The sequence below is a fragment of the Molothrus aeneus genome, chromosome 1 (assembly GCF_037042795.1).
Source record: "Molothrus aeneus isolate 106 chromosome 1, BPBGC_Maene_1.0, whole genome shotgun sequence".
NCBI classification, from domain to species: domain Eukaryota; kingdom Metazoa; phylum Chordata; class Aves; order Passeriformes; family Icteridae; genus Molothrus; species Molothrus aeneus.
Genome location: NC_089646.1, coordinates 16,863,591 through 17,140,682, shown reverse-complemented (window position 1 = coordinate 17,140,682; position 277,092 = coordinate 16,863,591). Strand labels below are relative to the sequence as shown.

The 277,092-nt window shown below is 40.2% G+C and overlaps 5 protein-coding genes across 9 annotated transcripts; 2 read left to right on the top strand and 3 right to left on the bottom strand.

Moving 5' to 3' along the window:
- Window positions 1-29,370: 29,370 nt before the first annotated feature.
- Window positions 29,371-40,933, bottom strand: LOC136563370 (uncharacterized). Its single transcript, XM_066560751.1, has 3 exons — window positions 40,863-40,933; window positions 39,537-39,603; window positions 29,371-34,769 (listed from the first exon to the last, which is right to left on the bottom strand). The coding sequence occupies exons 1-3, from the start codon at window positions 40,899-40,901 to the stop codon at window positions 33,250-33,252; spliced, it is 1,626 nt and encodes a 541-aa protein (XP_066416848.1). The 5' UTR covers window positions 40,902-40,933; the 3' UTR covers window positions 29,371-33,249.
- Window positions 40,934-65,995: 25,062 nt separating this feature from the next.
- APBB1IP (amyloid beta precursor protein binding family B member 1 interacting protein) lies at window positions 65,996-131,114 on the top strand. Its single transcript, XM_066552008.1, has 14 exons — window positions 65,996-66,073; window positions 80,524-80,595; window positions 82,603-82,690; window positions 84,466-84,764; window positions 90,380-90,457; window positions 93,338-93,497; window positions 97,076-97,197; window positions 104,019-104,093; window positions 105,228-105,371; window positions 108,802-108,912; window positions 121,705-121,803; window positions 122,752-122,869; window positions 126,704-126,801; window positions 129,393-131,114. Exons 2-14 carry the CDS (start codon window positions 80,524-80,526, stop codon window positions 129,927-129,929), a joined length of 2,001 nt encoding a protein of 666 aa, XP_066408105.1. The 5' UTR covers window positions 65,996-66,073; the 3' UTR covers window positions 129,930-131,114.
- Window positions 131,115-131,918: 804 nt separating this feature from the next.
- On the bottom strand, window positions 131,919-155,909 carry LOC136557872 (protein adenylyltransferase SelO-like). Its single transcript, XM_066552076.1, has 19 exons — window positions 155,735-155,909; window positions 154,288-154,406; window positions 153,942-154,070; window positions 153,154-153,218; window positions 152,995-153,051; window positions 152,797-152,895; window positions 148,720-148,787; window positions 147,955-148,042; window positions 147,035-147,104; window positions 146,322-146,394; window positions 145,673-145,756; window positions 143,354-143,483; window positions 142,774-142,818; window positions 142,601-142,682; window positions 142,419-142,511; window positions 138,620-138,699; window positions 137,731-137,774; window positions 133,835-133,914; window positions 131,919-133,516 (listed from the first exon to the last, which is right to left on the bottom strand). The coding sequence occupies exons 1-19, from the start codon at window positions 155,907-155,909 to the stop codon at window positions 133,394-133,396; spliced, it is 1,704 nt and encodes a 567-aa protein (XP_066408173.1). The 3' UTR covers window positions 131,919-133,393.
- Window positions 155,908-178,140, top strand: PDSS1 (decaprenyl diphosphate synthase subunit 1). Of its 2 annotated transcripts, XM_066552059.1 has the most exons (11): window positions 155,908-156,198; window positions 157,744-157,808; window positions 158,654-158,777; window positions 159,170-159,300; window positions 165,969-166,110; window positions 167,146-167,257; window positions 167,346-167,455; window positions 173,069-173,149; window positions 173,329-173,442; window positions 176,813-176,893; window positions 177,617-178,140. In XM_066552059.1, exons 1-11 carry the CDS (start codon window positions 155,908-155,910, stop codon window positions 177,755-177,757), a joined length of 1,392 nt encoding a protein of 463 aa, XP_066408156.1. In that variant the 3' UTR covers window positions 177,758-178,140. The 2 variants fall into 2 exon arrangements, with proteins under 2 accessions (XP_066408156.1, XP_066408165.1); XM_066552068.1 differs by lacking the exons at window positions 155,908-156,198; window positions 157,744-157,808; window positions 158,654-158,777; window positions 159,170-159,300 and adding an exon at window positions 164,368-164,462.
- Window positions 178,141-179,012: 872 nt separating this feature from the next.
- Window positions 179,013-256,518, bottom strand: ABI1 (abl interactor 1). Of its 4 annotated transcripts, XM_066552020.1 has the most exons (12): window positions 256,293-256,518; window positions 233,414-233,581; window positions 207,453-207,629; window positions 197,737-197,751; window positions 196,915-197,015; window positions 193,612-193,752; window positions 191,500-191,600; window positions 190,492-190,566; window positions 188,729-188,905; window positions 185,809-185,895; window positions 181,514-181,699; window positions 179,013-179,899 (listed from the first exon to the last, which is right to left on the bottom strand). In XM_066552020.1, the coding sequence occupies exons 1-12, from the start codon at window positions 256,407-256,409 to the stop codon at window positions 179,724-179,726; spliced, it is 1,521 nt and encodes a 506-aa protein (XP_066408117.1). In that variant the 5' UTR covers window positions 256,410-256,518; the 3' UTR covers window positions 179,013-179,723. The 4 variants fall into 4 exon arrangements, with proteins under 4 accessions (XP_066408117.1, XP_066408135.1, XP_066408127.1 ...); XM_066552038.1 differs by lacking the exon at window positions 185,809-185,895; XM_066552030.1 differs by lacking the exon at window positions 190,492-190,566.
- Between the last annotated feature and the right edge of the window lie 20,574 nt (window positions 256,519-277,092).

Sequence of the window (277,092 nt, the reverse complement as noted above, 5' to 3'; positions counted from 1 at the left end):
TGTACTGCCATAGGTCAGTGACCAACCATCAGGAAGGGCAAGTTCAATGCACTGGTCTGCAGTATGTGAAATTTCTAAAGGAGTCCTCACCTTCCATAGAAAGGAATTTTTTCTAAAACACTAGATTTCACATTACAAGTAACAGGATCTAGTGTGTTACTGGCATCTGACCTGCACTGGACATTAAAACCATGTCAGATTTTAATTATATAGCAAAAGAAAGATACAAACATTAAACTAACAAGCAGGACAGAGAGTATAAGAGTAGGTGTACTTAATTTGTCCCATTACCCTGGAAAATGTTATTATTTTATATAATCCTGTATCACTAAATTTCCATTTTCTCCCACCTCTACCTCCTCTGTCCTGGTAATGAAAGTGGTTCTGGAAGAAGAGATGGTTGGGACTTGCTGTAAACATGTTTTTGTTGCTCTGAGAAGCTAAAAGGAAATGACTTGTATTAAAAGAGTCAGCTGCAGGCTCCAGCTCTTTAAAGGCAGTCTATAAAGAGGGATGGGGCTGTGTGGTTGGGGATTCCACACACCAGGATTGCCCAGCAGAGCTCCCCAGATGCTCCTTTCTGGGAGGCAATGCCCACCACAGAAAGTGACTCCAGAGCAGTCCCTGCCAAACAGCTCCAGCTCATTTCCCCATTCAGATGAGCCCCTGGTGTTTGTATTGCACTGGCAGCCAGTGGAAGCCCAAGCCTGGCAGCAGTAAAAGCTGTAACACTGTCAGCTCCAGATTGGAAAGCATGGAAAGGACTTGAGGCACAGAACCTTTCCCAGGACTTTGTCTCACATGATGATTTTTCTCTTTCACCAGTATTTCCTTCTGACCAGTAGAGATTCTGGAAATAAAATGTGAAGTTTTTAGGTGATTCTCTGTTTGGATTCCTCTTTCAATGAAGCTGACTTTGGGACATAGGTAGTTTCTTTTCACCAATTCCCAGATGCATGACTGCCACCAGCACATTTCACCAGCATGACAAACCCTCCTGGCTGCAAAAAGCTCAGAGAAACAAGGACAACATCTCTGCACAGTGCCGGCAGGGAGGACTCCTGGGGCAGGTGGGACTGTGCACCTTCCGTCTGCAGCAGGCACTTTCATCACTGCTGGGATCAGAACATACAGAAATGACTTATGAATCCCCATCCCTTGTCCTTATGAATCCCTTTCCCTTATAACCCTTATGGTTATTGACATTTACGCCAACACTTTGGGCTGCTACTCCAAATAAGTCTACCTATATTAAATTTGGAAGACTGAGAATTAAACTGTATTAATAGTGATACTAATGAGCAGGACATTAATAAAATGCAGAGTACCATAAGTCAGATCCTGTTATTCAGTCAGATTCGTGACAGTTCTGAATAGAAGCTTTAATAGAAATTTTTAGACCTGGAGTTTATCATTGTGTTATTTTCTGTAATAACTTTGAATTAAAAAAAAATTGTTTCCTGATTTAAGACTACAGACCCAATAAGCTGCCTCAGGACTTCATATCCAACAGCAAATGACAAACAGCAGCATTTGATATAGTGCAAGTGCCTCCATATCTCACTCTGTCCTTTTACCTTCAATACAAAGGAGTTGCAATGCTGACTCCTACAGAAGTGTTTTCCTTGCTTAACCAAACAGATTACATCTCACATTTACTAAAATTTCAATAGATGTCAGTAACTGAAAGAAATAATCATATTGAAGTGAAATACAAAATACATACAATTTATGGTAGTGGTCAAAATTTTCTGTTCAGCCACACACGTAAGGACTTGTTTGTGCATATCACAGTTCAGTTTGTGTTGATTCATTTCTCCCTTTGCCATTTCTCTTATTTCATGTTTTTATGAGCTGGTGTTGCAGAAAAATCTACAAGCAAATCATGTATTGTTGAAATGACACTGGCACCCAAGAGGTATGCACAGATGATCTCACCACTTTGCCATTGGTTCTGAAACAGCCTGCCCTTTTTTTGTCCCTGTGACAGACTTTGTGTTCTACAGATGACAATTTGCAATCACTTTCTTCTGCTAGTTTAGCTACAATCATTATGAAAGAAGAGATAAAAATGATCAAACTCAAAAAGCCTTACAGTGATTGGAGCTGATTGCAGATGCCTCAGTTGTAACACAGCTGAAATTACTGATGTATTACAGTCCTTGAAAGCAATTTAAGGGCAGTAACTCTTAAATGAATTGCAGCTATTGATCAGTAGCCTTCATATTTCCAAAGCCTCCTTTTTGCTCACATTGTAGGCAGCCTCACTTGCATCCAGGCTTGTTTTAAGAGTGAACAAATCAAACCACATCTATGGAAAACTGGACACATTTGGCAGGACAGGTCACCACAGGGTCTAATCCAAGCAGCACCAATGCTGCAGCAAGTTGGACTTCTGCATCACAGAGGACATTGCAATTTAAAAATACCCCTGCTCTCTCTTGGGTACACAAAGAACACCCTTGAGTAATGCACAAAGACAAGCATTCTGCAGGCTGTAACAGAGCTCTCTTGGTACTCTTGTTTTGATTGGAAAAGACATTTAAGATCATTTATTCCAACAATTTATTAACCACTAGACCAAGAGAGAGCATTGTGCTGTCCATCATCCTTGGCTGTATTACTACGTAGTCACTGAACATGGACTAACTTGATGCTCATGAAGAACTGCTGCAAGAAGAGGAACAGCAGAAAAAATAGTCTGAAGACCAAGAAAGGTTCACAGAGAAGGTCTCCTCTCTCATTCAGTGTTTTGGTGGTTGGGACTTTCAAAAAATAGCACCATGAGGTCTCAGGTCCAAACCTAATTTTGTCAAATGAGATCTGAACCCACACCTGCACTCCAATAAAGTGCATATAGGGGTAAGAAAAGCTCTTAATCCCTTCTGTGGACATGTAATCTGAGTGAAGCTGTGATGGGGTTGGCACAAAACTGGTTAATAAATGTACCCAGAGAGTTTTCTGTAGGTGGCTCAGAGAACAGCTCTGCATAAGTCTGTCCCAGACCTGACTTTTGTCCAGCTGCTCACTAATGACTCAGACTGTGAAATACAGACTGTCAAGTGACTTGATGGTGTGGTGCCAGGAGGGGCAGAAATCTGGGAAGAACAGAGGAAAGGTAACAGCTGAATTCAAACCAATCTTGACAACCTGGAAAAATAAGATGAAAAAATAGGTTGGGTTTCAGTAAACACAAGTGAAGGGTGTCACTTCAAGCAGGACTGTGGTGAGTTGACCCTGGCTGGACACTGGTCTCTAAAGCCACTCTAGCACTCCCGTCCTCAGCTGGGCAGGGAACAGAGAATTTAACAAAAGGCTCATGGGTTGAGATAAGGATGGGGAGAGATCACCCACCAGTCACTGTCACTGGAAAACAGACACACCTTGGAAAAATTACCTTCATTATTACCAATCAAATCAGAGTAGGATAATGAGAAAATAAAAACTTAATCTTAAAACACCTTTCCCTCCTCCCTCCCTTCTTCCTGGGCTTCGCTTCAGATTTGCTCTACCTCCTCCCTGCAGTAGCACAGTGGGGTGGGGAACTTCGGTCAGTTCATCATGTCATCTCTGCCATTCCTTCCTTCTCAGGAGAGAGAGAATTCCTCACACTCTTCCCCTGCTCCACTGTAGGGTTGCACACACAGGAAACAGTCTTCCACCAGCTTCTCCAACTTGAGTCCTTCCCACATGCTACAGTTCTCCATGAAGTGCTCCAGTGTGGGTCCCTACCATGGAACAGGCTGCTCCAGGGTGAGTGTCCCACAGGATCATAAATCCTGCCAGCAAACCTGCTCCATGGTGGGCTCCTCTCCACAAGTCAACAGGTTCTGGCAGGAGTTTGACCCAGCACTGGCTTCCCACAGGGTCACAGCCTCTTTCAGGGGCATCCCCCTGCTCCAAGGTGGGTTCCTCCACAGGCTGTGGAGGGATCCCTGCTCCCCCTCTGTGGGCTGCAGGGACACAGCTCCTCACCATGGCCTCACCACGGGGCAGGGGAATCTCTCCTCTGGCTCCTGCATCACCTCCTGCCCCTCCTTCTGCACTGGCCTTGTGTCTGCAGCGTTGTTGCTCTCACATACTCTCACTCCTCTCTCCACTGTTTATCCCCTTCTTAAATATCTTATCCCAGAGGCTCTACCACCTCCACTGATGGTCTCAGACTTGAGCAGTGGTGGGTTCTCCTTGGAGCCAGCTGGAATTGGCTCTGTGAGACGTGGGGAAGCTTCTGGCAGCTTCTCACAGAAGCCACCCCTGTAGCCCCCCTGCTTCCAAGACCTTGCCAGTAATCACAGTCATAGATTGAAGGTGCTTTATGTAACAGCCTTTCAAAAAAGGGTCTCAATTATTGCTGAACAATGTTTTATCAGAGAGAAAAAGTACATAGTCAGCCTGGAATATATGAGTGGGAAAATGGCTTGCACCACAGACTGAGTCATCCTTCAGACCTAGTCAACAGTGAGGACTGGCACAGCCTCAACAAGGACATAATACTCACTTTTAGGCATCACACTTCCAGGAAGATACTAAGAAGAGAACAATAATTATTAGCTACCTAAAAACATATAATCTTCAAAGAAATAATGAAAGTCGAACTGTCTGCCTAAAAACCATGTCAAATTTATGATGAAAGTCCTCTAATATGTAGAAGACTGCTGTAGGGAGGAAGGGATTTTTATTTCTTTGCGGTCACGAAGGCTCAGAAAAGAAACATTGTGTTCAAACTGCATCAGGAATGATGCAAATCAATACTAGAAACAGCTTTTCAGTGTTAAAGCTAATAAAGCCTGAAAGCAGATTACCTTGGGAAACCACAGGGCGTTGGAGGTCTTCAGAACAGGGTGGACAAATGTTAAGCAAGAAACAGATGAGCCCACTTGAAGCAGAGGCAAGGATCAGGGACTCTCTTTGAGACTCTCCTGCTGTATTTTTCTGTGCCTCAAGGCAGCAGCCCTGGGCTGATCTGTGACTACCTGCAGTGCCTTTCAGTGACAGTTTCCAAGACAGTCTGTGCTGTGGATCAGCATGAAGTCAATTTTTCAGAAATCCACTGTAGCAAGAAAGCTGTAGAGATCTCAGGTAATGGGTGTTATAACAGATGTAAGGAGCTGTATTTATTGCCCTCCTTTGGCAAAGGCTGACCTGCCTGCTGACCTGCCAGATCCCCAGACTGCTGTTACCCTGCCTTAACTATAGAGTTGGTTGTCCCCTAGATCATCAACTGTTGCAAAACGCAGCAGAAATTTCCTAAAAAATTCTCAAATCTCAGTACCATGAGACAGGTCAGAACCAGAAATCTAGATTTTGACTGAAATATGAATGTAACAAAATAAGTCAAAGAGGGAGAGAAGGGGGTGAGTTTGAATTCACTCCCAGCAGTTCTGGTGGAGGAGTAGCCTGGGTGCTCATCTTGATTCTTTAAAACCAGGAGCAGGGAAACAAACTCAGTCTTCTGAATTTGTTTCAAATTTGTCAGTTTGTCTTGCCTATGTATTCTGACCACACTAACAATTTCTTTACATAGCTACTGTAAGATTTTAAGCAGATAAAACAGATCATTGGGTTGACAGTCTCCCTGCATTGGCTTCAGGGCACTGGGAGGGAGAAGGAAGGGATGGGTGTAGGACCAAGGTAGCAGGACAGGGTGTACAATTCCCTTGGGTCTGGAGAAGGGGGACAGGCATTGATACTGCACATCAAAGCACAGCCCTGGTCTAGTCTTGGATGAAATACAGAAGCCAGATCCTGCTGGTGATGACTCCAATTCATATTTCCAGGTGGATGATCTTGGATGCTCTCTCACCCTGACTCACCTTGAAAATTAACCCAGGGCAGTTGTGAGCAGGTGATAAAATGCCCCTGTAGTGCCAGCTACTGACAGATATGTGTTGAAGGAAAGTGGCTGTGAATCTCACCCTTCTCCACCCACACAAGCTGAGTTTCATCCAGCCCTGCCCAAATCTATGGCAAAATTCCTACTGACTGCAAATGGACTTGGACAGAGTCTATGAGCTACACGATTTACAGGGTGTCTTGGCTGCCTGAGCTAATGTACATTTGTTTCACCTAACAAATGTCATTTGCATTTGTGACACCTAACAAATCAGCTGAGCCCAGAGACGAGGCAAGGCCTGACAGGCAAATGCCAAGGAGAAACCTGGATTGTCACAGCTGGTGCAAAGCACCTCCTCAGCCACAGCCATTTCTCAGGGAACTCTCCCAGGGCAGGACTCACATGTTCACTTTTCACCTCCCAGCCAAGGGGTTGCCCAAACAGGGAGTTGCTTTTGGGGTCAGCTGGAGTGGGAGGAACCAGCTACTGCCCATCCTTGCTGTATCCTGCCAGGTCCTCATGCCCTGTGGCAGGTGGTGCCCAGTGTTGGGTATTTTTCTGCTTTCTAGATAGGCAAAGTGCTGCCAAACCATTACAAATCACTACAGGACTAATGAAAGGGTTCCTGACCTGAACACATTTTTGGAGGCAAATTTTGGTTTGTAGATATGACTATCATACATTTAAAGAGGCACCAGGAACTGGGTAACTGCTATGCTCTGACAGTCCAAATAAGAAAACATATCTACATCATTAAAACATTAAGAGGAAAAGAAATAAGAAATAAAAAAAAATGAAGAGACTTAGATGAGGAATAATGGATTTTCAGTTCAATGATATGAGAAAGATTTTTAAAAAAATCTATTCAAGTTGACTTGAATGAATTTGTGTTGAGGAAACAAAAGCTGCATCTGTGTCCCTCCACAACTTAATTTCTGATCAACCAAATCATGTTAGAACTAATGTGCTTTTCCTGGGGACTAAATAGTCTATTGAACTTGCCATTTGTACACAGGTAAGGTTCTCAACAAAAACTTGAGAATTAATGGCCCATATTCATCTGAGAAATGACATATCACAAACATGTTGAGATTGTAACCACACTTCTGTCTAGCATAGCTAGAAGATCAATCAAAGCTGGTTTGATCCAAGCTGTATTTGAGCCCACTTGGCCCTTTTCTCCCTCCATACCTCACTTCATTTCTAGCAGAGTTCCTCCTTTGCCCCAGACACTTGCCAAGCCCCGGGAAAGAGTCCATCACAGCCAGCCAGGAAGCAGCTGGAGATTGAGGTGCTCACACACTGCCTCCTGATGGGACCTTGTTTGTGCACTGAATACAGCAACGTGAGTCAGCTCTGTCTTTTTGTACCCTTTTGCCTGTGACAAGTAGGTGAGGGTAAGGCAGCTTAAACCTGACCACTCATCAGCCACTGCACAGTGACTAAAGCTGAGTCTGGAGTCCTCTGCAAAGGATGTGGCTTTTCCTCAGTGTAAATTCCCTCATTTCAGTCTCATCAAGTCATAAATTTGTTTCCCACCCTGTGTGACAGTTTCCTTGGAGGTGTGTTTGCAGAGGTGGAGGCAGCCTGGCAGCTGCCCTGCATCACAGAGAGGATTTGGTGAAGCAGTGCAGTACACTGTGACCACCCAGCCTTCCTTCCACTCAGACCCTGGAGACCAGACACAGCTCTCTGTGGCTGAAAAGAAGTGAGAGAAAGATGACCAAATGCTGTTGGTTCATTTCAAAACACCAGTGAGTAGAAGAGATCAGAGGTGGGAGCTGAAATGCACAGTGCAGACACAACCATGGCAGGAGGCAGGAGAGAGGGCAGCAGGCGCTCCCACACTGCCACTTGTTCATGCGTTTTTAACTTGCTGTCATTTGCTTCTTCTAAATTGAGAACAGGGTAGGGTGGGGAAGATGTCTGATTTTCTGCAGGTGTCTTCCACTGACTCTGTTTAAGAATTTGTCTGAAGGAGTAGGAAGAAAAGCTCATATTGCACAAAAAATGCTGCAATATCACATTATGCTGAGAGCAGTCATTTACCATGGAAGAAAAAAGTCCTCCCCTCCCAACTGCAGACTGTAAAGTATTTTTGAACTGTGCAATGAGACAAATGGTAGCAATTGACATGTGTTTGCAGCACTTGGGTGCAGAGGGAAATAAAAGGTATCATGTGCTGGCCCTTCTGAACTTGATGGGTTTTTCTCCATGGAAAGGACAATGTTTTCAGACTAGGTAGTTGTTTTCTACATCACACAATTGTGATCTGGTTTTTCTCACAAGACCTTCAGTGAGTGGCAGGTTTGACTGCTTAATAGAAGCCTGAATTTGACAGGAGAAGGGATAGAAAGCTGATATAAGAACCAGACATCAATAATGGAAGAGCTGAAGGGTTTACCTGACACACTGGTACCCATGCGGGAGGGCCACTAAATGTGACATGATTAAGAAGATGGATTTCTTTGTTAGTCTTTCCTGTAATTTCTCTGCATTTCTGTTGCATTCAGAGGACCTTAGAGTTTTGCCATGGTGAATCATTTAGTAACATGAAATTATTTGTTTCATTCTCACCTTCAATGTCATTATTTTTAAAAGAGACAAGCTGATGCAGGACTGTCTAATTAAATTGTTACATTTGTAAGCAGACTAACAATATCTTGGTAGCAGCTGAGATATATTTCACCCTTCATTGCTAGCTATCTGGAGAAAGCTGCTGGTACAGTAAAACACTATTTTATATATCATTACAGTGATTCCTAATTTTTTTCCTAATCACATTTTCATGTAAGTATTTTAATAACCAATATATATAAACTCATTAAATAAAGCTGTTCCTCTCATTTTGTTTTCTTACATTTTTAAGGCATGAATATGTGTCTATTCTCAGTACCTGATTTTCTTGTATTTCTTTTTCCTCTCATGTTTATACTTACATCATACTTCATTCACATTTTACTACTATATGTCAATAAAGATAATGTTTTTCTCAATGAGGCACACAACAGAGATAAATAGCAATGTGGAATTAAATATGCTAAGCTGTTAATAAAACCTTAGTTGAACTTTGAAGTTAACTTTCTGCCCAGAAACATTTTATTTTGTGTAGAAGATATTTTACATAATGAAGCTTTAAAAAGAAAAGCTCAAAGCATGGGTACGTGGACTGGTTTGGGGATGAGTGAGTCAGAGAGATTAAGGCAGGGCATGAAGTCAAGCTTTCACATTTCAGGCATTAATTGCCTGCTAAGGAGGAGTGGCTGAAGCATAGGAGGGATGTTAATTTTGGTGGAGACCAACAAAGAGAAGAGAAATTTCTCTTAATTTTTATTGGAGCAGGATTGAGAAATAAAATAAAGCCTGTGAGAAGGTTTTTTTAAAAGTCAAGGCAAGCTGATGTGAGGATGCTGTGCTGGAATGAGGAGAGTGCACTCCCACCACCTCCAGCCAAGCCTTCTGCTGCAAATACCACAGGCAGCATGGGTGAGCATCTCAGCACACCACAGAGCTGGGCAGTGCTTTCCTCCAGATCAAGACAGTGTATGTCAGAAGATGATGTTAAAATTAAAAGTTGCAAGTACAAGAGGTGCTTTCAAGGTAACTCCAGACAAGTTCCTACAGCCTGCCTAAGTTGATTGGTGGTTGAAATTCTGACTGTGTTGAAGTCAGAGACAGAAGTGCTGCTGGCTCCAGAAGTCCCAGGAGCCAATGGCCAATCTCTGCTGCTTGGTGGCCCTAGAGCTGGTTGGGAGTTTTCACACCATGGTCCCAAGCCCCAGTGACAGAGCGGCTGCGTTCGGCAGTGGGTGATGTGGAACCCACCTCTGACCCTGTATTTATCAAGTAATTGCCACAGGCTGGCAATTTGGATTTTTACAAATCAGCTTTAAAGCCATCTTGGGTATGCACAAAGGATAGAAAGGAGCTGAGGCTGTAAAATCAACTGCTTCCAACCTGCTGCTCCCAGCAGAGTGATGGGTGGAAACCTGCAGGCAAGCACAGAGGTGGACAGATTGGAGATCCATGTACTCCAGGGCAGAGGCTGAGAGGAATGCCAGCCACTCTCCAGAAAGCTGGATGCTGATTTATTCTCCAAGGAAGGCAAAGAGAAACAAGAATTTGAACTGTGTATGTTTGCCCAGCCCCTGGACAGCACAATGGTTCCATTGCCCCTTATTCTGGGTGAACTGTACTGTGACAAAATAATTCTTCACCAAAAATTAAACAAGGAAGCTTGTGTTTCTGAATATAAGAGTGCATGAAATGCCTTCAAATTACTTATAAAATGATGACTTTCTAATGTTTTAAAAAGCATTTGGAAAATTTAGTCAATACAGATGAACTGCACTGCTATATTAAAAAAAAATAGAAACTGGAACATTCATTGGAGACTGTGAGGTCCTGCCTGTGTTTTTTGAAGCCCCATAAAGGCCTCTGTGGCCAGGATTACATTTTCTGTTAATTCTGCAGGGTGGTTTATTTCCTACAAAATTCCATAAGGGTAACAGAAGTCTTTTGAAAATGTTTCATGAATAGGTAACAGCACTGCTCAGAGCCTAATGATATATATACAAAACATATATATGGAAATCAAGTGTTTGTTGAAAGTAAATGGAAGTAAAGTAACTCTGCCAGGGTCAATGAAGCACTGTCTTTCATTCATTACCCTAAGCTGATGTTTTCTATTAGAAGAGCTTTAGATGGAATGTGCCTGAGATGTTTTAAGCAGAAGGACAGGGATCAAGAGAAGATTAGGGTGATGAAAACCTTGGAGTACGCATTAGCCCATGTGTCTTCATGTATAGAAAAAAGTGGATTATTCATGTATGCCTTATTATTTAACAGGCATTAATGATTGTTAGCATTTAAAGAAGCTCCAGTAAATCAGCTGCATTTCATGGCTACTGGCTGATCTGCTACTTTTCTCTATATCAAAATAACTTGGAAAGAGCTTAGAAGTATGCTGCAGATTTCTTTCTCTTTATGAGCTACTAAGATTACAAGGACATCTCCACATTTCCTAAGTGTGACTTAAAAGAGAGCAAGCGTTGTTTTTTTTTCCTAGCTGCTACTTTCTTAAAAAAAGAAATAAACACAGCTGTCTTTAGTCATAATATTTAGTAAGCAACAGGCCATGCTTCACAGAGATGAAATGGGGAAAAAAAAACCAAATAAAAACAAGAACTGTAGTTTTAACTACCTTCCAGTTCCAGTATTCTGAAAAAAAACCCCATGTGTTTCAGTTTTTAAATGATGGTTTTAAACTCATTATAGTTTTCTGTAAACTCAGTGAAGACAAAGGTTTTTCTGAAGTGGTTATGACTCAGTTTTCAGATTACTATGAAATTTACAGGGATTTGGCTGCATATGAAGTTACAAATGGAAAGTACTTTGTTAGTCTGATTCTAGTATGGGCAATTACTTTCTTAGACATATGCTTGTTATTTTTTAATAGATTTCAGTTTGTTTTATTTTCTTTGTAAATTAAACTATCATGAAATGGTGCAAGAGAAGTATTTATTTTCAGATCCACCCATATTTTACAGCATACCCTACTGTATTTTTCCCCTACTTCTTATTTGGATAAAGTGCCAGAAACAAAATCTTGCAAAACTCAACACTTAGTAATCATGTGGCCATTAGAGTATTTGCTATATAGTGCCTAGTGTGTTCTGAGCACTCACTAATCCTCATTTTCTATCTGGTGCTTCACAGTCTTTTAATATTCTTCTTCAAATAGGAAGCAGGTAACTTCTGCTTTCCTTTCAGTACAAGTGGCCAAATGTTTAAATGACAACATGTAGCACCATATCCCAAGTTAGCAAAACACTATTGATGCTTCTCCCAGCTTTCCTCTGCCAAGCCCTAAAACCACAACACACTGATCATTAAAGTAAATGGGACATTTTAATATGCAGCAAGAAGTTCTCCAGGATTAACTTAGCTCAGCCTTTGCTTCTGGAGTTACTGTGGGTACTGCTGCAGTATCTGTGGATCCTCTAAAAGGTGCCGTGGCCCAAGCTCAGGTGTGTGTTCCCTCTCTCAGCCTTGCAGAGTCACCAGCACTGTTGCTCATTTCAGGATACCAACCAGAAAAGCTATTTCTTCTCAAAAGAACAGGCTTTCCTGTTGGAACAAATGTCCATTGAGATCTGGGCACAGGCATGGATCAGTGAGCAGGAAAAGCAATATCTGGGAGCAGCCAAGGGCTGGAGTGAGGCCAAGCTGGACCATTCCAGGTGGTCCCTGCAATGCCACCCTGCTGGGGCTGAAGTGCCACAGGGTTTGAGCAGCCCTGCTGTCCCTGCTGTGCTGCAGGCCTGTAAGGTCTGCTTCCATCATGTGCAGAATGAAACCATGAGCACCATGAGCAGTCTGCCCCTGGCTCCTGAGTTATAACTCTATTGCATTACAAATGTTTACCTAAGGGGCCTATCTTCTGTTTCTACTTCTGAAGATACCGCCCTTTCATTAAACATCCCTCTCAAGCCTCTTGCAGTTTTACCCCTACTGTGATTTTCACTCATGTATTTTCCTGCAAATGAATGTGACAAATGGCTGTGATCTGGACATCAGCTTTTTTCCACTGAAAAAAAAAATCCTAACCATTTCTAAATTTCAATTTCTCACTATTCTGTTTTAAGCAATGGTCAAGCCTCTCCCCTCTACCCAAACCGTTCAATCATGTGACTTTTATTTCTTGTGGTTTTCTTTTCCTAGGATAGATCCTTAAACATGCAGAGAAAAGTACTGGAGCTTGGATCCTGCAGTACCACATCCTCAGATTTTCAGGGTCTTTCCATAAAGATGTGGTTAACTGCCAAAGGAATTGCTTTGCAGACCTCAGCACCTTCTGGCTGTTTTCTCCCACTGGTTGCTGAAGTTGACCACTAAAGCCAGGTTTACTTCCTGGTGGGCTATTTCAGCATTAGAGCAAAAGACACCTAGAAAAATGCAGTTGCCAGCTTTACCAAATCATTCTGTCAGACTTATATAAAGCCACCCTACCAATAAATTTAATGAGAATGAACTAAATAGCTTTCTACTGATGTAAAAGGCTTATATATCCAGACACAACAAGGGACTTTGTCATACCACACTGCTGGCAAGCGTCTGCTTTTGTCTGTCATTTTCCTTCTGATTTTCTTATTATACTGCTGTAATGAAAAGCACAAATCATCTGGACAGCAATGGCAAGGAGCAGTATCTCACTGCTCTGATGTCACCAAATGACTGTATTTCAGGGCTCCATCATTATACAACTTATGTGAAAAATGCTGACTAGCATTGAAGAGTAGCATGCAAATGAACAGGAGCTGGCTACACAGGTCCCCTCTGAGTCAGCCACAGGGATATTTCAGCCCTGGCTACATGGGTCCCCTCTGAGTCAGCCACAGGGATGAATATTTCAGCCCTGGCTACACAGGTCCCCTCTGAGTCAGCCACAGGGATGGATATTTCAGCCCTGGCTTCATGGGTCCCCTCTGAGTCAGCCACAGGGATGGATATTTCAGCCCTGGCTTCATGGGTCCCCTCTGAGTCAGCCACAGGGATGGATATTTCAGCCCTGGCTACACAGGTCCCCTCTGAGTCAGCCATAGGGATATTTCAGCCCTGTCTTTGCCTGTGCCCTTCACCCCTGGCTGCCTACACAGCTCCCTGTGCAGCAGCTCCTGATGGAGCCTTCTGCCATTCTCTGTGAGGGTCAGGGCCAGGGCTTGGGAATTCCCCAAGGGAAAAGTCAAACATTACAGCACAGCAGGGAAAGTTCTGTTTTCCCTGCAGCTTCACAACACTTGGACAAGTGTTTCTTTGCTGTTGATTTATTTGTCATCCAATTACTTCATGCATCAATCTCTCCCACCTGACAGCAGGAAAATATGCTTTCTGAATTGCACACATTTATTGGGACTTGTATGCAAAATTCCCACAGGAGAAATCACGCTGTGATATTGTAGCTTTTTTTCAGGTTTAATTCCCTTTCCTTTAAATTAAGAAGACAGTGGACTGGAGCACTATCTCATCATTGTTTCCACTTTCTGTAGATACTCAAATCAGCTCCCATCAAACTACATCCACTCACATGCTAAGCAGCTGGGAGCAAGTCTCACTTGGGTCTTTGTGTAAAAAGTCACAGAATGGAGACTGAATCAGGAGAAACTGAGTGACCTTGCTTTAAAAGGCAGATCAACTTTATTGTCTTTAGATGAAACATTCTAGAGAGGGGTAGTGATTGAGCTATGTAATGTGGTATCTGGAAAACTGACCCCAATTTCTGGTTACTGACCCTCATCTTTCCTGCTACTGCTGTAGAAAGCTCAAGGAGCTGTGCAAAGGCAAGTGTGAACATAGTCAGACTCTGCCAAAGGTAATGATACGTTTCTACCAACAAAAAAAATTACCTGGGGAAAAACTGATGGGCTTTGGTTTGGAAAATTTTGCAAGTAATTGTTTCTTTTTAAAAAAATTCAATCCAAAATTATACAAAAAAAAAAGCCAATGCAATTATTCACTGCAAACTCTTCTTAAATATACTAATATGAAAATGATATTTTGGGCTGAGCTTTCTCCTCTTCCATGTTGTTATTGGTGCATGTAGAAGGACATTGCTGCTTGTGCTCCTGTTCTGCTTCAGCAGCAAGATGGAGTCAGAGGGGCACCAAGAAATTCTCACCAGTGAAAAAATGTAGGGCAAGAAAAGCTGTGAGAAAGGGCAACATAAAACATTCTACTTTCTCACCAGAAGCTGTAATAAACTTATTCCAGGGGCTCTGTGCATCCACAAGGTATGTGCAAGCCTGCCAGCAACAGCTGCTTAAACTCTGCTTTTCTTCAAGGGGGTATCTTGGATAATCACTGCAAAACCGTAATATTCTTATCTCTTATAAAGCAAAAAATTATCATGTCCAGACATTCATGACAAGAACTCTCAGAGGTGGGTTTTTTTGTGAAAAAGTGTCAGGGATATTTGTATATTTAGCTGTCATAGCAACAATTAGCATTTGAAATCTGTGTATACTTCTGTGGCCAGTTCAGCATTGCAAACTAGAGGCTTAATTTGGACTGAGGCATGGGACAAAGCCAACTAGATCAAATCATTAATACAGCTTCAAAATCTGCAACCCCACCTTGAGACATGAGAGACTTTGAGGCACAAGGTCCTCAGTGTGGCCAGGGGCTGTCCTGAGCCTGGCTCATGGAACTGCATGTTGGTGTGGCTGTGCAGGGCAGGTTTCACTCAGTGCAGCCCTTTCTGGACAACAAACTGGATTTCTTACTCTCTCTTCCACAGACCCCTCCCACAGATTTCCTTCACATGCAAAAGCCAGACATAGTCTTGGAGATGCTGTTCTGTCTTTTATCCAGGCCTCCCCCATCAGAGATGGGGCAACAGCATTTCATTCTCTCCTCTGCTGCAATTAATGCAATCTCATACCTCAAGGAAAAGTACATTGCACTATAATTTTTAGATGCTTATTGTTCAACCCTTTTTCTTTTTCTTTGTTTTTCTTACCACTGAAAAATATATAAGTGTTTTGAGTACAACAATGTTAATGAGGCTCACTCCACAAAGGTATATTTATCCTGGGGGGAAATATGCTTTCTTCTAGTTCAGAGTGATTTGTATGTGTGCCCATTTCCAAAAGATAATTAGCAACTGCTTGTATCTTTTCATTCACATGTTATTTTGATATATACACACACATGTTGCATCTCTACATACACCTGCACAGAGAGCTTGCACTGTATTGAATAGATACAGGTATTGACAGCCTTCTTTCATTTGCTTACCCATGTCACCCTTTGGAGTGCAACAAAGAGAAACAGTAGCAGTATTGGTAATTCAATTTCATTGAACAATGATATTTGAGTCATTTTTCTAAAAAAAGGTTTGAGAAAATACAATTTAATCAGATTCTCCTTTGAGCAGAGCAAATGACATTTAATTTTTTTCTTGTTGGTTCTTAATTAAGTACAAGGAGTATTGAGTTTCTTAGTTCCTGGATGTTGTACAGCAATTCTAGTGGTTATTTTTGGGCTCATTATATTCACTGAAAAACTCTTTGCCTTTAGAAGACAGAAGGTCAAGTACCCAATGTCAGATTCTGTCACACGTGTAGTCAGTGCCATTGGTTTTGCTGGAAGCAGAATTAAACTTTTATGTGTTGCACTATCTTGCTTGTGAATGACTAATTACCAATTTGTTTTAGCACCTCTTTCAAAACTTACTGAAGAAAACTAAAATCTTTTTATAAAAAACAAATCTCTCATCACATTATTTTAAAAGTCTATGGAACTACCACCATCCACTACTTTACAAGATACCCTGAGGAAGCTTTGGGAAGCAGAAAATACAAGTGTGAGGTGAGTGGCAGGCAAACACACAGCTGTGCCTCTGAGGCACGTGTGTCTCCTGAAGGTCTGACTGAAAAGGACCAGTCAGAAGAAAAGGCAGATGGAAACACAGGACTATCCACAAAGCAAGTCTTCAGACTCAGAGATTTCAACAGCTCTTTCAGGTATCTTCTGTGCCCTGATGCAGCTGCCTTTTAGGTGAATGAAGATGGTTGCCTCTATCTGAATGCAAGAATTGCACTACAAAGGATAAGTACAAATACACAAATACAAGAAAAACATGGCTTGTGTGCTTAAAAAACAAACAAAAAAAAAGGTTAAAATAATTTGCTGTGTATTCCTGTAATACCATGGAATCTGGACATTTTCTAGCAGTGCATCAACTCATGCAGGTAATATTTTGGGTGTGTATTTTGATTTCTTCCCTGCTACCACTCTTGTTAGGGCTCTGTGTGTTTGTATCTGTGAATATGTGTGTCCTGTATGTTTTGGGATGCTACATGACTGGGCATTTAACCTCCTTACTGCTCTATGCCAAATTTAGACAAATTGATTGAAGAAACACCCAAACTGAAACTCTTCATGACTGTCTATCTTCAGACTTGTCCCCAAGAAAGTTCAATCTTTGTCTTTAAAGAAACAAAATGAGTTTTTGCTCCCCTCCCAATTGAATTTTTAGGGTACTTCTCCAGAGACAGTTTCAAACAGTGCAAATATGATTAATATTTTGGAGGTTTGGCTTTGGTGAAGCATAAAGCATCATTTATGTGTTAAACAGACTCTGCAATTCAACTGAAGAAAGTTTCTGTTCCACTTCATTTGTTTCAAACAAAATTTCAGTGTTGTCTCCTTCTGATGCCTGATGGTCACAGCCCAAATAGCAAGTGTCTGGTTTGAATCTCCTAAAGGCAGAGATACACCGTCCTTTAGTGAAAGCAGATGGGACAGGCTGGGATTCCAGGCAATTACCCACACACAGGGATCCAGGAATAGAGCAGATGATGGTGTTAAACTCTGTCAGCCCCCTGGAATGGATTCTCTTTAAGAATATTCTCTTTAAGAATAGACTCCAAGGAATAATATTTTTCAAAGTCACAGATTATAACACTTGACAGTAACTGAAAAAGAAGATGAACTTATGGAAAACATAAGCTGAAGGCAATACCTCTTGGCAGATGGTTATATTTCCATTCTCAGTGTGCCTGAGATGACCCAGCATTGTAACCAGGCACACCTACAGTGACCTGAACAGCCCATATCCCACCTTCATCACACCCACTAAAGTCTCTTGGACACATGAAGTGATTTTTAGCCCCGCCAGCAGCAAATGACTTGTGTTACTGCTGCATTATTGCACCTTTTAAAGGTGACTTCTGGTCCAAGGTAATGCCCACACACAGAGACTGAACATTGGGTGTTTTGGCATGTCCCCAGTGAGATTGTACTGAGGGATTCTTGTTCTGAAGGCAGATAGAGATTTTTAACTTCCATGCTCCAGATCTGCTTGAAGGGGCAGGAACTCAAGTGAGAATGTTCCAAAGCTGCTTCCAGTGGACATTTCTAGCAGCTTGGCAAAATCTGCAAAATCAGAGGTCTGGACACTATGACTACATTCCTAAGCATTTGGGGACTGCCAATAGGAAGGTTGCTATTACAGATTATTATGCTGAAATCATAGGTCAAAGTATAAGACAATGTATTAAAGATCACTGCTGGATTTGCAAGAAGAAGTTTTCTGAAAGAAGAATCATTGGGGTCCATATAAGGTTCTACATCTGGTTTTAAGCCACTCCTTCCCAAAACAATTGCCAAAGTCTATCAGCAGAAGGGTGAGGATGAACTGGGATGAAATTAAACACCTTTTTAGATGTAAAGTAATTTTAAATTTGCTTGTTCTTTTTAATTTTAAATAAGTTGAAAGAAGCATTTTAATTTATTAAAATACAACTTAATTAATTAAAATACCTTTTAATAAAAATTAAACATTCCATTCGGGAATAGTCAGAAAAGAGCATCATGAGAATAATCACATAGGGGCTTTTCCCATCAACAGTTCTAAAAGTCGAAATGAAATTCTGAAACAACTGCAGGTTGCTAACAAATCAATAATGTGGTGTGATCAGATGTGCTGCATATAACTAAACCAGGGGCTGGATGCTGCTTCTTTTCCTGTTTGCAGCTGTGCCCAGCAGCTGTTCACCATGCAGCTGGAAGGCAAGGGTAGACAGCACTCTTCATTCTTTATGTGCTTCCATGGATTTCCATGTTTCTGCTGTGGACCTGGACTCAGCTATGACATTTATTGAGCAGTTATGCAGTGCTAGTGCTGATGACAAAGCTGCCTTCAAATCCACCTGCCCTGGAGTTTCTGGTGGCTATTTTAAACATTTCAGTGACCTGGTTTACAGCATGGCCTCAAAACCAGCCATAACTTCACACCTTGGAGGTGGTAAACTTTGGCAGAGCATTACAATTCTTGTTCAAGGCTGTTATGAAGGAAGAAATGAGTTTCTTAAACAAGCTTTGCCACTGAAGGCAGCACACAGGCTTGACTTGAGTCCCTGCAGACTGCAGTCCATTGGCACCATACAATCAAGAAGCCTGGGTTTTTTCTGATTGGAGGCAATACAGAAGTTCAATCAATGTGAAATATGGTGCACAGCTATAATATGAACTATAATATGAAAGGCTGTGCTTCCTTGATTCTCACAGTTTTACCATGACCTAAATATAATGGTCTAATTGCTTTTTATTGAATGTGGGACTCTGTTTCTTGTTAGAGGCAAGTCTACATTTGCTTTGTTAATCCCTTGCAGCAGTGCCTACTGAATCCTGAAGTTTATTTTCACTGAGATTTCTGTCACACTTGAGCCTTTTTCCCAGTACAGGGAATTACTCTGTTCCCCCATATGGCTCCCATATTTCTGGGGTATATTTTTGTCAGTATGTATATATATACACACATATGTATATATGTTCTCCTACCCTGCCCCTCAGTAAAGTAGACATGTGTACCATAAAACCTCTTCGTCACATAGGCAAAGCTTTCTTGCTATCTACTCAAATGCAAAGAACATTCTACTGTTTTCTGTACCTTTCCTATAGTACAGCTCTGCTGTGTCCCTGATCAGCTATTTAAATGGGAAATTTAAATATGCTGGGAAATGCTCTAATCCTTTAATAATTTTCAGAGAAATAGAACATCCTAACAAAAATCAGTACATCTGATTGCATGAAATACTAAGAAGTGGGTAGAAGTTCTATTTTTTCCAGGAATTTGAATTTTTACAGGAGAGCTGCAGAGAGTAACTACTCTGCCAGAATTAAACATCTCTGTTAGTGCCTTCTCACAAAAACACATAAGGAGATTTCTGATTTTATCCAACAGCCTACTTAGAGTGTTTTAGAAGACTTGGTTTCAGAGGAGTCTTACAGCTAAGGAGAATTTCAATCAAATCTGGCCAAAAGACCTAAATCCCCATTATTTTTTACTTCCTCTTTATATGTAGATACTATATGTGTGTGTATCTATGTTTATGTAAAAACAAAGGCAATTAATTGACTCACAAAATACACTGAGGTAAGAGCTCATTAGAATCAAGGTAAATGATATTCTGTAAGGTATTGGCAGCATGGAAATTCAGAACTGATTTATGTCAACATTAAAGTATGTACACTTAATTAGCATTGATTTTAAAATGGAAAATGGTCTCCCAGGATACTGTAGAGCAATTCCTTATGCCTTAATTTGCAGCAGATATTGCTCTAGAAAACAGAGTTTAGTAGAGACCGACCCATTTTAGGCAAGGGAGATGTATAAATATTAACCTGTAAGCAGGAACTGCTAGGATAATCTTCCTAGGTCTCACAGAGAAAAGTCTCCTTTATCTGTCTTCAGAGCTTGCCAGAAAAAAGGAAGATTCTCATTTCTTTTGTATATATTCACATTCCAGCTTTTAGAAAATGGATGGATGGAGGTCTCACTCACACTAAAGATATAATTGTGGTAATATCATGCTCAGATAAGCACTGAATGACTGGGCAGATTTACAGAACAGGCTTTGTGGCCCACATTCTGTGCTTCCTTTTCCATTTCTTAAGCAGAAATTGATTCCTCTGTTCAGTCTTGCAACACCTTAACCCTTTTGTTAGGCATTTTTTCATGGTACATTACCCAGCACAAATGTACAGAGCTGCAAACCTGTTCATGAGCAGAGGTGAAGGCAAGTGAAGTAGTGCCCAGAGCAATGGATCTCAGAGAAATTGAGTGGAAGAGATGCAGGTGCTGAGAATAAGCAGAGCATGACGATTTGAACTTAGGTGTGTTTTCAACTCTTCTTTTTTCCTGTATTTCCCTTTTATCTTTACATGGTAATTGGGCTAGACTGACAGCGAGAAGAGCCCTAAAACCTGAAGTTTTTATTTTGAATTGGTGACAACAGTTCGAACATGACACATTTGCCTTTCTCCATACATAGGATTGGATCTTTGGCAGCCACCACTCAACACAGAGCAGCTGAAAGGAGGACACAGCCAGTGGCTGCACTGGGAGGATGAGGCTGCACAGTCTCCAGGCTGTGGTGAGCACCTCCTCACAGGAGCAGTCCTTGGGCTTCCATGGGATGTAAACTCTCACTGGCCTGGAAGCAGTGACTGCACAGAGCTCAGAGCAGCAGATCTCTGTGATATTTGTTTTACGTAAAGGCATTGATACAACCATGACACACCAGGATAAAACTGCTAGATAATATCACATAACTCTACATTGCAAAAAGAAAAGATGTTATGGATAACATAAGTGAAATATACACAGCTCTTTCCAAGAATGTGAGCACAAGGTTACCATGTACATCTGCTGACAGTAACAGATGGCAGCACTAATTGTTGTTCAGGAAGTTCATGTTGTTTTAATTTCCTCAAGGGCAGTGCATGGACATGTACATGATGTGTTTCCATATTACCCTATTTATGCACTGCTTAGAGAAGTGCTGCTGCTTCCCACCAAAGGTGGGGTGACCTCAAGGCTTCTGCTGTAAGCAGAAGAGAGGGCTAAGCTGAGAAAAAGGGGGGCTGGAGGGAGGGAGGTGCAGGGACACAGAGAAGGGAGACACAGGAATAGGCCTGCACCATTCAGAGCCCACAGTGTCAATGTAACAAACAGAATTTTTTTAATAGCAGAATATAGATGGAGCAAAATGTGAGCATGATTCAGTAATGATGCTTGATATTTCCACATCCAGTGGAGAGCAGCTACAATGGTACAGATGCAGAGGTTGCCAAGGAAACAGACGTGTTTTGCTTCAGATGTGCAGTGAAGCACATACTCCAGACATCCATATAGCCTCATTTACCACTGCCTCTGAATACCTCACAGGCATTAAGAATGAATTTTACCCTCATAACACCCCTGTAGCGGTGCACTGGTCCTTTATCCTATTTTTAAAGTAGCAAAATCAAATAGCTTGAGCCACCAGCCCAGCCACCCCAGCAGTCTCTGGTGAGATTCCTGAAATCTAAACAAGAACAGAGCATTTGTAGCCATGATCCAGCCAATGGCATGATTTTATATGGTTCAACAATAAACTGCCAGGGAAGAATGTAAAAGTAACAAAACCCCAGCTCATGATACAGGCCAGGGAATGATTCCATGTTCATTTCAAAGGACATGCAACACTTCCTTCTCAGGATGTAGCAGGGAAACATGGATGTAGTTCAAGGCTCTGTACCTCAGAATCAAGTAATGGTATATGAAAAATCTCTTCTCATCTGCATATCAGCAGTTTTATTACAAAATTGGAAAGGTAAGAGGAAATGATAAGGAAATGAGCAGACATTACCCATAAAAGTCTGACATTTTATCAAGCTCTGTTCACTTCTGCCTTCAAACCAGCACAGCTCCCTGTAAGCTTGGAAGAGAAGAAAGGGGAAAGTCTTCTCAATTTAGGGAAGATGAAGGAATGGCCCAATTATATGGAAATAGGCCATCTGATATCTACCTAGCGCTCAGGCTGTATTTTCCTTTCTGTATTTCAATTTTCTTTTCTAGTCTATCACACATCTAGCAAATTTTGTTCTCTTTAGAACAAAGAAACAATTAGAACCCATTACTCTTATAGTAGAAATTGCTGTGCTGAGACACACATTTTTTAGATTTCTAAAGCAGAAGAAAGAGCACAGGACTCTCAGGGCATGCTGTGGATGACAGGAAATGCACTGGAAACACAGGCTGTGGTGATGGGCTTTCAGTCCTTTTTAAGAAATCTGGAGATGGCTAGAAAGAGCACCAATAAGAGCCAAATAATCCTCCACAGTGCAGAGAGTAGTCCCTAGTGATTTCAGGCTGTGTGATGGGTTCAGTGTCTCTGTTCTGAGCTCTGAGTGTCAGAACCTGCTCTGAAACCTCCAAAAGCTTGGCAATAGCCTTTCTCCAAACCAGGGGGTTCTCTAAACTGGGGATCAAAGCACAAGGTGAGGAGTGGCAAGGGGAAATGGCGCCTCCTGTGCTGCCAGTCTTTGGCTGGGTTGTCAAAGGTGCTGCTTCCTTTTTGACTGTCTGGTCGGACAAAATAGGCAACTGGCCGTTAATTCACTTTGATGTTTGAAGATCACACATTTGTCTTTATTGATACAGACCTTGCTTCAATAGTTCTCAAAAAGGAAAAAATAAGAGTGTACTAAAAAAATATTTGAAAATCTCTCCTGCCTGCTGTTTTTTAAGAAACTTCTTCATCTGCTCATGAGAAATATTTTACTCAATTTTTAATCAAATTTAAAATATGAACAAGCTGCAAAAAGAAATCAAAACAAATGAGTGTCAAGAGGAGAGAATCCCATCCAATCTACCTTTAGAAACACTCTTAAATATTTCTACCCTTAAAACTTAAGTTCAAAAACTTTTCCAAGGTCTTTGATGGAGGAATTCCCAGTTTTCTTCCCTCACACACTCTTTCTTTCTAATAAAGTACCAACACATACTGTTGCATCAAATAAAGTTTAAGTTTAGCTGGAATCCACAGAAAATGAGGAAAGCTTACATTCTTACAGCTTCTGCTCTGAGTATTTTCTTTTGTCAGATTAATTTCGTCTTTGAAGACTCCACTGTTGACCTCAGAGCACCTAAGTCACATCAGTTTAGATCTCACATCAAGAAATAGACTAAAGCCCCCAAAATACCTACCTGAAACATTACATTTTTTTGCAATTATTTGTTCATTCAGAAATATGAGAGGAGAAACATAACAAATCTGTACTGCTCAAAACTTCGTACAAGGCAAGCTACAGACAGTTTGTGTCCTTTTGAAAGGGACTTTATGGGGGTTTAACACACAATTGCCATTCATCTAAATCTGTACAGAAATTTTTAACAAATGATTACAGTTAATACCAGCTGATACCTGTTGTGATACACTTAAGGGAATAGAAAAGACAAAAATTTTTACAAGAAAGGACTAATTCTGTCATTAACTGATTGCAAGTCCGGAGCCCATGTCACTTGCCAGAAAACAATCTGGGGCAAAGATTTGTCACAAACACACCTGTTTAATGCCTGGCACCAAAATCAAGAGACAGCCTTTTCTTTGTGCCTAGAGAGTTCTCTCATCCCTCACTCCCTGATCTCCTTCTAAGAAAAATGAGTTAGCTATGAAGGCAAAAGATGCCAATGGCAGATAAAGAGGTTGCTGTAATGACCTCAGCCACACCTACAGTAATTTCTCTCATTTACCTGCAGCATTACCTGCTTACAGCTGATGAGCCCATCTGTCTCCAAGCCAGCAACACCTCCAATCCAGTGAGCAGTCATTTGTCAAAACCTTCCCCAGGGCTGGAAACCTGCCTTTTTCCTGCTCTTATCAACTACCTATTATTGCCACTTTTATGACTGCTCAGCCATGGCAGTGATAAATAAGACCTTGCCCTGCTCAGAGTATTTCATTGGAACAAAATAAAAGTCCTCTCTAGTGGACAAACCTCTACTAGCAGCCTTAAAGGGCACAGAAACACCTCAAGGGTAACATGAGCACAATCAGCATTTAGTGGCCCAGAAACCAGACTAATTCTTTCTTGTCTCTGTTCCTCAGTGGGCTCCAGCAGCCCCCATCCACAGCCTTTCCTGCTTGTAGGGAACCCCACTGCCTGGGCACATACTGCAGCCAGGGCCTGGCTTGTTTCTAATGATGTAGTTTGGAGAGATATTCCTGCACACAGGCTGGGGCTGCTGTAGCAGAGGAAATGTCAGTGTTGGGTGAGTGAGTTTCTGCTTTTGAATGGGTACACCAGGTGTTCTGGGGTGGGGATGGGCCTGGAGCACCCTCCTGGTGTAGCAACAGCCACTGCCACTGCTCATCTCCAAAGACACTGTTGTCAACAGGGCTACAATGCTCCTTTGGTGATGGGTAAGGGTATCCTGATCTTAAAGTCTGGGCTGGGAGCTTGAATACAGACTGAGTATCTGCCCCCTGATCCAGACCTCAGTGATCTTGTCAGTAACCATAGCACTGCTGGAGTAAGGATTTTCAATTTACCAAAAATAGTAATTCAAATCCCTGCTTCACAGTGGTTATTTATTAGAAGAGAGCAGATCCATGTGGATCTTTCAGATAGCTGGAAGGAATGATTGCAGAGGAGATTTCACGTTTCACTCCATAAATCCAGACACATGTGACCAGGAGCCCTCAACACTTCACCATCAGTGTCAAGTCCAGTGAATTTGTATCTGCTGGTTTCCTGGGAGGCTCTGTGATATGGATACAGATGAGGTGAACTATAGCACAGACAGAAGTCTTTAAGTCAGAAATAGTTTTTATTTATCAGCCAGGAACTACCCATAAGAATACCCCAATCCCTAATACAGACCTTAGCCTGGATACTTGCATTGGGTTTAGCATGTTTTGAAAGCACAAAAACCAAGGGCAACTGTAACAATTCCAGCTTAAGTCTCTATTATCAAGTGATGTGTCCTGTGCTCCTACTGATTTGTGAAAACTCAGCCCATTTCATGAAGACCTCCATGCCTCATCATCTGCAATTTCCAGGCATTTTGTTCAGATATTCAAACCAGGATGGGCTTCTGGGACAAATTTCCCTTAAGTTGCTGTTAGACACTGAATACAGGCAACCTTAAAGGAAAGTATTATCTACCCATAGGAGTACAGCAACGAGCAACAAAATGCTACAACAGAAAAATAACCTCAACACACCCCAGCCATTCCTAAACCTTGGCATGTCCTGGGGAATGCTCAGGTCCCACAAACTCGTTTCTGGAGGGCTGGGCTGCAGCAGGACCCTCAGTGATGTCAACTCCTGACTTTCAGGAGGGGTCCCTCTCCCACAGCCAGCCCGACCTCTTTAATCAGTATTAATATTAATTAATATTAATTAATATTAATTAATTAATTAATATTAATATTAATATGTGCACTCCAACCTGTTTCTTATCAAAGAATATTGTGCCCAACCTGGACAAAAGCAAATCTTCAAAGACTTTGATACCTGCATTGTAATTTAACTATGCCTGCAGAGCTGGCCAAATTCTGAGACTGTCAATTCTTAAATATATTTTGTCAGTAGCACACCAATAAAACTGTATTTACTATCTAATATGCAAGGTAGGACTTGTGTTCTGGCCTCTGGAAACCAAAGAAGAAGACTGGATGAAAGCAGATCTTTTCCATACAGTTGGTTTTGGGAGGAATTGCAAAGGTAAGACAAAAAGAGGTATTCCCTCTCCTCCCAGGATATAAGTGAATTCCCAAGTGCATATGGAAACACAGAACCTGAAAGAAGTTTTCAAGCACATCAATACTTCAAGAGTAAGGGGTGATGCCAAAAGTGTGAAATGCTGCAAGAGCACTGTCATGGAAACAGGTCATCTCTAGGTATGAAAATGCCACCTCCCTGTCTCCTAGGGCTGTACAGGTCCAAACAGGACAAATCACCTCTGGTTATGCAGTCTCTGAGCTTTCAGAGGTGTTTATGTGGGGTTTTTGTGGTGCCTCACAGGTGAGCATGAGAGGGAAGCCTGCCGACACAAACCAAGAACTGAAACCCCTGTCACACACCAAAACCTGAGAGAGCAGAAGTACAGGTGCACATCAGGGGTGGAGAGGTGAGAACAGTGGATTTTCAGCCTTATGGCTAACCATGAAAGGAGGATGAAAGGCAGAATGGATAAATAAGAGGGAAAAAAACATTTATAGCAAGTCAAACCCAAGTATTTGCAGCTTCCCACCCAATACAGCTGTCACTGCACACCTCTAGCAAGGACAAAAGGTGGGGAAAGGCTTGACCACCCTGGGACAAGGGCTTCAGGAGGCTGAAGCAGGTGAGGATAAAAACTGCTGCCTCAGACAGCATCACAGAGCTTGTACCTGTTGGGAGACTTGCAGTATTGGACACTATTTTTCAAGGACTGCTCAGTGCTGTTTGAAACATATTACACTTGTCTGGCACTTGGGGGAAAAAATATCCTCAAAGATCTTAGCACAAATCAAGCCTGTATTAAAGTTACTGATGTGGCACTAGTTTGAAGCAAAGGTTTAAAGAAATCTAGGTACTTGTTCGAGAAGAAATGAAATATAGAGCATTCTCAGGCATAAAGGCATCTTAAGCAATTTGTCTTCTCTACTTGGTATAAAGCACACATTTTCATTCTCCTCTCCTAATAAAACCAACAAATGTATTCCTCCTTCAACAAACAGTGTATTTTACAGTATATACTAAGACTTTTTATTTTTTTACCTCCTGAGTAGAGTATGAGTTCTTTGTTTGAGTTTGATGTAAAGCTCCTCTGGCTCTTTACTCAAGACACCTGCATTTAATCTGTGAGTATTCTCAGATGTTTTTTTATACTCTGCAAGAGAAGGCTGCAGTCATGCAACTCAGATGTGATCACCAGTCTAAATCACTCACCAGGCCAAACTTGCTTTGAAAGCCCATATGTATCATATGGACTTCTGAACTGAATACAACTTGTGATTTAAAACAATGAAGCAAGTCAGGAAAAACCAACTGTGACCAGGACACTCTGTCAACATTCCAAATGCACAGAGCTCCTGAAGACACTTAAGTACATGTCTAGATTATTGACTATAATAGAAAAATACCCAAAGGAGAATTAAAGGTACCAGTCAAGTGATGATAACGGGGAGCTCAGAGAAGGCTCATTTATCTAATGAGAAGCAGTTCCCAATATAAACATAGTTAAAAGGTAATGATGAAAACTGAGGTTTGCATGCCAAAACCCACAAATATATCCAGAGAATTCCCAATATAAACTGGTATTTAATTAATCAAATTACCCAACCTAATGTTCCAGCTGAGTAAAGAACTTTAACATATTCAGGATACTCTACTACCACTTTAGTTTACAAAAGTTGACGGGTGGGAAATGCTTCAAAGAGACAGAAAAGAAGCCAAATGTGATGGAATTTTCAGTTGAACAAATGTTTAAATACAACTGATTGAAAGCCCAAGAAGTTCTGACAAAAATTAGTTTAAGTTCCTATATATGGAATTACCTAAACACTGGAGATTGCTTTTTCCTTCTTCCACTTTTCTCCCCTTCTATCTCCATCCCCCCAATATTTTCTTTTTAATTTCCCTTTAATTCCTCTATGTTTCCAGTTAAAAAAATGACAAAGGCAAAAGTTGAAGACATTGATTTTATAAGAAGATGCAGGAACTTTTAAAAATGCTTTTCCACAGTTCTTCTTTTAGAGAAAATACTATTTAACTGAGACCAAGATGATTATATAAATATATACATACACATGTATTGGTATATATTTATGTATGCATGTATATAACCATGACAGACTTTTACTTCAAGGTTCTGCTAAAGCCAGGCATTAACACCCTTCTAGCAAGGGAATCACATGCAGCCTTTTAAGGCTACTTTCAAGAGATGCCATCTAACTGGATTGCACTAGAATGTCTGGAGAGCAGCTCATTTCCCCTTGAAGAGCCTGTAAAAAAAGATGCAATCCTGAAGGTCAAGAGCTGCCTGCAGAGCTCCAAGGCAGGGTGAGGAAAGCTCTGCAAACTGCAGCTGGATAAGAAACTCTGGTTTAGCAATAACAATTTTATTATTTAATGCAAATGAGTTTCTTGGATCCCTCTTTTACAGTAATTTGGCTTCCATACAACCAGAACTAGACAGTGAAAGACAGGTCCAGACAGGGAGATGCTGAGGTCCAGCAGATGGGCAACTCAGCTATTTTGGGGCTCACTCACTATTATTTCTGCCAGGCAGCACAGCAAAAGCAGCACAGGCACTGCCACTAACACAGTTGATATCTTCAGAGGAGGCAAACCCTCCAAGCAGAGGAAGGGGCTCCAGGCTCAGTGGCACAGGGTGCTTCTAGACCTGCACATGTGGATGTGGTACAAGGGAACATCAGGCCCCTGAAGAGAAATGTAAGGTGACCCTGAGACAGTCATGGTGGGGAGCAGACAAACATCAAGATGGTTTGGGCTGTTAGGGAAAGGGCTTAAACAGTGTCAGCTGCTGAAGGCCAGAAGAGAAGAGGCAGTTTTGATCCAGCCTGGAGGAGGATGGTCCTACTTTCAACAGAAGTATTTCACAAATACTTCTTTTCTCCTTCCTCTGAATGTTATCTTTGGGTAATTTAGAGTATGTTAATGATGTCTGCAATCCCTTTTTGACAGCACCTCTCTTTCTGTTCACATCCAATAAACAACAGCATCCCCAGAAAGAAGAAACAGATGTACAATCTAAAACACTTGTAAAGTTTCTACTGAGAACACATGAGTTTTAACTTGGCCAGGCCCTGACAGAAGCACAGCTGTGCTACTGCAACAGTCTGATATGGACCCACCCTCCAACACCATAAAAGCTTTCACATGTAACAGAGAGCCTATGAAGCACCAAGGCAGGACAAATTTGGTTTTTTCCTCTGTTACTGGGCCACTAACCATGATCAGGACAAACTGCACTGCTCTTAAGACAACTTTCATCTTTCTTGCTGTTTCAACCATGGGAACAGAAGGCAAACAGATTTCTAGAAATGTCCACTGTTACTGTTCCTGTTTAGTGCCACTTCAGCAGGCACAGGTGACTAACTCAGACAACATCTGTGAAATGCTGACCCCAGGAGAGTCAGTGGTACAAAACACAAGAGCCACCATTAGTCTTCCTCAGAATAGAACAAGAATACCAATGAAGTTTTATTGTTTTATTTATCTCAGTGAAGTTCTCTTAAAACATATTACAATATAATATTAACAAAGGAAAGTGTCTAAACAGTATTTTTAAAACAAGGTAATATTTCAAAGTAGAATTTTTTTTTAAAAAGCACCACTAGAAAATAGTACAGTTCTCACAGTGTACTGCAATCTGCAGAGACCACAGAACAGAGGAATATCCACAATATTAAAATAGACTTCACATATTCTGCCCAGTTTTGACTTGACAGAAAGCATAAAAAATTTGCATAGGTAATAAATATATTCAGGTAAAACCTTTGAACTTGCAAAATGTTTCCCAATACAAACCAATGCAGGTTTTGTAAGCCAAGTCTTTTTTTCTTTTGTATAAGCAGCACTATACAACCTAAATTATTTTCCTCCTGTAATGGTCAAGTTTTCTATAACAACAAGTTGTCCATTATCTTCATAACACAGTGAAATAACCACCTGCTTCCCTGTATGTATTAACTTTAACTCTGTAAAGGTAGTATCTACCAGCCTCATACTTACTCTGTTATTTTGTGAATTCTTCCTTTGGAAACATTCTCTGGCAGAAAAGATTGAAGAGCCTGTCTCCAGCTATTTTAACCATATTCATGAATGTGGTATCAAAAGATGCAAAATTAAAGTTTTTATATGAATTCTGTACTTCACAGTATTATATTGTACTATTAATAGAAAAAAAAGGAAAAAAAGTTCTAAATTTGTAAATATAATTAATAAGATACCTGTCAACAAAACATGCAATTTACTACAGCAAATGGGATAAGTGCCATAAGATTAGCATTCATTGTGCATCAATTCCTCTTGAACTCTATCTTATTTAGGACATAGTGCACCACTTAATGTTGCATGGTATGAGGCAATATATATCATTTTCATGGATGCAAAGGCTATATACTATGCCAATAATTAGGCTATCATAAATCTATACTGATTCCAACACACTCAAATTCCTGTTGTTATAACTGAAGTCTGAGTGCCCTCAATGACAGATCCAGGTTTTTCTTTTTTTGGAAGGGAGAGATTCAAAAGAAGCTCAATGATCAGCCTTCTGTTGCTTGAAATAAAGCTAATCTTTCTGTAAACTGCAATTAATAATACATATTAGATAAGACCTTTTCTCCACTCTCTGAGTGCCTTATCTCAGATGACATGAGTAAAACATTATTAGATGCATTATCACGACCAGATGGAGGCAAACTACTGTGTTTCTGCCACTGTGCATCTAAAAACTTACTCTGAATTTAAGAGAAATTATGGGCACACCCAACAGAACCCTCCAAAAAGTTTTATATTGAAGAATTTATTCTCTGGAACTTCAATCAGTTGTAATAATGTTCACTTGTACCTTCCTTGTACCTTCTGTATCCTTTAATAACAGTGCATTTAAATGCAAGTACAACCAGCATGCAGAATACAGGATTGTAGCATCATTCTCTTCCCTGTTTAACTCCACTAATCTCACAATCCCACTCAAATAAAGCATACTCATACAAATCATGCCATTAGATTTGCTATATGCCACATATAGACAAATATTTATTATATTCAAGTAACATCTGCACTTTGCTAAAGATGTACCAGATTATTTCTAACACCAGATTCTGACCTCTGCTACACAGGTTTAAATCTAGAATGAGTCTTAAGCTGTCATTCTGGTGAGAGACAACCTTCAACAGAACTGCAGAGCACAAACCAGCAAAGGATAACAAGGGGCTCTGTTTGTGAGGAAGTGGCTTCCTTAACTTTTTCTAAAACAAAAACATAAGCCTATAATTTTTACCTTTCTCTAGCATTGTCTCTCCCTCAACTCTTACCATAAAAATACCCAGGTGTGCTCTCTGCAGATCTTCTCCTACATCACATGCACCCTTGTACAGAAAGCAGAATGTCAGAAGAACTTTTACTCCTGTGTCATTTCATCTTTGTTCACTCTCAGTAGACTCCAAGAGTGAAGTTCCCAGAAAAACGGCTCTGCTCCTAGGTAACACAGCTCTTCTGCACACAACAGATAAAGATGCTTTTCATTCCAGAAATCCTTCTCTACCACTACAAAGTGTCCCCTGTAATGATAACAGTATTGTGCAAATGTTGAACACCTTCAGTAGCAGTTTTAATTCATCCTTCCTTGTGACCTTGCAACCACGAATGAGACGCTGGCTACACACAGGCACTGAGATCTCTGTCACTGACAGGCTTTGGGGACACCAGGATTACTGGTTTGTGCACTTACACTGGCTGCAACACAATGCCCAGGGAGGTGTCCTCTGACAGGCTGCTTGGATTTTGCAGCTGAAAGCAAGAAAAACTACTCTTCTCTATTTGGAGCAAGAGAGCAGTTTGTCAAAAACGAGAATCCTTGAGCATATTCTTGAAGAAAAAAACAATGATGGGAAGATAACTTCAGATGTTAAGGACACACTTATAATGTCACAAGTTAAACCAATGACCAGGTAGAAGTCTTGCACTTGGGTTCATTCTATTACAGAAAATTATAGGAGGCCATTATACAGCAAAAACAGTGTAACAAACCCCAAAACAGATTAAAACACAGCAATGTACATATATTTTAGCTATACATACTCAGGCAGACACATTAAAGCCATATAGTGCATAATATTTCTTTTCAGTAGGGTTAATTTAAAGCAGCCTGCAAGTGCATTGCTTATTTCTCTCTTCTGTAGTTACATCTGTGACACAAACATGTATCCTTTTGTAGGAATGCTGAAAGAAAGCTGGAAAGAGACAAGGCTTGTGACAAGGCTTGTCCTTTACTCCTAAAAAAAAGAAATAGAGAGAGTGAAAAAGCATTTGTAGAGGAGACAGAAGAAAATGGGATAAAACAGTCTATACAGTTTAGAAAAAGAAAGAATTAGTTTGATGGATGAGTTGGAAGAAGATAAAAATTAGTGTCAATGAATACACTATTTCATTGAATTAACTGACTGATTTGACAAAAAAAAAGCCTTTTAAATGTAAGTACCTGTTTGGCAAAGTAAATAGACTTGTGAATAATGGGTTTTTTTGATCAGAAAAATATTTTGCTGTTTAAAAGTAATGGAATAAAAATTTGCTTAATTTTCAGAAGTCTAATTTTCAAGACATTCTTTTAATACTTGTTTCTTTTTGCCTATGGACTCTTCCTTGTTAGAAGAGACTTCCTTCCTTCTCATTCGGCAACTTTTCACTAGCAAAACTAAAAACAGAGAAAAGCTTTCCTAAATTACTTAAATGCAGATTACTTCCAAATGAAATTAGAGCAGTCATTAGTTCCACTGTTTTTGTTGTAAAAATAATATCCTGTTTTTGACCCAGTCTCTTTCCACAATATTAAGAATGTATACTCCAGTGTTGCCACATTATCACCTATTTGAGGCGTGTTCTCTCAATTTATGGAAAGCACAACTTTTTGTAAGATGTAGACAAATTAGCCCCAAAGTACATTTAGTCTCTTTATTAGCGTGTTGCATGAAAAAAATTAAAGCAGGTTTCAATTATTTGGCTGTGCTCCTTTCAGTTACAGTACTAAATGCTATTTACCCTCAGCTGCAATTTTTTGTGGTCCAGAAATAATAATTTTTTTTATTAAAATAAGGGAATTTGATCTGAATTCCACATTCCCCTGTCTGAAGATGGTAACAGAATTAAAATCTTGACTTGAAAGCTCTTGTTTCCTTTAAATAGTGATAATTCAGTTAGGATTATATTTAAATATTCCTAAAATTGAGAGCATTTTGTGGGATGACCTGCTCAAGTCAACAAAGTACAGTGTCAAATATGTATAGAATCAGAGCAGAATCCAAGTACAGTTGAAACCCCAATTCCATGCTAACTTCACTGGGCAGAAATTAAGATGAAATCCATAAAATAGATATGCTGGTTCCATGTTCATGAGTGATCTGGTTGATCCTTCCACGCACACAGTCAAGAGAAACTGATATCAATGTTCCATTATGTACTTCAAAAGATGCACGGAGGGACACACTGGTCCATATGCTTCCCTCTGGCATCTGACCTCCAATCTGCTGAGCAACTGCTGTGGGTTGCATGTGATCCATGGTCAGCTGATTGAGAGTCACTTTGAGCACATTGCACGAATGGATCAGCTTTAAGTTAAATGCAATGCTGGCAACTCCCTTTTCAGTAAAAATAAAATACTTCTGAGCAAGCTGTCCAGAAGAAACCAGCTGTATCTGTTTCTCATTGGATGAGACCTGGGTGAAATCCAGTAGTTTGTTTCTCACTGCTCCAGTAGGGAGACCTGTAACAGAAACTGTGGCTGATATGGCACTAGAAACCGCTGAAGGGATCCAGATGAGGCTGAACATACTGATTCCAGAACTATCTCCAAAATAGCGAACATTACACTGCGCAGGAGAAAGTATCTCAAAGCTAACCAGATCTCCAGCATCAACCTTTGTGGCCCCAGAAGCAGATATCGATGTGTCCCTGTAATTTACCCCAGATTTAAATACATTCATTAATTCTCTGTTGGTACCATTCCTATTGATATAAGAAATTAAGGAGAAGCCCTCCCGGACACACGTATGACCCATGGAATACAATGCTTGATGAAACACAAATTTAACAACACCAGTTTCAGTGAACTTTATAGCTCTACCATCATGAGATAAACTTAGCATATAAGGGTCAGAAACAGAAATTATTTTAAAGGTAGGTCGATAGTTGGTTTGGTAATGCATGGCTGTTGACATCTGTGCACTGAGTGCCACAGCACCCGTGTCGTGGGACAACCAAAACAAACTGAGTGGGGTATTAAGGTCATAAATATTTAAGTCTTTGCTTTGATTGCAGAATTGATTAGGGCTCCTCAAATACACAGAAAGAGTTTGGCTGGGCTCCACTTCAGCAGCACTGCTTAAACTAGTGCTCTGGAAATACTTTCCTTCTGGCTGCTCGATCCGAACACCACTCAGTTCATGGTCTTCCTCGCTGCCATTAAGCTTTAAGGAAAGCTGCAAAAAGTTCCTGCAGTTGTGCTTTACTGCAAAATTTAGGTCAGTCCACAACAGACCATGTTGCCTGAATACCAGGCTGCTCTCTTCAGTGGAGAGGATATCACAGGGGAGCTTTCCTTTTATCTTCAAGTTCAAGCCAGAGTAGACCTGAGAGATGCCAGACTTTGCAGAGGGTAGAATGATGTTTGCAGCCCAAGACTCTGAGAGCTTGTTTTCACTGGCTGCTGAGCAAACCGTGTCACTGACAGTGGAACAAGGCACAGCCACCATTCCATCTTCACACTTCAAACATGCTTGGCACTCCTGCATTTCCTTATTAAAGAAATACTCCTCTCCACACATTCCCAAAGCTGCATCTTTCTCAGCAATTCCAAGGCATCGGAAACCACCTGTTCATGGGAAATGGACTATTTTTATTGTCATGCCTTTAAAATACTAAAAATAAGAACTCTACAGCTTCACATATCAAGTATCTTTGACATATATGTAATCATAAGTGAGAAAACAGAAGACAGTTATGATGTTAGATCACTTTATGCTATTAAAGGAACCTTGATAGATTACAGAGGAAATATTAGGCATAACTCACCTTGTCCAAGGCAAGCACAATGGTTTGGAGTGAAAAAGAAGCTACACAGGGGTAATTCTAACCAAAACCTGTAATGTATCAGATACAATGATATTGCTCCAAAGACAGTCTCTTCCTTCTCTGATGTAAAGGCACAGTGACTGGTACACTGAGCAGCTCCTTTCAACTAATGGAGAGTTCCCCTCCACAGGCAGAAATGTGCACTGCCTGCCTAGCCATGCTGCAGGGTAGCCCTGCTGTTGCTGTGATTGCTAAAGCAGTGCTTTGCAACCCAAGGGACAAGGACCTCTGGTATTCACTCCATATACAGTTTTTAAAAAACATGCAAGGGACAAATAGGAAAACCAAAACTGTTAACAGCAGGCTTAAAATCATTATGCAGTAGCCCATGCATTTAAAAAGTGGAAAAGCACTGCCCTAAGACACAGGACACCAGTGGTTGTGATCAAGCTAAAGTAAAGCGCTGCTGCAAACAGTGAGGAGAATATACATGTGCTGTTTGAAATGACTTTGTTTGACATAAAGCAATTTCATGCTGTTAAATGGTACAGCATGACCTCAGTGGATCAAAGAATGCACACCAAAAAACCAAGTTTTAAAAACAGCCTGTAATTTCCTGTGGCAATTTTCCAAGAGCACCACCAGCTGCCAGTGCTTCCACCTGGAGCAACCAGAACCCAGAACCTTTGTACATGGAGATCTCAGGATCTGAATCAACACACAAGATCTGAGGCATCCTAAAGAATAACCACCTGCAGCTTGTGCCTCAAAACTTAATCACTAATGAAGTCATTTATGCTTTTTTACCACCATGATCAAAACTCAATAATCATCTTTCTAATAGATCTTCTTAAATATCGTTTGGTATCTAGATCCTATGTCATACACTTGCATTATTCTTTAGGTGGAAACTTCCTGTACCTTGGCTGGGATTTGCTCTAAGACTGGGACTACCAGTATTTGCATGGATCCCAACAATGGATTCTCCCTTGCTAGCCCAGGGTGGGGCTGGCTATGCTAACTGCTGATGTAGACAGAAAAGCTCACCACACTTGCCGCAAACTGCAAGTACACATGAACCTGGCCCACAGGGGAGGTCAGGATGTTGGCTAGAATTCACTTCTGATACTGCATTATTCAGCAGAGAACACCAACACTGTGTTAATTTATACAGACTTCATATATTCACCTTCATATCACTTTGTCTATTTACACTTCATTCACTTAAGTGATGATTCTCCACTAACACCAATATGTAGGACTGTACAATTTATGATATGAGAATATTCCTTCTAAGATCAGGTACCATTTTATAAAGAGTTCACTGCAGAACAGTAAGATTTTTTCCATTTGAAAAAAAGTCAAGAGAAACTTAACACTTTGCTCCTCTCTGAAAGTGTCTTGTTTTCTTATGAGAAACAAAAGCCAAATAAATAAGATTACATTTCTTTCAACATTATAGAGGGAGTATAGAAAAAAGTCCCAGACAATCTTTCCCTTTGAAATCAGTTTTAACCATGATGTATTTATTCACACGGTATTTCTTAACCACTTCTGCTTCTCATATCAGTAGCTCCACCATCACTGAGAAATACTGGATGAACTAAATACACACATACAGCTGGTTCACATGGCACAGAAAATCTTCAGTAGTGCCTAGGAACACTTTTTATGCTATTCATTTCTTACAAATATTTTAGTGTGTATTTGAGTGTTGACCAATATCATGTTTCACAAATACTTTTGATGGCTATATGCACTAATTTACTGCCTAGTCTTTTATTGGTTAGAACTGCAGCAGGTGTTCCCCCAGGTTTACTTCAAATAGGTGACTTCAAAGCAGCACCCAGACTGCTCCTTGCTGTGGCCACAGTTGCAAGAGCAGCACCCTACCCTTTGCCCAGAAGAGGTGCAGCAGCAAATGATAGCCAAACATCAGAAACCAGCAGAGCAGCATGCTGGGACTGCTTCCTACTGCTCTTTATCACTTTACAACCTCTGCCACCTCTTCCTGGCTCCTTGCACTGTGCTCTGCTGCACCTGGTTTCACAGTGAGCAGTCCAGCGGCACTCAACCTGGCTTTGTGAAATTGAGTCTTTCTGCAGCACATTCCCCAGCCCTTGGCACTCACAGAGGCCAGGTAATTGAAGGCAATTACAGTAAGCTATGCACATATTTATCTGCTGCTACTACTCACAACTGCCCCATGCAAAGGTTAAATTGGCAGATTAGGTATGAGAATCCTTCTCTTTTTAAACACTCTATGTCAGATTTGGATCATCACATGTGGTTCATTACAAATCAGGACTGTCGTCAAGGTTTTCATTCATCTTCCCCCTGCATCCCACAGTAAGTTCTACAGTAAGTCCTCTTAATTTTGCATGGCATTCCAGGGAGAGTGCCTTTGGCTGATTCTATTTGTTGGATAAACTGTCTGACTACTCTCCTATGGTTGTCTAAGAAGGAAATGATGCACCAAACCCAATTTTCACTGATTACATATCCCTAATTGTTAATAACTAGCCTTTAATCAAATAAATAAACAATTCTCATCCCACACAGAAGTGAAAAAAAGCAGTAGGGGAAGAAGGTATGATGTAGAGGAAAGTGAAAGAGTGAAGAAAGAGAGGCTCCTAGTTACACGATTCTTTTCTGTTATCTGCTCTGTCTCCCCTCATACTGCACATTGAACAAGAGCTGCTACAGATGCAACAACCTTTGCGTGCAGCTTGAGAAACCACATTCAACATCTGGAACTCATATGTCACATCACATCCCTGTGTCACATCCCATCCCCTTCTTTACCCAAAACAGACATTCCGTCTCAGCCTTTCTTTTGCCACATTAGTCACACTTGTGTAAGATCATGAGCTACCATGAACAGACAGGCTGAAAGTCACCTCTAACAAAAAATAACAGGAACACTCTCTCTTCCATGACAGATGGGAACAACATTGACAGGACACCAATTCCTGTGCAGGTGATGGGTAATAACTTGCTTTCACATATCTACACACCACCATTAAAACTGGGAGAAGAGGAAGAGAGGGAAGATTCCTTTCCTTCCAAATACATTGCTACTGCCTTTCTGTGGTCTGACACACCATCACTACCCATCTGTTTCCTGGCAGTATTCTGCCCTCACTTAGTTCCTCCTGCAGTTGTACAGACCCTTTTTTGGTCTGTTCCCCTCCACGGAACCCACTGAATAAATTCATTACAGCCTTCCCCCTCCCAAGCCACAGACTAGAGCAACACCAAATTGCTACCACATTAGTGGCTCTCTTTCCTAGGGCTGAGGCCTTGTGGGCTTCCATCCAACAAAACACAAACAGGAGCAAACACAATGTCTCAGTAAAGACAAGGCAAAGCCTTACACCTTTCTGATGCTCTGACTCAAATTTTGTGCTCTAAACTGTCTTGCCTCCAACTGTACACCTCTAACACTCTCCAAAAATGTCTTCCCTCTTCTTTTGTACCTCATGTGCAGCATTTACCACACCAGGCAACACTAAGTGCTCTCTTCCTCAAGTCATTTCCAGGTTACTGCAGTGTTTGTAGTAACACCATCCAAACCAACACAGCTCCTGTCCAGAAGAAGTAAGGACAAAGGAAGAAAACCCACACCCTCTTTTAATCCTTTCCTAGGCTCCCACATTTTTCTCCACCAGTGACTGGGTAAAAAAGGCAAAAATCACTCACAATCAGCTGAAAATAGCCCTTGCCCCTCAAAGAGGCCACCCCTTCTTACAAGTCTAGAAGCCTAGAGGAGGAAAAACATAGCATCCAATGAAGCCCTTCCTGGGTTATTTGACTGTGAGACCTCAGGTACAGGTCACAACTGGTGAAAATGCTCTATTTGACCACCGAGTTCCTTTCAAGGTTTTCTGGATGACCAAAAATTCAACCAATATAAAGAAACTTAGTACCTGGATAAAATTTGCCCAGTATGTCTATTAATTTTGCTCTTTTGTGTCTGACTGCCATGAGAATGTAATGAAATAATGAAGTCCGCAGTGCAAAATACCAGACAGTTCTTAAATGTCTGAAAAACTCCCCCAAAGTGTCCCCAAATAATAGAAATTGTTGATCTTTCCTCAGTATTTGACAATATTGTTACTAAGGAGAATAAGATTAATGGAGGGAGGTCTTATAAGAGTCTTCATTAGATCAAATCAGGTATCTACCCTAGTGCACCAGAAGGAAAATGACAACTATTTTTCTCCAAATAGGAATAATATCTTTGATTTGGGCCCTATTTGCACCAGCATAAACAAGAAGGAAGTCAGGTCATAAGAGAAAATGAAAAACAAAGCATATAAACCCCAAGGAAAATAACGTAAAAGGGACCATCCAATGCTTCCAAAGGATATTAACGTCCTAAATACCCCATTGTCCACAAGAGCTGCTATCAAATTACAGATTAGTATTTTTAATCCCTTTGATTCCAGCAAGCTGTGCATGTCATTACTCATCGACATACAAACCTGAGTCCTTATCTATTTCTTTGGCCTGTTCCTGAAGATCTAATTATCCTCATTCTTTATTATCAGAGAATATAACTTACCTGGAGTATTGAGGCATTTTATCCTCTCACCACAAATGCTTGGAGATTCAGTGCACTCATCTCTGTCCTGTAAATCACAAGAATCATACTGAAACAGTTTAACAAGACAACTTAAATTTGAAACAGGCATTTCAGGCTCTGTGGCATCCATCTGTCCATAAAAGGTGTATGCAGGGATGGAGAACAGGTTGATCCCGTAAGCATGCTAGAGCAGGATTATTTTGATTTAGATTTGTTACCTGTTTTAACCAGGTATCCAGAACCACTGTGTGATGCCACAGAAAGCAAACAGTGTGCAGATGAGCTGAAGAGAGGGGTTGGACGTGTAACTCTTGTCATGATGCACATCCCCAAGAGTGGGAAATCAATCAATTGATCTTAAGGACATTGCAACAATTGAGACAGTGTTAGGAAAGGCTTTTAAGGACATTTCATCTGGGAGGAAGCTGCTAACCAAAGCACACATGAAAAGTAAATTAGAAAGTAATATTCCCTGCCAGCAAGCCCTCCTTTCAGCCTACAGCAGGCAGAGGGGAAAGAAAAACAGCATACATTTGCCTTTAATGTTAGCATTAAAGAAAATTGAGACTATCAGAGAGGGAACTGGACAGACACATTCAGGTTCTCAGTATCCGGTCCAGCTGGTCAGGCTCACACTAAGCTAAGAACTGGGGGCAACACTTAGCAAACAAGATACTGCTTTAAATATCAAGTCGCCCATTTATCTTAGGACTTCTAAATGACAGAAAGCAAGAAAAGAACCATCTTATTTTGCTTGCATGCTAGTTTTGTGTTGTATAATAAAATGTATTTTATAATAAAATGTATTTAACAATACAAGTATCCATGTTCTATATTTGTATGTTATGTTTAAGAAGGAACCAGTTCTTATATTTATTTTAACTGACAATTTCTATTTCCAAACTTTAAAAGAAGTGTCTGACTTATGCTTAATAAAGTTTTCCTGTGCTTTTCAGAGATGTCTACAAGCTCCTGTAGACTCTAATGGAATTAAATAAACAAATTTAGCATGGACAAGTCTAAATGTTTTAGGATGTCTTTTCCTACCACAATGAAAAGAATCAAAGTCCTGCCAGCTGTCAGGTTTGGGAAAGTGTCACACCCAACAGGCACAAACCAGTGCCTCATTTAGAACACTAAATGCTAAAGAGAAACACACAAAAAAACATAGACCCATTCAGTAAAACACATGATTCAAACTGAATTTTTCTAGCTCTCCAAGTAGTTATTTCCAGAATGTTATCACAATATGTCCAACACAATTCTTCATAAGCAGTAACTGAAAGACACAGAAAGATGTTTCACCTGGCAAATCCGATCAGAGTTTGCAGAACACTCAGCCATTTGGAAAAAACCAGCAGGACACAACGTGCACTTTTCACACTGTGAAGGTGTCTTTTGGAAATTGCAAAATTCACCACTTTCACAAAGGCCACAGTCCAGCAAAGCCTCCCCAACGTTAATCACTTTTGCATCCACTTCTACTTTGTGCACAGAGTATGACTTCTGGAGATGATTTCTGACCTGGTTCTGAAGTCCATGAAGATGACTTTCAAAATAATTTTGAATATCTTCTTGCAAACTCTGAAATGACATTTGTTTCACTGTATCAAAAAGCATGCCATACTGGGCTTTGATCAGATCCATTTGCTCATACATTTTTCTTTGCTGTTCAAGAATCTCCCGTTGCTGGCTAACCAACACGTGCTGCTGTTCAGCAAGCTTTTGCTGCAAATCAGCAATGATCTGCTGTTGGCTTTTTAGCATTTCTGTGAATTTCTCATGCCCTTTTGCAAGGTGCAGTTGTAGTATTAGGGCATCTTCAGATGGAACTTCATTTTCTCCTGAAATACAAATGATCTATTATTGTTCAAGCTTGTTGTATTATCTCTTCAAAGGCATTCAAATTTTAGCAAATTAATGGAAAGTCTCACTAAATTCAAGTCATCATTATAAGGTCAGTTTCCTTTACTATCTTTGTAGCCCCTTCATGGAACTACAAGGTTTTCCATTTCATAAGCAGCTCATTAAATCATCATTTGCCCCTGCTTCAGGGTATAAATTAATCACCAGATCAATAACAGATTAATCATTCTTATGTACATGGTCAAACACAGTAAAGAGTAAATTGCCAATTTTCACTGTAGAATTGATAAAATGAAGTGATAAAACTTGCTGTGAATTTTAAGCTATTAAGGGTAGTAAAAGTAAGGGTCAATTGCAAAGAGCTGCAAAAGGAGTCTGTGATACTGAGCAGCAGCAATAAAATGAAAAAAAAGAAATTCAGAGGAGATAAAGGTGAATTGGGGTTCTCACTGAAAAAAAAATCCAAGTTTTTTTTAGATCAAATGTCATACTTGTAGATTATTATTACTCCTTGAAAATGGTCTTGAAGTAATATATCTAGATATAGATGTTGGGCTACAGAGCCATGTAATCATCAGCTGAGTGCCCAACAGAGTTCAGAAAGGCAAATAAAATGCTGGGACTAATTAGAAGAAGAATATAAAACAGAACATAATATATCATTATGACATTACATTAATCAATAGAGCATCTGAGTACAGAATGCAGTCCTGGTTCCCCACCTCAAGTGGGGAGTATAAAAGAACTCACAAGTTCACAAAAAGGCCAGCAAGGAAAATCTAACATATGATACTGCTGCAATATGAGAAAGTAGATAAGACTTTTTAGGATCAGGAAAAAAAAAAAAAAGAAACCAAACAACTGTGCTGTATTACAGGTATCCTAGAGCAAGTAAATGTGGAAAGACTCTTCTTTCTTCCAATACAAGAATTAAAGGACATTAAATGAAGGCAGCAGTTCCATAAACACTAAAACTTCAAAAATAAAATCAATTTGGGGTTTAAAGATAGACATGGATCAGATTCAGGAAATCTAAGCAACAAACTGTTGGAGCTGGGAAAATTATCTATGAAAATATTGTGTTGTACTTTCTACAGTATCTGCTGCTGGACACTGCCAGAGAGAATTCTCAATCCATATAATCACTCATCTGTTCTTAAGCAGCACTGATTTTTATTCTTACACGGAAAGAACATGAAGGATGACACAATGAACAAAGACCATATCCAGTTCTTGTTTACAGTTCCCAAATATTTTGCTGTTTGGTTAGTTTTACTCACAGCATAAGGCACACATTAATTTCTATTTTTCAGCATTAACTTAAATATTAGAGTAGTTTGCAGTATACTGGATTTGAGAAAACAAAGACCAGCATAAGAAAACAAAATGCAGTTTCTGTGCATTCCTTCTTTTGGGAGGCCAGTCTTTCATCTGAAGTAAGGTGCACTCACGGTGCTGCTGAGAAATAGCAGGGACAATGGGCTCATCTGATGTGAAATGGGACTACATGCACTCCAGCATCTTCACCTGGCCAAAGTAAGAGGTGGTTCAGCTGCAGCTGGCAGGAGTCTTCCAGACAGCAGGTCTGTGTAACCCCACAGATGGGCTGTGCTGGCTGTGACAAATTCACAGCTGCCTCATGCAAACATGGACACCAGGCTGGGAATCAGCTCGAGTCCCTGGTACAGGCCTGTACACTGGAGGGCTGGCATCAGGCATGGCCTCAGCAAGCATCTGAGTAGACTGCACCTCATATGAGTGGGGCTTTTTAACAGGCTGAACAGACTACTTGGTTCACCAAAACACAGTTTTTTTCCAGCTGGTTAACTAGAGCAGGGATATTTTAATTACTAAAGAATCACTGCAAATCTACTCAGGCACTGTCACAAAGCTGGCAGACATAGACTGGGGTGGGCCACCCGGTCTCCACCTGTGCATAGCAAATTAATGCAGGGAGAAAAATGGCCTTTGGGTCACCTAGGCAGTATATTCCAACCCCCCTGCTGTCTGAGGAGAGGTCAATGGCAAAGGAACATCTCATTCAGCTGGTATTAGTGATGTGCTGAAATGGTACCTTGACAGAAATGTTCCTCTAAAAACACAGAAAGACAGGAATAGTCACTGACCTGTCTCTTGAACCATTGAATAATGGACTTGTGTTGGAAGAGTTCATCTTCCAATGAAGATGGACTTAGAGCTCATCCAGTTCCAATGCCCTGCCGCAAGCAGGGACACCCTGCACTAGACCAGTTTGCTCAGAGAACCATCCAACCTGGCCCTGAACACTTCCAGGAGTGGGGCATCCATGAACTCTCTGGATAACCTGTTCAGTGCCTCACCACCCTCACAGTAAAGAATTGTTTCCTAATATCTTATCTACACCGACTCTCTTATAAGTTGGAAGCCATTCCCCCCTTGTCATGGATATTCCACCTGTTTGAGTTGCAGCTCTCCTCAGACAATTGTCAATGCATTTCTCCCAATTAGAGATCTGATTATCACATTATTTGTTCTGTTTCAGTAGACAAGCCATGCTGCAATTGCTATACAAACCATGCTCATTTGCAAGATTTGACTCCAGCTGCCAATGTGGATTCCTCTGCAATGCTGTAGGAAACCCACTGACCTATGTTCAAAAGAAGGTCTTAGGGAAACACAGGGAATGCTAGAGGTCAAAAGCAGAGCAGAATGCTGCATGCTTGCCTATATACACTGACTTGAAGGAAACCAAAGACAGGCAGAATGCCTTATTTTTTGTTCATGATGCCAAATATATGGAATTTCTCCTAGATGTTGATAAATTCAGTACACTGTTCTTCCACTCCTAGGAGAGAAAGCTGCCTTATGAAGGTCTGGGTTGGGTCCTGTCTTTGGAATGGGCAAAACATTTATGTATGTCCTCTGTCCAGTCAGGACAAAAGCATGTCTACAGCAAGACTCCTTCACACCAACTGCAGCAGTGGGCACAAGGCAATAGCAGTACAAGAGGAGAATTTCTGAGGGTGCAGTGGTCCTCATCTAAAATCTCACATAAAACCTTGTGTGCTATCATGAGGAGAACTTTGTGGATAATTGGCTAGCTGAGAAAGGCCACTTTGATGTGATACCGTTGGATAAGGATAGGGGAAACAAACTGGGGATTAAGTAATCAATGTCCAATCACTGACAAGGGTCATGGTTGCAACATGAAGATGGGGGAGAAAAATCTTTTGCCAGAAAAATGAAGATAGCCTAGGTAGAATAGCCAAAAGAATGTAAACATAGAAACAAAATAATTATTAGAGCATAGAAGTAGGTGTGGTTGATTTAGGTGTGTTTTAACCAATAATGAGCTCAGCTTTTGCAATATGTATAAGCTTCATTAACACCAATATAAATATGTGTGAGCTATCAATAAACTTTGAGATTTGCTGTTCACGCATATTGTGTGCTGCAATTCTTCCGTCGTTCACGACACTATCAGAGGTTTGCTTGCTGTGTGTTCTGTGTCGACAGTGGCCTCCATGAGATTACATGGCTAAGTGGGCAGTATTGTACACTGCTTTCTCTCCAATGTATAGGACACTTCTCTCTGCCACAGGAAGAAGAATGCACAAATCCATGATCACCACTGCCCATAAGCCATTCTTGATGCATTCAAGGATTTTGTTATGGGCAGCTTCTAACCACACTTCTCTTCCTCCAAAACTTCACCCAGCATCAAGCCTGCAAAGAGCATAAAACTGAAAAAGCGAACTCTGAGTCTCCAAACATCCTCATCCTTTGACCCTTTAGCTTTAATTCCTCTGACTCACATCAGAGGGGACAAAGAACCCAAGCCTAAGGCCCTGGAGATGAGAGGTGCATGTAACTCACCATGTTAGCTGTAACTGCCGATCGTACTGGAGACTGGGCAGCACAGACTGACCAGAGACAGCCAAAGAATAAGATAATGTTTGGAGAAAGAGGTTATGCTGAGCCGGATGCTCTTTGAAAGACTTGAATGGAGATAAAACATATCTGTTTTCAGCACCATCCAAAAGTATTACTCTCTTCTGTACAAGCAGAATGCTCCTGCTATTTGCTGAGGCTTGTATAACACAGAGAAGGACTTTGGTATGGACAAAGAAAATGCAGATATTCTGGGTTCTTCGGAAAAACAGAGGCATGGTATTTATGATGACAGTATGAAGAAGAGTATGCACAGAAGCAGAGAAAAGGGAGGTTAACCATACTGACTTGTTTTCTGTCCACCTTAGGTCACTGAGCATACAGAGGTTCTCCAAGACATCTGGGAACAGTTTCAGGCAAGATGAGGGTAGACAGTGTCACTGCATTATGCACAGTGGAGCTTAAATGTCAGTCCTGGGACTGGAATCACCAAGTGCAGAAGACTTCTTTGGAGGAGATGTCACTTCACTAGGTAGACCTTGGTAACCTAGTGAAGTGACATCTCCTCCAAAGGAGGCTTAGCATGTGCTCTGGTGTCTGAAGCAACCATGGCACTCATTTGCCACACAAATCTGACAAAGCTTAAATTACCTTCTTCATGCTTTTCATTAGCTTTTAACATCAATGGGAAATAAACCACCCTAATATATTTGCTATCTTTCAGACGAGACATGAAACCAGAATCTAAACTGTTTTGTGATTATTAAAGACCTGTTGGTGCTCTTCATGTCAGTAAATGCACAAATCCCTGACCATTAGAGACATCTTCTGCTGACCCATGAGTATAACCACAGATGTACCTGGCTTCCTACAGGGATATCGAATTCACCAGATCTGTGCTTGTCAATGGACAGGTTCAGAACACTTGTCAAGTGTTCTGAACAATGCACTGCAACAGACACTTTACCACTATTTCCCCCTGGCTATTACAGCGAGACAGTTTGGCACCAATAGCAGGCTTCTTACCAATGGCACCAGCCTGGGTATGGAATGCACCCCATGGAAGCTTTTCATGATAGTGCTATAAATTAAGAATACCAGAAGTACCAGACTGCTAAGAGGGACTTAAACTTAAAAACTGCACTAAAAAAGATTCTGCCACGTTTTACTCAGCTCTACGTCTCCTAGGTGCAAGTGTTTAAGGAGGGGAGATGAAGGGGAGCAGAGAGAGGAGCCACGGCAGTAATTCCCTCACATGATGCGAAGACCAACGCCGGATTTTCTTCCTAACTCTCTCAAAACAAGGAGCTGCGGTGCAGTCGCTCAGGTGCCCCTGCATCCGCTCTCAGAGGCGCTGAAGGCCCTCGGCCCAGCAGACACCTGCCCGGCCCGAGGAGACCCAGCACCCAGCACCCAGCACCCAGCACCCAGCACCCAGCGGCTGCGGCTCTCCGTGACCGCACTGAGGCCCCGCGGGCTGCAGGAACCCTACGTGCCCCGGCACGGCGGAGGTGGTGCGGGGTGTGGGGTGTGCCCTCCCGCCCGCGGGTCCCTCATGTCGCCCCGCACCTGGCTTGACGTCGCAGGTGAGCTGCACCCCCGGGGCGCCGCCGCCTCGCTCGGGAGCGGCGTGGGCAAAGTCGTCCCCCGCGAACTGGGCGGCTCTGTCGGCGGCGCGCAGCAGGGCGGGCTCGGGGCAGCCCTCGGCGGGGGCGGCGCAGGCCGGGCCGCGGGGCCGCGGGCGCAAGCGGGGCGGCAGCAGGCGGCACTCCAGGCCCTGGCAGTCGCGCTGGGTGGCGTTGGCGGCGCAGTCCCCGCCGGGGCAGGCGGGGAGCGGGCCGGCGGCCGCTGCCTTGCCCTGCGACGGCCGCAGCGGCGCGGCGCCGTGCAGGAAGGAGCGCGCCGGGCGCCCGGCCCGGCCGCCGCAGCGGGGTCCGCGGCAGGGCGGCGGGGGCGCGGAGCCGCCCTCGCACGGGGGTCCTTGGCAGGGCTCGGCCGAGCCGCCGCCCGCGCCCAGCAGCGAGAGGCAGACGCCGAGCCAGCAGCGCGCCCACCACAGCCGTCTCCCCGGCATCTTTGGCCGCGCCTGCAAGAGAAGAGAGGCCGCGGCGGGTCAGGGCAGATGCCCCTCGCTCTCCGCCCCAGCCCGGGGTGCGCAGAGCCGCGGAACCCCGCCCCCCACACCGCTCTCTCCCTCCGTTGTGCAGGCACCGTCACAGCATCCCAAATCCAGAAAAAACTTTTCACCCCCGTCCCGTCCCTCCCCGGAGTCTCCCGGCGTAACCTGCGGGAAGGTGCGGGGCGGCGCCCGAAGCAAGTGCGGCCTCGGGGCCGTGCTCCTCGGAGCGGCTGCCCGCAGCGGGGACCAACCTCCTCCGAAAGCTGGAGGGGAATGGAAATGTGCAACATTCCTGGGGCTTCGTTAGCATCAGATTTCCCAAGCGCCTCCCTTTAACTCCTTCGCTGCTCCAGCCCCTGCCGCTGCCCGGGGCGGCGGTGGGACGGAGGCGGGTGCTGCCCCCCGGCTCCCGCAGGCGTTCTCGGCTGTGTTATCCCGTGGCGCCCAGACTGGGATATGTACATGTCCTAAAAGGCTGGCTTTTGTTTTTGAGCGGTTTTACTGAGCCTCAGGAAAAAAAAAAAGGGGGGGGGGGGACCCCAAAAGCCAAACAACCAAAACCTCATACCCAACAGGAGTGAAGTACACGCGCGACGCAGTTTTCAATAAAGAAAATTTGACGCGGCTGAAAAAGTTATGAGTAGTTTGGATTTCTTGGTTCCCACTTCGATGGTCAGGAACCTCCATCGAAGATAACCACGACCGCAGCTGCCGTTTTCTCGGAGGATACCGAGGGCCGCAGCAGAACCGGAGCGAAGGATCGATTTTGAGCAGAGCAGCCTTGGGCTATGCCCATGTGTGTTTGCTTTCCGATAAAGCAGCTTCTCCGGGCTGTTTCTGGCTGCGCTCACACCGAGGTGTGAGGATCAGCATACCTTTCATGTGCTCCGAGGCGTGAATAACTCCCCGCAGCAGGAGCCACCTCGCTTATCCAATCTCTTCCACATGCTGCCGCGGAAAAGCGACACCAAGTATGTGTCCAGCTCAGCACTAACTGCGACGCCGCTTTGGGAAGTCGGCCGGCACAGATACGATAGCTATGAACAGAAGAATTACAGAAAATTCTATTTATTAATTCATTAGCTTCAGCTTCCTTCCATCCACGGGCTCACACACATATAAAACCTCTTCAGAGTATCTTTGCAATGCTCTCACACAGTCCCTTTGCTATCACTTATACAGGAAAGAGGAGAAACAGTATTGTTTTGTTGGTTGGTTGATTTGTTTCAGGGTTTTTTTCCCTACAAAAACTGTTTGAAACTTCTTGAGAATCTCCTTTGTTGATGTTTTTGTTTGTTTTTAATTCAGGGTGATTCATTTACTGTTTCCCTTGCTACTGGGAAAGCATACCAAATACATCACTTGCAAACTGGCTCGCCATTTTTTGACCAAGCATTACTCATGTTGAAAACACTGGCTTGTCAAAACTGAAATGCCTTGTGCAGCAGCAGCAGTAAAGGCTCCAACAGACAGGGGTTGTAGCCCCTGCTGAATTCTGCAGGGCTGGTGACCTGCCAGGTTCTAGAACACCTGCCTGGGACAGAGATGCCTGTCAGCTCAGATTCATGAAATGCCCAACAGCTCCTTGACTCTTTGCCTTGACCTTCAACAGAAATAGATTTCCAGGGTCAACTGCTCCTGAGAGAGCCTGTGTTTTCATATGGCTTGCAGTAGGTCTATAAAAGTGGAGATAAACCTCCACAGTTTGTCCCTCTGGGGAATCCACAGCCCAGCTGGACCCCAGCTCCAGTATGAAGCTTTGCATGAGCTAATTTTTTTTTTCTTCTAAATGAATACTTGTGTGTTTTCTCTAGTTCCTTGATAGATTTTGCAGCCAGTACATTGCTACCACAGCTGTATTTTTGGGGGGATCTGTGCCAGTACATATAAAGCTACATAAGATACAAATTCATCTTTGGATCATCTTCAGAAATGCCATAAAAAAGGCTATAGAGTTGGGGATGATTCCCAGAGTGGCTACAACTTCAGGCTAATAATTCATGAAATAATATGAGACACAATGTTCTCAGACACTACACAGATCAAGAGCAACTCTTCTGAATTTGAGCTCTTTATATACCAATGCGAAAAATAAGAATAGAATTTACCTTCAGACCCGAGCCTTAATAACAAATTTTTTTCTGGAAAAAAAAAAGCTTTTCGATAGTGCCAACAAGAGTATTGATTCACACATTTGACTTTGGGACTGTCTATAACACAGAATGCAGTAGTGAGAAATGCTGCCATTGGTTTGACAAGTAGCATAAACACGTGGATGCCATCCCTTCTGATTGAAAAGCTGTGCATCAATTAAATGGAGGGGGTGACACATGTAAAAATGTATGTTCTGCTGATGTCTAGCATAGGGCTATATATAGCTATATGACTATTTGTAGGTACAGTCTGCAGGTGCATAGGTTTGTAAATACACATAAAGCTGTACCTGTTGTAGTCTTGCTTTCCTTCCCTGCATGGGCACTGTGTAAGGAGGGAGAGTCCCTACTTCATGAGTTTGAAAGATGGTTTGGAGCAATGCTTTTGTTTTTCATGGCATTTTTCAGATTGGCTGCGTTTGCTGGCACAAAAGAAGTGACTCAGATCAAAGAAATAAGTGAAGGGCTCCTGCATCTACACTAGTTGCGGTTTGGGGAGTGTTCTTCAGACCTGGCAATAATTAAAATTCATACAGAACTGGTTTGTACAGCTACAGCCCCGGTCAGGCACTGGCACCTGTTTGGTGTCTGTCCAGGAAAGAGCATATCCTGTTAGATTCCCCCAAAAAGCAAGCTCTGCAAGTGCCGAAATTGAATGTGACAGGCAAGAAAGACTGGGCTAATTGCTGCAAAACAGCCCTGCTGCTCTGAACCAGCACACAAACCCAGAAAGAACTCAAACCAGATTTTCTTAGCTCCACCTTCAAGCAGAGGCAGCAGCTCTCTCGCTCCCCGTGCAGCAGCCGGTGGGCTTTGCCCCTTTCGAGATCCATCCTACCGAGGCCAGGAGACCCTCGCGGGAGCATCCGCATCTCCCCAGCCGGCGCAGCCCCGGGGCGGAGCGGCCCGAGGCGCTGCCGGGCCGGGGCGGCAGAGGGCAGCAGGGCCCCGCGCCCGGCTGGCCCTGTCCCCTCCTGCCCCCTCCTGTCCCCTCCTGTCCCCGGCCCTGTCCCCGAGCCTGTCGCCGTCCCCACCCCGTCCCGGCCGCCCGGTGCCGGGCGAGGAGCTCGCCTCGCTCGCTCTCCCCCGCCGCTCCCGCTCGGGCTCGCTGCCTTTGGGCATCGGGCGCGGAGGGGACAGAGACCCCGGGGGACGCACCGCGCCCTTAAAGGCCAGCGGCTTTGGCGAAAGCTCAGCGGGACGTTTTCTCTGCTTGTTTCTTTGTTGAGGCAGCTGAATGAAGTAAAATGTTCTTTCTCGTGCGCTCTGTGCATGAGCCTTTTTTTGAAAAGTCCAGACAACCTGCATTAAGCATTTTTGAATAATGTTTGGAGTTGGATGATATTTTGCAATATGGATGACAAAAAACATCCAAAGCAGTCATACATAACACATTTTATCAATGTGATTTACTTCTCTTTAATTTCTAGTTTAACCATGCAACACTTTTGGAAAAAATCCCTGCCAGGTACCTAAATCTAGACCCCACATTGCTTTCCCACCTTTCACAATCTTTTACAATAGCAATGTTGAACAATTATTTGATCCTGCAGGCCTTACGGACATACTTAACTTAGCAATTTGAATTACTACTTCATCCAGCAGCACTGCTTACAGTACATAGCTTTCCAGATACGCATTTTTCTCTAATCAAAACCCAACCAGAACAAAATAAATATTTTTTGTCTAGTTGTTTTCAATTATTTATTTTTTACAATACTATTTTTAGGCTAAAATTCCAAGTATTGCTGTCATTTTTAGTAAATGTTGTTTACCAAAGAAGACTGATAGTTAAATCAATACTTATTCCAGATGAAAAACATGGGAGTAGTTTTGAGTTTTGCCATTAAAGCTAATGGGATTTTTGCATGAACATTAGCTAAGAAAGAAAAAGAAACTAAGGAGAAAGAAATCCTGCCAGAATGTATCTAACTTGCTATCAGGCAGCATTTGAAACACTCTAATTTTGTTCAATGCCTTGTATCCTTCACTGTTTTTCAGAAAATTAGCAAATTAAAATCCCGAGGTGTTTTCAGTATTTTCAGAACTGCTAAGTTTTTTGTTTAGAAATTCTTTTAAATGTCCACTAGTCTTCAGCACCTTATTTCTAGGTTGGATTTCAAAAAATTAATTCCATACATTGTAAACAGATTCCTAATCAAAGTATAGATGAACTAATAATAGTTGAACTGGTAATAGTGCATGTCAAGGGATTGACAAGTTTTCCCTAAAACAGCCATTACAAACAGTTTGCAATACAAAAGGGATAGACCTCAAACTTTTATTCCTTCCTTCCTTGAATGATTTTAGGTCTTGGAAAATGGCATGCAATGATATGTGATGACTAATTTGCCTGTAACTATTCCTTAGATGACTGAAGCACTAGATGAACAGAGCAGAGAGCTATGTCACTGAAGCAGTACTTCTCTCTGCTATGTCCTCCATCAAGAACTAGCATCCAATCCCACTAATAGTCAGCCTCCCTTAGATGTCCAGACTGTCAGCCTTTTACAAGTAACAGTTTACCATCTATTTGACATGGGGAAAGAAATGGAAACTCACAGCTGTCCAAAGGGAGAAGACACAGAAACTCCACTGAATAATGACTCTACTAAAACACCCCCCCCCCCCACAAGATTTCAGGGTTTCTTGAAAACAATAGAAAAGGAAAACAGTATAGTTCAAGGGACATACTTTGCTGTTGTTAAGCTATACCCAAGAAGAAGTTGTTACCTTGGCATATGGATACGGAGAACTGGAAAAAAGAAGAGCTATTCTCTGTGAGAGGATCAATGCCAAAGATCTCAGATAACACATATTGTCAATAGCTACCTGCACAGAAGCAGCAGCAACAGCTCTGCAGTGTAGCTACAAACAAATGAAGAATCTCCTTTTCTAAGTTTGGGAATTACCTGTTATCCAAACAATCCAATTTTAGGGAATCACCTGAAATAATTTTTGTGAATGTTCATAAAAAAAAGCAGATCAAATTAGTCTGGTAGTAAAAGTTTATTATTCTGTGGTTTCTACATCTATGGTCGAAATAGACCATAGACAGGGAATACAAATCTTTTTGCTGAGAGAAAACTAGATCCTTTTCACAATTTAGTTCTTAATTGTACTAAAACTGAGCAGGAGAATGCATACACTACAGCTTGAAAGTAACAGCATTTCATTGTTTCCACAGCCCAGTGTAATTTCTCTGCAAAACTGTCTGCTGCCTCATATCAGTGTGTCACTGTGCTTCACACTGGCTCATAGGGCTGCACACAGCTCTGCAGATCTGCTCTGTTGTTGCAACTGCTTCCTCCAAGTGAGCTCTATCTGCCCTGCAGATAAGCCTTCAGGCTCTCAGACTTCACATAATCTAGGATTTTACAGCTGGAGTGTACTATGAATACTTTGAATTGGTCAGAGCTAAGACTTTGCGTTTTCTGAGAAATCTTGCCAGTTTGAAATTTTAATTTGTCCCAATTTAGGAAAAAAACCATTAAAACATTTCCTAGGAAATGGACATCCTGCTAACAATGTTATTTGGGAAACAAGGATCCACAGCATTTCCAAAAAGCAACAATTTTTTCCAAGATCAGTGGAGCCCTGAATACCAGGAGGTCCTTGTATTCCTGGATTCCTGAGACAAGGAAGAGGCCATCACACAGGAGTTGATCTGACTGAATGGAAAACTGGCAGCTGTCCTGCCTTGCAGAGGACTATCAAAAGTTATCTGTATTCCATTAGAAGGCTCACTGAGATAAGCTTTCATGAAATGTTTCACTCTCAGTGAACCAGCAACTTCTGACAGAAAACATGCCAACAGAACAGTGTTTCCAAGAGATGCACTCATAGCTGGATGACACAATGATAAAAATATCTCAGACTTGGCTAGACTGGCTGGTCAGCATTAGTTCAGTGCTACAAGTCTCAGCCTCCTGAAGTAATAATAATCTTTGAGTCACCTTCCGTTCCCCTAATTGCTGACTGCACTCCTTCAGTAATGCCACGTGAGCATTAGAAGCACAGCACAGAATCCTTGTTAATGGTTTCATACTTGGTTAGAGAGAATCTCCTTGACAGATAATTTTGCATTCTACTTTGAAGGCTTGTAGTTAAACAGGGATCACCAGGCTGCCCAGAAATTCTCCTGATCAAAGCACCTTAACAAGGAGTCTTGTCTCTTTCCTCAGGGTCCCTATACCATGGCAATGGGAAAAGCATGCAAATGATGAGGGAATATTTCTCTTGTGTGGCTGTAGAGCAAGTTTTGGAAGACTTTATTGTGTTCCCATGTGTTCCCTTCATACAGAAGATCTGCTAAGAGAAAGTGTGCTTGAGGTACATCACATCAGTGTACATTCAGGCTACCAAGAATTGTGAGGCAGGGTCCCTAGCTGGACAAAAATAATGTGTTTTAAATCAATGTCAGCAAGTGCAAGAGATATCTAACTTATCCACTTTAGCTGCTGTATTTCCTTCCATATACTGTTTCTAATGGCCAGAGGACAACCTCAAATCTAACCTGTTGTTTCTCTTTTTCATTACAGGAGTAGCAGAAACTGTCATTAGCTAGTAATACTGTCTCAGATTTTTCCATTATAAAATCTGGTCTGAGTTTTTTTGTACTTTTGCCAGTTTTTAACTGTTTGCATCAATACATTCTCAGGTGTTTGCAAAAAATGTGACAGATATTAATTTAAATCGGCAGCCGTAATTCTTGCATTTCCTAAGTCATGAAGGTTGTATTTTACAGCCTTGATAAAAGGCTGTACATACTTGTGTGTTAAATATTTGGTATAAAATAAATTGTGGACAGGTTACCACCTATCAAAACTCCATGGCCCCTGCAAAAGTAAACATATATAATGGTGTAGGTCAGATTAAAATGTAACAATTACTCTTGGAACATCAAAGAGCCTGAAGGGAAAATGGTGCTTAAAGGAAATAACCACCAGAAAAAAGCTAATATGAGTGAAAAAAGAGGAAAAGGTCCTGGATTCACTAGAGTGAATGGTAAAGCAACCACTGCTATAAATGGTGTCATGCAGAAAATCAAAGCAGAAAAAAACCCCTGAACCCTGCAAAATCAGGAACTGGTTGAGTGCAACACTGGATTCATTATCTTTGAAAGTCTTCAAATCACAAAACAATGTTTTTTGAAACAAAAAAATATTTTGCGTACTACAGACTGTATGTAGAGAGGATTTTGTCTTATGTTATAAAGAACAACAGACTAAGAAATCTAAAATTCTCTTCCAAAACTTCTGTACAGGACTTGCCAGTATGGAAGTAGGACAAGATGGTCCTGTTTATATTTTACTTTGGTTGACAGATTCTGTTAAGATTAATTTTCTTGGAACTTAAAAAAAAAAAAGCCCAAACCAAAACCAACTGTGTTTGGAATTATATACTTAATATTTTGAAAAGTTTTTGGCAATGTTCCTTCTAATCGATTTATGTCTAACAGTTAGAAACAATTACTATGTCAAGCACCAGCCAAAAATGAAGAAATTAAATGTAACCTATGTGATATCTTCCAGTGGACATTTCAGACCAGAGACACACCAGGTCTGAATCTGATAATCTTTCTGTTTGTTTTTCAGACATACAGTCACTAAATGTATAAAATGTTTAAAATGGGGACTTGAACCTGGAATTGAAAATCACAAAATCTTGAGTGTTTGTCTATATTTCACTAATGCTGAAAAATATCACCAGTCAGTCTGGAGGCTGCCAAAGAGAACAAATAAGAAGACAGCTAGATAATCTTTATGCACACAACTTATAACAGTGTAATTTTAAAAAAGCCAGACTGCAGAGCTATGAGAAAGATAGGAATGCATCTTCATGCCTTTTGCCTTCAGGGCGAAAAATGGAAGAAAACTTCAGTTGTAAGAATTATTAAGACAAGATTTTTCTTTTCTTTCTTTCATTTTATGACAATTTCTGATTTTCCAGACCAACAATGGGAGAAACAGCACAGGAGTGATGCTATGGAATGCTTATAGGTTTCCAGTTCTTTATCTTCATTCATCCAAGAACAGCTGAGGTTTTTCATGTAGAGGAAAAGTTTTTCAGACATACCCAAAGGAAAGGGCATAGCTGTGAATAGTTTCTGCAAAGACAGACAGAATTATCAATTTAGATCTGTGCATTTCCATATGCAGCCTTGAAGTTTTAACAACAGGGGAGTTATTCTTGCAAAAATGAGTAAATTGTGACTGTTTAGGCTACTAAATACTGTAGACTTGATCCTCATTAACCTTATGTGAAGGAGCAAATGTAAATCAGGTGCTCTGTGTTTTCCTACAATTTATAAAAGCTCTTGAAACAAACATCCAAGATAAGCTTCTCTTTTTGCCTTTCTATAAATAAAGATTCACTTTCTCCTTGAGAAAGGAAGTACACTCTTGCTGTTTAAGACAAGCAAATTAACTTCTGTGGTTCCTAGGGCAGAAATCTGCACACCAGGCTCTACTCAATAGTGCTCCAGTGTCTGATGGTCTCTCAAATACCCTTTGTAAAGAGTTTATGTTGATCTTTGCTCCAAGCTCTGAGACATTTTGGGATCTTTATTCAGTATGGCTATTTGCCCAGCATCAAGTCCTTATTTTGGTAATCCCAAAAATAGGCTAGGATCAATTACAAAGATTTTTCCTCAACAATGTAGTTCTAAAATAAATTTAAAGCCCAAGATTTTGGCAAAAAATTACATTAACAGTCAAACTGGAGATGTTTCAAACACTGAGTGATCGAGACCCAGCTGAGTTTATTCTACTCAAGATAGATTTTCATTAGATAGTCCAACAAGAGTGTTTGTCTTGGCCTCTCTTTCTAGAAATAATATTAACCTAGCAAAAAAAGTTGTTTTCATAAAGAAAAAGGCTGTTGAGCAGGCTAAATATCTGTGTCTTGCTTCTCATGTACTACATTAGTTTCACTTACATCCTGTGTTTGTATTTTCAGGAGCTGCTTTAGAGTTTGAGGGCTGTGGCTAAATCACCTGTCTAGATCTCTGAGGTACTTACCTGGCCAGAGTTTGTGAGAGGGTCACAGTCCAGTGCAGGTATGTTCAGAACACATCTGAGACTTAAATAAGTGTTCTCTCTCCATTATGCACCCATAATGATTTGATTCCTAGACAGTTAAGGTGCAAACTTCCAGGCATTCAGGCACAGTCACAGAGCTAATGGGGCCCAAATATTTTTCATAATCTGAGGCAACATTTAGCTCTTTTGACATTTTTAGGTCATTTTTAATGCCACTAGTATCATGGTTACAAATATCCAGTGGCAGACTTAAAAAACCTCAAGCTCAGGTCTTCCACACCCTTGTTTAGGTCCTTCACTTTCATCTCCCTTGCTTTATTAGCAGTTTATATCCCTTAAGGTAAAGAACAAGCTTTCTTTAGAAGGAAGGAGTGTGAGACCCACAGTTACTAGAGGAAAAGAAGCTCATTAGAGAGATTAAACCTATGGAAATTTTCCTTTTTAGTTGAAGAGGATTATATTTTTTATTTCATATGATCCTTGCAGAGAAAAAGTGGTATATAGTGTTGTCAAGCAAGACTATCTTCACTTCATGAGACAAGAACATATTTGCAAAGTTATAAATGTTGAAGACTTTTTTCTGGAGCATGTTCACATAAATGGAATGTTCCTTTTGTATGCATGCATCATAAGGCATGGAAAAGGAAAACCTGAATACAGAAGAAAATTATGATTAAAGACGCTGCATTGATCTCTGAAAGTCTTATAACTTTTACAGCAATTTACCACCAAGGCAAAGTTTGCTTTACAGTCTTCAAAAGAAACAAATCAAGTACATACTATGTATGTGACAATACTGACTGCTTAAAAAAGCCAGTGCATGCCAGTTGCTGAATTTACTTGGAATGCACATTTATATGTTCCAGGTTCACTTGCAATATGTGTTTTTCAATTTTTCTCTTTATCCAGCTGTAAACTCAAGCTCAAGTTGAGCCTAAGAAGATTTAAGAAAATACTTGCTTCCACAAACTTTCCCTCTTTGCTGTAAACTGGGCATCATCTTGGACTCAGATTTTCCCAGGCCAGCTGTGTCTAGAGATTGCTGATTATTTTCTTGCAGCACCTCTAAAATAGGTGCTCTCTTTCCATATGTCAAAGCTTGAAGCAAGGCTTTCATTTCACATCCTTATCCATGGTTTCCTGATGTGGTCTTTCCCTTCTCATTTATTCTTTCTTGCTCTGAAAATTATTTTCTAGGCCTAATACTTTCATTGTGTCATTTTGTCTCTGCATTCCTTAGCTGGCACTGGCTTCTCACTTCTATCAAATAAAAAGTACTGATCTTTTTCAAGTTCCTCCATGTACTCTCCACATTCCACACCATCTCTCTTTCATTATAGACTCATAGGCCTCATCTCTTCTTTGCCCATTTATTAAAATTTAGGACAGCCTTCACATGTTATTTTTTACATCTAAAACTTCTAAAAAGTCTCTGCAAAAGGTTTTTTTTTAAATCCAGGATAATGTAGTACACATACTTGCCATTCTACTACAGCTACCTGTACTTAGAAAAGTTTCTGGCAGCTGGGGATAACCTAAATGCTATTGCAAAGGATTTTCATTTGAAAATGAGCAAAAATACTATTGAAGAGTGAAATGTGAAGAGTACACAATCTGAATTATGTTCAGATGTAATAGGAGAGATGAAGACTAATGTCACTGTGGCAAAAAGAGAGCAGAATCAGAAACTACAACATACTTAAGAGCACAGCACATAAACACCAGTCATGGTGGAGTGATCATGAGTTGGGACAAAGCACTTCCTCAGCTGCTTTGCTGAAGTACAGCCATAAACTACCCCTTGTTCAAGAAGTCCTCGACAAAACTGTTAAAGATATTGAAGTAGTTAAGTCTGTTTGAGAAAGTAATCTCCTTACTTTCAGAGAAACATTATCAGCCAAAGATCTTTCATGCTTATTTTATTTTTAGAGCAGAAGGAACAGCTTTTTCAAGCTCAAGATATATTATTTGACATACTTTCTTCAAAAATTTTACCCCAAAGCCGCATCTTGCCTTAATGTGTCCTGCAACAAACTCTTTAAATTGCACCACGTACATAGCTAGTCCATAGGAACCCTCATCCTCAGGAACAGTAAAGCATGTGATTCTGGCTGAAATACCTAAGCTGTTGAATGATTTTAACTTCTGTTTTTCCTTATTCTCACAGAAAGCTCTGTTATGGTCAGCAGATGGCTGTATCATTGTGCAACAGTAGTATTTTTTGTTGACAAATGGGCACTCAAGCTATCATATGAGGGAAATATGACAGCATTTAATATATTAGTTATAACCATAGTCTAAAAATAATACAAGTCTATATTGCAATAGTGCAGTGTAGAAACATAAGTTGTTCAGTTAAAGAGGAACTGAGAATTCACTGCCTTCTCCTAACATTAACAAAAATAAAATCTACCAGAGGAAGCACAATGCTATTGTCAAGGTCCTCTTTTAAACATTATTGATCATATTAAATTTCAAAGGGAGCTCATATTCAACTTGTATTGTATGGAAAAACTATATTGCCAACTTCATCTGGAAAACACAGATTATTAGTTCTATCCCAGTAAACCTTTCATTGTCTTATGCTCTTGTGAATCAAGTGAGATGCTTCTTGAGTAAAAGTGACACAATTGGCCACAGCTGGGTTATTGTAATTTCTTTGCACTGTTGAAGGAGAGTCTCACCTTGACTCTTGCTTGACTCACAGACATTTGGTTACAGACCAGCACCAACTACAGGCCATAGAAAGCTGAAGAAAAAAAGATAGAAAGCTCAAGGTCTCCAAATTCTTAATAGAAATATTCAGAGTTCAGCTGTACATTACCTGAACAAAGTAAATACTACCCTTCAGAAAATCTATAATTCTTTTGAGCAAATATTTTATGAACAATAGGGAAATAAACCAGTTCCCTTGCTATCTTATTTATCAGCAGCCATGTAAAGCTGAGATCACTGCTGCAGTGTGTTAAGCTCTAGCACATAGCTTTTCTCTCAGGATTCATCATACAACATTGTGGTAGGGTGGAAACTAAAGAATATTACTTTTAGTTTAAATATTGTCTGGTATCTCACACAAATCTAACATAATCTGAGCTGGCCAAGACAGGTCAAAGCTGCCATGGTATGACAAAACTCTTAGCCGATAATTTTTGCATTACATGTACTTTTTCTGTAGACTCAACTTGCACTTCTAAGACACCCCTTGGTCTGACTCACTGGGACTTACCAGGAAGGATTGAATGTGTAGCCAAATTCCAGCTGTGAATTTCATATGCATGAACTAATTTCATATGCACGAACGAATTTCATATGCACCTCCTTGTCGCAGGCATCTTTTTATGAAAATCCTTTTCTTAGGATTTGTCTTCCTGAGAAGCTGAGAGGCTCCAGGAACAAAATGTAAACAATGGTTATCTGCTGCTGTGGAATGCAACAGGTGCATCTGTGATTGGCCCATCTTGGATGTTTGTAATTAATGGCCAATCCCAGCCCAGTTAGCTTGGACTCTCTGTCCGAGCCACAGACCTTTGTTTTTTCATTCCTTTCTATTCTTAGCTTAGCTAGCCTTCTGAGATGAAACTTTTCCTTCTATTCTTTTTACTATAGTTATAATGTAATATATATATTATAAAATAATAAATCAAGCCTTCTGAAATATGGAGTCAAATCCTTGTCTCTTCCCTCATCCAAAGACCCCTGTGACCACTGTCACACCTCCCTTTGAGGTGGGGCTAGAAGATGAAACTCTTAAAAATAGGTTCCCACAGCTGCTGCCATGTTTAGTATGTGGTCTGAAAGCAAGTTCTGCTTTCTAGTTTCCCCCTTATGAGCAGTAAGTGCCACATACTTGAAATGTTTTTTGCAGGAGCTATCAGGAACTTCGTGGGTAAAACATAGTTCTGATGTCTATTTCTTAAGGTTTCCATCTGTTCTTTGCAGACAGTGTTTACACAGATGGGAAAGAAATGATTATGCAAAAACTCCACTTTGCACTTCTGCACACCAGAAAAAACCATACAGGTAGTTTATAGTGCAGCTTTCCTCATGCTATCCCTCATGCCATATGCATATTACATCTGAACAAATGTCACACACTACACATTTGCTCTAAGCGACAGACACATGGCTGAAAACTTTGCAGCCTAATACTGACATGCAGCTACAGCAAATCAAAAGTGCAAAAAGATATAACCTGGCATTTGTACTTAAAAATACCTGCTGAGAGGGAAAGGAGGATAAATTCATACTCCGATTTTGGAGATGCTTTCTGACAGAAAGAAAAATGCTGACAATTATCTCCTCAAAGAGTTCTGTGATCACTGTGAAAATAATGGATGGCTGGGAAGTGGGCAGGGGGTGAACAAATTTATTTTGAACCCTGAACAATAGAAAAAAAATCTCAAAATAAAGTTATAAAATTGTTTGCAACTATTATTGTGTTGTCAAAAGAAGATTATTAACTGTTCCTAAAGCTTTCCCTGGGCCTCCAGGAAATGGGGAAATATTCAATATTCATGTGAATGTAATGAAACAGTCAATGTGTAGCAGGTAATGGAGAACACTTAAACTTTATTTTACAAAGGTGAAAGTTTAAACTGGTGTGACCAGAGGACCAAATTCCATGCTTGCTCTCACACAAGCTAACACATCCATCTTTGAATTGACAAAATTTCAAGAGAACATTCTACCTGTATAAACCATGCTTACAACATTTTAACAATCAGGAAAGAAAAGTGCATAGGGAAATAAATCCCAGAGGAAAGAAGTGAGTAAGGAATGGGTTGAATAACTTTAAATTAGTAAAATACATAAATAATTTCTTTCTATTAATAAAGTAAGATAATTCTCTCTCCCTTTGTCTTCAAGTACCTTATATTTACTTCAGTAAGAAGCTTCAAAACCTTACTCATTTCACACTTAGTTTAGCATTTGTAAAATCAAATGCTCAGTTTAAAATGATACTTCTCATTAAGCTAACTTTTGCACGCATTGCTCTGAGCAATATCAAAAAGCCTATTTTGTACAGCTAAAGAAATTATATTAATAATAAATGCTGACATTTTCAAATGAAGACCCTCAGGTTACAATTTTCTAGTTAATAACAAGTATTGGAACAAGTTAGATAAGATTTCAATATTGCATGCTATGACATATACAGGTTTCCTTTTAAGGGTGCAGCTGATTTCATTTATCATAAGATTAATAAAGGTAATAAATGAGATGTATTGGTCAGGCTTTTCCTGCCTCAGCTGCAATTTATGTTAGATGCTCAGCTCTCACAAGTGAAGAAGGGGGCTGACTTGAACAGATGTCTACAATGAACAGAAAGGGATATATATATATATATAGATATAGATATAGGTATATATAGATAGATATCTGCTATGTATGAACAGTTAGAAGAAATATGGATGTACACAATGATTTTTATATGTGAGAGCAGGAAAACTTTAATCTAAAACTCATTGAGTCCAGTGAAAAAGTCTCTCTCAGGCATCTCTGACTTATTAATCAAACCTTAAAGAAATTTTAACAGTGTAAATCCTGGATATGTAAATAGTTTCCTAAACATATTCTACATGCAAAAATGGAAGCCATTGACTAAGTCAAGGCCCTATCATACACAGAAGAAAAAGAAAAATGGAAATACATCTTAAAATTGTGATGGTGGATAGAATTCTATTAACTAAGATTTGATCACAGACTTTTCAGAAGTACCTCTAATTTCCTGCAGTTAAAAGTGTGAGTTTGCCAGCTTCACTGCTAACATTTTCAGATTAAAACATCTTCTTCAACTTTTCATCCAGGTTAAGATACTGGTTTGTTTTGCTTTTGGTTTTCCACTGTAAGAACCAATGCTTTTCTCTTAAGAGTAATCGAGAAATAATTCTATTTTTAGTTCTGATTTGCTGAAAGATGCCTTCAAAAGGATAGAAGAGAAGATGGGCACACTTTAGCACACTGAGTTTCAGCTTCCTAATTTGCTATAATTTTAATGAACTTAATATGATATTCTTGTTAACTAGCTTCTGTATACAATGCAGTTGTACTTAAATTTGATTTACTGTGACTTTTTAAATGTTGCTTTTGGTAATTTCTTTGATATAAGCTCTTAAATGAGACCTCTCCATCTTTCTTGTAAGGAAGTTTTAGGGTTTACAGGTCTTCTGCTGTATTGCACAATCACAAATTTTTTTTTTAAAACCCACCCTTAAATTAATACATATTGGAAGAACATAAAACTTGTCATTACTACTTCCTTATACATATACTTTTTACTTTTGGCTTTATAAGAAGATACCAAACATTTTTCCAGAATGCTCTGACATTACAGTCTGATGTGGTGATGTGAGTCACTTTTCACTAACTGCAATCTCCTAAAGCTTTCTGGAAAAACAGTGTACTGATGAAAGAACTTATCTGATGTACCCTAGAGGAACATCCAGTCATTGTACCAAAGATTTTCAGTATTTGCATGGTACTACTTAAAAAGAGGATACTCCAGCTTTTAGATATCACTTCCCTTAAACACATATTCTTAATCCTATTTTGTAGCTTGTATCTATGCCTTTGTCCTCTATGATCAAAACTTCCATTCTTCCACCTGAAAGTTATTATGTTTGAATAACCACAAAACAAACAACCCTTTCAATTCTCTGTGTTTTGCTATGACAAAAGTTCTAATTAATTACACTGATTTATTTTTCTCTTTTTTAATCTTGGCCAGGGGCACAATGGCTTGGCAATATTTTACATATCTGCACCCTCTCCATTCATAACACTGAGGGCTATGGGCTGATCCTGCATTACTCTGGGCAGGTAAGATCTTAGCATAGTGTCTTATTTACCCTGTAGAGAAAATTAAGGTCAGTCTCTACAAAGTAGGTGATTATTGTCAGGGTATAAAGTGATCTCAATAAAATTTAAGGGAACACATTTATGGTAAAATGTTTTGGTTTTTTTTCCAAGGGATTGTTGGTTTCCCGACACTAGAAAAATATCTATTTGTTTCCTTTCAAAAACAGATGTTCTGCTTTAATTCTAAATTATCTGCTGCTTTATAGAAACATTACTAAGACATGCAATCCAAAAGGACTGGAGAGGTCAAGAAAACTCTTTTCTTTCTTCCCCAGAATGGGAGTATAATGACAGCATATCCACCCAGTGATCTACTCACCCAAGATAAGAAAAGAACCATTTCTAACTGCACTTGAGTCATGCAACTGTTGAGAAATGCCCAACTGTAACCTGGGTGGAGTGCACGCCTCCTCCTCCCATTAGAAAATTCAAAGCTTCTGGAAGAGAGCAGGCAGAATGTAGGGCTGGAATTCAGGGGAACGATTCTGCTGCACATTCATTTCATCTGACAGAAAACAAATTAGGAAGTTTTACTTATTTCTACCTCCTCTTCCCACAAATTTTGTTTCTCTCTAACATTAGAACACACACTGTTAATCAAGACTGTATCTGCTGTAGCATTTCCCCCACCCTATGAATATGTGATGACCTCCACCCATCCCACTGGAGCACAATCATCATGCCCAGATGATGAACACAGACCAAAAACTTGAAATTTTCTGGGGTTTCTGTTCTTTTCCTTTGCTTTCTAGAGGTATGCTGTTCTTATCTCCACTGTTCCTCTTATAGGCAATGCCAGGTGAGCTTTGGAGAGCTGCAAAATATATGCAAATATATTGCAAATGTATGCAAATACTGCCATTCAGCTCTCAGCCTTTTTCAGGATACTTGGAGAGGACAGGAACAACTCTAGAGACAAAGCAAACAAAGGCTACTTTGTACAAGCAGAATACATGTTTTCTATATTATCTTAACAAATATTTTTGTTATGTATTTAACAACAGCTAAATAAGTGTGAAACCACCAGTGTATTCAGGGTGTGACCATGTTATTGGTAGGTCACATACAGAAATAAAAATATACTTTCTGACAACAAAATGCACATCCAGTATTACTCCTTAATACTCCTTAATACATGCAGAGTGTTCAGTACTAAGTCCTGATTTAAAATTTGACTTTGGGATAAATTTAAAAAATAATTGCCAATGAATCTTTTGAAATTACATCATTCTTTGGCACCATAATGATACCAAAAAATCAAAAGGAGCAAGTGCAAATAAAGTCAGCAAAGACAATATGCAGTATCCATGGAATCTCAGACTCCCTAGTTCCTCAACAAATAACTAATAGTTTAATAACTATTTCCATGATTTTACAAATGTTGTTTGCCAAATTTAGATGTATTTTCCTGAGCCTGGCCAAAAATGAAACTCTGACCTCACTAAAGACTCTGGTAAATTTTAGCCAGCTTGTCAGTGAAATAATTTGGGCAGAACAATGCACTATTTCCTAAATGCATTCTTAAATATGGCTGAGCTATCTCAGCTGGATTTTTTCAAAGCAATTACCCCTTAAAGCATTGAAATTTATTTGCTGTGCAAAACACAGTGGTAGTTTAAAATGCTACCATCCTTCTGCTGTAATTATTCCATCTCCAGCACTGTTGGAGGAATGAAACACAGGATTTCTTGGCTACTTTGGAGTAAAATCTGGAATTTTAATATAAATTTCCAATAAACACAAGAGTAAGCTGAACTACCTGGTGACTTCTCTAAACTGAAGTAACAGAAGGAGGCGATGGTGACATCTTCACCTTTTTTCACTACACTTCTCTGTCATTGCTTTAGGTATAGAAGAAAAAAAATCTGCGAAAAGCATTGTTTTGGCAAAGTTATAGGTACCGAAACCAGGATTTTGAATCAAGAGAGAGTTCTATTTTCACGTGGCTTACAGTATGCAAAATCTCTCTTAAACTTGGTGACATCAGAATTTTCTGACACTGGCTTTTTTAACTTCAGATGGAAACGTCTCAATTATTTTTTTCATCCCCAACTTTTTATGGAATATAACGCGTTATAAAATCATTCCTGCTCCGTCAATAAAATCTAAGTACCCTTCAAGGCAGCCTTTTCCAAAGGTACGAGGTGACAAAAGAATGCCATGAAAGCAGTTCGCTGCCTTAGATGTAGAGTCACTAAAGGGAGGAAAGAAACACAATTCTGTTCGAAAACCTGAGCGCGCCTGACAGCGCTGTCCAGCCGAGAGCGGCCGCGGGAGGGGAGCGCAGGGGCCGGACCGGGCTGGGCCGGGCTGGGCCGGGCTGGGCTGGGCTGGGCTGGGCTGGGCTGGGCCGGGCCGGGCCGGGCCGGGCCGTGTTGGGCTGCTCGGTCCGGCCGGGGTTTGCCCGGGGGACTCGGGCAGGGCAGCAGCAGCCGCCGCCTCTGGCGGCCCGGGGGCGGAGGGCGGTGCTGCGAGCACGGCGGGGCGGCCCCACTTCCCTCCGGCAGCACCCGGCTCCGCCAAGCCGAGCTGAGCCGGGCCGGGTCCCGCAGAGCCGCCCCGCGCCTCCTCGCAGCCTCCGGAGCCGCTGCCCGCCCGGCCGGCAAGGTAAAGCGGGCAGGGAGGGAGTGCCGGCCCCCGGGGGCTCCCGGCGGGGTGAGAGGTGCGGCAAAGCCCGCTCTGGGCAGCGCGGGGGGAACCGCAGGGGGGACAGCGCCGCGCACCGCGCTCCCTCCCCTCGGGACCGGCGTGGCCTCGGCGGGCTGTGCGGGACCGTGCGGGTTCGCGCTGCCGTGCTGGGTCCCGGTCCCGGTCCCGGTTGTTCCCCTCGGCGGGGTTACCCTGGGTCAGACCTTCCCTGTGCCCCCTCCCTGGAGGAAGTGAGCAGGGGGTTGATCATTGGGATCTGGCAGGGGTGCCAGAGCTTCCCTGAGGCCGGTAGGAAATCCCGAGGGACGCGCAGTGCCCGGTTTCAGGGTCGGCGTTAGGAAAGGGAAAGCAGGCGGGAGAGAGCTGCGGACCAAGAGAATACACCGTGTGAACATTCTAATCAGTCTGAAACTAAGCGTGTAGAAGGTGGTGGGGTTGTGGCCAAACAGCCAGTACAGACTTCCAAGGAGCACAGTTTACATCTCTCTGCTGCTGCTGGTCTTTGGCCACGTGGTGTAGGGAAAAACTCTCAAGTGTCGCCTAATTCAGAGAGCGTCCATCCCGCATAATACCCTCAGCTGAATACCCCGGAGAAGTAACTGAAATGCAATCTCCACAAGCTTGGGGTGGTTCTTCAATCCCTCGTGCACCAAAAAGAGAAGTTATTAAATCCATTCATTATCACACTGGGAAGAGGTATCCGGTGGTGTCTTTTAGGCGGCATGCGATCCAGCTGCCTAACTGATCTTAACTGTCATTAAATTTTTTTTTGCAGGAATACAGCCTACAAACAAAATAAGCAGGGTTCCACCAAACTAGCAGCTTAACTTTTTGACTTTTAAACTTTTCACTTTCTGCCCGAGATGACTCTGATTCTGTGAATAATTTGGCTCCAGTTTGTCTCTCCCTCTCAGAACTCCTGTTTGCAGAACTTGGGCAGTCATTTTCCCTCTTTGGTTCTAGTTCCTCTTTATGAATTACATGACATATGTGTTTTCTCATCTCTTTCAAACCTGCATCCATCTTATTTCACACATGAAATTTGTTGATTTTACCGTTGATCAATTACCCTGCTGGTGCAAACAATGCAGTAAATGTAGTTGGGCTGGATGTAGTCCATCTGTGTCATTAGAGACAAATAGGTGAGCCCCAGTGCTCCCGGGGGCTGTACTATTGACCTGCTCCACCTGTGCTGTCTCCTAATAATTTGTCTCCACTAAATCTACAATTTTTTTTTTTTTTTCTGGTAACTTTGTAAAGAGTATGAATTTCGGTTAAAACTTGATGTCTGAAACAGAATGTTTAAGTTTTTGCTGAACCTCTATGGTTCTGTTTTCCCCAGTGAGCTTTCTAAGGAGACTATTATATTTAATTGTACTTAATGCTTTGTGCAAGCATTGCTTAAAAATTGAAATAATTTGGTTTGAAATATGACATACAAATGTCTTTGGGAGGTTGAATCAATGGAGTATTACAAATAACTGAGTTGTCCTTGTTTTATTCTCAGAAAATTCTGATCCATCTGAGAACACAACTGAAAAAATGTACTATCTCTGAAAGGAACATTTAATCATTCCCTATATCTTCTCTTTCTTTCAAAAATACTTCCTGTGGGTATTACAGAGTGTTCTGATGTTTGGAGGCATAATGACTGATGGTTCAATGTAATTATTGAGTAAATTGTGTTTTAATTGTTCATGCTGGAATTTGTGATTATCAGTGAATAGTATCTTCAAGCAGGGTATGATGCTTTTGAAGTGTTTTTTAATTTTGTTATCAAGTGTGTTTATTACAGCAAAGTTTGATTTTTTGCAGATCAAAAGTCACTGTATTTGGGCAGTGTCTAGTAGATCACATGCCATAATTCACGTGCCTGTAAGTCAGGTGTAACCTTGATCTCTTTGTAATTTATAAAGAGACTAACACATTTGGTAGGGTAACAATTTGCACAAAAGAGGCAACAGTATGAGCAGAATGGGCCTGTTGGGTGTTGCAACAATTTAACTCAGTACTGAGCCCCAAGATTTCTTACAGGTAAAAAGATTTACCCAATCCATTAAGATTTTGCTTTTGCTGTGTTTCACCTTTCCTGTTAGAAGAAATGTCTTAAAGCAGTAAGAGGAAGAAGAGGCCAAATCTCTTTGGCCCTGAAAAATGTGTGAGAAAACTACCAGTCTGTAGCACTGCTGCAGATGAGAGAAGGGGTTGCCTTGTTCAAGAGACGACCTGTCTTTCTTGCAGATTCATTAACATCTGACCTTTGATAAGATGATCTGGGAACATGAATTTTCTTAAAAGCATGCTTCTGTTTCAGAGGTTGCTTTACAGGAATGTAGCTGAATTTTGTTTTCCTATATATCATTAGGATATCAGGGCCCTTATTCTTTCTTGCTCTCTTTGCAAACTACATGGGTTTTCCTCTCTCACAGACTATTTTTTCCATCTTTGGTTGCAGTATATCTTGATTGTTTTGTTGTAGGTCAGTCTGACCTGTTCTGATGATGACTTCCCATGGTCAGGTGCTGATCTGAGGTTAAAGTGAAAACAAGAGCTCTTATTTGCCTGCAGCAATATGGAAGTTTTAGCCTTCCTTTGGAAGGTCTCTAGTGACAATGCTAACGTGCATCCATGCAGACCTTCCAAAGCACTTCTTGGGCTTTAGAGGCAGGACTCTCCTCATCCAGCTGTAGACATGAGCATCTGAGTCACATGAGGCTTTGAGTCATCTTTACAGTCTCTTACACAGAGAGATAGATACTGCTAAACCTCGCTTTGGCGGCACGGTTTTAGGCAGCAGCCATGAATCATGCTCTATAAAATTGTCTTCCCTTCATTGTCTAAAAAGAGGTTAGGACAAGCGCATCAGATGCAGATATCATAGAAATGCTATCACATGTCTTTCCATGATTAGGAGTGCTCCATGGCTCTTGGAAAAACAGGCATTTGGGGCATTTCCTTATTGTCCAGCCTATTGATCCATAGCTACCCTAGATATTACCAGTAGAGCTACCAGTGTAGAAGATGTATGTTGTACTGTGAAAGAAACTGGGTGCTATGTTCTTCTCAAGTTTCTGTAGGACACTTTTGAGCAACTACAGCAGCATATATGTTCCTCACACCCCTCAGTTTCAATTTATTGTATTGCTTCTGGGTTTTGAATGAAAAGGAAGCACAGATGACTTTAATCTGACTTAAAATTTTACTGTGCAAATTCACAAACTAGTTTGGTAGTGATAGTTCAAAAATTTTAGGTTCGTCATTAGTTTCAAAGACTTTCTTCCAGTGAAGTGACCTTTCAGATTTGTGGCCTAATTGCTCTCAAATTTTTTTTGCTGCCAGGAACTACTCCAGCCTGCACACATTGATTCAGCATGCTATGAATTTAGGCTCAAATAGATAAGGACTAAAGTCATTAGAAGTATTAGGAGTATTTTGGGGACTAGATGCATTATGAATCCTAGAAGAAGGATGACCTTCAGTGTATATACAAAACATATTTTTCTCTGCTGCTCCATTTAGAAATACAAACAAAATCACATCTGATAGAAGTTTTGCACTGGGTACATCTCAGTGCATTTCCATTTTTGCTTTCACTCTGTATTTGTGATCTAAAGCAGCGGATGTACTAGTGTGCCATGTGACATCAGTATTGAGGGATAAAACTCTCTGGGTCTGCTATCAGTGATGAGCACACCCTGCATGGTTGGTGTCACTACCAACGGAAAGTCCTCAGTTGTCCTCAGACAATCCATCTGATAAAGTAAATGTTATGGTGAAAATCTTGTCATTGTACTTGTCAGGGAGAGTGAGGATGGAAGGGGAGCAAATCTGCCTTTAGCAGCATTGCTGGTCCATCAAGCATAGAGAGAATCACTAGAAGCTAAAATCAATCATACAGGCTCTCACTGGATGCTTTTGCTGATAAAAATGGCAAATTACCATTGAAGTCCCAGTTTTAGGCAAAATGATGTGTCTGCTCAAAGGCAACTCACCAGGAAAGTTAAGAAGCTGAGCAGAATGGTTATTTAAACTGCTGGCATCAAGGCCTTATTGGCAGCAATGAAAACATGCTCCTTGGTGGCCTTAGTTGATCCATTTTGGTACTCTCACCGCATCTTCAGGTAACCCAGGCTGCAGACACATGATTACTTTACTTCTGCATCAGAGCAAGATTTTGATGTACTTTGAAGATTTTTCTAGTATTTTCTAACAGTACTGGAAGGCCCCATTCCCTCACTTGCTATGGGGATTTCGTTGAAGCACATAAATAAGAAGGATTATCAGCACAAAAAATATTTTTGAAAGGTGATGTGTTTTTTCTGTCTGATTGCAAATTAAAAAAAAAAAAAAAGACAAAAGCACACACAAAAATACCCCCCCAGTCAAATAGACATTACTGTTTTCTTTGCTTTTTTGATGAAATATTGTATTTGAAATATCTGCTGTAATGTGCCTTGCAGGACATAATACCTGAGATAGCCTTGACCAAGCAAGAATATGTGCCAAAACCATGCACACAAATGACATTCACAAACATTTGTTGTGGTTACAGCTTAGTTTTGTCCCTTAGTGACCATGTCCTCATAACAGAGGGGAAGGTGACAGACCTAATGTTTGAGAGAGCAAATACTAACGAGCCAGTGGTTTTGGATGCCAGTTCCAGGAAGGAATCCATCATAAACATAATTGCAGTTCTGTCCCATGGGGACTATGTTCTTACATGGAATCCAGCAAAGCCTTTCACATCTGTCGTTAGATTGGCCTCTTTTGTCTCCCCTGTGTCATGATGGAGTTGTGTGACCAGATCAGCATTGTTCCATCCCTCCTCCACTTCTGAGGGAAAAAAGAGGGAGGCAGTGACATTTCCTTCTCATGGAAAACCTTACAGAAATGTAGGAATGGAAATGTCACAAGGTTCTTCTCCTTCTGGTGCATTTTCTTCTCATGACTGTTCCTTTGTGCAGTTCAGGGCTCTCTGGGTTGTGACAAAGCAACCACTGCCACACCAATAAAATGTCCTCTCTGTGGGGACTCCAGGCTGCCACTTTTCCTTACACATCTTCATCTGAAACCTGCTGCTTAAAGCTGCATGTAATCACTGCATTGTATAGAGTGAAAAAAGCAGATTTGCTAGGTAAAAAGTTTGCAGTGGGCCTTGGAATTGTACCTGACACTTCAGTCAGTTATAAAACTGAGATTTGTAAAAAAATCTTCATTTCATTTTTCTACTACTCAATATGTTACTGAGCAAGGTACATTGGTGAAATATCTTTAAAATCCATATTAAAGCATTACTTGCTTTATTTGATTTTTTATATGAACTTTATACTAAATAAACAGATGGATTCAATACATTTTTTTGCAAATTCATCCATTTGCTTCACTCTTACCGTGAGAGCATTTTATTTAGTGTCTTTTCCTTTTTCAATGTTCCTTTCCCATGCCATGTGTGCCATCCCTTAAGCTTTTCTGGCAGTAGTAAGAACATGTGATTATAGGAAAGAAAATGGTGATTTAGAACTTTTGCCAGTGATAGGTCATAGGAATAAGTTATTTGTATGGGGAGACAGTTGTGTCATGGACCTTTATAGCATATCTTGTGTTTACCTAGTGGCTCACTGTGGGAGGAAGTGAGTGCTGGAAAAGCTGAGCCGTTGGCTATCCAACATAGCAGTTCCTGCACTCAGATTTGGTACTGTAACTTTTCTTTCCTTTTTTCCTCTTCCTAAGTTTATGCTGTTATTTTCACTATCCCACACTTTTAATATGTCTTGATTCTTTAGGGAATTGAGGAGGGGAAGGATTTTTCCCTCATTTTACCCCCCTGTATGCCTTCCTCTCTCATCTGTGGGCTTTCTTGTCTACTGTTTTCTGCTTGTTGGACAATCTATTAATGTGGGATCAGCCTACTTCATGGATTGTGAAGCTAAACATCAAAATTACATTATTTTGCTGGCAATTTTTTAAAGTACAAGACAGTCTCTTGTTGTCGTCTAAGTTCTGTACAGCAGTGTTGGGTAACAGGAAAAAAAAAACAGGAAGGAAAACATTGCACCAACATCAACAAACTACAGATTATGGGAAGGAATGTGGAAGCTATAAATTTCTGTTACTCAGGGTTACATTACTCTTTTGCTATTCTGCCCTGCCATCATGGCAGGGAACGGGGGAACCTAAAACTGAGGTTCTGATACTGAGTTCTGATAACTTGTATGTCTGAAGTTGTCTATACCTGAGTAGAGCTGAAGTCGACATGTTGTCAACTCAAAATGGATGAGCCTGAGTAAGCTGGTGGTTCATGAGCTCAGGGGACACACTTCCACCCAGCCTTCTGCCTTTTCCAGGAGAAGATATGTTAGTAGAATGGAAATATTGTTCCTGTGTGCCATTAATCTGGCACAGAATAGGGAAGTGGTTTTTTTACTAGTCTGGGTGAGGGCACAGGGCTGAAAGTATGTCTTCTCCTACCATTTTATTCTGTGCAGTTTGCCCTGCTTGTATGGCTCATGAGGAGAAAGTCCCCAGTCTGGACCATTCTGCAGTAAATAATTCTGTGACAAAAGAAAAAAAAGATGACCAAAACTGTAGCTGTATTTCTATAATGTTCTTAGACAAGCCAGACTGAGGCACATTGACTGATGTGAGGATAGTGTATAAAAATGAACAGAAGTGGCACTGTTTTGATTTCCATAGAAACAATTCCCTTTGGGAGCTGACAGGAAGGTACAAAGTGCATTTCTGGTACACAGAAATTGCTCCCAAGCTTTCTCCTCCTTGCATATGTGCTGGGTTGGTTTCCCCCCCACACCTTTCATAAAGTGCTTTTAACTCCCAGTTCCCCAGCTGCTCGAGTATCTTTGGATCACATTTTCTGGAGCCCAGGATCCAGACTGTGTGTGTGCCTGAGAGTTACTGGGGAGAGGATCTTAGTGAGGAGTCTCACACCCAGCCTTCATGCCCTGTCCCTCTACACCCCTTTACCTCAGCCATAGGTTAAATGTTCTTCCTGTCCTCTTGCAGAACAGGAGCTCTTTGCTAACCCCCTCCTCTGGCCTTGAGTAACTTCTTCCTTACATACTGTGAGTAAGCTTTTAGGTAGTCCCTTGTTCCTTTCAGCTTCACTTAAGTGAGCCTCAGTGACCATTCAGTAATCTTGCCATCCTGCCTCACCCTCTGAACAGGACCCACAGCTGCTTCTCACAGACACCACTCTTGACAAGGGTGTTGGAAAAAAATATGTGTTTGGGGCAGTGCATGGGGGGGAGAGGGGATGGTGGGGATGGTGGGGATCCATCACAGAGCTAATGGATGCTGAGGCAGCAGCATCTGGGAGATGGCTTACACTCAGCATCCTGTGGTGCTTTACAAACATATTAAATGTCTGTCCCTCCCCACCCTCCTCACCCCTTCTGTCACTCTCACTGAAAATGGAGTACTCAAATATCACTGGAAAAGATGGCATAGGAATTCCTGTAGTGTTTATTATTATCATCTTGGCGAACAAATACAACTGCTGCCATCATTTAAGTGAAACAGTGTAGTTTTCAGGTCTGCGAAATCTGGGACTTTTAGACTAATAAAGACTTTTTCCAAAATCAGTCCTCACTGCAGGTTAGTTCCTGTTTGTGAATTTCCAAAATGGCAAAAAATGAACAAGTTTTCAACAGGTTTAATTGTACAAATGACATAGTTAAAATTTATGTGAAACATGAGTAGGATCTGTGAGTTTGGGGTGCTTTTATCTAACAATGTTTGTGTTTACCTCTGGGTGGGTGATTCTGGAATTAGTAGAATATGAGCTCTAGTACCTACCCCAGGTTAACATTAGAGTAGGACTCTCTTGATTGTATTTATCTGCCACTTTAATGTTAATCCAAAGCCAAATTTCATTTACTTATTATCTAATAAGGATACTTTGCAGTTGTACAGTCTTCCTGAAGCCACTTGTGTTTTTGTGTGTCACTTTTATTCCCTCATGAATGGAGTCACATGTCACACCATCCCTGAGATAAATATGCAGTGTAACTTCAGGTGCACATAAGCCTACAGTTATTGGCACACCACATTTCCCAGAAGAATAGCAAATATTAGCAAAAAACTGCTTTCAGAATTATCAGTGTGTGCAAGCTTTTTATTGGAAAATACACTGCTTATCAATGCTAGGCAAGTACAGTGCTAGAAGCAGTCTAATTGCTTTTGATCCATGCTTTTCAAAATATGAGCTAGTGTTAAAGCAAAAGAGAGTTAAAGCAAAAGAGCCATGTCATGTAGGTAACAAAGAGGAAAGTCAACATGCTAATTACCAAATCTGATTGTGATTTTGAAACCTTGAGGCCAGCTACCATTTCTGTTTTATCAGTCCAAAACTTCAATTTCCATTTGTAGTATCTACTAGAATTAGTAACTAATTGGATTATGTTCCTCTAGACTGAAGTCTGCAGAGACAGATGTTCTCTTGTACTTTACTTCATAAAAGTGAGCCTAAATGTCTGTTAAGGGTTTTTTACTAGATGTGATGAAATAGCTGGTTGAGGAACTTCCATCCTGGCTCACTTAGGAATATGAGAGATGTGGGTAGTATGAGATTTTCCTTGACATCTGCTGTAAAATCACTGTGAGGAACCTAGTTAGATCTGTTTCAGACCTGCAGTCCATCTGGCCAGAAGGTTATCCCCAGCAGTGGCTAGCATCATGTACTTCAGAAAGAGGCAAGAAATCTCGTGCTGGAAGGTATAGTCTGTCTGTTGTGAAAGCTTTACTCTGGCTCCAAATCGGTGGAGTCTTTATTTTAGGTCTTAAAAGATGAGGTTCATCATCCTTGCCTGAAGCTCTCTGCTATGCTAGCACTTCTAGCTGCAACTGCACGTAAAGAAAACCAAATCCTCGTCTTGCTGACTCACCAGTTTTGATGATGAGTTTCACAGTTACACCCTGCATGTTTCCCTGGGAAGGTTATTTGGACTTTCATTTACTACCCCACTGAATTTGTGTTGTAAGTCAGGATGAAATGGTGCCTCAGTACTTTCCCTTAGGTTTTGGTGCATTTTTTTTAATCACACTAGTTTCACACCTGCTTTCTGTGACAATCAGTTACTCTCTTTCCAGCTTTTCACTTTATGGTGAGACTCTGTCATTTTCATCCTGCTTCCCTAGTTTTCTTCTATCTTTGCTGTGGGAGGATCTCCTTTGTGTAGTCTGTAGTACACAAGGGTGAATCTCTGGTTTGAGCAATTTACTCATCAGGGAGTCTCTCTAAAATAGTAGATTTTTTCATTCCACTCCAGAAAGCATTTAAAGCATTAAGCAATAGCATGAAGTTGCTGTGCTATTAGCAGTTGTCTGGTTGGTCAAACAGTGTTCATTTTGGTGGTCCTGGTACTCTGACATTTACACTCTGTAGTGCAGAGACTAGGACCTGAAGGTGTGCTTTTGATGTTTCTGTGTGACTTGTCAAAATATACTTCCTGCATTTTTATCTCTGCTACTTACGTATGTAGCAGTTTAAGAATAGGAACAATACTTTGAATGTAATGATAGTGCCTGTAACTGTGTGCCAGATCACTAAGTGGGCTGGTTCCTGATACTGTTCATAGCACGAATCCACTCTAAGTCTTCATCTTCTGACATCATGGTGTTCCTCATTCTTTTTTTGTTGTTTAAACTGCTGAGACTGAGTGGCAGAGGTGAGCATGTTGTTGGTGTTTGCTGCTCAGTTTCACAGAGCTTTGCGTTTCATCAGTGCAGAAGCCTTTTTACCATGTAACTTCCTGTGTAACTTCTCTCTAGCTAGTAACAGGGACTGGCTTTGAGTATTTCTCAGAACTATCAGATCCTAAAATACTAACAGTTCAAACTCTGCTTGGTATAGTACCATATCTGGGGGGGTTTATGTACACTGTATGGTCACTTTTTCAGATTTCATTTCATTTTTAAATAGGTTTTTTTTTGTTTTGGCTTTTTTTTAAGCAGGGTGAATTTTGTACCACTGTTTTTACTCTTCCTGTGGAGTGTTAAAGATTCTATCAAACAATTCAATTTCCTATCTAAATTGGGAAGGTAAAAAAAATTATTTGATCCAGTAGTTCTGCAGGACTTCTGTTAGATAGTAGGGTGAATTAATGAGTCAATATTTATGTATTACATAAACTAAAAGTGAGACTCATTGGTAGTTAGAATAGGAAGTTGAAGAGAAAATGTCCCAATCTCTTAGATATGAAAAAGGTAGGAGTATTAAATAAAGTAAAATTTTAAAAAAAGTTTTTTATAAGAGCTTAGTGAAGATTTGAAAATGTGAAAAGGGGGGAAATAAAAACAAGTAGTACTTTTAACTGTGCTACTGTCCAGAAGGCATCAGTTTAAAAACCAGTCACTTTAAAAATACATTACATTTTACATACATGGCTTCCCACAAGGAAGTGGGGTTTTTTTTGTTTTGGTTTGGTTTTTTGGTTTTTTTTTGGTGACAACCACAATTTCTTCATTTCATTTAAATTCTGTTTTTTTCTCTTCCTTCTCTTTTCTCTTTCTTACCTACATGGCTTTGTAACTTTTTTTCTCCACTTAAATCTTATGCATAGTCTGGGAAACTTAAAGTACTGTTCTGTTTGGTTAGGGGTTTTTTCTGTTTGATTTATTGTAGTTAGTAGTGATTTTAAGAGTTCTTAATATGAGTACAGAATAAACAAAAACCTGATGGAAAAGTTACAGTAGAGTAGGACTGGATATGAAGCTCAGTATTCTTCTGGGCATTTTGCTAAATTTTTTCCTTTGTTTTGTTAATGCACCTACACATTTCACCTTGAATTTCTGGTTTGAATAAGTTCAAGGCTATTTGTAAAATTCAGAAAAAATTGCTGATCCAAAATGCAGCAACATCCAACAGGATAATTTCCAAATCTGCAAGTTTTCCTATCTGTTTCTTTCTATTGTGGCAATCAAATAAAAGAAATGGATATAAATGGAGAGAAGAAGAGTGTATGGATGGTCTTCTGCAATTCCATGTTGTGGTGGACTCATATTACTTTCTTAAGTTGTTCTAGCTCTTGGCAAGATCTTTGGTGAATATGTAGAGTTCTTATACTAATTTAATAGATCATTCAGTGTAGTTTAACATAAAAAAATTCAGCATATTTGTTGATTATGATGACAATTTTGTCTTCCTAAACCAAATCAATAAAAATTCAAGAGAAAATAAAATACCAGTACAGGCAGTGGCTTCATGACAACATGGCTTTATCTTTTTTGTTCATGTTGTTAATTACTGAGGAGGGTCCTCAGGCTTGATTTTTACCTTTTTAGACAGTTCTTACTACTCCTCACGATAAGAACTTGCAACTGGTTACAACTCAAGTAATTTTTTTGCCATTTTTATATTTCTATTCTGTAAAAATATAGTAAAGGAGGATTTCATTTGTCAAAAAGAACTTGTATGAGGATCTTTTCCTGAAAGCTGATGTAGCTAGTGCTTAAAAAATCTACCAAAAACATACAAATAACTGGAACTGATAGGATTTCCTTAGAAGATATTTTGATCTCCTAAATCAGAAAACAGGAAAACATAAAATTATTCAGCACTATTTAAACACTGATGAGATACTTGTCAGTATGAACTGCTGCACCATTTTTTGTCACATAACAAATGTATCTTCACTCTGCCTGATCAAATAAGTACCATTTGATCTAGCCTTTCTATGAAAATTGATTCTCCAAGTGCCAAGTGTGTAGGAAGCTACACAGTTGTTGATCCAAATAAATGAATTAAGATTCAGTAATCATATGCCACCAGCATAGAGCTGAGTCTACAAAACCAGGATGTTTTGTACAAGGCTCTGTGTGAGAAGTGTGACACAGACAGAGAGAGTGAGTGAGCCATCCAGTGTGGATGTGTCAGCTGGAAAGGAAGCAGATAAGATGACTTTAACTCTCCACTCACTCAGTCCTGTGTGATGTCTGTTCCTTGGGCAGAGCTGTACAATTTCCATGGCTGGGCTAGGATTGCCCTCAGCTCTGTCAACCACATCCTATTAAAATGTCTTTAAGAGTATTCACTTCCCAAATCTTTAAGTCTTTGATTTCTGGGATATGAGAGAAATTGAAAGTTGAAAATTCTGTCCTTGGTTGCCTGTGCTTTGTTTAGTTACATCACAATTCTCAAAAAACAGATACTGATTTTAGGGTTTAGTGACCTTTATAATTTATCCATTGATTATGACTCAAGATGCTCTAATTAAATGAAAAGCATAAGACTGAAGAACAGGAAACTTGCTGGTTTTCTTTTCTCACCACTCTTTATAGTTGTTAGAATTGTTCCTGTCCTCAGTTGATTGCTTTCTTGCATCAGCCTGGTTCTCATCTTGTAAGGTGCTGTGTTTGGTTGCCTTTGGCTGGCTACCAGGTGCTTACCAAGGTGCTCTATCACTTCCCCTCCTCAGCAGAACAGGGAGAGAAATTACAATGAAAAGCTCATGGATTGAGGTAAGAACAGGGAGATCACTTGCCAACTACCTTTGAGCAAAACAGGCTCAACATAGGGAAATTAAATTAATATATTGCCAGTTAATAAGATGGTAGGATCATGCAAAATAAGAAGAAAACTAATAAGATCTTCACCCCACCCTTCCCTTCTTCACAGGTTCAGCTTCACTCCCAACTCTTCTACCTCTTCCCACTCAAGTGGCACAAGGGGATGGGGAGTGGCCCAGGGGAATGGAGTTTGCAGTCAGTTCATAATGCTTTATCTCTGCTGCTCCTTCCTCTTACACTGCTCCAGCATGGGGACCCTCCCAAGGGAGACAGTCCTTCATGAACTTCTTCAACCTGGGACCTTCCCCCAGGCTGCAGTTCTTCAGCAGCAGTTCCAGCCTGGATCCTTCCCACAAGGTGGAGTCTTAGAGCAGCAGCCTGCTCTGGTGTGGGTCCTTCATGGGGTCACAGGTGCTACCAGAAAACCTGTGCTGTGTGGGCTTCTCTCCACAAGCTGCAGTTCCCCCCAGGAGCCTGCTTCAGTGTGGCACACCATGGTCCTCATCTTCATTCAGGGCATGTCCACCTGCTGTGGCAGGAGGACCTCCACAGGCTGCAGTGTGGATATCTGCTCTGGCATGGTCCCTCATGGACTGCAGGGGAACAACCTGCTTCACCATGGGCTTCACCATGGCCTGCCGGGGAATCTCTGCTCCAGCATCTGGAACATCTCTCCCTCCTTCAATACTGACCTTGGAGTCTGCAGGGTTAGGTCACTTATACTGTCCCACTGCTCTTTTACAGCTGCTCTGAAGCATTTTTTACCCTTTCCTAAGTGCCTTGTCACAGAGGTGCCACCAGCATTGCCAATGATCTCAGCTTTGGCCAGCACCAAGTCCATCTTAGAGCCAGCTTGAACTCCTGTCCCTGTCTGACACGGGGACAACTTCCTTCTCACAGAAGTCACCGCTGCAGCCATGCTCCCCATCCCCCAAACCTTGTCACAAAGTCCAATACAGCTGCACACAACCGCAGAGAACTGATAGGACTACTTACTTGTTTAAAGTTTGGCCCTAGTTTGAACCCTGGTTTTATGTGTTTAGTACCACAGTTCTCAGTCCTTTGCAGGCTTGAGCCTCTTCATAAAATGTTTCTAGTCCCTGTCTCTGGTAGCATTCCATGGCAGATACCCTTTTACACTGCTTCTTTCCCTGCAAAGGAACAGATTTATGAGGAGAAGGATTATTACAGAAGCTGTGCCTTCCCCATAGCTGAGCACCACTGGTGTGGGATCCTGTCCTAACACTGCCCTCTTGCAGCAAGTGCTGCCATCGATGGTCATGCAGCATGCACCCATTTTCCTTGTCTCAGTTCCTCACATCTCTTGAGATTAGGTAAGACTGCAGTTCTCTCAGTGCAGTAATAGTTGAAAGAAAAATGGAGAAATATTGAGCCAAAAAGCTGGTCACATACCTAACCATAACCTGATTTTGTACTAGATAACACCCAATAAATTCCTGTAGTATTAGTTATCTAAGCCAAAGAAAAAAGGCTTTCAAGATGAAACGTTCAGGAATTTCTCAACATCAAACTTTGTTTCCCTCTCTCCCTCTCACAGGCTGCATTTTTTCTATGTTTAAGATACAACCATAGTTTATTAGCAGGTGACTTTGTATGAAATGTAAATTATAAAAGGAGGTAGTTGGAACTTCGTATAAGCATAGATCTGAAGTGTGTGTTTTAGCATATACGGCATAAGGGTCCTGAACTGTTAGTAGATAATTCTAAGGTATAGATTCAGGGTTTTGCAAGTCATGAGCAATTGTTTTAAAGTTATTTGTGAGCACAATATAAAAGAGCATTGTGTATCTTCTGTTTTTGGCCATTACTGGCTTTGAAATGAACTGAAATGAACTTCTTGTTTGTGGTTTGTTTTTCTTTATCAGATGGAGCAAACCTGTGATGATATAGATGAAATGTTCAGCAATTTACTTGGGGAGATGGACATGCTCACTCAGGTAAATAATTATTTTTTTCCATCCAGATTAGAAAAGTAGCTATTATGTGTTAGAGAAAAGAGGGAACTGTTCTACATTTTTCATGCACTTCCACTCCAAATAAATGCAGTTACGTTATTGTGATAAACCTTCAACCAAATTTCTCTGCTTGAAAGTTAAAACAAGTGGCCCAAAGAATAAGGTAATATATCAGTACAGGGTAGGTTGTTAAAGAGATCTAACTGCTTGTAAAAGACATTTTCTGGAAAAAAAAAAAAAAAACCCAGCCCAGCAGTTTAAATTCCTCTGGATTTGATCCAAAGAAATTAAAGGATTCTGTGAAAGCAGGAAGAGTTTGAGTCTGAATTTTCAGGTATGAAAGTTTAGCATACATGGGTAAATGGGATGTAGCCTGATTGTCAAATGTGAACTTTGGAAATGAAATCAACATTTTGAATATATGTTTAAAGGATTCTTTAGATATGGCAAAATATTAAGCTGCAGTGAGGGTGGCATTCAAGAATTCATGGAGATTTTGTTCCCAATGCAGAATACACTCTTGAGAGTATAAAACAGCATGGGCCATTTTCTAAAGCTCTAATCATGAAATACTTCCTGCAAAAGCTGATGAAAGGAGAGTTTTTATTTCTAGGAAAAAAAATCTACAAAGGGAATACATTTGTTGTATTTTAATAAATGAATGATTGAAAACACTTAAGTTGTCATCTTGGATGTATGAGTTTGGTTACAGCTCCTGTTTGGAGGGGGTCTTTCTTCTTGGTGAATGCCAGTGCTTGACAAAATAAATACCAATAATTCTGAGGCACAGAATAGAAATTGTGTTTAAACTGGGTGAAAGCCAAGATTTCACATGGTGTTGTTAGCTGTCAAATCACAATACCTTGTCCCTTGGTAGCCTTTCTGCTCTTTAGGGCTTTTTTGTAGATGTGCATATTTATTTTATGTATTTATATATCTATGGAGGGATTTATGGTGATCTCATTTCATTATTATGCCTTCAAAAGAACAAAAGACTGCTTGTGATAAATTTTACCTCCTCAGACTGGACACAGCAGTGTTACAAGACCAGCGGTGCAGAGTGTAAGAGAGCGAGTCTCTTGTCTCTGAGCTCCCCGGCGCAGCACTGGGTGGGATGGGGTGTTCCTGAATTTGGGACAGGCTTCTCCTCCTCCCTAAAGTTCTGGCATCACATCTCACATCAGCATGGTGTGGGAGAAGCAGGCAGGGGTGTCTGAAAGCCTGAAGACTTTCAGTTAACTGAACTGGATCTGTTAATTCCCTCAGACTCTTAACCTTCAAAACAAGACTGTAGATAGTTTTTCACACTTTTTCACCAGTCTATCAGTTCCTAAAATAAGTGTAAATTATAGAAGCATGCAGAGATATAACAGGACTGAAAAAGAAATGAAAATTCAGAATTGGCTTTTTCTGCTGCAAACTAGGAGTTCTGTATTTACACAGGTTTGCAGTTTACATTGCAATAGCATGGGGTTTTGTTTGTTGTATTTAGGTTTTGGTTCTTTTCAACCAAGAGGACAAAGCAACAGCTAAGTTTCATTTATATTAGTAAATAAAGCACTCTGGAAAGAAAATAACACTGTGGCTCAAATGTGTACACAGCTAAACTCTTTCCACACCCCCCTTCAAAAAACCCAAGGAAGCTGAAAATCAGTCTGGCTTTGCCCACTGTCTCAATTAGAAACAGTCCAGTTCTCTGCTGTTCCCCACACCACGCCCAGGTGTTGCCTGACAGGAGTTGCTGCCATCAACATTGCACTGAGAAGCAGCAAATCCCTTGCCATGACTGTGAGACAGTGCTTGAACCCTTGTCCTGCCCCTAGTTAGTCTTCCTGTCCAACATAAAAAACCAGTGCATGCCATTCTGTTCTTGAAGAAGAATTTATTTCATTAGCTAAATTCTGGTAATTGGTTTTCAAATGTTAATGTATGTAATAGTAATTACCATTACAGTATCATCAGATATCTGTTTTTCTTCTACCTTAACAGAGTTTAGGAGTGGAGACTGTACCACCTCCATGCCCCAAAGTGTCCAACAATGAATATAGCTTTACAGTTGGTTTTAAAGATTTAAATGGTAAGTAGCTGAATGGACTCTTTCATGGCTTTTATACTTACTTAAAATACCTCACAGCAACAAACGAGAAGTAAACCTTTACATACCCTTGATCAAAAACCCCAAACCAAAGAACCCTGTTTTGCTGGAGAGGGAGGTATATTTTTGTGTCTCAATTTAGGAAACTTCAAAGGGAACAATTTTTTGGGCATATAAATAGAAGTTTAAATAGAAGTCAGTTTAAATAGAAATCAGACTTTTAAAAATGTCTGAGTGTAGAGGAAAACAAACTTGAGAAGTCTCCCAAATAATTTTCTGAAATGTAATGTTTTTAATGTAAGGATTTAACTTGGTGGAAGACAACGTTCCTCAGTGTGATGTCAAAGCTGCGTAAGCATTTCTGTGCAGTGGAAGTATCAGCTTCAGCTGCTTCCACTTTTCAGTGCTTATTCTCATTTTGGTTTGCACTGCCACTTTTGCATGTACAGCTGCTTGCTGAGGCTGTATGGCAAACCAAATGAGGGAATTTGTCTGAGTTTGAAGTAAAAACTCTTCCTTTGATTTTGTTTGTGATTGTGTTTTGGGTTTTCTTGGGGGTTTTTTTGACTGGGGGCTGGTTGTTTGCATTAACCTGAGTTGGTTTTCTCCCAGGATCAGTTCCTTGTTGGGCTTCCTAAAGACTCTATCATTAAAGTGGGTAGAACTATGTTAATAGAGAGGATCATAATCCAACTTTCCCACCGTAAAGAAAAACTTTTTAAATACTATATTGACATAACAGGGAGAGCAGAGTAAACTGAGATGGCCTAGTGACATGTTCACACTTTGTCTCATGAATTACTATTCTTTATTGGACTAGATTAGCATTTTTGAGTATCTAATTCAGTGCTCTCCATTTCTCTCAAAATCTCATTTAAAGGTTTTTCCAGTTATTTGTTTATTTATTTCTTAACTGGAATCTTTAAAGAGATTTAAACCGCTGACTCTGTTCAATCTTAAAGAATCCTTCTCTTCTAGAAAGCTTAAGCATCCTACAGGGTTTTACTCCACAGTATCTCTTTACACCATGGCTAGTTCAAACAGCCACAAATTTCATGTGGAGTTCTGGTATAGGATTTTATTTTCTACTCTGTCAGTAGAAATCAGAAAGAAAAAGTTACAATGTTTCTATCTGGTTTATTAGTCACTTTTAAAAGAGACTTTTTTGTTTGTTCCTTGCTTAAGGAGCCTCAAAAGCATGTGTCACAGATCACACAATTACTGCTGTGCTGCAGATGATACCATGCAGTTTCTTGTCTCTTAACATTCTTTGATTCTGCTTCATTTTAATTTTTGGGTTGTAGAATGGCAATAATATGTGGAGATATTCTTGATCTAGGCCTCAGTTACATGGTTTGTTGTGTGCTGTTCCAGAACTTGCTAAGCATTTATGTATGTGCTTACAGCGTGATGGGAGCTCATGGAATTTCTTGCATTCATATCACTAAGCATGTACCCAGTGACCTTGCTGGATCAGGGCCATATTTGTAACATCATAAGGGCCTGAGACTGTGCCACTGGAACTGAAGCTTCCTGTCCTGTTTAGTTTTTATTCCTAGAGTTCCTGGTACTCTGAACTTGTGTGACCAGATTAATGGCTGCTTCGAAAGCACGTTTGTTTCTTGAACCCATGTAAAATGTTGTTTCCTTTCCTATGACCCTGTAACCATGCCTTCTGCAATTTAATCTCTGCTGAACTGGAAACAGTGCTTTGCATTGCTCTCACTCTCTGACACATTTAGTGATTTTCTTTACAGAATCCCTAAATTCTCTAGAGGACCAAGACCTGGATGCTTTAATGGCTGACCTTGTAGCAGACCTTAATGATGTTGAACAGAAAACTTCACAAGCCCAGAAAGCTTCTTCTTGCAACCAGCAAAGCAGAGTCACTCAGCCTTCAACAGGCTTGAATAATGACATTTATTCTAAAGTAAGTCCCTATGTTACCATTACTGGACAGTCTGGGGATGATTTGCCCCCTCCACCTCCACCTCCAGACCCTGAACCGGAACTTCTGCCACCGCCGCCACCACCTCCTCCTGAGCCCCTTACTCAGGTAAGTCTGGGTCAAACCTTATTTTAAACATTCCCTAGTTCTTGTCATTTTGCAAGTGGTATTTGGCACTGGAATACCGGTGGATCTCCCAGGTAGATGCATCCTGGGAAGGTTCTGCAATGATGAAGCGTGCGTGAAATCAGGAGTGAAATTTATACTGTTGTGGCCTCAGCAGTTTCTGCCTGTTCTTTGACCTATTGCCCATTCCTTCATCTTTCTAGTCATTATTTTGATAGCCCAATGCAGGCATAATCATTGCAAATGGTTTATTGTAACAGAAATGTATCACTGAATTCTTTTAAGAAGCACTGATCAATTAATATTTTCTTATAGAGAGCTTGGTTTTGGCATCAGTGCAAAGCACGGCCAATGATCTCCACTTTGTGAAGATGTCATTATGTGTGTTCATTGCAGTCTGTGCTATTTGTACTGATGAGAAAATTCTGTGGATGCTTCTCAGCTCCATCCCTGGCCTAAGTGATTTGTTGCAATAGGAAAAGCAGTGCATTTGTGGAAAACTCAACATTTGCCGTAGATAGTTTTGCTAGGTGACCAGGTCCAGGGACAAGCTCAAGAGGTACCTCTCCTGGTCCTAACACGGAATTACTGCTCTTCTTGGTTTGCCTTTGAAAGGAAGTAATGAAGACTATCTGCAATGGGGGACGTATGCTCTTAGAAGGTGTCAAAGTTATCAGTAGGTAACTATTTATAGCTATTTATAGTTACAAATAGATAGTTAGATAAATAGTATATAAATAGATATAGTTATAAATAGAGCAACTGGTTTACCTGTATCTAAAATTTCAGATTTACCACAAGCTCCTTCATGTTAGTGTTTCTTGTGGAGCTGTTTTTACAACTGAAATAAAATGTGATATTTGTAGTATTTTTTTGACGTGGGGTTTCAGGGAGGCAGATAATGTGAGAATTCTGCCCTCTCACAGTCCTGTGAGAAGAGAAAGCATTAAAAGAGTGATGCAGCCCCCCAAAAAATGAATCTGAAATCTTGAAATACACAAATACATCTCTTTCTCAGTATATGTTCACAGTAATTATGACTGAGAGAAGGTGTTTACATTTAGGGAATGGAAATATTTTAGGGAACATGAAAAGTATCAGCTGGTTTTCCTTAAAACCGTGGTCAATTCATTGCTGTTTAAAAGCCCATGTGAACTGAATATGCATCACCTCAACATCACTGCTGCCCCTGTGTTTAGAATCATACAGCAGACATACTCAGCAAAAGGAACAGAAAATTGCATAGGAAAATTGGATATGTCTGATGACATAAAAAATGATTCACTAGATAAAGCTTGATTTGATGCATAGAACCTTTCAACGCTGTTTGAAGAATGAAACTCATAAACATGGGAGAAGCTTTGCCATTTCTGCGTCTCAAAGATAATAGTTCACTTCCTGTCTTAAAGGAATATCAGCATTTGCAGAATACCAGCTAAACAGCTTCAAAAGCTGAAGTATTTTATATAACTAGTATGACTGATATAGAAGAGATGCTATCAAGATGAGTTTTATCCATTTCCTTCAAAAATTTCCCATCTTGATTTAGACTCGTGGTCTTTAAGGAAGTACCAAACTTCTAAGTAGCCTGGTTTGTCAGCTGACAGGTGTGGTCTGGAAGGGTGGGTAGTTAGGTGGGCTGAGACTGGCCATTCAAGGGCTAGTAAGTTGACATTTGCTGGCTGGTAGCAAGTGGGATCAGCACTGGGGTTTATATTGTTTAATGGTTTTGTCTGTGATCTGAGTGATGACATAAAAGCCCACCTGCAGCTGTGCTAAGGATGCTTTTAATTAAGGACACTGAATATCAGGATCAGTGGCAGACCTTCAATGCAAGGGGACTTAAAACATGAAGACTGAGCCAGCAAAATATTCAGAAACCCAGCAAGGTACAGGGTCCCACACCTGGGGTGTAATAACCATTTGTACAGTTTGGGAAAGGACAGGCTGAGCAGCAGCCCTGCTGAAAAGGAGATCCTGCTGGATACCACAGTGGATAAGAACCTTGAGTGAAAGGTCATCTCAGTGGAGGAGACTGGCCTCTGTTGGGAGGAGTATGACCAGCAAACTAAGGAGTTATTGTTCCTTTCTCTTGGCACTGGTAGTCCCACTGCTGGCATACTGCACTCTGTTCTAGACCTGTAGATTCTGGAGAGTGTCCATCAGAGAGCTGGTGAAATGGCCAGAGGCCATCAGGCAGTGATCAGGGGCCAGCAAGGACAGGCTGAGGGTGCTGTGCTTGTCTAGTCTGACAGAGGAGGATGGGGAGTGATCTAATGACAGCCTAAACATACCTGAAGGATAGATGCAAAGCTGGTGCAGCCAAATTCTTCCATGGTAGTGTTAGGTCATCAGTGTGGAAGGGGCAACAACTACTTATTGTAGCTTTGTAGTTTCAGAGGGGATGTTAGGAAAATTTATTCCACTTCAGATGCTGATGAAGCCCTGGAACAGGTGATCAAGAGAGATCCCAGATTCCCTTTCTTTGGAGGTTTTCCAAGCTTTGCTAGGCAAAATCATGACTGACCTGATCTAATGTTGGTGGCCATCCTGCTTTGGGCAGGAGCCTGACTATGGACCCTCAGGCCTCTCTTCCAGGCAGCATTTTTATTGATGCTGGAATCTAAAGCTCACTGAAATCAGCCATGATGAATTTCTTTCCGTTGAATGTTGCACTGAGATAATTCTTTATTAACTGACATTGTGCATTACCTGAGAGTCAAGCAAGATTTTAGAGTGGGAAGAGTATACACTTGCTAAACACAACTGGAATTCGATATGAAAAATATGTAGCCACAAGTCACTTCTCCCTCAGCTGAACTGTTCCTCTGAGACTGATCTCTAATGATACTCTGGTCTCTTTCCAGATTTGGGGAGTGTCAGAGAAGGATAGGAACAAGTTGTAGAAGTATTTCTAAGGAATATAACAGCAGTATTTTATTTCCTCATTAAGGCATTGGTTTGGCTTTTTCCTGCAGCCTGTGCCCCATTTTATGATACAGGTTGTATTCAAATACTAATGGCATACTCACTGTGGCTTACTGCCCACAAAATTGCCCACAGGGCTATTACACAGACTGCAGTGTGAATGATGGAGGTAAGAACCATTTAAAATTAATATGGAAAGAATCAATTTCAAATTAATATTCATTGTCTTGATTAGTATTTGTTTTGACATGACATTTCGGCTCAGTAAAATGAAATTCAGCTGTAAGTGGAATGTATTTTGCATCATCAAAAACCACGTTCCTGTTAGCCAGATTCTTGATAAGTGATTCTTGAGCCAATCAAGGCTGAAGTTGTGTTTAACACTTCTGGTTATCCACAGTCAAATAAGAACAGTGTCAGTAGCTCCCAGTGCAGCCATGATATTAAGCTCCTATTTTCTAACCTTTAGATGTGCCAAAATAAAGAAGTACAGCCTTTCTTTCAGGGAAGCATCGAGCTGTCTCATAAGTTTCCATCAACTCTGACATTTCTTTTTAAAACTGCCCTTAAGCTAAATAAGGGCAGTTCTTATTTTCATTTGCTATTGACATGATGACTTTATGTGCTTCTGTTTAAAGAGCCAGAAAACGTGGTGGTGATCCTGTAGCAGGAAAACAAATCCTGTAGCTTGTCAAAGCATTTCCGTAACACTGCTAAAATTTTGCATCTGATAGTTTATTTCCTTTTTCTGCATTAAGTCAAAGCTTATGAAACCAGAAAGGCTGTCAGGTGAGAGCTCTGTTACACAAATTATACAATGTGAGAACTCTGTTCAACACATGCAGATGAAGCCTGAATTATATCTGCCTAAAATTTTCATCAGCAAGCCTGCCCACACCACACTCAACCACTTTGGTTAAGATGCTTTTCCTGCTTGCTTCATACAAGTGGTAAGGGGAGGGTCAGAGTGTGAGATGCTGTGTGCTTTTCCCTCTGTACAACCATCAGCCTCACTGCAGCAGCCACCTTTGTGCAACTGCTTGTGTTCAACTACAGAGGCTTTTTTTGGATTCTCTAAGTTAAGCACTGCTGAGCTATAGCAATGCAAATTTCCACACCTGCAGAGAAAAGAAAATGAGATATTTTTAACTGATTGCATGGTATTTATAGTGGAGAATTTGATAACAGGAAACATGCTTGAAGCAGTGAGAAAACAAAAGATGTTTAGTTCAGCAGGAGGGATGACAGTCGGGAGTACTTTAGCTACTGTTGAACATGCCCCACAACTTGGGATGAATAAGATAACCTTCTTTCTCTTTCTTTGCTATGATTTTATGATATCTCAGTAACAGGGAAGTGATGGCAATGCTTAGTTAGGCTTAGTTTCCTGCAAGTGCATCTTCCATGAGTTGCAGTAAGTTCTCTTGGTGCAAAGACCACTAAAAATTAGGACTTTAGTGTAGCAAATGGAGGCTGAAAGTAACAGAAATCTTGTGTGGAAGCAGAACAGGAACTTTCTCCCACAGTCCTTGACTGGAAGTTGGTAGCCTGTGAGTAGTATAGCACAAAATCCTACCCCTTTTAGACAAAGGAAACTGTAAAAGTAAGAGAGCAACAGGGACAGCAAAAATCAGCAGAGAGGCAAAAAAGCAAATACAAGACAGTCTTCAGTAGAGGCAACAGGGATGTTAAGTTGGAAAGAAACTGAACCCTCCAGTAGTACTGGAGGAGTCCAAGGCAGCCCCAGGAACCACATTCACTTGCTGTCCAAAATGTGCTTTTCCAACTCCAAATGTGACTGGAGGAGAGTTCTGGAGGAGAGATGGCATAAAGGAACAGTCCCAATCTGTGCAGCAGTCACAGAGGCAACACCAGGCAGCTAGTACTACATTTGGTACATGTAGCTAAAATTCCTAGCACCTGGGGATCCAGAGTCTTCTTGGATCACAAATGTCATTGATATTAAGAAAGAGGGATGATACTCATAGAGCTGCTTTGTAAAAGGAGAGCTGGGTGATACTGAAATTTTTGGGATTCTTATTGTGGAATGAACTTGTGTGCTCTGTGTCTGTGTTAATATGAATAGGTCCATTCTTAGAATAAAACCCGACTAATGGAGGTGTTCCTCTCAGTAGGTATCTGTGCAGTAAGAGATCATATGTGGCAAGTCAAAGAATTCAAGTAAATTAATGTACTGAACACAGAGTATCAAATTATAAGTGGTGCAATTGCAAGCCAAAATTTCAGTAAAATCCTACAAACTCTAGTTCTCGTAACTTGATTCTCATTAGGGTTTCTTCCAAGCAGCTGCATCCACAATGCTATTTTACTGGGGCTAGATCTTCCTTAACCTTCTCTTTTGTATCAGCTATATGTACAGAAACATAGAAGAGTCCAGTTTTCAGGCATTCTTGTAGCATTTGAGGAACATTGAGATCATGTAAGAACTATATCGCTGAGCAGCAGCAGGGAGCATTGGACTTGTAAATCAAAGCTTTGTCTGAAGGATATTAGGTCAAGGAATGATGGAAATTATCTGTGTGTATGAAAGTTGCTGTGACAAGCCTTATCTTCAGGATGTAAATAACAAGAAACAACCCTTTTCAAGTAAATGTAAATTGCTGAGATTACTTAACAAGAAGTATACTAAATATCTTGTGTCTTTTCAGGAAGAACTAGAAGCAAAGGCTAAAGCTGACAAAATTAAACTTGCACTGGAGAAATTGAAGGAAGCCAAAGTTAAAAAGGTGAGCCATAAAATAGTAAATGCTACTATAAGAGCTACCACCTAAATATCTGTTAACATTCTTCTTAATAATAAATTTCTTACTAAAATGACTAGGCTTTTCCATATTTTATCTGTTAAGATACTCTGTGGAGTCTAGTCATCCACCTCAAGAGAAGTCTGGGTGAATGCTACTGCCAAGGGACTTAATTTTTACAGGACTTGGAAAGCTTTGCATCTTCTTTTTTTCAGTGTTGGGGCAAAACCCACTGTTCTGATAAGTTGCTTTAGAGAAAGCAGAGTGTGCATGAAAATGTTGTGCTGATTCCAGGAGTATTAAACTTTTCTTTATAGTGGATACAGTGGATTTAGCTAATCCCTATTAAATTGATGAGGGTCTTCTTGCTAAATCTTTTCACAGAAGTGTAGTAATGTACAAGCATAATAGAAATTATTTTAGACCAACAAATTAGAAGCTGCAGGTGTTCAGTAACTCTGAGTAATGGATGTGAACTAAAAGCAGTCATAACCTTTCAGTCTGCTCAAAGAAGACGGGGGGTGTTGGAGCCTGCAGAGCTTCCAGGAAGAATGGAAGTTTCCAATAAATTTGGGAATGTCCAGTCTTGAGGTGGTTCCCACAGAACACTTTACCTTCATGTACAAATGCTCCTTCTGAGAGAATGTCTTGGGAGGATTTCACCGATGTTGACTTTGTAAAGCTCTGTAACTAAAGTTATGACTGCTCACTGGTCACCCTCTTTTCCTTGTAATGTTAGCAATTCTCCTTTGGAAGACTTTGTCTTCCCAACTTCTTTCCCCCCTCAGAATATTTGTAACCATACAGTAGAAGTAAGGTTCAATCTTGTGACTATGTCACTATAATGGAATTACTGTGTCATTTTTGAATTCTAAATTGCCTAAATATTGTCAAGAAAGCTGGTTTTCTCTCTTTTATTAAAAGCAGAGGGCAGAGGGCAGGGATGATGGTGAAATGCAAGCTCACAGCCTTGGACTTCAGGAGAGAAGACTCTGGCTTCTTCAAAGATCTTGGAAGAGTCCCATGTGGAACTTCCTGATGGAAGAAGGGATCAAGAAAGCTGGTTAATATTTTAGGATCACCTCCTTCAAACTCAAGAGAGTTCCATCCCAGTGGAAGATGATCAGAAAGTATTGTGAAGCTGATCAGGAGCATCTCCTGTGAGGAGAGGCTGAGATTGCCGAGGGCAGAGAGGGGTCTGTGTGGTGCTTGTCTATCTCTAGAAAAACCTCAAGAGAGGGTGCAAAGAGAATGGAGCTGGGCTCTCCTCAGTGCTGTCCAGTGATGGGGCCAGAGGCAACAGGCACAAACTGAAACACAGGAGGCTCTGAACACCAAGAAACTCTTCTTCCCTGTGGGGGTGGGTGAGCCTGGCACAGGTTTCCCAGGCAGGTTGTTATCTCCTCCCCGGAGATGGTAGCAAACCATCAGACAGGGTCCTGGCCGTGGGTCTCCAGGTGGCCCAGGCAATGATGGACTGATGGACCACCAGAGGTGCCTTCCAGTCTCAGCTGTTGGGTGATTCTGTGAAGATGGAAGCTGCATGCATGTTTCTGAGCAGTCAGTTATAACCAGACATAAATCCCCTTTTCCTTAAGCATGTTAGATTATGCATGTAAAACACCTCTTTTTTCTGTTTAATCTGCACTACGGCTCAGATGCTTATTTTACAGAAGATTCTTACAAGGATTGGAATCAAAACAAGTTCATGGCTTTTGTTACATTTGTTTCTGCTTTTCAGAGATAGTGTAGATTTTCTCTTGGGGATCATAACTCTGCTTCTACATGATCTTTTACACAGAATGTCTCTACAGAACCAAAGCTTTTTTGCACACATTTTAAAATAAAGAGCTATTTAAACAAAAATATGGTAAGTCCTCCCAAATCACCAGCAATGTACAGACCTTATAGAGAATTATTGTACTGTTTTCAGTACTAATGGAGCATTTTAAGTACTTTCTTATAATGTACTTCCAGTTCTTTATCACGTTTTAGGTACTTCAGCATTTTTTTGCATTGTTCCTCTCTGAAGAAAGTTCACTGTGTTTCTTGTTTAACAAATACTTGACCATATAAAGAAGTAATGAGTGTCTTAGGTTAATTTGGTCAGTTAGTAACTCATGAGGGGAAGAGGAGGGGATCTTTTCTCTGTGGTGGCCAGTGAAAGAACCCAAGGGAATGGCCTGGGACAGGCCCTCCAGGAAAGTGTTCACAGCACCAGGCCTGACAGAGTTCAAAAAGCATTTGGTTCAAGAGGCTCTTGGGCACATGGAGCAATGCTCTTGGGCTTGTCCTGTGCAGGGCCAGAGTTGGACTCAATGATCCTGATGGGTCCCTTCCAACTCAGCATATTCTGTGAACTCATCTGTTTTCTTATTGATGACATGATTGATTGGACTATGGCCCATCTTAGTACAATCCAGTTCCAGGTTATTTTGTTGACATGGCAAGATTCTTCCATTCTTTTTCTGCTTAAAACTAAATTTTCCACATTTGTTGCTTGCATTAAGGACACTCTGTCCTTTTGCACTTGGTTTCCCTATTAAGCATTTTCCTTAATTGCACATCTAGTAGATTTAGAGAAGAGATTAACTTCTGCTTTTTCTTCATAGCAATTTCACCTTTCCTGAAATCATGCATAGGACAAGGCTTAATTTTATTTTTAGAGAAAAGATCTTTATTTTTGGGAAAATTATAATGTGAAAATTTTGGAGCTGTTTTATTCTCTCAGCTTGCTGTGGGACAGGATGCCTTTGAATCAGTAATAACCTTCAGCCTTTATCTTTCTTATCTGTGTTAGCAGATTCAGAGTAGTCCTTTTGCTGCTTCTGAAATTAACTGCCTGTTCTGTGACTTTGTTCTCAGCTTGTTATCAAGGTGCACATGAATGATAACAGCACCAAGTCCCTAATGGTGGATGAGCGCCAGGTGGCACGGGATGTTCTGGACAATCTCTTTGAGAAAACCCACTGTGACTGCAACGTTGACTGGTGTCTGTATGAGATGTACCCTGAGCTGCAGATTGGTGAGTGGTGTAGTCACATAGCAAATAGATAGAGGGCTGGTAATCTTAAAAGATCAGGTAAGTGTTGGTAATCATGAAGAGATACTAACATTTCTCCTGCCCATGTGTCCCCCAATGTTGGAACATCACAGACTCTAAGCTGAGGGATGCTGGAGGAATATGTTTGGTGTATTTGTGCTGTAGAAATGAGTCCATTCAGCTGTGCTGGGACCTGCAGAAGGTTCCTTGGTTTTCACCATTTCCATTATTTTATTTTACACAAAATGAAGGAGCCATGTGAATTTCAAGGTGATGACAAACCCAAACACACCAGTACTCAAATACACTTTTTGAAGAGAGGATGGAGTGCTGTCAGCAGGCATGTATTACATACTGGCTAAACAAATGTCATTAAACAAGACTCTGTGAGAAGTGTTTCAGTCATTTCTAATGCTCTTCATTTGTGGTAATTGTTTTTTCAAGTGTAGCTGTGTACAGGGCACTGCTCTGTGATGGGGCTGCAGCTCTGCTGATGGTAAGTTATGACTGCTGGAGTAATTAACCTGGCCTCCAGGTACTAGGAAACAGCTGTGCAAAACTTAGGAATTGTTCTGTGCAACATAATAAGTCTTGTTTGAAAAAGGCTTCAAGGTTTCTTTCATTAAGAACACAGTATTCCCTAATTGTGAAATATTTACAATCTTTTTATTTGCCAGCCTGAAAAGGTATTGACATCAAAAGGAGAAGAAAAATTGCCACTATCTTTCAGAGTCACATTTGACCTAGAGAAATGGGAAGGTGTCAAACAGCCTTTAATATTCTCAGTTCAGTCTCCCAGCAGAGATGGGAAAATTCTCAAATAAAGTCAAAAATCAATATTGCACTTTAAAAGAGCCCCAGGTGTAGTCATTCTGCTAAATTAAACAATAGAAATTAAAAAATAACTGGAAAAAAGCCTGACTGGTCATGAGCAAGGAGATGCTCATCTGCTTGCAAGAGTGGTGCAGAAATTTACTGCCAAACTATTCTTGCTACTTGATTAAGATAATGGTGCTGCATTCTTTTGTAGCTGCTTATCTTTACTAAGAAAAACTGGAAATGTCATTTGACCCTAGAAATCTGACAAAACTCACTGAATAATTTTGGAGTGTTTTCCTGTCTTAGAAAGTTGCTCCCTTTTTGTCCAGTATGACTTGGACGAACATGTCTGAGTATTAGGATGACATCACAAAAAGATTGTTTTCTGAATCTCCATAGTCATTAAAACAAATGTACTTGTGTTTCTGCATAATCTGGATAGATATTTGAATTTCCCATGGTGCAATTAAAACTGAAGGTATCAAGGAGATTGTTTGCTACAAACATAGGGGTAAATGGTTGGAATTTTTATGTGAAAATTAGTTGTGCTACTTTAGTCCCAGCTAATGCTAGGTGATTTTGGTTAGTGTTAGGGTATTGGTATAGTAAGGAATTACTCTCATAATGAATAAAAATTATTTTAAAAGCCAGGACAGAAGAAAAATACTAAAGGAAGTAAACTTGTATCTTGTTCAAGAAAAAAGGAAAAATCTATTAATTCCTGATGCAGTGATCTATTACCAGGTCCAGATCTGATGAGGATGGAGCCTTTTTGTTTGCAGAAGGCAGTTTCAATATGAATGGGGTGGTACATGTTCTTTCTTCTGCTTCCAATGCACAGCAACATGCAGTTAATTTTGTTCAAAATCAGAACAATGTGAGCCATTCTTTATTTTCATCAGTATACTTCTTGGCTCCTCTAGATAGCTTTATTACTATCAGCACAAAGACAGAACTTTTCTGCTCTTCATCTTTCTGCCTGCTTTCCACATTAGTATTAAAGAGAATAAAATTATGTTTACTTTAAGGAGCAAATCTGAGCAAATAATTCTTGCTGAACTGAAGGTCCAAGCTACTTCTGTATCACAAGATCCTTTACAGGTTGTCTTACATATGTGGTTATTTTGAAAGATTATCATTGTAAATAAAATAAACTACAGTTTAAAATTAAATACATGTTAAATATCACAAATAATCTCAGTAGTGAGATGGCGATGTAACACTGGGCTGTAGGTGCACCAGAATCTATTGCAATAAAGACTATTGCAGTCTTATAATAGGCATCCAGATTTGACTTTTTTTAGGTAAATTAATTATTAAAAAGACCCCCCTGAGGATGATAAAGTCACATTTTTCATACAAGAAAATCCTGGTGCAGCAAATGAACAAACAAAAATATATGTGGCAAAAATTAGTGTAACTGTCTGAGAATTATTTCATGCCTGTCTTGAAGTATAAGGTACTGGTCACCCTTCAAACCATTACTGGGGTTTTATATAGTGCTTCCTATTTCCAGTGCATTGCAGAAGTACCAGTTGCTAAATGAGGAGTGTTATGTTGTTGGTGTTAAACGTTACTGGGTACATGTGAATGGGTCTTGAAGCTAATCTCATTCTGTGAATTTAATTAATTCACAAGATAGAGGTTGGATGGGATGTGTTAAACCCTTGTCAAAAGTAACAAGTGTTAAAGAAAGCCTACAAAACGTTTGTTTTGTTACTTCCTCTGATGCTAGGCCAGTCTAGGCCATTGAAAGATGTGATCACCAGGAATGGGAGTATGGCTGTTCCCAGGAAACTGCCAAAATTCTACTGAAAATTGGAGCTGGGTGAATTCCCTATCTCAGTACTGAATTTGTAGAAAAGTACAGGTTGGGACACTCCAAAATTACCTGTCAAGTTATGCTGAATTCCTTTTACTTTAAAAGGAGTTTTATGTTGAGCAATTTATATATTTTATCTAAATAAAACTGAAGTGGTTTTAGAGTTAACTCAGTTAATCTCAGCACACCCTGTGGCTTTCCTGGGTGGAGGAGTGGAGTTCAAAGCAGATCAGGAGGGGACAGAGCTGAAATTAGGTCTCCAACATCCCTGGTAAGGTTAACTACAGAGATACTGGGTGAACCAATATATCTTGACATTAGTTCTATCTTTGTATTTTTTCTACTTCGCTATTTCTGGTTTTAAATACAGTTGCTTAAAACCAAACATTTTCTTTTCAGTGCATAGAATTCTTCCTGCTGACAAAAAGCAAATCTTCATTGTAAAGAAGTAAAGTAAAAAGACAAATAAATTAAGTCTTTTCTTTTTTTAATTCATTAGCCAAAGTTTATCTATATCACTTCTTCCATCCCCCAGTCTGCAGTACTGCAAGCCTTAATAAACCCCAAAATCAATCAAAAGCAGAAAGCCATGAAATACATGGGTGTAACTGTCTGTTCCTGGTGGGCCACTGCTTCCATCCCTTGCAGTCTTCAAGCAGCAGCACAGAGATTCAGGAGGAATCCAGGAGCATGGCACAGCTACATAAAGTGTCTTCTGCAGCTGCTTTGCCCTTCCATGGGACACATGTGGTGTGTGACAGGTTCTGCTCCCATCCGTGCAGTGGAAAAGAGTGCTGGACTGTCCAGCCCTGAGTGAGGGAACATCAGATAATGATTACATTCTTACACAGGAATTTCTGCAGCCTCAGGAGAGGGCAGAAACAGTTTGAATGTCTTACATTATCTTCTCTCTCTCCAGAAAGGTTTTTTGAAGACCATGAAAATGTTGTTGAAGTGTTATCAGACTGGACTCGAGACACTGAGAATAAGATTCTGTTTTTGGAAAAAAGTCAAAAATATGCTTTATTTAAAAATCCCCAGGTAAGCTAACATGGTATTTGGATAAGAGTCTAAACTAAGGTCATTTAGTCTGCATGTTGCCTATTACATTAATGATTTCTTTCAGCTCTGTCAGTTCAGAGAAAGCAAAACTTATATTTTCAACCAAAAAACCCACCAGAATTTTAAATGCAAGGATTTGAAAATCAGAGTTTTCTGATTTTTTTTTTCTGATACTTTTTTAGAGTCCTGTCTGTAGAGGCAAAAACTGAAGCATGAAGTTCACCTCTGTAGTACAAGCCACTGCTTAGGTACAGCTCTTAGAACAGTGTGAAATGGCACAGCTTTAAAAACCTTTGGTTTTACTACAGCTTCTACAATATTTCTGCTGATGAATATAAATTGAAGGCCTTGAAGGCCCAGTTTTTGCCAGTTGTACATAAAACTTCATAAAGGGTATACTGAATGCTACAGAAGATTTACTGGATTTTGTTTATACTGAGAAGAATTGGGTTATCAGTAACTTGTGCACTTTAACTTTGTAAAGGAGGGTCTGCACACTGCATTGCATCAAATTATTCAGATAGGTATATACACAAATTGTTGTGTTATGTGGTCAAAGCTGTATGTGCAAACATCCTGGAACATGCAGTTGCTGGATTCTGGGACAGAATCCCCATGTCAGCTGACTGTTAGCTCACTGAGCATCTGGTTTGTTCCTAAGGCCAGCAAGAGATAAATAAGCAATTCAGCATTGCTGGAAAAAAAAGAGTCAAATATGTAATTTGGCAGCAAATCTCACCAAGCTGCTCATTAGGAAATTGGTTTTTTTAATAGAATGAGCCTGTATTTCAAATAAAATCTATGGAAAAGAAGTTTCCTTCATTGATATTAGTATCCACAATCAGGAAAAGGAAACTTATCCTGCAGTGTACATGGATTAATGTTGATTTTTAATATAAAACAGCAAAACCAGGTTTGGAAATACAATATGGTAGCTCAAAGTGTCCTCCTTTCTAGAGCACATAAACTTACCCAGCAGCAGAGGTTCAACTCCACCTTTGATTCATACACAGTAGTGTTTTTTTGGGTAAGTGGTTTTTTACTTCCTCAAACAGGAAGTAAAACTTTGATGAATATTCTGCTGTGAGCAATACTGCATTTCGGTTGCAATGAAATTTAGCAATAAACGTGACCTAAACCAGAACCAAACAAAAGTGTAGGTCTGTCCTTGTGTGTCAGCTGGATCTGGACAAGTCTGCAGTCATTGAGCTTTAGCCCCTCTGTGTAAGCTCTAAAATGAACAGTCTGAGCAAACTGGATCAGTTGTGGCTATCATACTCTTGAAATATTTTGCCAGTAATAAATTCTGACCATCTGTCAGGCGTGGTAAACTCAAATATTGTGAATGGGGAAAATAGTACAGACATATCAGCACTTTGTGGCAGAAAGTAGTCAGCACTGTACAGAGCTCACACTAAATACTGAAAGATGGTAAAATACACATCTGCAGTGAGTCCCTGAACAGGCAAACCAAGCAGAAATGCTGAGCTGTGGGGGGTAGGGTGTGTGATTGCCTGGCTAACTACCTACAGAAATTGTGGTGTAACCAAAGGGAAACTGAAATCTTGTGCTCTGGGACTGTGTGCTCAGTATATTCAGCCTCCTCCTGGCTCAGTCAAGGCTGTCACATAAAACTCATTTTGGGAGTACACAAATTGCAGAATGCTTCCTTTGACACACCCATAGTGCTAAAGCAGTTTAATTCCTTGTTTATTTCATGCTCATTCTGTTGGAAGGGTTTTGTGGGGATCTCACAGGTTTTTAACTTGCATATCTTTTTCTGGGGAAAAAAAAGAGGCGAATCCCAATGGTGACCAGGTGCCTACAGTTTATTCTTAGACAAATTAGTGATACAAAATTTTCTTCATAAAGATTGGACACAATTAGTGCTTTAAAAAAATCTTATAAAGATGGGCAGATGCCTTCCTAAAACAAGTGGACCTCTGAAGAAGGTCTGTGTGTGGCCAATGTTTATTGTTTCTTTCTGTGAACTAGTTATAGACCTATTTAACAGCATTTAATTAAAAGTCTTTCATTTTCTGAGGGGGAATTGAGGTTCTGAAATGCAGGATTTATTCTCTACATGCTGGCAGTATGTTGCTCAGTTAATGTCTGTGGCTTTTTTTTTGAAGATTGTAATTTTTGTCATGCAGCACTTGGTAGTTTTTCTGCAGCTTTGTTTCTGAAATATTTTTTTAAGTGCTTGGAATCTCTTTTAGAAAAAGCTTCTCTAAAATTCTCAGGTGTCCCCCTTGCCACGAAGGCAGGCACACTTTTGCCCTCTGCTCACTGTGATATAATAGACCCTGCAGGGAACTTGCAGTAAAAGACTATTCCATGAGTGCCATCAGTGACTCATCTGCAGAGAGGGAGCATCACAAGTCTGTGACTAAAGAGTGAAACAAAAATACATTCTGGTACATGGGAAAATAAAGAGAACCTTTACAACATTGGAAAGGTGATGCTTTGTCATATGGTTGAGTGATGTTGGTTTTCTCTTGAAAAAAAAGGTTGTCAGGTCCCAACGCCTCTTTTAAAAAAACTCAAAGAATAATTCTCAGCTAAAAGATACTATAAAAGAAGGAAAAATGAAGGAAAATAGTTGTTTTTAAGGTGTAGCTGAATCTAAACTCCTTGCTGTAAATGCTGGTCATGCTCTTTGAACACTATCTTTTAGTTCTGTTTGCATGAACTTCCATTTCCTGTAGTTTTTCTTTTGATAAAATCAAACAGTGCAGGCAATGCCACCTACGTGTGCTTTTTTTTGTTTGTTTTCTTATTATTGGACATTATTGATGACAATTATTGATAGTCTGTACTGTGAGTACTTCATGCTTCTGCTCCCTCATATGTAAGCCAAAAGCTAGATCTACACCTTCCAATGGAGAACCCATACACTGAATTGATATTTTATTTCTTCTGAAGAGCAAGAGTTCCCAACAGCATTCAGGAGGAGGTGGAGTAAGGGTTTGTAACAGCTTTCATTACAAGACAGCTATAGCAAGTTTCATGCTTGAATATTTATCTACTATCCACCAGGTGACACTTTTGTTTTTCACCAGCTTGGCCACATTTATGAATCAAGGTTTTCCTTTTGTCTCCACTGTTACTCAGTGATGGAAACATAAAAAGGTGACAGGGAACCTGGTTATTGAGTATGCTGGCAAAAGTGCAAAGAAATAGAAGTGAGAAAAGGGAGGTGTTTTTCATTGTACTCCCATTGTTCTGTTATCTTAATGTCTCTCTCTTTTTGGGGTTTCAAAAGAGCTTTGCCTTTAGCTTCTTGTATTTCATTACTGTTATGATCTTCAGAGCAATTATAGGCATCTTCTAATATTTTTAATGTGCAGGTTCCTAGAGGATACACCATGATATGAGTTGCAGATATGACCTTGTTCTGTTTTATTTTTTCTGCACAAACCATGCTGCATTGAGTAGCAGTTGCAATGATCTGAAATGGGATGGGACCTGGCTGGTTCTTGCCTCATATTGGGTGCAGGTTGGATGAGCATAAGCAGGCAGCCCATTGCTCCAAGAAACTAGTCATGAGTATGAAGCAGCTGCCTTGTTTTATGCACACTGTTTGATCTGTGCTGTTGTGGATTTTTCAGATCTGGAAAACCAGTCTCAAGAGCTTGAAAGCAAAAATACAACTTAAGTGTAAGAGGAGGCAGAGGGAGCATGCTGTCTTGGACCACCTGGTTTTTTGCCATGCAACAAGTAGTTGTTGCTGCATTCCCACTTGGATGGGTCTGTGAATGAAAAAAAGTGAAAGGTGTGAAAGAGGTGCTATTTAATTTAGGAAATTCATTTTTTGAGTATAGAGATATGAACACCAATCAGAAAGTTTGATAGTGCAGTATTTAAGTACTGTTTTATCATGATCCAGGTTTGCTTTGCTTACATGCCAACACAGATGTTCTTGGACACTACTGAAAACACTTTCTATCTTCCACTGTTTGAGCATTATACAGAGCAGAGAGATACACCCTGATTATTTTTTTACCTGCCTTTCCACACAAAAGGAGAAGGGTATGTCCCTAAGTGGAAAGGTTGTATGCATAGCCTTATCTTTAGAATGTAAGAAATTGTTAATTCTCAGATCTGTAGATATATGTAGGAAGTTGCCCTGCAGCTACATCTTGTCCCGTTAATGACCTGACATCCCAAACCAAACATGCATTTCCCAGTGGTGTCCTCACACAGGAAAGAGCCTGCCTTTTATCATGGCCTTTGGCTACTGGACTTGAAATGACCTCTTCTGGACACATGTGGTTTGCCTCCTCTAGGATGAATGCTTCTGATCAAAAATAGCAGACCACACGGTAATGAAACAAGTACAGTGTTCAGTCTGCTCCCCAGTTTTTCAGCCACTGACAAATATGTATTTATGTACTTCCAGATTTCAGGAAAGAGACATAAAGGAGGTAATCAGTAATAAATAAAGTGTGTGTTGACTGGTGAAAGACAGCAGTGTACATCTGTGTAACATTGGGTTAGGTGACAGAGCCCCTAATGAAAAAGCTGTGGCATTAGAGATCCAGCATGGATATTCTTACAAACTTTCTCTCTTTAGGATTGATTATTTCAGTACAGGGTGGTCTGGGCTTCTGCCAAATAAATGCCAGATGCCTCAATGTGAATCAGTTGTAGTCAGAGGAGCTTTGGCTTTGTATTATCAATCCACAGAAGGCTGACTTAGTCAGATGGATGCTCTCCCCACTAGTAGTAAAGTTGATGAGCCAAGCCTTGTTGAGACAAAGTGTACTTACCTTGATAAATCTTCATTGTGTATTTTAGTGGTTGTACTATGTCTTTATGATGATCTAGAGAAGAAGCCTTACAGCTTGCATGTCCCTGTACTTTCCAAATCCATCCCCAGGTCTGGAGGCCCAACCCAGCTTAGCAGTGCCCTCTGCAGTGGTGCTGCCTCTCAAGGAGAACTGTTGCACAAGCACAGATCACTGGACTGCAGCTGCCCAGAACTTTTAAGTGGGTTTTGTTTTGAGCTGATTTTGGGTTTTTTCCACTCTGAATATTGTCTTTAGATGTGACTGAAGAGCTGTGGTCCTTAGTGCTTGCTTACCTACAGCTTTGGACTAAAATTCTGTCCAGGCAGTCTGAAGCCAGCTGCATTTCCTAGGATAACTGTCTATTGTATTGAATGTTAAAGTTTCTCACACGGTAGACATGGCATCAGCATAGGCCACATTGCAGGTGTCTGTGTTTCTGAGCTCCCATGACTTAATGTGAACTTCTAAGAAGGTAGTTTTTAAAGAACTGGTTTTGAGATCCAGACTCTTCTGCTTCCTCTCCTGGTGCCCCTCCAAAAGCGGTCTGCTCTGAGGCTTGCATTCTGGCAGACATCTGTTCACAGCACTGCTTGGAAAAGAAGATGTGGTTGTGTGGAAGAGCAGTGTTTCACTTCAGATAAATTGCACAGCTGTAAATGTGGTCTACTGGCAGGACAGATTTGCTGCTTGTTTGTTTATTTGTTACACTATGGCAACAGCCTGTTCCTTTAGTTACTCACTTCTCTCTTGTATTTTGGTACTGTTTGGTATTTTTGGTATTTTTTATTTTGGTAATGTTTGCATTGATGTTGCAGTTTAGGTGTTAAAGAGTTCTAGGCATGTAAACATGTTGTCACTTTTTCATAGTCTTAAGTCATGAAAAAATACAGATGAAAAGTCAGATAAATTGAAAAACTGTAAACCACAAGAACTCTGAGTGTAACTATTCTGGCCTCTAGGCCGTGGATCCAAATGCTACTTCCATCCTTGATCTCCCTGCTTCCTTCACTGCCTTATAGTCTGCAGGCAGCCAGCTCTGCTTGTCTGGCCCTGGTTGCTGTGGAGCAAAGCCACTGCACATGCTCCAGCACACAAGTCCTAGCATCCTTCCCACTTGTCAGAATCTGCACATAAGTCCAAGTGCTGTCCTTTTGTCCATCTGTACAATGCAGATGAATGCAGACTGGTTATTGCTGTTTAACAGTGGGTGAATTTGTTTTTTTGGGTGAACACGTCCTTGAGGCTCTGTGGTTCCTTTTTTGTGGGGCAGGTAGGCATTGGGTTTTCCAAGGGCAGCTGCAGTGTCACACAAACAGAGGAGTGCAGGCTTTATTTTCAGTAGGCTGAAGCACATGTGCCAAGGTATCATGGTGATCACTTCTTCAGATTTCTTCTAGATTTTTGAACAGTTTCTTCACTGCATAAAAGTATTTTGAAGAGGATGAGCAGGGATACAAAAGTAGCAGGTAGTAACTTTGGATAAAGGCTTTGGCATATAAGCACTTTAACTAAAAACTGACAGCTGAGTTATATCCAGAATGTAAGATACAAAGCATGCAAATTACCAGATTGGGTTGTAGGGAAAATGCTTTCTAGCCTTTTGATACTGCATTACATTCATTGTATAGCAGCATGCAATCAAATGTTAGGTTCTCTACAACCTGTAATCATATAGGAAGCAATGAAAATGGGAGTGCTAAAACCCAAACCCATCGATCCAGAAAAACAGCCAAAGACATAAGCCACTGGTTTAAATTTTTGGAGGCCATATTTACATGGGCAAAACCAATCTTGTATTACCTTTGGATTATATTCAGAATAAAATTCATGAGCAGCAGATGTGATTAAACTTATCTCTTAGAAAGTCCATAAGCAGCTGTCTCTTGCACCTGCTGATTGGTACTCAGTACTGAAAGACTCAGTAACTACTGAGTGAGTTTGTAGCAATCTAGTTACTTGTATTGCCAGCTTTATAATGAACATGAACTTCTTTTGTGTCTTTGTCAGAATTTCTACCTGGAGAACAAAGGGAAGAAAGAAAGCAAAGAAATGAATGATAAAAACAAAGAGGCTTTGCTGGAGGTAAGCCGAATTATTGGGCTGCTGATGCAAATGTCACCAAAACTCTGCCACCCTTTGCATCTGCTCTGCAGTAACAACATGTAGTTCTTTGTGGGAAATAGTGTAACAACAGGAAGTTCTGTGATCATTGGTGTCTTTGTATCTCGGGTTTAATATGTCGACTTTCCTCTGCATCAGCTGCTCCTCGTTAAAAATGCAGGTTATTCACTCTTAGGCCAGCCCTTGGGACTTTTTATTGTTAGTAAGGTTGATCAGTACCAAACAATTACCTTTAGGTTAGAAGTGGATTTACTTCTCAACTTATTAGCTGTACTACAACAGAAAAAGACACGCTCACTTTTCCAGGAAGTCTGTTTAATCTCTTGCCTTTCCTGCTCAAGTTTTGCTTCAGATGTACACTTGAAAGAGAGAAAACCAGAGTTGTTTGAAAGAAAAGATTACTGCAGTTCTCCAGGCAAGCAGTTTGGTAAAAGCTCACAAAGGAAATGCTTTTCTCAGGTGACTAAGGACTCACATTGCAAAATGAGTGCATCACATGAAGGCACCAGATGTTAACCAGCAGAAGTCCTGGTGAATTCTAAGTGAAAACATTAAGTGATAAGTGTGTTGGCATTAAAAATTACCCAACAGTAAGTCCTTCAAGCAAACAATTAATATATCTAATTAAATAGTGTTTTAAACACTAGCATGTATTTGAAAGTGAAGGCAGAGATTGAGCTGTTTTTAGAGCTCTAAGCAGTCTCTAAAGAATCTCTCTACCAAAGTATTTCTCTACAGAACGTATAAACACTGTAGTAGAGGAAAAAACCCAACAACAGTATCAACCACTCTGTTCTATAGCCTTCACTGAGCACATCTATGTCTAGTTAAAAGCCTTTCTAGGTTTTTGCTTGACCCTAAGGCATGGAGGTTTTGCAAGCCTTCTTTATCAATGTGTGAGCACCCAGCATTAGCTTGGAAAAGTTTCCTTTGCCTGTCTAAGGTGTTCATCTCCCTAGTAACTGTACTCCCCATGTTCATATGTTCACCTTCACAAGACATGTCATTATTTTTCAAGGGAGCATTTTTCTGCTATATATTGATAGGATTGTGCTTAATGGATTTATTTTGTGCATTATTATTCTTGTTGCACAGGAAAGCTTCTGTGGGACATCTGTCATTGTGCCAGAGCTTGAAGGGGCCCTTTACCTAAAAGAAGATGGAAAAAAGTCCTGGAAGAGGCGTTATTTTCTTCTGCGAGCTTCTGGAATTTATTATGTACCCAGAGGAAAAACCAAGGTCAGGAAGCCAAATAATCCTTTTAGCAATAAAACAATTCATGGAGGTGAAAGTGTAGAACTCCCAAGGTGACATTTGAAGAGCACTGTCTGGTGCATCTGAGAGGGCTGAGATTTCCATGGTTCAACTTTGACTACACCTCTTGTGCAAATACTAGAATGCAGTCACTGAATCCTCTCACGTTTTTCTCCTTTTGATTTCAAGGGATAGATAAAAGCATTGATAAAATAGTGCTCCTCTGGAAGGCAGGAGGGGAAAGAAAAACAGCATAGCATCTGTCAGCTGGTGGTGAGCTGCCAAAATGCTTCACTGTTATATGGGTTCTCTGTGAAAGAAAACCTTAAAAAGTTGACAAGTAAACTATTTCTTGTCACAAAAAAAGGTAGAATTTTACTTTGTTTGATACAGACTTTCTGCACCAGTAACCAGCATGTGAAATGCTGTACTTTTTAATAGAGTGTACCTAGAGAATGTGTTGTGTCTTTTATGGCTTTTTAAGACTGTCTTTTGTGTAGAAAGAAGTGAGTCAGAAGCATCTACCCGGCTGAATCAAATTTACTTACATTTAGTATTACAGAATATCTAAAGAGTCTGAATTGCCAGCACTGGATGTATTCCACATAAGGGCAGCTTTTCACAATATTGCACATAAGGGCTTTTCATTGCCACAGTGATGAGATAGAACAGTGAATTCTGGGTCTGGTGGTTTTTTGTTTTGGTTTTTTTTTTGTGTTCTGAAAACCACTTCTGTTACCACTTACAGCTCTGCTAATGCTTCATATTTAGAAATGCTGCTGCTGGTGAAGCTTTACTGTTAGGATTTGTGCTTTGAAACTTAACACTTCTGTTATTTCGTGACTAAAGTACGAAGGGGAGAAAATTTTATCTTGTAAAGAGATGTTGTGCTGCTGCTCCAGTGACCTGTTTATAACTGAGCCACAGTGAAACACAGATCACCTTGCTGCTTTCACAGCAATTTATTTTGACTTTACCTGACCCTGAGATAATGACTTTCATGCCTCACATTAGGTTGTACACACAATATCTTATCAATTAGGATCTAGAATGCTATTTAGAAGGCACTTAAGGTGGAAAAAGTGTAAGAGTAGTCAAATGCAGAGTCCATCTTGGACATTTCCTTGTAGCATGCCTCCAACAATGACCAGTAGTACAATGCCAAAGCAAGGCAAGCATGTTCTGAGAGTTACTCAGCCTTTTTTCATCATCCAGTGATACCTGTTCCAGTGACTTTTCATCATAGTGCAAATGAGGGAAGTGCTTTCTTTTTTCAGGTGATAGGCTGTAAACATAGGCTCAGATGGAGCAACACAGTCCCCTTGTAACAGCTGTTTAACACTTTACTGCCTGTTTGACATTACAGGCTGTGTGCCACCCTGCCTATAACTGAGCAGTTTTAGGATTGTGTGCTTTAAAGTCACCATATTACCACCATGAATCTAGTTCTTTAGGAGACAGCCACAGCTCTTTAAAATGGTCACACAGTCATCTGTTTGCCCCTGCACCTGCAACAGCCTTCAGTAAAAGGATGCCCATGTCTTAGCCATTGGAGAGAAAGTCAAATCTCTTAGCTAAAGTCTGTGCTTAGTGGTGATCTAAGTGATTACTGCACTCTGTATTGGAACAGCTGAGGATCAAGTACACATGTCTGTTGTGGAGATCCAATCTCTGGGACATGAGCAGGATGCTGTGAGGGTGTTAAACATCTCAAAGCACTGCAGTAGAATTCAGTAGAGCTCTTCAGTTAAAGCCATTAAATTATGAGAGTTCATCCCTTGTCAGGGTAGCATGAAAAGGGCACGTGTACCTTGCACATCATTCAGTTGTGGGCAGAGCAGCCTTTCTTTGAGGTACAGAAATGAACAGTTGGCAGACAACAGTATCTTCAGCTGCAGCTGTTTTAAAATTCATCCAATATATTCCTGTTTTCGGTATTTACAAAAAAGAAAAGACATCTGGATTACCTTTGGCACTTTGTGCTGGCTGTAAAATACATGGTGAAATTGAAAATACAGGGGCACATTCAGATAATTTTATACACATACTTCTTATACACATACTAGTGGTGGGTTTTGTTTCAGGGTTATTTGTTAACAAACCAGCGCCAGTCAGCACTGCTGTTTTAATTTGTTTTTTTCAGCATTGCTCTACTTACATCCCATTCAAAAACGTGCTGTTAATTGGCAGGGTCACAAAACAAAAGCATCAGAATGACAGATAATTAAAAAATCTATTTCTGTTAATTGTGTTGCTTTGTCATGTTAACTTTGCTGTGTCATGTTAACATTGCACAAATACTCACATTAAGCGCCTTTGTCCTTTCCATAAAAATCTGTTCCTTAGAAGATAATAACAACTGCATTCATATTGGTCTTAATCACTGTTGCCTGGTTTCTAAAGGAGAGGAACAACACATTATACTGGATGGATTTGAGCACATTTAGGAACTTAAGGATGTTTGAAAAACCGAGGTCCACACACTCACTGACAAAATCTCTGGCATCATCCGCTGTAGCAGAGACAGGAGAAAGAGAGAAGTCCTGTCTACATCTAGTGGGAAGTGTTTCACCACATATCTTACTTGCAAACTCAATTTGTAAATAAAGCCAACTCAAGGGCATATTGTAATGAAAGTATCATTAAGAATGAGAACAGGAGACAAGAACCATCATATGCATATTATAACATACCACCATATCATATCATACCCCATTTTTAGGAGTAGAGGGAGCTTGTGGTTTGTTGTTTTATTTTTCCTTTTTTCCTCCACAATTTCCTGATTTCTCAGTTTAGCCAACAGTGAGCATGTGAAATGGCTATTTTTGAATTTCCACACAAAGGATTGCAAAAGTTACTGGAGGGAGAATTCGTCACTGAGAAACACCCAGCAACAGAAACCTTGTTACTTTAGCAATATATTGTGAACAAGCAAGTGTTATGATAAACAGAAATAGAATGATGCCAAGAAATCTGAAAAAATTCAAAGCAAAACAGATTAAACGTGTGCTTATGTTCTGATGAGGTTTGTTTGTTATATGTACAAAAGAAAAACAAGCTCCCAAAGCAATTTAGAACCCCAAACCTTCTTTCTCCACTCAGAATTTTAAGGGTGTGGTTTATTACTGTGGTGTTCTCTTTTGTCATATTAGACATAAGCTAAAATCTCCACACAAAGCAGTGAAGCACAGCATAACCAGAACAAGAGCAAAATGTTGAACTGTATTACAGATCATTCATAATATGTACTGACCCTCTTCCAATTTTTATTTTAAGAAAGCAGACACCTAAAATCAATCCTTGTTTTTTCAGTCAGCTTCACTGGCATTCGTGCATTTGATAAAAGTTCTATTAAAGAATTTCACATCAAAATTCAATTTGCTCTAACAACGATGGGCTTGGTTTTCATTTGTAGACATCACGGGATCTGGCGTGCTTCCTTCAGTTTGAGAACGTGAATGTGTATTATGGTTATCAACACAAAGTGAAATATAAGGCACCTACAGACTACTGCTTTGTCTTAAAGGTAATGTACAAAAAAAAAAGTTCTCCAAATGTCACACAGTTTCTTTTATATGCGAACATGTTTAAATTTGAATCTCCAAGGATCCTGATAAGATAGAGTAACTCCTGCAAAATCATGTGCGATTTCTTCTTTGCTTCATTGTTATCAGCAACATACATTTAGGACCTTAATTTTATTACTGACAGTTCTGTGATATATATCTACACTGCATCCTAAAGTTGTCTTCAAAACAGGGTTGAATATGTGTCATAGACATCTTTTTGTGAAAATCCTTTCTTAGGATTTTTTTCCCTTCTGAGAAGCTGAGGCCTCAGAAACAAAATGTAAACAATGGTTATCTGCTGCTGTGGAATGCAACAGGTGGATCCGTGATTGGCCCATCTTGGATGTTTATAATTAATGGCCAATCAAGGCCGAGCTATCTTGGACAGAGTCTGAAAGAGCTGCCTTTTGTTATCATTCTTTCCTATTCTATTCTTAGCTTAGCTAGCCTTCTGAGATGAAACCTTTTCCTTCTATTTCTTTTTAGTGTAGTTATAATGTAATATATATATATCATAAAATAATAAATCAAGCCTTCTGAAACATGGAGTCAACATTCTCATCTCTTCCCTCGTCCAAGAACCCCTGTGACCACTGTCACAAATATGCTGACTGTTCAGGTGACTGGACACATTTGGGCAGATGACACTCAGGGCAGATGTATGATGAGAAGTCTGGCAGTCTCTAATTTTGATGTTTTGAGCACTATGGATTATACACCAAAAAGCATGTCTACATTTTTGTGGTCTAGTCATACCTGTTGAGGGGTTTGTTGAACTGAGATGCAAAATTTTGCAGGAATAGGCATCTCATTTTTCATATTTTATTGCACTGCTGTTTCTGGCAGGAAGGCAAAATACGTTGCTCATCCACTCATGAAAATCAATGCTTGTTCTTGAATAAGCATCTCATTGCTGCCTCTCCAGGTAATAGCACTGCAAATAGGCTGGGAATTCTTCATTCCTCTCAGGAAAGGAAAAGAAGCCCATGTTTTTCACCGAATTTAGACAGCAGAAATGAAGCTTTGAGGTTGTAGCAATTTGCTGTCTGTCATATCACTGTACAAGACAGAAGATAATCTTGTTGCTGCTTTTCTTTTTATATGTGTTCAGTGGGAACAAAGTATCAGAAAACACAGTATCTTGCCATCTCAGAAAAAAAAGTACAGGAAACATTCGCATCAGAGTGTGGTACTTGCAGTACCACATTTCCGGCTATAGTTGCACACCTAAAGCACTTTTAAATTCGGTTCCAAAATGTCTGCTAGCCTAATTTGCATATGGCCAAGCAGAAGTGGTTTATTGACAGATTTATTTTTTGAAACAGATGTATCTAGTTAACACAGATGTACAGTTTTAATACTATAGTCCTCCACAAAACACTCTACAAGAAACACAGCTGAGCTTTCAGAAGTTAACAGGTAAGCATTGCTTCTGAGAAGTGCAACCTTTAATGAAAAAAAAAGGAAAAATGGAGCTGATGTAAAAAACAAGGGGAAATTGATTTTCTAAACAGATGACTGATCTAAGAACTATCTGAATAATTTAATAACAGTTATTCACATTCTGTTCAGATGAAAAGAAAAGCATGATTTTTGAATGCATATAGCAATGTGTTTAAGTGTTCATAATAGTTGGATAAACTTTCTGGACTTACTGCCATCTTTTCTGAAAAGAGGTATGCTATTTACAAAGTCACACCTCAACTAAAATTTTTGCTTTATTTCATGTGTAATGTTAGTGCTGTCCCTTCAATGTGGAATTGGAAGAACAATATCAAAAGCTTACACAGGAAAGCTTCATGTCTAATAGGTTTATAAACGTATGAAACCTACTTAGCAAATTGTGTTTGCTCTGATGTTTCTAAAATGTCTTTGCAGTACACTAGAAAAAACATTGTATCAATAATTATTTCTGAACAATGTAACTTAGTGATGAATAGATTATGTTACAGTGCTTGTTCTTCCTTTTAATTACTACAAATCATTATTGGGTAGATTCTTTACCCGCTCAGTTTCAGACTTGGCTTTTTTTAATGGCTGACTTGCAGTGGCTGGAGTTGGTCCGGAAGTACAGACAAATACTGATGTCTTCATATTTCTGTTGTTTTAGAAGTGAAAGTCTCCCACTTAGGGTGGCTTTCTGAGGGTGGTGGAGAGTTTAATATTTATTATAATTTCTGTATATTAATTTGAATTCTATATATAAATAGAGTATTAATTCTACTTTTTAAAACCATGCTGCTGAAATTATTTCTCTCATATCCTTGGCTTACCTTTGGAGGCTGGAGCTGAGGATATAATACATCTTGAGATCTGTGGGCTGAGGGAAAGAGCAAAGTTAAATGTCAGTCTCTCTGATTGGATCTTTGGTGACACAGAAGTGTGTGGACGGTAACACTGAGCCATTTATCACACTTAGTCACATTTTTGTCCTGTCTGGTTTGATCTGTAAGGCTCCCAGAAGAAAATCTCTCTTGCTGGGAGACTCTTGTTGTGACATGTCAAAGGAAAACAAACCATCATTCTTGAGATATTTCTCATCCTGCCATATTTCGCAAATGAAGTCCTCAAGAAGAAATAACAGGACTCTCACAGACAGATGCGGTGAGGAAAAGGCAATGCATTTAATGGGTAAACATTTGTTTTTATGATACAGGAAGCCTAGTAATTTTGAAGGAATTTGGATGCCCAGCTCAGCCCAAGCCAGTTGGAAATTTCTCCAGCCAAGGCTCTGCTGTGTTTTCACAGCTCTTCCATTCCCCTATGTATGCCTGGCCACAGAGAGCAGGATAAGATTATCTGTCTTATTATCTGTCTAACAAATGGGGGAAGGTAACTGAAAGAGTAGCAGCCACAGCCCATGCTAGCTGTTCACTGAGGTGGCTGTAAGCAAGGGAAATATTTGGGGAAAAAAGAGTCTGGAAGCCATTATTAGCTCTGGCAAGCTGTAATGCCCCTTGCAAAGTTTTGAATAGCATGCCACTACATTTTTTAAAGAATTAAAAAATGTTAAGAAATTAAACATTTCTTTCTGAGGATCCCCTTAAGAACTGCTATGTCAAAACTGTGTGCAGTCATCAGCCAAGTTACTTGCTCTGCTGTGTTTCAAACATAACAAAAGAACCTGCCCAGCTCAGAGGCAAGAGCTTTATACTTTATAGTACAGGAGAAATGCAAGGGTGTAGCAGCTTCAGCAGTACCTTACTTCTGTGCTAGGTGGAAAATCCTGCTGAATTCAGAACTATATTTTCCCAGCTTTGAGAACTGAGTTGAAAGAATACCATATTCATTTCCCAGTGGTTAAGCTATTGGCATCTTTACTTCAAAAACAGGGGCATGCCCTTTGTTCATTCAAATGGCAGCTAATGGCCAGTAAGATAGGCTGGCTTGGAGCTGAATATGGCCTAATACTTGAAGGAAGTGTTCTTTCTTTTCCTCCAGTCCCCAGTTGTATGATGAGCCTTCTAAACAAATAATATATGTATATTTGTAGTATTTGTTCCTGCTTTGAAGGTCTTGTCTCACATTAGCAGGGAGAAAAGAGAAAACATCTCCTTTTTCCTCCCCAGCCATGGTCATCTTTATGCTGTGTCTTTGTGGAGGGAAGAGCACTCAGGGAAAAATTTAACAATGAGCAGAGCATTCTTGCCATTTTTACATCTATGTTCCAGGCATTGCCAAGAATGTAAAGAGAATGTAAACACTGCAACTAATGTTAACCACAGTCCTGGTGACCTGGTTTTAGCCAGAATGAGATTTTTCAGGTTGACTGGCATAGCCCTGAATAGTATGGGTATTGCCTCAAGGTCTTCATGACATTTCTTCAACTGTTGTTTCACTTTGATCTCTCTAAATGGGATGTGGGCTTTTTCTCCAGTTTCTTCACCTTGGCTACAGTCAGGTATGGGGCTTACAGAGACAGTGAGCCTTTGGTCATAGTGCCTGTCCCAACTGACATGCATCCAGTCACCAGGAGCTGCTCCCTCTGTCCTGTTTCTTATATAATCTAGGTGTTTCATTTCAACTTCAGTGATCATACCTGAGTTATGTAGCTGATGCTGGCTTGGGTGCTGGTATTAGTCTAGCAACAAGATCATGCACATCATGGGCAGGTTGCTTTGATACTTAGCCTGAAGCTGTGGTGGTTTTTGCAGCCTAGGAGCTGCACCTAAACTAGCTCAAATATAAGTATTCTTATCTGCAGATCCATGCTGTAGGATATTCCTCTTTCAGCTAGAGAAGCAGGATGTGTTGTGAGTGCTCCTTGTGGATCGTTTGTTCCCATTATGTCAGCACCCCACTGTATATGCTATACCTCAGCACAAAAATTGGATGTGCTTTGCTTATTTGCTAATAATCAAGACACTGAGGAGATAATGGGCAAAAGGGTGGGGTGCCAGAAGCAGTTAAACATCACAGTGTTTACTAGCAAAAGAGGGAGCATTTTGCTGAGCTTATTCAGAAGTTTCCTTTCAGGATGATTCAGGAGACAACTGCAATAACAGAACAAAGCAACTACTTCCTCATATCAGGCAGCAGAAAGCCCAGCTGTGACCAACTAGAAGGGGCACAGCTGCCTGGTTGGAGGGGAGAGCAGGACCACCTTTAGCTCTGTGTGTGCAGCAGACCAGGACTGATGTGCCTGGGTCCTCAGGGCAAGACTGCAGCCTGGCACAGAGCTTCCAATGGAGCTGGCTTTCAGGAATCCTTAGGCTTTGGGGCAACTGAAAACTTGAACTGTGCTTTATTTCCCAGTGGCTATTTGGTGCTGTGCTGAGCTTTAAACTTTTTCAGTGCACTTGTTCTATTCCACTGCTTAACAAACCTTCTTCCCTCAAAGGAAGTCCCACATTTCAAAATCCAGGAACAACACAAAGAACTCCCTGAATATTAAAAACAGAGCCTCTGAGTATAAGAAATACTTTTTGGACATCTGCTTTTGTAAATATTCAGATTCTTCCTATTTTGTACTCAGCCTAAGTCTTATCCTTTCATAAATTTAAAGATCCCACCCTTCTCTTTGACATCAGATAAAGAGAGTCTTTTCCGAATAGAGATCTCCATATGCAGAGAAGAGGAAAGGAAAGGTCAGCCAAGTTTGAAAAAAGTCCCATCACTCAAACCTGCATCTCTCAAGTTCTCCTGCCTCCTCTGCTGGGAACAGAGTGGCAAATCTGTTTTGCCACTCTGTTCCCAGCAGAGGAGGCAGGAGAGGATCACAGCACAGCTCTCTGTGCCACCCCGCACACAGTGCTGGCCATTCCTGGGAGAGCAGTGGTGAAGGAACAAAATTCTCTCTGCTTTCCTGCAAAGTTATATTCACACACAGCACACAGCAAGTAGGAATGGTTTAGTTCCTCAGAATCAACTTTACATTTACAAATGTGTGATTTTATATCTAGATTACCTGCAAATTTTCTCATTCGCCATCTCATGTTATATGGGAAATGCTGTGGAAGTAAATGAGACCTTTAATGATTTATTTTATATTCTGAAACTGAAAGCCCACAAAAATAAGTATTTAACCAGAAAGGAAGGGATCTGCCCATCATGCTAGCAACAGCATCCATTGCACTGAGCAGAAATGGTGACTGTAATGTTCATTTTGTAGATTGTCTCTGTGTGTGCATGCGCACGCCTGCTTGTCCAGGAGCTGATTTTGTCACACCATGTTGAAAAATCTTTCAAAGCAGACAAATAGCAAGGTAATCTATATGCAAATTTGCTGGTTTAGTCAGTCTGATGTGCCTTTGACAAAGAGTGGATTTAATTATAGTTTATTGGTGCTGGTTATGCTTGAGTAATCTGGAGGTAATGGTGCATAATGCTGAATTAATCTAGGATGAAAAAAATTGGTTTCCTGGGGATAAACTGAGACAAAGGGAAATCATCCTCTATTTCTACAGCTGGGTACATTTTCCTGTGCAGTCAAAACAGTTAAATTTTCCTGGCATCATTTGACGCCATTATTTTTAAAAAAATCTAATTGTCCAAAGAATTTTGGAAGTAAATTTTCAAAAAGAATGGCTTGTTTGCAATAGCAGCATCATTTTAGCAGATGATTTGGTATTTAGCTGCTTCTTTCCTGATTCCCTCCTCCCTCACACCCTGTGTGCTCCATGCAGGCTGAGTCATGTACATAATACATTCAACACAAAGACAGTTAAAAAGGTAGAAGGTCAGAATTAGAGTGTTTGAGATAGAAAACCCTAGGAATAACAACTATGTAGAACAAATGGCTAGTGCAGGAAACAAAGGTAGAAAGCAGGAGATTTTTTTTTTTTTTAATGGAAAAGATGTTTTAGTATGAGTGCTTCAGATAAGTGTTTCAGAGTAAATTCATTGCTAGATTAACTGATAAAGCAGAAGTAGAAATACTTTTTATTGCAGAACACTTTCAGGTATGTGGGATTACAGTCATGTACGTGCACAGTTTTGCTAGATTAATGTATAAACAGCAGGGTGAATAAGGACAGAGAATGGACAGGGAGAAATTGAATACAATAGCTTTGGAAAATATTACTTCCTGCATAAAGCAGACTTCTTTGGTTACAATGGCTATTAAATATATTTTTTTTAATGATCTGAAAATTTTGCCTCAAGTCATTAGAGAAATATAGGTCAAAAGAATAATTTTCTTAATAATAGAGCAATTACTCTTTTATACATAGAGTTCACACATCTTCAAGAGATCAGTTAAGTATGATCATCTTCATGCAAGGGGTGCATAGCATCTGAATTTGACCATGATGAATAGTACATTGCAAATCTGAACCATTTCAATGTGACTTTAGAAAGGTAATGACTATTAATTCTACTTCCAGCCATGGGAGCCAGAGGAGTCGCAGCTTTTCAGAGAAGCTAGTTCAATACAGCACAAGTTCATTGGTGGTAGTTTAGGCATCCAAAAGCATTGAGCATTTTGTAAAAATTCAGCCAAAAGCCAAAGCTTGTGATCCAAAGTTAGTCACTCTTTATGCTTCTGGCTATTGTTTCTGCCTCAGAGACTGAGCAATGATCCATATATTTTGGGGTAAGGAATGCAATGAGATGCCTGAATAACTTCAGTTTACTTTTCATCTTCAGTGTTGGAAGAAGGCAACTCAAAAGAACATTTTATTGGGATAATCTCCAATTTCATGCACACATGGCCTTCAGTCATTTGTTTTGGCAGACACCACAGAAACCACATCATTCAGTTCCCATTTCTTCAGGTTTTCAATGTGTTTTATCTTTTTTTCCTTAGGCAAAGAGTTTACTTTATATCTGAAAATGCTATCTGTGGACAAATATTTTTTTAAACCTCTCCAGAAAACAAACTCTTTATATTCGAGTGCTTCTGCTTTTTTTATCTCCAGACAGTTGATACTTATAGAAGAGACAGTGGGACAGGGGAGAATATGAGGTTCTGTTCCAAGCCTCTTCAGTGCTTTTCTGGTTGAAACATGGCACATCCTTTTGCAGCCTGATGTTTGAGATGCTCTCATCTTAGTACCTACAAAATCAGGGTCAATGATGTGACTAATTCATCATTATTAAGAGTTTTGACATCGAAAGATGAAAGTTCACTATAGTCCATATTATTTCAAAGCACTATTCAATTTTTTTAATTGGAGAAAAATTCTGGAGAGCCTTTCTACTTGCATATTTCCACATTTTTTTTAAACTATGACTTCTAGAGTTGTTACTGTTTAAGGAGTTGTCTTTCAGAATTCATTTTGGTGCTGCATATTTCAGAGGCAAAGGTGCTAAACCTTCCAGAGAAGATGTTTTCACTTTGCTGTCAGATGATTTTAATGATCTTTTCAAGACGTGGTATGCACCCTATAGCAAAATAAATTATCTATGTATGAGGTGTGGTATACTGTGGTTGGTGGTTTTTTGCCTTAAAGTGCAGTATTTCTCACATGGCTGTTATTGATATTGTTGATCTCTCTTGGTCTCACAGACAAGTTATTACAGAGTCTGAATCTAGTTTAGTAAAACCAGACTTGCATAGTGACTATAGCTGCTGATGTCAGTGTGCTGGACTAAACACTCTCATGAGACACAGGAGCTGTGAAAGGAGGAAATTGGTCCACACAGAATCATAGAATCATTTAGGGATCTTCATCCCAAGTCAGCATTTCCAGGCACTTCCAGTTGCCTAAGTTCTTCTTCAAATTGCTTATTCTGAGCCACCATGTTAATGCACTATGTAGTAGATTTTGTGTGAAGTTTTAAGTGGAAAATTGAGCTTGTAAAGGTCAGCATTGAGAGCCGAGGCATCTGCCATTGTACTGCCAAAGCAATTCCACTATGATACAGTTCCTCCAAGTGAGCAAATGGTGGGGTGGGTGGGCTGTGACAATTCTTGGCTGAAACATTTTACCTTCCTACCTAAAGTGGCAAGCTTCATGCATCTAAAAAACACAGGAAGCCAAATGTCTCCGTCTGAGCCAGCTGCAAATAATCTTGTATGGGTAGAAACCTTCAGGGCTAAGCTTGGTGCTGCTGGTGTGTGTTCCTGTGGTCTGGCCTTGCAGACAGCTGCTGCAGGCAGCCTCTTTACTGGCAGCCTGGAACAGTCCTCTTAGGCCTGATCCAAAGCTCTTGTGAGGTGAGGGGGATATTTCCAGTTGACCTCAGTGGGCTGTGGATCCAGTAATGAGTTAAGCTTTATGTGTCATTCATAAGGTTACATGTAAAAAGAGCCAGTGCTGCTGCTGCTTCTTGGAAAATGAGATACATTACAGTTCTCAGCTGTAACAAAGAGATTATAGAGGGTGCCTGCATGGCTCTGAGGTGTCTGACCTTCCTTCTCAGAGCTGGGGGTTCAGCAGCCTGCTAGTTTGGTCCCTAATTGACAGCTCATATTGGTGACTGTGCACTTAATCACAGTTGCTGATTGGAGTAATTTAATCAGCAATTTGGAATAGGTCCCACTGGTGAATATCAGTAGTTGAGATGTATTGCCTGGTGGAGACAATAGCCAGCAAATGACAGGGTAAAGGGTAGCCAGTAAGTAACTCAAGTGTTATCTAGCAAGGGACACTGTCACCTTGTTCACTGACTATTCCCCCTCAATTTCTTAGGATTGTGAGACCCCCCCAGTCTGAAAATATTCATAGGCAGGGTAAGGAGTGAGTTGAGGAAATTTGCTGATGATATTATATTATTCAGATCATTGAGGAAAGTGTGTGAGTGAGGAATTCTGGAAGGCCATTTTGAGGCTGAGGTTCAGTGCTCAGTAGTTGTCAGATATATAAATCAAGCATTAGGAATGATTAGGAAAGATATAGATGATAAAACAGCAAATGTTGCTTTACCATGGCATAAGTTCATGGTTTCTGTTCACCTGTGCAGTTCTGATCCTCTCATGTCAAAGAGAATATATAATAAACTTGTAAAATATCAAGCACGAGCAACAAGGATAAGCAGAGGTAAGGAATTACTTTGACTTGAAGAATGACTGAAGAGACCAGAAGCCTGTGGGTTAGAAAGGAGATACAGCTTGACACGAGTATGATGAGGATCTCTAGGCTCGGGAGTGGCATGGAAAGGTCTGGCTAGGGGTCAGGCATTCAGTGTCTCTTCCAAAATAAGAATGTTACACAGAGCTAGTGGCAGTCAGGTTCAGAGAAGGAGGTAGTTCTTCATAGAGTGTGTGACAAACTTGAGAAAGTTGTTGCTAAAAGGTGTTGTGGATGCCAGAACTCTCTTTGTGCTCAATAAAAACTGAAGAAGTACTTGGAAGAGAGCCTATTTATGGAGAAACCCCGTGATTCTCAGAAAACCACCAAAAATCATTCTAGACAGAGAGCTACAGAGAAAGAAGTATCATATGTGCTTATCTTGTACTTCTCTTGCCCCATTTCTGGCCACTCTCAGAGGCCAGCTGCTGGGTTCAGGGACCTTTGATCTGACACAGTACAGGTGTTCTTTTGAAACTGGTATTTCCATAGGGTGCCCCAGGGCAGAGGTCTGCAGCAGCCTCTCTTGAGCACCCCAGAAGCAGATCCCAGTGGCAGGGCTGTGTGTATGTGCAGCACCATCACCTAGCTTGCTCCAGGCCTTGACCTCCTCTGCCTTGTTGTGCAGTGTGGACATTCTTCCAGATGTTTGCATGAACCATTTGTTAAATTATGGAAGTCTTCTATTTTTGCTTGTAATAAAAATACACTCTGGTAGGTGTTTAAAAATGGAGGGAGATGGGGGAATATGTAGATGCAATAGATCTCTTGCCATGAAAACGAAGGGAAAGGAAAAGCTCCCTTTTTTCCTTTTTTTAAAGGTTTGGGTGCCATCTGGTGGGCTCAGTAGGATCTTACACACTGAAGCAAAAATGCTGGTTGCTGGTTGAGAAGTGCCTGAAGAACTGACTTTACCGAGGGTTGCAGTGTCTTTATTTTCACCTCTCCTGGTTCTTTTGTCTCCATTGGTGATAACATAAACCAGGTATATGGGATATACTCTGTCACACAAAAAAGGGCCTGCTTACAGTTCCCTTTTAAAGGTACCATTCCATTCAGGCTGAATTCTCTGATTTTCACTGTGTTTGGTCACCTAATGGAGAAACAGTGGAAGGAAACAAGGATTTTTGGGCATTGTGTCCCAGCCATATCTTGTGCTAGCAGAGGCTACTCTGAGCAGCATTCAGGCTCTCTGAGGCTGTGAGAGACAAGGACAGGCAGATGCTGGGAACTGGAGCAGGCTGTTTGTCCAGGGGCCTGGTTACTGCCTTGGTTTGATACTTGGCAGAGGTGTATAAAAACAAGATACAGCCCTGTACACTGAGCTGTATGAAGGGGTGATGTGTGAGTGTAGCAGGTGGGTGAGGGTCCACGAGGTGGCCCCTGCTCTGCAGTTAAGGCACCTAAGTGGTGACAGTGAGCTGACACCTCTGGGCTTGCCGTGGGAGCTGTCCCTTGCTCTCAAGCTGGGAGTGCCCCAAAGCAAGGTGATGGAATAAGGCAGCCATGGGCACTTCCAGAGGTGGAAATACAACCAGCATATTCATTGTCCAGGGGACATGGCCAGCTGTGCATTTGCAGACTGGGACCTGTGTGAGCAGGTGACTGCAAACATGCAGGGACTTGTAACATGGTTACAAGTAGTAATAAGGATAATATTCCTTTGTTTTTCTCTTCCTCACAGTTATCTCCATGGTATGTTCCCTCTCACTCCATAATTTGATGATGCAGGGCTTTGGCAGCTATAGTGGCTTGTGCAGTCCTATCCTCTCATCCATCCCTTGCTACTCCTTCTCTCCCCAAGCCACAATATTCCTTATTCCTTTGCCCTATGTGAGGTCATGCTGTGGACTGCTGGGTTTAAAAACAAATAAACCAAAACTACAGCATGATGAAATGGGTTATATTTAACCCAGACCAGTTCCGTTTTTGTTTTTTTTGTTTTTTCTTTTAAATCAGAATGTGGCCTCCTGAGCAGCTGGGTCAGCAGAAGCAAGGGAAGCCTGGTGTCTGCAGTGCTGAGCAGGGAGCAAGGGACACGTGGCTGAGGAGCAAGTCTGCTGTGTTTGGCTCTGCTTTGGGGTCACCCAGCTGTGGGCAGGCTTGGCCTCTGCAGCAGGACATCCCAGCCAGCAGCAGATATTTGTGAGGAGGTGGCACCTGCATGAGCCAGAGGCTGGCAGTGCTCTGTGCTGGGAGGGTCCTTGCCAGGTGGAGGTGTGCTTTGAATTTTTACCTGCACAGGCTGAAAAGAGAGTGAATCCATGGAGCATATTTAGCTACTCTTTGTGCATTCACAAAATTCCACTAACTGTACATTTAAAATTTTTAAGAATATAGATAGAAATGAACACATAAATAAGGGATAATGAAGCGTTTTTCCTTTGGGTCCATTCTTTCCTTTGCATATCAAGAGATGGCAGTATGTTATTCCAACCAAGTTACTAAAGACTTATATCCTCCTCTGCTTTAGCAGGGAAACCAAATTCCTTCTGAGTCTTAGAGAGAATGTTCAGTCCTAGGCAAGTAGGGAGTCTGGCATTTTGATGGTCTTTGAGTTGCAAAGATATGTCAAAACATACCCATACTACCTTGATCAGTAAAGGAAAGAGATACTAAATTTTGTCCAAAATGAAAAAAAAATCTTAAAACTGTAGAGGTTTCTGGTACAAACAAATTAAAAAGAATACTTCTGATGGTGCTGGATTTTGAATGATCCTCTATCCAGAACATATAACAGTTTTTATATATAATTTTTGCAAAAACAGCAAGAGTAAAGCAGAATAAAAATATATAAGAAGAAAGCTTGAATTGAGCCCAAAGAAAAGCAGTCAGTCAGGAGGAAAAACCTGTTTCAGCTGAAAGTTTATACTTAAATAAATTTAACATAGTCTTTGAAAACTAATTGTGTTCAATGTTCAGTCTAAGTGCCTCACGTATGACAAACCACAAAATGAGAAACAGACTTCCTTCTAGTGATTGTACATTGAGTGTTAGACCCTGAACCAGAACAATTATGGATTTCATTGAACTCTAGATCATTGTTACATTTCTGAAACCCTTGAATTCACATTACAATGCATTTAAATTATTTTAAGCAAAAGCTGCCAGTGGCAACTCATGTATTGTTCATAATCACCATATTTTTATATTTTCTTATACTCTGTTTTTGCTGCCTTTTTTTCTCAAGTCACCTTTATGATGGGTTTTCACAGGGTCATTGTGTGGTTCCTTCAGACTTTCATATAGTGATTTAATTTCTGTGTTTGTCTTATTTTATAAATTACTGTCTTTCAGCATCCCCAGATTCAAAAGGAGTCACAATATATCAAGTACTTGTGCTGTGATGATAAAGCAACCCTGCATCAGTGGGTAACAGGAATAAGAATTGCCAAGGTGAGATTAAAAGCAAATTTACTTTAATATATTTTCTGTAAAAGCAGGTCTTCCTCAGGTTTCTGACTGTCATCACCTCAGCTGGAAATGCTGTGACAAGAATGGACATTCATGCTAATTTCACCACAGAAACAAAGATCAGAAGTGCATGATGAGGATGGATTTGCTGAATGTCCCTGTACCTTAGCTATCAGTATGTTTTTCTTATTAACACAGGAGTTCAGTAGCTATAAAACTCATGTACTCATAAAACTTACTGCATAGTCATCTGGCTCAATAATAATATACTGTAGCTAAAGTGTGCAAGCTCTGGCCACTCCAGTTGTGACATTTTTCAGACAGTCCTACCCAAATTGTCTACCTCACTCTGTTTAAAAATATCCTAATTGACAGCCCATTTTTATTTGTACAAAACATGAAGGTAGATGGATTTATACAAAGCCCTGGTATTGGCTGTATTTTCCCATACAGACCTACTCCTCTTATCTGTTAGTTTGGGCTTTTTCCTGACAGTTGTCCTGGAGGGTGGCATATAACAAAAGTGGGGAGAGAACATAAAATTATGTTGTATCTTACACTGACAGAACTGTTTGCTTTAGAGCCTGGGATTCAGTGTCTCAAGTCTCCAGTTTGAAAATGTAATACTTGGGAAAAGATACTGAGAACAGTTGATTTTGAAGCCAGGATTCAAGAAGTTTACAGATACTGAAACGAATGTGAAATGTAAGAATGGTAACAGTAGGACTGTGTCTGGTCATGGGGATTCATGTCTTAATGTGCTTTCCACCTAGCCCTACACAGAAAAGGCACACAACTTCTAGAAAGACACCTTCTAACAAAACTAGGTAGGAAGAAACAAGGTCAGAAAAGTTGTCCAAGAGCAAAATGAATGCTTGGCCTATGTCAAGCCAATGTCAAGCTCATGTTATTGTTTTGATTCTTTTGCAGTATGGCAAGACGCTCTATGACAATTACAAATGTGCAGTGAAGAAAGCTGCCTTGTCCTCTCGGTGGGTAAATCAAAAAGTGGTGGAGCCAGCTGCCCCTGCAGGATCCTCATCAGCAGGTACTGAGACTGCCACAGCAGTTGAAGTCACATTTATTGCCCCTTTCTATTATCATCAGTGTTGCATAGAGTCTTTGTCCAGAAAACTTTCCCATGGATTCAGCAAGATGTCTTTTTATAGACAGGCCAGTGTAGCAGCAAAGCTCTCACTTTACAGTTAGAACTTGGAGGATACAAAGACAGTTCACAGAAGATCAGTTTAAATCTGCACAACTTAATAATGCATTTTTCTGTTGGAATCTGAATCCTTTATCCTCCACCTACATTTTGCAGACTGATGATCCATGTCTTGAAACTTTCTGTTTGCCCATCTCTACACTGGCTGTATTGGAGTTTTTCTTCCAGTTAGTAAAAGGGGTGAGTGGGATATTCTGAGATTGATCATTATGGAAAGATTAGAAAAGATGAGAAATCATTATAGAAAGGGTGAGTCACTCTCTGTCCTAGCCTTTCACTCATTTGCATGGTAACAATGTGGGTGTTAGGACACAAGTAAGAAAGGACTACATTATTTTCTAACCTTACTTTTCCAGTAGCTCCATCATACTGCTGTTACTGATCTAATGATGATACCAGTACAACAGTGCATGATAGTATCTGTAACTTGCATGACTATTTTTAGTTTACATGCTTAAGATATGCTTTATAAGGATGGGCATGCTGGCCAAGTACTAACTGTCAAAGGGCAGGTGAGGTTGATATTACTGTTGGAAGTTAATACTCTGTCTTCTCATGTAGACAACTCAAATACCTTTCCAGGGCTCCAGTTCAGTTCATCTTTTTTGAGTACATGGAGATAGAAGGTGGTCTTCCTACTATTCTTTGGAGACAAATTATGTTAATAAATATATATCTGGCATGGGGACACCCAGTAACAGGCTGTTTTGAGATCAGGGAGGTTTCTGATGGGGGAAGGTGTTTTTAAGGGCTTGTTTTACTACTCATTATCCTGCTCTGATTTTGTTAGAAATAAATTCACTTTTTATCTCTAAGTTGTGCCCTGTTTTGACCTTGATGGCATTTGGTAAGTGATCTCTCCCACTTCTTATCTGAGTCCACAAATTGTTAAATTTCTCTCCTCTGTCCAACTGCAGAGAAGAGTGAGTGAGTAGCTTTTGTGGGTGCCTGGCATCTGACCAGTGTCAACCCTTGACAGGAGGAAGTTTACTTGAGTGAGAGTGGGTTTGACAGTCATAGAACATTGGTGTTTAGGTGCTGACAGCAGTAGAGAGGAGGCTGGCCAGGGGGGCTCCATGCTGGTGCTGCCATCTGTCCTGGACATATAAAGGCTGTATATACATCTCTGAGACTTCAGCTCCTGACTAGAATCCAGGAACACTGCATGTGTTCAATAGAATAGCTGCTAATTTTAACTAATGGATTGCATTAAATGGTTAAGTAGCCTGGAAAGGTTTTAGTCATGTATACTGTCTCTATGGAATTAACTCTGAAGGATCATTAGTGTTGTAATTGAGGCACATCACTGTGATTCTGGGTATCTTACACCTGTCATAGCTGCCCTATATAAAGCCTGGGGTCTGACTATGCTACTAAAACTGCCTAACTCTGAGCAGCTGTTGGTTTGTGTTTTGGAAAAGGTACAAAGGATGTTCACTTCTGTTTTCAAATGGCTCCATAGCCATTTGTATGAGCTGACTTCAGTATAGGCTAAAATCTGCTATAGAAAACTACAGTCCTGTGTGAACTGTACTCTGTTAACTTCATTGGCAGCCAAGGAAGGCAGGTGAAACTTTGGTTCTCACTTACCATGTAGCCATTATTCCCTGGACACAGTGCTGTAACCAGCATTGGTATGTTCACATGTACCCCAACCTGTGTTGTCTGTGGCTCTGAAGTGTCCCGGGTGCACCTCAGTCAAAATATTTTGTTTCCCTCTCTGCCTTTGTGCCTGTGTACCTTTGAACACTAATAAAATCAGTGTATGTAGTGGTCCTGCATGATATTCCATCACAATATCATGATGTTTGAAAGATGGAAGATGTTGCTTTATGCAGATGCTCCTTATCACTACAAGGATAAATATTTTGATTTTGGGTATCTATATTTTGCATTATTTGGACTACCTTTTTTTTCCTTAAAAAATACTAATTCGCTATAAAATTTTGAAGAAATTAACTTGTAAAAATACTATAACATTTAAATTAAAAATAAATCTTGATAATAGAATGCATGGGTTCACATACTGTATTGTCTGGGAGTCCATTAGCTGGCTGGCAAGAGATGATGTTTTAAGTGTTGCTTTCAAGTCTTGCATAGTTTATGAAATCCATTAACAGAAGAGGAAACAGATTCCTGTTCCAGCCTTCTGTTATGTAATTTCTGCCAAGTAGAACACCATACCTCACTAGATAAAGTGGATCTCTCTCTGCTCTCCTTCATTTAGTTAAATCTCAGTATGACTGAGGGCAGCAACATCTTTGAGCAGTATGAAAACCAAACTCCTGCTCTGCTATGAACAGCAGACAAAGGGAGGTGAGACTAACTTGCTCTACTTTAGGGAGCATAACCCTCTGGGCCACAGAACCCAGGGATTTACATCTCCTTCCACTGAGGAAGGAGAGCCACAAGATTGGTTTTATCTCTTTGTTGACTCCCATGTTAGTCCTTCAACACAAGACTGTAGTTTGAATGATCCAAATGGTACTTTGGATTAAATATGCTGAACAACATGCAAGCACAATTATAAAACCTAAGGATGTTAAACCACCTTCTGTCATCCCTTGAAGTTTAAATAGCCTTAGTAAATTAGGCACACTGCAGAGTTTTTCTTACTTCTCTGCCAGTCATGAGATTTGCAGGTATGGCAGTAAAAATACTTTATTCTACTTCTTATCATATTCCTGGAACCTCTTTGCTGATCAGTAAAGTATGTGTTAAGATTAAAGCCATTGTTGTGCTTAGTCTACCCTGTAGACAGCTAAGGGTTCACTAACATCTGAGAAATACAGGAGTGGAACTCTACTGGATCTCAGAACTGTAAATTATAATAGAGCTAAGGCAGTCATTAAGGTTTGCCAATGCAGGTCTCTAGGCACCAAACACTGTCTACTGCTTTGACACATACAGCTTTCAAAAATGCTACACTAAACTGGAGTATTTAATCCTCATCAAACTACACAGGGGCAGGGGATTTTTTATAATTAAACTTGTAAATTTGTTCTTTGGTCTCACATTCACTTACTCCATTTGACAGTACTGGGTTATTTATGCATATCCCTTGCACAAGCAGAAATGGTGGGCAGATGTTTTGCAGAGCTTTAACTCAGCCAGCTTCCAGGTCTGCACTAATCTGAGAACACAGTGAAGTTCACAGATCTTTGTGATTCCAAATGGGGCAGATATTTCAGAGCTAGGGAGATGTTTTAGCTCATTTACTAAAGAAAGTGGATCAGCCCCTCTGTAGGATTTCAGACCTTCCACTCCAATGACTGATTGATATGAAGCTATGGTGCTTTTTGTCTTTAACCTAAACTAAACCAAAAAAAAAAGGCAATAAAAACTGGGAATATAGTAATACTACAGCACACTGCAAACTTCAAAATGCTGTTATGAAACACAGGTATTTTAATGTAAGGTGCTTATGGATTTTAATGTAAGGCACTTTATTTTCCTTAAGTAAAAAACTGAATAAGAAAAGTAACAAAATGAGCATAAAGTAGAAAACAGATTTTACTGAGTTATGTATACAAACCCTGTAACAAGTGTTTCCTCATAGAAGTTGTAAAGAAATTGTTATAGTTGGGTATTCTCTGATCTGGTTAATATCACAAAAACGTAACACTCTCTTCCCTCTGGCTCCTCTCCTTCTCACAGGTACTGTTCAGTCAAATGGACAGATTCCCCAAAGTGATCATTATTCCAGTGCAGAATGTCCAGACACTCAGAAGAAAGTGGATACAGCTGAAGCACAAGTGAGCAGTTACTACAGCTAAATGTCATCTGTGAACGAGTTTTCCAAGTTTGTTTTCCTTCACCTACTGTCTTTCCCCTCAAAGAGCCAATGAGAAGGATTAGGCTCCTGGGAAAGGTGGCTGCCCCACACACTGCAAACAGTGTGTGTGCTGTGCAGAACCAGGAGCCTCCAATGGGAGGTGAAGGCACAGCCACCCACTGCTTTTTTCCTTCAGAACAAGCAGCCTTGAGTTCATGTATCAGGAACAGGAATGTGCCTGCTGGGATAGTCTCAAAGTGTGCTGCCAGAACCTTGGTGCCATGGTTTGGTCTCCGCCAAAAAAAGGTCTTGCCTTAGAAACACAAGACATACAGAGTGTTTTCAGTAGGGAACACTGCACAGCTGAACATGAGTGTGTAAGAAAGGAGAAACTATGAAGAACTAAGGGAAAACCTTACATGTTTTCCTTCTGCTCTAAATGCATTTCTTGTTAAGCTCCAAATTTCATGTAATTGCACCAAATCTGGCTGTAAAAATATCTCAAAGGGTACACTAAGAGAACCTCAAGAGCATCATACAGAAAAAGTGTGCATTTGTTTGCAGTTCATCATTCAATCTCTTCATCATGTATGAAGTGCACAGGACAAATGAAATTAAATTCCTAGGATTTTCCTGTCACCAGCATCACATGTTCTACACTTCTTGTTTCTGTCTTTGAGTTCCTCCTGTTTCTCTGTTCTGAACCTTACTTCCTCTGGACCAGATCACATTCTGAGAACTCAGCCACTGGTTCCCTCCTCCTGTGTCTCATTTACTTCCATGTTTGGAGGCAAGGAGTGAGGAAGAGGAGGCATACATGTTATAATTAGCTCATGCTAGAATTAATGCTGCTGCAGGGGTGCAGAGCACTTTTCTCTAGAAGCAGCAAACAGGAGGAACTAGAGATCTCCATGCAGCCACTGGGCTTTGATCCCATTGCAATTATGGACATGGTGGGATAGCTCCTGTGACTGCAGTGTTGTCATGAAGGGCCACAGGCTGTTTAGGAGAGACAGACCAGGAAAGTGCAGTGGTGGAGTTGCACTCGATGTGAAGCAACACTTGGAGTGCGCCGAGCTCTGTCCTGGTGAGGATAAAAGGGCGAGCTAGGAAGGGTGACACCATTGTGGGTGTTCGCTACAGGCCTCCCGATCAGAAGGAGGGAGGGGATGTGTGGGAACCCAGGACATCCCTCTGGCTGTCCTGAGCAGCCAAGACCCCTGCCAGGGGTTTTAGAGACCCTGGCACAGAGCCCAAAATACCTGTGGTTTTGATTATGACCCGTGGAGCAAATTACCAACCTTATATGAAGATCAGCAGGCCACAACAGTTTAGGTAGAATTATAGCGAAGTTATCACAGAGTGGAAAAGTAGATTTTGGGGTTTCTGGTATGGGGGTTCAGGAGGCAAGATGGAGGGAACTGGGCATGCCCAGCCTTTCTCCTTCTTCTTTTTGGCCTCCATCTTCTGCTGTGATGTTGGCACCTTTAGATTGGTTTAGAGTAGAAGCTCAGGTGATAGGTATTGGAAAGTAATTGTAAACATTGTACACGTAGTTTTTAGTATAAAGACATAACAACACCCCGGGGGCGGGCAGAGTGCCTGGAACTGTCCTGCTGGATGGACCTTGGCAGGGCAGGAGAAAGAATTTTATAGATAAGATACAATAAACAACCTTGAGACTGAGAAATGAAGAGCCCTGACTCCTTCCTCCAGTGCCAGGCTGGGAAAAGAGACTTTCAAACTCTTCTCGGGGTCACTCTGACCGGCGAGAGATCCCAACATGGATGAGGCCTTCTGCAGGCAGCTGGAAGCAGCCCCACAGTCACAGGCCCTGGTTCTTGGGGGGGCTTTAACTGCCCTGATATCTTCTGGAGAAGCAAAACAGCAAAGCACAAGCAGTGCAGGAGGTTCCTGGGAAGCACTGATGACAACTTCCTGTCCCAGGTAGTGAAGGATCCCACGAGGAATGCTGGGCTGCCCGACCTTCGACTAACAAACAGGGAAGGCCTTGCTGGACATGCAGCGCTTGGGGCAGCCTTGGCTGCAGTGACCACGAGACTGTAGAGTTTGGTATTGAAGGAAGAGGCAGCAGGACAGAGAGACAGATTTCAAACTCCAGGACTCCAGGAGAGCTAACTTTAGCATCTTTAGGGATCTTGGAGAATGGGAGAAGGCCGTGAAGGGCAGAGGGGTCCAAGAGAGGTAGTCAATATTCAAAGATCATTTCTTCCAGGCTCAAGGACAATGAATCCCAAAGGTACTTCCTTGATGTTAGTCTTACTAACTGCAATTGCTTGAAATTTTAAAAGCACTCATCTTCTGTGGACAGCATTCAAAGAAGCACTATGAATACTGTCAAGAGGGAGGGTTCCACTGTCAAAACCTCTATGGGCAGCTTCAGAAAGAAAACAAAATACTCTTTTCATGTTTCAGGCAAAATGCACTCCACCTAATTTCCCTGTCTACTACACTCATGTATTTTCACATCTTTTTATGTTCTTAGGCAGTGGCATTAGTTTTACACATTTACTGACTGTGACTGTCCTTTTATTTTTCTGCTTATTAAAGGCTGAAACAAATAATGCCAGTGCACCTGGCCTGGCACAACCATTGCTGAGGCCACAGAAAATCCAGAGTAAGAGGACCTCACTGCAGCCTCCTCCTCCACCTGAAAGGCGTTCATCTGCTATTTCTACTTCACCAGTTCTACCCTCCAAAGTGATACGAGACAGTGGCATTTTCCTAACGGATCCAGAGAGCTTTCCAGCACCACCACCTACACTGAAGGTTGATTTTCCTCCTCCACCACCACCATCTGATTTCTGTGAACCACCTCCTGATTTTGTGCCTCCACCACCACCAGTGTCCAGCAGCAGTAATGGAGATGTGCCATTACCCCCTCCACCTCCACCTGTCTTCAGTAAGCCACCACCACTTCCAGTGAAGAAACCTGTACCACTTCCTCCCAAAAGGCTGGAAAACACAGAACAAGGTGGAGAGCCACAGTCAGCAGGGCCACCTCTGATTACAGGGGGAGGCAAGCAAGCAGATTTCATGTCTGACCTAATGAAAGCTCTTGAGAAGAAAAGGGGTAACAGCTCGTGAACTCTGGGAGTGGGTAGACTTTAGACATAGCTGGTTCTGTGAGGTACCACAGAAGGTCAGGCTGGATCAGGATTCTCCAGGAGGAATTCTCCTGCAGAGTTCCTTTAGGTCTCGAGAAGATGGGGTACCCTTTGTCACCCACTTGGTCCCTGTAACCTTTGTCCTTTCCCCCTGCACCTGACCATCCCCTGCTGTTAACTCCCATTCCAGCACCAGGCCAAGGCAAGAATTAGCTGGAGAGTCTTGCTTCCCTCCACAAGAACAGCCAGGGATGGTGGAGCAGCACTCTGGAGCCAGCCATTTCAGAAACTGAAATTCATCTACTCTGGCTGCCTTTTTAGTAGAATTGGAGTTAAAGGAAAAATACAATGTCCTCATGCAAATTTTGAGAAGTGGGAAGGAAAATCCCTTTTCACAGAAATGCCCTTAAAAGTTTTTTATCAGAAGAGTTCCAGCTGTGGGGGTTTTCTTCCAATACAAAGATGCTTTTACAATTTTTTTAAATAGTCTGTCTTAAAAATTAAAACCTCAGCTAGATTATTGTGAGATGCAATTTAGGGCCAGAGCCATTTCCAGACAGTGTCACCCCAAATGCTGTACACTCCTGTTTCTATATGCAACTAAGTCATACCTGTCAGCATTCACAGCTGCTGCTTTGAAATCTCATTTATTTGGTTAACTTTGACAAAGAAAAAAGTTTTATTTTGAAATCATGTATGCTTCCATGGTAAGCAGGAATTTTTTTTCCCTTGGTTAAGATTGTCTTCAAACTGTACCTAGAAATGATCTGTCTTGTGAAAGACTTTTTAATTATCTTGTACCTGATAGGAATGTCTCCTCCCACATTTTTTTTATTTGTTCTCCCCATTTAATTCTCCCTTTTTAATGTAGGAAGCATTCATTGTTAGCTCTTAAATAAAAATAGCTTCTATTTTATATGTGTACAAAGTGTCACAGTTAACGAGCAGCCATTTTACTAGCAATTGGAACTTCAAATGTTTTAAAAAAATTTTGCCTATACCTTCTAAACTTTGTTTTTATTTATTCTGGTCTTTGCCTCTTCTTATGCACACCTGACCTTCTAAGATACCCTCAGCAGTATGTCTCTGTATTTTGAATTATAAAAAAGCATAAAAAGCAAAGCGTGTGGTCTAAATAAATAAATGCATGAAAGCAGCTGACAGAGCAGGGGGTGAGCCTGATGTGTTTGTCAGAATGGATTCCTAGATCCAGAAGTGGTGGTGGAGTCAAGATAATGACAAGCTGGTGGCAGTGCCACTGTCTGTGTTTTGGGTCATCTCTAGTCTTATTTATGGCTTAAGGTTGGTTTGTCAATACTTAGATACCTGCATTATAAGCTTAGCAGAAATAAGAAGGCTGTAACCATGTCTTCATAAAGAACCTTTCCCTTTGAAATTACTACTTTAAAAAAATTCTTTTTTCTCTTTTCTTTTCTTCTGAAAACAGTGTTTGAAACCACATGCATTTCTTCCTGAAATAATTTTGCTATAAATACCACATTAAGCTGACAGAGAGAGAGTCCATCCAGCTCTTACTGGTTTTTGAGCTCCCTTGCTTTCAGCTGAACTGAGCAAAAAGCTCTCATCAAGAGAACTGTGCCTACCATTAACAAAAGTGTCACCTGAAGTCTTGAATTTACATGCTGGGACATTCTAAAGGTATCTAAGCACCTTCAAACTGCCAAACTGAGAAATGCCCTCGAGACCAGTGCAAGGCTCATACAAGCCTCAGTTCAAAGTGGAGGGGGAAAAATACCAATGGCCTAAAAGTAAGAGGGTTAAAACCAGGAGTTTAAAAAAAAAAAAAAGAAAAATGAGGAAAGGATTACTGTTTCCCAATCCCTTTCCTTATATAACTGAAGGAAGCATTATGCAGAATCCTTGAAGAGCTAGGTGTCTTTTTCTGACTAGGTATTAGGAGTGCACATATTTGACATACTTAGGTGACAACAGCTGTCTGCAAGTCAACTGTTTTTAAATCAAATGACTTTTATGAAATATACACCCAGCATCAAAATAAAGCAGAACATGTCCTTGGAAAAATATTGCACAGTAAGGTCACAAAGCACTGAGACTTTTACAATGGCTTTTCTAGCATTCACTCTTCTCACCAGAATGCTTAGCCTCCCACCCTATTTCCTCCCTTCTCTTTTGTTACAACACAAAAAAATCAATTTTAATACATTTTACATCTGCAGTCGATCATAATTCATGCACTTAAATCTTACACAAAAGAAGTTGAACTTTCTTCCAAACAAAAAAAAATCAAAGCCTACAGAAAACACAAAAAAATCAAGTAAAATGCTGTGATGATTAGACCTCTATCAACTATTTTGTGTAGGTACACGGTTACATGGAATTTTTTCAAATGTAAGATTTAAATCTTACATTTAAAGAACTTTGTTCCATTCAAAGAACAAAGCTGCCTCTTATTGATGCACAATTATCTGGCTTGATCTGGTACCAAAATATGCTGCAAAATACAAAAAGTTGTTCCAATGCTGTAATTCAAAGCATTTGTAAAAAGAAATTAATCCTTCTACCTCTACCTAACCTATTGTCTTTTAAATGGTCTGCACATCACTAGACCTTACAGTATTTTAGCCTGAAAATATCTGAAATTGCAGCATGTCCTTTCTAAGCTTCCTCCATACCTGAAATGGAAGCAGTCTCAGCTGAGATGGTCCCAACACAGTCTTTTTCCAGGGCCAAACAGTGAATTTTTCCTGAGACTTCATATCTATGCACCAATAATCTTTCTACTCCTATCAAAAGATACTTTCAAAGAGAAGTGGTCCCCTGGATAAGCACCTGACACCAACAAAGACACCAAAACTTACTCTGGAGTAAGACAGACATCTTTTGTCTCTTCCAAGACAGACATCTTTGCTAACTATTTAACTCAATCTCCTTTAAATCTTTTGTCAGTGTAATGGGACAAAACATAATCAGAATGAGAAAAAGTGTCAAGGTCTAAGATGATCCTCTCTGCTAGGTCTGCAAGATTTAAGAACATTCATGTCTGCAGAACACAGCTAAATTTGATGGGTGTGTAACAAGAGGAAAATTCATCAAAATACTGTATTATTAAAACTAGATAGATTTTAAATTGATCTGTCACTAAAAGAGGTTAAGACCCACCTGATCAGCATGAATTTTGAGAGGTCAAGTGTTACAGTTTGGCAGAACTTAAATATTGGGACTCAAAGTAAAGCACAGCTGAATGTGAGAGGCAGAGTTGTCAATGCCAGTATAATCTGCTGATGCAACCATCCATAGTGATGCACTTCTTTAATCTTCAGACTTCCTAAATTGGTCAAGAACAGTAGCAGATTCCAGTCCACAAAGTCTGAGGGAGGAAAGTTCTTGTGGCTTGATCCATTAGCCCAATTTGAAGGCTTGAGCTTTGACCTTGATCACTCTTCTTGCTTGTTTGAATTTCCCTCAGGATGAACAGCTGACTTTGAGATGCTTGGCCCAGGCTGGGGGGCGCAGGGAGTACCCTGCTCTCTCTGCAGCCTCCTGCCTCTGAAAGGGCTGCTGCAAAACCTGCTCTAGGAGCTGAACCTGGAAGCAATTAAAAATGGGTAAGTTTTTATATCAAATGTTTTCTGGTAAACAAGGAAAGTCTTTTCCTCCTGACTTCAGGAACTATCACATGAATTGCTTACTATTATTTGTACTACTATTAATACAGTCACTACTATTTATCTTATAATTAATACTATTAATAATTTTGTTAATACTTTAAATAGCAATTTGTGTTACATGGTACAATTTTGGTCAAAATGTAGTACAGTTCAAAGTGTAAATGTAAAAATTGTTTCATTAGTTGTTATGCCAGTTATTATTAAACCTGTCCAGAAAAAAAAAAGATAATTTTACCTCCGAGAAATCATTCAAATTAGCTTTTTGCACTGCTGATTCTGCCATCCAATTCCTAAGTATGTATCTAGGATTAACAGCTGAAACCAAAAGTAAATAATGTTAAATTTAGTTAGACATATTAAACAAAAGGAAAACAGTCATTGAAACATGTCACTGAAATCTTCAAGAGTTACATTTGCAGATCAAGAAAAAATACATAAAAAGGAAAATGAATTTATCAATCTACTTAGTTCTTTGAGTTGCTAAAAGAATTTTTTAAACTTGCACTATCAGTAGTGCCAAAATGCCAAACAGAAATTAGAGTAGCACAGAACATGACAGGGATAGAGGAAGGATTTTCTGTCAGCAACACCAGCAGGCTTTTCAAGTGCAATGAGTTTACCATGCCCTAGGCTCCTGCTGCATTGATGGAAAACATTTCAACATTGTCAATACCTTCCTGGAGATCACAAAAATGAATATTGTATTATTTAATTTAGAAAGTAATTACTAAGATATCCTTTAAATTATATGTGTATAGATACTCCTTCTATGTCATGTAACAAAAGTTTAGCCGTAAAAGCCTTTAATGTTACATTTCAGCTGTATTTTTTAGAAACTACTTTTTCAACTTTCCTTTTAATCTCCTGGCTGGGGGTAGGCAGAGGTTACTCAGTTTTTTCCACAGCTGCCTGTTGTATTCTTTGGAAACCCTCATGACAACTGCACTGCTTCCCTGCCTTGTTTCAGGCTGCTTTTGTCTAATGAGCAGTAGAGAGAATGTAGCAACACTGGAAAATGAAACTGCTGAATTAGTAAACCAGATACATCCTACAGCAGAGCCACTCCCAACTTACAAAAGGAGCTTTGTCAAACTATATGCCAGGGACAATTCTAATAAGCACACATGGCTCTCTAAACTTTCTAGCAGATTATGTCAATGAAATTCTTATTTTTGTTCTGCAATTAAAGGCTAGAATTCTACTTCAGTAAGTTTTCCCTTTATCTAATAATCAAAACAATGTTACAGAATAATTGTAACACTTCAAGCCTGCTTTGAAGTCTTAATTTGCAATTGGTCTGTATATTTTCCCCAATTCAAAAAGCATTTATTACATTAAGGCATTAGTGATACCAAAGGCATTTCACTCATGCACTTGAAACCAAAAGTCTGTGATTTATGGACATACACAAACTTCATCTCCTTCTCTTTCCACTGATGTCCCATAGGTTTTGTATTAATAAATGCTAGGTTTACATATTTCTTTTTAAAAACCCATGGACCTTTATAAAATATTCTTATAAATATCCTTACAGCATATTTGAAAGAGAGGGATTATCAAAATTGCCATCTCAAACTTCCCTCTACTCAAGTCCTTTAACTAATTAGTTATTAAATTATTGTATTTACAAATAATATATTAGAAGGGGTCACAGACATTTTTCTTTTTCACATCCCCACTGTCTAGTATGTATTTACATATTAAAAAAGTCAATAAATACAACTGTTTACTGGGAATCCTGATAACCTCTACACAGGCATAACACTCTGCCCTAACTGCTAAAGAACAGTGTTTTACACTTGGCAAAACAATTTGCTCTGTCCAAGTATTTGATTTGATCCAGTAAATGGGTTATCAATTTAAAGTGTGATAACTATTTAAAAAAATACTTTTAAAAGGTGAAAAAGTTAACATGACTCATTCAAAAAATGGTAATTCACATTAGAGCTGTGAGTCATTTTAGCAGGAGAATATTTGTCCCAGAAATAAATTCTTAACAATTGCAAATTGACAAGTTTCACAGTGGTTTTTAAAATGTCAGTATTTAACACAAGTGACAAGATAATTATGAAAGAGTAATACAAGCCAGGTAAGAAAAGGACAAAGCAAAAGAACTCTTGTGCCCTTATGAGCATGATCTGGTCTACTTTTTTTACATGCTGCTTTTGTAAAGAAATACAATTTTAGACCTGGATTGTCAAAACTTTTTGATCACCTCCAGAGGAACTAAGTTTAGGCAGTACAAGATAAAACACTACTGAGAACAGAAAAAAAAAATAAAAATAATGAATAAGTGATGACTTTAAATGATTCAAGCTAATGTACTTTGAGAAGTGAGATTTTTTTTATGACACTAACAATTAGGGAAGGGTGATGAATAATGAGGTGTTAATGCCAATATATTCAAGGTCAATCAAAGACAGCAGTACACAATTTAGTGGAACTTCCTAACCCAGTTGAGAATCTGAGGAGCCAGGACAGATTTGTCTTCAACATGAAATGCTGGGTAAAAATGCAGACTTGACTGAATTGAGCCAGATTTCTGCTGGAAGTTGTGCTGACAAGGACAGCTGTTACAAGCAAATGCTCAAACAAACAATAAACAAAACAAAAACTGAAATAATTTTTAAAGAGACCACAGGGGCATCTAAGTAATCTATTTAAATCCATGGATGTAAAAATGTAAAAAAGAACAAAAAAAAATCCCTAAAACCTCTGTAAGAAATTTCAGTCACACTGTAATATCGAGCAGCTAGCAAAGTCCAACAAGGGGTGTTGATTTTAAATAAAGCAATAACAAGCTAACATCAGTAGCCTATTATAAATTTTTGCAGCTCTGCAGTATGAATAGAGAGTGATGGTTGATTATATGGAAGAAAACTAACTGAACCATGAATCTTTGCAGATCAGGTTTTGACTGCTACCAAAACTAAGTCCATTAGCACAAGTGTGATTTTGGAGGCAAAACCCCTTTTCCATGTTTCATCTGTCTCCTGTACTATGGGATCCTCTGAGGTGCATGTAGAAAAACATGATGATGGTTTGCAGAAGATCATTGACAAATTAGGATCATTTCTGATTTGGAATAAAACCTCAGAATTTCTCATGATTTTCTCTAAAAGCAGATTTAAAAGACACAGAAAAATAAGATACATGTTTAGACAGTTTTCAGCATTCAATTTTAGCTGAGGAAAACAGGAGCTTGAAAATTCAAAATGATAATTGAGTGAAGGGCCTCAGAAACTCACAGATGAACCTTCTTAACCCTATCAAAAACCAATAAAATAAATATTTCTTCTTGGTAGCTCTTTTCACATTAACTTTCTAAAATACATATATAATTTTAAGAAGCGTTCTTTAAAAACGATAGAGCCTTTGTTAGAAAATGGGGGTGCAAACCTGAAACCATAAATTGTGCCCTCTGTAGTTTTACTACCTCATTACTGAAAGTCAGTGCCAGCTCCAGCCATTTTCCTGGCAAATCAATTGGAGCTTTAGAAGAAAGGGGCCAATCAATATCTAACAAAGAGTGCAGCCATTTCCATCCTGCTTTGCAGGAAGCACCTTGCAAAGCAGTGTAACAGTGAAGCCTCTTGTGCAGAGTTTGATCAGATCTTTTAGTTCCTTTATTCCCTTTTGGCCATTGATTTTCAGTAGCTCATTTTCTCTTATAAGCAAATTTCACAAATTTACCACAGCTTACTGCAGATCAAAAATATCTCCCGCTGAACAATTCTTGGAGTTTCATATCCACTGTTTCTGCTGTGATACCTAACTGCAGTACCTTTGCCATTTTGTCTTTAGAATAACTTGGAGAATCAAAGCACCTTCCTTTGCCTCCTATGACCAGATAGTCCTTTATCAAGGAGTTTTTCCTCTGGGTGACAGAAAGAAAAAGTGTGTCCCTATCAGAAATCTGAATTCTGTGTAGCATGTAGAAAGGGCAGAGACAGACAGAATGAATGCATATTGTTACAAGATTTGGAGCAGCATAATGAGAGCTTCTCCTCTTCAGAAAAATACTGTATTTTAGGTCTTCCCAAAAAGAAAAATATCTAACACGAAAGAAACATATGTAAATAGATATTTGCCATCTGCAAATAGATGATTCCTTTGGATTGTTTTACTCACTTGCCATTCTTGTTCTTCTTTTGGCGTCTGAGTCACCATTGTTACTACACATCAAAAACAAACAAAAAGAAGAAAAACAGAAAGCACTTTAGCTAGTGAGGATTAAGCTGATTTATTTTTAGAAATATCTTATTTGACTTCCATTAAAATCATTAAGTGCTCTGCTTTTGTATTTGGCAGAAGTTGGTGTGAATCTCTATGAATAATTAGACTTGGAAAAAACTGCACACTTTCTTGTAGGTTTTGTGCCTTGTATTGACTTTTTCCCCTAAGAATTTTATTTACTGAATAAAATTTCCAAGTACCTGATATGTACTTATTTTGACTACTACTAGCCATGCATACCATATATAACTAAGAAAAAATGTTAGATTCTTTATTGATTTAACACAAAAGAGTCCTGTGCATTCCTATCTATGCAACACCATGGCTTCCAAACACAATCTGTGTATTTGCAGCTGTTCAACTTTCATCCCCTGCCACCATAAAGCGATGTTATTACATAGTAAATATATATAAATAAACAGTAATTCAACACTATTCATTCCTATGTACTTGCAAATCACTGTTTGTGATTCTTGGACTGAACCTGTAGGATTGCTATTTGAAGAAAAACTGTTAACCAAAGAAAAGTGATCAGGTGCTCAGTGAAGGACAAAGAATAGAAATTACTCCTACCATGTCATTTTTATGTACCTGAGTGTCAAAACAGAACTACAACAGTAATTATTGTTGAATCCAGCAGAATGTAGAGCCAAGAAAACAAAAAAAGCATATGAAACCATGTTTGGGCCAGTTTATTAGACCCACTAAAGACTATGCAAAATCACTGCAGATTAAAGTTGCCTGCTTCTGGCGAATACACACTTTAAACTACAACCAGACTTACCTGTTTAATCTCAGGAGGTACATAGTAACCCATTCTGAAAATAATTTGTGTTTACCCAGATCCTGGAGAGCCCAGAATTCCTAGAGAGAAAGAAACATTAATTGACAGATAATCAGAATTATTTTTCTGTTAAGCAAAAACCAAAGTAAGCAACAAGTACTGTGTTTTAGCCCCAGCTGGCAACTAAGCCTCACATAACCACTTGCTCATGCTCCCCCTCAACTGAAGTTTAAAGTAAGGTTAAAAGTAAGAAAACTTGTGGGTTGAGATAAGATCAGTTTAATAATTGAAATAATTTAATAATAACAATCATAATAGCAATGAAAAGGAAAACATCAAAAGGAGAGAGAAATAAAACCCAACATAAACAAGTGATGCAAATGAAAATCAATTGCTCACCAACCTATGCCCAGCCAGTTCCCAAGCAGGGTATCCCCCCGAGCTCTCCTCTATTTTATTTGCTGAGCATGGCACCAAGTGCTGTGGGATATCCCTGTGGCCAGTTTGGGTCAGCTGTCCTGGCTCTGTCCCCTCCCAGCTTCTTGTCCACCCCCAGCCTCCTTGCTGGCAGGGCACCATGAGAAGCTGAAAAGTCCTTGACTCAGTGTAAGCCCTGCTCAGCAACAACTAAAGCATCACTGTGTTATCAGCATTACTGACAATCTGAATCCAAAACATGGCACTCCACCAGCTACTAGGAAGAGAATTAACTGTTATCCCAGCTGAAAGCAGGACAATGAGCAATAAAAAGATTTAAAAGGCAAATGTATTATGACCCTTCAAAGAATTTTCTCCCTAAACTTTCTACTAGCATCTTTTCCTCTGTATTCAAATGATTTATTTTTTGCTAGCATGATACATCCACATTAATCCCTCTCTGTTATGACAAATTTTACCTAAACACCTCTAGCACTTCACCCCTGTTCTTCCTTGGCTTATTACCTGACCTATTTGATTTTTTAAGCTACATAATTACAGGTTTCACTCTCTTCTAAGACTTGTACACGGGTCAGATATATTCATAGAGTTGGTTTTCATCAAAAATTGTGCAATAAGCAAAATATATAAACAAATAAAAGGTGGAGAGATAGAGAAACTAAAGTCTACAGGGATAGGAGAAAACTGAGGAGAATAGAGACAGCAGGAGAGGAGAGAGAACTTGGAGGATACTGACAGCAAGGAATCAGAGCTTGGGGTAACTGCCTCCAGTGATGGACAGCAAACACAGACCAGGCCTCCCTGGCTGATTACACTGATAACAGCTGCTTCAAATTCCTCAGCTCACAGACAAAAAAATGAACTTCAGAGAAACGAGAGATTAGGAAGAAATGGACATAGATAAAAGGAGCTAAACAGCACATATTTGAGGGGAAAAAAAAAAGTAAGGGAAATTAAAAACTAGAAGAAAAAGTTTTGATCCCATCTGGGTTTTTGGTTTTGGGGTTTTTTTTGAGGAATGAGAGTAAAAAAATATATGAAAACTATATTTGATCATAAAAATGAGCACAGAAATGACTAAGAGCTGGGAATCAGGCAGGTGGATAACAGGTGAGTATGAGAATCAAGCATTTGTTCAAAGATGTGCAGAGTTAGGCTGCTTTAGGAGGAATTTCAGAATGTTTTCAGTTAATACTAAATATAAGGATTCCTGCAGTGTTCCCAGAGGATTCTAGCATTTTTAGGTCAATTTTGGTATGCAGCTGAAAAAATCTTAAGTGATGTACAAATCAATATGAAAACTTTCTCATAAAGTGTGTAAATAAACAGAGGTGAAATTACTTTAAAACTGAATTTTTTTACAACAATGAACACTTTTTACCAGCATAAAATTGTACTTGTTTTTCCACATCAGTTTTAGAACTCAGAATTTGTGGGCTAAATAATTTCATTGTGTGGGGAAAAAAAAAGATCAGGTTGCTACCAAGTGAAGGCTGGAAATGACCCTTAGTGTAGCAGCAGGATCACAACTACACCACTGTAGGGGAATAGAATATAGGCAGCATAGAAAGTAATCTTATCCCCTAAAGAATTGCAGCTGAGCCAATCACTAAAGATTAGGAGCAGGCCTGATGTTAACAGGCCACAGCTGTAGCCAATAAGAAGAGTTATAGAAGGGTGGATTGGTTGGTTGAGGGGGAACTGGAGTCAGTTGGCTGCTGTGAGGACAAGGAGGAGTCAGTGCCTACAGGAGCTACCTACAAGAAACATCAAGCAAGTACAAAACTCTAGCAATATGGAACCTTTGCAATATAATGACAACAGAACTCTTGCAATGTAATGACAACACACCATAATTGCTGGTTTCTCAGCCAACACCTTCAGAGATGGGAAGATGCAGTTGCCATAAATGGAAAAATCCCTTGGGTTCTATGACAAAAATACCTTCTCTTACAAATACACCCATCCTCTTATCACCCTCCTGAGCAAACAATTAATTCCAAAGCCACAACCCCTGGGTTTTTTTGTTGCTTACCTCTAGAGTATCTAAACTTTTAAACTCTTAATGGCTTCAAGTTCATTGAGAAGGTCAGGATAGACCTCTTACTTAAGAGAAGAAAACAAGGAAAACCAGAAAATTTGCTCAAAACTATTTAATTGTACTTGAGAAAGAAAGATCAACTCCTCATTTTCATTCAGTGTTTTACATTGTCATCCTGCTGCCTAAAAACAACCTCCTAAGTCCACCTGCTCTCATTTTAAATTGGCTTCAAAAACAAACGGACATTAATCAGATGTTTGGGGAAGGCAATGAAGTTTCCCAGGCAAAAGGAACAATATTCATCACATGGAAATACAACACTGTATTAAAGAATAAAAGAAAAAAAAATTATTTTGCAAAAGGCTATTTTCTTTCCAGTTCAGGTTCATTTTTCAGAACCAGATTACAAGCTTCCTTTTCAGAATTTTCCTTTTGCTTTTTTATTCAATTATGACTTGCCTAGCATCTCAGTCCAGTTCAAATACGTCAGCTATATTTCCACTTTCAAAGATTGCACTACATCCAGGTAAAAAATTTAAATACTCTCATGTATTTCATATGTGGTTATACTTGGTCCTGAAGAATAAGTTTAGGCTAAGTTAGCAGCAACACAGGATGAGACAGCAGGCTGAGCAGGACACAATAGCAAAATGTATCCTTATGCTTTAAGTTATATTTAAGACCAATCTCAGGGCAGAGGCCACTCTGGGCAAAGAGTTGTAGCAGGAGTTTATGTTGAGATGGAATCTCACTTATCATTAGATACCAAGACAAGCAAATATGCCTGAGAGCAGAGTTTTAGGCCACCTGGTAAACCCACATCAGGAACAGTCTGGTTGACCCGAGGCTGAAATTTTCCTAATGAGCCCTGTGCAACTTCACTTGTTGGACAAAAGCTATTCTTAAACAAAACAACAACAAAAAAAAAAAAAAAAACAGGGAGATGAAGGGGTAGGAGGTTCTTTGTAGCAGATCCACATTAAATGTGACAAAAATCACATTCCCAGTTGTGTGTATGAGTAGTTATGACCACTCATATTGGACCTGTACCAAAGGCTGAAAATCTGACTTGAGCATTTTTCATGAATGCATCTTTCATTAGCACTTTTCATTAACATATCCATCATTACCAGATACAGGCTTAACAAGGGGTAGCCTGACACAGGTGTATTAGTCCCTCTGTCCCTTAATAATGACACGATAACATATTTCCCAGACAAATCATGGCTTGAGATAGCCTCTACTATATCAGAGTTATGTGCAACTTGATTTTATCTTTTTATATTAAGTATTCCCAGGACTGGGTGGTTGTATTTATACCTCAGGAATATGGAGCGCCTTTAACTGGTCTGCAGTAATTTCACTCAGCTCTCGGAATGTCATTGTAAAATCAGCCTTTGTATCTTCCATAATCTAGTGAATAAAGACACTTCTATGAGTGCTTTTCAAGTGTGGGGTGCCAGTTCAGATGTTTGCCAACAAAATTAGCAAAGGAAACTCACTTTTAAGAGGAAAGCAATCAAATAGTTATCATTCTCATTCTCCCCAAGAAGACCCAATTTTGTTTTGAATAGTTCTGTGAAACTGAAAATAGTAACAAAGTATGGAAGTTGTGAATGTTATTATATATTTCATAGTATTGTGACTAGAAGGTTTCAGTTCTGAAAGTGCATACCGACTGTGATAGTGCTCACCATACCCCTCCAAAATCTGGGAAGCTCTGCAAAAAAACAGAAGAAATGTCAAGTTGTAAGGAACTAAAATGCTGCTGCAGGTATAATCCTGCTCTACACTAAACAACGCAAACTTCTGCCTGCTATCTCAGAAACACTGATATTCTGAATCATTTGGGATCTGTTCTTCATATAAGAATCTTTACAGGAGGCTATTAAAATACTCCTTCATTACTTCAGGACGATGCATGGTCTTCCTAAGTAAATGTCTTACAAAACAAGCTAGGCAAACTTAGAACAGAAAACTATGGGCAAAAGTCCTACCTTAGTGAAAGGAAAAAGGATCACACAACATTTAATAGCTCCCTATAGTCCTATTTTACTACTATTTCTGACCAACAAAAACTTTTCTCCCCACCCTCCAATCTTGTTCTGGCCAACAACTAATCCAGAATCAATTGCCACATAAAAAAATAAAATATTTTAAAAGCAAATCGCTTTCTTTCCTAAGCATATGGTGATTATGGTGTCTCTCATCTCACTAGTTCCTTTAAGCATTATGATATTTTAAGGATTACTTACAGCTGCTTTTGCCTGGGATCCAATAAAGGTTTTAGAGCTTGTAACAGCTTGCTCAGATTAAACAGCCCAACACTTGCCTGATTTCCTATTTTATACCTCCTTTCATCATCAGATGTGTTTGGAACAAAATCTGTTTCAAACAAAACATTACTTTTCCATAACAGAGTAATTACAATAAAGAATCAATGTTAAAATATTGAAATACATTCATTTTTATACTTACACAGCAAACTTACAGAAGACTTAAAACTACTTAAATATTTAAAATTAGATCACAAGAATACTTATGTAAAGTGAATTAACTCAAGATCTATTATTTGCAAATCTAAGGAATACATCCTTCACACACAACGTCACATATGTTACAAGTGACATTTTCCTACCTGAAGATACAAGTTAAATTCAGATGGTTACAGAGAAAAATAACCACTTTTTCATTAAAAACAGTCTTTTACACTGAAATTCAGTATTTGTACTACTTCTAGTGCTAGTATTTAGCACATAGATCAAACAAACAAATGTCCAACTAGACTCAGGATTTAAGTGTTTACGGAAAAGTCACACATATAGTAAACATGTATTTACCTGTACAGTAAACATGTATTTAATAGGCCACCTAAGCAAGATTTGTTTCAATTGGACAATCGAGCTTTGTATTCACATCAAAAATAGGCCTAATGTGTTCCAGTATGCAAATTCTTTATCTGGGAGATAGCCTGTCATGCAAGTTCCAAGTATGTGGATTTTATATCCAGAATTAAAATCTATCCTATATACAGCAGCAGCCTGTGAGGGGATCAGTGGGAGCCCCTCACTCAGATCAAACCAGATAAGCTGATCAATGCACACAGCATCACCTGAGTCCTCAGAGGACACTGACAGCAAATGGAGCTTTAAGGAGGAGACTCCCAACTCATCTGTCAGATCTGGTGAGTGGTTCCAATCTGAGTTTTGACTCTAACACCTCTCATCTGGCTCTAGGGTGCACTGTCTGGCTGGGACAGAGACAGTTCTCTTAACAGCAGCCTGTCTGGAGCCATGTGTTGGATTTGTGACCAAAGCAGTGCTGACAGCACAGCAATGTCAATGCTCTACACACTGCTCAGCAGGGCTGGCCCAGCATCAAGGGCTCAATTCTCATTCTGCAGCCCCAGAAAATGAGGCTGGGGTGGGCCAGATAGGAGGGGATGCAGCTGGGACAGCTGAGCTCAGCTGACCAGAGCGATATTCCACACTTACAACGTCATGATCAGCAATAAAAACTGGGGGTAGTTTTTCCAAGGCAGTTGTTGCTTGGGAACTGACTTGGCATCAGTCTGGTGGTAACATATGGTGAGTGATTCTCTTTGCATCACTTGCTGCTCACTCCTGCCTTTTTTTCCCCTTGACTTATACAAATGTCATTATCTTGACCCATAAGCTTTTTCTTAGCCTTGCTTTTCCAATTGTCTCCCTCAGCCCACAGCAGGGAGGAGTGAACCAGTGGCTTGTGGATCCTTAATTGCCAGATGGGTTCAACTCACCCTATAAAGAATGATCTAAAAGCAAAAAAATCCCCATTTTGTTCAATACAATAGAAACAATATGACATTTATTCTCATGACTTTTCCTTAATTTGAGGCTGCAAGCATGAAAACACATAGCAAGATAACCACTGCTGATTATGAAGTTTATTCAGTTGCAAACTATAAACAATATTTTAAGAATACACATTTGTGTATATACTGAACCTGTACCTATCAATCCCAGACTGACTGAGTTAAGACTTTCAAAAAAAAGATTACCATGACTGTGTAGGTCTGATTTCTTTTCTTCCAACATATAATTAGCTGCTGTGAGTGTAAAACTAAAGCTTTCATGCATGCAAAGTTACTGTATTCCACTTCTGCTTTTGGCTGCTTTCAGCAATACACAATTTTTAGTTTTCTAGGCTTCTGTTGTAGTATCTGTTGAACTAATGGTGTTCAAGTGGAAACACTGTCATGGAAATGGGCTTAATAGTAATATTTTGTAATAATAGTAATCATTAACAAGACTTTTAGTCCTTGAATGCAACCTATATAGTGTATCATAAAACTGGTCACTAATGCAATTTTTTTTCCTAAAGCTCTTCAAACAGTACACATGCTTAGGGTTTTTCTGCTAATAATGAAAGGAGCTTTCATAAAATGGAAACTATATAATTTAATATAAAAGGATTATTTTAAGTAAAAAAAAAAACCACCAAAAAACCAAAAAAAACAAACAAACAAAAAAAAACCAAAAAAAAAAAACCCAAACCAAAAAAAAAAAAACCAACAAACCAGATGCTACACTCACCTGGGTCATAGGAGTCCATAAATCCAAATGGACCATAATCTATTGTTATGGACAATAAACTGAAGTTATCTGTATTGCACACACCTACAGTTAAACAGAAAGGAGAAACAAAAGTTAAAATTCCACCTGAACTCCAGTCTCTAGGCAATTTGCTGTGAAACAGGTGCACTGAATTTAGAGAGTTTTCAGGAATCAGACTCTGGAGAATGGCTCCATCCCTGTGCCCCCAGCCCATGCCCCACAGCACACCCAGGCTGCTGCTCCTGCTGCTGTTTTGGGGTAAATCCCACAAATCTGTGGCAGAGCCAGACAGCTCCATGTCCTGAGCACTGTAACAGGCCTGGGCTGGATGTGGAGGGATCAAATTCAGAGTAGTTAAACTCTCACACATGGCATCAGTACCCTGTCTTTGTACCCTGCACTGCTGCAACAGCTCTGAGGATTCTTGCTCCCCTATTCTCGTCCTGTCAGAGCTGTGCTCTGAGAGACCAGACAGTGTAACTCTGTCACAAAGGCCCTTGTATGACAGATAAAGCTGTAGGTGAAGACATCAGCAGAACAAAATACCAAGGTGACAAACAAAAGCCATTTTTAAGTACACTGCTGTAAAGTGTCCCTCCCCTAAAGCCAATGCCATCTGGCACCTTACCATGTGCAAACCCCACAGACATCCACAAGGAAATGAGATTTGCAGTCTCTGACACGACCGTGGAGAAAAATTCCTGAAATCAAATATATCTTTTACTTCAAGTCCTCTGTATCAAAAATATTGAACTACATAAGCATTTTATTCACTTTAGAAATATGTAATACATTCTATTTTTCAAATTTAAGCATCTGTCCGTCAGGACTTGTCATTCCCATTCTAAATTATGTGAATGCATAATAACCTTATTCAGCAAAGACTATAGTTAAATAAGTATACACAGATCCCTTAAAGAAATTAAGAAGTAAAATTTAAAAATCCCAAAACAAAAGACATTATATATACTAGGCAGTGTACTAGAATATACTATATATACTACATTCACATTAGCAAAAGCACATTTCATCACAACATGACCACTGATCACCAACAACCTCAGCAGTAAGAGAACAAAATACAACAGAAAATGGAAGCTTCACAGTAAACATTTCCAAAATGGAAACTGGTAAAAAATATTCATATTTGACTTTGAGAAAACAAAAAAAAAATCAAGAAGCAGATTTTTTACTGCAGAGAATTAACAAACTTTTGCTAATAAAAACTGGAAGCTCACTTCAAATTTTAAAATCTTGTAAAGCTTGAAATTGTAAAGATCTTCCTGTAATTTTTGTTCACATGCTTGTGGAAAATAAAAATTACTCTTAAAAAAGACTTACCAGGTATCTGTTTGAATCATTCATAGCTATTGATGGAAAATGTTCCTGGATGATAAAGTCTAGCAATCTTCTGTAATAGCAGAAACAGAATTCTTTAAACAAAACTGGTACTTTGGAACTGATCATTAAAAATTCTTGTTTTCAAACAGCAAAATGCTGATCTACTGCTTGCCACAAACAGTTATTAAAAAACTCAGTCTATTTAGATTAGTCTATTTATTAGATTAAGCTCTTCCAAAATGCTTTGAGATAAAACCTAAGGTTGTAGTCATAAATATGATTGGAGACTGCCACACAGAGTTAAAATTATCCCCACATTAAATCTCCAGAGCACACCAGGACACAGTTCTGCATGCAGCAATATCCAATTTTTAGGGGAAAAAAAAGAGTTTGGTTTTATAAAAAACCAGTAGAAGATTACAAGGAATAACAATTCTACATCAGAATTCTCACAAAGAAAATGTTATGGCTGAATTCTTATGGAGTAGGGTTACTTCCACAGAAACTAGCCATTCTCAAAACAGTTCTCCACATTCCTACAAGACAGGCTTAGGGAAATGGGATACATGCATTGAAATTTGCAGGACCTGTCACAGAAAACTGAGAAATGTAGGAACTTACACTTTCAACTTACAAATCTTTCCAAAACAACTCCTCCCTAGTGCTTAGTTACCAGAAGTACTTAGGTATAAAACTTGCCTCATTTTGTAAGATCCAGGCTTTTAGAACATCTCAAGGGTTTTACCCTTGTGAGGTAAGATCTTTGGTATGCCAGTATAAAAATAGCAGGTTACCTTTCTAAATTATGTAATCTCACTTGCTAAATAATTGATGTCTAAATTCCAACTGTATACATGAATTCTAATGTAATTTGATGCTTGAGAAAACTATTTCAGTTACTGTGAAGATTCAATTCAAACCTTAGTAAGTCCAGTTCCCCAGAGTGAGCTAAGATTTCCAAGGATCCTATACGAAACCACGACTTGGCAAGTCGTAGCACTATTGCACCTTAAACATAAAGACAAGTGTGTTTAAATGTAAACACAGCATCAGCAAAATAAAACAGTTCCATAGCAAAAGCCACCATGTGTTGTTTCTATAGACACAGAGTTTGTAGATACACAATTCAAATGGTATTTTTGTAAGTATGCCTAACACATAACAGATGAATATGTATAAAGTCATTTTACTACACATGCATTTTAATGATAAAGCTTGATTTGCTATACCAGCAACCACAGGCAAAATTCTGTTAGTGTATTAACACTAGAATCACTCCAGAAATGCCAGCCTCAAAAAAAGAACACAAACAGATTTTTGCCCATGCTGTGCCATCTCTCTCTTTTTCAGAGCAGGTGTAGATGATGTAGCAATGATAGGGCCACAACAGCATTCCACCCATCCTGGTATTGCCATCAAAACAATGGAAAACTTCCCTAGATTTCAATATCATTTTTGTAATGGGAAATGAAAATCAAAATTATATTGTTTCAATATGTATGCCACAATCATAGAAGACCAGTTCAGAGGGCTTTCTTCAACCAAGATATGTTTCAGATTAATTTTCTCAGGAGGGGTTTTATATCTTAATAAATTAAATTAAGCCAATTTGTTACTTTTTATTAAACATTTTTTCATGGAGAATTAAGTTAAAATGTTGTAACATTTTAAAATATGTTCATTACCTCTTTCTTTCTTAATATTTCCATTGTAAAACTGGTCTCTCCACACATCATCATCACTTACAACTAAGCTGTAGCAAACAAGAAATTAACGTTAAAAGTTATCTCAGCAAAAGTAATTAATATTGAAGATCAAAGTGATATTTTATATAAATTCATTTCTTAATAAGATGAAAGATTGTTTTGGTGGCATAGCTTTGTATTTACAAATGACACAGGCAAAGAAGATGCTGAGGCTTAACAAGACTTTTCTTGGGGAGATATCTGCTCTCAAAAAGAGCAGTGCATTCACTTGGAACCTCAGTGACAGATTAGTGTGATTGTAACATTAACTAAGTCCCAATTTCCCTGGGGACAACATGGAAATTTTGAGGAGAGAGAAATTAGAAACCAAATTGTTGCATCAGATGGAGATTACCCTTTACATGAGCCAAAATTATGTCAGAAACTTCAGGGACAGATCTGTGATCCTTAGCAATCACTGCTACTGGAACCTAGATTTTTAAAACCGATCTCTTCCTTTCATTTGCCTTAAAATTCTGCACATCCTATAAATTTTCATGTTTATCCAAATATTGAGGTTTGTGAGAGTTCAATATAATTTGCTTTAAGATATTGCATTAATTTGTTTAAATAAAAGATATAATTTCCTTGTATTTTCTGTTCTGTCAGTAAAAATCAATCCTCACAAAGTCACAATCCTCATGAAGAAGGGCATCATGTTCCTCTAAGGTTAACAAGTAGGAAGTTTTCTCTCCAAAACACTGACAATCCAGCTTGGTGCCATCTTCTGAAAGAGATTTTATCCCCTCAATAGGCACAGAAGACTCCTTGTTCAATACTCTAGCTGGAGGATAATTTAGCTCATTTTGTATAATTCTTTGTATAATTCTTCTTTATCTTTGCTTGTTAACTGGAAAATATTCTTCTACTCAGGAGAGACATGGACCTATTGGAGTGGGTCTGGAAATGGCCAGAGAGCTGGAGCACCTCTCCTGTGAGGACAGGCTGAGAGCTGGGGCTGTTTGTAGGACTAAGGGGAGACCTTACAGCCCCTTCCAGTCCCCAAAGAGGCTACAAGAGCTGGACAGGTACCCTTTACCCCTTTACCAGGGCCTCTAGCAATAGGACAAGGAGGAATGGCTGTAATCTGAAAGAGGGCAGGTTTAGATCAGATACTAAGAAGAAGTTTTTTACGCAGAGGGTGGTGAGACACTGAACAGGTTGCCCCAGAAAGGCAGTAGATGGAATATTTCCATCCATGGAAATATTCAAGGTCAGCTTGGAGGGGGCTTTGAACAACCTGATCTAGAGAAGATGTCCCTGCTCATTGAAGGGGAATTGGACTAGACCAGTAGAAGTCTCTTCCAACCCAAATTATAATTCAATGATTCAAAATATAGTTGGGTGGCATGCTATTTGATATTTAATGCAGTTATTTATATCTGCTATTAGATAGTTGAAGAGAGCAGAGAAGACAGAACCAAACTTTTCTTTGAGGTACACAGCAAAGAACAAGAGACAAACCTATTATTCCATTCATAAATATGAATGAAGACAGCCACAGTGTTAATTCCCAAGAGTTTCATTTTGGAAGTACACTAGATTCTGGTTTTACATACTTGAACATTGAAATTTTAGAAAGAATTCAGTTGAACCAAAAATGTGGGAAATCTATATAAACATAAATATGTACAAAAAGGCCATGAAAAGAAATAGCATGAAGTCTTACCTAGTGCATTTGCTTGCAACAGTAACTGTGGGTTTGAAACTAAATTATTGTTATTGTATTCAGTATTTTTGAAGATACCTAGTAACTATTCAAACTGAATGTTCTGTTAACTACAAAGAACAGGCAGTGAATTATTTCAGGAGGGGAACAATATAGAGAAATCAATCTGCTCCTTTTATTGGAGCTGTACTGATACAAGTAGAATTAGGTTTTGGGTTTTTGTTGGTTTTTTTCTTTTTAATATTAATTTGAAACCAATTGGTATGGCCATAGGAGTAAGTACAAAAAGCTCTGATGTAAATGAGATGGAAGAAGAAAATCTTAATCCTTCAAGAGAAAACAAAAAAACTTAGAGAAGGAACCTCAGACACCTCAAATACCGTGTGCAGCTAAGCACTAGGGGACAGAAGGCACAAAAGTTGTGCTACTAAACTCTACTGTTTTGAACAGACCTCTGCCAGAAAGGTTGTTCCCTTTTTACTATGCAACTCTTAGCAGGCTCTCTGCAAAATTCCTACAGAATACCAGCACTTCTACTGGAGAGAAAAAATCCATGGAGGCATCAACATTTAGTTAGTACAGACGTGCAACACTTGAGAGCTGGCCAGGTAGCTGAGCAGCCACATAGACACACATTCCCACTCTGCAATGGCCCCTGCAGTTGGTAAGTACCATCACTGGAGAGAAGGCAGCAGCAGACCAGCTGTACACTCACCCATAGGAAACACAGCACTGAAATTGCTCTCAGACCAAAGAAGCTGCAACAGCACTCACAGAAGGATTGGATGGATGGATGGATGGATGGATGGATGGATGGATGGATGGATGGATGGATGGATGGATGGATGGATGGATGGCTGATATCCCTCCCTACCTGTGTCTCACTTAAGGGCTTGACTTTACACTCCCAGTGCTCTGCCTGCTGTTCTGCATGAACATCAAGCCCTACACAACTAAAGCCACTCAGAAAACGATGCATATTGGCTCACTCTTTTGACTTAATGGGTAACACTGCTCACTGGTAGTCTCAGTATGTGACTAAAATGGTACTGTATGAAGTGTTCTGTATCTGGCAGTATAGTCATAAACTGGAGCACTCCATTGGGAACACAGTACTTAAAATTAATAGAGCAAACCAACCTGCTGGGTGTTCTGGGATAAGCCATAAGGTTTTTCCTCCCACTTCTGCCAAGACTTGACAAGACCTCTGTTAAGTGCATCCCACCAGCCCCAGTACAACAGCTCCCCATTGGGAAGAATATGGCTGTCAGCTGGGGTTTTTCCAAATTAAGTCTTGCAAACAGTCTGCAGAGCTTGTACAACAGTTAAGAGAGCCAGGCATTAAACCAATCTGCCAGCAGAGAGCTAAAGCACACAGTGTGCTCAGTAGAATCTGTGCACAGTAAAGGGGTAATTTCATACTGGTTTTGCACTGAACAATTTGTTGAGACGACAGCAAAGAGAGGCTCTAACCTGCCAAATGATTTCCTGCTGATATTCAGACAGATTTAAAGTTCTGCATTAAGAGCCAACAGCAAAGAGTCTCAAGATGAAGTCAGTGAATAAACCATCAAAAATGTCATTTACAAACACTGCACTTCAACAGAGCAAATGAGTTAGAACTAATGCTAAAGAGATTTGCAGACACTTTGCAAATACAGACACCTAGCCATGTGGCAGCTGAGGACAGGCCTTTTCTGCAGAACATTTGCTTTCTTTAAAGCCTGAAACATTGCAGTACAGACTTCAGACTACTTGGAACACAAAATGAACTTGGTATTTCAAACATGATCATCTGAAAATATTCAGTTACTTGATTCTGAGAAAATCATCCAAATGAATGAGTGTGTTAGTCTCCTTTGGATCACACAGAACTAATTTAAAATTTTTTTTTTACAAACTCTCTCTCTGCTCAAGGGGTGTTTGCATAGATAAAAAATTGAGAGTAATTGCCTACATTGAGTTCTACCTCCAATATTAATATTTGTTCATATGACTGACAATTCTCCCCAGCAATCTTAAAAATGACAGTACAAAAATAACCCCTTTCCACATTTTCCTAGTTGGCTAGATTCTAGAATTTGAATTGACTTTACAGAAAGGAGTCTTTACTACACTGAAGTTAAGTTGTATTTCTAGAATCCAGCAAACTATGTGATGCAATTAATTGCTGGAGTTTAAGTTTTATCCAAAAATCTGTGGAGAATATAATTTGTTTTGATTATGTAAATATATGAAGAGATCTTTCATCTTGGAAACTAACTGCCCTGCTTTATTGATGTTCAGTGAAATTCAGTCACGAAATTACCTGTAAATTAGTATACTCTGAACAAAGGAAAGAAAAATACCTAGCAGCTCTGCTTGTAGGAATTCCAAGATGGTGCATGGCCTCACTACATAAAAACTCTCGGACAGAAGAGCGAAGCACAGCTCTCCCATCACCATTCCTATGGAGAAGAGAGAAATAAGGAACAGGTCATAAAATCAAAGTAAACTTCAAAAAGAAAGCATTCAGTTTTAGAGTACACAGAGTACCTGCAACTTACCTGGAGTAGGGGGTCTTTCCTGAGCCTTTTAACTGCAGTTCCCACCTCTCACCATGCCTGCAAAAATACCATTGGCTTTCTAACAACAGACCTCAGGTTAACCATGAATCAGCTAGACTGAACACAGAGTTCAATCAGACACTCAAAAAAAAGTCACACCTGTTTGTATATACTCCAATCAAGTGGGCTCTTCCATCCCCCAGCTGGCCTGCCCAGCTACCAAACTGACAAAAATTAAGAGCAAGTTATTGTTCTCTATCATTTATAGAAGTTATACTTGAAACAATACAGATTAAATCTAGGTCCTCACAAAAGACACATGTGCTCACATTAAAATGTTGAACCCTAAAGCTGTACTTCCATACTCACTCCAAAAATGAATCAGAAAACCACAGTAACACCAGTGGTTTTTTTTACCTTCCAGCTACAACATACAGCTACAGACCTGTCTTTTTTGTATAATGAGCCTTTAAACCCACATGGCTAGTTTTGTTTTTTTTAATTGGAAATTACAAATGAAATTCTAGCATTCTTCTCCATGAATAATCATAGCCATTTCAATGAAACTTGAACCTTAGTAATCATGATGTTGCAGTGAGGCTCTGTCCTTCTCCACTCCTCTGAGCTATTAGTATTAGATACTAAGAGCTGGCCAGACTGCTGGGGTGCTAATGAAACTCAAGCAGACTCAACAGCTAATGAAAGTTAAAAAGATAATTTGCTTCAGGCATAAACAAAAGCAGAGCAAGTAAACAGGGTACTGTGGAAGGATATTATAGTTCTTCTCCACCTGCAGCGCATTACGAAGAACAAGTCTGCAATCAAACTGTTAGTAAGCATTCATGTACTCACAGACATTCACTCATGTACTCACAGGTATCATCCAGGTGTAATTCACAAGGAAAGACCCACACAATTCCACCTGGAAGAACGAGTGCCATACTTACCTGGTGACCCCCATACCTATGGGCCAGTGGAACAGACCCAAATATCACTTTCCCACCACTGACAAACTCCAGAAAATCAGATGATCCTTTGACAGATATATCAAGATCCAAAATATGTTCAAGAACATCCTGGAGAAAAAAAATAATACTTGAATATGATCAAATTGTCAGTGGTAATGAACATGTTTCTCTACAGATTTCACCATTAAAAGACATCTCACAATATGTTTTAAATGCTCTGTTTAAACTATTTATTGAGAAGATGTTTCATGATAAATAGCATATAAATAGTACATGTAATAATAATTTCTACTAATTAGAGAGGAATAAAAAAACAATAGCCAACCTTTGAAACAGCTACAAGACGAACTCTAGATTTAAAAGGTGTAGGATAGACAATTGAAAAAATGCAGTTTCTCACATTACGGACATAATTTTCTTGGATCACATCAACTGGAAAAGGATCTGTAAACATGAAACAGACAATAAATGCTGTATAAAAAACAATTAATCATATTATTCTTAATATGCTTCCTCTTAAGTTCAGCCAAAATGCTTTTAAAACAATTAAAACTTGTAACATTATAACTTTACCAATGTATATTAAGCCTTCATGGAAAGCAAGCCCAAATAAATTTAGGATTTTATTGTTTGGAATTTCTGAAAAGGACTGAGTTAAAGTTCCTCAGTTAAAGAATCTACCAGGGCATTCTAGTTTTAAGATCTAAACCACATCTAAGAATAGATTGAATGGACTGTGACTGGAACAGTCTCAGGGCAGTTTGGTGTTGCACTCAATTATAGACACCCTAAAAGACATCTGTAGGAGACAGGGAAGTTCAGCTTTCCCCACAGCTGAATAATGCAGGGCAACATATTTAAGTCACTGTGCACCAGTAGCTGCTGTGTACAGTCCATATACAGCAATGATCACCACACAACCCAAGAAAACAGATTAATCTTTTCTGAGTAATGTAAACAATGAAGGAATGGGTGAGAAGATGTAGCTCCTGCTGTAGCATACATGTGTACTCTGAAGTTGCGCTTCATTCTTCCTTCAGACCTACTCTGTGTCCTTTTCCATGGCAACAGAGGACAAATATTGTTTTAAAACTGTGTGGTTTACCATCTTTATGAACTTTTCTTGCAACAATCTTACAATTCCATATTAATTATAAAATCCCAGTACCTCATAGACACTGTTTTGCAAAAATTTTAAGTTAGTTAGCATCTCTGGAGCCCTGCTACTAGCCATGTTTCTCACTAACTCTGATGACAGATCCTGTTATAGCCAGCTGCCACATTATTTATCACTGACGATTATTTCTCAATGCTCACGAGTAATTGTATCACCTGATGAAATTAATTCTGTATTGTTATCATATCAATTAGCTCTATGATTACAAGCAGTTTTGTATGCCCGAGAGCTAGAATGCTTTGTGTACTTCCAGAAATGTGTCAGGTTATCAACTCTGCACTAATACATAACTGGGACCCGGGGTGGGGGGGGTGGGGGGAAGCTCATTATGACCAATCTAGTTTTAACTTTAAAACTATATTTGACTGTGTGTATCAGGTCTTAGTTACTGCTTCAGGAGCTGCTACAACTCAACAAGCAAAATCGCCGAGCATGGCAGGAGTACAGAGCCCCGGGACAGGGCAGGGCTGGAATACAGAGCCCCGGGACCGGGCAGGACAGCAGGACAGAGCCCCGGGACCGGGCAGGGCAGGAGTACAAAGCCCCGGGACCGGGCAGGGCAGCAGGACAGAGCCCGGGAGCGGGCAGGCCGTACCTAGGAGGCTGTCGGTAGACAGGGCCCAGGCGCAGAGCTCCGCCGCCCGGCGCCGCGGGCACTGACCCGGCTGAGAGCGGGAAGCGTTCGGGGCCGGGCAGAGCCCGCGGGAGCCGCACAGCGCGGCCACACAGCCCCAGGCCAGGCAGGCGGGCAGCCAGGGCCGCCACCACATGTCCCCAGACCTCGCCTTCCAGAGTCACCCACGAACCCAGCCTGAGGTCTCCCGCCCCCAAAGAGGGCGTTGGGCTGCCCGCCCGGCACCGGGCCGGAGGGCGGTGGCGGCGCGGGGCTTCCGCGTCCGGGTCGCGGCGGTGCCGGGAGGCGGTGCCGGCGCGGCGGGGCTGGGGGACACCATGGCCTTGCGGTGGTGGTGGCGGAGTGGCGCCTGGTGCCGCCGGGCGCCGCTGCTGGGCTCCGTGCCGAGCCCCAGCCCCCGCGTCCCGCCGGCCCCCAGCGCGGCGGTGAGTGCGGCGGCGCCGGGCGGGCGCGGAATGAATGGGGCGGGGGGCGCCGGGCCGGGCGGGCACCCGCGGCCGCCGCTCCTTCGGCGTCCCGCAGCCTCCGCCCGGGAAGCGCCACGGCCCGGGGGCGGTTCTCTGCCGGGGGGTCCTTGCTGGGGGCAGGAGCGCGCTCGGTGCAAGGTTAAATTCCGGATTAGGGGTTTTCAGCGCTGGTCAGTGTCTGAGCCTCTCGGAGCCGGCCCTAGGTGGGAGCAGGGGATGTGGTTCTCGTTATGTGAGATTTTGAAGGCGTTTGTGTGTGTTAGCGTTGTGAGCGGCAACGGCGGCAGTTCACTCACTGCCTTTGGTTTGGAGCTTCTTCACAAGGCCAGGCTGCTGTTCTGAGCCTTGCTGAGGTGCTGTGGCTGTCCTGACCCAGGGACGGTGCTCTAGCGAACGTGTCCAGCATCCCGCAGCAGCCGCTCTTCCAGGGTCAAGCGGCAGTGTGAGGGAGGGAGTCTGTGTGTGCCCGCGCTGAAGGATCAGCTATTTTTAGCAACAGAACGCGGTGAGAGGTCCGAGAGAGCGACTTGGGATGTCTCAGCCATAGGGCCGGACACTGAAGTCAGACAGCAGTGATTGCAGGTCTGTGATGAGTTTGGGCTCTCGCCTTGTCTCCTTGCATGGCCTTGTGTAAGCACGGAGGATGGAGGAGTGCCCTTGAGCCATTACAGGGCTTTTGTTTGTCTCCCACTGTCCAAGGAGAGAGAGGCTTTACTTTAATCCACATCTGAGGAGACGCTGAGGCACGAGGAGCAGGAGCAGGTCTCCTTGAGCATTTATGTGTGAGTTTTTCCAGAGGCAGTTTGGTGAACACGTGGATTGCAGTGATTTTAGGCTGGCTCAGCCCAGCATTGGGCAGGGCTCGGTACTTCCTGGCAGCATTCCCAGGAGCAGAGTAAAAGCTGTACTTCCTTCCTCAGCCTGTATCTGCTGGAATCTTGTACCTGGGACTGTGCCTTCCTTCCCCCATGCTCCTGGGCTCTGCCTGCAGGGAGAGATCCTTGGAGAGATTGCGAGATTTGGAAGTTAGGTTCTGGACATTTAGCAGGGAAGATGGGCAAGTGTAAATTATAAACAGCAGGCAGAATTGAAATTGCTTTGGGGAAAACAAGGACATGATTTTCTGTTAGTGTACTGAAACAGCTCGTCCTTTTCTCTGTGCTTTGATTGGTGCCAGGCAGGGAATGTTTGAAAATTGCATCTTGCTCAAGTGCAAAAGCAAGGTTTTATTGGAGGAGGTTTGGTAATTTAAGTGATAAGCCTCCTGGGCTGGGCCAGCGAGGGGAGAAAGTCCAAGGCTGTGGAGCGGAAGAGTCAGTTCAGTGTGCCTGCTGAAGTGTGCACTCGTGTCTCACGTGGTGTGCAAGGGGTTATGAGACTCCCTTTGCTGCTGGGTTAAAATGGAGAAATAGAGCAATGATGATGAGTACGTTTTTTTTGTAGTCAGATGTTTTCTGGCAGTTTAAAGTTCTGATAAACTGTCCCTGGTTTTATTTTATGCAGATGTGTCACATTACCCAAAGAAGTTCAACTTTCTCGTTTCCAAAAATATGTAGTATATTTTGGCGGTAAGTTGGAGATTCACATTGTTGTGTAGTGGGTAAGGACATAGTTATTGGGTGAACTGGGTAGTTACACCTCTGAGCTGTAAACTTTGAAGATAAGGTTATTTACTCCAGTGTAGACTGCTGCTGTAGTGCCGAGTTTGAATCTCAGTCGTCTATCCTGGAGAGTAACGGGAAAAGCAAGAATGTTGCAAGAAAATACATACGGTTCACTTTGGGAAAGGAAACATTAGAAGAAGAAGAAACTTCAAATCCTGGAAACAAACAAACAAATCTCCTAAGCTAAATGCATCTTAATGCATCCAGGTGGAGCTTTCACCCTTTTCTGATGAACTTTCCTAGCTACCTGGAAGTACTGATTTAATTTATTATGTTGCTGGGTATACAAAGGAAAAAATATCAAATCTAAGTCAGGAATATTTTTTCAGGAGTTTACCTGAGAGGGAAGAAGGTAACAGAACAGTTGGGTTTCCAGAAGTGAGGGCTCTATCTCCAAATGTAGGCTACACTATCCATGGAGTATTCAAAAGGAATAGATGGAGAGTAAGGTGGTGTTCTGGGTCTCAGAAGATCTGGGATCTGTTAAGGGCAGAGTGTGTATGTGTATTTGCCAGATGCACTTTGCCAAGTCCCAAAGGTTTATGATCATCAATACACAGCTTTTCTGTCCTTGCCCCTTACTGTCTGTCTGAAAAAGAGAGTTTTGATGTCTTCATATATTTTAACCATTTGTTTAAATGGGTTGTGAGGGGAGAGGGAGAAAAAGAAAACCTTTCAGATGTTTCTATATGGGGAATCAGGGGAACTTGACTGCTAACAAGACTATTCTTGAAAAACACTGTCACCAGGTTTCATCATACAAGTACATCCCACTGGTGCAGCTGCAGTAAGACAATTAGTGATGAAAAATACCAAGACCCTTTTCAACTTGGTAGAAAAGACTTGAAGAATCTCTATGAAGATATTAAAAAGGTAAGGGATTTTGGTGACTATGGTGGCATGTAATGATGATTGTTTTTAATAACAGCCATCAGTTTGGATATTTGTTGAAATATATTCATTTATGGATATTTATTGAAGTAATGTTATTTATGTTTATGAACTGCTGTCTGAAACTTAAACTGAAGGCAAATGGAGCATTTCTCATATTTTATAGAACCAGAATGCAATTTTTTCTTCTGATTTGCAGTGCTGAAATGCATCATTTACATTTCAGATTACTCATACTAATTTTAAAAATAACTTGAGCTTACACTGGATGGAATGAATGCAAGCAATAACCATATACATACATACTGGTTTACTTACACTAAACAGACTGACTTTGTGACTTCCATGCTGAAATGCTCTTGTCCTTTTTATAGGAATTGCTGGTCTCTGCAGCAGAACTTAAGGAAATGTGTGATTATTACTTTGATGGGAAGGGAAAGGCCTTTCGACCAATGATTGTGGTGCTAATGGCTCGGGCTTGCAACATTCACCATAATAATTCCAAGTGAGTTGGTCACTTTCAGATACACACATCATGCTTGAAAGTTGTCATTCTTGTCGCTCTGAAAAATACTTTATGAAAATAAAAGGCTCCTCAGTTAAAACCTGAATGTAAGTTCTATCTTGAAGCTGTATTTTTGTAGTTGTCAGTGCAAAAGTAGCTGCTGGGTTTATTACATATTTCCATGTATTAAATTGTGGACTATACTGCACTTGTAAGCAGGGTGGATAAATAATGTTGCTGAATTAATATATTTGTAAAGCTTTTAGTCAATTCTACCTTCTTGCATAAATGCTTTATTAGAACCTTTAATACTCTTTGAAACTATATAGACTTCATGAAGTATTTTCATTTGTAACCAGTCCTGTTCTTATTAAACTCTGGTCACCGGTAAGAAGTTTGCTGTGATAAGTTTGGTGTGAGATTTTTTTAGTAATTGTGCAGAAAAGCTATTAAAGAGGTGGTATGATTACATTCAAAGCTGTGAGATTTTGAAAACAGTAAGAGTTTTTTTTCCCACCCTCTAGTAGCAAGTTTCTACGCTTTATGTAAGATTCTAAGCTAATTAGTCTGGTGTAATCCTTATCATCTCCAAGTTACTTGAAAGCAGTTTTAACTGGGCAGAAGATCATGCTTGGCCTGTATTCTCTATCACTCCTGAGTCTGGCTCGTTGCAAATGCTTCACTCCACACGTTCCTGTCAACTGCTATGTTTGCATTTTGAGGAAAGATGTTGGCTGGAGTGTTCTCCAGTTGCCTTCCAGCTATGCTTCCAGTCTTGCCTTGTATAGAATTTCAAGTAGGTAATCTTTGGTCCCTTTCCAGAAGTGTTTCTAGACTAATTTGTCAGTCTTAAGGGATTTCTCTGAGCTCTTGCACCGTTTTCTCTTTGTAGGACTAGTTTAATGCCTTGTTGGACTTGATTAGTACCTCAGAGCATGGCATGTATTTTGTTGCATGGATAACACCTCCCCGTGTAGCCCCTTCTATGTAAATATAATTATGAAGGAGAAGGCAAAACCGAGCTGGCAGCATCCTTTCCTCTGTGTGCCAGTTCCTCTTGTTTTAGGAAAAATCATCCAGGATTAATGAACTTTCCTTCAGCCAGATTCTGTTGTCAGTTCAGGACTGCTTCTTGTCATTGACTCTGAGATAGCAAAAGGAACCATATTGGTTGTGCAAATCCTCAGGGATACCTTTTGCCACAGACTGTCTTAATGTATTCATGAGTGACCTTGACATGAAAAAAACAGGAGCGCGAGGAGGGCGCTTTTTGACAGCAGAGTCATTCTTGATGATCGTTCATCTGTGGTGAAATGTAAGGAAGCACAGCAAACCAAAACTTTCTGCTTGAGCTTGTAGGGTCTTAGGTGTCCCATTAGGGCATAACCCCAGTGTGGTTTGCAACCACCTTTGTTATGAAAACCCTCGAAGATATCCTAGCATGCAGCAGCCGTCCAGTTCAGCTACAGGAGTGTGCATCACACTTCCTGAAATCATCAGCGTGCCTGATCCCTGTGCTCAAGATAAGTTAAGTCCAGCTGGCTTCAGGGGTGGATTGCAAGGATAATCATGAAGATTGAAGGCTTGTGGTCTACAAATTTATCAGGAACAGAGTGAAAGAGCTACTTAAAGCATTATGTTTCTAAGAGAATGGAAATTTAGGAGGAGATTTAACAACAGGGACAGTGAGTTTTTGGGGCATCTGTGGAATCAAAATAATGGTAAAAATAGTTTTATCTCATTCTAGTGTGTAGCATGAAAAGCTTATGAACAAAATCATGTGTGCAGTGCTGAGAAGGCTGTAACTGATGTCATACAGTGTGGGAGTAGAGCAGTGAATCAAAGAGAGGTAGCAGTAGAAAGCCTGAATTTGCCTATATGCTCAAAGCATATTTGCTGTCTTTTGACATTTGTACATGCTCATGGACATATTCTTGTCCACATGTTATGCTGTCTCAAAACTGTCAGGACCAGTTTTGAGACCTGCCCTATGCCTGTAAGAAGGTACCACATATTCCTGGGGTGAGTGTTTGCTTTGCAGTAGCCAGCCCTCAGCATAAATCCTCTGATTTCTAGATGCCTGTGTCATTTGGCAGTGTTTGTACATCTGTTGTGGTTCTAATCAGCACCTCCAAAATATGTTCATTGTTTCAAAGGCCTCCTCAATAACCTGAACGTTCCTAGTACAAAGCAGTCTGAGTCACCATCTTTGTCATGTTGCTTTTAGAATGAAATTCTGAGTGGCAAGAACAAAAGTGTGCAGCAAAGGAATGGAATGAAATCTCAGGGTATTTACCTTCCTGTTCTGTGCCCTGTGCCAATTTTTCCAGGCCTGTGATTGTAATTAAATATCCCTTATGTTGATACAAGTCTTCACTGTACTGCTTGTTGGCTGGTGCATAGTAACCAATGCTTTTGAGGGTTGGCAAGGCCATGCAAAAGGAATTTACATTTGTACTGTGGATAGCCAGTTCCTGTGAGCTGATAAAGTTTTATGGGTGTTCTCTTCTCTTTTGCTTTTAAGCTGCTTGAAGCTGGCTGTCTTACACCTGCTCTGGTATACATATACTTCAGTTCACATTGATACTGTGATTGATTCATTATTGTTCTTTCTTAAAGCAACGTTGTTTCCAGGTGGCAAATGGTTCATCCAACCTTTTTATGTTTGTGTGGAAAATTGTGTATGTAGAGAAGTAATACTGCATATTTTTAAGTCTGCTACTCTTCTACAAACCTGGGGGGGAAAAATACTTGCCTTACATTCTGCTTCTCCCAGTGTTTTTTAAAGATGTTTTTCCACTTTCAATTTGTCATTTCCCTTCAAGCATTTTATCATTCTTTTCCTCAGTTAATACTGATTCTTCTCCCAGGCTTGTTTTTCTTTGTTGAGGCTTTGGTTCCCACATGTGAAGAGACTGGCCACAGTATCTGTAGGTTTGTAGGGTGAGCCAATATCCTGTACTGTTCATCCCCAGCATTTTTTTTTAACTTTTGCCTCTGGGGTTTGTATTGCTGATGTTCAGTTTCTGCTTCATCTTGCTGCCATTTTCAACTGTAATATAACTTGCTGGATCCACCATGCTTTTGCCTGCTTTTTCATTTTCTTTTCTTCTTTTCTGCAATTTTTGTATAAAAGGTAATACTTTTCCTTATTTGGCTGTTAAAATAACAATTTAGGAAGGCTACAGGTCCTGATTTTACAAGGCAGTCCCAAGAGACCTCTTTCTCTTCTCCTCCAGAATAGCTGAGATTTCTCAGGAGAATGGAATGGCCAGGTGGCTTTGCTTGCAGGTTAGGTGACATTGATCATTTATGTTTAGGTTTGAATGAAGTGAGGTATTTACTATACCCTCTGCAGGTTAACTGTTTTTCTAGAGTGAGGTCACTTTATTGTGGTCACAATAAGGAAAATGACAGTTTTATAAAGAATTATCTGAATTACTGCCAAAAAGGTGAGTGACTGAAGTGTGTTGCTTCTTTGCTCTCGAAGTTTTAAGTGTTTTAAGTCCCACCCTGAATCTTTAAGTCCCTTGGGCAGTGGCTTTTTGCTTATTGATAGCAACTTTGCTTTGTGTGGGAGTAAGAATTGTTGTAAATAGTTTAAGTTGGGGTCATGCAACCCTCAATTTCACACATCCACTGCCTAGATTTCTTCACATGCCTGTGAAGAGCTTCACAGAATTATCCCTTAGCCTGACAGGACCTAGTGTTTCTGTATTCTCCAAAGTGTTCAAAAGGAGAGTTTTTATTTCTATAGCTACAACCAACAAGAGAGAGGCAAATAAGAGAGGGCCAAAGAAATACAACAATAATAGGTAAAACAGTGAGCACAAAAGTTTGGGGGGGGTGGGTGGGGAAGGGAAATAAATTTATCAGAATAGTGTGAGAAACAAATAAAATGACAGTAAAATAAAATTGAATATTTCCTAAAGATAGAACCTGCCAACAACCTTAGTTCGCTTTTGTTTCACTCCTCCAAACTGTTGTTGTCAAAAGCCCGTGGTGCCAGCTGCTCTGCAGTTTTCTCTGGTGTTAGCACATGCAGTCTCTGTGCTTCTCCTACTTTGCAGTGCCCTTCTGTGTCACAGACTCTGTTTCTGAGATGGTTGCTTCTTTCAGCCCCAGGGCCTTAGCAGGAGAATGATGCTTGAAGGACTGTGGCCATAGCACAACAATGTTGCAAGTTCTTATGCTCATTTCCTGTCCTTAAACTGGCAGCGTTTACTTACTGGCAAACACATTGCCTCCAAGATTTTTGTTGGAGAGTGTAAATACTGGTTTGTGTGGTTTTGAGTTCAGCCCTCACCATTGTTGGGTGGTTTTGGTTGTTTGTTTTGTGTTTGTTTTGATTTTGGACGGGGATATTTGGAGGGAGACATTTGGGGTTTCTTAACCTGTATGGTCAGCATTGGCTTGTTCAGTGTTCATGAAACAAGTTCTGTAATGGAAAACACCTCAGGGTACAGCACATCTATAAAACCTTATCACTGAATCAAGCAGAGGGTCCTATTGAAGAACAGAACATGATTAGTTGTATAAAATATCTGTAAATATACATCATCTCAGGGCCTCTTTACTTTGAGAATGAACTAAAAATGGCATCTTTCCACTTACTGGATTTGCTGTTATCTACTGAGTTACTGCCACATTTTGCTTTTGTTTTGCAGGAGAAGCTGAATGAAAAATGGCAGGGGATGAGAAAGATCCTGGGGTTTGTGTCTTTTCCCCTAAAAGCGGGCATGCACCGATCTAGAATTAGGCTCACAAGATGCATGCAAGAAACAATTGCAGAACTTTTTTTGCCAGCACTGGGTAGAACCTTGCTTGAGACTTTGTGGAAATAGTAGTTTTAAAACCTCTTCAGATGAAATTGTCACATTTGATACAACATTCTGGAAACCATGAACATTGCTATGCCATTTTTAGTCATTGTCAGAGATAAGATAGATTATAATGCAGAACTTTTCAGAACCTGCTTGTGAAATAACTGGTTTTATGCTGTCTTCATACTACTGAAATATTTCAGTGTGTCAGTGAGTGTTGCCATTTACTGCTGCTTCCCAGCAGGAAGTCCAGTCTGCTGACATAATTAATGAAAAAGGGAATCCCCAAAAGGAGAACAGTGCATGAAAGAGGCTGGAGACCTTTACAGTTTTTTGAAGGTAAGTTTTCTCCTACTTAGTAAGAGTAATTTGTTTTGGAAAACTATTTACACTGAACTTGCATTTGATTAAATCACTAGTCCACATTAAGACTTGCCTCCAAAGAACCATAAAGGTTTCCAGCTCTTATTTTCTGTTGTGTAAAAGCCATATTTTCACAGCCTGTGAGCTACCCCAGTCATCCTGCTATTGTTCAGGATGTAGAACTCCCACTGACAGCAGTGCAGAATTCTGTATAGAGGTAGGTGTCAAAATGCAGTGTTATGTCAGCAGACTGCAATATGTTCTTTCATTTTGTGATTAATCACTACATTTTAAAGGACATAGGCAGTGCAGGAAAGTTTTAAATTCCCTTACATGAGGTGAAATTATCTTCTGTTTCGGTTCTTTTTCTGTTCTCCTGTAAAATAGTATAATTTTTCTCTCTTGTCTGTATACCAGAAGTATACAGACAGTTATTTATATATCAAAAGTAGTTTCTTTCTTATGTTGTGGATTTTGGGGTCTTTGTGCTATTGTTTTGTATGTGGGGCATTTTAAATGTCCATGTGGAGTTATTACACCTATGAGTCAGGACTGACTGGGATAGCCATTTCTGGGATCCTGCATGTAACCTATGATGAAAACAGAAAAATACCAGAAGACAGTGGAAGCTGGATACTAAGGGAGATGGTCCTTTGTGTGAGCTAGGTTGGCTCTTTTATGTGCTTTTTGCCAGTTTTGTTCTCTAGATAATTGCTTCTGTGTTCTTCCCTTACCTTCTTTTCACCTACTTTAAAAAAAAAGTAGTGTGAACTACTGAGAATTGAATCATCAGTGTTAGATCTTCCCAAAGGCTGAGTTCCAATATGTGTTAGGTAGTTGGTGTTTACAGTCCTAAAGTGCTTGCAGTAGAATTCTAGTTAATTCCTCAGGCTTCTGAAGAACCTCTGGGGTTTTAAGGTAATCAGGTAACATCAAGGATAAGATCTATGAGTTATGTCTTTCAAATGTAGAATGCAGGTTTCTGTTCCTTCTGATCTCTCCAGCTTGCTGCTTAGAGTTATCCAGCTGTAGAGAGTTTGTGATGCCATATTTGTAGGTAGAAAAACAGAGATAAGGAAAACTTAAAACTCATCTACAGAGCTACCTGTCATTCTTTTCTCTGCTGTTTTTCAGACTTCAGTCTTGGAGCCAAGCATCCTTGATGCTGTGCTGTTTATTGCAGTCTGGATTTAGAGGGATTAAAGTCAATAACACAGGAGTTTTGCAGTACTGTTAATGCAGCAATGTAGAAATAGGCCTCATGAGGATGGACTCATCCCTCTGCACTTACTGTACAAATGTGATCTTACTTTCTCTTGTCTTCCTAATTCCAGGTTTGAAAGAAGAGGGTCAGACCAGGAAAAAGCTGTGACAGCTGTTTTCAGAGGAACATTTTTGTTTGGTTTTTAATAGACATTTTGTAGTGTACTGCAGCATATATAATTGATTTAATTATTTGACAGTTCTTGTTTTTTATTTTAGGGAGGTGCAAGCAAGCCAGCGCTCTGTGGCCATAATTGCTGAGATGATCCATACAGCCAGTCTAGTTCATGATGATGTCATTGATGATGCAAATTCTCGCAGAGGAAAAAGGACACTTAATCAAATCTGGGGAGAGAGGAAAGTGAGTTTGCTAATACGTGCAAGGCTTGCCTTTGAATTTCAGCAGAGCACAAATACCTAGAGGTTTGTAACGTTACTATGGCTAGGTCTTGGAATGTGTCAGAAAACATATGAAGAGGTGTGCACGGTTTGTGAGTGAGACAAATGTGTTTTCTTTTTCTGAACTGTTGGAAGCATTAGATAATGAATGGTTGAAGTGTGTTAGTGTTGCACCTGTCCAGCCTCCAGAAGAGATGACTGAGAGGGGCCCTCGCTGTACGTATCTGAAAGCAGTGTCACAAAGATGGATCCAGGCTCTTCTCAAGTAATAGGACAAGAGGCAGAGGACAAAAACTGATGCACAGGAAGTTCCATCTGAATGTGAACAAATTGTCCAGAGAGGCTTTGGAGTCTCCCTCACTGGAGAGATTCAAGAATCATCTGAATGCAATCCTGTGCCATGTGTTCTGGGATGACCCTGCTTGAGCAGGGAGGTTGGACCAGACGATTCTGGCCCCTTCCAACCTGGCCCCTTTTGTGATTATTGCTGATTATTACTGATTTTGGCATTGAAATACTTTTAACTTGTACCTCATCCTGAATGCTGATTCAGTGGTGAACACAAAAATGTTTTCAGTCAGCGGGAATTTTTTTTTTAAATTGGTGTTTTCTTCACAGAGCATTACAAGAAAGGTCTTCACCAGAAAATACAAGGAAGGAACTTGGGGTAATTCAGAGTTCACATGGCGTAACAGCCACAAGAGAACGGTCAAATAGAGAACTAATGTTCAAAAAAACTTCATAAGTAAACACATACTGCATACAGGGGGGACAGTGCATATACAGAGAAATATCACCAGTACCATTTGATAGGGACTCAAAAATTACTCAGATGTCCATATTTGGTTATGTGGTTTTTCGCTCTTAAAATGAGATATCTGTGCTTTATGTGGGAAAGTTTTGTAATGTGAGTAGATCTGACAGTTAAAGGAAATTGTATGGTCTGTAGTAACACAGGAGAAGACTTAAGGGATCACCTTTTTGTTGTTGTTGTTAGGCTGTTCTAGCTGGCGACTTCATCCTCTCAGCTGCTTCTGTAGCTTTAGCACGAATTGGAAATACCACTATCATCTCTGTTCTAACTCAGGTGATTGAAGATCTGGTGCGTGGTAAGGTTTTTTCCTGTTTTTATCTTCCAATTTGCTTGCCTAAGCAGTAAGCCCACAAATAAAACCTCCCTTCTGTGCAACTTTTTAGGTGAATTCCTCCAGCTGGGTTCCAAGGAAAACGAGAATGAGAGATTTGCTCACTACCTCGAGAAGACTTTTAAGAAGACGGCGAGTCTGATAGCAAACAGTTGTAAAGCAGTATGTACGTCTGTCTCTTCTGAAGTTAACATACCATACTGTAAGCTTCACAGCTAAACCAGTATTGCTCTTTGCTCTGGAGACCCTCCAAAGCAAAACCCTGAAATGGTATTCTGCCAGAACGTGAATGGGTTTGAGATTGTGAATTTTATCACAGTTCAGCTGTGTAGCCTCCAATATTGGTTTTCACTTTTTCTTTGCGTTTTTTATTTATACACAGATTTATTGTTATTCTCAAGAATGAAAATAAGGTTCAAATAATCATAACAGTGGCAATCTTCAATTTATGAAATTTTGGAACTTTGATACAGTGGTTTTAAACTCAGTTGATCATTTTTGAGCCTATAATTTGATTTTAAATCTTCTTTGACACCTGGCCCTACTCATTGGTGCTGAGTGAGACCTTAAGTGGTAACAGTGGGAGGAAACAATTATCACAGAATCAGAGAATAAGCTGTGTTGGAAGGGGCCCATCAAGGTCATCAAGTCCAACTCCTGTCCCTGCATGGGACACCCCAAGAGTCACACCATGTGCTGAGAGCACTGTCCAAACACTTCTTGAGCTCTGTCAGGTTTGGTGCTGTGACCACTTCCCTGGGGAGCTCTTTCCAGTGCCCAGCCACCCTCTGGGTGAAAACATTTTCCTGATATCTCTACATCACATTGTAAAAAACCCGAAGCATGTACTTGATTTGTCTTGATTTGTCTGGTGTTTTAATTACCAATTACTTTATCCAGCCCTGTCACTCAGTTCTCTTACTTGATTACAAAAAGATCCAATTCAAGATTATATTCTTACACAAAAGTAGATGTTCAGTTTTAGTGCAGAAAATAGAGGTGGCTAATAATTTCACCCTCAAAGGGAGTTTGGTTTATTCTTTTTAGTGAAAGGCAGTATAGCTAATGGATTCTATAACAAGCAGGAATTCTTAAAGAATTAGAGTAAAAATCTGTGCTAGTGTTAATCATCTTCCTTTGTTCTCAGGGAACTGGTGCATTTGTGCAACAGACAGCAGTTGAAAATTGCTTATATCAAAATGATCACGTAGAATGAGACACATGGATTTCAGGGGAGGGAAAATACCTTTTATTCTAGTTGGAGGAAAGAAATTAAGTCTTCTGGATTGCTCATATTAATGGCAATATGACCCTGGCAATTTTCTTTTGCAAGTCTTGTTTTATATCAGTAGGCACCTAGATTAGTGAAGAGCATGACATTATTCTGCTACCCCAGAAAAAACATACCCAAATTTTAATATTCATTTTGACAGTCTGCCTAAAAGAATCTTTGCAGATGGAAGAAATCACATTCCCACTGGGTGGATTCTCCCTACAGATGTGCTAATTTAATCTTTTTCCTTTTCATGACTTGCAAGAGTTAAGGATTTAAGCAGTTCCCTCAAGACTGAGGCTGTGATGCTGGTCAGGGGGGTGTTTGGCTGCTTTTCTTCTAGTGGCTGGTCTGAGTTGTTCCATTGCTGAACTGCTGGAATTTTATATGCTGTAAAATTTGTGTTAGAAAGGAAAATAGAGAGAGAAGGTCTCTCTTCATGGCAAATCCTTATTGCTGCACACAGTACCAATGAATTGAATATGTATCTTTCCCTCAGTTTCTTTCTGCATGGATTAGGAGAGCTCTATTGATAGGAGTTAAAAGGGATTTTTTTTTTTTTTTTGGTGGGAGGGATTTGGGTTTTTTTTTTTTTTTGTTGCATGTGAGTGAGTGCTGAGATTTTTTGTTTAGATGGCTTTGGCTCCTGAAGAAGTGGAATCAGAAGGAAGTTCTGTGTTCTGTAGCAAAAATGATAAGCAGGATCATCAGTTCTATCTTGAAAGGGAATTCAGTTAAGGACTCAAGAGTATTCAGATCTTGTTTTCAGGGACAAAACTAAGAGAAGAGACTATGGGTTTTAGAAGCAGTTCTGTTCCTGTTAATGATAGGAAAAACCTGATTAGTTGCTGTGATTAAATAAATACAAGTATTAATTGGAAAGAAGATGTCAAACAGGTTCAGGTGGCACCTTAGAATTCCATTGTGCCATGCTTTAGAAATGGAAGAGGAGGGTATTCCTGCAAAAAGGTCTAAACAAGACATACAATGTAAGTCATACATTCTGTACCACCAAAGTATTACTGCATTTAAATCAAAATTCTTTAAGTTAGGACTTAGGGAGAGAACAGTCTGTTCAAGATGTTAAGAGCCATCCCAGTCTCCAGTTTATTTCTACAACAGTTCTGCATGGGGGAATGTAACCAAAATTTCAATTAAAGTGTATTGTAAAAGGAGGCAGTGGCAGATGGCCCAGAGTCATTGAAACCTTAGTTACTGCAAGGCATTTTTCAGAGAAACATGAGGTGACTTTAGTTCAAGAATTCAGAAACAATAAAGCTGGAGTGGAATTTCTGTTTAGTCATCAGGCCAGCTGGAGATAGCAAAATAACCCGAGCAGATTTTCTGTCTTTTTTAAACCCTGCAGTAATGTGAATTCCTGAGGCTCATAAATATATTTATATTTTGTATGGTATACTTTCAGATGAAGGATTAAATCCTGCTTGCTTTGAGTGTAAGGGTGCACTAGAGATTGTTGATTTCCATGTTAAGGGAAGCTTGTGTCTCCTTGTGTAAGGCAGGGCTGTGGAAGGGACTGAAGAAACCAAGTCTAAAGCTCTGGATATTCCTGTAAGCTCCTGCTCTGACCAGTCCCTAGTTTGGTGTGTGCACAGGGCTCCATCAAAAAACCCTACAAGCATGTGCAACTGCTGCCCAGGAAAATAAGACCTCTGACTGTGAAGTAGACTCTCCTTTGAGCAGATGACTTTCAGAGTTTCCTTCCACCCTAAACTATTCTGTGGTTCTCCTGGAAAGAGGAACACTGCTCCTGTCTAGAAAAACAGGGATGGATGAGCCAGGAATAAGAAGGCAGGAACCTGACTGCTTCTGGAGATGGGCATGGAGAAGAATAGCTGGAAAAGGGGAACATTTTAGAGCCTTTTCCTTTCCATGGAGTCCACAAATCTAGGACTACAAGAACAAACATCTCTTGTAGTGTTTATTTAAGCAAATTCTGGCCCAGCAGCAGGTTTTCCTCTCTGATCTAAAGAGCACTGGTAGAGATGTGCAAATGCTTTCAACTCCAGCTGCCATATTGTCACATATTAAACATCAGAGCAAGATGTATCTACCCAGAGCTGATAATGTATTTTATGGATGTGAAATTCAGTAAAGAGGCAGAATTGGTTTATAGTCTCTCATATAACATAACACAAACAGCTTCTTTTTTTGCAAAAAGTGTGTTTGAAATAACACCAAGGAGATTGTCCTGCTTTGCTGAATTCAAAGAACATTTCTAAAGAATTTGTTTCACTTGGTATTAGGAAGGATTTTTCATCATGATTTAGTGGAGGACAGGCTTGAAGTCTTCCAAGATTAAATTTGTCATGAGCCAGTCCTTCCTATCTGGGGAGCTCTAGGCTGTTTTCAAAGGGGGAGTTTTATAATTTAAACACACATCACTGTATTGAGTTGGTAATCCTGATTTGTATTTGCTCCAGTTAAACTCTGTGTGGGAGTGACAGGCAGCCTGGCTGCAGCCCGGCCAGTGTCCAGCTGGGGGCAACAATCCACAAGAGCAGTTTGAGCAATTGCATCCTGAAGGAACTCCCTGATAGACACAACCCAACTGCAGGTTTATTATGTGGTCATGGTCAGAGGGTTGTTCACTTGAGGATAACTGGCAGAAAAAATCTCCCGAATTTTTAAATTTTTTTTTGTCCTTTTTTTGTCTGTGAACAAGAATTGACCTTTCAGGTTAAATGGAGGAAGCTCTTTTCTTTACACAGCACTTCCTCCCACCCTCTGCCAGCTACTGCCCACTCCAACCCTTTGCCATTAAGCAGGATTTTGTCACTGAATTCTGTATTTTAATCCTCCACATGGAAGGAAATGTGGAGGTAGGTAAGGATTTCATTGGAACAGGGTGGATGCAGTCCCCCTGCCATGCTGGCATTATGTGATTTGTATTACAGAAGCAACCAAAAGCTTGCGTGGTACAGCAGTAGATGTTAGGTCTTCGGGCAAATACTGCTATTTAAGAGACAAACATCAAAAGGAGGATAAAAAGGCAAAATGTTCTACTTTGATAGTCCCTAGCAACATCTATTTAAATATCTCATATTTGCAGTTCTCTCTGTTTAATAGCCTTCAGGATTTTGTATGATTATTAGAGATAAGTAGCATTATTTTCCTGCTATATTGTCCTCTTTTAAGTAAAAGTGGAGAATGTATGATGCTGTTAATTTCTCAGTCATCCAGATTCCTCTGGGATTTAGTTATTATCAACAGATGCAGGTTATGACTGGGAAGTGTTCTGATGCTCAGATATGAAGTGCACTGCTGCATAAATCGTCTCTCATTTTGTGCAAGTTGCATCACATTTATTAGGGTATAATGTTGTTTCTTATTTCCATCTTCACGTTCACCTCCAAAGCTACTGCTGGATTTGTTTGGGGTTGGTTTTGGGTTTGGAGGGGTTTTTTATGAACCTACCTTACACAGTCCTAAAGAAGAATACATATACATACATACACACACATACTTATTCTTTTATATTGTGTTTTCCTAGCATATATTTTTAGTCTAAAGTAAAATGTATTTTCACTCCTTGCATTGGTCACAGCAGAATTGGAATGCCTGCAATAAACCAGGGTGGATTTTTGTCCTCTGTTCTAATTGGTTTATTGAAAGTTGAAATCAATCTGAGTATTTAACCAACCTCATTTTGCAAAATGTATAATCAGTACATAAATGCAAATAGCATAAATGCCCTTACTTCCAGGCAAGATATTAATTCTCAAACCTTAGTTAACGTCCTATATTTTAGTTTTGTGGAGTTTATTCAGCAAAATTTCTGTCTTTCAAGTAGTTGATTGTACATTCACGTAAAATGTTTTATCTCAATTCAGTGATACCTTTGTGAGCTTGGTGTGCTTTCTTCATTTGCTGTCTTTTCTTTGCCACTAATTATCCCTCAGTAGCTTTGCCTGCAGGCTAATCAAGTCATCTTCCTGAGCAAGTCAGATACAGTTAACATCACCTTAAAAATAATCATCCTTATGTCAACTGCCCCTGCTGTACCAGGTCCAACACATCCAGCTTTGTAATCTTTTATGAGACATGTAATGTCCATTTATCTGCTATCTGACCTCCAATTATCCCCTGGCTGATTTATGTATGTAATTAGTTTAATTTCCCCATCACTGGACTGGATACAACTACTACCCTCCCTGCATGTAAAGTGCATCCACATTTCTTTTCTCTTTATCCTTGCATTGTAATTTCTAAGCCTGATAAATATTTAATGAAGCTAATCTCTTTGCAGATGTGAATGTAGTTTTAATACTGCACTGCTGTTCAGCCTTGTTTTCTAGTAAGCTTGGCCAGTTTTGTGTCTCCATGAACTGAGATATGCCAGAATGTGCTCAAGTCAGCTTTTTTTGCCTTTCCCAGATCCTTCCAGCCTGTGCTGGCTGGGTCACACCTATGGTCAAGGGCTAAAAGTGCTAACTTTTAGTTAACTAAAGCTTTCTATTTACTTGGGGTTTTTGTCTTTTCAGGTTTCAATTCTAGGCTGCCCTGACCCCAAAGTTCATGAGATTGCGTACCAGTATGGAAAAAACGTTGGCATAGCTTTTCAGGTAGTGTTTTTGTTGAACTAAATGGAATCTAAAATCTAAACTTCTCCAAAGTGTTTTAGAAATCAAAGTGGGCTGTCTTAATCCTTCCTACAAATCTTGTCTTTAACAAGGATTAGTCTGTATTTAGCTGTAATACTTAAAAAAGAAATTTTAAATAATCTGTATGTTCATTTTTTTAGTTGATAGATGATGTGCTGGATTTTACATCATGTGCTGACCATCTGGGGAAACCAACAGCAGCAGATCTCAAGCTTGGATTAGCCACAGGCCCTGTCTTATTTGCTTGTCGACAGGTAAGTCAGCAGGAAGCTGTTTGCTCAAATTGAGAAGTGTAAACTGCTCCTCACAGGACCAGCTGAAACACATCAGATCTCCATTGTCAGTGATGAGAGGGGCCTGGGCACATGTGGCAAATCAGTAGGTTCAGTATCAGATGGATTCTGTGCACATGTAAGTTCTGAGAAACACCTTCCTGCACAACTCTACTTACTGTTAGGCACTTCTAGGTATTGAGAGTTTTAGGACATTTTGTGTAGGTTATTCCTAAGTAGCTTCTTGCTTGTGTTTTCTCCTGAGACATCCTCTTCCTGGGCTTGACTGTGTATGTAGGCTTTTTTGCCTTGTTCTGGGCTTTGTATCCATCTGGGGCCAAGAATTGAAATCCCTGCCTTGCCTTTAGGTGGGTACCTTTATTTATTGGATTTGATCTTTTCTTTTCTTTGTCCTCAAGTATTATCCATTTACAAACATGAGTAGGTTTCCTGTCTGCAGGTTGGGTAAGAGAAAAGGGACTGTCATAAATAAAACAGGCTTAAAATTGGTCAAGATTTTCAGTGCCTTGGAAATTATTTGGAGGAGCAAAATGAAAATGGAACTGTGAGCAGCATGAAAAACATTAAAATTTGTGCTAATCCATAAACAGGAAAGAAACTGATTTAATTCCTTGCTCTAGTGTCTTGTTCCCCAGAGGCAAGCAGATTTGGGACTTAAAAAGCAGTCCTTCCTACCAGGCTCCACAGTGTGATATAAAAGCTGGCACAGTTAGTTCCAGCAGAGCTCTCATCTATGATCTCTCAGTGGAATTGCTTAGAGCTTGACATGGGAAAAGTTCTACATCATTTAAAAAAACCCAACAACTTTGACATTTACTTCCCCCTCTAAAAGAGCCTGTTGTGGGGGGAGGTGGAGCATTCACATCTGTTTGCTTCCTTATCCTTTGGGCATTTCCAAGGATCTGTATCTCAGAACAGACAGGAGCACAGAGTATCAGCCAACTGACAAAGCAGATGAATGCATATTGAGAACAACCTTCTCTGTGTCCTCAGTGTCTCCCCATACTCATCTGGGGGCTTCACAAGCATATTCTTGAATCATTATTTCAGAACTGTGTCATAGCAATTGGAGCTGTCCAAAGAACAGTGAGACACTCAGGCAGAGAGGGAGGATGGAGCTGTAAAACTTTTTGTGTGTGCTAAAGCCACGTGCAGAAGGAAACAAGGCATGTTGCAAATACCCAGTTTTGGCAGAGAATGGGTGACATTGATTGTCTTGTGGGTGTTGAATATTCCAATTTTTAAATTAAAACTATTTCTTATTCATTTGTTTGGGTTGTCTGTCTCTGACTTTGAACTTCATCTATCTTTTAATTAGCTTTACTAGATAAATTAGTTCATAAGATAGAAATAAAAGAAAATAAAATCTGTCACTCCTATTGTAAAATCTTGTTCTTTGTAGGCCACTTTTTCCTCATTTGTATCTTTGATAGATGGGAAGTGTACATTTTTGCATTGAAATGTAACTTGACCATCTTATAAAGTTTCCTGCATTAACCAGAAGGCTTCTTTGCTGCAAATGTCCTGCTGTTTTCAAGAAACTGGAACAACAGCACTGCAGACTTAACTGATATATAAACAAAGCATGAGTGCTAAAAAATGTGGAGCTTCAACCAACACTCATGATGCTACTAAAAGATATTTCATATATTTGTGTCTGAGAAAAAACCCTATGAGCCAGGACTTGAAGACAGTCCAAAGTGTAATTATTAATTATAGGCTGTCTTTTCAGATTAGTATTGCTGCTATCCTTTCATGTAGCTGGTACTCTTCCAGTTGTCTTCCTGACAAACATTTGTTAGTTTTTAATGTGCTCTGGATCTCCAGTGGCAGATGCCTTTTCTTCCTCTCCTCTCCCCTCCCTCTGAAATACATCTTTGTGCATTAGAATATTAAGGAGAAAAAAATGTTTACCTTGATATAGTACCTATTTATTCAGTATTTAAAGTTAGCTCACTCAGTAAAAAAAAACAACACCCCATTTATTTTTTAAGGAAATACACTAGTGTATGCTAATTCTAAAGCTCCTCTTAAACGAGTACAGCTGAAGAAGGAAGGTTTATTTTTATTATAAGCATTCCTGTTAAATGCTGATGTGCTGCCCACTAAATAGGCAGAATTGCTAATAACAGCTCTGCCTTACAAGTTTGGGGATCTTCATGTCCTTTAATGCTTAAATATAAAAAGTGATCCCATATGCATCCTATATAACTGTAAATATGAATAATGTGAAAACTGATTGCATGAACACTGCAATTAAATTGTCATTACCTGGCAAGGAAGCTAGGATCTAGAAAAAGCCATGACTTTCCTCTTTTAGATGAAGTGTGAGTCATCACTGAACTTCTGAATGCATCTCCAAGACTGTGTATGAGTAATAGGAGACTGTCACAGCACTGAAGGGTGCTACATGTTTGTACCTGAACAAGGCTGTAAAGCTGCAGTTGCAGGCCCAAAGGTGTGCAAGGAAGGCAGATCATTATTTACAAGTATATGGCAATAACATCATCTTTGTTTGACTCTAATCCTTTCAGGCAACATGAACAAACAGCTCTTTCTTTCCCTTAAAAAGAATTCTTCTGTGGAGTAGCTGCCTTGAGTTGTAGCCTTATTTTGTTAAGCACTAGGTTTTTCTGTTTCTAGGCTGTCTTAAGAAAGAGGCTGCATATTTACCTAAGTGATGTGATTTTTCTCAAAACAACTGACTTGAGTTACCTGCTTGATTTGTAGGGAATTGAGCGTGCAGTGCTAACTACAAATGCTATGTGGCTGAAAATAAAATACCTTATAGTTGTTGTTTTTATCTTACTAAAAAAAAAATCTGTGTATATAATATACCAGCACAATGGAAAATGTAAGAGAATGTAACAGCCAGTGTTTGCATGAGGGGATTTTACAAGTTGAACTATACAATATTGCAACAACCAACATCCCAGGTTCTTTTGTATGTGTGGGGGCAGAGGTGCTTCTTCTAGGAGTGCCAACACTGATCATCATCTGTGATAGAGTATCTGATGCAGATTATTCACCAGGCAGTAGCCACATCAGAAGTTACCACACTGGAACATCTGTTTAAGATGCTAAAATGGCAGGTGCTGACTTCTGCTTCCAATTGGCTACAGCCAGCAGAGCCAGAGCCAGGTTTCAGTTATAAGTGTTTGGGCTCTGCTATATTCCTGTGCAGACTGCAAGTACAAACCTAAAGCTGTACCTGTAGCAGCAGTGACAGGGAAGAGGGCTGCACTTTGGTGGTGTTCTGACCTTAGCAGGGCAGGCAGCTACATGAAAAACAACTCAAAAGCAAGTACAAACCTTCTCCCTTTGTGCTTAGTTTCCAGAAATGAATGCTATGATAATGAGGAGATTCAGTAAGCCAGGAGATGTTGAACGTGCATGGAAATATGTGTTGCAGGTAAGACTGATATGAAATATTTCTGCTCTCCCTGCTGCTCAGTCTGAAATTCATTGCCTCTCAAGTAAAATAGCAAGGCTGCATTGGAAAATACCTACTGTGTAGCATGCAATGTACAATGCCAAGTAAGAACAACTCAGGTCTCCCTCTGGCACAGTATTTTAGCAGAAATGCTAGGTACTGAAGAATTTTTTTTTTTTCCCTCCAACAGCATAAAATCTGTGTAAGTAAAAAGTTCACAAATGAACTCAGTTCTTCAGCTGAGGCATAGCTGTATTCAACAGCTGGTATAAATGGCATGTAATTTCCAGTCAGTCTTGTAACTGCAGTGCACACCCTATACCAGTTTTAAATTACTCTGGTCTAAAAAGACTGAGAAATGGTCTGTGCAAAATTATTACCTATTTCTCAGAATAGCATGGGGGTTTTGTACACCTCTATTTAGGGCAGGAGGGGAAGGGATAAACCATTAGTTTCTACTTTGTTATTAATACCAGTGCTGTTTTGTAATGGCTGAGTTGCTATTTTAGCATGGATGAGTTTTAGTACTTGGACAGTTTGGGGCAGGTAGGTGGGCTTCCCCAATTCCAGAACGAATCCTCTTTCCCCATCAGAATATAATGTATGAGTGTACTTACTGACCTTAGAACCTCCCCCTGTGCCTGGACGAGGCAGAAGGCAGCAGGAGGCTGATCAGGTCCCTGCTTTTGTCTCTTCCCTCAGAGTGATGGTGTGCAGCAAACCACCTACCTCGCCCAGCGCTACTGCCACGCGGCCACGCGCGAGATCCGCAAGCTGCGGCCGTCCCCCGAGAGAGAGGCCCTGGTGCACCTGACAGAAATGGTTCTCATGCGGGACAAGTGAGAGAGCTCCTTCCACTCCTTCTGGCAGCTACTTTACCAGACTGTGCCTACATTTATTTCAAAAGTTTTTGCTTCCAACACAAGCCACCAAAAATTATTTTTTTAAAAAAAAAAACCTCCTTTTTTTTTTTTAAGTTTTACTTTACTTTCTTTTTTTTTTAACTAAAGTTTAAAGTGTTTTACTGAAGGAAGCCATGCAATTCAGAGCAAATCAAACAGTGTTGTACAATTGTTTTAGTGGGGGCTATTGATTGTGGGTGATGGGGAAGATGTTTACATGTTGATGCACAAAGGCCACAATGAAAATAAATATAAATCAGTGTATGAGAACTGAAGCTGTTCCAAATTTCACTTGTTTACACTAATAAAGAGAGCATGCATGTACAGGAGCTGGTAAACTCCTCTGAAGAGAGAGGGTTTGGATGTTTCCCTGGCTACTTAACAGAAGCACCTGGCATTGTATATAGCTAGAGATACTGGTTTACTGTAAAAGACTACAAGTGGATTTTAATTGGTTATTCATCAGTGAGTTCAATTCATGCTCTTGGTGGCTACCTGCTAGCAGTCAACATGATGCAGAATTTGAGATTGTTACCAAATGAATGTTTTTGTTCAGAAAATGAAAGGCTTGGTATTTCTAACTCAAACTAAAAATGAATGATTCACCAGCCAGTCAAACCTGCAACTCCATCACTTTCATCACTCATTTATAGAATATATTGTGTAGCACCCTAGAAGCTGCCTTTGAAGTCCCAGACACATTACTCTCACAGTAATTACCCAGGTACTACCACATTCCTTCTCAGGTTATTTCAGCCACAGAATCTGTAGAGCAGGAAAGCACACCCTCTCTGGCTATCTCTGCCTGTGATCCCTTAACAATGGCCAAGTTCCTGTCCCTGAGTTCCCCTGGGTGCTATCTGGAGGACAGCCTGCTCCTGTCCCAGAGCCACACAGAGAGAGTTCCCACACACAACTGTCAGCTACAGATGGTGTCCAACTCACTGCATCCAGGTAACTGGATTCAATCAAGAACCCTCACTGGAACTAAGTGTTGGCAGAAAAGAACTTTTAAGAGTATGTATAAGTGTGTAATTCAGGTTTCAGATCTAATTTATTTTCCCTCTGTCAGTGATAAAGTCATGTTACAAACATTTGTTTTTTAGTACATTGCCTGGGATAACACAGCCATGATTTTGCTACCTTAGCATTCCCAACTTCTTCGCCAGCCAACCAACAAAGTAATGGACGAGACCTTTGGTTCACTTATATATTTATGAATGGAAAAAGTCATAATGTAAATTTACTCATTAAAAAAACTTGGGTACAAATTACACATACATAAGACCACCCATTTTTTGAATCACATGGACACCTTAGACCCAAACAACTCATTGTAATAGACTTTAGTGAGAATACTCCAGGTAAAGATTACAACAATTGGAAGCATCTTGGATTTTTAAAAAAGTATATTTCAATACATAAGTTTGTATGCATGCTTTAAACAAATATAATTCAAGAATGAGCAAAGAGTCTAAACAAAAAGTAATATGACCAGCACTAACATTAAACTTCTCATCCAGGTTTTAATATGTTAGTCTAACGTAGTGTTAGTTACCATGCTGTACTGAAAAATGTAATGGCACAATCTGATCATGGTTCATTAAATATTATACCCTACTTCCCCATAATAATTAGGCTGGTCATAAAATTAACAATGCATAAGTAAATAAGTATAACCAGTTATAGACAGTTGCTTGTTTTACAAATTGCCATCAGGTAAGACATACTGTCCCCAGAGACTCAGAGATGGACATTCAATCATACCATTAAAACAGTATGGCCTGAAGAAATGGGCACAATTTTTTGAAAGTATATTAAGACAATTCTGTTAGCTTTTAGTTACCCCTTGTAAATAATCATGGTATGACTTGAATACAAGACCAAACTTTGAAAAGCAAAGGATTTTAATCGGCATAGTGCATGATTGATTCAACATAATTCCCAGGAAACAAGCCAGTTACTCGATTGCAAACTCCTTCATACCAGCCATCATCGTTCTTCTTTATCACATAAATGATTGCACCCTCCATAAACGACAGCTCATCGTCTTTGTCCTTTGTATAGTCATATATAGCAACAACTGTGGAATAAACAGGGACACATTTAGCATTTTATTAATAGCAACAGTATTAAAAAACAATTGTACTTCAGAAAATATTAAAAGATTAGTTTGCTGTCGTGGGATTTTCAGTAATGAATTCGTGTGCTTTTCCTGTTGAACACTAAGCCCAGAAATTAGAATTTCACTTTCCTTGCAACATTAGCTAGCACTAAGAAGTGTGTGTTGACTAACTAGACACTCAGTTAAACTGCTGGCAGAGAAGTACATCCAGCTGTGACACAGTAAAGTGGGGCTTATGGACACTTAAAAGCTGAGTTAGGGAACACCTGACTTGTGTGGTACCCATTTCTGACCAGATTACCTCAATAGCATGTGGATCTCTTAGTATGAATCTCTTGATTAGAACAAAAATATTGTACAAAAATCATTCCACTGAGGCCCCTGTTGGCACATCAGTGTGGCCCTGCACACCTCACTGCTAAAGCCACTGCACACATTGAATGGGCATTCCTACAGAGCTTTTGTGTCCTCAGGAATTCTGGCACTACTTTTCAAGGAGCTGCACTGAGGGCAAGTAGGAAAGTTGCTGAAGAGTGTAGAAGCAACATCTGCTATTTCAGTACCATCTTAGTACTACCTTACTCTTCCCAACCTCCAACTTGCTGTGTGCCATTAACAAAGCAGAGATTTCCCCAAGGAAAGAATGTTGCCACCACCAATGCTGGAGTTAAAAACTACCACTGTGAATATACAGACTTCAGACATCCCAGCCTTACCCTTCCCAAGTTAATATGGATTTATGCAATTGATCAGCTTTATGAATTCCAAGAATCCACTATTTTACATCTACATATATTCCCAACTATCTGATGTCTTAATGCCTAGCAATGCTGTGCTGTATCAGTTATTTTCATCCCATGGGTATGTCCTGCACACAGTCCAGCTCAAGCGAAGAGGGAACACAGGAGCTCTGCCACAAATACCACAAGTACCTGGCACCATTTTGTACTCACTGCAGCACCAGCCAGCTCATGAGAAAACTGGCAGCACTGCTGCTGACAAAATGGTCAGTGCTACAACACAGACAACTCCGCTGGCAGGAAATCTGCTTGTCCATTATTTATGGGAAGAGATGTTTACTACGTGACTTCATACCTAAGCACAGTTCACAGTCTGCTGATCTGGAGTGACTGATAAATCTCCAAGGAGACCTCAACACATTTTCTAGTTCAAAGTTTAATAATCCACTCTAGTAATCTAGTGTGATGAGATAAATACAGCTTGGAATTTCTGTCCATTTTGCAGCAGTCTGTAGATGACTGCCCAGCAATCCTGAGGTAGGTACAGTCCAGCTTATCAAAGATGAAAGCCATCCAATTTACACCTGCTTCCTGTGAAGAAACTTGCTTTTTCACCCATTCTAGCATGCCTGAAGGTATGTTATAATTTGTCCAAAGAAGGATTATGTCTTACCACATTAGGTGTGGACACAAACTAAGGAAAGCACGGCTTGAGTTCTGACTTAGGAGGGACAAAGTGTGGGTCTGATGAAAACAGTCAAAGTCCTTTATTCCCTCCTGACACCATTAATGCCCTGATACTGCACTAACACAGCTGCAGTGCTTCTCTTACCTTTCTCTATGTAGTTTTTAGGTGCCCAAGCAGGATCTCCATCTGCATAGGGATCGCTGTACTGCACAACAGCAGCCTCCTCATCCTCATAATCCACAGGTGGTGGGGGTGGAGGAGGAGGAGAGTCATCGAACATCGGCATCTCATCGGGAGGCGGCGGCGGGGGAGGAGTTGGGCTATCAGCAACTAGAAACATTTGGAGATTATTGTTTTCTCTTAAATCAAGACAGTGTGGAGATGCAAACAAACCTGAGGCTGTACACTGTAAATAAAAGAGCTGGGGGGACAACACACACAGCATGCACTATAATACCATGCACTGATTAGAAACAGAGGCTTTGTATTAACAACTACAACACACAACTCTATTTGTTATTAGTGGTCCAATCTATGTGTAAATGCTACTAGAGTCAAAGCACATGCTGCGGGGCATAAGCTGAACATCAGCAGAGAGGAAAGCTTCCTGCTCCAATGTCCATGCGCTGCAGCGATAGCTATGGAGGACTCGAGTGGCACCCTCTGAGCCAGGCAGCAACAGCCTCTGACTGGGCCAGCAGCTTGACTGGCTTTTAACAAATCCTTTGTCTGTAACAGTCACTTCAATTTACTTCTGAACACTGCTTCCTTGGATTCCTTCTCTCTCAGAGCTAGCATTAGGGAACAAAAAGATCTGGTCTCTTCCCTTTTTTAAGATTTAACCAGGTAAGAGGAAGCCAAGTAATCCTCCTGCAGAAGAAAAGCTTTGTAGAGATCCTTATCTTGCAGACTAGTTTGTGTGTGTGACATTCAGGAGTCAATTAATAAATGAAAAACAATGACAGGCAGCTGCTGCTCTTAGAGAAAAAGTGCTCAAGGAATTAAATGTATGATCCAAACTGTCAAATCCCTGCCCTGAGACTCTCCAACCAGCACAGTTACAAGTTGCTTTGGGAAAGGAAAAAAGAGAAAGGCATTATGGTACAAATCACTTTTAAAATCAGTTCATTAAATTAGTTTCCAGTAACACTGACAGCAGCTGGTAGCAAAATAGGGAGATGGCATACTCATATGCAGGACATCAAGTCACTTATGCTATTCCTAGTGAGATGTGGTCCACTATACATGGCCCTGGTGTAAGCACTATGGAGCCACAAGTTACTGAAAGGAAGCTACTGTTACTGACAGCAATTTGGTTACATAGCAACACAGATTCATTTTCAAGAGATCTGGGATTCTGCACACTGAAAACACAGCCTGAAAACTACTGCTCTAGGCAGGATTTGATGGAACAAGGCATCAGGCCTCAGAATATGCAGCTCCAGCACACAAATTTTGAAAAGAAAGCCAAGCAACAGAGAAAGACCAACACTGCACTGAATGAAGCTTTAACTACTGATAGTTACAATGGCACTGGAGATTAGAAATAGGGGTTTTGTTTACTTAAACACTTTTTACTTTTGGCTGGTCACTACTCCAGTGGTGACTTAACCTTTGCTCTTCAGCCCCATGCCCCTGATGAGCAATTTGGGCACAGCTCCCATGTCCTGTCTGGGTCAGACTGGCTGCACTGGGACAGGTCTGGCACCTGCTGCCAGGGGCAAAACGGGGCAGGAACTGCTGGGGCAGGGACAGCCTGGCATCCAGCCTGCTCCCTTCCCTTGAAGGGCCAATTCTTCACCTGCAAGCCCAGCTCCTCTTCAACTTGACCAGCTGAGCTCAACACCCCACAGCTCTCTCCATCAGTAAGACTGGCTGCCACTGTATTTATTAGTGATTCCTCTCCCACACAGAAGCCCATTTGTGTCACTTGGAGACAGACTAACAAAGTCTTTGGTGGAGTGAATGCTGCGTCCTGCCCGTTACTGAATAGCACTCACAGACAGGCTTCATTAATCCACCAGAGACACATGACAACACTGTTTATGAATGGACTGGTTTTGTGCTGCAGTTTAGCACATCTTCCACAAATGTATTTCTCCCCCTAGTTTCTGTCTGCAGCCAGGGGGAAAAAAAACAGAGTTGAAACAACAATCATTTGAGATCTTGAGAAATCCTTACCTTAGAAAATTTTTTTTAAAAATTTAAGTGCAAAAAAAAGTTACATTTATTCAACAATGAAGCTGCATATTTGAAAAGGAAAGAGAGCAGGAAATGAAAGTGTGAAAGCACCAAGACATACTCTAACTGAGAGGCAGTGGAGGAACTGCAAGCTTTATGGGAAACATTTAAAACAATTCAACTTTGCATTTAAACAAAGAGAGAATGGAACAGAAAATTAGACAAGTGCCACTGCACTGAAGTATCCCCTCGCCTCCTGGACCTTAACCTAGACTTCTTTTGGTTCTAAACTGAGCCAGACTCTAAGACAGCATCACTTCTCCTAGGGGAGGGAAATAAGCATGCACAAAGCCACTTTAAATGAGAAAGGGTAAAGGGATGAGTATTTATATAGCTCCAAACTGAGATCTTCTCTTGTATGCATTCCCATCCTTGCTCTTTAAACAGGGACTAGCAGACTCCTTGTGAAAGGACTGGGTGTGAGAGTACAGCAACTCAAATCAGCTGTCCCTGAGCACCAGACACACTGGAAAACCTCTCTGGAGGAGATGCTCACAGTTTGGTCACAGGAAAAAATGAAGAGGCATTGCATAGTTTCTAAGCCCTCTATGTCCTTGTCCTCTGAAAGAAGCCCACAAGCAGTCTGCTTTCCAAACCTGCAGATCTCTATGATAAGGAAAAGACAAGTCTACCCACGTCTCCCTAACACCAGAGACTTCTTGAGAAAACAAGACTGATGAAAGTCCAGCACACAATGCCAAAACCCAAGAGCAGCCTCTACAGCCAGCTCTGCTGAGCGTATGCGCAGGCTGCCACACGCATCCCTGCCTCTGGAACGAGGCAGCAGCTCCAAGCCATACTCATTATAGAACTTTCCAACCCAAGAGACTATTAAAGGAAATAAAATACAATTCCTATGACCAGATTTCAAGCTTCAGCTGGTTTTGCTGCAATCTCATCCACAAGTCAGCTTGCATTCTGCTGTTGCACGCACAAGCCAGTCCGTCCCTTTCACCTCTGCTCTCCCACGGGCTGTGTTATCTCCAGGAGGACAATACTCAGAACAATTCAGTAGCAGGTGTCAATTTCCTCAAGTTTATCTGCAAGTGAAGATATTCTGTAACCTTCATCTTCAGCAGGTTTACCTCTACACTTACTATTTAGGAAAAGTTTTCAACAAAATTTTGTGGCACACTATTCTACATCAACGTGATTCTTGCTGTTTACCTAGCACAGCACCAAAATACCTTCTTTTTGAAAGAGAACCAGAGAGATGTCTCTAATCTCATGGGGAATGCTCAGAACATGACCATTTAAAAGCTCTGATGGAAAGCACAACAGCAACACTACTCAGGCCTGGGGTCCCTAAATGGATGCTGCAGCTATATAGCCAACTGCGTAGTAGTAGCCCCTGAGATCCTAGCAAATCTCAAAATGGTTCCCAAACACTTTAAAAGCATTTTTTATTTACTTCATACTCTATCTATATCACATTTAATCTGTTGTTTACAGAACTGCAACAAACTCCAACTGAAAAGGATATCTCCAGATCAGGAACACGACTTTACACTTGCACTAGCACTTGAGACAGTAACACTCACCTGAAGGGAATCAAGCAGTAATGGTAAAAGCAGAGTTACCAGTATAAACACAGCACAGCTAGAGAGCACCTCTCACAAACCTAACAAGCAGAGCTATGCTGCTAGAAGCTCAGCAGGGAAATAGGAGAACACAAAGAAATGGAGAATGAAAGGCTGCTGAGAGGAGAGATGCCTTACAAGCTCCTTTGTAATGCATTAGATCTTAAGACTGCATGTTTTTAATTGACTGTACAGCTGGCTGAAAAATGCTACAGTATTGGAATCAATGGTTACACATTACATGTTCTGACAGTCTACATAAGCCCTTTTAATAAAAACTAATCAATTAACCCTACTGAAAAAGGCAGGGTGATTCAACATGAAATTACTATTTTCAATTAAAATACAATTTTATATTCACACCAAACATATGCCACATTTCACGCTGTACTTCTGTAATAAATTTGTAGTTCAGGACTTAAATGGGTCAGTAATAATCATGCACGTGTTATAAAATATTGAAGAGTGTGCCCTTCAGCTCCAATAGCATATTGACACTAGAATGCAAGATGGTATTAGCTTCTGGAAAAGGAAACAAAATAGAGTCTGACTTGCCAGCCATGCATGCTAGAAGAGAGTAGGCTCTACCCTTTAACAGCTCAGCTTGTCCAAACTTACTGTTTTCCTGCACCCTGGCCACGAAGCCTGTGAGAGGTATCTGTGGAGTCAACTGAGGCATAGGGGGAGGGGGTGGAGCAATAGAAACTGGTAGCAACACACACACCATATCGGGAAAGTCAAATGGACAAAGGAAAAAAAAAAAGGGAACAAACAAAAGCAGCCGTCAGTAACGAGGACCACAAAACAAAGTATGTAAAGAACAACAAGAACACACACACACAAGAACCTTCTTCAAGCTTGTGTTTCCAACAAGGCTGAATTTGTGGTTAGCCAATGGAGGATCAAAAGCAAAGCATGCCCGTGTTCAGCCAGGGAACAGCTGAGTGCAGGCTGCGTGGCTGGAAGCTCCCAGGGTGCACGTGAAGGCTCCTGCTCTGTCACACATTTTGTGTGCTCACCTGGGGAGCACAGAAAATTGAGCTTTTGTCTTGCTGCTAAATAAGGATTACTCAATTTAGCAGCTCTCTTTTCAAAGTGAGCTACTAGAAGTAGAGGTGATGTTTTGCAGGATTCTGGACTCCCTCTAAAATCAAAGTGGAGCACTGTATCAAGTGCAGCAAAGCAGCACTGACACAGAGCAAATACAACTTTTGCAAGGGGCACAATGTTTTAGCATCAATACTTCACAGTCACACAGAGAGCACCTCCCACCACTGTGCTCTGCTGGGACAGGGGCAGTCAGCTACCTTACTCAGTTTTGTTTTTCTCAAAAAAAGGGACCTTGTTGCTTGCTGGCAGAAAAAAAATAGATGGGTCTAGAGTGGAGACTTTATGAAGTCTTCTGTGGTGAGAGGGCACCCAGCAACCTAAAAGGCTGGCAAAGGCTTCAACAGCTCAGAGTGGCTACAGGAGCATGCAGAGCTCCCCAGGAAGCCCTTGCAAGCTCACCTTCTGTGAAGTGTGTGCCTGTCTGGTGAGTAATGAGACCTGTGACCACACCTGTGCTCAGAGACACTGGGCCAACAGCCCCAATGCTCAACTGCTCCCTGCACAGGTAGGGAATGGGAGCAGTAGGGCAAGCCACTCAAACTATCAGCTCTGGCAGGACATCTTCCCCTTAAGTGCAAGGAATGAAAAGCATAAAACAAAACTCTACCCAGAAACTCAACAAAACATCAACTCATTTGTTTATACAGTGTCCCTTCTCAGTGGAATTTCTCTTGCACTGGAGCAGAGAAATTCCTGTGAAGGTGGGAATTCAGCATGGTAATAAATCCAGTTGGAACCAAATTTGAAAGAGGTTCTGTTCTTCCAAGTAAGCAACAGTTTTAAATAAAGCTTTAACTAAGATTAATGTCTGATGAATTAAAATGAAGCATTTAGTTCATTACAAAACCAATAATCAAATAAACTGTATGGGATAAATGATTGATAAAAACAGGAGAACAAACAGTGTTTCACAAAATTGAAGTAAACATCTAAGAAAAACCAGAGCATTTGTTAGCACGAAAAGTAAAATCTTAAGGCAACATGGGACCTGGGTTTAATGTCAAGACAGTAGCACTAAAAAAATAATCACCAGTTACAGAAACAGAGGAAAACAGTTTCAAGTAGCAAAACACACCCATCAAAATACTGTTTAAAAAATGCTGACCATCAGTATTTTGAAAACACCAGAGAGGCTAGATTAAGAAACAGCACCTGCATTTGAGCAAAAAATTGCTTTGGACAAATGTAAACATTCAGAAAAAGTGGTGTGCACAGCATTTAAGACAACTGAACTATTCCCAGAAGTAAAATCCTGTTTATTTAATGAAACTCAACTGTTCAGGCAGGAGGGAGTTTCTGTTGTTATGGTGAATTAATTTGGAGGGATGAGAATGTGGAGGAAAATGAAATGCTAGTATGGGTGAGCAGGAGTAGGAGGAAAATCAGGTTTGGAAAAAGAGAAAAGATAGATACTGTGTCTGCATATAAAAATACTTTCTGACAAATGTAATACTTCTAGACTACTCAGAAAACCCTTCACTTTGGTGTCCCAAGTATTTTAAAAGCATTCTTTTCTTAAGAGTAAGTACACAACAGCAAACACTGGTCTAAAGAGATCTTGAACACAAACATCAACATTTCGTTTCAAAAGAAATATTCCTCTGAAGTTTAAAGACTTGGCATTCTGAACACTACCAAGAAAAAAACATTATACAACTACCACTCCTCGATGTGTACTTGCTCAAAATTTATGGAAATGGCAAGGAAGAAGTTTCCTGATAGAGCTTCCTACCAGCAGCCAAGATCCTTATTTTGCAGATCTTTCTGCAGTGAACCTTGTTTGCCCTTCTGGGGCAGGAAGGCAGGAGGCTGCTGACTAAAACCTGCTCACTTGCCCATGGCATCCATCCCTTTCCTCATCTCCTGCAGATGCTCCTACTAGTGTGAAAGCAGAGAAGTTGTCTGCTAAAAGAGAGAGACTGAGCTCCTTAACAGTCAAGCTTAAAGAAAAGAACAAAGGAGAAACTTGGAATCAGGAAAGGATTTAAGAAAGACACAGAGACAGGGAGGAACTGTGTGACAGGAACATGAACATTGTGCTCAGTATTCTTTTGCCACCATCCAAATAGTGGAGGAGTGTACTCCAATCACATTAGGTCTCCCACAAAAAAACTGACCCTTGGTTTAGTTTATGTTCTCCAAGCACACCTGAAATGCCAAGTATAATATGCTTATAATTAGACAGGCAATCCTAATAATTTCTTGTCATGAGTAACAGCAAACAAGTCAGGGGGGAAAACAGTATAATTGCATATAGTGCAATCACTGTGCAATTTCAATACGGTTTTTCTTGTTTGTTTTTCCTTCTATTTCAGGAAAGAAAGTAGCAATCTCATTGATGCTTTTCATAAATGAATTAAAATGCCATGCATGCTTTTACAATCATTTTGCTCAAAACAGTTTGTGATTTCAGAGCTCAGCAGCTTACTTGAATTTTGAGAATAAAGAGGCCCGCCATTAACATGAGGTTGAGCAGAGAATGGGGCAGTCACAGAAGGATTCCGTCTGTATCCACCAGAAGATGCTGAAGAAGTGGTAGAGTTGTGTCGTGAGATTTGCCTGGTCATTGTGCCATACTGGGAACCAGGAGCTGAACCAGGAGCAGCTGAAAAGCATTAGCCAGAGGAACCAAGGAAAAGACTTAAGCAGAGCATTACTTGGGATAGAATGCAGAAAACAGAAAAAGTCCAGAACATGGAAAATACTTGATTACAGTTCTCCAATAATTTAAGATCAGTAACAGGCAATTAACAGAAAAAACAAACATCCCCATTACAATCAATAATGAGAAAAAACACACAGAACATAAACCAACACTCATATAAAGGGCATTGAGAAATGCTGAGAGTACTTTGAGAGACTGGATTGAACTGGAAAACTGAATCCAACTCTTAAGTGTATCTCAATTATACTACATGCAATAATACCCTTTATTAAAAAGCACACAGAAAAAAATTCCACATTCTGCTCAAAACAAATTATTTCAATTGCAAAGCTGAACGTGCCTCCAATCTAATATAAAACGACACTCTAACAAAACAGTGAAACAAATGTCATGAGCTTCAGACATTTGGCACATTTATCAATCATATTTGCTGGTTGTGCTTTTATATTGATGGAATTTGTACTAACAAATCAGAATCACCAATTCCAGCTGACAAAGATGTCATTCGTTCTTCATGATAAACACCCATATTTACCTTCCACCTACTGGCTGCACAAACTTCAAGGTTAACAAAACAGTTTAAGTTCTTTCAGATTAACCTCTGACAGAAGGAAAATCACACCTTGCAAACTAATGAATCTCACATATTCTGGTTGCACGAATTAACACAATTCTCAAATGCAAAAACCAGTTTGCAATAAAGTGGTTTGTGCTTTTATATGCATATAATTATATAAGACACAAACAGCAAGCAGACAGAAGTTTGCAGTCCTGTGATGCTATCCAAAGTAATTTTCACTTAACATTTCAGTAAGGGAGAGTGCAAAGGGTTACGTGGGTCAAAGCCTCCAAAGCTAGTTTCATAACTCAATCAATTATTCTTGTCATCAGCCTGTGACAGGAAAGGGTGGGGTATTTTTTCCTGTCTATTTTGAAAAGTACTACTTTTAGATCCCACCCTAACTGCTGTATGTAGTGCTTGAAGCAATTTCTCAAGAACTGCTAGTTCATATCCTCAAGTCTTCCAGTTTGACACCTGCCTGCAGCATTATGGAATCAAGGCCAAGCTACTGTGACAGACACTTGTGCTTTCCAGTCACTTTGTGCCCACAGAATAGAACACATACATCACCCTACACATAAACTACCATTTCTGAACTAGAGTGCAACTGCTGTGACTTAGTTTCTGCTGCAGGAGTTACACAATATTCAATATTCAAGCAGATTCTGAGATCTTATAGATCAAATTAATTGGATCTTAGCTTAATTGGGAGCAGATTTCAGACAACTAGCAGCCTTTTTTCCATACCTAGTGCATTTAGCTTCAGAGGCTTTAACCACAGGAAATTAGTGGAGATTAGATTTGTTGAAAAAAAAAAACCCCAAAAAATCCCAGAACTGATTTTTGTAATAAAATCACGTAGTCCCACTACAGAAGAAAAAACACCCTCACTGAGTTCATTAGGAAGAGGTGATTATTGATTATGCAGCATGTCTGCAATCACTTCAGCATTGTCAAGTCTCACCTATCAGACTGCCCATCGGGAGAGGTGGAGGCAGTGGTGGTGCTGGCGGGGCTCCAGGAGGAACAGAAATGTGTGCTAATAAAATAGTTTATATTCCTAATTAGGCCATATTATTAAAAAGTTAAAAAAAAAAAGTACAGGCACTTGATAGGCTTCCCAAACAAATATAAAAATTCAACTTCTGTTAACTAATACAAATTCAGACCCTGATCCTATCCAGGGCTCTGTACATGCCAATCTTTATTCTCATTGACTTTTACGGGATGCCAGATGATAGTAAGATTTCATGCCTATTTATACCACTGCAGGACCAGAAAAGGTCCTGGAAATGGAAAGCCTACATGTATATAAGGAAGTGAAGACTTGTCATCCAAGAAACAGAGAAATCTCTGCAATAGCAAAATTACATTACACCAAAACTCCACTATTTTCTTTTGTCTTACGGGCTTGCAAAACACAAAGTAAGTGACTGGGCTGGTTTGTTACTAAGATAATAATAGTAAAGAAGGACCCTACTCAACCTCACCATTCATCCTTCTTAAACATAAGGGAGCGTACCTCCAACACAGAGATCCCTCATGGTTCTTTCCCCACAGATGGCAAAGTTAGCAGAGTATTTCAGAAGCCAGTATTTCCCATTAAACACGTACATAGTTGCTGCTGCTCTCAGGGCATCCAGAAATGCCAAATTGTAGACACATTCAAAATTACAGTTAAGCTTTTAAAGGATACATTTGCCTTTTACTCCTCTTGTACACCCTTGATTGCCTTGTAAAAACATGGACCAGCAAAGGTATTTTACTCATCCATTATTCAGTAACTGACTGAACTAACTACTCTTGGTAAAGAATTAAAACTTTAGACATTGCTCAGCACTCCTAAGTGATTTCCTGAGTAGGACTGTACTTCAGGACAGTTTGTAGCCCATCATGTTCAGTGACAGTCCCTGTGCAAACACAAGGAAGCAGCAGGCAGCCTGCAGCCACAGCAGGAAGGAGTCCCACATACCTGGCCCGATGGTTGGCGGCGACGGGGTAGGCACGGCAATGGGAATGCCAATACTGCTGCTGCCACTGTTCTCCCGGCTGCCACTTCCTCCACTGCTGCCACTGTGAGGAAGGATAGAATGTAAGAAAATAGTGCAGAAGGTAGTCTCACACCTGAGGAGTTGCAGCTGCACTAATGACCAAAGATAGGAACAGCCCTGCCTTTAATAGGCCACAGCTGTGTCCAATAAGAAGACAAGTGCTACAAAAGAGTGGGTTAGCTGGATGAGGAGAGAGTTGGAGTTTGTTGGCTGTGCTGTGAAGAAGGAGTTAGTGCTGTGAGGAGATGCCCATGAGAAATCACCCAGAAGGTATGGAAGATTTACAATAAGGCGACAACACCACTGCACAAGAAAAACACAAGTATGAGCATTTCCTACAAAAGCATGTCAACAGTCACACTTCTTGTGTGAGCTCTTCCAGCCTAACTAACTCAATTACAGACTGTTGAAAAACTCCCTATTAAATGTCTCTGTCTTCACCTACAATTGCATACAGATAATAAAGTCTGGATGCATTACATTCCTAATAAATGGAATTAGCTAAGCTGATAAACATCACTATGAATAAAATGTGCAATTAAATGCTTCAAGAAATTAAAAGGTAATCAACCATGCAAGTTCTAGGCAATGGAGTAACAACTGCAGGAGTAGTTCAGGGGCCTTGCAATAATTGAAAGTAGTATGCTGGGGCTGGAAGACTTCATGGCTAAACTCTAAATAATTATTTAAGATTAATTATGCTGTCAGCTGAAGGAACATTTCCTCTACTCAGAGCAGAAGTTTAGATTGCTACGTTTTCAACTGAGAATGGATATGATAAATCACCTGGGGAGGAGTATGGGGCATGTTGTGCTTAATTTTCTGCGTATCTAACACTCCCCACTACCCATGCTTATGTGTAAGTTTGTTTCTAAGACAGTCTGAAAGCTAACAGTACAGCCAGCTCAAAATTTGTCTAACTAATGTTATGTGATATGCAAATCAGAGGCCAGCAATGCAAAACATAGTAAACTATTGGATAACATTTCTAGACATGTCTTTGGAGGCTGTAATATTTATTTTCTTAGAAGGAAATGAAAAAGAATCAAAATTCAGGCCGAATCTATCCTTATTTGTATCTAAGAGCACTCCTTAGTTTAACTCTTGAATTTATATGCATTAAATGGATAATGTAAAGGTAACTAAGCACATAAGATGTTTTGAAGCCAAAACTTCATTTTAGTTCATCCATATTAATTAAGAGTACTCAGTGAAGTACTAGTTTATTTACCACTCCTGCATAGCTATAAATCAGTCAAGAGTCAAGTGCAAACCATTCATTCAAATATATCTCTTTAGAAAATAACATTACAAAAAAGAAAATCAGTGATCTGAAATGGAAGCCAAGATAATTCCTTCAAAATTAGTGTTCTGTCTTCTGAAGACCTTGATCTTGTCACCATGGTTGCAGCTGAATTTCTAACTGCAGCCTACATAAAAGAAGATCTTGTGAGATGGGAGTGAGGAACATTCACAGTAGCCAGCTAAACAGACTAACGAGATCCTCATGCAGCGACATTTAGAAATTATTTAAGTCTGACAGTATTTCATATCACCAACTGTGTCTAAAATACTCTCTCAGTCCCTGTTAGTGACCTACCATGTTTAAGTGCCTACTGGGAGTTTTTAAGATAAGAAAAATATTAAGAAAGAAGCTCTCTAAAATACAAGGTAACCTTTTAACTAAATTGAATTCTTTGATCTGTTTTTTCCCCTGCAGTTTGAAGCCTGTGATAAAAATCAAATTGAAAAAAAATGAACTCACTCAAGAGACTCAGAGAAACATTTAGCCTTGCAATCCAAGAAGAAAATAACAAGTTTTAAAAAGCTACACTCAGAATATTGAATATGAAGGCACTTCTTCATGTTAGGAAGTCAGCAATGCAGTAAAGCTTTGCTGATGCAGTGGTAGAATAACTCACCTTTTTGCCTTTCAACAAAAAGCCAAGAGGCATAAAGCTTCAAGGCTTTTCTGTGACTTAGTAAGCATTGCCTTGCTAGGCAGGAGAGAGTTACTGTGGCAAACAGCCTACCTGTGTGTTCGTGGTCTCTGGTTCAAGGAAGCTGTCCTGCCTGGACTGTGCTGACTGCCCAGCCTGGCAGGGCTGGTCATGTAATCATTCGGGACTGTTGGCGGTTTGACTGGCTCCAGGGTTTTGTAAGGAGTATTTCGTCTGGTCGAGGAAAAAAAGATTTGAAGACAGAAAGATAAAGAAACAGAAGATTAAAAGGATAAATAAGAGAAGTTGTAAATCCATTTGCTTTCTAAATTTTTTGTTAAAGATCATGGCAGTGACCCTCACTGCAACATAGTAAAATTCCAATGGGTAGGGTAGACAGGTCACACTCAACAGCCCAAAGTACTCTTACACAGATCCATAGAAGTTGGCCTACAGCATACAGACTGGTCAAAAAAGCCAAAACTAAACTATCCACCTGAAATACATTATTTGAGCAACCTAACACACAATAGCTACATCTGCATAACACTCTGGGTAAACTGTCAGGACATGACAAATTTCCGCTGTACTAATCTCTTCTTCCCTCCCCCCTTTCCCTTGCCATCAGAATCCTTTCCAAAAGTATTCTTGGCTAAAGGTATTCATCTCATTAAGACATGAGCAAGGCTGAATCAAGATTCACAGAACAAGTGACATTTCAATCACCAGGACTTCTCCTAGGAGCACTGCTTCACACAGTAATCAAGCAACCTCATCTCACATAAGCAGATCTGAAAGTGCCTCATAGATGAGCTTCATTGTCTCCATTTTGTGGACCAAGAAAGCAAAGCCCAGAGAACTCCAACTGAGCAGGCTGCATCAAGTCAGAAATATAACAGAGATTTTTCAAGATGTATTTACCAGACCCATTACTGCCATAAGAACAGCGCATTTATTGCACTGAATCACAGAGCTCTTCAGTTCTCAGCAGTAACTGACAGGTCCATTGCAAAACACAGAATTTGGCAATGCACCAGAGCTAAGCAAAACCAAAAATACTGAACTGCTGGCTTTTAATAATTTGTTCAATTACTGGTTATAACAGAGTTGCTAAGTTATACAGCTTCCTGGTATTTTAAGAAACTTACTGACTTTCTCTCTACAGTATGAAAAGCAACAGTACTAAACTTACTTTTTCAAGGTTATTTCAGTTGGAAGCACAGTAACAGTCTTCCCTGCTTATCATTTTTATTTGGTAGTCTTTAGATCTCGACTGCTTACAACCAGAATACAAAATTTCTTCTTTTTTTGACAACTGATCTCTTTTGGCAGATCTATAGGTGGTGACACCCTGCATATTAAAATCATCTAGAGTTCTTCATATAGACAAGTTAATTTACAAACACCACAGTATCTGGAAACAGTTACAGTATTTCCACTTTTTTCTTTAAGAGGTTTTAATAATAAATTGGTATGGATGGAAGACAACTGTTACAGATCGAAGACTGTTCAGAGCTCCCCACCTCACTGTCCTCCAATGTTTCAGGGTCATGCTGGGAGCCCTTGCCACCAGGGAGAGCTTCAGGGAGCCCAGAGCCTTGCTTTGCTCCAGGACCCTCAAGGAATGACTTCAACTACTCCCACTACATCCAGTTCCAGCAATTCACTTATTCTTCCATGGTACTTCAAACAAGAGCACCCAATGATTTCCACAATCTCTCTCTGGTCCTGTGGAGAGACCCCTGCTTACTTCATCCCCTTTTGCTTTTCACTTTTTCATATTTCCATGCAGGACTCCCTTTAGATAGTCCTGCCCTGGAGGGACAAGCTGCACAACAGGCAGCAACTACTTAAAGACCGATGTTGCACACTAAGCTCATTCTGGTTTTACATACTTATCTCTGTTTTCTGGATCAAAGGGAGCAGAGTAGCATCCTTGCGGTTTCTAGCGATTTTTTTCTGCATAAATTAGGGTAAGTCATGCCTGTGATATTTCATGCCTTGGCAGAACACGGCTGCTCAAGACAAGAACTGTACTTCCTGAACAAGAAGGGCAGATAGAAATCTCTCTTACAAACCCACATTATTCCTCCCCCTCAGCCAACTGCTGCCACTTGTCAAGCTCATCTGGAAATGACATTCAGCTGATTAATCCTTATCAGGCATCAGCCAAGGCAACCAAACAGCTCGGGCTTGTTCAGGGGGGAGTATTGAGAGAGGCAGCTCACCAGTACATCAACGCTCCTGTTTCACTAGAAAGCATCCAAGAGGACATGAAAGTGCTACCCAGGTTCCCAGAACTGATAAACAACTCTCTCAGCTGGGATAAGAGACACTATTGTAATACTGATTTCATGCCCTTGAGCAATGGGAATTTTCAGAAAACGTGCTGAGGAAACCTCTAGGTTAATTTCTCTGTGGAGTATACAAAAAATGCTACCACCAAAGCATCAAACAGGGATTAAAAATCACTCAGTCCTCAACAAGGAGTTGCTGCTTCTAATTTTCCTGGACCATTGCTCCTGATCTCCGCCCCGCTCCATCTCAGTACTCTTCATTTTTCCAGCTTCCTGCCTCTCTGAGACAACATACCTGAAGCCACTACAACCATGCCAGCCACCTTTACAGTGCCTCAGTCCCCCACAGTATAAGGAGAAGGCTGAGTGTGACAAACAAGTAGAAGGTCATTTAGGATGCCTTTTGGAACATGTTGCACAGTTGGACAAAACCATATGGCACGTGCACTGAGTTTCTCAAGTATTAAAGTTTTGGTCTCCAGGAACAACTACTTGCTGGCACACCAAGATAAGCAGATTTCACTCCCCACAGGTCCACAGCAGCAAAACAGATGCAGGGAACTCTGCTCACAGTGGGACTTGGGAATAGCAAAATCCTTCCTCATTTAAGTATAAAAATGAAAATGCACAAGCCAGCAAGAATCGATATTGCCACTGTGTTCACAATGCCATAAATTTTGCTTAGATAATGCAACAACTACAGCCCAAGCAGCCACTTCATAGCTCTTCTAATATTAAGAAATGAGTAGACAAGAACTTTATGAGTAAAGTCCTTCCCCCACTGAAGCTAAAACTTTAAGATTTGTTTCTGTCAATAAGGATTTCTTCCCAAAATTCAGTAATAATAATAGCCTCCTCATTTATCCATATTCATATTAAATCCTTCCCTGTGAAAAAAATTCTTGCAGTCATCCTGAAAACAGAGCCAATGCAGCTGAAGGAGTTCATACAGAAAGGGATACTGTGATTTCTTTTTTTTTTTTTTTTTTTTTGCTAAAGGCAACCAGAATTTCCATCTATCCATGAATTTAAGAAACACCAACACTGGCACAATTAAAAATTTCTATTACACAGGAGGGACCAGCTAGTCCATTCTTACCCCAGAGTTCCCCGGCCTGACATGGGAGGACTTGGTGGTTTTTGTGTAGGCGGATTTGTTCTTGACAAGGTGCCAGTTCTTGCAGGCTGGTTATTTCCATGCTGAAATAAGGGAAAACATGATTTTATTTTTATAACAGTGCAGCTCTATTACTGACAGCTTTTTTTTTTTCAAGTGTAAGAATATGAAGTGAGAATTCCCAGACAGCTGTCAAACAACAAGTTTTCAGCTACACACGAGACAGACACCAGTAAATACAAAGAGTCTAAACACAAGCTTAATGTTATTTTCACTATTAATTAACAACAGACATCAGAAAGGGAGGCAATTGACAAGTTCATGCACAAATGTCTTCTATCATTTTTTTCCTTAAAGGGAAGCCACATTTGTATTCATTGTCATTCGGATGTTAATAATTTAAATCAAACTTTACCACTGACTGTAATACAGCCAGCATGCCCCAGAATTTCTCAATCTGCCCCTGCTATATGACTAGCAGAGTCATTCAGGTTGTCTGGGAAGTCTCCTGCAAAAAATGTAAGTGAAGGGAATCAAGGCATCTACTGAATTCAGAGCAAAGCACTAAATGTGTTAGAGAAATTAATGTATCTATGTATAAATGCAGATGTCAATGTATCACAGATATATTGACACGCTAAATGCTGTAAATGAAAAAAAAAGTATAGCATGTTTAATCTAGATATCCTATGGAAAGCAGAAGAGAGTGTAAGAGAGCGCTAGTTTTCAGTTTTAATGGCTCTGCAGCCTCTACTATCAGTCACATGAGGCACTGTGGGTCAAAGGAGAAATAACACTTCTTACCTTGGCTTTTAGCCACTTAACGTTGGCAAAAAAGGGGGGGAAAAAGGTAGAAATTAATGGCAGATCCATCACAACTGATATGACAGGTTAAACTAAAGATAATTACATTTTAAAGAAATCATTTGTGCCTACTGATAATTAGCTCATCCCAGTACACTAAGAGAGATTCTGCTATGTCAGTTATTGAAAATTCAGTGTCTGACAAAGTGACCACAGGAAAAGCACTCGTGTCAAAATTAAGTTTAGCTAAGCTTTGCCAGATATGTCTGCCAGGTTCCTCATGGGCAGTAAAGGGTTGAAAAGCCCTCAGCTGACCATTCAAGCCCAAAACCACATCAGTGCTATTTCAATGGCAATATGCACTTAAGAATTCGTTCACAAAACCACAGTTTCAGCAATATGCAAAGAATTGACAGGCCTGTTGCTTTTACACTTAACCTCCATATGTTTTCAAGAAATCCTAGCTGCTGCATTGAATGGTAAATAAAGAAAAGGGAATTTTTAAACAGGATGAGCAGCAGTGCCTTTCACCTCTGGTTTATTGATTGAAATCTGATTCAAGCCAGCACAACACTGGCTGCTCAAAACTGTTTTGGCAGGGATATAATGATTGTTTTTCTGAAATTTTAGCTCCTAGAATCAAGTCATTATATGACTCCACTGTATCATTTTAACAGCCTTTGTGACTGCAGAGGAAAAAAATATCAAAACTTGGCCTTGTGAGGAAAATGTAAGATTTTAAATAACCTCAAGCCATGTTCTCTCATTTTTGGGGGGAGCAAGGGGGTCAGGGGAGCATGGGTCAGGGGGATAGGCATTCATATTTTTGAAAGGGTTAATTTCACCAGTTTAAAAAAAATAAGGTAAATACAAATACCCAAACCAAAATGATCCCAATGCTTTTTTTGAGGCTGTTTGGAATTAAACTGTTACTTCCAGAACAAGCCTTCTCAGGCAGAACATTTCAAACTGTGAGTTTGCATCTTCTCCTCCTCCTCCAGGAAACACAGACTAGTGTAAAGGCATCCATTAACTCAGTAAAAAAAAAAAAAGTAATTAAAACATGTAACAGAGAAAACGTGCATTTGAGACTTCTGACAGGGTCTGCAAAACCAATGAAAAACAGCTAGCTTACAGCTGAAAAAGTTTGGTTTACCAATCAAATGAGGTTGAAGGCCACTGCCCTTATATTATTCATATTACAAGAATAGAAACATAAATCCTGTTCCAAAATTCAGAGTAAAAAGTTTAGCTCTGGTAAGTAAATTTGAAGGTCAACCCATTTAGTCCCAGCCTGGGCAAAAGTTCATCAGCAGAGTTCACAGGCATTTAAACCACCTCTGTCCCCACATACTCATTTCATGGATAAACATGCAGATTCAGTTCCCAAGATGCCAGAGTACTCTCCCAAGTAGTGTATTTTTAAAACAGGCCTTTAGTAATGAAATTTGCTTTCTCTTCTCACAGGAATATATGACCCTTCCCCTTACTTCACCAGCTGCCAACAGCAATGGCATAATACAAGGAATTTGTTAAAGGAGGCCAAAAAAAGGAAACTCTTGGTTCTGTCCTTCCCCAGCAGACATAGCTCGAAATCTTTTGGAAGGCTTAAAAGGAAGGGTGGCATGGTTTCTTATCCAGCCACTACTACTAAATTTGCCTGCCTCAAAAAAAAGCAAAAAGCTTCCTTCCTTTCCTTCCCATGTGCAGTGTCACTCAGCATTTATGGTGAGTACCTTCCATCCCCCTCCTAATCCCTGTTGTATTCTGTCTCCACTGCAGTGACACTATGAATATCAACATGTAGCAATGATTCCCTTAATCTTCCCCTTATTTCAAACCTTTCTACTGCTAAGTACACCAAACATTTATCTGAAGTCCAACAGCTCTTGACCTTTATTCCTCTCTCTAGGACTACAGCAGGTGAGTTTCATCTCTTTTGCTACCAGTTAAACACTATACAGACAGAAATACACATGATTGTTCAGAAGAATTAGAAACTGTTGTCATACTGCTTTCTATATGTAGAAAGGTCTGTAGATGTCCTCTCTGTTGTTGACAGAGTCATACAGGCAGGAAAATCGAAGGCCAGAACACAAAAGGAACTGGGATTCACAAGGGAAAGCAACTCCTGATCCAAAAGACTTAAGTAAGGGGGGGAAGCAAATGAACCAAAGCAATATGAACCATATGGCTATTTAATCATGGTTAACAAGCTAATTAATTAGGAGGATACTTTTTTTTTTTTTACTTATCAGCTGAGCTTATTAGGTCAACATTGCTGCATTTCTTGGTCTGAAAACCAAATGTGATGCTTTCCAAGCAATTAAAAAACCTGCCTGGAATTGAGAACAGTTTATGCAGCAGGGTCTAGACTCAGTGTGATTTGAAGAAGGTGAAAAAAGGCAGCAGAAAACCTACAAGAGTGGCAGGTAGGTGCTTAATGTATATGCAAGCATCTCTCTACAAATGCCTCTAGGGCAGCCAGCCTGTTGGGAGGACATGACCACCACCAAGAGCCTGATCAGTACCAGGAAGGTCAGAGCCAGGAAGGAGGGACATGCAGGGCATGAGGAGGAGAAGTGGTAACATGCACACAGTTCACAGCTTGAAGAGGGAAGAGAGTGTTCTGAGAGGGTATAAAATAAGAGACAGGAGGTGTAAAATGGAAAAAGCTTAGTCAAATGAAGAGCATTACTGAGAACTCCAGCAGAAGCTGAGAGGAGCATGATTCCCTTCTCCTCCTGCTACTTGTATTACTGCACACACAGGAGACAGTTCTCAACCCAGTACCAGCATCCTGGGTGACACACATCAGAATAAAAACAGTTTGTAGGCTTGCTGGGGATGTTTGTGATGCTGAGGGTGAGAACTAGCAGACCAGGATGTTCCCAGAAAGGAAACAGGATAGGCAGCAGTATTGGTTGGGGTTTCTTGCAATGATACAGCAGATGATGTTTTAAGGAAGCAAGCAGAAAAATCTTGCCTTTCCAGGGAAAACCCAACAAGCATGTGGCTGTCCTGGATAAAGCTTTAAGGGCTGTCACAAAACTAGGAGAAAGAAACCACAACCTCAGGTTTGAGAAATAAGAGTCAATGCTGCTCATTTCCAAAATGTTACAGCTAGGGCAGTGACACATCCATAGGGTTTGGACAGCATGGGAGAGCAGGCTGGCCTAGGACTGAGAGCCAGCAATGGGCTGGAAAGGAGCAAAGCAATTAAAGCAACAGGCAGAACAGGTGTTTGCAAAAGCCATGCAAGGCATTTATCAAAGCCAAAATTGAGGCTGCTCCTGTAACTCATGCCAGGAATTCAAAGCACCTGGACTTCAGAACTTCAGCTGTGGGTTTGCAAGGGCAAGTAATGACTGCTAGTACCAAGAGACTTATTTGCTTAAGGCAACTCTTTTGGCAGCTCCAGCATACTCAGTTCTGGTGGTCTGAAGAGTACAAAAACACCTGCTGCCAAAGGCAGTACTGCAGATTGCTACACCTGAGGTCAAAGGGACAAGACCAAGATTGGCATGAAAAGGGTGTGAGGAGATCAAAAGTAGCCACTGGTAGTCAGAGGATGTCAAGACATCAAGGGACTCCACTGGCTGGCCTCAGAAGGCAGCAATTTAATGGTTTTTAATAGTTTTCATGCCAAGTAACAAGTCATGGGGGAACATTAGTCATGATTCAGGGAACTATAAATCTATCATTTGAGCTATAAACTGTGCTTGGAAAACTAGGTGTAGGGATGATAGCAAGTAACTCACTTATGTGAGCAAATTTATCTGTAAGGACACAAAAGACCACCTGCACACAGAAGCAAAATCCTTATCATGCTGATATTCAGCAAGTTTCTCCTGCACATTTCAGCTATGAACTCTCCAATTTCAGAGTGCAAAAACTTCAAATCTCTATGCAGGTTGTACTTCCCCTGCTGTATTCAGTCATTATTTCTCTGACTCCTGAATTTAAAGAGCCAATTTCACTCTGTATCCTGCCATATCTAGGATGACTGAAAGAGGTCATTAAAGACCACCCAATATAAATGCTCTTCAATGGAAACAAGGCTTTAAAGTGTACCAGTCTGATCTCCATTAATAGTAAGTATCTGGCAAACTTGAAACTTTTATCCATGGGGTCTGTAGAAGCAATATTCAGCCTAAGACAGGTTATCTTTGACCAATAATCACAGCTGTCAACCACAACAGAAAAAAACCCCACTTGGTCACTCTTGACTCTTTAGTCAACTTCCCTTTTACTTAAAAAGGTACTTCCTTTATGAGTCATGGGAGAATGGCCCTACAAAAAGGTAGCTGCCAAAAGACCTTTAGAAATGCTATTGTGTGTGTGCAGCAAGGCAATTTTGCACAAGACTGCCTCTTCTCTCATTGGTGAGGCAGTTCTGAAATATGACATGACACAGAGCAAAAAAAAAACCAGAAGCTGGAAAGGTGCTTGTATGTGAAGGTAGGGATTGCCTGAGGAAATGATAAAGTACCGAGCCTAGAACATGATTTCCTTACAGAAATCAAGATACAGAGTTTAGTAGAATATGCAATCAAAGATGTTCAGCTGGCAGATTGTATATGGGTGTCAGACTCAGGGTAAAACACTTCTGCCACACTAGTTTTGTGCAGTTTTTAAAGAAATTATGCCTGTGTCAATTTTCTTATCAGAATGTCTATATTTCCTTATAGTCTATAGTAAAGGAGACTATTTTCAGGAAAGGCAGGTTTTAAATTAGTATTTCTTTAAAAATTGAACATATGTAGGTAACTCTCTCTTCAGGGAAATTTAACTTCTCCTGCTAATATTTGCAACCTAGTCATCAGTCTTTGTTAACAGCAACCAGATGTATTTTGTCAGTATTGCTTCTCTCCTTTCTTTCTTTTTTTTTCTTTTTTTCCTTTTTTTTTTTAACTTTCCAATTAAAAAGAATTAGCATACAAAAACCTGTTGTGGATGATAGACAAACATAACATTGTCCTCTCAGCACTCACGAGTCTTGTTCAGAGAAAGATACCTAGATTCCTGCTTTTAAATCATTCAAGATTTTTCAGTTGAGTTGGTGACATTGAATCTAACTACAATAAAATAAGACTAGCATAAAAAATTAGAAAATAAAGAGACCTCAAAGTGTTAAGTTTCTTTTGCAAGCTGAAAGGCTTGAAACCTACATTATGTCAGATGACACTGGGCACACTTCTGACTTGCCAGTAGCAAGTGCCCTATGGAAAGCACACAGTGTTAACACTCACAACAGAGTCATTAGAGTTGGCAACAGGAAGTTCCTTTTTCCCCCAGAGAAGCATTCTTTACCCTACAGCAATATTTACTGTTTGGCCTGACCCAGAGGGATGATGTGACATTAATGAAATTGGCAACATGACATCCTTTGAAGCGTGAATGTCTGACAGAGGCTGGGAAGGGGACAAAGGCAGCAGCAGCTCCAGCTCAGAATCTCTATCTCACTTGGGTTTTATTGGAGTGAATTATTTAAAATTTAATATTCCAGCAGCTACACATAAAAAGTCTTATCCTAAAGGGTAAGTAAGCTTGATTAGGTAGCCTTTCACCCTCCCATCAGCATCTCATCTGCATTTTCATTTTGCACTGACACAGATATAAGCATGGACTGCAGACAAGTAGGACATGCTGAGAAGGGTAAGACAAGACTCCCTTCTCCAAGCTTAGTGTTTGTCAAGTTCTGACCCAATCCCTACTTTAAGGGAGTCCTTCCAACTTCCATTTGCTTGAGAAAGATTTCTGAATGATTAACTCCTGTTTAAGTTTCTGGGCACAAAAGCTTCTTACAGCTTTCATGTGCCAAATGAAAATTTCTTTATGGTGACAAAATTACAATTTTTTTTCCTTAAAAATAAAACTGAAAAGGGATCAATCTTTATATACAATTGAAGTTTGGTTTTGAAGAACTATTAGTTCCATAAAATAAACTTGATCCAATTACAGCTATTGGGCATTTCAACTAGGCATGCACTCAACATTTTATCTGCCTTTAACCATAAGGCATCATCACTTCAATTTCCTACTTAGCTGCCATTTTACAAATTGCTGTAATTCCACCTGCCTTCTATTCAAAAAGAAGATTATTATAAATTCAAAGGCCAATTTGAATTTGGTTTTTAAGTGGAAATTTAAGGTTTTTAAGGCAGCTCCCAAAGCTTCCTCCTTCTCCCCGCTCTTAAACTAAGGATTTTCTGTATGAGTAATTGTGTTTGACCTATTTATTTGCTGGCACAGTATTTTTTTCTTTCCTTTCACAAAAGAAAAAAAAAAAAAGGAGAAGAGGAGGAAGGAAATGTTAAAGTAGCCTCTGCCTAATAATTTTGAACCAAGCTCTACACAGGAAGGTAGATAACAACACTTACTCTTGTTTACAAAGAATTACTTTAGCTACATTCCCCTATGCCTGAGGGTGACAGCTGAGCAACCATTTAACAGACCAGCAAAAATGCCTCCCTGTGTGTTTCTTGGAGCCATCAACATATATTTGTATTGCAAAGGAAAGCCTTCTTGCTAGCAAACCAACTTAAAAAGCCCTCGTGATTTGGACTGATGCCAGCCGCAGCTTCATAGGGATGTATATTAAAAAAAAAAGCAACTTTTGGAGACATTGTCTGTATTGGTCCCTGCAAAGGGAAGGGGCAGGGAGTGCAACAGCTGGGGCACTTTGGGGCTGCCATGGAGGTTTCAGACTGAAGGAGAAAGCACCTGTGATCCTAGGATGCTCCACAAAAGCTTTTCAACCCAGATCCTGCTGGAGGAGGAACAGCACTGCCTTCCAAGGAAGTGTCTCCCATCAGTGAGGAAACTGCTATGGAGAGCAGCTGCTTACCCACCACTGCCACCTCCACCCTCACCTGCCCCCACAGAAATTGCTGCCGGCATGGGAGACACAGGGGGGCATGCAGAGCCCTTCTCCATGCCCCAAGCACATGCATCTGCTTTTGCATCCTTTCTACACAGCCACGACAAGCAGAGACAAACAAAGAAAATGAAGTGTGAATATACACACGAGGTGGTTTTGCATTTGCTCAGATGGAAGACATATGGTGAAGACAGCACTTACCCTGAGGATTACACACCGCCCTAATTTCATTATTTAACTCTGTGAGACATTATTTTTATCTACACTTTCCATATGAAACAATTCAGGATCACCCTATAAAATATACTGCATATTTAAACAACATTTTTCCTAGGATCAATATTTAAATACATAAAAGCAGAAACAGGGTATAATCCAGTTGAATCCAATATCCTTGATTTCTCCTCCTTGTATTTTTCCTTTAAGTTTCTTTATCAAATCCTACACCAGAACAGAGTCCCACTAATAGCAATAAATTGTCATCTACAGATTTCAAAGTGTTGTACAATTTTTATTTAATACCTAAATGCCAATATGTGAGTTGTGCTGTATCTTATTGACAGTTGGTGCAACAGAAAACATTCAAGGACCTGCAAGTTAGTCAAACTGACAACTGTTCTAAGCAGACCTCAAACTTCTTTTTCTCTAGAAAAACATGCTTTCTAAGGCCTTATTGAACACTTTGCTGTCCAACTTGGGGTAAAATCTTTGCTCAAGAAAATAAGAATTAACAGAGACTGAAGCATCTTTTAAGACCACACTCTGGACAAGACAAGTTTGTAATTCAGTTTATTGTATGTTCTCCCCTAACTGTAGATTCAAGAGGCAACTCAGATTCTCAGCATCATCTTTCTTTGTGCTGACTTCCAACAGGACTCGATCCAGCTTCTGAAGTCGTTTTGGTTTGATTTTCTGGTAACATCACTGCCTACATCTAGGTGACTAAGTAAGCTACTTCCGTCAGAACCTTGATGTGTGTCACACTCTTGGAACTCAAGTAATAGGACAGCTAAAACATTTAATTGTGTCATTAACTCAGCACACTCTTTTCAATAGTGTCTCTAACAATGGCAGCCACCTTGAACTACATACCTGACGTCTGGCTGGCAGTTTATTTCATTTGTGGATCAAGTCTACCTAGAAAATACCAACTGTTTCATGCCTTTGACAGGTGTAAAACAGACTTAGGCAAGTCACTCAAAGAAACAATATCAAGATAAAATTTGTAGCTGTCTTGTAATTGAGTTGGTCATTTGGTTATTACTAGAGGCTTTTTTACCTCTGAAAAGACCAAGCTTTCAGTATAGAATAAACAACTAATCTTCAAAAAAACCCTTTACCAAAACCATTCCATAAGAACTACCTAGAAATGAGTAAACAGCACCCACTAAAAAAAGAGGGTCACATGAATAAGGGCAGTAGTACTCCCAAAAGCAAATACTGATATTGGAAGATGCAACAGCTAACCCTTAATAACCTCAGCCTTCATGGATCAACCTGTTTTGAGTCTGCATAACACAAGTAGTTCAGCAAAGCATCAATTTCAGAGACTAACAGTAATTATTTGACTTTTAAAGTCTTCTACAGCACTTGATCCCTATAGCACTTAAATGCAGAAACCAATGACTTGACATTGAATTTCTGTACTCTCTATTCCTAGAACATTCTCCTCAAATGCAGGCTGTACTGAAAAATCATCAGTTTCTCTGACTCAAGTGTTTCTATTTTATAGCAATTCAGAACACGTCTGTCTGTGTCAGGCTTCTACACAAGACTTATCTATCAAGACTGGCTTCATTTATTACTGAAAAATAATCCTGGGTTACAGGTTTAATACAGGTTCACCTATAAACAAAAAAAAAATCAGGTAGTCTAAAGTCACTACATTAATTCATAGTCTACAGCTGTCATGGTATAGAACTGCTTTGTAACTTGTGTTGGAATTAGACTCCTGTGGACATTTGGAGGGCTACTATGAAGCAGGAGGTTCCCTGGTCTCTGCTGTGCCAAGTCATTCCAAAGATCCGTTCAGCAAGCTCAGCAATTCAAAGGACACATGATGGGCTGATACAGCTGCACAACTCACTGACCAGAGCACATCAAGGGATGTGCTATCCTTTAGAGGATACACAGGTTTTGAATTAATGCCATCCAAGAGAAGACACTTGCAAACTGAATAGACCTTGAACACCTGATCTAGAGGGATACAAAAGCATTTTTTACAAAAAGATGACTAGGGAGCAAATGGTGTTATATTAATTCACTCCAACTACAACCATTTCAAGAGAGGTAGCCATTATTTTACTAAGGTTTTTATTTAGAGAAAAGGAAAGTTAGGCTGTCCAATGGAAGTAAGACATCAAATGCCACCGAGATTTAAAAGCAAACTAGCTGCCCCTTTTTCTTCTGTTCACCTACCAAAAAACCCCAACCCCAACAGCCAACTTCCCCATAAGAGATGACTTCCTTTGTTTCTTTAGTTATTGAGAAAAACTGAGTGGCAGTGATAACTTAAGGCAGAGGAGGAAGTAGTGATAATTTTAAAAGTCAGTCATGGTTTTTTGACAAGTCATTAGCCTAAGATCATGAGCCATTATTTCCTGACACTGTGACTGTCACTCACAGTCACAAGTGTAAGGAAAACATTGCTCAAAAAACCCTCACTGTAAAACAATCCATTATGTTACTGAAATGTTTGTATGTGGGAGCATATCACACCCATAATCCTTCCTACCATAAAGGAGCTACACATTTTAGTACCAGTAACATTCTGCCCCGACCCTGTCTCCTGGTCTGTGTTATTTTGGGTCCTCAAGTGTCCAGGAGTTCTTACCTTCACGCCATGGCCAACATCATCCAGCACCGTGTAGTCTATAGGTTTTCGAATATACCTTACAGGACGTTCCATGTTCGCTGGTGCTATAATTTTGTGAGTTCTTGATGTGTTCTTATTGGTCGTCAAAATGCCTATCTCTCTGCGAGCCACCTTTTCTTTATGGATGTCCACAGTCTAGATTAAAAACAAGAAAGTATGGGTTTCTTTAGGCATTTGCTGTTTTCTTTACAGAGCTAGCTACATGTTTAGGTTTCACTGTTAGACAAAGAGTCTGAATGTTAATGCTGCTGGAAGGATGCCAGTTTATTGATGAAATGAGTTTAATCTACACAAACCTTGTAAGAAAATTACACCTTAATGAAATAACCAATATTAATAATAAAATTACAATTATATGTTATTCCTTTGACACCCTAAAGATACTATGCAGATACGGTCCTCACAGATTAACCCTCAGTGTCCTTATGACTGACACTGGTAATAAATTACTCCAACTCCACAGCTGGGAAACCAGGACAGACAAGCTAAGCAATTTGCTCAGAGCCCCGGAGGGGACTCAGCTTGGGAAGTCTGTGTGGTAATTTCTTTCAGCAAAGCCATCAGTGCATATCAGAGTGAGAGTCTGCACAGGTAGGGACCAATTTCAGCACTGAGGCTAGTTTCAGTCATACCGCTCATAGCAGCTTTACGGAAAGAATAAAACAAAGCTTTAAAGATGCAAGTAAAGGAATATAAAATACGCTGCGTTTTATTCAGAAAAAAAAAGGAGATAAAGATCAGTCCAGTAGTCTGTGAAAAATCAAACTAAGCTTCACATAAAAGACACATTCTTCTACATGGAATATAATCACAGCTTAAACCCTAGCTGAAGAACAAGTGCAAATCAAGCACTGGATGTCACAGAAATCCCATTTCTAGGAAGCCTATTTTGAGATTCAGGGATTGAATGTACTGGTTTAAGTACCTACTAGAACCTCAGGATCTCATTGAAGGAGATGGTATCTGACAACAAAATGCCCCTTTGAGCAAAACCTCTCAAGCCACCACTTTATCCACTGAGGAAAATCAATCTTAGTCTATAAGCATAAATTCTTCCTAGAAAGGCTATTACAGAAAAAAAAGGTGAAGGTTCAGAAAGAAAGAAAAATTCTCGTCATCCTAACTCCTACATCATTTTGATAGATATCTAGAAATGGTTTAATCTAAAATGAATATTGTGATGGGCAAGGTTTTGTTTAGTGAAGCAAAGTCAAAGATGAAGGACAAAATTAGCTGATATTTCTGCTCCTATATGAGGCAAGATAAAAAAAGCAAGATTAGTATTCAGGAAATTAACATTTCTAGGAAAGCCAGCATTCAGCAGTCACTGTGAAATGTCTCCAGCTGAACTGTTTTTTTCATTAACTGGTGCACATGCTCAAATAATCTTAAATTCTCCTGACTACACAAAGACATAAAAAATAAAAGACCCTCCCTTAACAGTTCTGATAGGCAGCATTACAGATTACAAGCAGGAATCAGGTAGAGAAGCACCTAAGAACAGTGATACCAATCAATCTTGTTTTCACAGCTGCAAGCTAAATAACAGAGTACTTGTAACACTGCAAAAAGGTTCTTTTACTTTGAAAGCACACAGAATCTTAATAGAAATAAGAGTTGTAATTTTCCAGAGCAATGCAAGACATTAAGTGTGTATGTCTGCATTAGCTTATATGGAATAAATTAATTAAATATCCCAGTAAAACTCTGGAACAAGCTTTATTGTTCTAAATGCTCACACTCTGAAAAATCCCTAAGTCAGGAATTTTAAAAATGCCTTTTCAAATAAGACAGTCCAATACATCAAGTATTTACCTACATCAGCATCAGGTACCACCCCCTGCACCCATGTTTTCTCCGGCAGTCAATTTCACAGATGATAGAATGAAGACTAAAGAATGAGATTAGTCTAATTTTTTCAAATGCAGCTGTTATTTGTTCTTTTCCTTTCAGAGACTGAAACATACATATTAGTTCTGCCTTTTCGGTGTTTTCTTGATCTTGCTGAAAAATTATGAGAGCTGTGCTACATGTTCATCTCTCTTCCAGTTTATCTGCACAACCTGAACCTTTCTGTTCAATGATAACTGCAGGTCTCAAACTATCTTACAAAACTCTTAAATAATAAGCAAGTCTCCATATTTTGTAATACATGAGCACTGCATGTGAGAGAAAAAGCATCAATTTTAAAGTCCCCTGAATTACACAGCAATTTAGGAGGCTGAGAACATCAATTTAAAAAACATACAACACTGTTTGAAAGTAGGGTTCTTGAAAATACAGCTAGGTCCCTAGAAATAAATCCATGCTTCTACTTAATCCTCACAAACCAAACCTGTTGTTACTAAGAAACTCATTTTTTGTTCAGTGGATGGACAAAAATGCATCTTTATGCTAAGAGTTCTCTTAGCACTGACAGCAAAAGAAAAAAAGACAAAACAAAACAAGGCCCTTCAGAGTACAAAAAAAACCATCTTCTTCTAGCAGGTAGTCCATGAAACTGACTTTTCCTCCCTTCAATGAACAATGAAAGTTCTGTAAGTTACTGGAACAGAGGATGAGAAATTCCAGGAACAGATGCTGTACCATACATGCTTTGGAAACTGACTCAAGTAATATTGCAACAAATTGCTGTTAATGAAAATACCTCTTAGAATAGGAAAATACTACATATATTAATTTTATCAGAAAGCTTATCCAAAATTAAGTATGGAACAGTGATTTGTAAGGTCTTGGCATGAATTTCAGTGAGCAAAAGAAGAGTATCTGTACCACAGAGCAGGGCCAGCAACAGGACACATATGTAAATCCTGAACGGCATTCAGATGTGCCTGTGCAAGAGACTAATTTGCTGTTCAAAGCAAACAAGACTTTAACTCCTACCACATCTGGTGCACTGGAAAAGCAAGGCAGGATTTTATCCTTATGCAAAGCAAAGGCTCACAGCATATGCTTTGCCCAGAGCAATAGGCTGCCTGTCAGAGCTACTAGACAGCATCTTACCTCTTCAAGAAATTGCTGGGCTTTTTTTAGATCTGCATATTATTAAGTCTTATGTGAAATTTATGCAAAAAGCACACAACAATTGGTCATTCTTCTATTTTCATTTCTATCTGATTGATATTCATGTGGAAGTTTATTGTTTAGTCATATGTGATATTTTTCACTTTCAAAAGAGGAACAACTCAACACACAAGCAATTTTTAGTAGGACAGCAAAGCTTTCCAGCCAGTCAACAGTTAAATTTCCAGGTACCAGGTAACAGCCATGTACCAGGTAACAGCCAAAACAGACCATTCCCAAAGCTCTGGTCACACTTGACATCTGCATCTATGAGTGTTTGTTCTGATATGGTAACAAGCCAGCTGAACAGTAGTTGGTTTGTGATTTCATGCACAAAATCTACTTTTAGATATCAAAGATGGAGAGGAGCAAAGTATGGCTAACTGGCATGGGTTAGCACAGGCTAACAGGCACTTGCAAGCAGTCAGACCAGCTTCAGGTATCTCTGACCTATGCTGAAACAAATACATAGCATAAAATTTGGGGAAAAGGGCAGGGATTTTCACTCCTAGACAACATAATCCAGTGAGACAAAGCCCAGTTTTGTATTGATTTGGAGAAGAGAGAAAAGACAGTCTTTCCAGAAGCACAATGTGTTTCCTTTGGGAAGCAAATTTAAATGAACTCATGAAACAAACCCCTTTGCCATTTCGACTGAGTGCCAGGGACTACACCAGCTAATCCAGAAGCTTGGTTGAAGGAACTGTTAATTATTAGCTGACTCCACTATTTGTCTTCTTTAAATCATATAAAATGAAAAAAAATCAACAGACAGTTGATTTAACTCCACAACAGGATGTGGAGTTAAAATTTAACTGTTTGCTTCCTTAGAAGTAGCCTCAAGGCCAAGTAAAGCACAGCAATGATACAGCAAATAGTTGTTCTTTTATTATCCTGTGCTGCAGACACCACTCTACTCATGTGTTAGGGCATGCCAGCCCAGAACAAACAATTTACAATAAATAGAGACTGAAGCTCTATTAGCTCTGGCCAAGGTAATATAAGGGTATCTAGACATTTTAATAAAGCTCACACAAAAAGGGGGTATTAAAATAAAAAAAGGAAAAAGAAAAACAATTAAAATCCTTTTACTCTTGAACCACTGAAACTCAACTTTAGGAGTTTAAGGAAGAGCAAAAAGTCACTTCAAGGACTTTCCCTAGGTCTTAAAAATCTAACATTCAAACACAAAAGACCAAAAAAAATCTTTAGGTTACTTTTAATGACAGCCTTTCAGGCCATTTCATGCAATACTTTTAAGAACTTTCACATCATACAAACAAATACCCTGTGCCACATAGAGCTGCAAGCCAGTAACTTCAATTTTTCCTTAAACTCACTCAGAGAAGAAGGAATGTAGGATCACAATCCACAGACTTCCTTAAGATGCCAATTTTTCTAAAGCAAGGAGACAAGGAAGACTAAGCAAATGTTATTGGCAACAGCTTTCTGTAATTTTGACATTGTTTCTCTATGTTGCTTTTTCAGTTTGTGGTTAAATATAGGGTTGGGTCTCTTACTAACACTTTATTTCAGGCAAGTAGAGCCCTGATTACAGGGCATCAGTGCTATACATACCTAAATGTCAGCAGAATAGATTACAATTACTTTATACAAACAAAACCCAGACATATCAGCCATGCAAGCAGCATGACCTGCTACCACTTGGCACCCCCATCTTCCTACTGCACTGGCTGTAATCACATGTCCTGAGGCTCAGCAAACTGTTCTGCACAAACTTGGTGCTGTACTGCCCCAAAGGAATCTGCTCCACATCTCAAGTCCTGTGTGCATTTTGGGTCAGCTCAATGCAAGAAGGACAGACTAATATCAGAGTGTGTCCAGAGAAGGGTGACCATGATGGTGAAAGGTCTCAAGGGAAAGCCATACAAGTGGCTGAGGTCACTTTGCTTCTTCAGCCTTGAGAAGTGAAGGCTGAGGGGTGCCCTCATCACAGCTGACAACTTCCTCAGGGAGGGCAGTGCCTCAAGGGAAGGTGCTGATCTGCTCTGCTGAGCAGCAATAGGATATAAGGAAATGGAATGAAGCCATGTCAGGGGAATTTCAGACTGGACATTAGGAAAATATTTTTCACTGAGAGGGTGGTTTGTCACTGGAACAGGCTTCCCAGGGAAGTGGTCAGGGTCTCAAGCCTGTCAGAGTTCACGGAGCACCTAGATGACACTAAGTCATATGGATGAGCTTTGGACTCAATGATCCTTATTGGTCCCTTCTAACTTTAAATGATTGTATGCTAAACACTGCATCACTGAATTCCAAGTTAATGGAGAGAACAGAATTTCATCCATTCTCTACCTGAACAGCAAGATTCTCTTAACCAAAGGGAATTGCTGCCACTACAAGATAAAAGAATTGCATAAGGAACAAGAACCTCAAAGACCTCTAGTCAAAGACAAGCCAACTGGAACACTAGATTTAACATATCACATCACAGCAATCTATCAAATACAGTATCTTCTTTCAGGAGAAACTGTGCCTGATGTGACATAAAATACTGGGCAAAGGCACAGGTGTCAGACTGAACTTTGTCAACAGAACTGTGCAATGCATGGGACAGTGAGTGGTGCAGAGAAAGTTTTGTATCCTTCCTCAACCTCTGGTACAACTGTCTGGATTCCAAGCTTACCTCTTTATATTTCAATATGAAGGTAGCATCCATTCTACTGTCCACAAAAAATTAGTCACAGCTTCAGATTTGATTGCTCATACATAGCAGTAAAATATATGTAGTTTAAAACTTTATAACACAAACAAATGTTTTCTACAAGTTCACACACCCAGACTATAAAGTGTACTAACCAAAGGAAACAACTTAAGAAACAAACGCTAAGGTGCTTTCAGCATCCCTTAATAAATAAAACTACCTAAACCCTCACTCTTTGCAATCTGTTCCTAAACCCAGCTTTAATATAGCCCTAATTGTCATTCTCCAAAACTAGAGATTTCATTGTCTTCCTATAGTTCATACAATAAGCTTCCCTGAAAGGAAAATAAACTGATGAGAATAAGAACATCAACTTGCTCTGGTTTAGAAATACAAGTTTATTCCACTGCTACTTCCAGAAAGAAAGCATATTTAGTAAGACCTTTTAAATAAATGAGTTATGGTTGAGTAAAGGCGCTGAAGAGACCTGGACAATGCACATTGCACAGGCCACCTGCAAAGAAGTCAGTTTGACCTACAAAAAGAACAGTAAAATCCCCAGCTTTAATGAGCTCAGTCAGACAGCTGACTTCAGTGAGAGCACCATTTTATGCTGTTATTTTGTAAAGAAAATTCAACACAGGGAAATGTGAACATATTTAAACTGCAAATAAATATTCTACAGAGAAGAACAATTACGGGCTCAAGGCACATCAGGCATGAAAAAGCTCAAGCGAGTAGTTTGGGGTTTTATGACATAATGTATAATCAGGTATCTACACAATATGACAAATTGCATATTTCACCAACCCCTGATGAAAGCATTAGCAACTCAAGTATTTGACTTGAAACTATTGCTTACATATGGTCTGATTCCCACCAAGATAGTGTTCAAGAAACTCAAGAAGTTTACCTACAGAAATAAAATAGTTTACTTCCCTCTCTTGTCCAGGAGAGCCCAAACACTAAGCAGGCCTGGCCTCACAGGACACACGGAGAGCAGAGTGTGGGCACCACTGTGCACACTCATTTATTCCATGGGGATCTCCCCCGAAGTATGAGGCTGTACTGGCATTGGGAACTGTAACCCCCAATTCCATTGACTAGAAACTGTTGGAATAGCCCAGCTGTGACCACACCAACTCAGTTACAGACCAAAACTGGTCAGTTTGGTGAGCATTTGCCTCTTCCCAGTTCTTCAGCACAGACACCTGGTTAAGTTAACCAACAACTGAGAAGCATATAAAAAAACTGAAAGAAACTTTGAACTACTACTCTTATCAGGGACTGGGGGAGTCAATCCTGTCTCTTAAGGCAGAAGACTGATGCAATCTTCTATTGTGCCCAGCTGGCTATCAATTGTGTGAAATTCAAGTTCCTAGTTAGCTCTGAACAAAGGTCATATGAAGGCACTGTTCTAGAAGCTTTATATTGGTTGTCTTTCACTTTCATAATAAAAAGGGGAGTTGCCTTTCTTACAATTCCCTCTTCAAGAGACCATCTTAAGGTATTTTTAACAGCCTCTTGGACAGTAACCAGAATCAAGTCTGCTAAAGCACTGTCTATTTATCAATTTATCAGTGAATCCATAGAAGAAACCCAGTGCTAGCAACAAGCAACAGTTACTAGAGGAAAATAAAAAGGGAGATGCTTTTTCCAATTCCCCAAATTCCTTTTAGAATAAAAGGATTTCAAGATCTTTTTATTTCACATGAACAATCCTTCAATCCAATTTTCACTTAGGCTAATAGTTGCCTGAACACCACTACATAAATTCATTTGAGAACCCTCAGATTATCCTGCCATGTCTTTTGAACCCGCACCATGAAATTGAGGTTTCCTATCACTCTGAAGCATTTGGACATTCGAGTTTCACCTTGTGTGTTTGTTTTGTATGGGGTGCTGGCAATGTAGGAGGCAACTGAAATAGATTTAAGAGTTGTATTTCCAGAGCTGGAAACCCAGCAATGTTTTTGGTAGGTTTATAGAAGTTTCTCACACATTCTCGTCAACATACAGACAAGTGACACAAGTGACAATAGTAGGCCAGGCTCTCCAGAAAGCTTCATCTCCTGAAGTCCTGGTAAATCCAGGCCTCTTAAGGTAAAAGGCTAGAGGAGCCAGATAAGCCCCAGATATCTCATGTAATCTGATACACCACCTTCCTTTTCCTGCACAGAGGGCTCACATTCAAGAGCTTTCACAGATTGAGACGATGAACTAAGGCCATCAACACAGATATATACAGCAACTTTCATGGTCCATATAAAATGTTTGTCACCAGCAGAGGGGGAAAGGCACTAGAGAGATCAAAGAAAAAATAATGAGAGAAATACTAAGTCCCACTTCCAGAAGTAACTCATACATAAAGGTACACTTTCAAAATACTTTTCTATACATAAAATATAAATATATATATAAAACTTAAATCACAATGCTAATAATGCATTTTACTAATATTATCCAATGGACAGAAGGATTTAAAAAGTGTTGACTGTGGGCCTTATTTTGACTGTCTATCACTATTTCTTCAACTATGTCTGAACACAGATTATATATCAGTTTAATCCTGTGGAGCTAGCCCCTGATTTAGAATTTACAACTTTTTTATATACACTAGCAATTCTTTCTCAGATTCTCTTAGCAACTCATGTTGGCATAAAGCAAACCAGATTTCATCAACACTTGAAGATATCTTATACCTGCACATAGATTTTTCTTTTTGGGATATCAGGACAGCTGTAGGGGGTGAGTGGTCAGGTAGTGAAGTGTACCACAGACATCTCATTTACTCAGGACTGTATGTTTTTAGAATTCAGAAGCACAGAATGTAAAACAATAATGCACACAGTTGCATAGTAAATTTAAGCTGTATTCATTTCAAGGCATACTTAGCAAAAACCTGATTCCTGACATGTTCCTAAGAACATGTGCTTACAAGTGTTTAAAAAAGAAAAAAAGCGTGATTAAAATCAAGAAACTGAAAACAGAAGCTAGAGAAACAGGCTTAAAGATAACTAGCCATAGACAAATAGCCCCACCATTAGCCTTTCTTCCAAAAGGAAGACTAGGATTCACTGAGAATTGGAACCCAATTGGACCCCAATTTCCACAACACAACCTGTGGAGTGGCATATACACCTATACAACAGCACAGAAAAGGAAAAAGAGAGACTTGTTCAGTTGAAGGATTATTTCTATAGATGCTTTTCAGAGTACCCTATTGGCAAATCTAGTCATGCATTCTGCTGGAGAAGCTGACCAGAAAAGGGACACAGGGCAAGGACAGACCAGAGGGGCTGGGAGCGGGTACACAGCATTCTAGGACAGGAATCAGAGCAAAGAAACCATCCCACTTGTCCAAGAGCCAGACTTGAGTTCATGCCTGGTTTTTCTTTCCTGTTGCCAAGTGCAAATGGGAGGACTGCTATGGAGGATACATATTCATCCCTCAGACAGCACTGAAGGAAAGAAGCTTCTCACATTATTCTCTTAATGGTTATTTCAGGCATGTTCATGTTACATTCTGTACATTCTCTTAATGTTATTTCAGGCTGATCAGATAAAATGGGGCACCTGATGGAAGCCAATAGGTCTCACCTGTGAAGTGCCACCTCACAGAATTAGGGTCTATGAATGAGAAACATCTTTGGAGAGACACAAGGAAGTCTCATCACACCCTCACCCCCTGCTCCCTACTTTCCCCAACTGAGAGGAAGATGATGTCAACACAGAGCATAAGGAGGGGAGGTCCACAGAGCGTGTCTGGGAACAGGGAGAGGAATGTGGGAAGTAAGACTGGCAGATGGCAACTGAAGGCAAATGGAGTTTGAGTCCTGCAGAGGAAGAGATTTTTAACAGCTCTAGAGAGGCCCCTCTTATGGAAAGAAAGAAAACAGTTAAGACAACAGCCCTCCCTCCTCTCCACTGCATTGGTGAAATGCCAGAAGCACTTTGCTAAAGTTCACATAAACATGGGGGAAATGGAACTTCAAACATCTGGAGTATGGAGGTCAGACAGCACTGCAGAAGCAGCTGGCCCCGCACGCAGGAGGCGGCCGTCTGCCAGCATGTCAGCCAGGGAAGAGGTGGGATGGGGCTGTGCCTAAAAGCAAGAGCCTGGAAAACAGCAGATTGAAGTTCTATTCCTGGCTCTGCCAGACTTCCTGTGCTATGCCAAGCGAGGAGCTTTGCTGCTTGGGCTTGGAGCTGTGCACCTGCACCAGGAATAGACAGAGTACAGGTGGGCACAGGGACAGGCAGCACTGCCACAGCTGCCTGCTCTGGGCACAGTGACACACAGTGACAGACAGCCCAGATTGCTCTGTTAAACACTTTCCACTGACGTTTTTAATTGCTAATGAAAACACACAAGTGAGCTACAGATAAGACTTCCTGAGCTTTGGCAAATCCTACTATCAATTTTAACCATTTGAGCAAACTAAATATACATACACTGCAGTAAGAAGTGTGTTATGAACATTATTTATTAAAAAATAAAAACCCACGCTAGCTCTCCAATGACCTGTGATACATGTTTATATGGAGTACAACAAATTTTTTGTGTTCTAGATAACCTTCTTTTCTTTCAAATGCAACTGCTATTTCAATACCTTCTTCAAGAGCTTGAGTATAATAAACAGAAAAAATGCATCAGTAATGTAAATCTCTGTTGGAAGACAGAGAAGAGGAGACAAGGCATTTATCTCCACTTGCCTCCTGAAGGCTGTGGCTTTTCAGCACCCAATGTCAGGAGTGGGGGAAGAGAAAGAAACAGCTTCCATGGTGTTATTCCCTGTTCTGACACAAAATCCCTGATCACTCTAGAATATGGTTTCCAGTATTTGCAGCAGATTGAGCTGTGGCTGAACACCACATCCCACCACTTCAGAAGCACAGCATAACAGGAAGTACAGACCCAGCTCTGCATCAGATCAAAACTACAGCACATAGCAAATTAACAACTGGTAACCATTCACTTGAGTTTCACACTGCTACAAACATATTTCTGAATGTCAGTTCTTTTACTCAGCCCTTCCTCTGGCCCACCACTTCCCCTTCACCAAGACAGGGTTCCAATAAGAGAACTCTCAAGGTACACCCCCTCTCCTCCAGTGCTCTACACAGTGAACTGAACAGACATTTCAATGCTTAACTAACACCAGTTGCTGATTAAAATCAGTCTTTAAATTGGAAGACACTTCAAAAGAGAAGTGTTTCAACAGTACAATCTGATGGATTTTTGACAGAACAACATTTGGTTTGTGTAGTCATGTTGCATTTGTATTCAGCCCTAAAAAGCAGATAAATGCTTTTGATTATGCAAAGTCAAAATTCCAGCTGTATGTGTAAGTGTATTTCAGTCTGTGAAATTAGATATCAGTAACTTCAATTTTTTTTTTCTGGGTATTCCTGAAGATGTGCATGACTAAGTCAATTCAAAAGAAAAAAAAAGAAAAAGAAATATGCTTATGCAAGCTTCCACATAAGAGTTCCAGCATCTTAAAGTAGCTGATTGAGTCCCTCTTTTCCTTACTGGAAGCAATGCACTTGTCTAAAATTAAACAAAACATACAAACCTAAATATATTTTTGACTGTAGGAAAGCACAACAGAAAGGAAAAATTAAATGGCTTCTTCAGTAGTTTGGACTCACTAAAGAACCACCATGGGAGTAGAACAAAACTGTATGTCAAACGAAAAGCATTTTGTGTGCCAAAAAAAGCAACTTCATAGGAGATGAACATGTGCAATTGCAAAGAGCACTGCAGGTGGCTGAAAAGGAAACCATCTAAAAAAAGCCTATGAAAAATAAACTCAACAGAACAAGTCTGAATTTTCTGAAAGTTTGTCTGAGGTAAGAGGCTGATAAAGCTGTAACAATGATGAGTCAGAACGCTCATGCCTGAACAACAAATTAAAAGCCCAAAGCCCAATACTTCACATTTAGTTGTAAGCTGGCAAGTCAAATTGAGAAGAGCATGGAACAAAACCCACGCCAAGAGAAAGTGAGTTAATATTGCCTTAGCCTTAATGCATCATCTCTTCAGTGTTTTATTTAATCAGCTCTAAGAGCAAAAATAAAATGTTTTCCAATAATAAAGGTTATGTTATGTGGATGGGATAGTGGACTTATTGTGTATTTCAAAATAATTATTATGCTAACGAGTAAAAATCTCACACATAAAAGCTATTCTCATTTATCACATGTATTTACTTGAACGTGGTCTGGATTAATTTTCAGACACATTTTTCTTAAAACAAGAAAATCCCAACCACCAAATGACCTAAAACCAACCAAAAAAATACACATACACACACAAATACATAAACACATACACAAAAACACCTCTCCCAAGCATCCCCCTTCTCCACATGAATTCAGGGCCTATGAGATGTCGAAGGCTGACAATTCTCAGACTGTTACCCGCACACATAAAACAAGGACAACACGTTGGAATGACGATATATATCCTTTAGCTACCTGCAGACACAGTCTGATTACAAATCACCCAAGGCACAATGTTCCTTCTATCCCTCTTTGATCATATGTCATCTGATGGCAGTGATACAAGCTAGTGGAACACGTACTGGTTCTCAGCTGGGTCAGCACTGCACCAGGACTAACTCAGTAGTATTAATTAACCAGCCATTCATGTGGCTAAAGGCCACTCTATCTACACCACAAACCCTCTTGCATTAGTGCCACAAAAATAGCTTACCCTATATGAAATGTCTGTTTCTCATTTCCTAAATGTTCAAGGGTTGAATGTTCCACTTTGTCCAGAAGAGAACTACTAAAGTTCTGGACTTTTAAAATATTTTTTTAATAAAAAAGTAGGCAAGATACTACAGCAAACAACTTTGTTGCAGCACTACGAGGTGCTACTCCAGTGGAGTGATGACCAACAACAAGGATTTGTTTCCTCTTGTCCCCCTGCCCATCAGTAAAATAGGGTGGCAGGAACAATCCTCAGCCACTATAGATTCCAATCTAAAAGTTTTCAGTACACATATTTTACTTTACAGTTCACTTACTACTCATATTACTGTCTTCTGCATATTCTTGTACAAAGAGCTCTTCCATGTCCCTTGAATACCAAAACAATCTGGGTCTGACAAGTTTCTTCCTTTCATTTTCAAAGACAAACATAGAACAAAATGGATCAACTTCCTTACTCTGCCTATCCTTTCTCAAACCCCCTTCAGCAAGAAGGTACATCAACACAGGACAAGATTAGAAGCATTATGAACTTCCATCAGCTCAAACTTAAGATATTCAAGCAAAAAAGGAGAGTTGACAAAACTTCCCTCACATGTTTCCTAAGACTGCACTACTATTTTGGACTGAGTCATACAGACTTCTTGCAATTTGGGATATATTAAGTAAAAGCAAAAGACAGACAAGCAAATCACAAGCATGTATGACATTTACCAGTTTAACAGAGTGGGAAGGAAGGGCCAAGGCAGAGATGGAATTGCTAAAGCTGCTCTAATTCTCCATTGCCATTTTTATTCCCACACACAGCTTAAGCAGGAAGTTGCACATTGTTTCTGTAAATGCATTTCCCTTAGCCTCCCAACCCGTGGCCACAACTGATATGAAATACTGCAGTTCCGTCTCTTGGTAACATCCAGATGGCCTCAGCAGTCCCAGCAGCACTTACCCCATACTGAGCCACAGCCTTATCCACCCTAAACTTTTTCTAAGGCAGGCCCTACTGGCAGAGGGAGCCTGGCCCAAGAAGAAGCTGTGCCATCGTTCAGCCCCTCCATCTGGATCACACCTCAGGCACATGCACACACCCAAAATTGAGATCTTGACTTTGTCCTGTGCAAGAGCACCTGAACACAAACACTGCAGCCTGATGGCAGGTTAAGAGACAGGGCAAGTCTTGAAGAGAAGTCTTGTGTGTAGACATAGAGACACAGGCACACCACTACGTCCCTGCTGCTTAATGTATCATCCTACTATTGCTACAGTCAATTCATTAGACTGGTAATGTGCTCAGAAATCAGCAATTTCCACTGTGCAGTTATTAGCATATTGATTAAATATGATTGCAAACACTTGGGGAGAAGCAGAGCATTAGCCACTGGAGAAGACAGAGAATGAAGCCAGTCAAAGAAGCAGCTGGAAGTCTGCAGTTTTCAAGACCTTGTCTCCAGGATAATTAAGCCCACAATTCAGGGAACAGGGGGCAGAGAACAAAACACTGTTTGTCACAAGATAATGACAGGAAAAAGAAGACTGGTCATCTCCTGCTGTCACTTTAGGCAGAAGTTATACATATGCTACACAAATATTGACCATTGAAATGTTTACAGCTAACTGGTGAGGATGCTACAAACTCCATGGTGAGTTATAAGCCTCTGAATGGCACCACAGAGTTTCAAAAGGCAGCTCTTCCACACCACAGTAACAACCACAGACATGTGCACGACTGGACACTGACCTGTGCAGTGCTGGACAGCTAAACACACACTCAAGAGTCACTGAACACCTGCAGGAAACCGGAGTGCACAGCAGAGTGGTGGGGATTGACAGACAGCTACCTCAGTCAGGGAGGGAGGTGCTGCTGACTTCCCCAAGAGATGAAGGGTACATCACAACACTATTTCATGGGCTACTAAAGACAGCTGTGCAAACTTCTGTGGCCTGCCTCCCCCCATTGCTTTGGTAGAGTCCGGGGAGGTCAATGTACTTTTTGGATTTAAACTGTGTATATCCACTCAGCAATGCAGAGTGTGTTTATTCCCAGAAGTATACAGCTAATATAAACTACAACTACACATTTGTTTTAAGAGCTACCACGACTAAGGAATCTCATCAAATGGGAAGGAGGGGAAGAGCACACAGGAAAATTATCCAAGTTAAGATCTGCAGACTGCTCACAATCTGTTTTCCCAGGATGTTTGCTTAAGTCACATAATTGTTTGCAGAACCTCTGCTTTCTAAAAATGCATTTGAAAAAATTAATTCCACATTTTCTTAAATCAGTTGCTACTGATTAGATGATGCTTTTCAATATTCTCAAAGTAGGTGACCAGTCATTATCCAATAATGACCAGTTAGCTGTGTTCTCTGAAACATATTCTAGGCAAACATTTCACATGAAAATGAGTCTTTTTAAAGTTTTCCAAATATTTTTTTTAAAATGTCAGACATACTTAGTCCAAATATTCAAGCCAGCTCTAGTAGAGAGCACCTCTGAAGAAATTTTTGCATTGACTGAAGAACTGACTACACTATTAATGCAGCTCAAGGAAACAGAGTCTTAAAGTTACTGGGCTGAAAATAAGATGTCAGTAACTTGGAGTTGCGGTCCCCTCACCCTCCTTTTGCTCCCACAAATGGAAGTCAGGTATGAAGCAAGCTAACTGGGAGTGAAGCTTGATATTCTTGCTGCCAGCCCAGAGGCACACTGCACTGCAGGAGGAATTTGCTGCTTAAAGCAGCAAAATCCTCAGTGATTGAACTTGAGTTTTGCTCAGTGAAGGCTTATGGAAACCATCCCCCGCTTCCTGAGCTTTTTGTTATTTATTCATGTGCCACAGCCTGAGCTCAGAAAAGAGAAAAAATTGTTATTTTAACCAAAGCACCATGAACACCCCCAGAAATTCTCTCCTCCAGTTTTAGCATTCAGATTCCTGAGTACCATCAAACACAACCACTACATCATGAGTGCTTTGAAACTGTAATAGATGCAACACTTCTGAGGCCAGCTGTCATGCTACCAGCAAAATAAGGCACTAGCAGACATACCTACAGGTCTGAATACCATCCATAAACAAAACCAGATATGCTTATTACACATCAATTTAGGATGAGGCTAAACCAGGGATATGGAAGTAGTGCAATGGCTATCCTCAGTGTGAAGAGTGGAACAAATAGAGTAAAGGATGATCTGGCTCCTAACAGCTTATAAGTGATATCACCCTATGGGTGCTGGCTCTTAACTTGAGATTCAAAATGCATGAGGAAACTAAATCAGAATACAGCGACAGAGGTAAGAGATTAGATAGCTGAGAAAGGCTAATTTGTTTCAGGCCTTTTGACTAAAGGACTTCTCTCTTTACCTTAATGACTCATAATTACATGAAGTTAGAACAGTTCTGTTATGATTTGGATGTTCCTCCATTTCACAAATGGAGATTGTCTTCAATTACTTCAGCATCTCGCTCATCACGACAGCAGGCAAAAAGTGCCATGAGATGGAGAACTGAAATAATATAATATTTCTACCATTCTTCCACCCTCAGAAGCCATGATCTGCTAAGACACATGCACAGGTCAACTGCATCGTTTCAAGTTACGTTTCTTTCTTGTTTTTAATCCAAGTTTTAACTAAAAGAAATTCAATAACTATTTAGAGAAATACACAAAATGCTAGTCCACAACAGCAGGCATTTATTAGCTTATCATACACTACCTATGAGCTATTAAAGAGCAAAAAAAACATGTACCCTGTTCAAAAACTTCAGTTAGCATCTTTTTCAGCCTAGCTTAGGCCTTTTTCACAGTACAACTCATCTTTTCTAGTCTTGTACTACATCTGGCCATTCCTGCATCTTGCTCAATACTTGACTTAACAACACACGGAAGAAAATCCTATAAACGGACAAAGAAGGATCAGCTTCCCAAAGACGACGTTTATCTTCTTTCCAGTCTGATAAAGGTTGATTTGTGGTTTGAAGGCTTATCTTGCAACCTTATAAAGCTCAGTTTTGAACACAGTTCAAAAATAATAACTTAAAATGAAAAAAATAATCCTCTAAGACATTGAGTTCAATCTGCAAGCAGAAATTCCTACATTCAAATCAAGCCCTTCAGTCATTATTCAATTTCCTTGTTTTTATATTTTCAAATGAGGGCCCAACTGACTCTTCCTGAAGCAATTACATGTTTTATTATTTCTATCATGACCCCTCTCAACTCTAAGGTCCCCATCCTACTTGTTCTTAGTTTATATATAGAAGCCTAATAGCTTTTAATCATACCCTTGCTGCTCCTGGTCTTGCCACACAGAGGAATTTGAGATAGCATGACAAGATCAGGTTGATTATTATTTCTCTCTTGCAAGCAAGGACAGAGAAGCCAGTTAAAGAAATAGCAAGCCAAGCTTCAGTACTGGGGTGAGACCATGCTGAATTGTACCATTGGATCCACTGTAAATAATCATCCTGGGACACTGTGTGAGGGGAAGAAGCAAATGCTTTTAGGCATGAACAGGTGAAGCTGCATTAAACATTAGCACTCATACAAGGATACATTCATTAAGTCACAACTACTCAGCAGATTCTCAAAGAGGAAGCAAACAACATACAAACCCATCACAATCAATATGTGATTCTGTGGTCACATATTACTTACATTTTTATGCCCATAAGATAGAATTAGGTACAATATTAGCCAAAATTATAAAATAATCCAACTATTTGTTGGAACCAGAATTTAATATTAGAGAGGGAAATGACAGCTTTAGTAATCTACATTTTGGAATTGAGAAAGAGGCACACATACTTTCATGCTGGTTACTTCTACGTGCATAGTAAACACTCCAAACAGGAATGACTGAAAGAGCAAATGATGGCCTTAGCTAACTGTCAATCAAAGTGTGCTCATTCAAAACCCATTCTGTGTTTTGTTAAAAAAATAAAAACCCTATATAGAGTACAGCTTTTAAACAAACAAACTTACAGTTTTATTTCTATTATGGCCACAATGCCCCCTCTGTGATGGCACTTGCAGCAGGGTCAGGGGAGAATTAACAATATTCTCCAGCAAAATAAGCTGTCCCAGATAAACAACGTTCAGGGTAACCTATTTAGGTCTTTAGCCACAAATTATATCACCCAACACCATTTTCCATTTTTGTGCAGTAAAGGGAAACTTCCCTTTGTGGTTTGTGACTGCCCCAGTGATGCAGAGATGATGCTGGGGAAGGGAAGGAATTCCCACTGGGGCTCCAGAGCCACACAAGTGTTTAGTAAGACTAACATAGTTGGACAGATTTTAACACTTCATACACACTCTTTCAAAGTTACAAAAACCAACAGAAGTTGTCCCAGCTTTAGAAGAGTAGCTACCAAGTAATTCACATACCTCCCATGAACTAATGAAGTGTTCTCTGTGAGTATATGACCTGTAAGGGGACTTTTACAAGACAGGCATAACATGTATCAATGGGCCCCAAAAGGCTACTAATAAAGAGAAGAAAGTCAAACCAGCAGCACCATAAAAAGTGGCAGTGTTATTACTGGCTGATAAACACTCATGTGAATCATTACTTGGTGTTTCACCTGCAGATCAAAGTTAACTAAGCACTTATTACCAGCCAGAAGAAAATACTAAGCAATTCCTATCTGAATGGCACAAGAAGTCCAGCCACAAGCACCCAGCAAGATTTTTTCTTGAGTGGCAGCTTCAGTGATGCTGTACAATGAATGCTGTTGCTCATCTTCTCCACAGTAAGCTTCTTGTACTCGTTTTCCCCCTCAATTCCCCCAAAAAGAGTCAGCTAAAGCACACCACTACCCAGCTGCCAGAAAAAGCAAAATTCCAAATAGCTGCACTGGATGGCACAGGTACAACAACTGAGTAAATGCTTTGGTAGCTGGCTACCTGCTGTTTTATTAGGCACAATGTTCTTATCTCACACACTGCATTTATGCAATTAAAACATTGACACAGATAAAACTTTAATTTTATCTAAACCAGGAACTATTCATATGTGAAGACTGATGGGTTACTAAGACTTGAAACAGAAGAAAAATCACTTTCAGGCAGCAAGCTAACCAGATGCATCTGAAGAAAAAAACCCAAGATTCCTTGGAAAGTCCAATATGTGACTTCCTATCAGGTCAGTGACGCATTTCGTCTGTGTGGTGTATCTCCCAGATATGAGAGGCTTTCATTAAAAAGACTGCACAAACACTGATGTCTCCTTTGTTACACAAAAACGTCCAAAAGGCCTTTCAGAGTCATGTTCACAGTCCTGGATTTTTGGCTTTGATTTCAGAAAACAAGAGGCTGCATCAGGCCTCTTAATTTAGTATTTAATGAGGTATCTAGAGCTTACAGCAAAATAACCACTGAGCAGAAAAAAGGTTTTAATGGTCTAAAACACATTGAAAACTACGCATTCAGATTGCCCTTCTAGCAGACAGTGGAATGGAAATAAGCATATGAAGGAATTCATGACAGTCAATGGCTATTAAAGTAAGCAACTTTGCTCATTCCCCAAAAATATGTTCAAAACCCTGCATTCCACAGGGGAAAAAAAAAGTGCAGAACAAAAGTTTCTGGTTCAGTTTCTTCATCAAAGCAACTGCTCTTCTCCCTCACAGAAAGGCTGACATTGTGGTTGCTCTCTCATAGGTGTCCATAACTGAGTATCATGGGAGGGCTGCTTTGATTTGTTTGTTGGTACTGTGCTGGGGTTTTCTTTTTGACTGCATCAGCTGAACTGCACTGGGATTACAGACATCCTACATGCATTCATTTGTGGACATGAAGGGAATTTCTCAGCTGAATGGCTGACAAGGCAACTCTTAAACATTACACTATTTTCTGAGCAACTTATATATATCATGTAGAAGCTGATATGCACAAAGTTGAAAACAATTTTCATAAGCAGACAGATAAACAGAGCAAGCACAGCACAACTTCTTGGAGCCTTGGCCTCTCTCAGGGAGAGAACAGGAAGAACAGGATGTGAAGCAAAGGCCACAGATAACTGTCAGCACTTTATTAGGAGACAGAATGTCACCCAAGGCAAGCTTAATCTAAATAAAAGGTGCAAGTTTCTTACCATATTTAGAGTATTTGTGGCTGCTGACAGGCACAGGCAGTCCAAGAGAACCAGACAGAAGACATTAGCTTTCTAATATATACAACATTCGATGATGCACTAGTTCCTGCTGATACTTTTGGTCTCTCCACACACTTCTGAATGTGTGGAAAGTTTGAATGGAAGTGGAGCTTACAACATTTATAGATATGTGATGGCAGCTTCTCCCCTGACTTTGTAATTATCTTCCCCCCTCCATCACCAATCAGTTCCTATAACTTATCATATGCCTTTGAAGGATACAAAGTCAGCTTTTAGGATACATCCAGCTGCTGCAGTGTAATACCAAAAAGAGTCATGGCAGAGATCCAGTGCTGCATCACACTCCAAAATAAAAAGGCTTTTCCCAGCTCCATGTACTAATCTGCCAAGCTTCAGCTTATGGCTAGCTGTTTAACATTACACTGTCACTATCAGGCAAAAGACTAACTGCAGAGACAGAAACAAACTTAAGTACTACTGGGCTACCATAACATCACTGCTTTGCTTTTTCTTTATCAGACCAAACTAACACAACTCCTTCAACCTCTCCTTGCAGGCTGCATGCTCCATGCCCCCAACCATCTCTGCATCCCTGTCTGCTGGACTGTCTCTGGTTTCCCTAAATCACTCTTGAACAATGCAGAGGTGACAAAAAAAAAGAAAAACCAACAAGCCAGATCCAGCACTCCCGATGAAATCACATCACTGCCTTTGATCTGTCAGCCACAATCTTCCCAAGGCAGCCCCACCACACTGCTTCACTTATTCAGATAGCCTTGTGGTGTTGGCTCATGCTCAGCACAGCACCCACCAGCACACCAGCTCCTTTCCAACCCATTACTACTCACATAGTCACCTCCCAGTGCATACAAATGCACGTTGGGCCCTACCCAAGGGTGTAGGACCTTGCACCTTGCCCAGTTTGCCAAGGTTTTTGCTGGTTCAATAAGAGTCCTGCATACTGAAGCTCTGCCATTCAGCGTATGAATCACCTTTCCTAACTTAGAGTTAGTCCCAGATTTGTTGAGGATATGCTTTATGTTCTGAATGGTCTCCAAAGAACATTCTGAACACTGTGAGCTCCAGCACTGACCCTGCTGTTAGTAGCAGTCAACCATTTGCTAGTTCTGGCTAATCTTCTCTCCAATTAACAGTCCTTCCATCTAGCCCATATGTTCTTTAGGCCAGAGAAAAAGGTCAGAGGTCTAAGCATTTACTTCTTTTTAATGAGGCAACTTCAGCATAGAAGTACCTGGACAGCTGTACTCTGCAAGCACAGTCACCATTAAGAGGATCTGGAAAGGTCTTTTGCTCCCATCTGTAAGTGTACTAAAGTACTTCATGTAATTGCTTGTTTCTAGGCATGGCCATCCACATTCATCAGCAGATTTGTCACATTTTCTACCCTGTTTCTACTTCTTGGCCTTCAAAAATAAATAAACTGTGTTGTGATCATACACCGCAATCCCTAAATGCAGTATCACATTAATCCAAAGCACACACACTCTGAAAGCTCTTTCCTACAAAAACTCAATCATAAAGAGTCACCACTGTACCTGCACTGCCTTTTGCCTCTTCAAACACCAGAGATGGGCTGAGCATGTAACAGCTCTTGTGTTCCTCTTCCCTGTCAAACACCAACTTGCTACTGCTTTGGAGCTCACCCCTTATAGCCCCAGAAAAGTTCAGCAGGACTTCTCTGAAACCTAATCCACATCAGTCCTGACTGGTAGCTAACCCAATGGAAAGGCCTTAGGATTTGGCACTATCTATGTGTGATTCAACACAGGCTACAGCTGTGGAATTCAGAAAGCCTAAAAGACTTGTGTATCTGCACTTGTGTATCTGTGTATCTGCACTGTTGCCCTGACTTTACCTACACATCCATGGCACAGCAACATAAGGAATTGGGCATTCTGCTTGCATACAGCACTGGAATTACACACGCAATTAATTAGACATGGATGGTAACAGGCAAGATGCTTCTGAACTAATTCAGGCGAGTTTTTAAATTATTTTTTTAGTTCTAAAAGCTTATAACTTTAAATGGCAACAAGAAATGTGTGTGTATCTTTTTATGCTGAGAGTGATGTTTTCAGAACACTTTTTTTGCAATAGTCCCTATTTTGTATTAGAGGAGAGCTTCGGATGCAAAAGAAAATCTTCACACTGAATGTTTAAGGGGGGCAGTGTTTCCTGGTGAAAATTATAATTTCTTTAAAAGGAGACTATTGCTTTCTTCATGCTTGGATTTAAATACTGAGCTATTTAAAAACTGTTTATGTAGAGAGAAAAAAAAAGGAATAGTTGCTACATCCAGTGCTGCAGCTCTGACATAAACATGAGCGCTGATCTGTTACATTTTTCAGTTTTGACACAGTAAACAAGGATGCCCCTGTCAACCTCTCTCCTCTGAGAAATCTGGCTGCCCCATCTTCATTCTCTCAAACTTTATGGAAATGAAGCAGCAAAAAATTTATCTTAAAGTACATGTTTTAAGTCAACTTTCATTTCCAAGAAGAGGAGAGGAAGAGCTGAGTACAACCAAGAAACAGTGCTGAGTACAGAGGGATGATCACTTCCCTAGTCCCGCTGGCCACACTACTTCTGACACAGGCCAGGATGGCACTGCTGGTCTTGGCCAGCTGGGCACATGCTGCATCAGGTTCAGCTTCTGTTGACCAACACTCCCTGGTCCTTTTCTGCTGGGCAGCTTCCCAGATACTTCTCCAAGCCTGGAATGCTGCATGGAGTTGCAGTCCAACTGCAGCACTTGGCACTTTGTCTCGCTGAACCTCAGACCATCAGCCTCTTCCATTCCATCCAGCCTGTCCAGATCCCTGTTCAGAGCCTTCCTACCCTCCAGCAGACCAACACTTCCACCCTACTTGCTGTGTCTGCAAACTGACTGAGGATGCTCTCAATCCCCTCATCCAGATCATTGATAAAGCTATTAAACAGGACCAGCCCCAATACCAAGCCCTGAGGAACACCACTGGTGACCAGTGACCAGCTGGATGTAGCTCCCTTTACCAACACCCCCAGGCTTGGCCATCTCTAGAGTTTTCTACCCAGCAAAGAGCACACCCATCCTAGCCATGAGCAGCCAGTTTGTCCTGGAGATGCTGTGGGAAATGGTGTCAAAGTCTTTACTAACGTCCAGGTAGAAACATCCACAGCTTCTCTCTCATCTACTAAGTGGGTCTCCTTGTCATGGAAGGAGATCAGGCTGGTCAAGCAGGACTTGCCTTCACAAACCCATCCTGGCTGGGCCTGATCCCCTGGTTTCATGTGTCACATGTTAGCACACAAGATGATAAGTTCCATGACCTTCCCTGGCACCAAAGTCAGGATGACAGGCTGGTATTCCCTGGATCCTGCATTTGGCCTTTCTTGTAGGATGGTGTCTAGCATATTTGCTAAGTTAATGCCATCAGTGAAGTCATGATGCTCGTGTTGGTGCCAAGTATACACCTACTATCTTTTTCCTCCCAGATCTTGCCTAACAGGCTAACTAGGATCCCTTATACCAGACAGGTTTTCAAACTTCTCCAGAAGAGTGACCAAGTCTTTGCCATATCAGAGCAGCTTCGAAAGGTCAAGTCAGGTTGGCAATGCTCCAGGTCAACATGAAGGATTTAAACCAAAGAGCTGAGCTGTATGTGCACAGCCCCCTGTACTGGGTGTAGTAAACAATCACATGGCAGGTCACTCCAGACCCAGGCACTACAGCTTGAAAGAACTATAACTACAGAAACACAGATGCAGCTGGGCAGGTTTTTGCTCTGGCTGCTATAAGAAAGCCATTCCATTGCCTCCACCTCAGAAAAGTGCTCCCTCACCACACTGTGATTACTCATGTGAAGCCTCTGTGTTTGTGCTCAACCGGAAACCAAAGCCAAATTAATTTTTTCCTATAAAACCAAGCACAATTTCCATCTGTAAAATTAGGCTCCAATAACAATATAACACACTAGTCCATCACCTAACTTTTCATGAGTGCTTTTTCCAGTGAAGAGGATACAAAGCTAGGAAAAATACCAAGTGGCTACTAATCAGGCTTAGCTATCCAGGGATTTAGCTTAGAGTCATTCTGGAGAACATGCACAGTGAACTGAAAAACAGTATGGAAACAGAAAGCGTCTGGACTCAGAAGAGTCACAGGACTTTCTTCCTTAGAAGAACTATCAAATTGTATCTTATTTCACAGACAGCTGCTCTTTTTTGCAAACCCCAGAATCGAGTAATTGACCTGGCAATGCCTCAGTTCTGTGCTTCTAGGCAATACTTCTTTCATGAAAAAGAATGCCATTTTGAGAATTTGTTCATCCTCAAGCTTTAGTAACAGGAAAATATTCACAATTGATACAGGCACAGGGAAGGAGCCTCTGGAGATCCCAAAGCATTTCACAACAGTCTATCACAGCAATTGTACAGCCGATTTAAGAAAGGCAGTTGAAGCATTTGAGCAGAAACACTTCAAAGCAAATAGCTGAGCTGGTATGTGTGCATTATCTGTATCCAGTTTAATTCTACAAAATTAGTCTGCAGAGGTTCATTTATAAGCAAGGATTAGTTTCAGGCAAGACCAACCAGGACAGAAACTACAAGCAAGTGACCTTGTTAAACACTTCTCAAAAGCTTTACAAAGCACTGATTGTTCACAGCCTTTAGCAAACAGTTCATGTATCAGGTGACTCAATAGCTTTCAGCATAGTGCCTTCAGTCCAAGCAGCAAATAGTACAGTGGGTTAACACCACCTTTTATGCTAGTATCAAACATTTAGGCTTTTTCCATGGTTAGCCATACTAGTGGCAGACGAGAATTTAACAATAATCACTTCACACACACTGCAGCTCTCAAATATTTAAGAAAAGATGTGCTTAGTATAAGAGGGCATCCAATGCTTGAGAAAATATGTAGATTCAGTTCTTTTCTCAGCCATTTCTTAAAAGGTAGTCATAATCCCAGCATCTCTGAATACTTAACATAAAAAAAAAGCTTATCTACAGCAATTTAATTTCCTCCTACTTTCCTGTTTCAGTGGCAGGTACTTTTTAAATACTTCAAACAGCTTTTAGCATTGTTTAGTTCTCAGCACATGTTAACCTCACATGCGTTTTTGATAGGTTTGTTACTAAGAGGGCCCTTCCATATGCACTGGAATCTTCTCCCTGCTGACATACTTTTGATAAAACCATTGTGCTGCCATTTCACAAGGATGTTTAGAAACCACAACTCTAAAAAAAACAGTAAGAGTTAGCAGGGCTGGGAAGGGAGAGAGCAGGGACCATAAGAAGCATTTTCTTTCACTTATTTGGTCTAAGGTGTACCACCAACAGGATGCTGGTTGACTAAGGTTTTTAATTCACTGGCTGCACTGAAAAACGTTTTAGGTTGCATCCTGTGCTATTTGTTTACAAAACATCTCAAAGAGACATAGGACAAAGCCCAGTGAAGATCTGACTGAATTTCAGTAAGAGCACAAGAGAGTGGATACTGGGCTTTTAACAACTCCCTCAAGCCCATTTCAGAACAGCAATGTAAGGGTGAAATAACTGAGTCCTGTCCCTGCCTGCACTGGCACTAAGATGGCACACACCTGGTTATGCAGCAAGCCACTTCCAGATTAAACACAGCAGACACTTTTGGCTGAGTTAGCATACAATCAGGCCAATGACCAGGTACAAGGCAGGCAGCAGCAACAATGCTTCCCCCCCACAGAAGCAAGCAGCCAGGGTGAAGCTTCAGCCAGGGAAACACAGGCTGCCACAGAGAGGGATAGACCTATTCTTTCCTGTCATCTATTTCCATGTGCTCAATGCAGAAACTCCAGTAATACTGCAGTCACAGTTCAAGTCAGGTCAGCTCACTCATTCAACTGCCTTGGCTGGGAAGGAGTTTGGCTTGAGCAGGTAGTGGCAGCATGTGAACCCCTCTCCCCTTCCACACAGCACATGGAATTATATCCTGCAAGGCTATGAAAACAAATGAACTCACTGCATGTGTTAAATAAAATACCACCTCCCATATGGCACTTCTAACTAGATTTCCTTCTCAGAAACAGAATCCTTCTCTCTACCCCTCCGTCAAGCACAGCTTCAGATCTTAAAATCTTAATAATTAATTCTTGCTTTAAATCAAATATAATTCCAGCATTCTTGACACAGGAACTATTTTATTTTGATCATGATCTTTATCACAAAGCATGTTTCATAAATATTAGAAAGAAAAAAGTCTTACCATTTTCTCTCACAATAAAGAAGTCAACAAAAACTATCCAACTCAATAATAAGAGACACAATAATGCCTCCTCCAACATTGTCAGTCCTCCATTAAAAAAGAAAAGAGATTACCTGGGAGATATGGTTGATGGAGGACTCCATCCTCCGTAGCTGGGACGCTTGGATGTCCAGCAGTTGTAATACATTGTTGGCCAGTGCATTGATCTGATAAGCAACACTGGCTAGAGACTGAGTTGTGTAGGCTTTGGTCTCTTCTAATGCTTTCCTTTTATCTGGAGCCTGTAAAGCAAAACAACAAGACATCTGGTTTAGGCCAGGAAGTGGATGGGGAAAAAAGGACAGGAACAAAAATTACAACCTGCATTTGGAAGAATCTGTAATCAAGAAGGTCTGGCTGAGCAGCCATAGTACTTGATCTGCATGAGATTTTTAAAATCTCAATCATACAGAGGTGAGAAAGTGTTTGAAAAATATTTAACAATAATAAATTTAGATGCCAAGAAACAATTCATTCAGTAGGAAAAACAACATTACCGTGATTTGCTGGAGTTGATTTTTTAAAGCCTGTTCAATCCCTCATTTCTCAAAAAGCCTCCAAATCCCCATGACCACTGAAATGCTCCTTTTGCCATTTCTTATGAGGTCATGCAGCCCAGGCTAATTAAGACAGAAAAATATTTTCCCACAGTTGGGTGTCCCCTATTCCACATGCCATCTACAAAGCCCACCCTCCAGCTATGCTGGCTACTACTCCCACAGACCAGAAGAAGGATGAGCAGAGCATCAGGATGGCATGCACAGAGGCCTCCTGCATACAGGACTACTTGTGAAATTATCCCTCCTCACACAAAAGCTTAATAAACTTTCCTTGACAGCTGAGAAAGTTCATCACTGACTGAGAAGACACCTATTTTGAGGTATCAGAAGGGAATATATGCTTTCCCCTGAAGGGTAAAAAACAGGGAAAGGGTAACCTTCCCACTGAAATCCCATCTTGCTAAGGTAAAGTCCTCAATTTGTCCTGAGGGACGGCTCCCTAGTCAGAGGGCAGGTTACTGCCCAAGATGAGGAAATGTTCACATGACTTGAGTTGCATGGCCCAAGTAAGTTCCTCCTCTCTGACAGGATGGGAGATACCAACAGCACCTCTACCATGAAAACACACAGACAAAAACTCTTTTGAAGTACTCCCTGTATCACACCTTAGGAGATGGCAGTGGAGGCCATGTATTTCATCTGTTACCCAATTTGCAAGCTGCAGCTATCCAGAATTTCCTTCCACTTGCAATAGAGATGCACCGCATAAGGAAGTTTGGCGTACACAATGACTCAGTGCTAATTTCTTCCCAATTTTATTTATTTGTGGAACAAACAGTAGACCTCAGCAACCAATAGAAAAAGTCCATATTAATAGCCCCTTCTAATTAGACTTCTATTTTTATTGTTGATTTCTTTGAATAACACTCTACACGCATTGTACGCAAGAGTTACAATGTTAAGCACAAAGCAAGGAAACAAAGACATTCCATTAGCATTCAACTGAGCCCTATGTTTTCCAGTTTCCAAACATTCATTCATTTTTAAGTCCTGTCTCTTACTTTTAAGAAGAAAACCAGAAGGCAAGCTGTTCATATACATTATAAAAGTTGCATCATTACCTAAATACTGCAACATGTTATGCTATGCTACATCTTGCTTATATATTATTTAAACACTGGTGAGTTCCCCCCAATCCAGGAATTTTGGTCATATTCATGACTAACATTCCTAGCAATGTTTGACACTTATTGGTGACACCTGACACTTGGTTAATGCCATCCTTCAAATGGAATTCACATACAGATGCCTTCTAAAATGTGAAGCAGCAAGAATGGTTCAATGTAATCTGCTGCCAAAAGACAAAACAGCTATTGCATGTACTAAGGACAGACCATGTAAAACTCCATTTTTTAGTATTTCCAAATGCAAACAAAGTTACTTTTCATCTAAAAAAAGAATTGACATTTCTAGCTGTCAGGAAAAATTAGTAAAAGTCACTTTGCTTCTTCAGAAAACATAACCTGCAAAACAACTACTAAAGGTTCAAGAAACAAATTTCTGAAAGTTGGCTTTCCAAAGTGGCATTTTAAACTTCAACTCACAACTAGCAGTGACTTTAAAAACATTGTCCTACTGAACTACAGCCTAAAGAAAACAACAGATAATTTTACTTGAACTTCTGCCACTGTGGAAATGGTAAAAATGCAGGTAGCAGATCAATGGTGTCTGAAATAAAAGGTTAACTGAACTAGATACAAGCAATAAAGCAGCAGTCAACATTAGTGTAACTTCATATAAACTCAAGTGGAGATCTGCAGCCTTTACTCAAGCAGTTTTCTTATTATGAAGTTTCAATTAAATACTATTAGTCTAGACACCAAGAGGTGACAAAGCCACAGCACTCCATTACTGAGTGTTGTCAAAGAAGAAAACTTCAGTGTATAACAAGTTTCTTTTCATCTGTAATGATTCGTTGATTAAATGTCTTGCTCTCATTTGCCTAAGCACCAAACATTTTAGTTATTTGCTCAAATTACTACTTTGGCAGCAGGATTAAATGAACATAGTTGAGATGTGGAATGCATTTCATGTCCTGTAAGAACTAGATCAGGAACATTTTCAAGCCTTGCAGATAATTCAGGCAATTTCAGTTTGCCAATGAACAGTTTAGATTAGAACTAACTTGACATCCAGTCCTTTGCATTATTTTAATGCGAACTGCTGGCACCCACAAGATATAAGCTAAAAGCTTCACAGACAGCAAAGGCAGGAGGGTAGAGGGAGAAGCCAAGAACTGTGTGACAGAAACAGGATGGAGCAGAGAGTTCCAATGTTCTTCAACTGCTACTCTCACATCTCTTTTTAAGCAAAAACTGAAAGCAGACTAGAAGACAGCACACGTGTTTACATTCAATGTAATACATAAGCACGAGTTAACTACTCAATTTTGAGACAACACAATACAAAGATTGTCATCTGACTTCTTTCCTAATGGTTCAGAATTACTTTGCAATCTAGTATTAAAAGCTTCAAAGAAATTGTTTTTTCACCAGTTGTCCTTGATATAAACAAAAAATTGATCCCCTTTGGTAGTAAAGTGGATATTCTTTACAGAACATCATAACTTTTGAAGTTTCCCTCCTGTAAACTCCCACCTGTATCCCAGTTCACCTCTAACAGCCATGTGACTATGACAAAATTGCTGTTTGAAACTGCCTTCACATAACTAGATTTAATACTAAAGACTTTTTTAAAAGAAAACCTCTCATATCATTTCATGAGGTACATAAAGAGATAAAACTGCATGGTACTCCACACTGCATACCATGTATTTTTGTCAAATTAAACTTCTTCCTTGAAGAGTTTACATAAATACTATTGTAAAGTCAAAACTGGTTCTGCAGCCAAGCAATTGACACAATAAAAACAGAGTAGAAGCTTAATTACTGAGTCTTCAGTTCAGTGACATGTCAAGGTCAAATGATGAGGAACCTCTCCATCACTCTACAGCTGATCTTTGCAAGTCTCATCTTCCCCCTCTCCAAACTGCCACCCACACAGGCACATCCCCACAACACTGTGTGTGCATTGTTCAAGCCATCTGCCCTCCCACCTCCCTCTCTCTCAGCTAATTCCCACCATGTGCCAGTTCATACAGCACACAGCATGTACAGGCTCCCTCTACAAATCTCATCAGCTCACACTGAAAAATCATCTTCAGAAGTCAAACTTTCCCCTGCAAACACACCAGTCCATCCCCTCAGTACCTGCTGTCCAACCTCTCTTCTCCCTCTTTCAACTTCAGTTCCATACCCTCTGCTTGAAACTCCCTGTAAGATAAATTCTCCACCAGAACAACTGGTTCCATTTGACAAAGGTCAGAAAGCAGCTTATCAGATCACACCAAAGCTGGCTGGCCTAGCAAAAGCAAATCAAAATGCCTCCTTAGTATGTGGCAAGGGTTGCTCCACATTTCTCATCTTCAAGCTGTTGGAATATGTGCAAATTCAAGCACAGAAAAACTCATCCAGGATAAACTACTAACAGAGAACTGCCCTAAAATAGCCCAATAATCAGTAAGTGAAATAGAGCTCTAAAGTACTGAGTGCTCAATAGCTGTTCAGATGCTTGGAGTTCTGTTGCTAGGCTTGATCACTCTCAGCAATCAAGCTACAAGAACAACTTTATACTCAGTTCTATTTGCCTCTGCTGTCACTGCTTATGCACCTTTAAAATGCAACACTGCAATACATTTGCATTTGTTTCACAAGCAAACACAAGAAAATTGTTCAGTTTTATGCTTTGGTCTTTTTGAAAAAGAATTCTACCTATCATTAGTTGATTAAAGATAAAATTAGGATTACTACAATCAGTTGCCACAGGAATTCAGCAGTCTCTATCATGCATCACAGAATGCATTCACAGAATGCAATTATGCAAAGTCATCAATACATTCATTAGTATTCTCTTTTGTTCATCTCATCATGTATCTATCTTTGGTATTTATAAAATGCTCTCTGATAACACAAGCACTCCAGTCCAGGTTTCCAAGTCCTGTTTTCTTCACTAAGGTCTTGCCATTCTAGCTCAGAGATCTGTATCAACCACTCAGACAAAATTTTTATCTTATGGGCTTATGTTAACTTCAACCTACAGCAACTAATTTTTCAAGTCAATAGGAAATACTTTTACAGAATGGTGAAGAAGTACATTCTGGAAGTGGCTTGGAGACTCCTAGACATCAGTACTTTAGCCTGCCTGAGAAACACCTGGGGACACTTCAAAATGGAAGGAATGGATTTCTGAAAAGTGGTTTCCACACTCAGAAAACAGGAACACACCTCCCTAAAGCGATGGCTTGTAACATTATGTGGAGCTTCAGATATATGAGTCTGAAGCTGCAGCTTCACTGATCTGAAAATGTTTTTAACAAATCAAAGCTGGTCTTGAGGGCTTATTTGTTACTTCTGACTGCTAATTGCAAAAAGCTTGGACATCTCTAAACTATTCACAATATATGTTTTTAGACCAAGTATTTCACATCTAAGCAGTAGTAATGTGTTTCTAAAAGGTTTAAATATGCCATATACACTAGACTGGACTTTTGGCTCAGGAGCTAAATGTAATTTATGTTGAATACCATGTCCCAAGATTACTGCAAATAACTGAGGAGATACATACTGAAATAAGTAGGTACCCCACAGATACAGGTTCTCCCTTATCTGTTTTTCATAGAGCTTGTCAGACTGCTTTGTAAACACACTGCACCACAGTAGACTTTTTGGCTGTTATGGATGGTTATTACATCAGAGTATCAGTTATACATTAAAGGAAAGAGAAACACTGACAAGTCACAGCAGCAAGTGCCACAAGTTTCTATACTCTGAAGAACCTTCAGGAGCCAAACACCTACCTGGAAGCCATCTAAGAAGATTACACAGACTGTGGTTATTAGTAGCAGGTACTCAGCAGGGAGCATTCAGGGGTTTTATCACCACAGATACAGCCTTAAGGGATATATGATACAGCATTCCAAAGTGGCATGGGAAACTAAGGTTTCAAAATTTACAAAAGGGGTTGCTTTAAATTGCTTTACATTACATATGCCATGCAGGTTAGAAATAGCAGTATCAATCAGTACGTCAATTGTCTCCTGCAACAGGTTTACAGCACTTGTGCCATACAGCAATTCCACTGAAGAAATTCTCTCTGCAATGCATTAGGCTAGGCAATACTTCAAGGGGATGGATGATGTGCTGAGTACATGGCAATATCCACAGAGTTATATCTGGCCTGGAATTTACCTGCCTACAACTTGGACTGTTCTTCACTGATCAGCAGCCCAATTCCCCCACTAAAAAGTGAAGCAAGCCACCAGAAGGGTTAGCTCAGAAGTTCAAGCTCAACCCTTGTCCAATGTATTAGGACAAGAGACACCCTCCCATAGCACCAGATAAGGCTGTAGAGAGTCACCAGTACACTTCACCTTATGTCTCTGATCAACTTAAGCAGATCCATATTCTTGTTACTGAAACCCCTTGCTCTGCCATTCATATCATTATTATCATCAGTAAAAACAACTGTGGGAAATTTAAAAAGCAAGCTTTGTGGGGACAAAGAACAGGAAGGGACTTAATCCAAGTACAGCCTGTTAAAATGACAGGACCAACCCAGCCTCCATACGAAGCAGCACTAGAGCCAAAAGCCACACACATTCCAGACCACTGGCAAATCTCAAGTAAAATTCTGCATCACAGAGATCAGTACTAAAGTTCATGCAATACAAAAATGTTCAAGGGTTTTACTAAAGTGATTTTTATCACAACTTGTCATGTTGTTGTAGTTTTCCACCATTCCTGAATTTGTGTCATTTATGCAAGTAAAAGCTCAAGATTTTAATTACCCCACAGCCTGCAAGATATTAATAGCAACATATTGCAGTCACTGAACATGTCCACCTCCTGTCCAAGGCCTCTCCAGGGGGCTGGCAGTCAATCCTTCACTGACAGTGAAAACAAGAAATAGAACAGACTATTCAGCACACTTCTCTCTTCACATAGTGAGAAGTAGTTCAAACAGAAATATCAAAGCTCTCAATCACTTAAGTAACTAATTGTTCCAGGAGTATGGAGGAATCTGAAAGCCAGGTAAGGTACAGAAGGATGCCTAACCATTAAGAACAAGACACCTCTCACTATGGAAACCCCAAAACCAGCACAATTAAAATTCTTTCAAGTTCATTCAGTAAACAACAATTCTTTGCATCTACTAAGGCAGAAATCCTCAATAAACACAGCAAAGCTAGCATCTACCATTCAACTCCAGAGAATTTCCTTCCAGCATCTAAGACAGAAAAACCCAGTGGTATGAAATAATGCCTTGTCTGTTGAGTTTCTCCAGATAAGATGAAGTAACTCAGCTATACAAAACGCAGAGAAACTGGAAGAACTTGAAATCTCTTCTCCCCAGGTAAAGACCTTGCACAATAAAGCTGGAATTCATTCAAGGCACCAGAACATGAGATGATCACCACCACCACTACACTGCAGTCCACAAACAAGATTTCAGTCTGTTTCTTTTAAGAAATACTATCTTGACAAAAAACATTGACTAGTCAGCTTCTCTATCTCAAGGGTCAAGACACACACCAAATTACTGTTTAACAAACACATACAGCAGTGTAAGCAGCAGTGCCTGTAATTCCCAAACTCTGTTTCAGACAAGCCCTTCCCCCAAATCCTGTATGCAGGAGACAATCAGCTAGAAGCAAATCCTTCATTTCCATCAATAATATTCCCCTGACCAGTCCTGAATAGCCTTGATAGCAAATTAGCATTTCTATGGGCTGAGACAAAATTTAGTCGATCTCACTGTGTCCCTGATTTTCTTTTACTCGAAAGTTGTTTTCCATTCTGTTGATTAACTATAAATAGAAGAGTCTCAATTTTTTAAATTATCCTCTTTTTTGAGGAAGGTAGAGGGAGAAAAGCTTCTTTATTAAGGGGAGAAGTTAATTCTAATAGAAAGTTTAAGGGACATATATCATTCATATATATATATATATATATATATACACACACACACTTAAACAAGAAATAAATTTTAAAAACAACAACTGAGGAATTCCATTTTAATCCAGGCTGCAAACATTATAGCAAGAAATAAATCTCTCCAGTAGGAATGTGATTTATAAAGCAATGCAGACTCTGACAGATGGAGCCTGGGAAGGTACATGCCAGCTGCTCTGTTAGTAGCATTTTCTGCCCAATGCAACAAATAAGGTTCATTGGCTCTGGACTAAGCCACTCCTCTTATTAAAAACTTAATATATATATATATATTATTTATATACAATATATAAAAATACTGTTGAAAATGTAATTTTCAGTTCTTCTGCCAAATCAAATCAAAGAGACATTTCAGTAACTATGTTGGCACAATACACTGTTACTGTCAGTTGTCACAGTCTGTCTATACAGCCATAACTGCATGCCACACTGAACTCAAGTGACAGGAGCAGACATGCCCATGTGTCATTTTCACACAACCCTTGTACACTCAATTAGTAAGGCTTCAAGGCTGCACACACAGTAAGGGTAAGAAATTTGGTCCAAGTCTTACATTCTGTGTTTTACATGATTTAGACAATATAAGCTTCAGTACAGAAACCATATTATTTCCTTCCTGTAAAGCACAGCCCAATAGCTGCACATACAGTTGCTCCAAAACTACACCTTGAACTTTCTTGCAGTGTCTGATTTGCCTTATGACATCAAACGCAACTTTCTTCAGAGCAGACATAAAGCAGGCTCTGACATCAGAGATATCAGCCAGAGCTCCACAGTGTTTGATTCATCATCCCTAGATGCATTTAAATGACGCGCAGATGTGGCACCTAGGACATGGTTTGCTAATGGACTTGGCAATGCTGGGTTAATGACTGGACTTGATGGCCTTAAAGTCCTTCTCCAATCTAAATAATTCTATAATTCTGTGATTCTAATGCCACCCTTGGACTGTCAGACAGAAAAAGAAATCCTTGGCACTTCCGTAGCAGTCTTCTTCCTTCAACACTAAAAAAGCAACCCAAGGCTTTGGAGCATATGATTATTTTGGCACACCAGACAGCAGATAACAGCAAATTAGAGAACTTACAGTGCATAGAGAAACAAAGAGAATGTCTCTCAAATATTGATTTTATTTTTGTAATAGGGCTTGAAATTAAAATGGCTTTCTGTTTACTTTCTTAAGTGATGGTACCCATCCTCAAACATTAGCTCATCTAGCAAGACATGCTCCTTGATACATCAGAGACTTATTTTTCACTCTTTTTTTTTTTGGTGAGAATAAGAAGAAAATACTTCAGTATTTATTAGTTACTTCAATATCCTCTCTGTGATATAGTGGCAGCAACACAGAACCAAACTCAAGTTGCTCCAAATGGAGAGAAAAATCAGAACTTGACAGACTTTAATATCATGCAAGCCTTTGAATCCAGATAGCTCAGTCACCTGCTTTGGGGCACAGCTCCTCAGTTCACTCTGTGTGTAAAAGTTTCCTTATTACTGAAACAATGTTTGCTCCTATGGATTTTGCTTTACTCTTCACTTTACTCTCAAGGACTGGTGACTGCTGACATGAAGTCTTATTTCTGTTCTGACAAATCAAACTGAGGGTCTAAACCCAGAATACAGCAAATCTTTATCTGAAGACAAGTAACATGCTAAAATTTGATGGCTTCACAGGTATGCTTTTTTTTTTTTCCCCCCAGATTCTTACTCTCTAGTCCTCCCTACCTTATATGCAGGCCTGGAATCATACTGGATAGCATTGAGCAAGAAAGGTTAAAACAACGAGATTTAGCAAAAGGATCAAATTACAGTCTCATCACAGCATGTCCTGGTATCACACATTATTATCAAAGACATTCTAGCACATTGAACATCAGCATCCACTAAAGGATTGGCCCAAAAACAAGGAGGCTCAAAGCTACACTCTGCATTGCAACAGGTTCCTCCCCATGGAGATGTGAGATGTTGCAGGACAACAAAGCAGCGAGGGAAGTGGGAAAGGAGAGCAGAGAAAGTCATTAGCAGGCCTGTCCAGCTCCAGGGAGAATCTCAAGGCAACAAAATGCAGAGCCACGAGTTACACTGGCTTTGAGACAATCAGCAAGTTTCTGGATTGCACGTGTTCCTAATTCAGGAACAGTTCTCATGTTTAAGGGAGTCACTTTAGACACACAGCTGCTGCCCAGATTTTACAGTTCAGGCAGTTCCCAAACATCACAGTATTTTTAAAACTAAGAAAACAATGGCCATTATAGGATCAAATTCTCTACTCATGCTTTGTATCACTTCACTGCTGACTATTTAGAGTCTTGAAGATGAATATACTCAGTCCAGCAGAAAATCATCACATATCTCACCGTACTTAGCAGTGTACTTAGACCAGAAACTAGTGGATTCCCACAGTTTTGTAGCAGCTTATTTCCCAGCACAAGGCGTATTCTCACATAGGACACAGGCTATACCGTGATCTCATGGCAATAAAGTAATGGACTGCAATACAAGGAATGATTGTTTTTATAAGAACTTGCATGTAATTGGAAAAAAAATCAACCTAGTTTCTGTTTCTATCTGATCACATAAACAAATACTACTCAGACTTTGATGTACTCCTGCACCTGGTGGTATGATTTTTATTCGATAGTGGCTGTAAGCACACTACATCCAGCTTCTGTTTACATAATTATTTTTATTATGTTAAAATTTTATCCTACAGTTAGCAGCAACATTCCAAAACCTTACACACAGAAGCTCACTTACATAGTGGGTTATTTAAATTGCAACAAGTAGAAATTTATCTCCTCTAAAAACCACACACAACAGAGCAAAACAGATGGCTCAGGAGAAAGGAGGAGAGGCAGTAGGAAGGGCGAGTCAATTTGGCAAGTCGTATCTTTCTCCATTAAAAAAGTGAACAGAAGAATAGATAACCAGAACTAAATAAATATGGTAATATCTACATCCAGCATTAGGTAAAACCTAACTTACAGAAACCAACAGAAGAAAGCAAGCAAATTCTTTAATAGGAAATACAGCATCAAGTTCAGGAGTGAGGGAATTGCTTTGTTTGGCTTTTCTAAACACAGTCCTTGGTGAGACAATTGCTGTGCTATTAGCTACTACAGCAGTAGTTCAAGTGAGTAGCTTTCCCTAGAAATACAGCTGCAATGCCTCTTGCAGACACAATTACAGGAAAGTTTCCTCATCAGTGTTGAAGTTGCACTGGTGGTTTTAAGATGCACCTTCACATTATTTTAAAGATAGCTTCCCCTTCATGTACAACGTAGAGGGCAGATTTAAGCATATGCAGGAGGTGCAGAGTCATACAGGTGACAGTAGAGCTGCATTTCCATACAACCAGATGCATAAGAACAGCATATCCACATCACCCTGTCTCCCCCCCTGCCAGCAGTAAAACAAAACCTGAACTATTCTCTTTCAGCACTTGTCATAGGGCCATCAGGACACCTTGCCATCTCCTCTGTCATCAGCTTGAGTGGCCTTATTACAGCTGCAGAGGAGCTGTGCTCAGAGAAACAGTCCCCTGACAAGAGGAACACATCACCACAGCTGTGTATCCACCCATATCCACACTGCCACTACCTCTGCACCTGTACAGCCTGGAGGAAGCTGGGCTAAAACACAGGAGAGGCCACGTGAGGACACGTACAGCACTGGAGCAGCATGTGGGATGGTGGATCTGTCATTTCCAACTGCTTCAAAGCTTGGGATGGCCTCTCTAGACTGCAAGAGGCAGAAGTTACTACTTCTGCCAAAAAAATTTATGCCCATTAAGTCTGCTGGTAAGGCTCACTATCAGAGATAAGATTCTCACTATGATACTTGCAGACACTCACATAGTGTAAGTCCAGGACTGGAACACTTACATTTCATAAGCTTTGTTCAAAACTCTAATTTAAAACAGCAAGAAGTGGCTGTGTCAGTAAAGAAAAAAAAATGCAGCTGTACTCTAAAAACATGCTCCTTGGTTTTACTGAAGAATACACAGTATTTACATGTAAATTAAATCCTGGATAGGGGGACAGAGAAGAAAAAACTTTTTCTACAAAAAGAAATGACATTCAGGACCAAAACCAGCCTAAACACTGAAGATATGTCCAAAGCAGAACTGGAGACTGGTCTTTTTACCACCTCCCCTCCCCACCAGCTCTTGGGTTAGGGAACTGCTTTTCAGCTTCCTGCCTTGTTGTTTTTCAAAGGAAACTGCAAATTTTCAAGCACAAAAAACCAAACAGACCGACAACAAACATGCTTTCTGTTCAACAACTAGAGAAATTAATTTTGCTATTCACAAAAAGAGAATTTTCTTATCATAATGGATCGCCACAGTTTTGCACTCTTTATACTTAAATGATGATGCATTTTTCTTAACTTTCACAATGGTTGTTTGCATTTAGTCATTTTCTGAGGAGGCAAGGAGCTTAAATGAGTACCTTTGCTCATTATTTATGTTCTCTATTTGCATAACTCCTGCACAACTGCTCCATTAAACACCTCTTCCCCTCCAAGGCCAATTTTAAAAAGCCTCCTGCTTTATGGGACTGACAAGTATGACTCACAGTATTCCCCACATTCATTCCCCCAGGCCTCGTGGGATGTTATGCAGCCAGTAAAAGTACCTGTTCCAGTTCATACTCCCCCACTCCCACTGCTGCTGCAGTAAGCCCTTACAGCAATCTGGGGGAAAAGTAAAGCTATTTCTCTCTGCTGTAGGCAGGAAACAAATAGTAACAGTATTTGCTTTTCATATTGTCCTTCTCAGCACCACAGTTAGCAAGAGAGAGCGGCTGAACACAATGAAGGAAGTTACAGTCTCTCTTCCCCACTCTTCCCGTGCTCTTATTCCCACCAGAAATTTGGGAGTTTCTCAAGACCCTCAAACTGCTTTTCAACAATCCTTCAAACCATTCCCATTTTCTATCAGCAAGGCAGAAAGTTATCCAACATAGATTATCTACTCTTAAAGTTCCTTCCATGCCCAAGGAACACATTTAAATACTCCATACATATGACATTCAGGACCAAAACCAGCAACTTCTCTCTCCAACAGAGAAGCAAAAATCAACAGGTACCATACGCCTGCGTACTTGGCTTCTATCCCCAGTAAACAAGCTTCTCTCATAATTACAAAAGTATCTCCCTCAGTCTCTGAACAGTCAATATTCATTCACTGCAGAGTACTAAGAGCTGACTTTACAGTTTGTGTTGATGGACAGTAGGTTTTCAAAGAGGGAATGTGTGCTAGAAAGTTTTCCACTGGCTGTTATCATTCTCCACTGGTTTAAGGACAGACTGATAAAGAAGAATGAAATACACATTTAGAAATGACAGTAACTTCTGAAGAGATACAAGATTTCATACAAAGTAAGCTGCCTTGTATGAGCCCAAGCTCCAAATACATCTATGGCAACAACGATTTCTCTAACATTCAAAGTTAAAGACACCTTAGAAATTAGATTAAAAATCTGTTGCCATTTAAGCCAAATCCCAGGACTACTGTGGCAACCACATCATTTCAGTGCTGGGAGAACATATGGTGTGCTGCAGCAGGAAACACACCCACGGTATTTGAAGAGAGCCCTTGAAGAGCCAAGCACTTCCAAACCAGACGCATATTTTATCGAATGCAGCCAGGAGTTTGCATCATAGAAACAATAGCTCCTCCCAGAGATTCAGAAATCCTGCAAGTCAGACAGCCAAGCAAAAGCTGAACAATCCCCAGCCAGGTCTCAAAGATCTTGCCAACGTAACTGCGTTGATCCACTCTATCTCTACTTGTTAGCCTGATACTCTCTGGACCTTGACTGAAACACCATCCAAGCCACCTGCCACGAGGCTTCTCAGTGGAAACCTTGCAGGTTACAACCATATTTTATAAAACCCTTTAAGGATCAGGTCCATCTCTGCTTTGTGGACACACACACATATTAAGAGAACACCATTCCTCCTGCCACGTTCACTTTCCTTCACTGTTAAGAGAACCAAAGCCCTCCAAGCAGAGGAGTTTCATTATGACCATTTTACTCCTTAGACTCAAAAGGGTAACAAAAGGACCAGTTCCCTGAAGAAGACAGGTTTCTCATAAAGGAAAGGTCTGGCTGCACATAAATATAAGAGGTTTCATAAGAATTTTACTAATAAGGAGAATCATGTCAGTTCCATTCCACATTGTCTTTCCAGCTGCATTCCATTTCCTCTGTACCCTGGTCATCATGGCTTCCTTACATAGTTAGAAACTACTGCAGAGATAAGGCTTTAGTCTCAACTCTGTGCCAACAAAGATAATTTTAAAAAGAAATGTGTATAAATGTCTTTGGTAGCTGCAGATTTCAAATTGCTAACAAAACCATGCTAGTAGAAACTGTTTGTCAGAAAGGCATAATGAAAAATAGCTACATAATATAAGTTGCAAGGCAGTAAAAAATGCAGTTAAATAATAGAAAGAGTTAATTAAAATAAATAGGCAAGGGAGAATAGGCTTTCAGATCAGATCTGAAATGAGAAAGTCAACAACATGAAAGTGAGACAAAAGGTCTAATAAGCGATCTGCAGCAAGCATAAGACTTGAGCAGGGAGAGAGAAATCAGCAAATTCACATGAAGATCCCAGCCTAGGAGAAGCACATGGAAAGAGAGAAACATCACTAGTAATATTTAGTGACATAAGAGCAAACAACATTACTAGGTATGTGAAAAAACAAGCCATGGCATGGCATTCTGCAGCTACTTAGATGTTCATGCAGTAATCTGATGCACCTGCCTGGACACTTTGTTCTTCTCTTGCCTATTTTTTTTTTATGCAGATGTTTTCTTATCATGGGCTTCAGAAAACGCAGAACTATTGCATGAGGACCACAGCTCAAGTATTAACTTGTAGCACACCTGCTACAACAAAGTTAAATAAGATGCACAGCTGACAATGATCGCTGCAGGACAAATACTGCTTGGCAGATTTGCTGACCCCAAAGTACAACAAGGAGATCAGAAAATGAAAGTGAAGATATGCATCTGGTAAAAGATTATCCATAAAAAAAAAAAGAGCCACAAAAAACCCCACACTTGCCTGATAAGGCATAGCTTATAAAAAGTATTCTCATGTGAAACACTGGTGTGAAAGTAGCCAACAGAGTCTACACTTCAACTCTTTTCCAAGAATTGTTATGCTTCAAGTGGTAAACAAACATTTTTTTTCTTGGAGCTATTTATAACTTTAAGACCACCCAGTAAGAACATTACATTCAGCTCTAAGGATGTCAAACCAACATTTGTTTTAGTAAGACTCCTCTGTGTGAGTTCTGAGAGGTCTTCCTGCTCTTAACAAAAGTAGGAATGGTACCATATTTTCCTATTTGTCTTTGAGGTTACAATAAAGTTAGGACAGGGATGCAGAGTATCTTCCTCATGAGTTCTTTAATTATACATCACTACAGTATCAGAGCTTTCTTGCACATGGAGCAGCATGCTTGCACTTTAACTTCTGCTGTATAAGGAGCATACAGGATTAATTATTTTGGGCTCAGAGAGGGAGGGATGACACTGTCACAAATATATCTGCTATAAGAAACACGAGAAAGATGCAATCTCATTGTAGAAGTGACAACCTTTATTGTTCCTTCAGAAGATACATCATCTCTGGAGGTTATGAAGAGGCTTTATCATAGGAGAGGCTCAAATGAAGGGAAGTTTTGATTTTCAGATACTTTTTCAGTTTGCAGAACCCCAGCACATATTTTTAATTATGAGAGAAGCTTGTTTTCTAAACCTATTTGATCTGGAACCTTTGACAAGAATATTATTAAAAATAAAGTCCCCTTTTAAGTAGTCTTTTTCAGAGTTAAACTAACCTGCTTCTTTAGCTCAGCCAGCAGGTTACCTACGAATTCCAACTCATGTTAATACAAACTGCTGAATTTTACAAGTTGCACGAGAAAATGCTATACTTATGCTTCACTCCAAGTTGAAAGTCTCAAGTAGGACTCCCCACCTTTCCTTTTCTTCTGAACTATCAGCATCATAGTAACAAATATACATTCTGCAAAGCAAGCATGCAGGGCTCCTCTTAACAGCATTAAGGGCTTGCATAAGTAATGAGCAACATTATTAGCACAGTCTCAAAAGGTGGCATCTACACTCTTATTAATTAACCCACGGAAAGTAACGCATTCCCTCTAAAATCAGGAGAAAGATTTTAGAGTTCTGTGTTCATCTGCTGCCTACAAAATTGATTCTTTCAAGAGCCCACCTGGTAGAAATGCTGTATATTCTATTTCAATACCTGGCAGTAAGCTGATGAAACACTTGACTGAGCCTACCTTCAGCACCATCAGGACAAACTGACAGGCTGGGGGTGCAAGAGGAAAGGCACCTGCAGTGCCATCTTACTCAGAGCTGTGTTCAGGAGCACACCGAGACCTATTCTCCACAGCACCCTGGTCTTGGCTCTCAAGGGCTCTCTGCAAGTTTTGAGGTGCAAAGGGCTATTTCTGCAACCCACAGCAGCCACCAAGTCTGTCACGAAAAGGGAGGAACCAGACTGAGGCACGGTATCTACCATTTCAAATTCTGCAGTTACTTCCCTTTACATAGGGGTCAGGGGAGTGAGGATCACTCTGACCAAGCCCAACCGCCTCTGTCACCAGTGCTCAGATTTGGGACTGGGGTGGGAGGAACAGCATCAAAGGAACACCACACTAGGGAACACAGATGCTAAAGAGAGCAAGAATGCTCAGGTAGTTATGAACAAGCCTGGACACTGAGTAAGCAGCATCCCACAAGCAATTTCCTACCATGCAACAATAAAAACCACACTACACTCCTTTAGACTCCAAGTCACTAAATAAGGACTGAAGACAAGCAGAGAGAGCAAGATATCCCCTTATCCCTCAAGGCTGCCTTGCTATGCCAGGACTGACTTTGTCCACACAGCTGCCACCCCACCGTTCTGTAGCTAAGCAAGATTTCGGTCACCAGAAATGTCAAACACAGACTGCTTTCACCAATGAGAAATAGAGCAGCATCTTCTCGAGCCTCTGCCAAGACCCACCAACACGCAGACAAACAGTGCTGTGAGCCTTATGTAACTCCTGACGTTGGCAAAGCAAAAAAATTAGAATCTCAAGGCTCTTATGAGAGGTGATACATTAAATTCTTAACAAGTAATTGCTGCTAATGAATTCAATGATGGTTTCAGGTGCATACTTTCCTGAAAGAGTCATTACACTGCCTCTGTGCATACTGTCTCTGTGTTTCTGTGGATACTCACTTTTTGCTGGGTTGCAGTATAACAGAGGCAGTCTGGAAAGGGGTGGGGTGGCAGGGGGAACAGCACTGCAAGTCCACACAATCAGGTTCTGTTCCCAAATCTGACAAGATGTCCCTATATGACCTTCCATGAGCCAGTTACAAATTCCATGCCTCCACTTATGCTTTTGTAAAATGAAGACACTTCAAAATGCCAAACAAAGATACTGGGAAGTTGCATCGGTTCTTTTGTTTCAGAGTTCAGGCTTTTTTCTTCTGTTAAACTTAGATTAGATACTAACAGGAACTTTGCCCTCAGAAGTAGAACACTTCCTTCTTGTACTCAGCCTGCTCCTGTACTCTTACTTTCATTATAATTGCCTTCATTCTCCACTTTATGAGACCTTCCCAAGGCTCATCTTCCCAAGGCTCTATTTTCTCTTTACCAGAAGAGCTACTTACTGTAACAACCTCCCAGAGAACCAGGGGAAGTATTAGATTGTTGCCCCACTTAATCATACTTCTTTCTTCCTTCTAACAATTCCATAGGACTGTGCAAAGCAAGAGCAGCACAGGGAGCAAGGATCACACTCGGCATACACTGACTGCAGACACTCTGCAAGCTTCTTCCTTCCAATGATGCCCAAACAGAAGGGGGTGGAGAGCACTTCCCTTGTGCAAGAAACAGTTCACACCTGTAAAAGCTTATCCCAATCCACTTTACTGCACCTGATTAAGGTAGCACTTAAGAAAAATGGAGCAGGAATAGCAGACAACATCCTTCTGGTATCTCAAACCAAATATACCGAAATTAATGGAAACATTTCAAACTTGGAAAAGCTCATCTCATATCATCTACCTTCTCTGGACACAAATCAGACATACAACACCCTGGGATTCATCTTCTTTAAATTCAGTGTAATCACTTGCTGATTCAGTGAAGTTGAGCTACAGTCTTATTGCTGCCTATAAGTTAAAGCTTTATTTTCCAAAACACAAAGACATTTGCACAGGCACAGGAGACCTACACGAGGCACAGAAGAGCTATAAGCCTAACCCACCAACCTGTACCTATATTATTATTCTAAAAAAAAAAAAAAAAAAAAACCAAAACCACATACAGAACAGCCAGTGTCTTTTATACTGCTGGCAAACATTTGCTTAAACTACCTTAAAAAGAACATTATTTCAAAGTATAATGCAACACCTTTTTTAAAAGAATATTATTTAAACCTACAAAGCATTAGAGATACATTTGTATTTTATCTCATTGCTCTCTAATTTTGAACTATATTTGGTGTTACAGAAAGTGAACCAATTTGCTTTTTTTGTTAAATTTTCCAAATTTAGCAAGAAAACTCATGGAAGAAAAAATATTACTGTATTTACTCTCAAACTAATTAACCTATGAACATAAAAGCATGCAAGTTCTAACAGCACATAAAGGATTTGTATTAGTGACAATTTAAGAAGTTTATCCTTTTAGAGCAGCTCATTTCCTGAATTAGACATTCTGAGTAAACTTCTTTGTACCGAACTAAGTTAAGCCACTTTCCATGTGCCAGGCAATGAAATTGAGTGTCTGACCAGCTACCACTGTTTAATGAAAAGCCACAAAAAAAGGTTCGTTAGTGTTGGAAAGGAAATATCTACATTATAGAAGTGTTGAACATCCAACTTATCAAGCAAAAATAGTCCCTCTATGCATCTTGGAAGATAACACAAATATTTATGAAACTTTCTGCATGCAACACTTCTGCTCAATGCCACACATTTACTTTTCTACCAAATGGAGACATATCTGAATTTTTTTGCAATAGCAGTTAAACTGAAATCTGTCTGTGCTTTTGCCTGTTTTACCCAGAATAGCTTGTTAATTCACCATTCAGTTTCCACATACCAGTGAGAAGCTACAGAAGGAAGTAACATGACACAAAAACACACATTTAGGCAACACAGCACTTACTTCCTTAAAAGGTCTCTCAATTTATTTTTCTAAAGCTGCTAAATCTACCCACTTGAGACTATCAAGATGAGAATTTATACAAGGATGCAAGCTATTGTTTAGAGATTCTCACAGTCGTATTAAAATTATATTTGAGCTTAAAAACAAAAACTACAAATGGATCTTCACAAGTGGTTTAGAAGCTTGAGACTGACAAAAACTATGTATATCTGCATATGTATAAACAAGGTAATAAGGAACACTTGATTTAGACAGCAGGAGAGTTGTAATCAGTGTTTTATAGCACAGAGAGGCCTCTCTGGGATACACCAGTCAACTGAAGTTGTTCAACAGGAAGTCATCAGTAGAGTAACACTGCACAAGCTGATTTCTTGTGTCATTCTAATGCTTTATAAGCTAGTTATTGTAAATAAGTTCCTTAAAACACCAAAATAACTCAATACAGCTAGAAAAATTACTAGTAGATCTCTATGGAAGTTATCAGCTGAAGAATCATAACTACAACTGCAAATGCTTTAACTCTTTGTTATTTCTGCATTAAGTAGCACTGATCAAGTTAATACTGTCTAGGACACTAGAACTCCTCACTAACATCTTCAGCTTTATGCTACAGATTTTCAGATAGCCTTTTGGTTACAAGCACATCAATAGGACTAGTCCCAGAATATACCTGCAGGCAAAAGGATTTGGGGAAGACATCAACTATGGGAACTTACATTTTGAAAATATAAGAAAAATTATTCCAGGAGGCAAAAATATGCCTTAAAGATTTAAGGTTCAAAACCTGCTCTTAAAACCATTCAGAGTTTAAGCCTCTGACCTAAAACAGGGATCTAATTTTCTACCTGCTTGTTATAGAAGCTTCCAACCAGAAACATCACGGATTTTAAATACTGTCGGAGATTAAATACACCAATGTACTTATAATGCCCTTTTCCTTCTATTCAAAGCCAAAATCACCACCAAAACATCACAATGTTCTTCAGTTACTATTTCTACATTTGGTTTTCTTTACTTTTTTCTGTCTCCCTTTTTCTCCCATCCCCCTCAAGACTGCCAGCACACTGTACTTTGCTTTTAGCACTGCAGGTCTTCCTTAGAAGCTTATGTGCTCTGCTTCTCCTGAATTCTTTTCTCTTCCTAACAAATTAACTTCCTAGATAACTAGAATACATGATGATCTGGAGGGCAAACTGTTACCAGCCAGCATTCTGACATAGTCACAGTGTGCCTTAGCAAGCAACTGCTTCCTGCTTTTCTGAGAGCAGCAGTTTTCAACAGGAGATCCCCGAATGCTGTCATATTTCCTAAATGCTCCAGTAAAAGAATACTTACTCTCCACACAGCTACATCCACCATCAGGCAGGCAAGTCCCAGCCACGTGAGCTTCTCCCCATTTCTCTCTTTTTTTTTTCCCCCCCTGAGGAATCTCTAAAGACATCGAATATAAGTTTTCCTCAAGAAATCAGCATCACTGAAATTTTACCAGAATTATTCTCAGCTTTAGTAAGAGAGATAAAACAATATTCCTGTATTTTCAAATAAAATAGATATATATATATATAGCTTGAATAGAGCAATATTAGGGGTCAGAAATTACTTTCCTGCTTAAGTCAAGTCAGTGAAGACTATAAACCAAAACACTGAGAAAGTCATTCTATCTATTATTACAATCACTATAAATTGTTAGTGCCAGCACTCAGAATAGTCTGACAAACCTGTTTCACCTCAGTGGCACAACTCAAGAGTGGGTAACAGCACATGGTAATTTTTATCACAATGGAGCACTTCGTTTTTTCCAGAGAAGAAAAGAAACCCCTCCAAATTCAAAGTGGCTAAACTGAACCAGCTACATGCTACCAGGTAAGTTACAATGTCTAGCTACTAGTGAAGTATTTTAACATTCACTTCATGGCCAGGTTCTCTATTGTGGTCTGTCTTCTTTATAAAATGCTCAATTACATTAAACACATAGATTTTGTATTGTATGTTTGTTAAGCCTCTTCCCTTCCTTTTCTCCCTTCCCACCCCACAATACTCATGCACTCAAATCTCATAACCCAGTGCCCTGTGTCATATTGCCTAATCCAGCAGTGGCCCCACCACATGCACTGGCAGTATAATCTGTTCAGTAGTCCAACTGGACAGCAGATGGCTTTGCATCAAGTGCTGATTAAAAAAAACCACCTCCATCAAACACTTTAAAAAACACATAGTTTTATCAATACATTTATCATTTTTACTGAGCAAATGTACAATACATGTAGAATACAAGCGAGGTATATACATTTTCCAAAGCTACTGGACAAGCGTGCATTAGGAATTTTAGAATTCCGGATTCCTTTCAAAAGGGGTAAACACAGCTGTGCAAAGATAAAACAGACCCCACCAATCCCACATCCAGCTGACCTTGATAGCTGAGGTGAAAATGAGCTACCAAATTAAAAAAAAAAAAAAGGAAAAGGAAAAGCTACCCCAAATGACCGGATGGGAATTTGCTCAAGTGTTGTGTTTATTTGGTTTGTTTGATGAAAGTAAGAAAAGACAAGTTTCATGACTCTGAAGAAAATTATGTGACTGAAAATTCTCTGCACCTTTCTGACACAGGGAAAAGTCAGGAGCAGGAGACACGTCAAAACTTGTGCTGCAATTACCATACTCATGTATTTGTCATATTTCCCATGAGTAAAACCAAATGAACCTCGCCTCTTAGAAGCATTTATATCAGCAGCTTTCTCTGGGTGGAGCAAACAACTCGGAAGCATAAATAGACATTAACTCATACTACCTCATATACCACAAAAAAATCAAAACTTAAATATGGCTTGTTAGAGCAGTTTTAATTCAAGTATCTCATAAAAAAAAAATCAGTTCGTATTATTAAAGATGCGCTTCCATATTTCCTGCTCCATTACCAAAAACAGTATGATAGCTTACCAGCAATGATGGATACCGAAGATGTTAGCAACCTGTATTAAATACTTATCACAGGTAATCTAGTATTAGATTCAACATGTTCACTCTACGAGCTGTCTAGTAAATAAACTTTATTTGCCTTTCCCCTTCAAATTTTTCACGGAAAAAAAAAAAGCTGAGTTTCAGCATCTCTGGATGGCTCTGCATCCAGAACAGCATGACTAAAGACCGAGACTTAGAGTCACGTGATGTAAATCCTGAAAAAATAATAATAGTAAATTGTGCTTAAAGTAGCTTCATAAAAGCAGACTTAAAAGAAGGCCAAGAAGCACTAGCAATCTATGGGATGGAAAAAAAATCCACACCGACCGCTAGAGAGACGCTACAACCAATGGAGCCTCTTCCCGCATCAGAGACCTGGTCCGCAATCACTGTTGTAGGGTGTCGGAGCCGGGCAGGCTGCGAGAGGCACAGATTGCCATTTTGAAACACCGCCTCACGCCCGCACGGCGCTGCCAGCCCACGGGCAGCCTCCTGCCCCCGCACGCCGCTCACGGCAGCGCTGCGGACCCGCAGCGCCGCGGCTCCCCCAGGACCCGCTCGCCGAGGAGGACCCGGCGCGGGTCCCCGAGCTCCGTGATGTCACCCGTGTGCGGGGCCCCTTCCGCTCCCCGCGCCGCTGCGGCGGCGGCCCCGGCGGAGCGCGGTGCGGGGCCGCCCGGCACCCGCGCCCCACGTGCGGCGCATCCGCCCCGGCCACCGCCACCGACCGCCGCCCCGAGGCCCGTCCGCGGCCCCCGGAGGGAGCCCCGCCGCCGGGAAGCCGTGGGGAAACCCGGGATACCGGGTCGGAGCCGGCCGCACGGAGAGGCTCGGGGGCCCTCGCGCCTCCCTCACCCCCACCCCAGCCCTGGGAGGTCTCCGGGATGTGACTCATGATAAATAAATACAGAGGGGGGGAGGAAAAAAAAAACGAAAAAAAAAAAAAAGACACACCCTCGTAGCCGGACTGACATAATAACCCCCTCCCTTCCCCTCTGGAGCGGGGGAAGGGAAGCCTGGCCGTTCAGCTGGGAAAGTTGAAAGAAAAGGCAAACCCGAGGGACCGGCTGCGGGGCGGGAGCCGCGGCGAGGGCAGCCAGGCGCCGCTGCCCCTCGGGCGGCTCCGGCCCCACCGCCCGCACCGGAGAGCCGAGCCCTGCCGAGCGGCGCCGCCGGTGCGCTGCCCCGCCGCCCCTCACCTGGATGTAGTTGTTTTCGCAGTAGTCGGCGACTCGAGTAAGGTTCTGGTAGCTCTCGAGCAGAGCCCGCTTGCCAGAAGGGATTTCCTCCTCTAGCAACATCTGCAACTCTGCCATTTTCCACCCCTCCGCATCGCTTCCTCTTGCATTAAAGAGACAGCGGCAGCGCCGGGCTCGCAACCCGCCTGGTATTGTGGGATTCCTCCTCGCCTCGCTTTCGTGAACGCTCGCTTTCCCCACCCATCCTTCCCCTCCGAGGGGAGGGGAAAGAAAAAAAAAAAAAAAAACAAACCAAGAAAAAAGAGGAAAAGCCCGCCCTCATTGTGCGGAGGCAGCTGGGAGTTGTAGGCAGCGCCGGCCGCATGCGCGGGGCGGCCGGGGCTGATGGGCACCGCCCGCGGGCCGGAGGGACGCGCTGGGGCCCGGAGTGCTCCGGCCTGGCTGGCTCCGGTGGGGGGGACCGCCAGACCGTCCTGCTGGGAGCCCAGAGACGAGGGGAAACAGTGATGTCCATCCCCCGCCCCGCTCAGAAAAGCCCCAGGCCCACAGTGCTGCCCAGAGGCAGCGCCTGTGGAGGAGAGGCCAAAAGGGTCTGGGAGGGAAGCACTGCTCTCGTTGTCTGCCGTCTAGCAGGCTAAAATTTTGGAAGATCGCAGAATCAATTAGGTTGGAAAAGGTCTCTGAAATCATCGAGTCCAACCCATGACTGAGCACCACCATGTCAACTAGACCACAGCCCTAAATGTAATGGCCAGTGTTTCCTTAAACACCTCCAGGGACAGTGACTCCACTGCCTCCCTGGGCAGACCATTCCAAAGATAACAAAAGACTGATAAGATGTTAGGATGATCATGGTTTGGGGCAACTAGTCCCTTCCAGGGAATTACCCCCTGAGGGCGAGGGAGAAATACTGAATCCAAACTGTGTAGATCTTAGTCAAGGCCTGCCCAGTATAACTACTAACAGTTAGTGACTGCCTGGATTTAGGTTCATAAGAAGATCTCAAATACTTGGCTGAGATAAATACAGTATTCCTGCCACTCATTTACCTCAGTTGTTAATCATTGTTCTGGGTTTCCTCTGGCTGTTAGCAAAGGTATGGAAGACAAAAGTCTGGTGATTGCTTAGTACAATCTCTCTTGTGTTTTTAGTAAGTAAAATCCTGATTTTGCAATCATGCCAGAAGAGAAGCCAGTAACAGCAGGTGACTGCTCTGCTGAGATGTCCGTGCCTGCTCTTGCAATGAGTAACAGGCCCAGAAAAAGCCATCTTCAAGGCTCTGCTGTTCGTGGCATGTGCTGTGTGTCTGCAGTCACAAACACAAACGCAGTTAGTCCTTGCATTTTAGTAGTTGTCCTAGAGAAAGCTACACAGTGGTAAAAAGTCAGCATGTTTCAGAAAAAAAGCAGTCTCAAGCTCACATTATAGTAAGAGGAGACTGCCTCATCTCTAAATAATCATGTGACATTTTACATGTTCTCTGTAGTCTGTCTCCTGTTTGCAGTACTGTTCTGGTCAGGATGCTTTGGTGTACTTGTTGATCTCTCTAAATCAAGGTGGAGAGGGACAAAAATAGATCTCCCTTCACCTCTGTGCTCAGCAAAGTCCAGCATCTCAGCCCAGAACTGCAGAAGCATGGATGAAAGGTAAGGAGCCTGGAAAGGACCAGTGGGCCTGGGAAACTCTTTGCAGCTGGAGTTACAAAAAACACCCCCTGTCTAGGAACAGCCAGACAGGTACCAAAAGTATTTGAGAGCTCTTTGAGGAGCAGAAGGAGCTGGTACGTTTGCAGCACTTGCTGTGGGATAAAAATGCATCTACATTGCTATCTTCTGATGGTTAATTTACTTGGCAGCTTACCAAAATTGTTTCCAAAGGGGTTTTAATAACTCTCTTTAGGGCAGCTTGTAATGTCCAATAAAACACTTTATTTTGGGTTCCTTTTAATTTGTTTGTGTTGTAATTGTTAATTTGTTAATTTGTTTGTATTGTTAATTTGTTAATTTGTTTGTTTGTATTGAGATATTGGTGAGCTTTAAATGTGTCCCAAGACAAGTGTGACCAGAACCCCTGATGCCTCAGGTTTTAGCTTTTATATTTTTCAGATTCTGTACTGCTTTAGTGTGTAGTTCTGAGCTTCATATTAGGGAATAGTTAGCTCTCTTCACAGAGTAAGGAGACAAAACAATTTCTTCTCTAGCTGGCGACCAAGCTAGAGAAGGACAAACGATCCAAATTTCAGAACATAAACAATGTGAACTGAAGAGAGAAAAACAAAAATTATGGGACTTCATAAGCTAAAGCTATAACTGGACAATTAACTCCAACATGCTAATGGAGCAGAACTTATAAAAGTGAGAGACTCCGTGACTGGTTGTCCATTTTGTGACCATTTTGGGTTCATCTTGGGGTGTAGCCCTGGCTGGGCTCTTGTACTGCCCAAGGTGTATCCACTGAGGTCTTCTAATAAATACCTACTTTATTCTTTAACTCTGTCTAGCCTCTGTTCTAGGGGATGCCTTACAAGGCATCACCCCTCTTGGGCACTGGCTTCTCCTTGTTTCCAGTACTGACTTCTTGTTTCCAGCTGTATATTAATACAAAGACAAATTCGATTTCTCTATTCACTTTGGCTGCAAATTGCTTAACACCCATTGGCTTGAATGAGTCTGTAATTGCCTACAGATCACAGACTGGCTTCATGGAAGCTGTTAACATCCTCAAATGTAGCACAATTGTTGTTGGCTCTTCTTAAAATGTTACAGCTGCCCCTGTAAAAGAAATGACAAATGTGCGGGGCCTTGCCCATCGACTTTTTTCAGTAGGAGAAGAATGAGTGGCACGTGTTTTGCTAAATGTATTGTGCTTCACTTTGGTGAGCAGGCTTGTCCTGCAAGGCCATGGCAGGACACTGCTGGGCAGGCACTGGGGCTCCCAGGGGATGCATCCACCTCGCACAGTGGAGCAGCGGCTCCAGGAGGGCTTGCAGTCCTGTGTCTTGCTGCTGCCTGAAAGGCCTTGCACAAACCCCACCAAGTGTATTCAGAATGTTCTCACAACGCAAGAACACCTCGGAGGAGCACATCAAAGGTCGCCACCTTGTGACAGCTGCGTTGAGACTCTTCTGCAGCTGCCGTGGCACGGCCAGGCGTTGTCCCCGTGCCCGCGGGTTGGACCTGGGCTAGATAAACAACAAAACCAGGGCCATTCCTGCAGGACCTGTCATTTGGGTGCCATACAACCATGGCAGTGCTGCTGTGAGGGCCACACAGTGTAAAATGTGCTGGGAATTGTGGTGTGGATATGGCCAACTGATAAGACCAGCAGGCCTTATTAGCTTTTGCCCCATGTTAGCCCTCTTTCTCTCTCAATAACTCTCTGCAGGGTCCCTTGAGTGTCTTTGTGTCTGAGGCTCTTGGATGGTGCATTGACTCAGGTGCAATAGATCAAAGCTGGCTCCATGAGTCTGCATGGTGTGTACACCGAGTGATTCTAAAGCACCTGAAAGAGTGCAAATCTAGCAGAACTAGCACTGAGCCACAATCAATAAACCTTGGGCTTGAGCTGACATTTGCTGAAGATAGTAGTGTGCATCTAAACTGCATTCACCAGGGTTTCTTTTTAGAAACTTTTATTTTGTTGTTCTTGTTATTTTGGTTTATTTTGTTAGGTTTGGGCTTTTTTGCTCTGTCACACTTTCTCATTGCACCAGCAATAAACTGCTAATTAGAAAAAAAAAATTCCCTAACTTACACAAGATACTTCAAGTGTGCAAAAGAGCTGGGAATTAAAATTTTCCTGGCTTGGGCTGCTGGACTGGCAGAGGAAAACATGTAATTATGTCCATCAATCTCCACCTAAACAATCACCCAAATGAGATTCTATCCAGAGTAAAATGTGCTTATATATTTCTCAATGTCTCAACTTTACATCTGAGATTTTCTCCTCCTCAGTGGGGCATGAGATCTCCAGGGGCAATCCTGTGTTTCTGGGACAATAGGCCATTTTTGGCTGGGAAAGAGAAATGTGACTATATTCTAAGTGCTGTTTATAACAGTAGCAAAGTAGTAGTATCACAGCAACTTCTCCTGCACTGTAATTTGTGTAGCTCTGTAACTGTCTGTTCCCTTTCCCTGGCCATAGATTGGTATGTGTCTTTGTTTTTCCCTTGGGAACGAACAGTACTTACTTCAGTAGTGTTGATTGGAAAATAACCCTTTATTTTTTGTTGGACCATTTCTCAGCTGGATTGATTCCTGTTTCGGTTGTTTAGCTGCACAAGCATTTCTGACAGCGCAATGGAAAAGGAGATGAGGGATCTGAGGGGGCAGCTGGAAGCACAGAGGACACAGGGCTGTTCAGATCAGCCACATCAGCTCTGCTGCCAAATGCCAAGTCTCATTTTCTTGTAAGAAAATTTTTGTTGATTGCAATGATAGTTACACAAGTATGGCTGTACGAGGACAAGCCTTTGTGAATACTTAGTACTCCTAACAGGGTTTTTTTGGTATTTCCTCCGCCTGTTTAGTAGCTGCCCAAGAAGGTGCATAGCAGCATTGGGTTGCTTTCCTTTGCTTTAGCACAAAGCCTTATTTAAGAACCAGAATAATTACTCATCTTGATATTTCGGTTGTCCTCACAGGTTGTCTGAGTATTGCAGAGATGAATGGGGCTGTTCCTGCATTTTGGAGACACTTTGTCATGCACTCTGCACTCTTGTGGTCACCTCCGTGTGCCCTTTTTCCCAATTAATATTTTTAATGTTTTCATCAAAGCTGTTAACAGCTTTGGAGGAGATGCTGCCTCCTGGCTTGCCAGGGGAGCAGGGGTGTTTGGGGCAGGACTGCATCCCTGAGCTGGTCAGAGACCCCAGCACAGCCCCCTGGCAGTTGCTAGGCAGCCATGAGCTTTGTGCAGCACAGCCAGCACAGCCAGGCATTGCTAGGCAGCCTGAGCTGCTGGGGAGCACAGAAGTAATAAGATTCAAAATTGCAGCTTCAAGAATGCACAAGATAAGAGTGGCAAAAAATAAATAGTTTTACCTTATTTTGACATGACCTTTCTCCTCTAATATATTTTCACTTGCAGGATTTGCCTTCTGTCTCAACCTCATTTTTCATAAAACTCTCTCCTCTTCATCCCTCCTGCATGCTTATCTTTGCTCCTCAGCAGTACTCTGGTGTCAGCAATTCTCCTTTTCCGTCACCTCCGCTACGCTTTTCTCCATCCGTCATCTCAATGGTTCTCCTCCTGTGTTCCACTGGATCCCTTGTTCCTTTGGCCTCTTTAATTTTGCATATTTGTCAGCTCAGCCTTTGGCCATCAGGTTGTCTCCTGATGTTTCTTTCCACTTTTCAGTGCATCAAGGAATTCCTCTCCTATTTTCCATTCCCAGCTCCCAGTCTAGGTCCCTTCTGCTTCTATCATTTCCAGCAGCCCATCACAAGGTAGGCTTATCTTCTTAATCCCTCAAAATACTGTCAGGCAGCCACTGCCCTAGGGACATGGGAAAAATGGGGGATCTAGACCCTGGTGGTGCAGCCAGAAACATGCAGAACCTCGGACAGCCCATTTCCTTCTCCTAGACCTACCTGGGAAGGTGGCTATTGTGTGACAAATGCCAAGATGACTTGCTTCTTACACCACTAACAAATGGAGCTAAACTGTTTTGTTATAAGAACATTTTGAGGAAGGGCTGACTTTAGAGCAGCCACTTAAAGCAGGAGGTGGGCTTCTGGCAGTAATCCTTTTTATTAGCATTTTTTTTCATTCTTTTATTTTATGGCTTTGGAAAGGTAATTTAAATATGAAAAGAGCCATCTTTTTGCAAGGGGTAGGCATGGAGTGAAAGTCAGCTTTTTGAATAGACCCATGCAGGTTTGGCATACTCATTAGAGGGTAGGTTAGGATTTCCTGAGTTAATAGCTGTTTGTTGGAGGATGGCAATCCTTTAAAATGGAAGAATTTCTTTGATATGTACATACGAAATAAAAATTTTCCTGGGAAAGGTTTTTTCACCCTACATGGAGCTTCTGGTCAAAAGCAGACAGACACCTTGCCCAGGAAAAAGTAATAATTTGCATAATTAGTAGAGAAGGGGAATATAACAGACCCAAAGACAAGTCTCCTGTGACTCTGAGTTGAAAGCAGGCACTGAAAGGGTAGATAGCCCATATCAGCAGTCCTACTTGCTCAGCTCTTTGGAGTGAGCATCCCTAAGAGGAAGAAAAACACTGCTTCAGGTCTTGGAAAATGTTTTGAAGTATAAAAACACCTTTTGCACCATTTCTGTTCTGTTTTGCACTGCTTGATAAAGGCTATGAGAATAGCATGACCAAGAATGTTCCTGGGAGAATGCATATAGAGCCAGGCTTAATGAGACTCACAGGCTCAGACATGGTTTGCAGAGCTGTAACTGCTTACTTGAGAAGCAGAGCCTAAGATGGCTTTGCAAATTCATGCAACAGTGCAAACAGTGCCTTGAGACCACTGCATAGTGCTGAACACAGAGTTAATAAGCTCTTCTGGACTACATTACCACACACAGAACTGAAGTGTCTCTGGTGTTCCTTGGAGCAGCTCCACTACCTGTGTTTTTCTCTTCTTCATCAGTTCCCAGTCTTCTATGATCCCAGATAATTGAGTGGATGGTACTATGCTATCACCTAGTTTATCCACACCTCAGAATTGATTACTTCACACTCCTGGCTATGCCTAACTTACCCTATATATTCCCAGACTAATTTATTTCTTATCCTCAGTACTTAGTTTCCGTGTTTGGTAAAGTGGATGAATAAAAAACAGAAAACAGTGAACATCTGTGTCTCAGAGCTAACATTTGAGCTCTCTGTGGATTTTTTCTTAACAATTAAAATTATTTAAAAAAAAATTAAAGGCTTATCAAAATGTACTTAGCATAATGCAAAGCTTTAAAAGAATATATTATTGTGAAGATAATCTAATTCCACAATTGCAATTTTTCATTGTATTTGAGGAAATCTGAGCATGGATAGGAATTACTTTTATGTTCTTTCTATTTAAAAGATTGGTGTTTTTCTAAGCGCCACCGTTTTTTTGATGCAGATTAAAAGCATTCGTATTCTGTACTGATTAATTGGTGTGCCTCTTTTGCATTTAAATATATACTTCATTGAATTGCAGTTTTCCATCACAAAGCCGAAAAGAAAAAATAATTAAATGATAACATCATGCTACTACAGAAGGAGCACTATTTCCCCAATAAAAATAAATATTTGACAGCAATTTTGCAGTGATAGTATAACCAAGCACAGTATTTGGATGGCAAAATAAGGGACAACATAATAGGGTTTTTTCAGCAAGTGAAAACACATTACAGTTCTTGGGTCTGTTCCAGCTCCCAGTGAAACAGCAAAGCTTCAACTGGAAGCAATGCTGAGTCTGTAGGGTTGAGTGGTGTTTGAAAAAGACCATCTCTTCAATAGCACTGAAGGCAAAAGGGATTTGACTGGATGCACAGCAACCTTCAGGTGCAGTTGTATACTAGAAAATCACTTCCACACTAAGGTAACATTGGCATCCTCCTTGGTATTGTCCCAGTCAGAGCTCAAACATAGACTGTGCAGAAAGGAGCGTAAAAAGTCATTACACATAGACTGAGGCTATTCTCTGTTGGGAACATTTAAAAATAAATCAGGCCACCTAGTGTATTCCAACAAATTTTAAAGGATAAGCTTTGGATATTCAAAAGCAAAAAAACAAATGGGAGGGTGTGTCCCTGCTACTTTTCATTACATAACTGGAATAATCTCTTGTGCCTCTGAGACTGATTGCATCTCAAACTTAGTTTAGATATTAATCAATCTCAGCAACCACTTCTTGTTTCCTGTAGAATAATGTGGTAAAAATTGTCCTTTAATTACCAGTAATGAAAGTTACCTGCAGTGAAAGTGAATATATGCCACTGGAAAATGACTTGGTTCAGAGGACAGCAAATGCAAATACGAACAATCTTAATGATGCATAGGCACAATTAGAAGTGAATATGTAAATTACTGATGACAGCTTCCTGCTGTGCTCAGCTATTTGCTGTCATCATTAGCTATGAATGTTTTAATTTATTTGGTCATAACCATAATAACTCCACAGTATCTTTTTGGCCAGTGTGTTTGCTAAAGGGCTGGGGACTTTTTAAACAGTGTCATTTAATAAATACCTACTTACTCAGTGTTAAAAATATTTCTAACATTCTTTAAAATAATTCTGAATGTGAGGTGGATAATTATGTGTGCCGTCACTTCCCTTTAAATGTCTAACTCTTCATTCTGTATTTGACATGTTTGTACTTCTCAAAATTTCTTCAATATGGAAGGTAGAGCCTATCTATGTTTTTACATCAATTGAAAGATGTCTCACAACTAGATATCTTTTCTTACATGCTAAGAAAAAAAAAGACTCATGCTGTTCTGACTGAAAAGGAGATCAAGATGTCATTTTACATAGAAGATATATTATAGAGCCCTCACTGTACTGTGTGTGAAATTCCCAGTTGTTTCCCCTTGTAATGCTTTGCTTTTAGTTGCTTATACCTTTCTCAGTCTTAATTTAGCCCAAGTAGCACATATTTCTATTTCAGACTTTATTTTTCCCATCCAAGGAATTTGTGAGACAGGAAAAAGAAGAAATGCTTTCTGTAGCATCATTACAAATATTTCAGCCAAGAGGTTACACCCCCAGGAGCTCTGTTTTGAATGAGGAAGGTAGTTAGCAGAAGGTGGTTTCAGGGTCATACCTCCTGCTCTTCCTGAAAAACCTGACAACATTTGGTGAATTCCTAAAGTTTTAGAACTAATCTATTTGCATACCCTCAATAGAGTATATAAGAGCTAGAATTTATCCACAGAGGAACTGGGCTGTGCTGATAATGTTCCACTGTGCACTGCAAGGGTTAAGGGATTTTCTCTGCACTTTTTTTGGTTTTTCATACCATATAACTGTGATGGATAATGGCATAGAGGGATTGTATCCCCTGGCATCTGGAAGGTAACAGTATGATGAATTCTGGGAGAAGAAATAATGGAGGCACTTGCAAGGGCCAGATAGAAGGGGCATGTACAGGTGTGAAAGGGGACAGGAGGAAGAAAAGGTAAAGAGGAACTGTGATGAGATTGAAGATTGTTTATATATGTGGTGTCTGATCATAGCACAGAACAGGTGGGCTGTGGAAAGCTCCAAAAAGCTACAAACACTTCCCACACAGGATATATACTTGGACTCGGGACCTTATTTTCTCTTGTTTTCTCACAATAGCCAGAAAATTCATGGGACTCTATGGACTACAGTCTACAATCATTACCAATTACTCCTGCTGTGTAAAGGTCATTTGTTGTAGATCTGAAAAATCAGATCTCGGTGCTGGTACTTATGTTGGCCACACACCAAACTCTTAACAAGTTTAAACAATGTATCTGTCAGTTAATCACCTAGGGGGTGCCATCATCTCTTGTGATCTTATGGATGCCATACTTGGCTGAGTATTATCATATAAGCTACTAAAGGGGGGAGGTCCTTTTTATCCTAAAAAGCTTGTTGAAACAGGCTCTCTTTTGAAAACTCCTTTGGTTTCCAGTGAAAGAAAAAAAATGTTTTGTGGAAAAAAGTTGGGCTGAATATCTTTTCTCAAGTGCCTAATACATATAATTTAAAATTATTTTTATTGTGTGGCCTAAAGGTTCCTTATCTCATTTCAGAGAATAGAATTCAGTATTCAAATGCTTTTTTGTTCTGCATTAGGAAAAGAGCAGCAAATCTGACATACAGTGCCTTATTCAAAGATATTATGTCTTCATAACAGAAAAAGCCTCATTTCAGCAACCTCTTTAAGTATTATTTACAATAGCCTCCTGCTATAATAGTCTATTAGAACAATAAATTGCTATCAAGTGATTTCCCGTTGCAGTTCTGTGGTGGATATAAACTGCATGAACGTGTAACCCAAGCCTGTCGCTGACGCCATTCCATTCAGCAGTTCAGGAGGTGTTGGCTCAAGCAGCAGCGAGCCTGTCCCAACCCTGCTACCTTCCAGCAGGGTCAGCACTGGCCATCACACTCCAGGGTTAGGCTGGAGGCTGGCAGCTGCCAGGCATTCCCTTGGTGCATGGCAGACAGCTGCATTTTCTGCATTGGAGGATCACTTGTTTTTCCGCTTAAGCAATGTTAGTAAGAGTTAGCAAAGGGCCATGTGAATATTGTGTATTATCAGTGCATAACTAAGATATTAATAGGAGGTTATCCAGTACATATGTTGAATATGGCAAAATTGTCCTCTGTACTTTATATCCAGCTTTTTATACCTTCTAATTTTAAATGTACCTACTGAGAATGGCCAGGAGCTTCCAATCCATCAGCTGTCAGGCTGCTCCACAGTCCACTATGGTACTGGACAACTTGTGCAATGCCATATAACACTGCCATATAACTTTTCACAGATTTGCATAGAAATGTACTTTTCAAAGGTTTAGTGAAGCCACAGGGGAATATATTTATTTATAAGTGCCTGGGAATAAGGGTCACAGCAACAATCTAATAATTTATGTATAATCCATTGCTAGTGCTTATTCACAAAATAGACTGTATAAATTATGCTATCTAATGCATAACCATTTTTGTATAAAAGGTTTTAATAAAATCAAAGGAAATGTCCAGAGAAGGTTAACAAAGCTGGTGAAAGGGCTGGAGAACAAGTCTTACAAGCAGCAGCTGAGGTAGCTGGGGTTGTTTAGCCTGGAGAAAAGCAGGCTCAGGGGAGACCTTGCAACTCTCTACAATTACCTGAAGGGAGGTTGTAGCCAAGTGGGATTTGGTCTCTTCTCCCATGTAACAAGTGACAGAATGAGAAAAAATGGCCTCAGGTTGCACCAGAAGATGTTTAGATTGGACATTAGGAAAAAATGTCTTCACTGAAAGGGTGGTTAAGCATTAAAAAAGGCTGCCCAGAGAACTGGTGGAATCACTGTCATTAGAAGTGTTGAAAAAACATGTGGATGGGGCACTTCAGTAGGGAACATGGTAGTGCTGAATTAGTGATCAGACTTGATGATATTATAAGTCTTTTGCAACCTTGACAATTCTAGGATTCTAAGTAATTTTTATTCATATGCAGAGTAATACCAAAACTATTATATCAGTTTCAAATTCATGCCTTAATTTATGTCCGAAATCTCACAATAGCAGGTTGGATTTTGTGTGTTCCTCCCCCTCCTCCCCCTGCCAAGCAGATTTCTCCCTCATTTGTTTTCTGAATTTGAGTAAGAGACTTCAAAGTAATGATAGGATTTGTTTTGCCCTCAGCGGGCATGTATTGTTATATATTAAAGCAATATACCACTATTGGCTATATCTCATATTTCTTATCATTCTCTGTTGGTTAGTAGGAAGAGATTTAGTCACAAGAGGGTTTATTTTCATATGGATCAGTAATCTGAAAGCTAAAATCAGGACGCAGAAGCAATAAGTCTCTGATTTTAGCTGGAGGGCTGGTATGAATTTCTTCCTTCTCACTATTTTTGACATTTTGATTTTCTGGTTTGATATTTGATTATATTACTCAATAATTAATCCAGAATAATTTAGCACATCTCCTGCCACTTAAAGTTATTTGGTGTTGCTCAACCATTTCTCAATATCATGCTTGTAGAAAGGAAAGGACAGAAATCTGAATACTATAAAACACTGCCACATCTATTATGCAGGGAGGGCCTTGTTACATGATGAAAGAATTAATCCTGTCTATCTACTTATTACAGATGTTTAGGACACACCTGACTTTTGTTCAGGGGTGTATGGATAAATATGTCTACCTCATAAACAGCCTGCTCCAGCAGGATAGAAATACCTGTTACTGTATTGCCAAAGTGCTTCAGCTCAGCTGTGGGAGCCTGGCTCTTTAGGGCAGCGTCACTAATCCCTGGCACAATCCCAGCTGTGCCATGACCATGGAGGTTTGCTCAGACATCTGCATCCATGCCAGAGGCTTGTGCTGGAATGGTTTTGTGGCCAAGATTTGGCCATCCTCACACTGCCCCACCAGCTCAAATCTGTAACAGGGCCTTGGTCAGCACATTTAAACGTTTGGTTTGACAGAACCTCCTTTACTCTGTCTGGAAGGAGAGGAGCATTAGGGAGAGCATTTCAGAGGCAGATCAGAGGGGCAGCAATCAGCACCTGTAGACGTGCAGGAGATCCTCACCTCAGCCTCTTTGAAGTAGCTAGCAAGGAATGTGTGAATGCACCCTGAAATTGTAAAAAGACATTTTAAAAATTATTTACTTTATTAAAATGTAACTTGCCTCTGTCAGTTAAAATGGGGCAAAGCTTGAAAATTAGTAATTTGTTCTCTTTGTTTTTCATTCCCAGCTTGGATTGAAGGGGGAGTTCAGTTACACTGCAGGGTGAGTTGACACCCTTGTTCTGGCACCATCCTGCTCTTTTGAATTGTGCCTGATCTGTGAGCTAATCTGATAAATGAGGACATTTTGTGCACACATGGTGTGCATTTTAAAGAGCTTCAGTGTGTTAACAAACTGCTCTGAATATGGTGGGCCCCACCAGAAAGCACATAATTTGAGGCACATGAGAAATAGATGCAGACCTGAGGAAGTAAAGAAGGTTCATTTGGAATGACTGAACCACCACCACAAAACTGCTTTCCAGGACAGGCATGAGCTTTCACTTGCTTTTACTACAATTATTTAAAATGTGTTTTCTCAAGTCATTCCCAATCACTTTATTATATCTCTTTTCAGTAATGTAAAATATCCAGAACCATTGATTTGGGGGCTTAACCTGTTTCTTTGTACCTTCAAAATTCCCATTTCAAGACATGTAAGATAGCTTCATATTTTCAATATCTGTGGTCAGAATTATAATAATTTTGTAATTTTTGTGCATATTTATTCTGTTATTGTTGATTCCTTGTACCAGTTATGCCACACATTCTTTAATGAAATATATTACCATGATGCTTTGGTCATGCAGATGACAGCATCCAGCAACCACGAAGTTCTTTCCAAATGATTTAGAAAATATCCACCTGTGAGTCTACTCTGAGTGAGTGCAAATCTGAGTCAAGAAATAAGGGGAATGGCAGGTGGCAGGAAAATAAACCACAATGCCAGAATTCCTGACAGCCAAGGGCTTATAAATGTACATAGGACTTAATTTTATTATTACAAAATCAGTGGGATGCTCTGGATGTTGAGCTTGAATGTGTGCATAAGTCAACACAACTGATATTTTATCTTCAAAAGACATGTTTGGGCTGTGGTTGCAGTGGTTTGGTCTTTGATTTGTGAATGTCCTTTGTTCCTTTCTCTGGCAGTGCACAATTTTGGATTTATTTATGCAGAATAAAGGGGGAGCTGTGGTGGGAGTGGGGTCAGAAGGTTTGTGCAGCCATGTGAGCTACAAGTCACCTAATCCATGGGAGACCCTGTGGGCAGTTCTGCATCCTCTGGGGTCCTGACTACAGGAAAGACATGGACCCATTAGAGCAGGTCTGGAGGAGGCCACAAGGATGATCAGAGAGAGAGAATAACTCTCTGGCGAGGAAAGGCTGGGAGAGGTGGGGTGGTTCAGCCTGGAGAAGAGAAGGCTCCAGGGACACCTCGTTGTAACCTTTCAGTACTAAAAAGGGACAAACATTTTATCAGGGCCTGTTGCAATAGGACAAGGGGTAGTTTTTAAACAAAAAGGCAGTAGATTTGGACTAGATACAAGGAAAACACTTTTTACAATGAGAATGGTGAAACATGGGAACAGGTTGCCCTGAGAGCTGGTAGCTGCTCCAACCCTGAAAACATTGAAGATCAGGATGGATGGGGCTCTGAGCAATCTGATCTAGTTGCCAATGTGCCAGCTCATTGCAGTGGGTTTGGACAAGATGACATTTAAAGGTCTCTAAAACCTAAACTATTCTATGATTCTATGATTTTACCAATAGCTCATAATGTATTTATAAATTTTATATAGCACATCACTACTTTATACTCTATCATGTATGTACAAATATACATATATATAGTTGGTCATTGCACTGTTCCCTCTATCATAAACCATATTCTCCAAATATTTAACTATTTTAAATCTTTTTGAAAAAGAAAGTAAATAATGTCTGCAGTACATTTATCCTGACAGACTGTGGAATAGAGAACATGACTAATCAAAAGCTTTAATCACAGTGTTTAAAACCCATATTTTTATTTACATTAAAATGAAAAACAAAGGAGATCTAGTTATCTGCATCTTCTAAAATTAGATCTTCTTAAATAAGCACATACAGTTTAATCACATCCAAGAATTTTAAATGAGCTAGCATAGAGTGTTATGTACTGTTAATATTCATTTTCAGACTGTTTTCAAACACTGGAGAAGTTCCAGAGCACTGAAAGAAAGCAGAGGTTGTGCCAATATTGAAAAGAGATATATAGGTATTATAGTCCTATCAACTTAATATTGATCCCAAGTATATGGCAGGATGACTAACAGGAGATTCCACTAAGAAAAAAATAAGTAAGAACAATTTAATTAATGCAAATCAATAGGAATGTATGGAGAAGTATACATATTTTCAGGATAACTCAATATCTTTTGGTGTGAGAATACAAATTGAATGGATAAATGCATTGTAGAAATGTATTTATATTCTGTAAAATATCTAACTTAATAAAACTTTGAGAAACTACAATTTAAAAATTAAAAATAAATAATTATTTGAATTGAAAATCATTATGGTGTATATTAAATAAAAAAATGCTGAAAGACTACAAAAGTGGTCATAAAGGGTATATTGATCTTGACTCCCTATTGGACTTAGCTTATTTTGATTAGCCTCCAAGAAAACAATAAAATCATTGCTGATAAAATTCCAACAGAGACAAATAATTGAAAGAACAGACTGGCATGATAGAACAATCTGATAAGCTAGTTTCACAAACAGCAAAAGTGATTGCAACCCATCTTGTTCCTACCACTCCATACAACAGCTTTAAGAGTACACACTTATAACAGGGGTCCTTGACTACAAGTAGGGTAACGAGATCCTGTGCTTTGAGGCCTTCACCCACCTCTATATCCAAGAGGGCCAACGAATTCTGGATTTAAGAGTGAGAACACTGAGTTTGGAGGAGGCAATATTTCAGTCTTCTATTGCCTCTGACATTAATACAAGTGCCCAGTAGTAGTATTAATAATTCACAAAAGATGTTAAAGTATTGGAAAGACATAGCAGTGAAAGAATGAATTCACTGGAGTGAAAACATTGTTGAATTAAATTCTAAATAAAAGAAATCCAGGAGCTGCTTGATTTCTATTTATACAGGTTCATAGGATTGTTGGAGAACCCTTCAGGAGGATAATAGGGAGCTTAGTATTCTAGAAGACATAGCAGCATAAGGATTAAAAACTGATATTTTTAATATTTTGCATGGCATTTTAATATTATGCAGGGCATATTTTACTGTTCTGTTTCTTTTGCATGGCAAAATGCAGTATTAATATTTGATTTCAGGATGTGTTAAAGTAATCTCTATGACACTGAAGACTTGGCCTCTTAACAGGTACGTCTTTGGTTGGAGACTTATAATGCCTGCCAAAACTGCCCTCTGCCCTCTGTTAGATAACTCAGTGTGACAGATTCCAAAGTAATTGTTGTCACAGTGATGTGGCCACCCAGCTCCCTTCTTTACATCATTGCTGCATTTGTGCCTTTATCTGCAGCAGACCTTTAAACACCTCTCTTCAGGTGCATTCAAAGATTTCTGTGGACTCAAAGATAGTTTTTATTTTGTGTAGCTAAATTGTCTCTATTTCTTGGGTTATTTTTAAAAACCAACAGTAATTCACTTGGAAATCTATCCAGCAAGTTCTATGATTTTTTCTGTTTTTTTGGAAACAAAAACTGACAGCTATCTTTCATCATTAAATTATCATTTACAGAAGATTTGATGTTAAGTTTCTCATGCTGAACATATTTTATAGTGATTAGAATACTTTAGTGCAAAGAAAAGTAAAAAACCACTTAAAACACTTGATTTCCTCACTTTTCCCCATCTGAGTGAACTGGACAGGCCTTACCATCCCAAAACTGTGAAGCAAAGACAATACCTTTATTTCAGTTGAGCAGAAATGATCTAACAGTATAAACTGAAATGTCTCCTGAATGTCAAACTTCATTCTCAATAAAGCTTCCCAGATAAATTTTGTTAGAAATGTCTTGCTGCAAACATGATCTGAATATGAGAGTGAAAAATCCATGGTTCATAACTGGGACTAGCTGGCACTGATTTCTATGGAAGTCTGATCTCTACTGTGACTGGTACAGGAAAATGATGGGTGCTTATGGGGCTTGCAATGAAGCGAGGGTCCTGTGCTGAGACACTCAATTAAACTCAGTCTTAAATCCTTCTGAGAGCTTGTTGGAGTACTCACTCCAGTAATTCACCTATCTGCTGAATTAGGTTGTTGAAAGCCATTGACCAAAACCACAGTGGTATATTTTCTGCTGGATAAATATCCACAATGATAAACACAGGCCTGAAATACTTTAGATGTTTGCCAGTTATATTCCAGGCTCTGCATACTGATAAATGTGTTCCATAAACAATGTCATTAAAATCATCAAATTTTCACAAAGTCATTTTTCAGACTTGCTAGAAAGAATAATAAAATTATTTTGCTAGAATTTTAAAAGAACATGCATAAAGTAAGGGTGTTTTATTTTTTTCCCCTTTCCAGATACTGAATAGAAAATATCACAAGAGCTGTCTGGCTATAAATATGCCATTGCATAAGCACATTAATATGATACAGTCACAGTATTTTGTTTGCTATTCCCAAGAGGCAAATTACACAGGGATAGGCTGCTAAAACTTTAGCAGCAGTAGCTGAGAAGACAAGAAGCACAAATGTCAAAACAGGACAAATATACCAGACACAGTTCTATTTTTCAGAGTCAAATTCTTACTCATTTACATTATGAAAATGTGCAACACCATAAATATTCCCAAATCAATCAAGTAATTCCAAATTTATATCGCTGTAAATGACAGCACAATTTGACCTCCAGAAATTCTGTATTTTACTGACAGGAAAGGATTAAGTATTTATTATAAGCTGTCTTCTGATGTTTATAATAAGACACAGTTTGTCATTGCTGCAAGATGAAACTACATACTTTTCAAAGCTCAGTTTATGGCTCTGTAAGGGAACAGGATTTTTAGAATGTTCTTTCTAGAATATGCAAAATCTGAACAATTCTCTTATAACTATCTGCTCTCTCTACAAGAGTAATACCTTGAGGCAGTAAGGAAAACTGAACTTTATTAAAAATTTCATCAAAGAGATGAATAGTAGCCTTGGAGAAAAAAAAAGAGGGGCTTAAGACACAATATGGCACTGCATTATGCTTTAGAACCTACAACAATATAAACCTGTAAAGGGTTTTGACTTCATAAGTGCTGTACACTTCAATGCAAAGTCAAATGCTGCTGAATAACTTTGGAAGTATGATCATATTTTGTTCTTCAAAGAGCATTTTATGAAAGGGATCTAAGCTTATACTCTTGCTACTCCATCTACTTTTTTGAAATATGTGTGAAGTGGGGGAACATGGAGGAAAACAAAAACACAGGTTGAAATACTGATCACTGAAAGACCTGAGATACCTGAATTGAATAGCTTAAAAAAGACTTGAAATGGGATCTGTTACCTAATCCTTAGGCTGAGAAGCTGGTGTTAATAATAGTTAAAAATAATTCCATTACTTAATCCCCAACTGTGAAATGAATGGGTATTTCTAGTGAAGTTGTTAAGGGGTGTAACTGAACCTCACAAGGAACTTCTCAAAAACATTCTTGTTTGTGTCAATCTAGTCCTTTGCCCAAAGGGCTTTTGCTGAGGAACAGGGATTGGCCTACATAAGTGAACAAATTTCAGCTGTTTTTGCCATATTCATGATAAGCAAATCATTCTTCTTCTCCAGATCTGTTGATTTTGACACGACATGCTTCATGATTTCATTAAAAATCCTCTAAGTAAATGTTATTTGAAATATTAGCCTTTCTACTGTAAACATGTAGGAGATTGCTCCTCACAAAAAACTATTTCCTTCTTAGACGACATCTTTCCATTCTTCAACAGCTTGTAGATTTGACTGAGAAATTGTAATGCTAATTTTGTTCTTCATAATTATGACTATTAGGTTTTAAATAATTCATTTTTCCTCCCTGCTGGATTACATACTTCAAAAAGTAAGCCTTGCTAAAATTACATGCTCTTGGATCTGGGAGCTTACAGAACTTGCTCATAATGCATATGAGACTATGGTCCACTTTCTTGAGAACCATTTTTAAAGTATTCTGTAAAATAGACTGCTGTGATTCAGACCCTTGAGGGAGCAATAGGCATAATTGGTTCCAGTTTCAGCTTTTCACTTGCATAATTTAACTGACTCCTTTGTTCCTCAAGTAAAATGAAGGTGCTCTTCAAGCTGGGGTGGGGAATAGCTCAGCACTGGAAGCAACTGCTAGAAAACTAATGCAGTAGAGTACGAATGAAAATGATACAAAGGGACAGTGGCAGTTCACAAATGGCACAAAATGAGGATTGTAAGGTAGGTCCACACATCAGACTTTGATATACTATCCTGTGGCATAGCAGCACTGAACTCAATAGCCCTCCCTAATGTACCTGTGAAGGATATGTCCCAGGTTACATTAAAGATCATGCTTGTCTGCCTTTATTCAGAGATCCCCTAAATGTATTCCTTCAGCAGCTACAACAGCATGCTTCCATACAAGATTTTATGTGTCTCAACACTGCCAGGAATGGCTCATATTAGTGATTCACAGGCTCTCCATAAGTAATTTGTGAAAGACCAAGTGAAGAGGAGCATGAGGACTGCAAATCACTCAGACATGTCAAGTGTCACATACTGCACTTGCTGCCAAATCACGCTGGTAGCAGAGCTAGCCTTGGTCTGTCCTCTCTTGCATCTCAACTGATGGGCATCATTGGTTTCTCCTTGTGTCACAGTTCCCAAAGTTTGGCTTCTCATACACTGAATCATAAAAAAATAAGAGGAAGTCATACTTTTGATTACTTTGGAAACTGCTGTTGTGGAACAATAGAAACACAGCCCAGTTTAACACAAATATAATAATTAGATTTTTCAAGCATGGAATATAATTGTGTTCCCTAAAGAATGGAGCCTAAGTCCTCCTTGAGATAAAGCTGCAGATCCATTCCTGGCTGTCTGTGAGAGATGAGAGGGTCTCCTTAATTACCTGTACATTTAATTATTGTTAACTCTTCATAGTTAACTTCATAGCAGCACTGAGGATGCAAAATACATAAGACATCCATTAACAATGCCAATTAGTATTAAATATGATCATTAAAATTAACTAGTCATTTGTGATATGTTCTCACAAAATGTTCGTCAGTGCTCAAAATTTGCCTCTCATTTACTATTTCATGCTTGTGTCAGAGCATGATGATACTGATTATTTTGGGTTACTTCAATTACCTCATTCTGGATCTGCAGATCTTACACCCTCACACATCTTCAGTTCAAAGAGGGCAGCTTCTGTTTCTGCACACAGCCATTAAATAGGTTGTCATTTGCATCTCTTCTAAAGCCTACTTCCAGTGAAAGTCTGGGAACATTCATTAGAAAAATGCAGACTGTGTTTCTCTTAAATCAATTAAAAGGCAAACATCATTATAGATTGTCTTGGATAAACAGAATTTACACATCAGCTGGCTTCACAAAAGGCTCCTAATTTTTGTATTACTTTTGAAATTAACTCCTTGCATGCTCAAAGAATACAGAGACCCATTTATCTTCAAAAAGCACTTCCCTTTGATCTGAGCTTCTGTCATTTCTACCGTCATGGATAACAAAGATGATAGATCTTAGTATGAAGCTCACAAGTACTTTAGAAATCTAGCACTCAAAATGAAAAATGCAGAGAAATTATTCTGTAACATTCAGGAGTGGAGCAGTGCTCATAACATGGGTTCATCATTTGCCCAGTGTGGGGAATCCTATCTGAACACCTCTGGAAGTGTCAGCTTCTCTCCAGCAAAGCTCTCCCCAGGCCAGCTGGCTGCTGACCTTGTAGAATGCACTAGCTCAGCAGAGCTGGGGCTGATCTGCTCTAATTCTCTCTCTCTGGAGCTTTTCTCTCCCACCAGAGGGCATACACTGTGAGCACACAACTGCCTTCAGAGGAATTTAAAATATATATTGTGAACTAGATAAATGAACTGACTGAAATGCTGAGTTTTTGGACTCAATTCCATTCAATGGGGCTGTTAGTTCATCCTGTTGCTCACTGGGTAAATTATTCCATTTGCTACAAAAGCAGTTGGTTTAGCATACTTTTGTGTGACTTTGCAGAGAGCTGGATGTGCAGCGCTTTTGAATAAGGCCATTCATTTATTAGCTACCGAGCTAACTGGTAGTACTGCGCTGGTATTCACCCACATCTCTGGATACCACGGAAATAGTTGCTCCCTGGGTTCTAGGCATGCCTAAAATTTTAATGGAAATAGGAGTCATTAAAACTATTTCAATAAATGTGTCTACAGTGGTAATTTAGGTGAATTTTGTGTGACTAGGTGTGGATATGAGGACGGCTGTGAGGAGGGGAGGCAGCAGCACAGCAGGCTGCCAGGTGATAAGTCTCCTGAAGACAACTGAGGTCCGTAAAGCCGGTGGAATATGGCAATGGCACGTTTTGAAATCTTCCCGTTTTGCAGC

Coding starts and splice junctions, on each gene's coding strand:
- LOC136563370 (XM_066560751.1), bottom strand. CDS start 40,901: ATGGCTGAGTGTTCTGCAAACTCTGATCGGATTTGCCAG. Junction 39,604..40,862: donor ACTCTGATCGGATTTGCCAG/GTGAAACATCTT, acceptor TGTGATTTACAG/GACAGAGATGAGTGCACTGA. Junction 34,770..39,536: donor AAAATGCCTCAATACTCCAG/GTAAGTTATATT, acceptor TCCCATGAACAG/GTGGTTTCCGATGCCTTGGA.
- PDSS1 (XM_066552059.1), top strand. CDS start 155,908: ATGTCCCCAGACCTCGCCTTCCAGAGTCACCCACGAACCCAGCCTGAG. Junction 173,443..176,812: donor TCTTATTTGCTTGTCGACAG/GTAAGTCAGCAG, acceptor CTTTGTGCTTAG/TTTCCAGAAATGAATGCTAT. Junction 176,894..177,616: donor CATGGAAATATGTGTTGCAG/GTAAGACTGATA, acceptor CTCTTCCCTCAG/AGTGATGGTGTGCAGCAAAC.
- APBB1IP (XM_066552008.1), top strand. CDS start 80,524: ATGGAGCAAACCTGTGATGATATAGATGAAATGTTCAGCAATTTACTT. Junction 104,094..105,227: donor ACAAAGAGGCTTTGCTGGAG/GTAAGCCGAATT, acceptor CTTGTTGCACAG/GAAAGCTTCTGTGGGACATC. Junction 126,802..129,392: donor TGGATACAGCTGAAGCACAA/GTGAGCAGTTAC, acceptor TGCTTATTAAAG/GCTGAAACAAATAATGCCAG.
- LOC136557872 (XM_066552076.1), bottom strand. CDS start 155,909: ATGTGGTGGCGGCCCTGGCTGCCCGCCTGCCTGGCCTGGGGCTGTGTG. Junction 154,071..154,287: donor GTCTTGTAGCTGTTTCAAAG/GTTGGCTATTGT, acceptor TTTTTTCTCCAG/GATGTTCTTGAACATATTTT. Junction 142,819..143,353: donor GATCCCAGGCAAAAGCAGCT/GTAAGTAATCCT, acceptor GTTTTTTTGCAG/AGCTTCCCAGATTTTGGAGG.
- ABI1 (XM_066552020.1), bottom strand. CDS start 256,409: ATGGCAGAGTTGCAGATGTTGCTAGAGGAGGAAATCCCTTCTGGCAAG. Junction 207,630..233,413: donor CCATCAACCATATCTCCCAG/GTAATCTCTTTT, acceptor TTTTTAATCTAG/ACTGTGGACATCCATAAAGA. Junction 179,900..181,513: donor TAAAAACTACATAGAGAAAG/GTAAGAGAAGCA, acceptor TTTATTCCACAG/TTGTTGCTATATATGACTAT.